Source organism: Pseudophryne corroboree, chromosome 2 (assembly GCF_028390025.1).
Source record: "Pseudophryne corroboree isolate aPseCor3 chromosome 2, aPseCor3.hap2, whole genome shotgun sequence".
NCBI lineage: Eukaryota > Metazoa > Chordata > Amphibia > Anura > Myobatrachidae > Pseudophryne > Pseudophryne corroboree.
This window is the reverse complement of record NC_086445.1, coordinates 919,186,616-919,474,973: the sequence shown is the minus strand read 5'-3', so window position 1 is coordinate 919,474,973 and position 288,358 is coordinate 919,186,616. Positions and strand designations below refer to the sequence as shown.

At 47.0% G+C, this 288,358-nt stretch overlaps 1 protein-coding gene across 2 annotated transcripts; it reads right to left on the bottom strand.

The window, feature by feature from the left end:
- Positions 1–127,253: 127,253 nt before the first annotated feature.
- FKBP6 (FKBP prolyl isomerase family member 6 (inactive)) lies at positions 127,254–255,248 on the bottom strand. 2 transcript variants are annotated; one of them, XM_063956148.1, is made up of 8 exons: positions 255,048–255,245; positions 253,770–253,887; positions 246,978–247,067; positions 246,673–246,875; positions 246,470–246,589; positions 203,283–203,477; positions 184,832–184,941; positions 127,254–129,162 (listed from the first exon to the last, which is right to left on the bottom strand). In XM_063956148.1, the coding sequence occupies exons 1-8, from the start codon at positions 255,075–255,077 to the stop codon at positions 129,078–129,080; spliced, it is 951 nt and encodes a 316-aa protein (XP_063812218.1). In that variant the 5' UTR covers positions 255,078–255,245; the 3' UTR covers positions 127,254–129,077. The 2 variants fall into 2 exon arrangements, with proteins under 2 accessions (XP_063812218.1, XP_063812219.1); XM_063956149.1 differs by lacking the exon at positions 246,978–247,067 and having other exon boundaries at positions 255,048–255,248.
- Between the last annotated feature and the right edge of the window lie 33,110 nt (positions 255,249–288,358).

The window sequence follows — 288,358 nt, the reverse complement described above, 5'->3', positions numbered from 1 at the left end:
GATAATAGGCTTTGGAACCCTAAAACAGTATCTGTGTATTTACTATAGTGTTAAGTGTTCACTTGAGCGTCGGTGACGCTCAAACAGCTTTGTAGGTAGTCAGGCTACACAAAGTTGCATTTACACCCTGTACTCACATTAAAGGTATTCTGTGTGTTTCGTCGGTATAAGGTTTAATATCAAGGTATAGTGTTGTGAGCGTCTGCATCGCTGGTGACCTCCTCGTGGTCTCGAGTGTATGCTACGCCATAGCGAATCTTTCCCCTAGACATAACCAATAACGTGTCCTGTGATCGCTGGGCCGTGAGCGAACGTGACGCTTGAGCGTCTCGCCTACGGCTGAGCGATCGTTACGCAAATAGCGTACCATTACGGTATTTCTTAAGTAAACAGCGTACAGTGTTCTTAGCTTCATAAGGGTTGTTTATACGACATAGGAATTTAGCATTGTCACTTTATACATACATACTAGTTACGAGTATACTATCTCTTTATCAACCAGTCTATATATTAGCAGCAGACACAGTACAGTGCGGTAGTTCACGGCTGTGGCTACCTCTGTGTCGGCACTCGGCAGCCCGTCCATAATTGTATATACCACCTAACCGTGGTTTTTTTTTCTTTCTTTATACATACATACTAGTTACGAGTATACTATCTCTTTATCAACCAGTCTATATATTAGCAGCAGACACAGTACAGTGCGGTAGTTCACGGCTGTGGCTACCTCTGTGTCGGCACTCGGCAGCCCGTCCATAATTGTATACTAGTATCCAATCCATCCATCTCCATTGTTTACCTGAGGTGCCTTTTAGTTGTGCCTATTAAAATATGGAGAACAAAAATGTTGAGGTTCCAAAATTAGGGAAAGATCAAGATCCACTTCCACCTCGTGCTGAAGCTGCTGCCACTAGTCATGGCCGAGACGATGAAATGCCAGCAACGTCGTCTGCCAAGGCCGATGCCCAATGTCATAGTACAGAGCATGTCAAATCCAAAACACCAAATATCAGTAAAAAAAGGACTCCAAAACCTAAAATAAAATTGTCGGAGGAGAAGCGTAAACTTGCCAATATGCCATTTACCACACGGAGTGGCAAGGAACGGCTGAGGCCCTAGCCTATGTTCATGGCTAGTGGTTCAGCTTCACATGAGGATGGAAGCACTCAGCCTCTCGCTAGAAAAATGAAAAGACTAAAGCTGGCAAAAGCAGTAGCACCGCAAAGAACTGTGCGTTCTTCGAAATCCCAAATCCACAAGGAGAGTCCGACTCCAATTGTGTCGGTTGCGATGCCTGACCTTCCCAACACTGGACGTGAAGAGCATGCGCCTTCCACCATTTGCACGCCCCCTGCAAGTAATGGAAGGAGCACCCGCAGTCCAGTTCCTGATAGTCAGATTGAAGATGTCAGTGTTGAAGTACACCAGGATGAGGAGGATATGGGTGTTGCTGGCGCTGGGGAGGAAATTGACAAGGAGGATTCTGATGGTGAGGTGGTTTGTTTAAGTCAGGCACCCGGGGAGACACCTGTTGTCCGTGGTAGGAATATGGCCGTTGACATGCCTGGTGAAAATACCAAAAAAATCAGCTCTTCGGTGTGGAAGTATTTCACCAGAAATGCGGACAACAGGTGTCAAGCCGTGTGTTCCCTTTGTCAAGCTGTAATAAGTAGGGGTAAGGACGTTAACCACCTCGGAACATCCTCCCTTATACGTCACCTGCAGCGCATTCATAATAAGTCAGTGACAAGTTCAAAAACTTTGGGTGACAGCGGAAGCAGTCCACTGACCAGTAAATCCCTTCCTCTTGTAACCAAGCTCACGCAAACCACCCCACCAACTCCCTCAGTGTCAATTTCCTCCTTCCCCTGGAATGCCAATAGTCCTGCAGGCAATGTCACTGGCAATTCTGACGAGTCCTCTCCTGCCTGGGATTCCTCCGATGCATCCTTGCGTGTAACGCCTACTGCTGCTGGCGCTGCTGTTGTTGCTGCTGGGAGTCGATGGTCATCCCAGAGGGGAAGTCGTAAGCCCACTTGTACTACTTCCAGTAAGCAATTGACTGTTCAACAGTCCTTTGCGAGGAAGATGAAATATCACAGCAGTCATCCTGCTGCAAAGCGGATAACTGAGGCCTTGACAACTATGTTGGTGTTAGACGTGCGTCCGGTATCCGCCGTTAGTTCACAGGGAACTAGACAATTTATTGAGGCAGTGTGCCCCCGTTACCAAATACCATCTAGGTTCCACTTCTCTAGGCAGGCGATACCGAGAATGTACACGGACGTCAGAAAAAGACTCACCAGTGTCCTAAAAAATGCAGTTGTACCCAATGTCCACTTAACCACGGACATGTGGACAAGTGGAGCAGGGCAGGGTCAGGACTATATGACTGTGACAGCCCACTGGGTAGATGTATGGACTCCCGCCGCAAGAACAGCAGCGGCGGCACCAGTAGCAGCATCTCGCAAACGCCAACTCTTTCCTAGGCAGGCTACGCTTTGTATCACCGCTTTCCAGAATACGCACACAGCTGAAAACCTCTTACGGCAACTGAGGAAGATCATCGCGGAATGGCTTACCCCAATTGGACTCTCCTGTGGATTTGTGGCATCGGACAACGCCAGCAATATTGTGTGTGCATTAAATATGGGCAAATTCCAGCACGTCCCATGTTTTGCACATACCTTGAATTTGGTGGTGCAGAATTTTTTAAAAAACGACAGGGGCGTGCAAGAGATGCTGTCGGTGACCAGAAGAATTGCGGGACACTTTCGGCGTACAGGCACCACGTACAGAAGACTGGAGCACCACCAAAAACTACTGAACCTGCCCTGCCATCATCTGAAGCAAGAAGTGGTAACGAGGTGGAATTCAACCCTCTATATGCTTCAGAGGTTGGAGGAGCAGCAAAAGGCCATTCAAGCCTATACAATTGAGCACGATATAGTAGGTGGAATGCACCTGTCTCAAGCGCAGTGGAGAATGATTTCAACGTTGTGCAAGGTTCTGATGCCCTTTGAACTTGCCACACGTGAAGTCAGTTCAGACACTGCCAGCCTGAGTCAGGTCATTCCCCTCATCAGGCTTTTGCAGAAGAAGCTGGAGACATTGAAGGAGGAGCTAACACGGAGCGATTCCGCTAGGCATGTGGGACTTGTGGATGGAGCCCTTAATTCGCTTAACAAGGATTCACGGGTGGTCAATCTGTTGAAATCAGAGCACTACATTTTGGCCACCGTGCTCGATCCTAGATTTAAAGCCTACCTTGGATCTCTCTTTCCGGCAGACACAAGTCTGCTGGGGTTGAAAGACCTGCTGGTGACAAAATTGTCAAGTCAAGCGGAACGCGACCTGTCAACATCTCCTCCTTCACATTCTCCCGCAACTGGGGGTGTGAGGAAAAGGCTCAGAATTCCGAGCCCACCCGCTGGCGGTGATGCAGGGCAGTCTGGAGCGACTGCTGATGCTGACATCTGGTCCGGACTGAAGGACCTGACAACGATTACGGAGATGTCGTCTACTGTCACTGCATATGATTCTCTCAACATTGATAGAATGGTGGAGGATTATATGAGTGACCGCATCCAAGTAGGCACGTCACACAGTCCGTACTTATACTGGCAGGAAAAAGAGGCAATTTGGAGGCCCTTGCACAAACTGGCTTTATTCTACCTAAGTTGCCCTCCCACAAGTGTGTACTCCGAAAGAGTGTTTAGTGCCGCCGCTCACCTTGTCAGCAATCGGCGTACGAGGTTACATCCAGAAAATGTGGAGAAGATGATGTTCATTAAAATGAATTATAATCAATTCCTCCGCGGAGACATTGACCAGCAGCAATTGCCTCCACAAAGTACACAGGGAGCTGAGATGGTGGATTCCAGTGGGGACGAATTGATAATCTGTGAGGAGGGGGGTGTACACGGTGATATATCGGAGGGTGATGATGAGGTGGACATCTTGCCTCTGTAGAGCCAGTTTGTGCAAGGAGAGATTAATTGCTTCTTTTTTGGGGGGGGTCCAAACCAACCCGTCATATCAGTCACAGTCGTGTGGCAGACCCTGTCACTGAAATGATGGGTTGGTTAAAGTGTGCATGTCCTGTTTTGTTTATACAACATAAGGGTGGGTGGGAGGGCCCAAGGACAATTCCATCTTGCACCTCTTTTTTCTTTTCTTTTTCTTTGCGTCATGTGCTGTTTGGGGAGGGTTTTTTGGAAGGGACATCCTGCGTGACACTGCAGTGCCACTCCTAGATGGGCCCGGTGTTTGTGTCGGCCACTAGGGTCGCTTATCTTACTCACACAGCTACCTCATTGCGCCTCTTTTTTTCTTTGCGTCATGTGCTGTTTGGGGAGGGTTTTTTGGAAGGGACATCCTGCGTGACACTGCAGTGACACTCCTAGATGGGCCCGGTGTTTGTGTCGGCCACTAGGGTCGCTTATCTTACTCACACAGCTACCTCATTGCGCCTCTTTTTTTCTTTGCGTCATGTGCTGTTTGGGGAGGGTTTTTTGGAAGGGACATCCTGCGTGACACTGCAGTGCCACTCCTAGATGGGCCCGGTGTTTGTGTCGGCCACTAGGGTCGCTAATCTTACTCACACAGCTACCTCATTGCGCCTCTTTTTTTCTTTGCGTCATGTGCTGTTTGGGGAGGGTTTTTTGGAAGGGCCATCCTGCGTGACACTGCAGTGCCACTCCTAGATGGGCCCGGTGTTTGTGTCGGCCACTAGGGTCGCTTATCTTACTCACACAGCGACCTCGGTGCAAATTTTAGGACTAAAAATAATATTGTGAGGTGTGAGGTATTCAGAATAGACTGAAAATGAGTGGAAATTATGGTTTTTGAGGTTAATAATACTTTGGGATCAAAATGACCGCCAAATTCTATGATTTAAGCTGTTTTTTAGGTTTTTTGGAAAAAAACACCCGAATCCAAAACACACCCGAATCCGACAAAAAAAATTCGGTGAGGTTTTGCCAAAACGCGGTCGAACCCAAAACACGGCCGCGGAACCGAACCCAAAACCAAAACACAAAACCCGAAAAATTTCCGGCGCTCATCTCTAATGTGTCCACTCATTTGTCTTGTCTTTCACCATTGGACTGCAAGTGTACAGGTGGTGGCAGAGTGCACTATGACACCGCATCATGCTGTCTGTTAAAAACCTAGCTATGCAACTGATGCACACATGATACTCTGCAGGTTCTAGAGAATGTTAGAAATATCATCCAGTGTGTACCCTGCATTACAGGCTTTTCATTTTAGACGAGTTTAATTATTACATAATGCTAATGTTTCTCTTTTTACCCCTTCAATCCACATCTTTGAGCCTGGATGGACTTGAGTATGGACTGGCCTGCCTGAAGGGAACAGAGTTCGAAACACAGCTGTCTGAGCATCTATGATTTGGGAAGTATTTTTGTTTATACAGGTTGAGTATCCCTTATCCAAAATGCTTGGGACCAGAAGTATTTTGGATATGGGATTTTTCCGTATTTTGGAATAATTGCATACCATAATGAGATATTATGGTGATGGGACCTAAATCTAAGCACAGAATGCATTTATGTTACATATACACCTTATACACACAGCCTGAAGGTAATTTTAGCCAATATTTTTTATAACTTTGTGCATTAAACAAAGTGTGTCTACAATCACACAATTCATTTATGTTCCATATACACCTTATACACACAGCCTGAATATCATTTAATACAATATTTTTAATAACTTTGTGTATTAAACATAGTTTGTGTACATTGAGCTATCAAAAAACAAAGTTTTCACTATCTCACTCTCACTCCCGCTCAAAAAAGTCTGTATTTCGGAATATTCCGTATTTCAGAATATTTGGATATGGGATACTCAACCTGTATTTCCTTTTATCTGTATGTCTTTATGTAGTGATTCATCAACCTTACATACTTATTTAAGAGAGCATGAAGATGGATATCTGCAGCACAGACCCTGAGTAGGCATGATGGTGTCATTCTGGGGTAGATTTATTAATCTTCTTTAACGGGTAATGCACTATCTGCACACGTTACGTGCCGCAGATAGAACTTCCCCTGATGTATGTACGTGGCTATGCGCTCTTCTCAGCTGCAGCGGTCTCCTGTCACAGCCATTTCCACGCCTAGATAGATCCCCGCTGACATACCTGACTTACTAATGTTCGTTCTGTACGAACGTTAGTGTCTCCTGCCTTCTGCCTGTTCGCTGGCCGGACCCGGCGCTGTGGCTGGCTTTTAGCAGCTACTGTCCTTTTTTTTTTTGGTGATAACTTACAAGCTTAGGATAGTAAATTCACCAGAAAGGAGGTCCCCCTTCACCCCGAAAATGCGGTGAAGCGGAACCATGCAAATAAAGAACCTTAAGTACGTTTTAATAAATCTACCCCACAGTGTCGCTCCGGGAGAATACAGTGGTAGGGGCCCATGCTTAGAGGTGTAGCAATCCACTACAGGGGTTTGGCTAACAATTAGAGTGAATGGTCTGGGCACCTTGATAAATCTATATAGTAAACACTGCTAGTGCATGCATGATAATGTATCAGAGTAATAACAGCAATGCACTGTAGGAAATACACCATAGTCCTGTGCAGTATAATGTAACATATGTATAATGTTGAATTTGAATGCACAGTCTGCATCCTGATCCCCACCAGGTGTTTCCCCTGTACCACTGTAGGCCAGTCCTGCCCAGGAAAAATGAGATTCATGGTAAGCGCTTACAGTTGTTAAATCTCTTTCTGCGAGGTACACTGGGTTCCACAAGGAATAACATTGGGGTGTAGAGTAGGATCTTGATCCGAGGCACCAACAGGCTAAAAGCTTTGACTGTTCCCAGAATGCATAGCGCCGCCTCCTCTATAACCCCGGCTCCGTGCACAGGAGCTCAGTTTTGTCAACCAGTCCAATTCAGTAGCAGGTAAAAGAGACGTCAACCTTTAGTAGCCACATACACCACATTATAACGACAGGATAAGGTGTCAGCAGCTAATGCCATACAAACCAAATAATCTAAGTGCGTCAAGGTGGGCGCCCTGTGGAAAGAGATTCAACAACGGTAAGTTCTTACCATAAATCTCGATTTCTGCTGCGGGGTACACTGGGTTCCACAGGAAATAATATCGGGGATGTACTAAAGCAGTTCCTCATGGGAGGGGACGCACTGTAGCGGGCACAAGAACCCGGCTGTCACGCTCGCTGTAAGTTGGGGTTCCGACAACCGAGTTTTGGCTGAAGGGACAGCTACCTGTGAGGAGAGTAAACGAGGTGTCTGAATGTAATTCCTCCTCATGGGGTGGAAGCCAAACTAAGTGTTAACGTTGGCCGGAGGGCGAAAAGAAAAGGAGGACTTCGTAGGAAGATAACTGTAGTTTTAATGAATAATTAGGCTGTACACGAATATTGGAGCAGTTGAAGAAACTGGAAGAATTAGAGTCTATGGTTAAATTACTTGAAGACTGAAGCTGAAGAACTCCGGTAAAGAAGAACTGAAGACTGTGTTTTATGATTAAAAGAAGAGGCTTAAGAACTTGGACTTTGAAGAAATGAAGACTGTGGTTTGTGATTGAAAGACAAGGCTGAAGAACTTGGATTTTGAAAAGATGAAGACTGTGGTTTGTGATTGAAAGACGAGGCTGGAGAACTTGGACTTTGAAGAAATGAAGACTGTGGTGTGTGATTGAGATACGGGGCTGAAGAACTTGGACTTTGAAGAAATGAAGACATGGTTTGTGATGAAAGACAAGGCTGGAGAACTTGGACTTTGAAGAAATGAAGACTTCTGCGGGAACTACCATTAGCATCTGGAGCTCCTCTATGACCTGGGACCCTGTGAGCGCTTCCACGAGTGGCAACGGACTTAGCAGGACTGCAGCAGCGTTTAGGTAACCGATAGATGAAGCAACCAGGACCAGGGAACCAGAAGTAACCTGGGAGCACAGAGCTGGAGAACCTTTCACAAGAAGGTAACTTGAAGCACTGGCAGTCTCCCTCTGAACCAGCCCCCTTTTGTAAGGGGAGAACACGCAGGATTAGCTGGACACAGATTGGGAACTTCATTGGTAATACTCTGGTCTCCAACATGGCTGCCCCCAGCACAGGAGACATACTTAGCTGTTAGCACACAGCTTTAGCCAGCTTCTGTCTCTGACACACTATACTGTGTCACCACTAGGGGACCTTACCACAGCGATCCCTGCCGCAGCGCCCGGCTCTCCAGACCCTCGGCCCCCGGCCCTTGGCAGCCGCACATCTGTTCAGAAGGACCGCCGCCAGCAGCTCCCTGCCGCTGCAGCTGTGCCAACCAGCGGGACGGTAACCAGCGGGAGCACCCGCCGGAGGTAAGCTCCGGAGCCTCACACCGGCATCCAAAGGAAGCATCCTGGGAGGCGGAAGTATCGACGGCATAGAACCTTGTGAACGTGTTCACTGAGGACCACGTAGCCGCCTTGCACAATTGTTCAAGGGTCGCACCACGGTGGGCTGCCCAAGAAGGTCCAACCGACCGAGTAGAATGGACCTTGATGGTAGCAGGAGCTGGAATGCCAGCCTGTACATATGCATGTGCAATCACCATTCTAATCCATCTGGCCAAGGTCTGCTTGTTAGCAGGCCAGCCACGTTTGTGAAAACCAAACAGTACAAAGAGAGAATCAGACTTCCTGATAGAAGCCGCCCTCTTCACATAGATACGGAGAGCCCGTACCACATCCAAAGACCGCTCTTTGGAAGACAATTCAGGAGAGACAAAGGCCGGAACCACAATCTCCTGATTAAGGTGGAAAGAAGACACCGCCTTAGGTAGGTACTCAGGACGTGTTCTAAGAACCGCCCGGTCATGGTGAAAAATCAGATAGGGAGACCTACAAGACAAGGCACCCAAATCCGACACCCGTCTAGCAGAGGCAATAGCCAGCAGAAACAAAAAGAAAGAAAGCCACTTAAGGTCCGCAGATTCAAGAGGTTCAAACGGAGACTCTTGTAATGCCTCCAGAACCACCGACAAATCCCAAGGAGCCTCAGGCGGGACGTAAAGAGGTTGAATCCGTAACACACCCTGAGTGAATGTATGAACATCAGGCAGAGTGGCAATTTTTCTCTGAAACCAAACCGACAAGGCAGAAATATGAACCTTGATGGAGGCCAGACGAAGGCCCAAGTCCAGGCCCTGTTGTAGAAAGGCCAAAAGTTTTGCCGTACTAAACTTGTAAGTGTCATGATTGTTAGATGCGCACCAAGCAAAGTAAGAATTCCAGACCCTATGGTAAATCTGAGCATAAGCCGGTTTACGGGCCTTCAACATAGTCTGAATGACCGCCTCAGAAAAGCCTTTGGCCCTCAGTATGGAAGCTTCAAGACCCACGCCGTCAAAGCCAGGCGGGCTAAATCCTGGTAAACACAAGGGCCCTGAACCGGGAGGTCTGGTCGTTGTGGAAGCAGAAGAGGACGCTCTAACGAGAGACCCTGAAGGTCTGAGAACCAATGCCGTCTGGGCCACGCTGGAGCAATCAGAAGTAGGATTCCTCCTACTTGCAGAAACTGGAGCGTCATATTCAGATGGCGTAGGAGAATTTCTGGGGAATTTGCCAGGATCAACAAATTGTACAGATACAGGAGGATCCTGACCCTTTGACGGCGGAGTACAGCCATCATTACCGCCATGACCTTCGTGAAGACCCGCGGGACCATGGTCAAACTAAAAGGTAAAACCCCGAAATTGATAATGAAGGTTGCCTACAGCAAACCTTAGGTACTGTTGATGCAATAGGAATATGCAGGTAAGCATCCTGAATGTCCAGGGAGACCATATAGTCCCCGGGCTCCATGGCCAGGACATTAGAGCGAAGAGTTTCCATACAAAACTTGGAGACTCTCACAAATTTGTTCAAGGACTTGAGGTTGAGAATGGGCCGAGAGGACCCATTCGGTTTTCGGGACTAGGTATAGCGGTAAATAGTACCCCTTGCCTCTCTGAGCCAAAGGCACCTGTACTACCACTCCTGTGTCCAAGAGGGACTGTACCACCGAATGAAGAGTTTTTGTCTTCACCTGATCCGAAGGGACGTCCGTCAGACAAAATTGATGAGGGGGACGATTCTTGAAGGATATGGTGTAACCGCGAGTGACGACTTCTCGTAACCCAGGCGTCGGAAGTGGTCTTCAACCATTCCTGGGTAAACCCTAGAAGTCGGCCCACCACCCTGGGATCCCCCAGAGGGAGGTCCGCCCCGTCATGCAGCAGGCTTGTCAGTTTTGGAAGTAGGCTGATGGGCAGCCCAGGCCCGTTTCAGGTTTGGGCTTAGTGGTTTTGGAAGTGCGAGCCTGTTTCGGGTACGCTTGACCTTTTGCTTTACCTGAAGGACGAAAGGAGCGAAAGGAGGTCTTCGGCACCGAAGGAGCAGTACTAGGTAGACACGCTGTTTTAGCAGAAGCTAAGCCAGCTACTATCTTGTTGAGGTCCTCTCCAAAAAGAATGTCTCCCTTAAAAGGGAGCACCTCCAGGGTTTTCGCAAACCATAAAATCCGGAGAGTCAAAATGGACGTAGTAGAAGCATTGGCTGCCAAAATACCGGCATCAGAAGCCACCTCCTTAATGTAATGAGAGGCGGTGACAATATACAAAAGGCATTGTCTAGCATTATCAGAAAAGTTGGAAGGCAGCTCTGCTTCCACCTTCTGAGCCCATGCTTCAATAGCTTCAGCAGCTCATGCTGCTGCAATAGTGGGCCGATGCACAGCTCCTGCTAGGGTGTAAATCGCTTTTAAACAACCCTCCACACGATTATCTGTCGGTTCTCTCAGAGAAGTGATGGGTTGGTGAGCGCAGTGGGAAAGGGGGCTGAGCATGGGCCGCAGCCAGGTAGCACCCATGTCAGGCTCCCGGCTGCGACCCGTTATCGTAGGTGGAAAAGGGGTACTACACACAGGGTTACACTGCACTGCTCCAGCACACACACACAGGGTTACACTGCACTGCTCTAGCAAACACATGCTGGGTTACACTGCACTACTTCAGCACACACACGCAGGGTTACACTGCACTGCTCTAGCACACACATGCTGGGTTACACTGCACTACTCCAGCACACACACGCAGGGTTACACTGCACTGCTCTAGCACACACATGCTGGGTTACACTGCACTACTCCAGCACACACACGCAGGGTTACACTGCACTGCTCTAGCACACACATGCTGGGTTACACTGCACTACTCCAGCACACACACGCAGGGTTACACTGCACTACTCTAGCACACACATGCTGGGTTACACTGCACTACTCCAGCACACACACGTAGGGTTACACTGCACTGCTCTAGCACACACCTGCTGGGTTACTCTGCACTACTCCAGAACACACACGCAGGGTTACACTGCACTGCTCTAGCACACACATGCTGGGTTACACTGCACTACTCCCGCACACACACGCAGGGTTACACTGCACTGCTCTAGCACACACATGCTGGGTTACACTGCATTACTCCAGCACACACATGCAGGGTTACACTGCACTGCTCTAGCACACACATGCTGGGTTACACTGCACTACTCCAGCACACACACGCAGGGTTACACTGCACTGCTCTAGCACACACATGCTGGGTTACACTGCACTACTCCAGCACACACAAGCAGGGTTACACTGCACTGCTCTAGCACACACATGCTGGGTTAAACTGCACTACTACATGCTATGTAAGCATGATGCAATACCTTCACATGTACCTCTTGAAGAAATGCTGAGGAGAGATATTTGAGAGTTGATGTGTAGTGCGAAATAAGGGGGTCAGAGTCGGCTATGAAGGGAATAATTGTTTTCCATGCTGTCACTACGTGTCCACAAGGAAGATGCACCAGAGTCCAGTAAGTCCACTGTGATCATCAAAGTTTTAGATTAGAAATTGTAAAACGCAATAGTCTTGCTAGTTTATCCTCCAAATCTGAGGGAGTAATATGGGTAGGCGGATATATAGATATAATGGCGTGGCTGAAGGTACATGTAAAAGTGAGAGTTAGGTATATAAAAATTGTTCCTTCAGCACCTGAAAAGTGAGGATACGACCACCCGCATAAAATATCCCTTCAGTCTTCCGGAAATGAAATTGTGAGTTTTCTAGACCAGTGGAAAGCCGAATTGCCCCAAAAAGTCACATACATAGACTTCTGAGGATCATGTTTGAGAAACTTATGCACAGGTGTCCCTATAAAAAGAACATTGTCCCTGGAAGTCATGTACCGAGGCCCCTTCATTCAGCCCAATGCCCCTTTCTACAGTTTAGTGTTCTCCCTCCCGCCCCATTTCCCACCATCTGTGCAGTAAAGGAGTAATTAGCAGAAATTACTGCTCCAGGTCCTACATGCAGAGTGGAAGATAGAACACCCCCTACCGCCCGCGGAACATCAAAGCTGCTGCTGATAGCACCCCCCACCCCTTCCGGATGGGCAAGGGCCCCAAGTGCATTGCTGTGCCCAGGGGCCCACACTGCTGTTAAGACGGCCCTGCACACGGGTAGGGGCAGAGGCACCCATGGATAGGGGCAGAGGTACACATGGGTACACAAGGGTAGGGGCAGAGGCACCCACAGGTAAGGTTAGAGGCACACACGGCAGAGGCACATACGGATAGGGTCATAGGCATACGGGTAGGAGCAGAGGCACCTACGAGTAAGGGCAGATGCACCTACGAGTAAGGGCAGATGCACACACGGTTAGGGGCACAGGCACACACGGGTGGGGGCAGAGGCATACTTTAGTTTCGGAGCTAAGCAAGGAGACCTAGGGCCCTTTGACATAGTGTCAACCTACAAACCTAACATATTTAACATACAGCGGGCGGACCTTGGCCTGTCGTCCCAGCATTTACAGAACTGAGCAGGGCAGCATCAGAGGCAAGATGGGGCAAAGAAGGAGGCAAATTATTCTCCTCAGCACCAGCATTTTGACAGCATCAATCCGGGGAAGCCCAGAGGTGCGGCCTGACAAAAATTGGCATTATTCTTTAAATTCCATAGCGAAACACGGGTATTCAGCTAGTATATAGATGTATATCTACTGTATATGTAGATATAGATCTAAATATATCTATCTATCTATCTATCTATATATCATATATATAATACATATCTAATATAGCTATCATTATATAATTGTCGCCTCCGTACATATTTGTTGCACCCACATCTTCTCCCCACTCTTGTAGTCCCATTCAGCAGCAACAGAAACATAGAATTGATGGCATATAAGAACCATATGGCCAACCAGTCTGCCCTTTAAATCTAGCTGATATTTGTGTGCCCTAGGGCAGGGCCGTTTCTAGGGCCAGACGAGCCAAGCAATCGCACAGGGCGCCGCGGCCAGTAACTTCATCAGTATTCCATATGATTGCATGGAATACTGCTGAAAATGTCCCACCCAAAATGTCCATCAACTTAGAGCAGACAGATGCTATAAGTCCTACTGGGCCTCTAGCATCTGTCAGGGAAAAGGAGAGAACACCTGGAAGTGCTAGGTAGATGCTGCAGTGACCCAAGTGACTGTGGGCGCCAAACAGTAGATGTCCCGCAGCATGAAGCTCCCTGACGAGTAAGATGTTTTAAAGGTACTCATACTATGGCGCCTAATAAGGTGTCCTGGGCAGTACTGTGTGGGGCATAATAAAGTGTCAGGGGCATTACTGTGTATTGCTTATTATGGTGCAGGGGTCATTACTGTGTGGGGTATAATATGGTGCAAGGGGCATTACGGTGTGGTGCATAATGTGTAAGGAGCTAAAAGGGGCATGAATCAGGATTTTTTTTTCTGTTGTGGACAATGTCTGGGTGCAAAACTGGGGTGTAAGGTAGTCTTCCTGCAAGACAGCACTTCTTGTATCAAGGCCACACACCTTGCAGCAAGGCCAAACCCCCTTTTTTGCGTGCAAATCTTTAGATATAATAATGTCCATGGGGGAAGGGGCTCACATTTTTTTACTGTTCGCACTAGGAGCCAAATTGTCTAGAAACGGCCCTGCCCTTGGGGGACACCACTTACCCCACGTTAATAGAAGCGCTGTGTTCTTGCCATGATGCGATATGTGCTTATATCTAGTGCATACACCTGTAAGCACTGCACACCATTGTCCCTGCATGGACAGTGAGGGGATGAGGAGTATGGACCACAGTTCCTCCACGTCTTCCAGGAGGGAGAATAGCATCCACGTCTGATCACTGGTGATGGAGGTGGACAGGTTGAGGGAGCTACTCATGGTGGTGCCAGTGGGTAGAGCAGCTTGGGCTAGAACATGGGAGCACTCCTGGTTCACAGATTCAGCCATCAAGCTAAGCCGCTCCACATACTGCAGCCGTGCCCCCAGGCAACAGCCCTGCTTGCTCTCCCCTAGAACCGCCACTGGGTACAGTGCCCAGGCCAGCGGCACCCCCTCTGTTGGGCCTGTCATGGTGCCCAGGACATGTACCCTGCTTGCCCCACCTCATAACTCCTCTGCCCATCCCATACATGTTTCTTTTCATGGTAAAGAATGTTTAGTGAGATCCTGCATCAGCTATTTCATGCTGATTGAAATCAATATCCCCTTCCCGCTGATCTCTGACCTCTTTACCAAAATGAACTGCAAGTAGTAAGGGACCTGTTTCCAAGATGAAACATAGCTTCTTCTCTCACTATAAGGACAGTGGGCAACCAGGAAAACATCATCCAATAAATCATTGAGCCTTGCAGATTTGGCAGAGATGTACAGGTTTCAGACTGTGCACTTGAATTATACATATAGGATATAGCAGTTTCTCAAAGGGCCCAGTACATACACTCTCTGTTAGGCAAACCAATGTGGTTGCTCCTCACAACCCCTCTGGAGACTGGTCACACCCCTAAACATGGGCCCCTACCACTGCATCCTCCCGGTGGGCCCTTCATGCCTCAGTCCGACACTGGGCTCAAGCCTGTCAATGCATGCCCCAGGGGTTCACTGGAGGCGGTGGATTTTTCCGGGGAGGTAGTGAGTGGGGGGAGAGGGGGGGGGGGGGGGGGGTGATGCTGCAGCTCTGTAGCTCCTAAGTAAAATCCACCACGATTACATGACTGTTTATCAGGTTTCAGTCAGGATGCCGACATTCGGAATGTCAACAGTCAAAATGACAACACCATGTCGACATTTTCATAATATGTGGATGCTGAAATAATGCCATGTTTAAAGTGCAATTAGGATGAGGGTTAGTTTTAGGCTAAAATAGCAGTTTGATATTGTGATTGTTGCCTTAAAATGTTGACATTTTGAAAACGGTAACATTATATAATTCTGGACGCCAACATACTGAATGTATCGTCATCATGAATGTTGACACTATGGTGTTGACATAATGAATGTCGGCATTTTGCATTCCGACATATCATACGACACACCCCTGTTTGGTGAACACAGTTGCAAAAATAAAAAATATGGACAGGAGGGCAAATAAGCAAACTTCATTAAGTCTTACTCCACTTTTTCTTTTACATTTTTAATGAATAGCAATTTCTAGAATTACCAGAAAATGTAATTCACACATTACAGTTCCCTGATAGAGCAAAGTGGAAAAACTGGGAGTGAATTATAGCACTATCTACTCTGTGAGTGAAAGTGATTATCCAACTTAGAATATTACTATCATCTTCCACGGCAGGTCTCCTGCATATTAAAACAGAATAAATTAAAAACTTTGTGGCATGCATGGCATATTAATTATGGAATGTTCATTAGAATTTATTAAATAAATAAATAAATCAATAAATAAAAAACATCCATGTATTGCAGTCCATATTGATAATAGCTTGTAGTTTTACTCTATATTACATAATGTAAACTGCTTAGGTAACAATTATCAGCAAACATTTTACCAGTTATTTATATAGCGCACACATATTCTGCAGCGCTTTACAGAAAATATTTGGCCGTTCACATCAGTCCCTGCCCCAGTGGAGCTTATAATCTATATTCCCTATCACATGTGATAATGTAAATTATTATCTTAAAACACAAAGCTATATCACTAGACTTGCTATTACCGTAGAGCCGCTATGGCCGCTAGACTAATGACACACTCTACGTACTAAGTACGCTATTTGCGTACTGAGTACCGTATTGATACGCACTTAGCGTATCAGACGCTGTGCCGTGGGCACAACGCACACGCGGCACGTACGCACACGGGTTCACGCCACGTACTAAGTACGCTATTTGCGTACTGAGTACCGTATTGATACGCTCTTAGCGTATCAGACGTCGTGTCGTGGGTACAACGTACACGCGGCGCGGACGCACACAGAGTGATATACTGTACACCTTATTAATAACACAATTCAATAGTATGGTTATACCTTATTAAAGCTTATGTACCTTATACCAATTAATACACTATAAAGCCCTTTGCAGGAAAGTGAAAACACAACACCGGTTTGTGGTAAACCACTGGGCTCTAACACCGCAGTGGATTATTCAGAGAAAAGGGGTAAACAGATACAAGTTATACACTACAGACTAACAAGGAAATCTAAACAGAATAAGTGAGAATAATGGCTACAGAGAATATACATACGTGGGGAATCGTTCGCAAGCGCGTCCTGGACCAGTCCTCCGCTATCAGGTAGAAAGCGTTCAGAGTCTTCTCACCGGCCAGGCAACAGTGGTCTTTGTATACACAACATGCATACACAATACAATGGTCACTGTAATCTCATTGTTCATTGGACACAGGGATGTGTCCTTACATTACAGCAAAGGTCATAGGTGGATTTGAATAGGTAGGCGATGTCCTTCCCCAACTGCTCTTGTGGGAGGTATCCTCTGGATTCCCGCCGCATGTGTAATTTACAGCAAATACAGTTAATGTTCATATTCTACTTTTGTACATAACTATACGCAGGAGCAAGCGATCCTTTCCTAACTAACACCGGAATGTTACCCTTAAAATACCCTACAGCTGGATACTAGACATCACCTTCCAACCTTTATCTGACCCTTCCTATCATGCAAAGACGAATCTCTCTGTCCAGGAACTGTTTAAACTAATATTACTCGCTGACATGGTCTAGGGGAACTATATCTACAAAATGCACTATTTGGGTTAAATATGCTATGTTCTAATTACACGCTCACAAACTCCGCCATAAATACACATATCATGCGCACGATCGCCGGAGCGACTCTTACGCAACTTGCGGATATGTGCACGCATGGGGGACTGGGTGCACGAGCAGCGGGCATGTGCATGGGGTTAGTACAAGGCATATGTATTACAATATTTTTCGACTTTGACAGTCCACCCTTTGGCAGTCAACAATAACTGCCACTATCTAAACAGAAAAATATACACTACAATCTCTACAGATGGTTAGATTAAAAGGAAAACAATACAATACCTAAAAATGATTGGGTAGTAGGAGGAGAGGAGTAGGTGGGAAATATATAACCTAGTGGGATAGTAAAAGTATGTATGTATGAAATCCATGTCTGAGGGGCATGTATCATCGTGCCGTACATGTTCTAGATAAGCTTTGAGGTATTGCGAAGTATACATTAAATCCTTCTTATCCCATATTAAGGGTCTGTAAGTGGGCCAACAAACACTACCGAGCTCTTTTCGGCTTCTTGTTCCAACAAATGGGGTGCACATTTAGTTGATGATACATGGAGGGGGAAAAACATGTGAATGCTAGTATGTGGATATATATATCACCTGTCGACTATGTGTGTCACTACCTGAAGGTTGTAGAGATGAAGATAAGAAACATATCACAAATACATTCACATAATAATGTGTGCAATCATCTTTGGGTGTTGGTTGGAGTCTTGTCCGGATGGATGTATCCTTGCTGTGGGTGGTAATTAAAGTCTTTCAAGTGTCCATAAAAAGTCTTTAAAGTCTTTAAAGTGTCTATCAAAGTCTTTAGAAATGTCCATCAAAGTCTGTAGAACTGTCCATCAAAGTCTGTAGAAATGTCCATCAAAGTCTGTAGAAATGTCCATCAAAGTCTGTAGTCTTCTTCCGAATGGATGTATTTTTGCTTGGGGGAAAAACAAAGGAGAAACGGGTGAAAGAAACGGACCGTGGAATCACGTCTTATCACAACATTGTCTCAATTGATGGGTCATAAATTAAATCAGTTGTTGTAACAATGCCCCCGCTCCTCAAACTCATCACTTTGGTACTGCGCTTGCACTGCATTAAAATCCGAACACAGCTAAATATCAAACCAATCATTATGACAACTCCCAGGATACAAAGGAGAAACTTTCCTACATTCACGATAACATTTTGAGCCCATTCTCCTAAACCTGAGAACCAATTGCGTGGGTTCAACCATGAAACCCAGCCGGTCAGTTTATTACTCACAGCAGTCAGGGTAAGGTTGTGTCTCCTTCGGAACTCCCACTTCATTAGCAAGATATCGTCCATCTTTTGATCTATGTTCTCGGTTGGGTCATCAGTGCTGTTTGTAATATACGTGCAGCACTTCACACCATACTGAGTTGCTAGGGTGACACAGTACCCGCCTGTCACCGCTGTGATGTAATTGAGAACCATCCTGTGCTGGATCAGTTCCGTTTTGTAAGCTTGCAATTCCCTCCCAGTATACCTGAAGGTATCATCATACATCTCGGTGATATTGTCTATCAGGTTCGCTAGCGCATGAATATACCTAAAATTTATAATTCCCCTGGCGGTATGGGTGATATCTAACGTGAGTAGGAATTGAATCCCGGTGGATTTGTGGATCAAATCAGAGGCTGCGTGCTCTGTCCTATCTATAAGGTGTCTCTTAACGATGTGTTCATAATGAGTGTGAGTGTAAGGGGCTTGAGCATTGCGGTGAACGTCTTTCATCTTATTATGGGTAATGGTCATTACTTCTGGCAACACTCTTCCAATGTAATACAATCCCTCTGAGTTTGGGGCAAGCCACTTATACGCCTTCCTCCCGCATATGAAATATGCATCATCGGGGAGAACATATGGTACAGAATATGACATTACCATATTGCAAACCTTCCAGGTGAAAAATCCTATCCCTAACTCTCTCATTTGTTCAGTACACGTATCAGGCTGTATGATATGCGCACAGTACCCTGGAGATACTTCTCCAACCCGCATGGTCCTACTTCCAAGCGTATACCTATACCGAAAATACCTTCCACCGTTGGCTATTTGGCGTATAAGTTCAGGGTCTACGGGCATTCTATCGGCTCTGTGTGAAAATGCCATGGTTTGGTTATTCCATGTCACTTCCCAATTTCCCGGCTTTTGGGGATTGGAAATGTTGAAACGTATTAAGGACCTATCCACATGATATTGGTGGAGCTTCAAACTAGGAGGCCTAGAAATATTAAATTTCTTGTCCACCGGTCTCCCACCCCTTAATTCAAGTACCTCATCTATTGTTAAAGGGTACGGTACTAATACTGACTTGCTCTGACCTTGAGGTACTTGTGAGCACACCCAGCATTCCGTTTGGTTTAAAACCTTACCCACTAATGAGTGATAGTCACTCAATGGATGCCGGTCCATGTTGATATTAAGGCTGGACTGACATCTCTGGATGCACCCGTCCTCAACTATGTTTTCACAATTTCTACAGATACAATTTTCTTCAGCCAATAACCCTTCACAATGTCTCCTAGTGTCATGACTACCAGATCGTTTTCTGATACTCGCCTTTGCTCGGTGAATGTGTTGCTCTTGGAATTCTACAAATCCGTCCTTGCCATCAGAACCCATTCCAGATCCTTTCTCGACCTCTCTGGTACTCTCACCGAAATAGACTGCTCTGGTCAACAACAGGGTCAACAGGAAAACCCGGAACGCAGTCTCTTGGGGTAAGTCCATCTTGCAGGAGGAGAAAAAGAGTGGTAATGGGAGGTAAAGAAAATAATAGAAAGGAAAGAAAACTGGTGCGACAACCGCCTCTGATCTTGTAGTTTTCTGCGCTCAGATGCCGTGACAACAGTCCTGCCTCTCAACCTTCCCGGAACAGGCACTCCAGTGATATGGTTTCCTCTACACTCTGCTCTTTGTCACAGGCTTTCTCTGGGTCAGCGACCTTCTTACAGTGGGACGAGTGGACCCAAGTCTCTCTTTCGGCAACCTTCAATGCTGTCGTGCTGGTTAGTAAGACTTGGTACGGTCCTTCCCACCGGTCAATAAGGCAACCTGAGCGTAGAAAATTTTGAATCATTACATAATCCCCAGGTTCAATGTCATGACAATTACTGTCTGGCAGGTCAGGAATCACCAGCTTTAGATTGCTGTTTGATTCCTCAACTGCTTGCTCATCTTAACCAAATACTTTATGGTCACTTCATTATTGCATTTCAAATCATCCTGGGGGTCAATCATTACATGGGGTTGTCGACCAAAAAGAATCTCAAAGGGTGATAGGTTAAGGGGGGACCTGGGAGTGGTTCTGATGCTGTACAATACAAGTGGCAAAGCTTCTGGCCACAACAATCCAGTTTCAGCCATCACTTTGCTCAGCTTGTTCTTAATAGTGCTGTTTACTCTTTCCACTTTCGCACTCGCCTGTGGGCGGTACGGAGTATGCAGCTTACTATTAATTCCCATTAATTTGCACATTATCTGAAAGACTTCACCTGTAAAATGGGTACCCCTATCACTTTCAATTATCCTAGGGATACCATATCTGCACACAAATTCCTGCACAATTTTCTTTGCAGTGAACGTAGCAGTATTTGTGGCAGCGGGGAACGCTTCTACCCAATTTGAAAACACGTCAATACAAACTAACACATACTTTAAATTTCTGCAGGGTGGCAACTGTATGAAATCAATTTGTATTACCTGAAAAGGGCCGTCTGTTGGTGGGATATGGGATGGTTCTGTTGGTATTGACCTTCCAATATTCTTCCTCAAGCAGATAAGACATGTCATTGCTCTCTTACCCGCATGAGAAGAGAATCCTGGCGCACACCAGTAGGCTCTCACCAGCTTACACATACCCTCTTTGCCCAGGTGAGTCAGACCGTGTGCCGCCTCAGCTAAGCTTGGAAGATATGCTCTGGGGGCTACTGGCTTACCTTGTCCATCTGTCCAGAGTCCTGAGGACTCCTGGCCATATCCTTTTGACCTCCAGACTGCCTTTTCCTGTGGAGAACACAAATTTGGCATTTCACTTAATTTTTGTGTGTTGACGGTATTGAATACCATCAGTTGTGTGATATCTGTCTGTATGGGGGTGCTGGCTGCTGATTTAGCAGCTTCGTCTGCCCGGCTGTTACCAAGTGACACTGGGGCTTGACTGTAAGTGTGGGCTTTGCACTTGATAACAGCCACTCTGTCAGGTTCCTGTATCACTGTTAGAAGCCTTTTTATATGAGATGCATGCGCTACAGGTGTGCCAGCTGCCGTCATGAAATTTCTGAGGCGCCATAGGGCCCCGAAATCATGCACTACTCCAAAGGCATACCAAGAATCTGTATATATATTGGCTGACTTACCCTTAGCCAATTCACACGCTCTGGTTAGGGCGACCAGCTCAGCAACTTGTGCTGAGTGCGGTGGGCCCAGGGGTTCAGCTTCTATGATACCTTTGTCATCTACAACTGCATATCCAGTACACAAGTCTCCCGAGTCCGTCTGTCTGTGGCAACTACCGTCAGTGTAAAAAGTAAAATCTACGCCTTCCAGTGGGTTGTCACTAATGTCGGGTCTGGCAGTGAAAGTTTGGTTCAGATATTCCATACAATCATGTGTGTCAGTGTCTATACTAAATCCTCCTTCACCATCACTCTCATCCTCCACCCTTTGTGCCTCTCCAGGCACACCTGGGAGATAAGTTGCAGGATTTAGTGCGCTGCATCTCTTTATGGTGATGTTTACAGGTGCCCTTAGTGCCAATTCCCACCTTGTAAACCATGCTGATGAGACATGTCTGGTTTGGGCAGAGTTCAGTAAGGCTGATACTGCATGAGGTGTATGGATGGTCAGGTTGTGCCCCAACACTACATCTTCACTTTTACTCACTAGCAATGCTATCGCTGCAACACTTCGCAAGCATGTGGGGAGAGACCGTGCTACGGTGTCCAACTGTGCACTGTAGTAAGCTACCGGCCTGCTGGCATCACCATGTCTCTGGGTTAGGACACCTGCCGCACACCCAGCACTTTCCGTACCGTACAACTCAAAAGGTTTCCCATAATCTGGCATGCCTAATGCAGGTGCCTGTGATAGGCATTGTTTAAGTCTCTCAAATGCCAGTTCGGACTCATCTGTGTGAGAGATCCGATCTGGTTTGTTCGAGGAGACCATTTCCTGCAAAGGTAAAGCCAGTATGGAGAACCCTGGGATCCAGTTTCGGCAGTACCCACACATTCCAAGGAAAGTGCGGATCTGCTGCTGGGTTTGTGGCAGAGTCATGTCGTGAATCGCCTGTATTCTATCAGCTGTGAGGCGTCTCAGTCCTTGTGTCAAGCAATGTCCCAAATATTTCACCTTGGTATGGCACAACTGTAACTTATCCTTTGAAACCTTGTGTCCCGTATTAGAAAGGTGAAACAGAAGCTGTTTCGTGTCTTTCAAGGACGACTCAAGTGAATCTGAACACAGCAGTAAGTCATCTACATACTGTATTAATACTGATCCGCTCTCAGGTTGAAAGGATTGTAAACAGTCATGCAAAGCCTGGGAGAAAATACTTGGGCTGTCAATGAAACCTTGGGGAAGACGAGTCCAGGTGTACTGTACTCCTCTGTATGTAAATGCAAACAAATATTGGCTGTCAGGGTGCAGAGGGACCGAAAAGAAAGCAGAACAGAGGTCAATGACAGTGAAAAATTTCGCAGTAGGGGGAATTTGCATGAGGATGACAGCTGGATTTAGTACTATGGGTAATTGGCTCTCAACTATCTTGTTTATCCCCCTTAGATCCTGCACTAGGCTGTAACCCCTCCTCCCACTCTTTTTCACAGGGAAGATGGGACTATTGGCAGTGCTGGACGTCCTAACTAGGATGCCCTGTTGTAGCAAGCGCTCTATGACTGGGTACACTCCTAATTCCACCTCTGGCTTCTTAGGATACTGTGGGATTTTTGGAGCTATCCTACCATCTTTTACTTGCACTACTACAGGAGCTACATTTGCCATCAATCCAGTGTCTTGTCCATCTTTGGTCCAGAGGGATTCTGGTATCTGGGAGATCAAGTACTCTACCTTGGATGGAAACCTGTCTATAACAGCAGAGTGTGACATCAACCTTTGTGGGGTGTCTAACATATCCTGCACTTCCTGAACGTGATTCTCGGGTATATCTAAGAAGACACCCTCAGGAGTACAATATATGACACACCTCATCTTACACAATAAATCTCTCCCAAGTAGATTAGTCGGAGCCGATGCAGCTAGCAAAAAGGAGTGCTTGGTCTGCAAAGGCCCTATCGTAATCTCCGCTGGTCTACTTAAAAGGTAGTGTTGCACTACTCCTGTTACCCCCATTGCTGAAATTGTTTTACCCGTTGTTTTCATACCTACCGTTGAATTTAACACTGACCTGGCCGCCCCTGTATCTACAAGGAAAGGCAGTGATCTACCAGCTACATCAACTGTAACCTCGGGTTCATTTCCAAGGCTAGCAATCAACTTCACTGGCTGCAAACTACAGGTGTGGCCTAACCCCTATTGTATGTTGTGACCCTCCCGCAGCACGCTGGCAGCTACAATATGTGAGGGGGGTAGCTGAGAATTTTCAGAGGTCTGCCAGTCCCTCCTAGGTGGGTACCTCCTTGTTTCCCCTGCATGTGGCTCATAATTCCTCCTATGCGGTCCCTGATCCCAATTACGTGTTATGCTGTGAGTCATGTTCTGGTCTAGGGGGTCGATATACGTTGCTTTTATAATTACAGTTCCGTGCGTAATGTCCTTCCCTCTTGCAATTATAACATTTCACTACATACGACTTACCATCAGGGGTCTGGGGTTTTGGCTGATGTGGCTTCGTTGTCAGGGCTTTGATACTTACGGTCATCAGCTTATCCCCCTGTGACTCCCTGTGCTTAATGATGTTCCGATCGTGCTCGATAGCGGACTCTCTTAATGCAGCCACCGAAATACCTCTCCAGTTAGGTTGAGTGGTTTGTACCCTTGTTCTCAACGTTTCTTTCAAGCCGTCCATTAATACGGACACAGCTACCTCTCTATGATGTACATTTTCCTTAATGTCCTCGACCCCAGTGTATCTAGCCATTTCCTGCAGTGCTCGATGGAAATATTCAGAAGCAGTTTCACCTTCTTTTTGTCTTACGGAAAAGATTTCATTCCACTTGACAACAGTAGGGAAATATACCCCTAACTGCAGATTGATCTGTTTTACATTCTCCTGAGTGTATTCATCAGTGAGAGGTACTTCTGCATCTAATTTACATTCAGCAATGAATTTCACAGGGTCAATATTGGAGGGCAAACATGCCCGTAGCACTGTCCGCCAATCTTTGTTTGTGGGTTCAGTGGCGTTACCTAGTTCTCTAATAAACCTCTGACATGCGGCTAGATCCTTTCTGGGATCAGGAAATTCAGACATAATTGTCCTCAATTCTGTCCGGGACCAAGGACAATGCATAGCAATGTTCCTGACGGGAGTGATTCCCTGAGCGTCAGTCTTCCCTTTGGGGACTGCGATCACCCTGACAGGATTTAGTTCAATTACATCATTCTGAGTTGCTTCTACAATGTGAGGTGCAATTGTCTCTGCATAATGTACTGTACCGTACTTACCTGTGGACACGACCTTACCTGTCCTCCGCTAGGGGCCTTTGCTACTGTTCTTACTGGTTGGGCCGTGCCCACTTGTGTGTCTTGTATGGTGGCTGCTAGAGAGAGTGCCGATATCGTGCTGGGCTCATCTTCTTTGTCGCAGTCCTGAGGGATACAACTTGCACGGGTTAGCATTAATACATTTATCAAGTTCACTCTTATCATATATTAGTATGCCATTGTCTGTAGCCACTTTCTCCCCTGTAATATGCGGTGGTGGTGGTGCAGTTGCAATCAGTTTCCTGCTAACAGTTCAGAATCTGAACTGTTTAAGTGACTACATCCCTGATCCTGTAAGAATGGATGGAGAACTCTTTTGGAATTGCAAGTGGAACGCAAACAGGAAGTCATGGAGGATACATGAAAAAAACAAATTCATCCGACCATGTGCTGCATGTTTATGAGTGGACTTGTTACATTGTATATGGTTTACTGAGAAATGAATCAATTGGGTATTGTTTGTGTTAATATTGAATAATGTAGCATTTGCAATACAGTTATGGGAAACCTAATTAAGGAGGAACGTGGGCCGGTGGAACGCAAGTGTGTCACTTCCGGTCACGCGCTTCCTGTCCAGAAAGGAGTCGGGAGGAAGCGTAGGACCGGTGGAACGCATAGGCGTCACTTCCGGTCATACGTTTTTTGGTCCCGGAGACTTAACATCTAAATTAAGTGCGGGGAAGACCTCCATTTAAGTATGTGGGATCCTCTGCACTATGATCTTTTAGACATGTTATTAGTAGAGTACAAACAGGTCAAATGGGTAGACCGGTGGAACACAAAAGCATCACTTCCGGTGACGAACTTCCGGGAGGGGAGTAAAATGCCTTCTTAATTACACAGGTGTCTTGAATTAGAATAGAGTGTTTCTTATTAATTTAATCAAGAGGGTATAAAAGGGTGTTTATTCATTCCTTGGCTTTATGCTTCTGAGGAAGGTCTTAGGACCGAAAACGCGTTTAAGCAAATCATCATTTGGTATTCCTTTGCTTTCACTGTCTGGTCATCGATTTCTTCTTGGATGCAGAGGGATTTTGGATCGGTGCTGTGAGAGGATATCATCTGATTTACCATATGATTGGTGATATATGCCCTTTAAGTTTTTAAAAATTGTGAGTGTATCATTTTATTACATTTTTCATTTTATAAAACTTTATTGCACCATATTGGCCTTTTTTAAGTTTTCAGTATTTCGTTGGGGATTTCTGGCTACACCTCCTATAAGGATGATACATATAGACCAATTTCATCTAGAATCCTGCTGATGATTTCCGGACACACCCCTTATGTGGATGACATGCATTGTTAAAAGTTTCTCCATGTGAGTGGAACCAGTAAAAACACATATTGGATATTTTGTTGTTACATATTACACTATTGTGTTTATTTTTTTATTGTTCTAGAATCCAATGCTTATGTAAGTGAATTCCACCCGGATCTTGTGGTAAATTTTAGACCACCTCTTTGATTGTGTTTGTGGTTACGGTAGCGCCACGAGTTCTCATTTTTTTGATTGGTGTATAGTTAAAGTCTTGGTGAAGGCTTTTTTTGGGAACACGGGCTGTCATCTTAACCTGTAAGCGCGGTTCTGGGATAAAACTTGTAATCTGTACCCTTTGCATATCACTCTCTCGTTGCCATAAATGTAAACAGTTTGATTGTCTGATCCTTTCTTTTCGGGATTTTAACAGACATATCCTAATCCTTAAATTCTGCAACACCTCTGGATTAAAACTGCCTACCTTAGGGAATGGTTCCCTATCTTCCGCAGTCATACGTTCCCATTCATTGCATAAAACCTCTGCGTGTGATCCATATTTCTCACACATTATGTACCTCGCCGACCCCTTGGGCCGCGGAATATCAACCTGAACCCTGGTTGATCGTCCCTTACTTGAGCAACTGGCCCCCTTCTTTTGCAGGTATTGCCTTCTTAGCTAATTCCTACAAAAAACCAAAATACTCAATTATAAGGCAACGGTGAAAGTTCAACGAGTGCTCTCACCCACTCACACCCACGTTGGCCAATACACCTAAGCACTGTCGTCAGCGCCGGTATGTACCCAACCTAGGGCCCCTGTGTAACCTCTATTTACTGAGAGTGTGTGGGAGTGACTTACCCTTCCCAGTAACTATTGGTCGTTGGAGATTTCCTGAGTGACCAGCGAAACTCCCTTAAAACAAAAAAAATTGTTACACAAATCACGTTGCGTGTGCTACACCTAGCGCCAATGATCCCGCGATTTTACGCAAAACTCGTAAAAGGGTATCGCGGTGGGCTAAGTATTGCACCCACGAACGCGCTGTCCAATCGCCCAGCGTATAGGTAACTGTTACTTATCCGCCGTGCGACCAATGGAATCGTTTTTCAGGCTGCAAAACCTCAGCCAGAGCGTATCTGAACGGGCCTATATGGGTTCTACGCCAACCCCCTGGGCTGCGCTCTCTACACAAAAACCTTGCTGACCTTTTAGGCCGCGGTATTCAGAGCTTCGTTTGACTTTGTCAGCGGTTTTCTGTCTTCGCTGACCTCTTGGTCTGCTGTTATCTACTACATGCTCCTATGTACCTTAATCAATGTTAACGTGAGCAAGCCACTCTCACGCCACCAAGTGTCCACTCACCTGGTGTGGTCTCCTACGGGATCCCGAATTCCCTGGGTGCACAAAACCTTTATTGTTTGCACACTTACGCTCGTTCACTCATATACACTTTGGTTTTTCTGTACAGAAAATTAACTTTCATTCAGGTAAAACAGTCTTAGTTCCAGAGGTAATACAGTAAAAAAGGTTTTTAAACTAAATATTGGAAAACTGATCAATTTGTGCTATTATCGCGTGGCTACCGTCTCGCGCCTAAACTAAAACAATGCTATTGTGTGATTTGTATTTAGCGGTCGTATTTTTACGCACGTTGCGTGAACACGCCACGTGTGTATGCCTTTACGTTGCGTACGCAGTCCCGTACTCTGTCAGAGACACGTGTACAAAGGCCGTGCGTCCGCAGTACTACAAAACCCACACTTCTATAAATGTAAGCAATATTTAACTATAATTGCTTACTGAACACAACACACAGTTTCTACTGTATAAACCTTTACAACTAGGCCAGGCTGCGTGTGCGTCTTACACTTACTTCCTTAACTATTAACTATATTTTAACTAAATAGCAACAAATTTTCTCAGTACAGGTCAAAATGAATCTAGTAATCAATGCTTATGGCAATAATGCGAGCAGATATGCAAAGTACAAAATACAGGTGTATGCGTGTGTTGCGTGCGTATTTGGCGCCAAACAGAAATTTGCAGATTTTAAAAATAGCTTTTGCGTTCTTACCTTACGGATCCCTCCAGCATCCGTTCAAACCATGCAGGGCAGACGCTTATCTAATCAGCACTAGTGTATCCACCGACCAAGAGAAGGCTTACAGGGGATACCTTTCCGCCCTTTGCTGATAGATAAAGTCTGCGTAACCCTGCTAGGCTGCGGATATGAGGAAGAACCGGATGAGCTCCCAATTGATAATGTCGATATTATCTTAGACCGAAAAGCTATACCTCTAGATACACTATTACCGTGGAGCCGCTATGGCCGCTAGACTGAATACACGTACTACGCACTTTGTATGCTATTTGCGTACAGAGTCCTGCATGTGGTACGTACTTGGCGTACACACGCCGCGCTGAGTGTACTGAGTACACACAGCGTGCGCACACACAATTGATAACCTTTAAACCTTGTTAATGATACAATGTAATGATATGATTACACTTCAACCCTTAACAACAAAGTACTGCAACGATGTTATACCTTAAACCTTAAGTAGCGCTGACGGTATAAAGTACCCGCAGTGCGTACACCTTATCAATACTTATACACCTTATACAGATAAATACACTCTAAAAGCCCTTGCAGGAAAGTGAAGACACAACACTGATTTGTAGTTGAAACCACAGGGTTCTAAGGCCACCGTGGATTAATTCCAAAAGGTAAACAGTACAAATCATACACTACAGGCTAACAAGATAAATCTAAACAGAATAATGGCTACAGAGAATGTACATACGTGAGAATGTTCACAAGCGCAACCCGGCCGGTCCCCCGCTAGTCAGATAGAAAGCGTTCAGAGTCTTCTGACCGGCCAGGCAACAATGGGCTTTTTATACACAACATGCATACACAATACAATGGTCACTGTAATCTCATTGTCCATTGGACACAGGGATGTGTCTTTACATTACAGAAGAGGTCATAGGTGGATTTGAATAGATGGGCGATGTCTTTCCCCAACTGCTCTTGTGGGTGGTATCCTCTGGATTCCCGCCGCATACATAATATACAGTAAATACAGTTAATATACATATTCTACTTCTGCACATAACTATACGCTGGAACATGCGATCTTTCTCTAACCAACACCGGAATGTTACCCTCAAAATACCCTACAGCTGGATACTAGACATCACCTTCCAACCTTTATCTGGCCCTTCCTATCATGCAAAGGCGAATCTCTTAGTCCAGGAACTGTTTAAACTATTAATACTCGCTGATGTGGTGTAGGGGAACTATGGGTACAAAATGCACTATTTGGGTTAAATATGTAATGTTCTAATAACTCTCTATGCGTTCACAAACTCTACCATAAATGCGCATACCACGCACTAAGGCGCATGGCCGTGGGGAGCTACTTTACGCAAATTGCGGATATGTGCACGCAGGGCAGACTGAGTGCACACGCAGCGGGCATGTGCATGGGGTTAGTACATGGTGTATGCATTACAATATTTTTCGACTTTGACACATGTAAGGGGGAAAAAAAATAAAGACCAATGTGTAGTTTTATTCCGTTACATGTTACTATACTCTGGAGAAATTCCATCAGAACATTCGCTTTGAGGACTCCATTACAGGAACCTTCATTAAGGGACATTATGGTGATTTTTATTAGTCTATACTTTTGTGTTAAAGCGCTGTGGTTATAAACACAGATTTCTGATTTTGTGGTAGTATTTGTTGTTTTGGAGATGTGGTGTGTCGAGGTCAAAAATATTACATAAAAAGAACATACAAACTACACACATTATGAGTCGCTATACTTGCAAATACGCACAGCAAAATATGGTAACACACGCATTTACACGGACATGCCACAGAGATGGATTCAACATTTATTTCATACAGTACATAATTATAATAATATCAAGCGCCAGACATCATGATGATTTAAAATTATATAATGAAGTAATGTCATGTATGTGTATTATTTGAACGAAGCCAGATACACCTGTCATATTTGGTATTTAAGCAACCAGATTAATGTGTAGATTCATTTGATACTTGTTATTAAGTTGTAGGGCATTGCAACAAATAGTTATGATTAAATGTATGAAAGCTAAAAATCACTCTTATTAGTACAATGGACAGGAAACGCAGGCCAGCCCCTTTGGATGTCTTCAAGGCTGAACCTGTGGAGCATATACAAATAGACTAGTGACTCATCATGAATGAGAAAGTCCCCTCCCCCAAAAACTAGATAACACATTGCTGATCTCACAGGAGGCAGTTGCTGTTTTTGTCCCAGACGATGATGGAGTGCCTGCATGATTTTACAGAGAGAGAGAGAGAGAGTGATATGGAGAGATTAATTTATATGAGAAAGATAATGGTATTGTATACTGGCCTGTAACTGTATGTATTAACTGCTTACTGTATAAATTGTAATCATGTAATTATGTGTATACTGTACATTGTAATATATTGAATCCATATCCTTTTAATAACAAATATATACATCAATGAGCTTTGGAACTCAGATAATGTGTGGGTGTATTGCTTTCTCTTATGGGATGCAGTGTTTTGCTATGTATAGTGCACATTCATGGCACATGGTAATAAGAGGTGCAGGCGTTTACAATATATATTAGAGCGGGCATTTTAAATATTTTTAAGGAAACAATTTGGCATTCACAGATGGGGGCTCGTAAAGGGATATCATGGTCTTAATGATGCACTGTACATTATAAACGCGACGCTGTGGTCGATCAGCTTGTGGTGGACGCATCGTAAAACTGAGAAAATCATATCCGTGTGTATTGTTGTGATATCAGTAAGCCAATGATATGAAATTTCAAGGGACAATGCGTTTCTCATAATATTTAAAATGCTAAAATGTATTTTTATTGTTGCAAAACAAAGTTCAAATAAGTCATATTGTGTTTGATTCAAATTGGATTGTTTATCTGTTAAGTAGGTTTAAAAGTACATTTAAAAGTTGCTGCATAGCCTTGATATAGTTTTTTTTAAACTCAGGCCTAAAATAACTTTTGGTGCTTGTATAATGTGTGATTTCTTTGTGACAAAGGAAGCCGCATGGTCTGTCCTCCATTTTGGACTAACCAGATGGCCTGTCCACCATTTTGTGTAAACATCATGGATGTGGAAAGTGGAGGAGCAGTGGCCATTTTAGGAAGGTAATTTTCTAAATAGCTGATTTTCAGTCTGCTCAGAAGAATCAGTTTCCTTAGTCACATCAAGCACCATTTATGAGTTACCAATGCATTTATTTAACCCATGCCATAGTCAATTACAAATAGTTTCAATTGGGCCTAGTGAGAGTAAATGGTGAGATAAATGCTTGGCTTGGTGTAAGAAATTGCACACAAAAAAAGAAAAGAAAAAAATACTTTTTTTTCTTCTTCTTTCCCAGGATTTAGTTAACTCTCTCTTTGCTATAGGATAGCCACTGAAATGCAAATTAACCTGTGTAACTGCTTTTTCTTAGCAGTGAAAAGCAAATAGCTTTGATATGCAAATTAGAAGCACTGAATGGGTAAATGAGTCACATAGAAGGCTAGTGAATGATACATATATATAATATTATTATAATTATGTGTATATTTATATCAGTGTGTATTCTAAAAGATAGCTATCCAATCTGAATCATATCATTTAAATTATAGATTATTGCAGTCATTATAGATCTGTGTGAAATCGGATACATTTGTTGCTATATAGGTAAATTTGAAATAACAGTATTTTTAGGAAGTAAGTGTAAAGACACAAACGCAGGTCTGCATAAAAGTTTATACAGAACAAGTTGTGTCTAGTGGGCAATAGTAATTAGTATTGTTCACATTTATAGAGCTGTGTGATTTGTTTTATTGCGGATGCAGGGTTTTGTGCACGTGTCTCGGACAAAGTACATGACTGCGCATGCAGCGTAAGAGGCACGCACGGTCACGTGTTTATGCAAAGTGCGTAAGAGTGCGGGCGCTAAGTACAAATTACACAATAGTGTCGTTTAGTTCAAAGGTGGGACAGTAGCCAGGCTACAGTAGCACAAAACTACCCGGTTTCTAAAGCAGATTAGTGTAAAACTTTTGTTTAAACTGTATTGCCTCTGGGGGTAAAGCTGCCAATCTGAATGAATTAAAATTTTCTGTACAGAAAAACAAAGTGTATTTGAGTGAGCGAACGTAGGAGTGAGTGGATTCGAACCCCGGAATTCGGGATCTCGTCGTTCGGTACACCAAGTGAGTGGAGGCTTGGTGGCGTGAGGCGGCTGACTCACGTTAGTATAGGATTTGAAATACGTAAGTCATGAGGAGACTTGCAAAGGAGCATGGTAGGGAATTGTGAACTGTGTGACCCATGTAGTTTTTTTTAATACGCTCCGGCTGAGGTTTCGCAGCTTGTGATTCGATTCCAGTGGTCATACGGTGGATAGGTAACAAGTACCTATACGCTGTGTGATTGGACCGTGCGTTTGTGGGTGCGATATATAGCGCAACTTGATACCCCTTTTACGAGCGTTTGCGTAAAATCGCGGTATCATTAGCGCTGTGTACAGCATACACAAGCGTGATTTTTGTGTAAAAAGTGCATAGGGAGTTTTCGCTGGTCTCTCTCAGGAAAATCTCCAACGACATATACTTTACTGGAAAGGGTAAGTTATTCCTAAAAACTTCCAGTAAATATAGGTCAATTAGGGGCCCTAGGTTGGGTACATCGCCTTTGCTATCGGCAGTGTATGGTAGTACTGGCCAACGTGGGCGAGAGTGGGTGGAAGCGCTCGGTGAACTTTCACCGTCACCTTATATTGAGTATTTTGGTGTTTGTGGGAAAAGGCCCACAATTATGGGAGCCAGTTGCTCAACTAAGGGACGTTTAGCCAGGGTTCAGCGAGGTTTGTTATGTGTGGGAAATATGGTCCACACGCTGAAGATTATTGTGACGAATGGGTACGTATAACTGACAAAGATAGGGTACCATTCCCTAAGGTGGGCAGCTTTGAACCAGAGGTACTGCAGAATGTAAGCAGTAAAATATGTCTGATAAAATCCAGAAAACAAAGGGTCAGACATACAAAGTGTTTAAACCTGTGGCAGCAAGAGGGGTTGGTGAGTTTGATCCTAAGGTATTGCAGGTGGTATGTCTAACCAAAGTCATATAAGACAAGAATGGAAATATAAGAACTGTTTGAACTTGTAGCAACAATAAACAAGTAGGAAGAAAAAAAAAGAGTGCAAGTACACTGCCATATGTAGATGTGGAAGCAGTTACGGCCAGCATACAAACTATAGAAAATAATAAAAATATGAAAAATATGACTGTAACCTATATATGTACTAATGAATGTTGAAGTTTTATTTAGGAGGAGAAGGTGACCTGGTTGTTTTCAGCCATTTCTCATACACCCAGAGGAGTATCCAACCGGTAAAAGAAGAGCAGTAGCCTGCGGGGGAAGTGGCTGAGAACAGTGGAACATGTAAGTATGGTATCATTTGTGTACATATATAGTAAAACCCAAAAATAAAACAAAAAAAATTAAGAAAGTAACGTCAGAAATGGAGAAAAACCTGTCCGCACATTAGTATTTGCCAGTAGGAAAGCGGACAGAGACAAGGTAACCCCCGGGTATTTCTTTCAGTTACCATATAAGAAGTATTCATTCCTAGTAATGCCCCTAGTCAAGATGAGCTCGGAAATGTTTGTTGGACCATGTACAGACCCTTAATACGGGATGAGAAGGATTGAATGAATACTTCGCATGACTTAGAAGCTAGTTAAACTTTTTTTTTTTGTCTTTTGCAGTAATAGAAAACTTTCCATCTGGATAAGACCACTGGTAAACACTAATTCGGCAAATGGGAGGTTGCTGTCTCTGTGAAAATGGACGGGCTCAATAAGGCATTGAGTGTCAGGGTGCAGACTTCTTTGCAAAATTGGAAAGGGGTCACAGTAGCTAATCTTAGATAGTGTGCTATTGAACATCACAAGAATAGTGCTAGGCGCAGAGAACAACAGGTGGAGAGGTTGAGGACGGTAAGTATACTGGCACATACAGGAAAGACCCATCAGTCCAAACCCCAGATCCCTAATGGTCAATAATATGTTACACTTGTAGGAAGGAAGGGCATTTTGCCAGAGATTGTAGGAGTAGTAGGACACATAGTCAATATAGACCCCTAGACAGAAAACACAAGCCACATTATTAAACACATAGACGGGACCAAGGGACATATAGTAAGGAATCATAAGCCATATAGAAAACACAGATTCGGCTAATGGGAAGAACAAAATAAATGCAACATTACCCTTTGACAAAACTTGCTGGGGTTAAGATGGGGCCTCTAAACTTTTGCTTCTTTTTCCTAGCAGAAATGGCCCCTGATTAACTTAATTTTGTTAGATATGATATACATATACTGTGCTCCCGCTCAGGAAGTACAAAGTATGTTAGACACCCACGAAGACTAATGTCGCATTCTACTGTTCTAGATGCATGTCCATCACAGGTAAAGGAAATTATCTCACAGATACCAGGTTCCCTATGAACTTAGGATGGACAGGACACTGGATTGATGGCTGGGATAGTCCCAATAGCGATACGATAAACACAGAATTTTTTTTAAGGGGAGTACTCCAAGTAGAGAATCATTTCCCCGTAGTGCCCAATCCAGTTGTCAAATTTTTATAAAATCTTCACCTCTACAAACTCATCTGTCACCAACCTCCATTCTGTTTCTCTACAGTTTCCTCTTCATCTTTTGCGTTCACACAGGGTGGTACAATACATGGACCCAAGTACAGTTCAAACTCCACATGCCTAGGTCCTTCAGAGTCCTGCCCAAACCCAGTATATCCCAACAGGATAACACCAGTATTACTGCATGCACAAAGGGTGGAGAATGGGAATACTAGTGAAGGGAAATTTTGTATAGACACTGATATGCCTGTTGGTGAATGGCAAACCTGACATTTTCTTTTTCATTTTCTTCTTCCGTCTCTCCTCTAGACATGTTTCTTTTCTTTTTTTTTTTGAGTTATGCTCATGGTACTCTACATTGCAAACACACGATAGTAAACTAAAATGAAAAATTTGTGTTCCCTACAGGAAAAGGCAGTCTGGAGGACAAAGGGGTATGGCCAGGAGTCCTCAGGACTGTGGGCAGGTGAACACGGTGAGCCAGTAGCCCCCAGAGCATACCTTCCAAGTCTAGCTGAGGTGGCACACGGTCTGACTCATCTAGGCAAAGAGGGTATGTGCAGGCTGATGAGAGCCTACTGGTGTGCGCCAGGATTCTATTCTCATGCAGGTAAGAGAGCAATGACCTGTCTTGCTTGCTTGAGGAAGAATATTGGTAAAGCAATACCAACAGAGCCATCCCATATCCTTCCTGCAGACGGATCTTTTCAGGAAATACAAATCGACTTCGTACAGTTAACACCCTTTAGGAATTATTGTTATGTATTGGTGTGCACTGATGTTTTCTCAAACTGGGTAGAGGCATTTCCTGCCGCCACGGATGCTGCTGTGTTTACCGCAAAGAAAAATTGCGCAGAAATTTGTGTGTGGATAATGGTACCCCTAGAAGTAGGAGCAAAGCTTGAAATTGTACCATTGTGATCATAGATACTGCCACTAGTATTATGTAGCATCGGAACCACTCCCAGATCTTCACTTAACGAATCACCCTCTTCGTTTATGAGGAGTCGAGTGTGGGACTGGAACTGGTTCTGGAGGAAGGAGTGATTTCCTTATAGGATCCCAGGATTAGCCGATCAGTTTGTTAAAGTCAGAGAAAAATCAAAGGCCTAGTAGTTATGGAGTTCAGAGGTAATCAGGAACAATCAGACAATGGCTATTCACACACTGCAGATAAAGAGCTCATTAATATATATATGGAAAAAAGGTTTATGAGTGGCTCTCCCCGAACTCCGAAGGTTTATGTTATTTAGGAAGGACACTACTTATAACCCTTGTTCAATTATTAAACAGACCTAGCATACATTCCAGAAATGGAAACACTGTTCAGAAAATTATAGGAATATGTAGATCATGAAAATTTTATATGTCACTGTCACGCTTTGTTTGTGTCTTCTTCATCTACCCAGCAGAACCTCAATCGAATCCAAACATCAGTGTACAAAGACGTAGGTACATGTATGTGTGAAATGTTCGTCGCAAATCAGACATTATAGGCCAAAGCACTGTCCCAGCATACTCTATAGGTTGAATGTTGTCCCACACCCAACCAGTGGTCCCGTGACCGCCGAGTGTATATAGAGGATGTCTCGTCCTCCTCCCTGTTTTCCCCAAATATAGTCAAGTGTCTGATTTGCGAAATGAATACATACTTGTGTCTAGGTCACCGATTATTGCATGAAATATTTTTTTTCCTATGTTAATAATTGATGTCAGAGAGAGAGAGAGTGATATGGAGAGACACATTTATATGAGAAAGATAATGGTATTGTATGCTGGCCTGTAACTGTAACTGTATGTATTAACTGCTTACTGTATAAATTGTAATCATGTAATTATGTGTATACTGTACATTGTAATATATTGAATCCATATCCTTTTAATAACAAATATATACATCAATGAGCTTTGGAACTCAGATAATGTGTGGGTGTATTGTTTTCTCTTATGGGATGCAGTGTTTTGCTATGTATAGTGCACATTCATGGCACATGGTAATAAGAGGTGCAGGCGTTTACAATATATATTAGAGCAGGCATTTTAAATATTTTTAAGGAAACAATTTGGCATTCACAGGTGACATCTCATGAGGTCTGCTATACCATAGCTGCTGAGCGCCTGTTCTGGAACACACCCTAACCATACTGTTTTGTAAGATTCACATCAGGGCCCATAGAAGACCACTTCAGAATAGTCCAAAGTTTTGTTCTTATCCATTTTTGGGTGCCTTTGTGTGTGTGTTTATCCTATTGGAGGACCCATGACCTGTTACTGACAGAGTTTTCTGAAACTGGGTATGTTTATTCCAGAATGCATTTATAGTCTTGATCTTTCATTGTGCCTTGCATACATTCTAGGCACCCTGTGTCCGAAGCAACATTTTTTTAGACTGGTCCCAGTACCATGACCATGGGCCTACCAGTGGACTGTGTGCCATGGGCATAACACCAAACACTCTTGTGGTAATGATTAAAGGGTGTCCTGCTAAGACCTTGCCCACTCTACTGACCTTGGTGGGCACGCAGGGGTACCCCTCTGTGATGGTCCATCTCCACAGTGGTCATTGCTCCTCAACTTGCCAACCACTGGAGCCTCTTGGTGCTGGTTTGACTCCGGCAGCTATATGACTCTTCCTGGACTTTACCTGAACAGCAATTGGGCCAGTTTAAGCTCTTTGGAAAGAGCTCCCTTAGCGCCAGCGCTTAGGCATCCTGGAGTCTTCTGGCTTGACCTGGCATCTTCTGTCTTCCTTCAGGGGTCTCTTCTGGTTTTACATTAATCTTCAGAAGCTCTTCTATGCTTCCTATACACTGGCATACCGACTTTATGCCACTCGATCTGGCTAATAAAAGCAATAGTGGATGGAGCAATGGTTCCAGCACCGGCCACAGATGTGTCCCCAGTGGGACATATCCGTACTCTCATACTGACACCATTCACATCTGTGCTCTTGTACTGACTCCATTCAGTCTGGCAGATTTCCAGACTATGCCGAGTAATTAGGGCTGGTGCAAGGTTTCTCAACACCCTAGGCAAAACTTCTGCCTACACAAACTCAGGTGAAAGTGTGGTGGTGGCTTCTCAGAAGTTCCACAGCTGCCACTGTCAAATAGATACTGCCCCCTACCAAAAAAATGTAAAAAAAAGACGTGCTTACTGACAGACACCACTTAGTGACATGGGGGGTCGTTCCGAGTTGATCGCTAGCTGCCGTTGTTCGCAGTGCAGTGATCAGGCTAAAAATCGGCATTTCTGCGCATGTGTATGCACCGCAATGCGCAGGCGCGTTGTACAGGTACAATGAGCATCGTGGGTTTGCACAGAGTCTAACGAACATTCCTGTCGCACGGCCAAATGCGGGAAGATTGACATGAAGTGGGCGTTTCTGGGTGGCAACTGACTGTCTTCAGGGAGTGTTTGGAAAAACGCAGGCGTGGCAGAAAAAACGCAGGCGTGGCTGGGCGTTCGCTGGGCGGGTGTGTGACGTCAAAAGCCGTCCCTCCGTCGTTAGAATCAACGCACACAAAGAGTAACTACAGGGCTGGTCTTGTTTCAAAAAGATTTTGCAGGCGCTCTGCTGCACAAGCGTTTGCACTCCCCAGTGGGCGGCGGCAATGCATTTGCATGGCTGCTAAAACTGCTAGCGAGCGATCAACTCGGAATGACCCCCATGGATTCCACTAACACATGCACACTTACTGACACAGATACACTACCACCACTTACTGACAGATATCCCTTACTGACACATACATCACTTATTGGCACATACATACTTACCGATATAGACACCCTTTTTGGACACAGACACCACTTACTCATAGATACATTTTACTGACACACATACCCCTTACTGACAGATACCCCTGACAGACACATCATTTGCACATGCATACCCAGACACACCTTACTGACACACACTTAGTGACACAGATACATATTACTGACAGATACCCATTACTGACACATACATACCCTGACACTCCTTACTCACATATATCCTTTACTGACACCACTTACTGGCAAACTTACACAGAAACCGCTTATTGACAGATAACACTTACTGACACACACACACTACCTACTGACAAATACCCCTTACTGACACCACTTATTGGCACATACATAAACTCCTTAATGGCATAGCTACAACTTACTGAGAGATAAAACTTACTGACACACACTACACAGATACCACTTACTGACACACACACACACACACACACACACACACACACACACACACACACACACTACTTACTGAAATAAGGGGAAAGGGAGACCCCTGGGCCTACTGTGAGTGCACCCACTTTGCCATCCACAGACCCGTCTCTCTTCTCGTCACTGTAGCCTCCTCCTCCATGTCTTTTCCTGCAAGTGATAGTGCTACTATGGTGGCGGCAGCTGGGGGAAGGGCCCCATGGGACCACCCACCTGTATTGCCTTGTGTGACTCTGAAATAGTGGTGGAGCCGAGACAGGAAGTCACATTTCAAGCAGGGCAGTAACTAGGTGTGTGCGGAGTGTGACACTGCATATAGCGCTGCAGGGTAGGGGGCGCTGTTTGCACCTTTTTAATTTCATTTGCAGCTTTCCCCCTTTTTTAAATCCAGCATCTCCTGATTGCCGCTGTCTCCTACCCCCACCCCTTCCGACGCTAATTTCAAGATGCTGACATATCCGTGATTCAAACCCATTGCCTGTGATATTGCAGTCAGACCAGTGGTGTGCGGTGGGGTGAGGCAGGTGAGGCAGAGCATTTCCTGTCATACTAACATTTGTGCCAAAGTTTTAACTGTATAAAGTATATGAAAAATACAGAGAATTTGTTTGAAATATCTTCTTTGCATTATTCTAATAATTTTTATAGCCAAAATTCTGGAGTAAAAAGTCTATGGCAGGGGAGGCAGTGCCTCACCTGTTTATCTTTTCCACACATCTCTGATCAAAACTCACCAAATTTTCATGAGTTTATACTGCTGCACCTGTGTATAATGCCCAGATGTACGCTTTGGCTCATATATTGAGTGTAAATCTGGCTCTGGTGCTAGCCAGTGCCTCCTGAGCCATTTAGCTCACCGCACATCCCTGACTTAAAACCTGAATCACTGGGGTGCCTTGAGGGCCGCATTTGAAAACCTATGATATAAGCAAAATGATCCTAAAATGTATACACTGCATGTCAATCTTATCAACTGTACATGATGTACAAATGCATGTTTTGCTTTTAATACTGTGTCATGGCTGTTATATATTTCGTGTTTACACACACCGAAAGCATGCTACTGCTCAATACATTTGCCCTGCACAGTATGCCTTCGGCCTGTACGCCTTCAATGACTATCAACGATACTACTGTATGTATACTATAGAGTTCTTTATGTATTTCGCATTTGCGAGAGACCTCTTCGCTCTTCACAAGACCTGCGTCTCTCATCCACACTCATTACTCGCTCCCACTCACGATTGCAGGACTTTCATCGGGCTGCACCCACTCTGTGGAATGCTCTACCACGCACAATAAGACTCTCCTCTAGTCTCCAAACCTTCAAGCGTTCCCTGAAAACTCACCTCTTTAGGCAAGCATATCAAATTCCAGAACCACCCACATAACTTTTATAAACCTTCTTATCAAATTGCATCCACTCTGTACAGTCCACACATATCCTCACATGTCTTCTCATTCTTCACTTTCCCTTCCTCTCCACCCCGGTTCATCATTGCTGTATGACCATATCATACAGCCCTCCAAGAACCTTTGTAATCTGGCGAACAATTGTGCAATAGATAGCTCCTATCCTTGTGTACACATGCCTATTTCCCTATAGATTGTAAGCTTGCGAGCAGGGCCTTCCTACCTCTATGACTGTTTGTTATCACCCAGTTTGTTATTGTTATTTGAAATTGTAAAGCGCAACGGAATTTGCTGCGCTATATAAGAAACTGTTAAATAAATAAATAATAAATTTGCTAAGTGATACTTCATACTTCTGTCTGCTCTGTTAGGCCCAGATTTATCAAGCCTTGGAGAGTGATCAATTGCACAGTGATAAAGTACCAACCAATCAGCTTCAAACTGTCATTTTTCAAACAGAGCCTGTAACATGGCCGTTAGGGGCTGATTGGCTGGTACTTTATCACCATGCAATTTATTACTCTCCAGTCCTTGATAAATATGGACCTTATTATTCGAAGGTAACTTGCACTGCTGAATGGTAATCTGTACTTGCAATCTCTCATTGCATGTTTTTTATTTTAAAAAAAATCAATAAATAAATTACTTGATTTAAAATAAATAAAATTCCCAAAAAGCTACCGAACTCCTGTGCCTCCCTCAACAAACTGGAAATAACTATTCTAAGCTAAAACAGCTACATACGCTCACCCAAAGTGAATCTCAGTGGCAATAGGTTGATAGTGGTTCTGAAAGCAGGAGCATGGGGAGAACGCCAACAGGGGCACAGGCCCATTTCTTCTACTTCAATACCAGGCCAGGTGTAGGGTGTGGTATGTTAGGTAGATTACACTTAGGTCGACAGTGTCTAGGTCGACCACTATTGGTCGACAGTAAGTAGGTCGACAGGGACTCTAGGTCAACATGTACTACGTCGACATGAGAAAAGGTCGACATGAGGGGGTTTTTTTTTACTTTTTTTGGTGGCGTTTTCTCCGTACAGTGACCGGGAACCCCAATAAGTGCAGCGTGAAAAACTCACGTCGACCTTTTGGCATGTCAACCTAGAAACCATGTCAACCTACTTACTGTCGACCAATCGTGGTCCACCTAGACAGTGTCGACCTACTTACTGTCGATCTAAAGACCGGATCCCACCAGGCCCACGTACCAAGTGAGATGATTACTTTCAGAGGTCAGCACGTTCAGCATCAAGGACCCTATTCAGGTTGGATCGTTAATCTTGCTAAAAGCAGTTGCTGCGATTAAATAGTTGCCGTCCAGAAATAGAGAAAAAATGGCCACTGCAGAAACTGCAAATGCAAAGCAATGCGCAATGGGATCACATAACCATCTGCATATACCGGGACATTGCAGAGTTTTTCCATCTGCACCAGGCAAGGTTGTCCACAATTCAGCATGCGCAAGAGGCTGGAAGGCGTCATTGCTGACGTCATAGATCCACCCGAATAACGCCTTGGCATGCCTGCATTTTTACAAACACACCCACAAAACACCATATTTCCTCCCCTAAACACTGGCTTTCTGTCAATCAAAATGTGATTGCGTTAAAGCACAATGCGTTTCAAAAAATGCGGGTGCACATGTGCAATGTGAACGTTGCATATGCGCAGTCATTCTATAATCTGGCTGATTGAGTTTTCTCATATTTTGCGACCCACCCTGAACAGGGTCCCAAGTTTGTTTCACTTTGCATTTTATTGTAAACCTTCTTTTGGTCTTTGACCATACCTCCCAACATGACCCTCTCCAAGAGGGACACAATACTCTGCTCCTGGACTTTTCTCTTACTTTATGATTGCCATCACCTGTGCTGAAACACATTTCTTATCCATTTACCTGTTCAAAACAGGTGCCGGCAATCATAAATTAAGGAAAAGTCCAGAAGCAGAGCATTGTGTCCCTCCTGGAGAGGGTCAAGTTTGACTGTTCCAGACATGTTGGAGGGATACATACAGATGTGTCCTCATTAGTGATGAGCAGGTTCGGATCCTCTGGATCCGAACCCGCCCGAACTTCACCTTTTTTTGCACGGGTCCGAGCAACTCGGATCCTCCCGCATTGCTCGGTTAACCCGAGCGCGCCTGAACGTCATCATCCCGCGGTCGGATTCTCGCGAGATTCGTATTCTATATAAGGAGCCGCGCGTCGCCGCCATTTTTCACTCGTGCATTGGAGATGATCGTGAGAGGACGTGGCTGGCGTCCTCTCAGTTTCTATGTTCAGTGGGCTGCAAATATCTGTGCTCAGTGTGCTGCAAATATCTGTGCTCAGTGTGCTGCAAATATCTGTGCTCAGTGTGCTGCAAGTGCAAATATCTACGTTCTCTGCCTAAAAAACGCTCCATATCTGTGCTCAGTGTGCTGCAAATATCTGTGCTCATTGTGCTAATTGCTTTATTGTGGGGACTGGGGACCAGCAGTATTATATAGTAGGAGGACAGTGCAGAGTTTTGCTGACCAGTGACCAGTGACCACCAGTATTATACGTTCTCTGCCTGAAAAACGCTCCATATCTGTGCTGCATTGTAGTATATAGTAGGACAGTGCAGAATTTTGCTGACCACCAGTATAACTATATATATAGCAGTACGGTACAGTAGTCCGCTCCTCTACCTCTGTGTCGTCAAGTATACTATCCCATCCATACCTGTGGTGCATTTCAGTTGTGCGCAGTTTGCTGACCACCAGTATATAATATATAGCAGTACGGTACAGTAGGCCACTGCTCTACCTACCTCTGTGTCGTCAAGTATACTATCCATCCATACCTGTGGTGCATTTCAATTTTGCACAGTTTGCTGACCACCAGTATATAATATATAGCAGTACGGTACAGAAGGCCACTGCTCTACCTACCTCTGTGTCGTCAAGTATACTATCCATCCATACCTGTGGTGCATTTCAGTTTTGCACAGTTTGCTGACCACCAGTATATAATATATAGCAGTACGGTACAGTAGGCCACTGCTCTACCTATCTCTGTGTCGTCAAGTATACTATCCATCCATACCTGTGGTGCATTTCAGTTTTGCACAGTTTGCTGACCACCAGTATATACTATATAGCAGTACGGTACAGAAGGCCACTGCTCTACCGACCTCTGTGTCGTCAAGTATACTATCCATCCATACCTGTGGTGCATTTCAGTTTTGCACAGTTTGCTGACCACCAGTATATAATATATAGCAGTACGGTACAGAAGGCCACTTAGCTTAGTCACACAGCTACCTCATTGCGCCTCTTTTTTTCTTTGCATCATGTGCTGTTTGGGGACTATTTTTTTGAACTGCCATCCTGTCTGACACTGCAGTGCCACTCCTAGATGGGCCAGGTGTTTGTGTCGGCCACTTGGGTCGCTTAGCTTAGTCACACAGCTACCTCATTGCGCCTTTTTTTCTTTGCATCATGTGCTGTTTGGGGACTATTTTTTTGAAGTGCCATCCTGTCTGACACTACAGTGCCACTCCTAGATGGGCCAGGTGTTTTGTGTCGGCCACTTGGGTCGCTTAGCTTAGTCACACAGCTACCTCATTGCACCTCTTTTTTTCTTTGCATCATGTGCTGTTTGGGGATATTTTTTTTAATCTGCCATCCTGTCTGACACTGCAGTGCCACTCCTAGATGGGCCAGGTGTTTGTGTCGACCACTTGGGTCGCTTAGCTTAGTCATCCAGCGACCTCGTTGCAAATTTTAGGACTAAAAATAATTTTGTGAGGTGTGAGGTGTTCAGAATAGACTGCAAATGAGTGTAAATTATGGTTATTGAGGTGAATAATACTATGGGATCAAAATGACGCCCAAATTCTATGATTTAAGCTGTTTTTGAGGGTTTTTTGTAAAAAAACACCCGAATCCAAAACACACCCGAATCCGACAAAAAATTTTCAGGGAGGTTTTGCCAAAACGCGTCCGAATCCAAAACACGGCCGCGGAACCGAATCCAAAATCAAAACACAAAACCCGAAAAATGTCCGGTGCACATCACTACATCTTGCCTCAAAACACCACGTAGTGGGAGATGCCTGGCGTGAGTGAGATAACAGGTCTCGTGCAACTCTGTTAGCATAGGGCATCTTTTTTTGCAGAAAAAGTACCTTATATGCATCACTATACGCATAGGATGCGCAAGCAGACCCTGATTAAAATGATATGCAGCATACCTATATTCTGTGTACGACTGCAGCTATATATTAAGTTAAATTTTGTATGCAGATACAGCGCGATAGCACAGAATATAAGCATTCTGCATATTATTGTAATCAGCATAAGCTGCTTGCACATCCTATTTGCATCATTTTGCAAATAAGACACATTTTAAAAGTAAAATGTTGCACGTAAAGGCACTTGGCGCTGATTAACGCCACCGCATAACGCGACTGGAAGGGCTGATTACTGTGCAGGGAAGCTAGATGCAAGTGGACACATCTGTAGCATGGTATATGTCCTCCATTTATTATTCAAGATTGTGCAAATTAATTGGTTTGTCGGGACCTAAAACTAGAGATGAGCGCCTGAAATTTTTCGGGTTTTGTGTTTTGGTTTTGGGTTCGGTTCCGCGGCCGTGTTTTGGGTTCGAACGCGTTTTGGCAAAACCTCACCGAATTATTTTTGTCGGATTCGGGTGTGTTTTGGATCGGGGGTGTTTTTTTCCAAAAACACTAAAAAACAGCTTAAATCATAGAATTTGGGGGTCATTTTGATCCCAAAGTATTATTAACCTCAAAAACCATAATTTACACTCATTTTCAGTCTATTCTGAATACCTCACACCTCACAATATTATTTTTAGTCCTAAAATTTGCACCGAGGTCGCTGTGTGAGTAAGATAAGCGACCCTAGTGGCCGACACAAACACCGGGCCCATCTAGGAGTGGCACTGCAGTGTCACGCAGGATGTCCCTTCCAAAAAACCCTCCCCAAACAGCACATGACGCAAAGAAAAAAAGAGGCGCAATGAGGTAGCTGTGTGAGTAAGATTAGCGACCCTAGTGGCCGACACAAACACCGGGCCCATCTAGGAGTGGCACTGCAGTGTCACGCAGGATGGCCCTTCCAAAAAACCCTCCCCAAACAGCACATGACGCAAAGAAAAAAAGAGGCGCAATGAGGTAGCTGACTGTGTGAGTAAGATTAGCGACCCTAGTGGCCGACACAAACACCGGGCCCATCTAGGAGTGGCACTGCAGTGTCACGCAGGATGGCCCTTCCAAAAAACCCTCCCCAAACAGCACATGACGCAAAGAAAAAAAGAGGCGCAATGAGGTAGCTGACTGTGTGAGTAAGATTAGCGACCCTAGTGGCCGACACAAACACCGGGCCCATCTAGGAGTGGCACTGCAGTGTCACGCAGGATGTCCCTTCCAAAAAACCCTCCCCAAACAGCACATGACGCAAAGAAAAAAAGAGGCGCAATGAGGTAGCTGTGTGAGTAAGATTAGCGACCCTAGTGGCCGACACAAACACCGGGCCCATCTAGGAGTGGCACTGCAGTGTCACGCAGGATGTCCCTTCCAAAAAACCCTCCCCAAACAGCACATGACGCAAAGAAAAAAAGAGGCGCAATGAGGTAGCTGACTGTGTGAGTAAGATTAGCGACCCTAGTGGCCGACACAAACACCGGGCCCATTTAGGAGTGGCACTGCAGTGTCACGCAGGATGTCCCTTCCAAAAAACCCTCCCCAATCAGCACATGATGCAAAGAAAAAGAAAAGAAAAAAGAGGTGCAAGATGGAATTATCCTTGGGCCCTCCCACCCACCCTTATGTTGTATAAACAAAATAGGACATGCACACTTTAACCAACCCATCATTTCAGTGACAGGGTCTGCCACACGACTGTGACTGATATGACGGGTTGGTTTGGACCCCCCCCAAAAAAGAAGCAATTAATCTCTCCTTGCACAAACTGGCTCTACAGAGGCAAGATGTCCACCTCATCTTCACCCTCCGATATATCACCGTGTACATCCCCCTCCTCACAGATTATCAATTCGTCCCCACTGGAATCCACCATCTCAGCTCCCTGTGTACTTTGTGGAGGCAATTGCTGCTGGTCAATGTCTCCGCGGAGGAATTGATTATAATTCATTTTAATGAACATCATCTTCTCCACATTTTCTGGATGTAACCTCGTACGCCGATTGCTGACAAGGTGAGCGGCGGCACTAAACACTCTTTCGGAGTACACACTTGTGGGAGGGCAACTTAGGTAGAATAAAGCCAGTTTGTGCAAGGGCCTCCAAATTGCCTCTTTTTCCTGCCAGTATAAGTACGGACTGTGTGACGTGCCTACTTGGATGCGGTCACTCATATAATCCTCCACCATTCTATCAATGTTGAGAGAATCATATGCAGTGACAGTAGACGACATGTCCGTAATCGTTGTCAGGTCCTTCAGTCCGGACCAGATGTCAGCATCAGCAGTCGCTCCAGACTGCCCTGCATCACCGCCAGCGGGTGGGCTCGGAATTCTGAGCCTTTTCCTCGCACCCCCAGTTGCGGGAGAATGTGAAGGAGGAGATGTTGACAGGTCGCGTTCCGCTTGACTTGACAATTTTGTCACCAGCAGGTCTTTCAACCCCAGCAGACCTGTGTCTGCCGGAAAGAGAGATCCAAGGTAGGCTTTAAATCTAGGATCGAGCACGGTGACCAAAATGTAGTGCTCTGATTTCAACAGATTGACCACCCGTGAATCCTTGTTAAGCGAATTAAGGGCTGCATCCACAAGTCCCACATGCCTAGCGGAATCGCTCCCTTTTAGCTCCTTCTTCAATGCCTCCAGCTTCTTCTGCAAAAGCCTGATGAGGGGAATGACCTGACTCAGGCTGGCAGTGTCTGAACTGACTTCACGTGTGGCAAGTTCAAAGGGCATCAGAACCTTGCACAACGTTGAAATCATTCTCCACTGCACTTGAGACAGGTGCATTCCATCTCCTATATCGTGCTCAATTGTATAGGCTTGAATGGCCTTTTGCTGCTCCTCCAACCTCTGAAGCATATAGAGGGTTGAATTCCACCTCGTTACCACTTCTTGCTTCAGATGATGGCAGGGCAGGTTCAGTAGTTTTTGGTGGTGCTCCAGTCTTCTGTACATGGTGCCTGTACGCCGAAAGTGTCCCGCAATTTTTCTGGCCACCGACAGCATCTCTTGCACGCCCCTGTCGTTTTTTAAAAAATTCTGCACCACCAAATTCAAGGTATGTGCAAAACATGGGACGTGCTGGAATTTGCCCATATTTAATGCACACACAATATTGCTGGCATTGTCCGATGCCACAAATCCACAGGAGAGTCCAATTGGGGTAAGCCATTCCGCGATGATCTTCCTCAGTTGCCGTAAGAGGTTTTCAGCTGTGTGCGTATTCTGGAAAGCGGTGATACAAAGCGTAGCCTGCCTAGGAAAGAGTTGGCGTTTGCGAGATGCTGCTACTGGTGCCGCCGCTGCTGTTCTTGCGGCGGGAGTCCATACATCTACCCAGTGGGCTGTCACAGTCATATAGTCCTGACCCTGCCCTGCTCCACTTGTCCACATGTCCGTGGTTAAGTGGACATTGGGTACAACTGCATTTTTTAGGAGACTGGTGAGTCTTTTTCTGACGTCCGTGTACATTCTCGGTATCGCCTGCCTAGAGAAGTGGAACCTAGATGGTATTTGGTAATGGGGGCACACTGCCTCAATAAATTGTCTAGTTCCCTGTGAACTAACGGCGGATACCGGACGCACGTCTAACACCAACATAGTTGTCAAGGACTCAGTTATCCGCTTTGCAGTAGGATGACTGCTGTGATATTTCATCTTCCTCGCAAAGGACTGTTGAACAGTCAATTGCTTACTGGAAGTAGTACAAGTGGGCTTACGACTTCCCCTCTGGGATGACCATCGACTCCCAGCGGCAACAACAGCAGCGCCAGCAGCAGTAGGCGTTACACGCAAGGATGCATCGGAGGAATCCCAGGCAGGAGAGGACTCGTCAGACTTGCCAGTGACATGGCCTGCAGGACTATTGGCATTCCTGGGGAAGGAGGAAATTGACACTGAGGGAGTTGGTGGGGTGGTTTGCGTGAGCTTGGTTACAAGAGGAAGGGATTTACTGGTCAGTGGACTGCTTCCGCTGTCACCCAAAGTTTTTGAACTTGTCACTGACTTATTATGAATGCGCTGCAGGTGACGTATAAGGGAGGATGTTCCGAGGTGGTTAACGTCCTTACCCCTACTTATTACAGCTTGACAAAGGGAACACACGGCTTGACACCTGTTGTCCGCATTTCTGGTGAAATACCTCCACACCGAAGAGCTGATTTTTTTGGTATTTTCACCTGGCATGTCAACGGCCATATTCCTCCCACGGACAACAGGTGTCTCCCCGGGTGCCTGACTTAAACAAACCACCTCACCATCAGAATCCTCCTGGTCAATTTCCTCCACAGCGCCAGCAACACCCATATCCTCCTCATCCTGGTGTACTTCAACACTGACATCTTCAATCTGACTATCAGGAACTGGACTGCGGGTGCTCCTTCCAGCACTTGCAGGGGGCGTGCAAATGGTGGAAGGCGCATGCTCTTCACGTCCAGTGTTGGGAAGGTCAGGCATCGCAACCGACACAATTGGACTCTCCTTGTGGATTTGGGATTTCAAAGAACGCACAGTTCTTTGCGGTGCTTTTGCCAGCTTGAGTCTTTTCAGTTTTCTAGCGAGAGGCTGAGTGCTTCCATCCTCATGTGAAGCTGAACCACTAGCCATGAACATAGGCCAGGGCCTCAGCCGTTCCTTGCCACTCCGTGTGGTAAATGGCATATTGGCAAGTTTACGCTTCTCCTCCGACAATTTTATTTTAGGTTTTGGAGTCCTTTTTTTACTGATATTTGGTGTTTTGGTTTTGACATGCTCTGTACTATGCCATTGGGCATCGGCCTTGGCAGACGACGTTGCTGGCATTTCATCGTCTCGGCCATGACTAGTGGCAGCAGCTTCAGCACGAGGTGGAAGTGGATCTTGATCTTTCCCTAATTTTGGAACCTCAACATTTTTGTTCTCCATATTTTAATAGGCACAACTAAAAGGCACCTCAGGTAAACAATGCAGATGGATGGATTGGATACTAGTATACAATTATGGACGGGCTGCCGAGTGCCGACACAGAGGTAGCCACAGCCGTGAACTACCGCACTGTACTGTGTCTGCTGCTAATATATAGACTGGTTGATAAAGAGATAGTATACTCGTAACTAGTATGTATGTATAAAGAAAGAAAAAAAAACCACGGTTAGGTCACTGGTATATACAATTATGGACGGGCTGCCGAGTGCCGACACAGAGGTAGCCACAGCCGTGAACTACCGCACTGTACTGTGTCTGCTGCTAATATATAGACTGGTTGATAAAGAGATAGTATACTCGTAACTAGTATGTATGTATAAAGAAAGAAAAAAAAACCACGGTTAGGTCACTGGTATATACAATTATGGACGGGCTGCCGAGTGCCGACACAGAGGTAGCCACAGCCGTGAACTACCGCACTGTACTGTGTCTGCTGCTAATATATAGACTGGTTGATAAAGAGATAGTATACTCGTAACTAGTATGTATGTATAAAGAAAGAAAGAAAAAACACGGTTAGGTCACTGGTATATACAATTATGGACGGGCTGCGGAGTGCCGACACAGAGGTAGCCACAGCCGTGAACTACCGCACTGTACTGTGTCTGCTGCTAATATATAGACTGGTTGATAAAGAGATAGTATACTCGTAACTAGTATGTATGTATAAAGAAAGAAAAAAAAACCACGGTTAGGTGGTATATACAATTATGGACGGGCTGCTGAGTGCCGACACAGAGGTAGCCACAGCCGTGAACTACCGCACTGTACTGTGTCTGCTGCTAATATATAGACTGGTTGATAAAGAGATAGTATACTCGTAACTAGTATGTATGTATAAAGAAAGAAAAAAAAACCACGGTTAGGTCACTGGTATATACAATTATGGACGGGCTGCCGAGTGCCGACACAGAGGTAGCCACAGCCGTGAACTACCGCACTGTACACTGGTTGATAAAGAGATAGTAGTATACTCGTAACAACTAGTATGACGACGGTATAAAGAATGAAAAAAAAACCACGGTTAGGTGGTATATAATACAATTATGGTTGGACGGACTGCCTGCCGAGTGCCGACACAGAGGTAGCCACAGCCGTGAACTACCGCACTGTACACTGGTTGATAAAGAGATAGTAGTATACTCGTAACAACTAGTATGACGACGGTATAAAGAATGAAAAAAAAACCACGGTTAGGTGGTATATAATACAATTATGGTTGGACGGACTGCCTGCCGAGTGCCGACACAGAGGTAGCCACAGCCGTGAACTACCGCACTGTACACTGGTTGATAAAGAGATAGTAGTATACTCGTAACAACTAGTATGACGACGGTATAAAGAACGAAAAAAAAACCACGGTTAGGTGGTATATATTATAATACAATTATGGATGGACGGACTGCCTGCCGAGTTCCGACACAGAGGTAGCCACAGCCGTGAACTACCGCACTGTACACTGGTTGATAAAGAGATAGTAGTATACTCGTAACAACTAGTATGACGACGGTATAAAGAACGAAAAAAAAACCACGGTTAGGTGGTATATATTATAATACAATTATGGATGGACGGACTGCCTGCCGAGTTCCGACACAGAGGTAGCCACAGCCGTGAACTACCGCACTGTACACTGGTTGATAAAGAGATAGTAGTATACTCGTAACAACTAGTATGACTATGACGACGGTATAAAGAAAGAAAAAAAAAACCACGGTTAGGTGGTATATAATACAATTATGGATGGACGGACTGCCTGCCGAGTGCCGACACAGACGTAGCCACAGCCGTGAACTACCGCACTGTACTGTGTCTGCTGCTAATATAGACTGGTTGATAAAGAGATAGTATACAATACTACTAATATACTGGTGGTCAGGCACTGGTCACCACTAGTCACACTGGCAGTGGCACTCCTGCAGCAAAAGTGTGCACTGTTTAATTTTAATATAATATTATTTATCATGTACTCCTGGCTCCTGCTATAACAACCTGCAGTGCTCCCCAGTCTCCCCCACAATTATAAGCTTTATATACAATACATTGATGTGCAGCACACTGGGCTGAGCAGTGCACACAGACTGAGTCACTGTGTGACTGTGTATCGTTTTTTTCAGGCAGAGAACGGATATATTAAATAAAACAAACAACTGCACTGTCTCTGGTGGTCACTGGTCACTGTGGTCGTCAGTCACTAAACTCTGTCTGCACTCTGCACTCTCTTCTAATCTACAGTATCACAGCAATCTCTCTCTCTCTCTCTCTTCTAAATCTAATCTAAATGGAGAGGACGCCAGCCACGTCCTCTCCCTATCAATCTCAATGCACGTGTGAAAATGGCGGCGACGCGCGGCTCCTTATATAGAATCCGAGTCTCGCGATAGAATCCGAGCCTCGCGAGAATCCGACAGCGTCATGATGACGTTCGGGCGCGCTCGGGTTAACCGAGCAAGGCGGGAAGATCCGAGTCGCTCGGACCCGTGAAAAAAAAAGTGAAGTTCGTGCGGGTTCGGATTCAAAGAAACCGAACCCGCTCATCTCTACCTAAAACCTGAATTTACTATACTGTATAATATATGAGGGGGTATCATAAAATTTCAATTATCTCCATGAGCAAAATGGCATAGAACTTAAAATGTGGTATGTTGAACTTAAGTCTTGTCCACATTGTCGCCCCCTGCAGAGCCACATGTTTGCCGTTTCTTGACTTTCTGCAACCCATCATTATGGAAGTCCTGCGATTGCCTTGAGAACCACTGTTCAAATTCCAGAATTACTTAATTTGTTTTGTCAAATCGCCTACCCCAAAGTGACTTCTTCATCTCAGGAAAGAGAAAGAATGGGGGGGTGTGGGGTAGGAGTTGTTTCAAAATTTCATAGCCACACCTTGCGGCTTCCACAGCGGATGTTTGGGCGGAATGTGTGTGTGCATTGTTGACTAGGAGACTAATGCATTTGCTGATCATACCACAGTGTTTTTCTTTCATGTCATCTCGCAATTTCTGCAGAAGTGTGCAGTAGTAAATGCTGTTGATGGTCTGACCCTTTGTAAAGGTAATCAGTTAGGATTATGCTACGATAGTCCCCAAAAGGACAGCATGACCTTCCCTGCAGATTTCTACACCTTAGCCTTTTTGGGAAGGGGGGGGGGGGAATTGTTTCCACTCTTTGCTCATTTCTTTGGTCTCCGGATCATACAGGTAGACCTAGCATACATCCAGTCAGGAGACGTGCAAGAAATTTCTCTTCATCTTGCACCAACAGAGACAATGATCGCTCGCTACCTGTTTTTTGCAGTCCTGCGTGTGCATAGTCGACGCCCACCGGGGAGTGTATTTTAGCTGTACAAGTGTGCGAACGCATGTGCAGCCAAGTGGTGCAATAAAAACTTTGTGCAGTTTCTGAGTTGCCCCGGACTTACTCAGCCGCTGTGATCACTTCAGCCTGTCCAGGGCCGGAATTAACATCAGACAACGCTCTGCAAACGCTTGGACACGCCTGCGTTTTTCCAATCACCTGACACCCACAAACGCCTTCTTCCTGTCAATCTCATTACGATCAGCTGTGCGCATGGATTCTTCGTAAAATCCATCTCACAGCAACGATCCGCTTTGTACCTGTGCGACGTGCCTGCGTATTGCGGTGCATACGCAGTTCTGACATGATCGCAGCACTGCAAAAAACGCTAGCAAGCGATCAGGTCTAAATTACCCCCAATGTCCGCTGCAGAAGTTCAAATCGAGTTTGCTTGTGAAAGTGGGGAACCCACCATGGTGACACTTTAGACATGTGCAGTTGCTCATAATCTTTCACACTTCCATAAACAACGTCTTTCATGATCACTTCAATGGCTAGTCGTCTGTCTTCGAGAACAAGAGCTTCCACTTTCTTCATTGTGTCAACATCATCTGTGATAGATGATAGATCCCGGATAGAACCTCATCTGTGAGGGACATGATTTGGTGGGCGCTGTTACCCTTCAAATGGAGCAACTTAACACGGCAGGCTTTGATTTTCATGCAGGTTACGGACATCTACCAGTTCCTGAATCGAAACAAGCTGTTATTTACATCATACACATAAGGATCAATGATCAGGTTGATCAAATTGCATCCGGATATCTCAACTTCATGGTGAGAATTAAAACTTTACGATACACCATCATATTTACTTTGTTGGAACAGTAAACTGAAGTGGAGAGCGAGGACAATTCATAGTTAGTACAGTCACACTATGAGTTACATGCATGTCCAATCCAGTTCAATAATATATACAGTAAGCTGATGTAGCAAGACCCTATTGGGACTCTGATAGGATCTGACTGAACTGAACTGGATTACTTCTAAGTCCTTTTAACTCTCTTTAGGATATTTTCTCATAAGTGACAGGCTTACAGTATGCATCTTACTTTTATTAGATGTCTTTGATTGGCTTATGAACCATTGTGGCCCATCCAAAGTAACAGATCATTTATTATAAGATGGTGATTGATACCACAGTTATTTGCAAACTGTACAGACAGACGCTGCAGTAGATTTAGTTTGAAGATTGTTGGTTTGTGAAACATAACTCAGAATGTCTGTCATTGTTTTACATGAGTGAAACCAGAGTATAACTGGTCTCATCACAGAGACTACTACTATTATAAACTGTTATTTATAAAGCACCATTCATATTACACAGCTGTTAATAAGAATTTGTTTTAAACATTTGCACAAGCCTCTGTCCCAGTGGAGGTTTGATAGTGCCCTGGCCAGAATAGTACTTCTGACCCTGCCACGATGAGGCAATGCTAACCACTGCACAACCACTTTGCCCGAAACAAAATCTCGCAGATGTATTAATCCTGGAGAAGAAGTGATAAAGCGGTGATAAGTGAAAGGTGATATCGCACCAGCCAATCAACTTCAGTCATTTTCAAACCCGTACTGATTGGCTGGTGCGTTATCACCTTCACTTACCACTTTATCACTTCTCCAGGCTTAATACATCTGTCCCATTAGGTGGTGTGGGCTCAAGTTCAGAACATGGGACCCCTGGACTATCAGTTTCACTATCCATGTGCACATCTAATGAGAATAGTAGCCTGTAGCAAGCGAAGCAGGGCAAGCCACCGCCCCTGAAGCATGGTGAGTGAAGAGAATTCACAAGGGTACACTTTTCAGTGTTCTGAACAAGTTTAATGATGTTCTGAAGCAGTATAGTTATGCTTAACCAGGTGGTCCCATGTTCTGAACTTGAACCGCTGGTGTGCACAAATCTACGACCCCCCAACCTCCCACCCATTTCCATGTTGTGACTACTGTTTCTTTTTGTATCTACAGTAGAAGCAGCCCTGTTTAAACTAGAGATGTGCGGCATGTGTCGTGTTTTGGATCTGGATGATTTTTAAAAAAACATAAAAACAGCTAAAATCGCAGAATTTGGGGGTAATTTTGATCCTACGGTATTATTAACCTCAATAATATTCATTTCCACTCATTTCCAGTCTATTCTGAACACCTCACAATATTGTTTTTAGGCTAAAAGGTTGCGCCGAGGTGGCTGTATGACTAAGCTAAGCGACACAAGTGTGCGGCACAAACACCTGGCCAATCTAGTAGTGGCACTGCAGTGGCAGACAGGATGGCAGATTTAAAAAATAGGCCCCAAACAGCACATGATGCAAAGAAGAAAAAGAGGTGCAATGAGGTAGCTGTATGACTAAGCTAAGGGACACAAGTGTGCGGCACAAACAACATGAGACGTGCTGGAATTTGCCCAGATGTAATACACGCACAGTATTGGTGGCACAGGAAAGCATACCCTTAAACCACACATACACGGCAAAGCCTGTAAAATTAATTCGGATAATAACCCTTTTATTTGGAGCTATTATAATAATATGCAGCACAGGCGAGCGTACCCCTACACCACACGGCAAAGCCTGTAAAAAGTATTTTGATAATAAGTAATGTATATAACCCTTTTATTTGGAGTAAATAATATACAGCACAGGACACCACCACTGGACTTATGGCAGCACAAGACACCACCACTGGACTGATGCAGCACAAGACAGCACCACTGGACTGCACTTATACGGCAGTACCCCTGGAGTTGTACGGCAGTGTCAGACAGGATGGCACTTTAAAAAACTAGTCCCCAAACAGCACATGATGCAAAGAAGAAAAAGAGGTGTAAGATGGAATTGTCCTTAGGCCCTCCCACCCACCCTTATGTTGTATAAACAGGACATGCACACTTTAACAAACCAATGATTTCAGCGACAGGGTCTGCTACACAACTGTGGCTGAAATGACTTGTTTGGGCCCCCACCAAAAGAGAAGCAATCAATCTCTCCTTGCACAAACTGGCTCTACAGAGGGAAGATGTTGACATCATCCTCCGATTCCTCACCCCTTTCATTGTGTACAACCTCCTCCTCACAGAGTATTAATTCGTCCCGTCTGGAATCCACTATCCCAGGTCCCTGTGTACTTTCTGTAAGCAATTGCTGGTAAAGGTCTTCCTGAAGGAATTTATAATAATTTTGATGAACATCATCTTCTCCACATTTTGTGGAAGTAACCTCCTACGCCGATCGCTGACAAGGTGACCAGCTGCACTAAACACTCTTTCGGAGTACACACTGGAGGGGGGCAACTTAGGTAAAATAAAGCCAGTTTGTGCAAGGGCATCCAAATTGCCTCTTTTTCCTGCCAGTATACGTACGGACTGTTTGACATGCCTACTTGGATGCTGTCACTCATATAATCCTCCACCATTCTTTCAATGGTGACAGAATCATATGCAGTGACAGTAGACATGTCAGTAATCGTTGGCAGGTCCTTCAGTCCGGACCAGATGTCAGCACTCGCTCCTGACTGCCCTGCATCACCACCAGCGGGTAGGCTAGGAAATCTTATCTTTTTCCTTGCAGCCCCAGTGGCGGGAGAAATTGAAGGACGAGCTGTTGACGGGTCACGTTCCGCTTGAGTTGACAATTTACTAACCAGCAGGTCTTTGCAGCTCTGCACACTTGTGTCTGCCGGAAAGAGAGATACAACGTAGGCTTTAAACCTAGGATCGAGCACGGTGGCCAAAATGTAGTGCTCTGATTTCAACAGATTGACAACCCTTGAATCCTGGCAAAGCAAATGAAGAGCTCCATCCACAAGTCCCACATACTTTGCGGAATCGATCCGTTTTAGCTCCTCCTTCAATTTATCCAGCTGCGTCTGCAAAAGCCTGATGAGGGGAATGACCTGACTCAAGCTGGCAGTGTCTGAACTGACTTCACGTGTGGCAAGTTCGAAGGGTTGGAAAACCTTGCACAAGATGGAAATCATTCTCCACTGCGCTTGAGTCAGGTGCATTACCCCTCCTTTGCCTATATCGTAGGTGGATGTATAGGCTTGAATGGCCTTTTGCTGCTCCTCCATCCTCTGAAGCATATAGAGTGTTGAATTCCACCTCTTGCTTCAGTTGATGGCAGGGCAGGTTCAGGAGTGTTTGCTGGTGCTCCAGTCTTTGGCACGCAGCGGCAGAATGGCGAAAGTGGCCCGCAATTTTTCGGGCCACCGTCAGCATCTCCTGCACACCCGTCATTTTTAAAAAAAATTCTGCACCACCAAATTAATTGTATGTGCAAAACATGGGACATATTGGAATTTGCCCAGATGTAATGCACACACAATATATTTCCGATATCACAAATCCCCAGGAGAGTCCAATTGGGGTGAGCGATTCTGCAACGATGTTCCTCAGTTTCCGTAAGAGGTTGTCAGCTGTGTGCCTCTTACGGAAAGCGGTGATACATAGCGTAGCCTGCCTAGGAACGAGTTGGCGTTTGCGAGATGCTGCTACTGGTGCCGCTGCTGTTGTTGCTGCGGGAGGCAATACATCTACCCAGTGGGCTGTCACAGTCATATAGTCCTTAGTCTGCCCTGTTCCACTTGTCCACATGTCCGTGGTTAAGTGGACACTGGATACAACTGCATATTGTTGGACACTGGTGACTCTTTTTCTGACGTCTGTGTACATTCTCGGTATCGCCTGCCTAGAGAAGTGGAACCTAGATGGTATTTGGTACCGGGGACACACTACCTCCATCAATTCTCCAAGTCCCACTGAACTAATGGCGGTATGGACACACGTCTAACACCAACATAGCTGTCAACGTTTCAGTAATCCACTTTACAACAGGATGACTGCTGTCATATTTCATCTTTCTCACAAAGGACTGTTGGACAGTCAATTGCTTACTGGAAGTAGTACAAATCGTCTTCCGACTTCTCCTCCGGGATGATAATCGACTGCCAGCAGCGCCAACAGCAGCGGCAGCAACAGCAGTAGGCGTACCACCCAAGGATCCTCCGAAGGAATCCCGGTTAGGAGAGGACTCCTCAGTCTTGCCAGTGACATGGCCTGCAGGACTACCGACGTTCCTGACTGAGGAGGAAATTGACGTTGAGAGAGTTGGAGGTCTGGCTTGCAGGAGCTTGGGAACAAGAGGAAGAAGGGATTTAGGTGTCAGTGGACTGTTTGCGCTCTTACCCAAAGTTTCACAACTTGACACTGACTTCTGATGAATGTGCAGCAGGTAATGTATAAGGGAGGATGTTCCTAGGTGGTTAACGTCCTTAACCCTACATATTACAGATTGACAGAGGCAACACAAGGCTTGACACCTGTTGTCCGGATTTGTGGAGAAATAATTCCACACCGAAGAGGTGGCTTTTTTGGTATTTTGTCCAGGCATCACAATGGGCTTATTCATCCCACAGACAACAGGTGTCTCCCCCGGTGCCTGATTTAAACAAACCACATCACCATCAAAATCCTCATCGTCAGCTCCCTCTTCAGCGCCAGCAACACCCATATCCTCATCCTGGTGTACTTCAACAGTGACATCTTCAATTTGAATATCAGAAACTGGACTGTGGGTTCTACGTCCAGCACTTGCAGAGTGCACGCAAATGGTGGAAGGAGCCATCTCTTTCCATCCATTGTTGGGAAGGTTAGGCATCGCAACCGCCGACACACTTGGACTCTCCTTGGGGATTTGTGATACCATCTTAGAACGCATAGTTCTTTCCTGTGCTTTTGCCAGCTTAACTCTTTTAATTTTTCTAGCGGGAAGATGAGGGCTTCCATCATCATGTGAAGCTGAACCACTAGTCATGAACATAGGCCAGGGTCTTAGCCGTTCCTTGCCACTCCGTGTCGTAAATGGCATATTGGCAAGTTTACGTTTCTCCTCAGGACATTTAAATTTATTTTTTGGGGTCTTTTTACTGAACTTTGGCTTTTTGGATTTTACATGCCCTCTACTATCACATTGGGTATCAGATTTGGCAGACGACGTTGATGGCATTTCATCGTCTATGTCATGACTAGTGGCAGCAGCTTCAGCACTAGGAGGAAGTGGTTCATGATCTTTCCCTATTTAATCCTCCAAATTTTTTTTCTTATTTTTCTGGAGTTACATAACAATATGCAGTACAGGAGAGCGTACCTCTACACCACAACCACACAGGGCAAGCCCTGTGAAAATTATTTGGATTAAATATTAATAACCCCTTTATTTGGAGCTTTATTTGGAGTAAATAATATACAGCACAGGACAGCACCACTGAATTTATGTGGCACCACTGGACTGGACTTATACGGCAGTAACATTGGAATTATACGGCAGTATCACTGGAATTATACGGCAGTACCACTGGACTGGATTTATATGGCAGTATCACTGGAATTATTCAGCAGTACCACTGGACTGGATTTATAGGGCAGTGTCACTGGACTTATACGCCAGTACCACTTGAATTATACGGCAGTACCACTGGACTTATACGGCAGTACCACTGGACTGGATTTATATGGCAGTATCACTGGACTTATACGGAAGTACCACTGGACTGGATTTATACGGCAGTATCACAGGATTTATACGCCAGTACCACTGGAATTATACGGCAGTATCACTGGACTTATACGCCAGTATCACTGGACTGGATTTATACGCCAGCACCAGGGACGTGCAGTCAGGGGAGGCAGAGCCTCCCCTGTCATATTCTGATCTGATGATTAGAATAATACAAAAGAGATGTATATAACACAGATTCTGTTTTATAGCTTCTTTGTATTATTCTACTGTTTTTTTGTAGTAAAAAACGTATCCAAACCTGGATGGAAGGCAGCAAGAGCACTGCCTCCCACTGACAATTAAAAACTGTACGAAGCGGGGGGCGGAGCCACAGTTGCAGGCAGGAAAAGCCCATTGGAAAAAGCGATGTAATGAGGCACCTCTAACTCTGCCTCAATGACAGGCAGATACAGGGACGGATCCGGAGGGGGCGTGACACTGCTGTCTGACCCTACCTAACTGGTTGCCATAACTGTCAGTCTGTCCGTCAGCCCTCCAGCTCCACCTCCAGCTTTCTACCTGCAGGGCTAGGCTTGAAACGGCTTGGTTCTCTGCACACATGTGACGTGTGCAGTGCTCAGGAGCCCACCCAGCAGCTAACGTGCTGGGCTCAGTGATGGCCCAGCTGTCAGTCCGGGACCTGGAGGAGTCAGCGCCGCCGAGGAAAGATGCACCACCACAGTGACTGAGTCAACTAGCAAAGTCCCAGCCAGGTCAGCCACTGTGGTCACGAGGACGCCGGGTCCAGGCGCCCAGCAAGGAGGATGTTAAATGAAGCGGAAGATGGCTCCATTGCCCTGGCCCCTACTTTCGTCAGTCTGGGATAGGATCAGTGGGTGAGTAGTGGTGCTGCTGGGTGTGGGGAGAAGGGGCAGGGCCAGAAATTGAAGGTTAGAAGGCTGCTGCTGAGGGAAGTCTGGAGTGGGTGAGGTCGGCTGCTGGCTGCTGCTGAGGCCTGGGGGGGGGGAGTGAACGAGGAGCAGAGTAGCGGTGCTGGGTGTTCAGTAGTGCACGCAGGGGGAAGGGGGTTTCTGAGTACTCAGAACCCCCCCCCCCCCATATCTGGCAAATTCTTGTTTTTAGAGACGGAGACAGCTTGGTCTCTGTCTTAATACAAACCGCGATCGCGACCGCTACCACGATCACAGCTTCTGCTGCTGCAGGGAGCTCTAGTCGTCAGAGCTCTCTGCACAGAATATACGCGGGAGCTTTTGTGCATGATCACATTATGGGGGTCATTCAGAGTTGTTCGCTCGCAAGCGGATTTTAGTAGATTTGCTCATGCTAAGCCGCCGCCTACTGGGAGTGAGTCTTAGCATCTTAAAATTGCGAACGATGTATTCGCAATATTGCGATTACACACCTCGTAGCAGTTTCTGAGTAGCTCCAGACTTACTCGGCATCTGCGAACATTTCAGTACTTGTCGTTCCTGGTTTGACGTCACAAACACACCCAGCGTTCGCCCAGACACTCCCCCGTTTCTCCGGCCACTCCTGCGTTTTTTCCGGAAACGGTAGCGTTTTTTCCCACACGCCCATAAAACGGCCTGTTTCCGCCCAGTAACACCCATTTCCTGTCAATCACATTACGATCGCCAGAACGATGAAAAAGCCGTGAGTAAAATTCCTAACTGCATAGCAAATTTACTTGGCGCAGTCGCAGTGCGGACATTGCGCATGCGCATTAAGCGGAAAATTGCTGCGATGCGAAGATTTTTACCGAGCGAACAACTCGGAATGACCCCCTATATCTACAGTGACCAGGTGGCCACCAGTCTCCTCCTCTCAGCCTGGGGTATGTGTGTGTGTTTATTTGTACAGTATGGTATGTGTGTGTGTTATGTATGTGTGTGTCACACTGTATATAGATTTTTTTACACCCACCCACCCACACTCTTTATTGCACTCTTTATTTTAAAGGCGTCATGTGTGTGCTACAGTATATATAAATATATATATATATATATATATATATATATATATATATATATATATATAATGTCAATGAGCCCGGTACTCATCCGCAATATAAGTTGGTAACTTTCCCGTTGCCCTCCGTAAAAGAGACCTCTGCAGCTCCCTCATATATACACGTGTACAGCGGCACTCGGATGAAATAAAGACAGGACAGCAGCCTCTGTAGCCAATGTTTCAAAGCCTCCGCTTTTTTGTCAGGGCATATAGTGGAGTCTTTGAAACGTTGGCTACAGAGGCTGCTGTCCTGTCTTTATTTCATCCGAGTGCCGCCGTACACGTGTGTGTGTGTGTGTGTGTGTGTGTGTGTGTGTGTGTGTGTGTGTGTGTGTGTATATATATATATAATGTATTATATGCAGTTCATGAGGCAGCACTCCCATATGTAAATAACAGCCCTGATGCCTTCCGATGGTGCCTGCCGGCCAGGAGTTTATATGTGGCAAGTGATGTCGGTGGCACTCAGGTAATGAAAAGTCTTTTCACTACCTGAGTGCCACTGACACCGCTTCTTATATATGTATATATATAAAAAATACGGAACCCCCCAAGTAAATCCTGCATTTGCCCCTGGTGTAGGTAGATCTGAGGAGGGGAGTAAGCGAGGTTGGCTGCTTCTCAGGGGTGGGGAGGGGGTGACTTGTCTACACTGAGACCAGAAGAGACTTTCAATTTTGGACCGTGCCTCCCCAGCCATTGAACTCACCGCACGTCACTGGCCAGCACCACTGGATTTATACAGCAGTACCACTAGACATATATGGCAGTATCACTGGACTGGATTTATACGGCAGTACCACTGGATTTATATGGCAGTATCACTGGACTGGATTTATACGGCAGTACCACTGGACATATACGGCAGTATCACTGGACATATATGGCAGTATCGCTGGACATATACGGAAGTATCACTGGACTGGATTTATACGGCAGTATCACTGGGCATATACGGCAGTATCACTGGACTGGATTTATACGCCAGTACCACTGGATTTATACGGCATGACCACTGGAAATATACCGCAGTATCACTGGAATAATATGGCAGTATCACTGGACTGGATTTATACGCCAGTACCGCTGGAATTATATGCCAGTACCACTGGATTTATTCGGCAGTACCACTGGCATTATACGGCAGTATCACTGGACTGAATTTATATATGCCAGTACCACTGGATTTATACGCCAGTACCCCTGTAATTATACAGCAGTTTCACTGGAATTATACGGCATTACCGCTGGACATATACGGCAGTATCACTGGACATATACGGCAGTACCACTGGACATATACAGCAGCACAGGGACACCACCACTGGATTGATGCAGGATAACACAGCACCACTGCAATGGACTGGACTTATACAGCAGCACTGGCCATATGGCAGTAGAGGACACCACCACTGTGACTGGACTGATGCAGCACAAGACACTACCACTGAACTGATGCAGGACACTGAGGATGGAGACACGTCCTCTCTCTACACTCTCCAATACCAGAGTGAAAATGGTGGCGACGCGCAGCTCCTTATATGGTATCCAAACCCCGCGAGAATCTGACAGCAGGATGATGACGTTTTGCCTCATTCTGGTGTCCGAGTCAGGCGGGAAAACCTGAGCCTGACTCGGATTCGGGCAGTGAAGTCCGGTAGGATTTGGTTCTCAGGGAACTGAACCCGCTCATCTCTAGTTTAAACCAGCTTGTTCAAAGCTATGCATAAGGTTTCTGTTTTATTTAACTAATGGGCCCTACACACTTAGCAATTACACTGAAAGATATCAACGATCTCGTTCATTAATGAACGAGATGCCGTCCATATCTTTCAGTGTGTATGCACCAACGATGCGCGGTCCACGCTCGTTTATTGTTGGTGCCGGCTCGTTTATACATGAATGCCAATATGGACTCTCTCATCCATATTAGCATGCAGGACTATGCAGCCGGGTGACGGGGGGAGTGAAGAAACTTCCCCCCCCACCCAGCCGTCCGTCGGCTGTTGGGCACCTTGCCCGGCAATCGGCAGGTGTGTAGGGCCCATAAAGTTCTCAAATAGAAAAGTGGTGTTGCCCACAGCGACCAGATTCTATAATGTCTTTATGTCTACTGCATTCTACCGCCACTTGTCAAGTTTAGCAGCTTAGATAAACTAAATCTACCCCTATTGTCTTAAATGAGAAGTTTAGAGATCAAAGCAAATATTTACGTGTACACTTACTGTAAATATATACTGTATTACAGGAGGCTATGTGTACATCTTAATAAAATAAGTCTTAAGTGTACAGACACGTGGAGTGATATAAATGAATCCACCTTTTAGTTTCAAGCTGCATTTTTCAGTTAAAAGGTTTTTGAAAAGTAGAAGTGGACACAATCAGGAAGCATTTTATCCTGGTGTGGATGTGACTAAAGGGCAGTTCTGCATATAAACTACTAGATTCATGACAAATAGTATTGTTATTTGTGGCGCCTGTGCATTGAAAACTGCAGCCAGTCAGTACAATCACCACTGCATCTCGCTGATCAGCAAGCTTTCATTACTGTCAAACTGGATGCAGGTTGCATTTTTTCCCCCTCCATCAAACGCATTTACACATAAGGTGAACACTGCTCCCTAGTGGCAAAAAGTATAAGAACTGCTTCAGACAACTACTTCAGTCATTAATTCCATATCAAGAACTAGAATAAAGTAAGCTTAATGAAATAAAACATTAACAAGCAAACCTGTATATGAAATCCAATGTATACCAGTGGTAGTCAGTGCTTAAGACTACATTGAATCACCATCAAGTAGAATTACAGTAACTCAGTAAATGAAAGTGATGAAAGTAAGCATTGTGAAGATTTACTCATGTCAGAAAGGGGCATATGTATTTACCTGGAGAAGGCATAAGGAAGTGATAAACCAGTGATAAGTTCAAGGTGACAAATGCCCCAGCCAATCAGCACCTATATGTAAATTAACAGTTAGGGGCTGATTGGATGGTGCGTTTATCACCTTGCACTTTTCACTGGTTTATCACTTTCTTATGCAGCCTCCAAGCTTAATACATCTGCCCCAATGTCCCTTATGTTATTGACAGAGAGGATAGAAACCAATGATTTCATTCCAGATGATTTGGCATCATAGAGCTTCAGAGACGTGCTTGACAAGGGGAGGTCTGGAATAAAACCTCTTGTCCTTCTGGTCTGAAGGATCTGAGAAATCTGTGCCATCTTTTGATTTAAGCGGATAGGCTCTTCTGTAAGGCATCTAATTCTGCTAATGGACTTCTAGCTTGTACAAAGTATAGTATTCATTTCTTTTGTTTTCTAAATCCCCTGGTGTTTTATGGCCATAGATCTGCATACTACGCAATTCTGCCCCCTATGGTGATTACTAGGGGCTGATCAGGACAATGGCCCTCATTCCGAGTTGATCGCTCGCTAGCTATTTTTTGCAGAGCAGCGATCAGATAGTCGCCGCCACTAGGGGAGTGTATTTTTGCTTTGCAAGTGTGCTAACGCTTGTGCAGCCGAGCGGGACGAAAACGGTTTTTCAGTTTCAGAATAGCTCTAGACTTACTCAGCCCTTGCGATCACTTCAGCCTGTCCGGTCCCGGAACTGACATCAGACACCCGCCCTGCAAACACCTAGACATGCCTGCGTTTTCCCTACCACTCCCAGAAAACGGTCAGTTGACACCCATGAACGCCCTCTTCCTGTCAATCTCCTTGCGATCGATTGTGCAAATGGATTCGCTAGAAGCATTGCACAGCAACGATGCTGTTTGTACCCATACGACGCGCGTGCGCATTGCAATGCATACGCAGTAGTAACCTGATCGCTGCGCTGCGAAAAACGGCAGTGAGCGATCAACTCGGAATGAGGGCCAATAGTCATTATTGGGGGCATTGATTTTTTTTTCCCACTTTTAATCATGTAGGCCAGCGGTGGCCAACCTGTGGCTCTTGAGCCGCATGTGGCTCTTTCTTTCTTTAAATGTGGCTCCGACACTTGAAGTCACATTACCACAACAGATCCGGTAACCACTGCACCCCAGAAAGACACGCAGCAGCACTACGGGGGCTGTGGACTGAGGGAGCCAGATACTAGAGGTGAAACACCCACCGGCAAACAGAGGACACTTAAGCCCCTTTCACATCGCCAATGCCGGATCCCACCCGGGAATTGAAAATGGGTCTTTCCCGGGTGGGATCCGGCATTGGACCCTAACAGGCGGCTTCCCGACCCGGCAATTTGCCGGGTCGGTTGCCATAGCGGCAGGGGGCGGAGCTGGCAGCGGGTGCGGAGGTGGCTCTGGGAGATGAGCTCATCTCCGTGCCGCCTCTCCCTGTGTAGTAAATGGGTCCCGGGTCGCATCTACCCAGGAACCTGTTTACACTGCCACTGACACGGTATTCAACCCGGGAATAACACTGCTTATAACTCGGGTTGAATTACTGGGTCAGGCAACCCGGGAATTCGACCATGGCCCATTCACACCGCACACCAACCCGGGTCGATACCAGGATATTTGTGCGGTGGGAAAGGGGTAATAGGGAGCTGCTACAATGGCATGAATTGGGGGTTGGGGGGTCTGAGGTGACACATGAGGGTTCTAGCAGCAGTGACACATGGTAGAGCTGGCTGAAGTGACATAGGAGGGTGCTAGCAGGAGTGACACGTGGGGGAGCTGAGTGGAGTGACACACGGGAGAGCTGAAGTGTACTGTGTGAATCGGCTCATTATATTTTATGTGGTTCTGGCTTTTTCAATTATTTTATGCGAAAGTGACTTCTTCAATGTATTTTATGTTGGATCTGGCTTTAAAAATGTATTTTATGTGGATCTGGCTTTAAAAATTTATTTTTATACCAGGGGCGTGTCCTAGCAGGCACAAGGCCACACCCCATTTTTGCATGCTCGCCTTCAGCTCTTTGACGCACCTAACAAGATTTTTTGGCTCTTTGTCTCTGACCGGTTGGCCACCCCTGATGTAGGCCATAAAACCCCTAAAAATCTGTTCTGAGGTACATTCTGCCTATTGTGTTGCCTCCGTTTCATAACACCTTGCATCTCTGGATTTCCTGATGAGGAGGCTAAAAATACTTGGACCTTTACTGTTATGGTGTACAGATTTCTCTCATGAGCAAGATTTCAGTATCATGGAATTCTGCTCCTCTCCATATACTGTAGAAACGTTATTTCAAAAGGGAAGTTAGCCAAATTATTATTAGACTGGGCCTCAGCTGCCCATGGGCGTAATGTTACAAATAACATCTTTCTTTTAAGCAGAAAAACTTCCAGCACAAGTGGTACAGATGTCTAGTTGAGACTTGCTTTCCTATCCGCGTTCTAGCCAACTGTTTCTAGTACAGTGCTTAAGAAAAGTAGACTTGGCTCTAATTGTATTCAGTGCATATACAGATGGGTCCTCCATTATCTTGGCTGTTTCTGCGCCTAGATGGAGGTTTAGTCATGCCTAGGCTATAGCTTAGGTTGCTGAGTTTAATCACAGACAGGCGCGTTGAGGTACGACTAGATACTCAGCATGCAATACACATCTCCACCACTGGGTGGCTAATGCTCCACTAATCCAGTACTTTAGATCAAATAGCGGCGGATTGATCTACAGTACAAGTTCTGGCAAATGGTCGGGAAGTGAACAAGCCCTGCGGGGTGAAACGCGTTTTCCTGACATAGCGGGTCCACCGGCATCAGCCCCAGCACACGGATTAACACCCTCGTCGTTGGATACATACAGGTCATGCACACGAACTGTGCCTGTGATGTTACCTTTGATATTCTTTACTCAGTATCAATCTCAGGGGTGACCTATATTTATTAATCCACTTTCCTGTTTATTGGTAACATTGTTTACTCAAATAGGACTCTGACAGGCTTATTTAAAGCCAATATATGAGTTTTCTTTTTTCCTTTGTCATCCATACTGTTTGTATTAATACTATAGCCAGGCTGATACCTCAGCCGGCTTTCTAGGCTAACACCAACCTCTTTTTCATACATAGGCATATTGTGCAAATAAAAGGAACTCTTACTATCAGGTCACTCTGAGATACTTGCGTCAGCAGACATTAGGGCTCCATACCAGGGTATAGTCTTCTTCCCGTTTGTAAGGCAACAATTATTTATTTGCTACAGGTGTTTATAACGAATATGGGCCCTCATTCCGAGTTGATCGGTCGCAAGGCGAATTTAGCAGAGTTACACACGCTAAGCTGCCGCCTACTGGGAGTGAATCTTAGCTTCTTAAAATTGCGACCGATGTATTCGCAATATTGCGATTACTAACTACTTAGCAGTTTCTGAGTAGCTCCAGACTTACTCTGCCTGTGCGATCATTTCAGTGCTTGTCGTTCCTGGTTGACGTCACAAACACACCCAGCGTTCGCCCAGGCACTCCCACCGTTTCCCCGGCCACTCCTGCGTTTTTTCCGGAAACGGTAGCGTTTTCAGCCACACGCCCCTGAAACGCCGTGTTTCCGCCCAGTAACACCCATTTCCTGTCAATCACATTACGATCGCCGGAGCGAAGAAAAAGCCGTGAGTAACATTACTTTCTTCATAGTAAAGTTACTTGGCGCAGTCGCAGTGCGAACATTGCGCATGCGTACTAAGCGGATTTTCACTGCGATGCGATGAAAAATACCGAGCGAACAACTCGGAATGAGGGCCATGATTTGCATATATCTTTCTGCTTTGTTGCAGTAACTTTCTTTTCAGTAATACTCCAATATACATTGTATATAATTCTGGTGATTTCTGCCTTCATTTCTTCTTATTTCTGTGGACTCTCATCTGCGATCCAGGGTGCACAATACCACAGATGTGGGATTTGATGCATCCAGCCTAACGCAGAAAGCAGATCCACATCTTTACCTATGTGACCAACTGTCACACTCCTCTACCTAGGTGCACTCTCATTGGCGTCCAACCCACCCACCTTTTCTACTATCAAACCACACTGCCAGTGCCCGTTCTCGTCCAATCTGGGAAGCTAAACAGTGTTGGGCTGGGTCAGTACCGGAGGAGGAGACTCACAGGGAATACCCAGTGTTGTAGAGCAGGAATCATTTTATATGATGTGCGTTATATGACACCAACAGCAGTATCACCACTTGTTTCTATCCTTCAACAACCTTCCTTGTTACTGCATATAATAATTAATTCTCAAGACCATTTGAGTCCTTCATATTTATACTACACCTGTGCATTTTCCTGGTGACCGGCATGAACTTTGTATGGTCTCACTAATTACTCTGACCTTCTCAATACAGACTTAATATCCAATTGACCACACGGTGGTCCCATTAATACAGATTGTCTGTACTGGTCGGGCTGAAATGGGTGTAAGACTTTGAAGTGTCTACAGCCTTTCTTTTCACACTCCATGAGACCGGACCAGAACACTTTTTAATTTTTCTAATATAGATTTTATGATTTGTTACTATACTTATTTTGGATCATATGTTCTTCAATGGGTAATTACATCAATTTTAATTAATATCCATTAAAGTTATGTCTTAACAGTATTTTTCATGATCAATTAAAATTTATTGAAATTTATTTCGATTAACAAAGAGTGCGCCCACACAAGAGCCTTCTTTCTCTCTCGTCATTGACACGTTTTACCTGGCTCTGGGCGCACCAAACTGGACGGAGATTTGTTGATTTAATGCAAATAAATCATAATTGTCCAAATTTTGGTTCCACTATATTGGAGTTTGACTATGCTATGACTGGTGCCGGGTCGCCTCTTTTTCTTCTGCATACTGTACACACAGAAGGTGACCAATGATCAGACGAGAGTTAAAAAAAAAAATGGTTTATACAGACTCAAACGAACGTGTTAAAACACTTGTGTATGCAGATGCAAGTAATGTGTATGTCCGATCGTGACGAATGCCTCAGCTAGCCAAGATAACGGAGGACCCATCTTTAGTATAGGAAAAACTCTAACTCAGAAACTTACTGTATCTTGAGCAGGTGTTTTCCAGCTGTTAGTAATCAGGCTCCATACAGCTTCCAGACACCATTATCTCTAGGAGCCTGCGTAGAGAATGGCCATACTGCAGTGACAGAGACTTCTCAGTTTTCCCGGTTACGTTTAACCTGCCCTGTACATCCACTAGGATGCAGTGCATTCAAAAGTATTTTATTCAGTTAGGTGCGCTATTTTAGAAGTACCACAACCAGGTCTGATCCCGGAGGAAGTAGAATCCTGTAACCAGGTTACCCATCCCGTCCTCGGATTGTAACTTTAGATAACACGTTGCTATAACCTATGAGAAGGTAAGCGCTACAGATAAAAACAAAAGCTTGTACTGGACTAGCTACAAGACACAAGGGAAGAGGAAGATAACTAGCCCCAATGTTTCTTCAATAACTTGATTCATTTAAGTTATAAGTGAAGCTTGTCCAATCAGTATATGTAAAACAAATCCAAATTAATGAATTGTCAGTTCCAAAAAGTAGAATAGAAAAGTACATCTTCAAATAATGGAATTCACTATACAAATGCTTGCCAATTCATAATAACTTCACTTACAGTATTTTGAACTGCTGGAAATGAAAAAGTTGGATTTCACGTGACTTGCTGAAACAATAGGAAGTCTTAAAGTATTCAGCAGATTGGCTTTGAGTCGCATGGTCTTCAGTTCGCCCCATAACCAAATCTATTATTTTGATTGCCATGTCACTCCACTGTAGTTTGTCGATTAATTATAGGTGAAGTAATAACTAATTAAAACTTGGAATAAAAAAATAGAATGATTCTTTGGAGGAGAAATGTGTTACATGTGAAGTCGCCCCCCTTCACCTGACTGTGGAATCACTGGGGTAGAGAGGTGTGGTTAGTAGGAGGTGGACACTATAATTTAGAATTGTGAAGCCCCTTCCCCTCTATTATCCATCAGCCCCCAGTTAGGAAACTGTAGACCGAGAGAAGTTGGAAAATAGGAGGATGAAGGAGAAGATAAGGTCACACAAACAACATGTCAGAGACATACAATGAAACTACTGACAAGCAAGCAGGGGAAACAGCACTGAGGAAGGCATCCAATGTCCCCTGTGGAATCCGAGAAAAGGATTTACCAGTAAGTACCAAAATACTATTTTCTCTTTCATCTACTAGGGGACACTGGAGACTTAGGGCCTAATTCGGACCTGATCGCAGCAGCAAAATTTTTCTCTAATGGGCAAAACCATGTGCAGTGCAGGTTGGGCAGATATAACATGTGCAGAGAAGTTAGATTTGAGTGGGGTGTGTTCAAACTGAAATCTAAATTGCAGTGTAAAAATAAAGCAACCAGTATTTACCCTGCACAGAAACAAAAATAACCCACCTAAAACTTAAGGTGCATACACACTGGGCGTTTTCTCCCAGTGTGTATGCACAGCGATGATGTGAACATCGCTGGCAGAAAAAACACTCAGTGCATACACACTGAGCGATTCTCAACCGGCCCAGTGATGATCACAAGGGTGAACTACTTTCCACAGTAGGAGACTGTGGAAAGTGGTTCACTCAGCCGGTAACAGGCCGACGGACGGCAGCAGTCAGCGATGATGCGGGAGCGCGCCATCAGCGCTTACCGCCCGCCCATACACTCCAGGAGGTTTTGAACTCAAAGTAGCTCAAAATGCCAAAAGTGAGCTACTTTAACTTAAAATCTACTAGTATGTATGCACTTTAACTCTCTCTGCACGTAATATCTGCACCACCTACAGTGCACATCGTTTCTCCATTAGAGAAAGATTTTGCTGCTGGGATCAGGTGTCTGAATTAGACCCACAGTACACTGGGGCGACCCAAAGTTTTCCCCCCGGGCAGGAGAGCTCTGACGAACCTGCAAAACAAGTTGACCAAGCTGTGAGGCCGAATCCACAAAAGTTTCAAACTTGTAAAACTTGACAAAAGTATTAACCGCGGACCAAGTAGCCGCATGGCAAAGTTACATGGTGGAAGCACCACAACGTGCCGCCCAGGACACACCCACTGACTTGGTAAAGTGTGCCAAAATGGATACAGGAGGTTGTCTAGCATGCTGACATACGCCTGACGAATAGGGAGACGAAGCCATCTGGCTAACATCTGTTTTGTAGATGGCCAACCTCTCCACACTGTGTTGTAAAGGACAAACAATGCATTTGATTTTCACAAGGATGCTCTCCGGGCGACATAGATTCATAAAGCCCGAGCGACATCCAGGGTGGAAGGTTGTCCAGATTCATCTATTAACGAAGGTACCATCATAGGTTGATTGATATGGAACACAGACAATACCTTGGGAAAGAAAGCCGCCTGCGTCCTAAGTTCAGCTCTGCCATTATGAAAAATGAGGTATGGGGGTTTGCACTTCGTATCCGTGATCATTCCCAGGAATTGAAGTCTTTGAGATGGAAACAAGGTTTGATTTGTTACAATGGATTATCCAGCCGTGCTGTGTCAGTCTTGTATGTCAGTAAAGCATGCTCTAACACAGGCCTGGCCAGCCTGTGGCTCTCCAGCTATTGTGAAACTACACATCCCAGCATGCTCTGCCACAGCTTTAGCATTTCCTAATAGCAAAAGTGTTGAAGGGCATGCTGAGACTTGTAGTTTCACAACAGCTGGAGAGCCACAGGTTGGCCAGGCCTGCTCTAACAGAAGAGTTTCTGATGGTGCCTTGATCAATAAGTGATCTAGGTATGGAACTATGGGTACACCCTTCATAGAGATCATTGGTGTGCAATCATGACCGACATGACCTTGGTGAAGACACATGGTGCCGATAAGCTGAATGGCAGTGACTGAAACGGTTAATGCTCCTGTAACATTACAGTTCCCAAATTGGGATGTGGCGATACACATCCTTAATGTCCATGGAAATTAAGTACTCTAAGTTCTCAATTACCAAATTAATTGATTTCTTCTTGAATCAATAAAATGTCAGGTAGTGATTTAAGGACTTCAGGTTTTAATTGGCCTGACTGACTGTTTTGGCACTACAAAAAGGTTGGAGTAGAACCGCCGTCCTCTTTGATGTAAAGGTATCAAAACGTCTGATAGAAGGAGGGACTGAATTGCCTCCAGGATTACAGCTGTGTGGTGTTGAGATACCGGCCTACCCATCATAAAGAACTGGTCTGGTGGAGAAACTGCAAAATCTATTTTGCAACCTAGGGAAACGAATCTGTGGAGGTCTGGCTCCAAATGTTTGAAAAGTCTGTAGACGAGCATACACCTGTGCAGCCCCCAGTTTGGCACCTGTTTCTCAACTGGTTTGTCTGCCTGACGGCAAGCCTCTGGCTCTTCCACAAAATAACTGCAGGGCCTGAAATAACTGAAAAGATGGTCCGATGTAAGTCTTTCAGGGAGGCAGAGCAACTGATGGTAGGAATGTAGACTTACTACTAGAGATGTGCGGCGGACACTTTTCATGTTTTTCTTTTCGATTTGGATCTTCGTTCGTGTTTTGGATCTGGATTGGTTTTTCCAAAACCACACTTTCGGGTTTTGGATCTAGATGTGTTCTGAAAAAACAACATAAAAACACAGAATTTGGGGGTAATTTTGATCCTACAGTATTATTAACCTCAATAACATTCATTTCCACTGATTTCCAGTCAATTCTGAACACCTCACAGTACTGTTTTTAGGCCAAAAGGTTGCACCAAGGTTGCTGGATGTCTAAGCTAAGCGACACAAGTGGGCAGCACAAACACCTGGCCCATCTATGAGTGGCACTGCAGTGGCAGACAGGATAGCAGTTTAAAGAAAAAATGGGCCTCAAAGAGCACATAATGCAAAAAAAAAAAGAAAAGGAAGAGGTGCAAGATGGAATTGTCCTTGGGCCCTCCCACCCACCCTTATGTTGTATAAACAGGACATGCACACTTTAACAAACCAAGCATTTCAGCGACATGGTCTGACACACAACTGTGGCTGAAATGATTGGTTTGCTCAGGCCCCCACAAAAAAAGAAGCAATTAATCCCCCCCACCAAAAAAGTAATTACTCTCTCCTTGCTGGCTCTACAGAGGCAAGATGTCGTCCTCATCCTCCGATTCCTCGCCCCTTTCAGTGTGTACATCCTCATCCTCACAGAGTATTAATTCGTCCCCACTGGAATCCACCATCACAGGTCCCTGTGTACTTTCTGGAGGCAATTTCTGGTAAAGGTTTTCCTGGAAGAATTTATAATTCATTTTGATGAACATCAGCCCTCATTCCGAGTTGATCGCTTGCTGCCGTTTTTCGCAGCGCAGCGATCAGGTTACTACTGTGCATGCGTATGCACCGCAATGCGCACGCGTCGTACGGGTTAAAACAGCATCGTTGCTGTGCAATGCTGCAAGCGACGAATCCATTCGCAAGGAGATTTGACAGAAAGAGGGCGTTTATGGGTGTCAACTGACCGTTTTCTGGGAGTGGTAGGGAAAACGCAGGCGTGTCCAGGCGTTTGCAGAGCGGGTGTCTGACGTTGATTCCGGGACCGGACAGGCTGAAGTGATCGCAAGGGCTGAGTAAGTTCAGACCTACTCTGAAACTGCAAAAAACTTTTTCGTACCGCTCGGCTGCACATGCGATCGCACACTTGCAAAGCGAAAATACACTCCCCCGTGGGCGGCGACTATGCATTTGCACGGCTGCAAAAAGTAGATAGCGAGCGATCAACTCGGATTGAGGGCCATCATCTTCTCCACATTTTGTGGAAGCAACCTCCTACGCCGATCGCTGGCAAGGTTACCGGCTGCACTAAACACTCTTTCGGAGTACACACTGGAGGGGGGCAACTTAGGTAAAATAAAGCCAGTTTGTGCAAGGGCCTCCAAATTGCCTCTTTTTCCTGCCAGCATACATACGGACTGTCTGACATGCCTACTTGGATGCTCTCACCGATATAATCCTCCACCATTCTTTTAATGGCGACAGCAACGTATGCAGTGACAGTAGACATGTCAGTAATAATTGGCAGCTCCTTCAGTCCGGACCAGATGTCAACACTTGCTCCTCAATGCCCTGCATCACCGCCAGTGGGTGGGCTAGGAAATTTTATTCTTTTCCTCGAAGCCCCAGTTGTGGGAGAAAATGAAGGAGGAGCTGTTGACGGGTCACGTTCCGCTTGAATTGACAATTTTCTCAAGAGCAGGTCTTTGCACCTCTGCAGACTTCTGTCCGCTGAAAGAGAGATACAACGTAGGCTTTAAACCTAGGATCGAGCACGGTGGCCAAAATGTAGTGCTCCGATTTCAACAGATTGACCACCATTGAATCCTGGCAAAGCAAATGAAGGGCTCCATCCACAAGTCCCACATACTTAGCAGAATTGCTCCATCTTAGCTCCTCCTTCAATTTCTCCAGCTGCTTCTGCAGAAGCATGATGAGGGGAATGACCTGACTCAAGCTGGCAGTGTCTGAACTGACTTCACGTGCAAGTTCAAGGGGTTGGAGAACCTTGCACAACACGGAAATCATTCTCCACTGCGCTTGAGTCAAGTGCATTCCCCCTCCTTTGCCTATATCATTGGTGGATGTATAGACTTGAATGGCCTTTTGTTGCTCCACCATCCTCTGAAGCATGTAGAGTGTTGAATTCCACCTCTTGCTTCAGGTGATGGCAGGGCAGGTTCAGGAGTGTTTGCTGGACTCCAGTCTTAGGCACGCAGTCGCTGAATGTCGAAAGGGGCCCGCAATTTTTCGGGCCACCGACAGCATCTCCTGCACGCCCGTCATTTTTGAAAAAATTCTGTTCCACAAAATTAATTGTATGTGCAAAACATGGGACATGCTGGAATTTGCCCAGATGTAATGCACGCACAATATTGGTGGCTTTGTCAGATATTACAAATCCCCAAGAGAGTCTAAGTGGGGTAAGCCATTGTGCGATGATGTCCCTTAGTTTCCGTAAGAGGTTGTCCGTGGTGTGCCTCTTACGGAAACCGTGTAAACACAGCGTAGCCTGCCTAGGAACGAGTTGGCGTTTGTGAGATGCTGATGTTACTGCAGAAGGCAATACATCTACCCAGTCATGTAGTCCTTAGTTTGCCCTGCTCCACTTGTCCACATGTCCGTGGTTAAGTGGACAGAGGGTACAACCACATTTTTCAGGACACTGAGGACACTTTTCCTAATGCCCTTGTACAATCGCTTGCCTAGTGAAGTGGAATCTAGATAGGATTTGGTACCGGGGACACAGTACGTCCATGAACTGTCTAAATCCCACTGCACTAATGGCGGATACCGGACGCACGTCTAACACCAGCATAGTTGTTATGGCCTCAGTAATCCGCTTTGCAACAGGGTGACTGCTGTCATATTTAATCTTCCTCGCAAAGGACTGTTGGACAGTCAATTGCTTAGATGAAGTAGTACAAGTGGTCTTCTGACTTCCTCTCTAGGTGTTAGGCGCGGCGGTCTTCGGCCGTGCCCTGACTGAGCAGCGGTCACGGCCGCCGCGCCTCTCTCCTTCCCTGTCCCCCGCACGGCGCCTAGCAACGCCAGGACGCCGTGCGCACGATAGCCGCCGGGTCCCTGGCAACGCAGGACGCCGTGCGTGCAGGGCCGCCGGGTGCATAGCAACGGGGACGCCACAGGTGGACCGCGTTCCCCGTTGCTAAGAATAGTTAATTAGGTTGCTCGTGCAGCAGGGCAGCTGCACAGCAACTAGTAATTAGGGTCTGGGGGCTGGTCCTGCTGGCCCTCCTGTTATTGGCCAGCAGGGCCTTTTTATGTGAGCCAGCACACTGCAGCCCCGCCGGTGATAGCTTCTTGTATGCTGTTCCTGCCTTGCAGAACTCTGTTCCTGTCAGCCGTGTTTGGTGGATCTTGCTCCCTGCCCTTTGGTACTTTGGAGGTCCGAAGTCGGTCCTGGGAATCCTTCTAGTCCTTGCGAACCTGTTTGTCATCTGGGGTTCTCGCCCGGTTTCGTGAGTAGCGGCTTCTGCCGCGTGTTGCGGCCTATGCCGCTTAGTATTTACTTTACTGTGAATTGGTGCATTTGCGGAGGTTTCCGCTTTCACTGTCCTCCCCGGAACTCGGCGGTGCCGTGTAGGGGAGTGGACAGTGGTTTCTTTGTAGTTCTTTTTCCTTTGGCGGCGTGCCGCACATACGTTTAGTTTTTAGGTAGTTTATAGCCCCTAGCGTGGTTGTTTCAGTTAGAGGTCCCCTTGTTAATACCCTGTCTCAGTTCACGCCTTGTCTCTCTTTAAGACCTGAGGGGGCATCGGAGTTGGGCAGACCTAATCCGCCCTTCAAACGCGGCTGCCATGGGCCCAAGAAACCATAGTCGTTCAGGCGTGAATTGATAACACGGGTAAGACAACGGAGGTAGGGTGCTAGGGGCTATTTCCTTCCCATTTTCCCAATCCCAGTATTCCGTCTTGGTGCTCAGGACTCACTACATAAGATCTCCCCTGTCCTGAGCATCAGGATCGTAACATTATCACCGGCCCACATAAAAAAAAAAATAAAAAAAAAAAAGGTGTTTAATTTTTTCCGTTGTATTGGTGGGCCTAGAAATTCGGCCTCATGAATCTGGCAGGTTTAGGGCCAAACCCCAGTCAGCTTTTGGTTAACCAAATACAGGAATTAACTCAGATGGTTCAGGACCTTACTCTTCGGGTGAGATCGCAGGAAGATCTTTTGCGAGCCTCCCCGAGTATGGTTCCAGAACCAAAGATGCATTTACCTGACCGTTTTTCGGGTAACCGAAAGGATTTTTTTAATTTTAAGGAAGCTTGTAAGCTTTATTTTCGTTTAAGGCCCCGTTCCTCTGGTACTGAGTCTCAGCGGGTCGGGATTGTGATGTCTCTACTTCAGGGTGATCCACAGACCTGGGCGTTTGGGCTAAGAGCGGATGATGCTGCTTTGTTATCAGTAGACGCCTTTTTTAAATCCTTAGGCCTCTTATATGACGACCCAGATAGAGAAGCTTCAGCTGAGAGTCACCTGTGTGCCCTTAAGCAAGGCAAAAATCCAGCAGAGGTGTATTGTACCGAATTTCGCCGTTGGTCGAACGACTGTGGCTGGAATGACCCGGCCCTGCGCAGTCAGTTTCGCCTCGGACTGTCGGAAGTGATTAAAGACAGTCTCCTTCAGTACCCCGCTCCTGAGTCTCTAGACAAACTCATGGAGCTCGCTATTAAAATTGATCGTCGTCTCAGAGAGCGGAGGACTGAAAGAGGAACAACTTTTAGGCCTAATCCATGTGTATATACTTTTCCTGAGGACGTCGAGGAGCCCATGCAAATGGGTCTCTCCCGGCTGTCCCCAGAGGAAAGAACCAGAAGGTTAAGTTCTGGTCTTTGTTTGTATTGTGGTGGTAAGGGACATATCGCACGTAACTGCCCGAACAAGCCGGGAAACGCTCTGACCAAGTGAATTGTGAGGGGGTTCACTTGGGTCTGCAGTTAATCTCCTCTAATAATTCTCTATTAGATCCGGTAAAGATTTCCTTTGGCAGCCTCAGTTCGTTGGTGTCGGCCTTCGTCGACAGTGGAGCTGCAGGAAATTTTATGGATTTAGCTTGGGCTAAGGCTTTAGGCGTTCCACTTATACCCTTAGATAGACGTATCACCATGCACGGCTTGGATGGAGGTCCGCTTTCCAATGGGGTTATTACTCACCGCACACCTCCAGTATTGCTGACAGTGGGGCCCTACATTCAGAAGAAATATAATTTTACCTTACACATTGTCCGGCAGTTCCAGTAGTTTTGGGTCACCCCTGGCTTGCCTTTCATAATCCCACCATAGATTGGCGGTCTGGGGAGATTTCCCAATGGGGTCCTTTTTGTGTTAAGGAGTGTATTTCCCATCCTGTCCGGGTTGCGGCAGTTACCCCAGAACTTATTCCTCTGGAATATCAGGATTTTGCTGATGTGTTCTCCAAGGGTAATGCGGACGTTCTGCCTCCCCATCGGTCCTATGACTGCGCTATAGATTTAGTTCCCGGGGCCACTTTATCTAAGGGGAGATTATATGCCCTCTCCGGGCCAGAAACCACGGCTATGGATAATTATATCCAGGAAAGCCTGAAAAAAGGCTTCATTAGGCCTTCGAAATCTCCTTTGAGAGCAGGATTCTTTTTTGTTGAGAAAAAAGATGGGTCGCTCAGACCATGTATTGATTTTCGGGCTCTGAATAAAATTTCTGTTAAAAACACCTACCCTTTGCCTTTGATTTCAGTACTTTTTGATCAGTTACGCTCTGCAGTTATCTTCTCAAAAATCGATCTTAGAGGAGCTTACAATCTCATCCGAATAAGATCTGGGGATGAGTGGAAGACGGCTTTCAGCACACAGTCGGGTCATTATGAATACCTGGTGATGCCCTTTGGGCTGTCAAATGCTCCTGCGGTATTTCAAGACCTCATCAATGATGTTCTTCGTGACTTTCTTGGAAAGTTCGTTGTCGTTTATTTAGACGACATTTTGATTTATTCTGAGTCTATGGAACAACATATTACCCATGTGCGTCTGGTTCTTCAAAAACTACGGGAGAATCATTTATACGCAAAACTAGAGAAATGTGATTTTCACATCACGCAAGTGTCCTTCTTGGGGTATATTATTTCTCCCCAGGGATTTTTCATGGAACCGAAAAAACTCCAGGCCATCCTTAATTGGGCGCAACCCACAAATTTAAAAGCAATTCAGCGCTTTTTAGGGTTTGCAAACTATTATAGGCGGTTCATTCATACCTTTTCTGATTTGGTCGCTCCTATAGTAGCATTGACTAAAAAAGGAGCGGACCCTTCCAATTGGTCGCCTGCAGCCGAGTCTGCCTTTCGGGCCTTAAAACAGGCCTTTGTCTCGGCTCCTGTTCTCAGGCACCCTAACCCGGAGCTCCCCTTTATAGTCGAGGTAGATGCCGCAGAGGTTGGAGTGGGGGCTATCCTATCTCAGGAAGATCTGGAGTCTCAGGAATTACACCCTTGTGCCTTCATGTCCAGGAAATTCTCCTCCGCAGAATCCAACTATGACGTTGGTAATCGAGAATTGCTGGCAGTTAAATGGGCTTTCGAGGAGTGGAGGCATTGGCTGGAGGGAGCTAGGCATACTATTACAGTGTTTACTGACCATAAGAACCTGCAGTATATTGAGTCAGCTAAACGGCTTAATGCTCGGCAGGCACGTTGGGCATTGTTTTTTACTCGTTTCAGGTTTATTATCACCTTCAGGCCCGGTTCCAAAAATACTAAAGCTGATGCCCTGTTACGTTGTTTTCTTCCGATTCACAATAACCATCCTGCTACTACCCCCATAGTTCCATCATCTGTCATCCGGGCAGGCCTCACACAGGATTTATTTACTCAGTTAGTCCAGCTTCAACAGCAGGCTCCTAAACCGACTCCTGCTGATCGTCTCTTTGTCCCTGAATTTCTGAGAGGCACTGTTTTAGCTGAGTTTCATGACAACAAAGTCTCTGGTCATCCAGGTATCACTAAGACCTTGGAGTTAGTCTCTCGCTCGGTGTGGTGGCCTAGTCTTTCTAAAGATGTAAGGGAATTTGTCCATTCCTGTCAGGTTTGTGCACGGCATAAGGTTCCTCGTTCATTGCCGATCGGGCAACTCGTACCTTTAGCCGTTCCTCTCAGGCCATGGTCACATATATCCATGGATTTCGTGGTGGACCTTCCTCTTTCAGCCGGATTTCGAGTCATTTGGGTGGTAGTAGATCGTTTTAGTAAGATGGCTCATTTCATTGCTCTTCCCCGATTACCCTCTGCTCAAGGGTTGGCAGTCTTGTTTCTCCGTCATGTGTTCAGGCTCCATGGGTTGCCCAGGGATATTGTCTCTGATCGGGGTCCGCAATTCATTGCTCGTTTCTGGAAACGTTTTTGTGCCTCATTAAATATGAAACTCTCTTTAACATCTGGGTACCATCCACAATCTAACGGACAAACCGAACGAGTTAACCAGTCATTAAAACAGTATTTACGGTTGTATTCGGCCAAACTCCAGAATGATTGGTCTGAATTTCTTCCGTTAGCCGAATTTGCTTATAATAACTCTTGTCATTCTTCCACCAAGGAGTCCCCATTCTTTTCAGTCTTTGGCTTTCATCCTAGAGCCAACTCTTTTTTTCCTCATTCTCCAGTCTCCTCGTTGACCTTAACCTCCCATCTCAGAACAATTTGGAGAAAGGTGCACCTTGCCTTGAGAAAAGCTGCCTTCCGAGAAAATAAATTTTCTGATAGGCTCCGACGTCCTTGCACTTTTAAGGTGGGAGATAAGGTATGGTTGTCAACTCGCAACATCAAGCTCCGACAACCTTCGGCTAGATTGGGACCCAAATTTATTGGACCATTTCTTATCATTAAGAAGGTCAACCCAGTTGCTTTTCGGCTACGCTTGCCGAGATTTCTCAAAATTGGCAATACTTTTCACTGTTCTCTTTTGAAACAGTATTTTTCTTCCAGGAGATTTCCTCGGAGGACTTCCCAGGGTAGATCTCCGGTGGATGTTCAGGGGCAACAAGAGTTCTTGGTGGAGAAGGTTTTAGATTCTAAGCTTTCTCGGGGTCGGCTCTATTTTTTGGTCCACTGGAAAGGTTATGGCCCTGAAGAAAGATCTTGGTTGTTGGATAAAGATTTACATGCTCCCAAGCTGAAGAGGATTTTCTTTCAGGAGTTTCCTCAGAAACCTGGCTCTAGGGGTTCTTTAACACCTCCTCAAGGGGGGGGGTACTGTTAGGCGCGGCGGTCTTCGGCCGTGCCCTGACTGAGCAGCGGTCAAGGCCGCCGCGCCTCTCTCCTTCCCTGTCCCCCGCACGGCGCCTAGCAACACCAGGACGCTGTGCGCACGATAGCCGCCGGGTCCCTGGCAACACTGGACGCCGTGCGTGCAGGGCCGCCGGGTGCATAGCAACGGGGACGCCACAGGTGGACCGCGTTCCCCGTTGCTAAGAATAGTTAATTAGGTTGCTCGTGCAGCAGGGCAGCTGCACGGCAACTAGTAATTAGGGTCTGGGGGCTGGTCCTGCTGGCCCTCCTGTTATTGGCCAGCAGGGCCTTTTTATGTGAGCCAGCACACTGCAGCCCCGCCGGTGATAGCTTCTTGTATGCTGTTCCTGGCTTGCAGAACTCTGTTCCTGTCAGCCGTGTTTGGTGGATCTTGCTCCCTGCCCTTTGGTACTTTGGAGGTCCGAAGTCGGTCCTGGGAATCCTTCTAGTCCTTGCGAACCTGTTTGTCATCTGGGGTTCTCGCCCGGTTTCGTGAGTAGCGGCTTCTGCCGCGTGTTGCGGCCTATGCCGCTTAGTGTTTACTTTATTGTGAATTGGTGCATTTGCGGAGGTTTCCGCTTTCACTGTCCTCCGCGGAACTCGGCGGTGCCGTGTAGGGGAGTGGACAGTGGTTTCTTTGTAGTTCTTTTTCCTTTGGCGGCGTGCCGCACATACGTTTAGTTTTTAGGTAGTTTATAGCCCCTAGCGTGGTTGTTTCAGTTAGAGGTCCCCTTGTTATTATCCTGTCTCAGTTCACGCCTTGTCTCTCTTTAAGACCTGAGGGGGCATCGAAGTTGGGCAGACCTAATCCGCCCTTCAAACGCGGCTGCCATGGGCCCAAGAAACCATAGTCGTTCAGGCGTGAATTGATAACACGGGTAAGACAACGGAGGTAGGGTGCTAGGGGCTATTTCCTTCCCATTTTCCCAATCCCAGCATTCCGTCTTGGTGCTCAGGACTCACTACATAAGATCTCCCCTGTCCTGAGCATCAGGATCGTAACACTAGGATAACGATCGACTCCCAGCAGCAACAGCAGGCGTACCACTCAAAGATCCTCTGGAGGAATCCCGGTTAGAAGACTCATCAGTCTTGCCAGTGACATGGCCTGCAGGACTACTTAGGTTCCTGACTGAGGAGGAAATTGACGTTAAGGGAGTTGGTGGTGTGGCTTGCAGGAGTTTGGGTACAACAGGAAGAAGGGATTTAGGTGTCAGTGGACTGCTTATGCTCTTATCCAAAGTTTCTACACTTGACAATGACTTATGAATGTGCTGCAGGTGACGTATAAAGGAGGATATTCCTCGGTGGTTAATGTCCTTACCCCTACTTATTATGGATTGACAAAGGCAACACACGGCTTGACACCTGTTGTCCGGATTTGTGGAGAAATAATTCCACAACGAAGAGGTGGCTTTTTTGGTATTTTGCCCAGGCATGACAATGCGCTTTTTCATACCATGGACAACAACTGTTTCCACTAGTGCCTTATTCAAACAAACCACATCACCATCACAATCCTCATCGTCAACTTCCTCCTCAGCACCAGCTACCCCAATATCCTCCTTATCCTGGTGTACATCTACAATGACATCCTCAATCTCAAGATCAGCAACTGGACTGGCGGTGCTCCTCACAGCACTTGCAGGGGGAGTACAAATGGTGGTAGGAGTCTCCTCTTTCCATAAAGTCTTGGGAAGGTCAGGCCTAGACATCGCAACCGCAGACACACTTGGACTCTCCATGGGGATTTGTGATATCTCTGAACGCAGTTGTTTTTTTCCTGTGCTTTAACAAGCTTAATTTTTTACATTTTTTGAGAGGGAGGAGGGCTTCCATCTTCATGAGAAGCTGAACCATCAGTCATGAATATAAGCCAAGGCCTTAGCCTTTCCTTGCCACTTCGTGTCATGAATGGCATATTGGCAATTTTACGTTTCACATCAGATCATTCCCCCCCCCCCCCCCCTGATTATTAGCACACGACGTTGATGGAATTGCATAGTCAATGTCATGACTGGTGGCAGCAGCAGCAGCAGCTTCAGCACTAGTACTAGGAATTGGAAGTGGTTCCTGATCTTCCACTATTTTTTCGTCCAAATATCTGTTCTCCATGTCACAGGACAGCACCCCTTTATTATTACAACACTCCGTTAGTGATGTGCACCGGACATTTTTCGGGTTTTGTGTTTTGGTTTTGGATTCGGTTCCGCGGCCGTGTTTTGGATTCGGACGCGTTTTGGCAAAACCTCCCTGAAATTTTTTTGTCGGATTCGGGTGTGTTTTGGATTCGGGTGTTTTTTTACAAAAAACCCTCAAAAATAGCTTAAATCATAGAATTTGGGGGTCATTTTGATCCCATAGTATTATTAACCCCAATAAACATAATTTCCACTCATTTTCAGTCTATTCTGAACACCTCACAATATTATTTTTAGTCCTAAAATTTGCACCGAGGTCACTGGATGGCTAAACTAAGCGACACAAGTGGCCGACACAAACACCTGGCCCATCTAGGAGTGGCACTGCAGTGTCAGGCAGGATGGCACTTCAAAAAAATTGTCCCCAAACAGCACATGATGCAAAGAAAAAAAGAGGCGCACCAAGGTCGCTGTGTGACTAAGCTAAGCGACACAAGTGGCCGACACAAACACCTGGCCCATCTAGGAGTGGCACTGCAGTGTCAGACAGGATGGCACTTCAAAAAAATAGTCCCCAAACAGCACATGATGCAAAGAAAATAAGAGGCGCACCAAGGTCGCTGTGTGACTAAGCTAAGCGACACAAGTGGCCGACACAAACACCTGGCCCATCTAGGAGTAGCACTGCAGTGTCAGGCAGGATGGCACTTCAAAAAAATTGTCCCCAAACAGCACATGATGCAAAGAAAAATGAAAGAAAAAAGAGGTGCAAGATGGAATTGTCCTTGGGCCCTCCCACCCACCCTTATGTTGTATAAACAGGACATGCACACTTTAACGAACCCATCATTTCAGCGACAGGGTCTGCCACACGACTGTGACTGAAATAACTGGTTGGTTTGGGCCCCCACCAAAAAAGAAACAATCAATCTCTCCTTGCACAAACTGGCTCTACAGAGGCAGGATGTCCACCTCATCATCCTCCTCCGATTCCTCACCCCTTTCACTGTGTACATCCCCCTCCTCACAGATTATTAATTCGTCCCCACTGGAATCCACCATCTCAGGTCCCTGTGTACTTTCTGGAGGCAATTGCTGGTGAATGTCTCCACGGAGGAATTGATTATAATTCATTTTGATGAACATCATCTTCTCCACATCTTCTGGAAGTAACCTCGTACGCCGATTGCCGACAAGGTTTAGCGGCTGCACTAAACACTCTTTCGGAGTACACACTGGAGGGAGGGCAACTTAGGTAGAATAAAGCCAGTTTGTGCAAGGGCCTCCAAATTGCCTCTTTTTCCTGCCAGTATACATACGGACTGTCTGACATGCCTACTTGGATGCGGTCACTCATATAATCCTCCACCGTTCTTTCAATGGTGACATAATCATATGCAGTGACCGTAGACGACATGTCAGTAATCGTTGGCAGGTCCTTTAGTCCGGACCAGATGTCAGCACTCGCTCCAGACTGCCCTGCATCACCGCCAGCGGGTGGGCTCGGAATTCTTAGCTTTTTCCTCACACCCCCAGTTGCGGCAGAATGTGAAGAAGGAGCTGTCGACGGGTCACGTTCCGCTTGACTTGACAATTTTCTCACCAGCAGATCTTTGAACCTCTGCAGACTTGTGTCTGCCGGAAAGATACAACGTAGGTTTTAAATCTAGGATCGAGCACGGTGGCCAAAATGTAGTGCTCTGATTTCAACATATTGACCACCCGTGAATCCTGGTTAAGCGAATTAAGGGCTCCATCCACAAGTCCCACATGCCTAGCGGAATCGCTGTTTTAGCTCCTCCTTCAATGTCTCCAGCTTCTTCTGCAAAAGCCTGATGAGGGGAATGACCTGACTCAGGCTGGCAGTGTCTGAACTGACTTCACGTGTGGCAAGTTCAAAGGGTTGCAGAACCTTGCACAACGTTGAAATCATTCTCCACTGCGCTTGAGTCAGGGGCATTCCCCCTCCTTTGCCTATATCGTGGGCAGATGTATAGGCTTGAATGGCCTTTTGCTGCTCCTCCATCCTCTGAAGCATATAGAGGGTTGAATTCCACCTCGTTACCACCTCTTGCTTCAGATGATGACAGAGCAGGTTCAGGAGTGTTTGCTGGTGCTCCAGTCTTCGGCACGCGGTGGCTGAATGCCAAAAGTGGCCCGCAATTCTTCGGGCCACTGACAGCATCTCTTGCACGCCCCTGTCGGTTTTTAAATAATTCTGCACCACCAAATTCAATGTATGTGCAAAACATGGGACGTGCTGGAATTTGCCCAGATGTAATGCACGCACAATATTGGTGGCGTTGTCCGATGTCACAAATCCCCAGGAGAGTCCAATTGGGGTAAGCCATTCTGCGATGATGTTCCTCAGTTTTCGTAAGAGGTTGTCAGCTGTGTGCCTCTGATGGAAAGCGGTGATACAAAGCGTAGCCTGCCTAGGAACGAGTTGGCATTTGCGAGATGCTGCTACTGGTGCCACCGCTGCTGTTCTTGCTGCGGGAGGCAATACATCTACCCAGTGGGCTGTCACAGTCATATAGTCCTGAGTCTGCCCTGCTCCACTTATCCACATGTCCGTGGTTAAGTGGACATTGGGTACAACTGCATTTTTTAGGACACTGGTGACTCTTTTTCTGACGTCTGTGTACATTTTCGGTATCGCCAGCCTAGAGAAATGGAACCTAGATGGTATTTGGTACCGGGGACACAGTACCTCAAACAAGTCTCTAGTTGCCTGTGAATTAACGGTGGATACCGGAACCACGTTTCTCACCACCCAGGCTGACAAGACCTGAGTTATCCGCTTTGCAGCAGGATGACTGCTGTGATATTTCATCTTCCTCGCAAAGGACTGTTGGACAGTCAATTGCTTACTGGAAGTAGTACAAGTGGTCTTCCGACTTCCCCTCTGGGATGCCGATCGACTCCCAGCAGCAACAACAGCAGCGCCAGCAGCAGTAGGCGTTACACTCAAGGATGCATCGGAGGAATCCCAGGCAGGAGAGGACTCGTCAGACTTGCCAGTGACATGGCCTGCAGGACTATTGGCTTTCCTGTGTAAGGTGGAAATTGACACTGAGGGAGTTGGTGGTGTGGTTTGCAGGAGCTTGGTTACAAGAGGAAGGGATTTAGTGGTCAGTGGACTGCTTCCGCTGTCATCCAAAGTTTTTGAACTTGTCACTGACTTCTGATGAATGCGGTCCAGGTGACGTATAAGGGAGGATGTTCCTAGGTGGTTAACGTCCTTACCCCTACTTATTACAGCTTGACAAAGGCAACACATGGCTTGACACCTGTTGTCCGCATTTGTGTTGAAATAATTCCACACCGAAGAGGTGATTTTTTTTGTATTTTGACCAGGCATGTCAATGGCCATATTCGTCCCACGGACAACAGGTGTCTCCCCGAGTGCCTGACTTAAACAAACCACCTCACCATCAGAATCCTCCTGGTCAATTTCCTCCCCAGCGCCAACAACACCCATATCCTCATCCTGGTGTACTTCAACAGTGACATCTTCAATTTGACCATCAGGAACTGGACTGCGGGTGCTCCTTCCAGCACTTGCAGGGGGCGTGCAAATGGTGGAAGGCGCAAGCTCTTCCCGTCCAGTGTTGGGAAGGTCAGGCATCGCAACCGACACAATTGGACTCTCCTTGGGGATTTGTGATTTAGAAGAACGCACAGTTCTTTGCTGTGCTTTTGCCAGCTTAAGTCTTTTCATTTTTCTAGCGAGAGGATGAGTGCTTCCATCCTCATGTGAAGCTGAACCACTAGCCATGAACATAGGCCAGGGCCTCAGCCGTTCCTTGCCACTCCGTGTCGTAAATGGCATATTGGCAAGTTTACGCTTCTCATCAGACGCTTTTAATTTTGATTTTTGGGTCATTTTACTGAACTTTTGTTTTTTGGATTTTACATGCTCTCTACTATGACATTGGGCATCGGCCTTGGCAGACTACGTTGATGGCATTTCATCGTCTCGGCCATGACTAGTGGCAGCAGCTTCAGCATGAGGTGGAAGTGGATCTTGATCTTTCCCTGTTTTAACCTCCACATTTTTGTTCTCCATTTTTTAATGTGTGGAATTATATGCCAGTATCAATAGCAATGGCCTACTATATATACTGCTCACAACTGAAATGCACCACAGGTATGGATGGATAGTATACTTGACGACACAGAGGTAGGTAGAGCAGTGGCCTTCCGTACCGTACTGCTATATATACTGGTGGTCACTGTCAGCAAACTGCAAAACTAAAATGCACCACAGGCATAGAATCTAGATGGATAGTATACTTGACGACACAGAGGTAGGTAGAGCAGTGGCCTTCCATACCGTACTGCTATATATACTGGTGGTCACTGTCAGCAAACTGCAAAACTAAAATGCACCACAGGTATAGAATCTAGATGGATAGTATACATGACGACACAGAGGTAGGTAGAGCAGTGGCCTTCCATACCGTACTGCTATATATACTGGTGGTCACTGTCAGCAAACTGCAAAACTAAAATGCACCACAGGTATAGAATCTAGATGGATAGTATAATTGACGACACAGAGGTAGGTAGAGCAGTGGCCTTCCGTACCGTACTGCTATATATACTGGTGGTCACTGTCAGCAAACTGCAAAACTAAAATGCACCACAGGTATAGAATCTAGATGGACAGTATACTTGACGACACAGAGGTAGGTAGAGCAGTGGCCTTCCGTACCGTACTGCTATATATACTGGTGGTCACTGTCAGCAAACTGTAAAACTAAAATGCACCACAGGTATAGAATCTAGATGGATAGTATACTTGACGACACAGAGGTAGGTAGAGCAGTGGCCTTCCGTACCGTACTGCTATATATACTGGTGGTCACTGTCAGCAAAACTCTGCACTGTACTCCTCCTATATAATACTGCTGGTCCCCAGTCCCCACAATAAAGCAGTGTGAGCACAGATATATGCAGCACACTGAGCACAGATATGGAGTGTTTTTCAGGCAGACAACGTATACTGGTGGTCACTGTCAGCAAAACTCTGCACTGTACTCCTCCTATATAATACAGCTGCTCCCCAGTCCCCACAATTAAGCAATAAGCACAAATATTTTTGCATCAAGAATTCAAGATTAATAAACGGAGAGGACGCCAGCCACGTCCTCTCCCTAACATTTCCAATGCACGAGTGAAAATGGCGGCGACGCGCGGCTGCTTATATAGAATCCAAATCTCGCGAGAATCCAACAGCGGGATGATGACGTTCGGGCGCGCTCGGGTTAACCGAGCCATACGGGAGAATCTGAGTATGCCTCGGACCCGTGTAAAATGGGTGAAGTTCGGGGGGGTTCGGATTCCGAGGAACCGAACCCGCTCATCACTACACTCCGTACAGTGCCCCTTTATTTTCACAGCACCCCTGTATTTTTACTGCATACATGGCCAGTGTACATATATTTTAACAACAGGACCCCATAGTTTTTACAGCATACAGGACCAGTGTACTTTTTTTTTTTAACACATTTTATTGAGAGGATCACAGAAATACAACATTAAACAAGTCATACCAAGCACATTGGTTAGATAGATTACAGAAATAACTGCGATGAATTCTAACATCAACAAGCCGGATCCAATTTTTAAGTTTTTTTTTCTTCCAATATATATTTTATTGAGGTTCAGAAAACACAACATTCAATGTCAGGAATAAACATGGTCGCCTACCTAATACAGAGATATATATTACGACAGATACCTTTTAGACATGCAGGTTTCTGGGCCTAAGGTTAAACCTAATTTTTTTACATTTTCTAGTATACAAAAACAAAACTGTGGACGACACAGTTACCAGGATTATGAAAAAGTAATTCCACAAAAAATACTGTTCGTCAATCAAATACAAAAGTTAAAATATAAACAGTAGAAACAGTGCAACATACTAATACGATTTCCCCAGTGGAGAACGAAAAAACTAATATCTAATAAATCAAAAATATATATATAGAAAAAATAGAAAAAAAAGTACCTGCCGGGGCATAGGGATCGCCGACCCATCCATGGAGACATCATCAGAGCGAGAAAAAGCATGTAGACAGCGGAGATGCAAAGAAGATATGTGGAAGGGGAGAGGCGAAGAAAACAAAGGGGAGCTGCAGCAAGTAGTGTATCAGTCAGGAAAGGGAAGTAGGAAAGGCAGAGAGATGGGGAGAGTTGCGTAGTCACGGGAGAGAGATGGGAGGGTCATCAGCCAAGAGTTGATGGCCGTACCACGTGGTATATTGAAAACTCTGCTTGATAGCCAATTTCGTCAGAGTGGGAAGTCGGTTGATAAATCGACCCCAACATTGAAATAATGCAGGAGTCAGTATTTCCTTATTTAGGGTCGTTTCCAGCCAATCCATTGTGAATAGGAAGAGTAATCTAGAGGTAGCTAGGGACAGCGTAGGGGGGGGGGGGGGTGTGTCAGAAATCCACTGTTGAAGTATGGCCTTTTTGCCTACCGCTGAAAGAATCACTATCAATTTCGTATCCTGAGAGGGGAGTTTGGGCTGATCCAGAGTATGGCCAAAAAGAGCCCAAGAGGCAGTGCATTGAAAGTGTAGACCCAACTCAGAGGCGCCATATGTTTGTAGCTCTGCCCTAAACCCTTGGATAAGGGGACCATGCTAAAAACAATGCATAAGGTCAGCTACTGGCGCAGAGCATTTCAAGCATTTCGCCGAGTCAGATAAACCCATCAAATGGCTCCTCTTTGGAAGATATAGGCTCTGTGTAGAATCTTATAGGACATTTCTTGATATAAAACTAGCCGGGATGAGTTTAAGGGAGGTCGTAAAGCTGTCCATCACGGTGTCTGGGGACATGGAGGGAATTTGAGAGGACCATGTTAGCACTTGGGTCAAGTCATTTGCGGGAGTGTGCTCTGTACGAATGCGGGCATAGAGTTTGGCGCGTAGAGAACTTTGGGCGTCTTCCAAATTATCCTCTAGGGTCGATAGCCTCTGTTCCGCCTCATCAAGGCGAGTAGAGTGTTGACTCAGCAAGGTCGAGGAAGACTCGATGGCTTCTTTAATGCCCGCCAACTTCTCATCTAGGAGTGGTCCAAGTACCGCCAGCAGGTCTTTATGTTTAATCTTCGGCTGTTTAAGAAGCGGTCATGATTTACGGGAACGTTGGGAAAGCGAGCGTGTGGTCAGAGTCGGATGAATCGCCACACGGAGTGCCTGCGGACATCACGGGCAGAGGAATCAGGAATTTTTCCATGCAGGGAGGTTAGAGTATAGGTGAGGTAGACAGGTGCAGAGAGTCCGAATAGTAAAGGGTGTAACGGGTCTCACATATTAAGTAGTGATCTTCAGTAGTATCTCATCTTGAGCATGATGTACAAGAGGTGAGAGGTGAAGTGAAGTGGGGGGGGGGGTGCATGTGAGTCGTGCGGCTGAGAGGACGTCCAGGAGCCGGCAAGAGAGAGTGAGGAAGGGGTCAGGCCCCACCAGAGATGCAGGGAGAGGGCAGCAGCTAAGAAGGTGGAGGTCAGCACAGAGCCCTTCGCCCAGGTTTCAGTGGGCCTGTAGGTGTTCAGCAGCGGTAAGGTCAGGGCGCCAGGGACAATGGTAGGTCTTCATCCGCCACCGTATCGCGGATAGCCGCGGATGCCCGCGCTTGGGGAGGAGCAATGATCCGGTTGGCGGAAGGCAGGGGAGAGTTCCTCACCACACTGTGTAGTAGCTGTCAGGTCAGAGCAGCTCCCGTCTCCCTCTGCCCCGGTTACTAGGTCCCCTGCAGCTGGGGTGGTGCCAATGTGGCCACCAGTCATCGTAGACTATAGGGGGGGGGGGGGGTGCAGAGAGAGGGACAGGGTAGGAAGGAAGCAGTGAGTTAGCCCCTACGGAGCAAGCGGGGAGGAGTGCTGCAGGAGAGATGATGTAGTGGATGTGTCTCGGCTGGTGCAGGGGTGTCCTCCTGGCTCCTCACCAGGGTATTGCTGTTCCAGGAGGGAGGTGCCCACGGTGCCCGCTCTGGAGGGCTTCCTCCAAAAGGGCAGCGGCGAGGAGGGCGAGTGGGCCGTGGCTCCTTAATAGCGGTGTAGCATGCCTTTTAACGGCCAGCAAGCAGCTCCGGTGTGTCGGCGCCGGCAGAGCAGCCGGTTCTCAGCAGAGCCCACCAGCAGCCAGCTCCGTCTCCCCTCGGAGAGCCCAAACCGCGGCAGCGATTACGGGCAGGACCGGGTATAGCTCAGTTGGCAGCAGGGAGAGACAGCAGAGGTGGGAGATGTGCTGTGTAACAGTGGATGCCTTTTTTCCGCGTCGTCGGCGACCTGCTCTCACGTGTGCACGTGTGCCGCAGCCTGAGCGGGGAATAAGATGGCCGCCGGGTCCCGTTGCAGGGAGTGAAGGACTGGCCTCTCCACCGGAGCTCCCCGCGGGTATGAGCAATCGCGGGACTTGTGAGGCCGGACGCAGGGCAGAGGCAAGCCTGTGAGTGCCGGGAGAGGTGAGCAGGGCCTGGGTGCCGTCACCGCCGCACTTCCGGAGGTCTTCAGTCGAGGCCCCGGCGTGAGGACCAGCAACAGGCCGCCGTCCGCGGGAGCCTCCACGGCCACAGGTGTTCAGCAGCAGGGGGGTTAGGAGGGTAAAGGCAGCAGGGATTTGGAGCAGGGAAATGGGGGTGAGCGGGCTAGGAGGGTAAAAGGGTGTTATAAAAGCAGGTGCTATGCAAAGCTGTGACTGCTCTCCTCCAGCGTTAAGCCACGCCCCAATTTTTAAGTTTTTAAATTAACAAGAAGGAGATCTCTTGGCTACGGAGTGGCAGTCCATCAAAGAGAGCAGGAAACAGAGAATGAAACGAAGATAACAGTCAGAGAAAGTAGAGAAAAGCGGAGAGAAGGAAGAGAGAGAACAAGTCAAGACCAAGGAATAGAAAAGGGAGAAAGAAGTGGAGGGGTGGCCTCAAGAGTCAAGAACTTAGAGAGGCATCAATGTTAGGTTATCAGGTTACAAATGGGGAGGAAGCCTGTTGGGAGGTTAGCCAGGGAGACCAAACTTTATCAAATTGTCTAGAGGAATTACGAATAATAGCAGTCATATATTCCATTTTGAACACATACCAAATTCGGAAGTTTATCACCGGCACAGGGGAGAGGATTGGCCCTATCCAGTCTATTGCTATTTGGCACGTCATCGCCGAAACTACATGCCAAAACAGTTTATTTTGATGTCGATTAAGGGTAGGCAGAGTCAAGGGGAGTAAAAAATATTGGGGGTCAGGAAAGTGGTCTCGATTAAGTGCGAGAGCAGGGTGATAAGCTCCCGCCATATTTTAAATGTTTTTGGGCAGGTCCACCAGAAGTGCATAAACGAGCCTACACCCACACACCTCCTCCAGCACTCATCCGAGACATCCGGGAACATAGTATGTAAACGACAGGGGACATAGTACCAGCGGTAGAGTAATTTATTGATATTTTCCTTGATTTTAACACAAATGGAACTAGAAGAAATGTTACCCCAGATGTCAACCCAATCCTCATTGTCTATAGTAAGTCTCAGGTCATTTTCCCATGCCAGTTCGTGAGGAGCCCGAGTCGAGGTAGAATTGTCGTTTAGCAAGGCATAGATATCGGAGATTAAGCCCTTAGTGTTAGAACATTTCCAGCTAATATATTCGAAAGAGGATAGTTTTCTATTGAGAAGAGTGGAGGGGATTGTGGAGTGGAAATGTCTAGTTTGTAAATAGCGAAAGAAATCCGCCAGTGTACTTTTATTTTAACAACAGCACCCCTGGATTTTTACAGCATACAAGACAGGGACAGTGTACATTTATTTTCATTGTACCCCTGAATTTTTACAGCATACAAAACAGGGCCAGCACCCCTGTATTTTCACAGCATACAGGACGACAGTGCTCCTGCACAACACAGTAACATCCAGGACAGCAACACCCATGTACAGATGCAGCACCCCTAACAGCACATGAAACAACAGCACATGAAACAAAAGCCAGGACAGCACCACCAAACAGCACAGGGACACCAGTGACAGGAACAGCACCCCTACAGAGCATACACTGACCCCAGTGGACGCCACCACCCACAGAGAGACAGAGGTCTGTCTCCCTCACTCTCCAAGTCCAGAGTGAAAATGGCGACACGCGGCTGTTTATATGGAATCCAAATCATGCGAGAATCTGACAGTGGGATAATGACGTTTTGCCTCTTTCTGGTTTCCGAGTCTGGTGGGAAGTCCGAGTCGGACTCAGATACGGACTTGGAGCGTGAAGTTCAGGGGGGTTTCGGTTCTCTGAGAACCGAACCCGCTTATCTCTACTTACCACCTGTATCTTGGGAGATCCATTTACCCAATTTCGGAAGAAACAGGATCTCTCCCATGGGAGATCCTCGACAGCCCGCTTAGACTCCGCATTCGCCTGCCAGGATAGAAACCAGAGTGCTCTGGGAGAAATACGAGAGCTAATCTGACTTAGAACCTTGGAAAAATCACCAAAAAAAAGTCGCTGATTTACGGATATGTTCTGCCAGTACTCTGAGATCTGCTCATGGAGTACCCAATCTAGTCCCTTTATCAATGGTTTCACCCATTTTACTACTGTACTGTTTACCCAAGCACTCACAAGTGCTGGTCTGAGTTGAGCACCTGTGGCAGTATACATGGATTTGTTTAGGGGACCCCATAAAAGTCACAAGCCCCTCCATAGACCGCCAAGACTGCCGCCCAGGTTGGTGTTGTCCTACAGGACTCAACTAATTCCGAAGATAAATTAGCCATAGTTACAGCCAGGACCAAAGCCCAAGGAGGAGTATAGGAGGAATCCACCGCATTATCAGTGCCTACTGTAGAAGACAACTACATAATATGGATGTCCCATCAGGATTTGTCTGCATAAACTTGCTGCTGCAATTAGTGCAGACAAACAGCTTCTGAGAAGCTTAGTGTCTGACCTACCAGTCATTGTAAACACACTCACACAGTAATAAAACAGTGAAAGATGAAATCAGTTTGAGAAAGAAGGTAATAACAGAGGGAAAGATCACACAACTCCCTGCCAATATATATGGATTCCCTGCCCCCACAAACCAGAGCACACCCCAGTGTACTCACAGCCCTTTGAATGAGTGCAACATTGAGGCAGGAAAATCCTTCCAGACTGCAACCTTGAATTGGTAGCAATGCTGATCTCTATGTAAAATGGCGCCTGTGCCCTGCCTGCAGTGTGGAAAGACACAGGAATTGTGAGGGAGCACCAATGAGGGGGTGTAGTATGGTATGCCGGCGCTCAAGCTCCCGGCGACGAGAATACCGGCGCCGGGAGCCCGACTGCCGGCATACCGACAGCGTGGCGAGCGCAAAGGAGCCCCTTGCGGGCTCGCTGCGCTCGCCACGCTACGGGCACGGTGGCGCGCCACACTATTTTATTCTCCCTCCAGGGGGTTCGTGGACCCCCACGAGGGAGAATAGTTGTCGGTATGCCGGGTGTCGGGATTCCGGCGCCGGTATACTGTGTGCCGGGATCCCGACATTCGGCATACAGAAGACCAACCCCAATGAGGAACCAGCTGGGACTGTGAAAAGCCCACCCTGGCTGAGGAGTCTGTGAGAAGCCTGCGCTGTGAATGCTCAGCCCCCTTCTCTCCCCTGTACATGCATTCTGAAGATGGCTACCGCATTATAAACAGGGAGCTCCACAGCGTCTCTGCTGCCCTCTGATCCCAGTGATGAGCAGGCTGAAATCACGCAGTAGAACGGTCTGATATGCAATGCTGCGTTAGTGAGCAACACTGACCACGGGAGTGTGAGGCTGCAGGACCATGCAAGGAGAGAGGGAGGGAGGGGTGAGTGAGCGCTTGTTGATGTACTGTACTTACAGATAGCTTTGTCTCCTCGGACAGTTCTTCAGATGCAGGCCTGGCAGCTCCTTTAGTGAGGGGCTGCCGGATCCCAGTGAATGTATTGTGGCATACTGGAATGTTACGAGACAAGAGATATTGGAAAGTTCCAAAAGCCATTTAATTCTTATCAGTGAGTGTGGGAGTTTTATGGCCCCAAAACCAGTTCTGGCAGACCCTGCCACATCTAGGGGGTTAGGACAGGAAGTGCAGGGGGATTTTAGCAAAAGGAACAAAGCACAGGACAATGCAGTGTGAGCTGAGGACTGAGATGGAGGGCACAGGCTAGTGTCCAGGAGAAATGCAGTCTGGGGACTGTGGAACGAGCATCTATAACTCCGCAGTCCCTGGCATTATGGAACAGCATGTAGGTGCTGCTAGGAAGAGCAAGAGATATCCAGATTTGCAGTGTGAGAGAAGTTACAGCATGAACAATCAGTGGAAGAAATAAAGGGGATCTTCACCTTCAGGGGTACCCAGGAAGCAGGACAGGAGGTGTGAGTCTGCGGGAGAGGACGAGCTGGGTGAGTGATAGGAAATCACGTTTGGCGGAAGGCCCCCAGTAACGTGTCCATGAGAGATCCCGTTTAGATAGAGCTCCTAGGCGAATGGGGGAGAGCACACTGAAATGAATCTCAGTTTGCGGAAGCCACACTACTGATTCCCAGAGACTGCGCTGGTATGTACTGTACTGTAATGCTGCCACATCACTGTAAATGCTGTTATTGCCAGTGAAGCAAATGAAAGGAGATGTAACCTGATTTAACCCATATGAATATTGTGCTGGAGAGAAGAAAAAGAAGTTAAATGTTACTGTCGTGATAACACTGTCTGAACTGTGAATAAACTGCTTGCTTATGTAATGAAACGGCCTGGTGTGCAATGCTTTTTAAAATGACTGATGGACCTGCTGCTGCCCGGCTATCACAACTTGGCGTCCGCGAACAGGATCGGTACCGAAGATTTATTTGACAATTTGGGGAAAACTTTATTGGGAGGGGCCCATGAAAGCCACCTACCTCTTTTGACCCAGGGAACTGGGGAAGAAAGGGCCGGCATGGGCAGGTTCTAAGTGTTTGGCACAATTGCCAGAAGATGTTAGAACATTCATGATCATCTGTGACCCAGGACTGTAATTCAGAGGAAAAAAAGGCAGCAGTATATGTGATTTGTGTTTCATGTGATGTTTTGCATGCCATGTTTTTCTGCTCATGTGATTGTTATATTGTGTGTTTGCATGCCATGTTTTTCTGCTCATGTGATTGTTATACTGTGTGATGTATACTGCAATTATGCTTGTTTATTGTGTGTTATGTTTTGACCTTGCTATAGAGTATAAGAGACTGTTCCTTGCTAGACTTTTTGCAAGCTCATAGGTATATTGCGTGGGGACATGCAAGATTTTAGCAGGGGTGTATGTGGCATACTGGAATGTTACGAGACAAGAGATATTAGAAAGATCCAAAAGCCATTTAATTCTTATCAGTGAGTGGGGGAGTTTTATGGCCCCAAAACCAGTTCTGGCAGACCCTGCCACATCTAGGGGGTTAGGACAGGAAGTGCAGGGGGATTTTAGCAAAAGGAACAAAGCACAGGACAATGCAGTGTGAGCTGAGGACTGAGATGGAGGGCACAGGCTAGTGTCCAGGAGAAATGCAGTCTGGGGACTGTGGAACAAGCATCTATAACTCCACAGTCCCTGGCATTATGGAACAGCATGTAGGTGCTGCTAGGAAGAGCAAGAGATATCCAGATTTGCAGTGTGAGAGAAGTTACAGCATGAACAATCAGTGGAAGAAATAAAGGGGATCTTCACCTTCAGGGGTACCCAGGAAGCAGGACAGGAGGTGTGAGTCTGCGGGAGAGGACGAGCTGGGTGAGTGATAGGAAATCACGTTTGGTGGAAGGCCCCCAGTAACGTGTCCATGAGAGATCCCGTTTAGATAGAGCTCCTAGGCGAATGGGGGAGAGCACACTGAAATGAATCTCAGTTTGTGGAAGCCACACTACTGATTCCCAGAGACTGCGCTGGTATGTACTGTACTGTAATGCTGCCACATCACTGTAAATGCTGTTATTGCCAGTGAAGCAAATGAAAGGAGATGTAACCTGATTTAACCCATATGAATATTGTGCTGGAGAGAAGAAAAAGAAGTTAAATGTTACTGTCGTGATAACACTGTCTGAACTGTGAATAAACTGCTTGCTTATGTAATGAAACGGCCTGGTGTGCAATGCTTTTTAAAATGACTGATGGACCTGCTGCTGCCCGGCTATCACAGTATGGCAGTGGCTTTTAGTATAATCCCTGACAAGCTTTCTGACAGCACGTCAGGGCACTCAATACCCAGACCCCAACTTTTATAGAAGTGAGGAAGGGTGCAGAAGTAGGCTGTAAGCCTAATGTGAAATAATGCTAAAAGAATGCTGGAGCACAGTCCAGTATGACCATCTCCCAAGTGCACTTTTTTCTAACTGGTGACTGATGGGTTAGAGGGGGAGAAGCTTCACACTTCCACACTATAGTGCCCAGCTCCCACTAACCACACCTCTATACTCCAGTGTACTAAGTTTCCAGTGCCCCTAGTGATAAAAGAGAACACAAAATTTTACTAAAGCTGTGTATACACTGGCTGATATATTGGCTGTTCTATTGGACGGCCAAAATATTGCTACCCCGGCGCCCAGTGTGTACTAACGATGTCTGTGAACGCCGTTGTTCACATACATATCGCGTTGGCTCTGCAGCACACATGATGACCAATATAGCCACAGATATATCAGTGCATAGTTGTGTGTGTATGGGTGGTCGTACAGATGCTGTAGCAGCCGGCAGTGATTGACGACTGAACTGGACGGGCGCATGTAAATTCATGCACCGTCCGTGACGTCAGTCACAACGGATCAGGTAGTGTGTTGTGCATATATATCCAGCTATAGATATATAGAGCAGTGTATACACACAATAACTTACAAAAAAATTGGAATGTAATACCTACCAGTAATTCCTTTTCTCCTAGTCTGTAGGGGATACTGGGATGGTCTTAGTACCATGGGGTATAGATGGGGTCCATTGGAGCCATGGCACTTTAAAAATTCTTCAGTGTGCTGGCTCCTCCCCTATGTACCCCTCCTGCACTCAGTCTAGGAAAACTGTGCCCAAGGAGACGGACATACTTTGAGAGAAGGAAAATAAGACAAGAAAAAAAGTGGTGAGTGAACGAACCAACACACGACGTAAGAAGAGGACAGCAATGCTAGCCATAACCGGAAAATAGGGACAGCAACAGCAGACCCAACCAAGAACACACAATGAACAATGCTTGCAGGAACAACAAAGCACTGAGGTGGGCGCCTAGTATCCCCTATGGACTAGGAAAGGGAATTACCGGTAGGTATTAAATTCCCATTTTCTCTAACATCCTAGGGGATACTGGGATGGCCTTCGTACCATGGGGATATCCCAAAGCTACCAGACCAGGTGGGAGAGTGCTGAGACTCCAGCAAAACAGAGAGGGTTTTGGTCCTCTGTAGCCATTGTATCGAACTTGTAAAACTTTACAAATGTGTTTGTACCAGACCAAGTAGCTACTCGGCATAACTGCAAAGCTGACACACCACGGGCAGCCGCCGAGGAAAAACCCACCGACCTTGTAGAGTGGGCCTGAACAGAACTCAGCAGCAGCAATGCAGCCGACGAGCAAGCCTGTTGGATTGTCATCTGGATCCAACGAGCAACTGACTGCTTAGAAGCAGGACATCCAGTCTTTGTAGCATCATAGAAAACAAAAAGGGAATCAGATTTCCAGTGACGAGCTGTTCTCTTGACATAAATCTTCAAAGCTCGAACAACGTCCAAGGATTTTGAAGAAACTGACGTGTCAGACAATACAGGAACCACTATTGGCTGGTTGATGTGAAATGCCGACACGACCTTAGGTAGAAACTGTGGGCGAGTCCTCAGCTCCGCTCTATCCTCATGAAACATCAGATAAGGGCTCTTACAGGATAAGGCCACCAATTCCGAGACAAGGCCAACAACATGACAGTCTTCCAGGTCAAATTTCATGTCCACCCGGTGTAAAAAGGTTCAAACCAATCCGATTGGAGAAAGGTCAGAACCAAATTGAGTGCTGTGGGAGGTACAAAGGGTGGCTGAATAGGAAGGACACCTTTCAGGAACATATGGACTTCCAAGACAACAGCCAATTGTCTTTGGAAGAAAATAAGAATTTACTCACCGGTAATTCTATTTCTCGTAGTCCGTAGTGGATGCTGGGACTCCGTAAGGACCATGGGGAATAGCGGCTCCGCAGGAGACTGGGCACAACTAAAAGAAAGCTTTAGACTAACTGGTGTGCACTGGCTCCTCCCACTATGACCCTCCTCCAGACCTCAGTTAGGATACTGTGCCCGGAAGAGCTGACACAATAAGGAAGGATTTTGAATCCCGGGTAAGACTCATACCAGCCACACCGTATAACTCGTGATACAATACCCAGTTAACAGTATGATAACAACTGAGCCTCTCAACCGATGGCTCAGCAATAACCCTTTAGTTAGGCAATAACTATATACAAGTATTGCAGACAATCCGCACTTGGGATGGGCGCCCAGCATCCACTACGGACTACGAGAAATAGAATTACCGGTGAGTAAATTCTTATTTTCTCTAACGTCCTAAGTGGATGCTGGGACTCCGTAAGGACCATGAGGATTATACCAAAGCTCCCAAACGGGCGGGAGAGTGCGGATGACTCTGCAGCACCGAATGGGCAAACTCTAGGTCCTCCTTAGCCAGGGTGTCAAACTTGTAGAATTTAGCAAACGTGTTTGACCCCGACCAAGTAGCTGCTCGGCAAAGTTGTAGAGCCGAGACCCCTCGGGCAGCCGCCCAAGAAGAGCCCACCTTCCTCGTGGAATGGTCTTTTACAGATATAGGGTGCGGCAGTCCAGCCGCAGAATGTGCAAGTTGAATCGTGCTACAGATCCAGCGAGCAATAGTCTGCTTAGGAGCAGGAGCACCCAGCTTGTTGGGTGCATACAGGATAAATAGCGAGTCAGTTTTCCTGACTCCAGCCGTCCTGGAAACATATACTTTTCAGGGCCCTGACTACGTCCAGTAACTTGGAATCCTCCAAGTCCCAAGTAGCCGCAGGCACCACAATAGGTTGGTTCACATGAAAAACTGATACCACCTTAGGAAGGAATTGGGAACGAGTCCTCAATTCCGCCTTATCCATATAAAATACAGATAAGGGCTTTTGCATGACAAAGCCGCCAATTCTGATACACGCCTGGCCGACGCCAAGGCCCACAGCTTGACCACTTTCCACGTGAGGTATTGTAGCTCCACGGATTTAAGTGGCTCAACCCAATGCGACTTCAGGAAATCCAACACCACGTTGAGATCCCACGGTGCCACTGGAGGCACAAACGGGGGCTGACTATGCAGCACTCCCTTAACAAAAGTCTGAACTTCAGGCAGTGAAGCCAGTTCTATTTTGGAAGAAAATCGATAGAGCCGAAATCTGGACCTTAATTTTAGGCCCATAGTCACCTCTGACTGTAGGAAGTGCAGAAATCGACCTAGCTGAAATTCCTCCTTTGGGGCCTTCCTGGCCTCACAGCACGCAACATATTTCCGCCATATGCGGTGATAATGGTTTGCGTTCACTTCTTTCCTAGCTTTAATTAGCGTAGGGATAACTTCCTCCGGAATGCCCTTTTCCTTCAGGATCCGGCGTTCAACCGCCATGCCGTCAAACGCAGCCGCGGTACGTCTTGGAACAGACAGGCCCCCTGCTGCAGCAGGTCCTGTCTGAACGGCAGAGGCCATGGGTCCTCTGAGATCATCTCTTGGAGTTCTGGGTACCAAGCTCTTCTTGGCCAATCCGGAACAATGAGTATAGTTCTTACTCCACTCCTTCTTATTATTCTCATTACCCTGGGTAAGAGAGGCAGAGAAGGGAACACATACACCGACTGGTACACCCACGGTGTTACCAGAGCGTCCACAGCTATCGCCTGAGGGTCCCTTGACCTGGCGCAATAACTTTGTAGCTTTTTGTTGAGGCGGGACGCCATCATGTCCACCTGTGGCCTTTCCCAACAGTGTACAATCATTTGGAAGACTTCTGGATGAAGTCCCCACTCTCCCGGGTGGAGGTCGTGTCTGCTGAGAAAGTCTGCTTCTCAGTTGTCCACTCCGGGAATGAACACTGCTGACAGTGCTAACACATGATTTTCCGCCCATCGGAGAATTCTTGTGGCTTTTGCCATCGCCATCCTGCTTCTTGTGCCGCCCTGTCGGTTTACATGAGCGACCGCCGTGATGTTGTCTGACTGGATCAGCACCGGCCGGTGTTGAAGCAGGGGTCTAGCCTGACTTAGGGCATTGTAAATGGCCCTTAGTTCCAGAACATTTATGTGTAGGGAAGTCTCCTGACTTTTCCATAGGCCTTGGAAGTTTCTTCCCTGTGTGACTGCCCCCCAGCCTCGAAGGCTGGCATCCGTGGTCACCAGGACCGAGTCCTGTATGCCGAATCTGCGGCCCCCTAGAAGATGAGCACTCTGCAGCCACCACCACAGCGACACCCTGGCCCTTGGAGACAGGGTTATCCGCCGATGCATCTGAAGATGCGACCCGGACCACTTGTCCAACAGATCCCACTGGAAGATCCTTGCATGGGACCTGGCGAAAGGAATTTCTTCGTAAGAAGCTACCATCTTTCCCAGGGCTCGCGTGCATTGATGCACCGACACCTGTATTTGTATTAGGAGGTCTCTGTCTAGAGACGCCAACTCCTTGGACTTCTCCTCCGTGAGAAACCCTTTTTATCCTGTTCTGTGTCCAGAACCATACCCAGGAACAGTAGACGCGTCGTAGGAACCAGCTGCGACTTTGGAATATTCAGAATCCAGCCGTGCTGTTGTAGCACTTCCCAAGATAGTGCTACTCCGACGAACAACTGCTCCCTGGACCTCGCCTTTATAAGGAGATCGTCCAAGTACGGGATAAGTACTTCGGCCATTACCTTGGTAAATACCCTCGGTGCCGGGGACAGACCAACGGCAACGTCTGGAATTGGTAATGACAATCCTGTACCACAATTTTGAGGTACTCCTGGTGAAGAGGGTAAATAGGGACATGCAGGTAAGCATCCTTGATGTCCAGTGATACCATGAAATTCTCCAGGCTTGCAATAAATCGCCCTGAGCGATTCCATTTTGAACTTGAACCTTCGTATATAAGTGTTCAAGGATTTCAATTTTAGAATGGGTCTCACCGAACCATCTGGTTTCAGTACCACAACATTTTGGAATAGTAACCCCGGCCTTGTTGAAGGAGGGGTACCTTGATTTCACCTGCTGGAAGTACAGCTTGTGAATTGCCGCCAGTACTACCTTTCTCCGAGGGCAGCAGGCAAGGCTGATGTGAGGTAACGGCGAGGGGGAGTTGCCTCGAACTCCAGCCTGTATCCCTGTGATACTACTTGCAGAACCTAGGGATCCACCTGTGGGCAGCCCACTGGTCCCTGAAGTTCCCGAGACGCGCCCCCACCGCACCTGTCTCCACCTGTGGAGCCCCAGCGTCATGCGGTGGACTCAGAGGAAGCGGGGGAAGATTTTTGATCCTGGGAACTGGCTGTCTGGTGCAGCTTTTTCCTTCTTCCCTGGTCTCTGTGCAGAAAGGAAGCGCCTTTGACCCGCTTGCTTTTCTGAAGCCGAAAGGACTGTACCTGAAAATACGGTGCTTTCTTAGGATGTGAGGAAACCCGAGGTAAATTTTTTTCTTCCCAGCTGTTGCTGTGGATACGAGGTCCCAGAGACCATCCCCAAACAATTCCTCACCCTTATAAGGCAGAATCTCCATGTGCCTTTTAAAGGCAGCATCACCTGTCCACTGCCGGGTCTCTAATACCCTCCTGGCAGAATGGACATTGCATTAATTCTGGATGCCAGCCGGCAAATATCCCTCTGTGCATCCTTCATATATAAGACAACGTCTTTAATATGCTCTATGTTAGCAAAATATTATCCCTGTCTAGGGTATTAATATTATCTGACAGGGTGTCAGACCCCGCTGCAGCAGCACTATTTATGCTGAGGCAATTGCAGGTCTCAGTATAGAACCTGAGTGTGTATATACAGACTTCAGGATAGCCTCCTGCTTTTTATCACCAGGCTCCTTCAAGGTGGCCGTATCCTAAGACGGCAGTGCCACCTTTTTTGACAAACGTGTGAGCGCCTTATCCACCCTAGGGGATATCTCCCAACGTGACCTATCCTCTGGTGGGAAAGGGTACGCCATCAGTAACTTCTTAGAAATTACCAGTTTCTTATCGGGGGAACCCACGCTTCTTTACACACTTCATTCACTCATCTGATGGGGGAACAAAACACTGGCTGCTTTTTCTCCCCAAAAATAAAACCCCTTTTATGTGGTACTTGGGTTCATGTCAGAAATGTGTAACACATTTATCATTGCCGAGATCATGTAACGGATGTTCCTAGTGGATTGTGTATATATCTCAACCTTGTCGACACTGGAGTCAGACTCCGTGTCGACATCTGTGTCTGCCATCTGAGGTAACGGGCGTTTTTTGAGCCCCTGATGGCCTTTGAGACGCCTGGGCAGGCGCGGGCTGAGAAGCCGGCTGTCCCACAGCTGTTACGTCATCCAGCCTTTTATGTAAGGAGTTGACATTGTCGGTTAATACCTTCCACCTATCCATCCACTCTGGTGTCGGCCCCACAGGGGGCGACATCCCATTTATCGGCCTCTGCTCCGCCTCCACGTAACCTTCCTCATCCAACATGTCGACACAGCCGTACCAACACACCGCACACACACAGGGAATGCTCTGACTGAGGACAGGACCCCACAAAGTCCTTTGGGGAGACAGAGAGAGAGTATGCCAGCACACACCAGAGCGCTATATAATGCAGGGATTAACACTATAACTGAGTGATTTTTCCCCAATAGCTGCTTGTATACACATATTGCGCCTAAATTTAGTGCCCCCCCTCTCTTTTTAACCCTTTGAGCCTGAAAACTACAGGGGAGAGCCTGGGGAGCTATCTTCCAGCTGCACTGTGAAGATAAAATGGCGCCAGTGTGCTGAGGGAGATAGCCCCGCCCCTTTTTCGGTGGACTTTTCTCCCGCTTTTTCATGGATTCTGGCAGGGGTAATTTATCACATATATAGCCCTGGGACTATATATTGTGATGATTTGCCAGCCAAGGTGTCTTATATTGCCCTCAGGGCGCCCCCCCCAGCGCCCTGCACCCATCAGTGACCGGAGTGTGAGGTGTGCATGAGGAGCAATGGCGCACAGCTGCAGTGCTGTGCGCTACCTTGTTGAAGACAGAAGTCTTCTGCCGCCGATTTTCCGGAACACTTCTTGCTTCTGGCTCTGTAAGGGGGCCGGCGGCACGGCTCCGGGAACGAACACCAAGGTCGGGTCCTGCGGTCGATCCCTCTGGAGCTAATGGTGTCCAGTAGCCTAAGAAGCCCAAACTACCACCTGTTAGGTAGGTTCGCTTCTTCTCCCCTTAGTCCCTCGCTGCAGTGAGTCTGTTGCCAGCAGATCTCACTGTAAAATGAAAAAGCCTAAATATACTTTCTTCCTAGGAGCTCAGGAGAGCCCCTAGTGTGCATCCAGCTCAGCCGGGCACAAGAATCTAACTGAGGTCTGGAGGAGGGTCATAGTGGGAGGAGCCAGTGCACACCAGTAGTCTAAAGCTTTCTTTTAGTTGTGCCCAGTCTCCTGCGGAGCCGCTATTCCCCATGGTCCTTACGGAGTCCCAGCATCCACTTAGGACGTTAGAGAAAATAGACAGGGCTGAGATCTGAAACTTAATGGAGCCTAAACGATGGCCCATATCCACACCAGCTTGCAGGAAAAGCAAGAACCTACCCAGATGAAAATCCACAGCGGAGTACTGTCGACCTTCACACCAGGAGACATACTTCTTCCAGATGCGGCAGTAATGCTTAGATGTGACCACCGTCCGAGCATGGACCATAGTAGATACAACCTTGGCGGAAAGCCCTTTTCGGGCTAATATCTTCCTTTCAACCGCCATGCCGTCAAACATAGCTGCGGTAAGTCTGGATAGACGAACGGACCTTGCAGAAGAAGATCCTTTTGAAGTGGCAGAGGCCAGGGCTTTTCGAGGGACATGGACAGGAGGCCCGCATACCAGGCTCGGCAAGTCCATTCCAGAGCAATGAGAATTGCCTAAACGCCTTCCCTTTTCCAGTCTTTTAGGTTCCTGGGAATGAGGGGAATTGATGGGAACAGATAGACTAACTGGTAAACCCACAGTGCCGTCAGAGAATCCACCGCTGCAGCCTGTGGATCCCTCGTCCTGGAGCAGTAGCGACACCGCTTCTTGTTGAGTTGAGAAGCCATCATGTCGATCAGCGGGCAGCCCCACCGTTGAACCAACAGTTGAAACACCTGTGGGTGAAGGCTCCACTCCCCCGGGTGCAGATCGTGTCTGCTGAGGAAGTTTGCTACCCAGTTGTCCACTCCTGGAATGAAGATGGCCAACATGGCCCTGGCGTTGCGTTCTGCCCAGAGGAATATCCTGGACACCTCTCGCATTGCGGCCCTGCTTCTTGTTCCCCCATTTATGTACGCCATTGCCGTGGCATTGTCCTACTGGACCTGTATGGCCTGATGTTGGAGGAGAGAAGAGTTTTGCAGAAGGGCATTGTAAATCGCCCTGAGTGCCAGAATGTTAATTGGAAGAGAGGTCTCCTGAGGTGACCACCTTCCTTGAAACTCAGCCCCCTGGGTTACAGCATCCCAAATCGCAGAGGCTCGCATCCCTTGTCAATAGAATCCAAGCCTGAATTTCGAAGTGTCGACCCTCTGGGAGATCAGTAACCACCATAACAGGGAAATTCTTGCTCGTAGTGAAAGGGATATCCTGTGGTGCATGTGTAGGTGTGACCCAGTGGTGGATTTAAAAGGGGGGTGGAAAGGGTGATGCCCCCTCCCCCTACACCTGCCCCGGCACATCGGATAAGCTGGTGCCGGGACGGCCGGGTCCACTCCCGTACAGTACTTCTGCCCGCCGCGATGATCATCTTGACTCAGTGTCAATGGGATACAGTCACCGCCTGCAGGCGCTGCTGTTGAGAGTCTGAGAGTAAGCCGCCAAGATAGTGTATGACTCACTGTCTTCTCCGCGTCCGCCACCCCCTCCTTTGGCCTTGTCCACTCCAACTCAGTGTCATTATGCCTCTGCGCGATGACAGACTCTGTCATGCGCAGTGGGCATTTTAGGATGCTGAGAGACTCAGGGTCAGGGTGGCATTTTCACAGAAGTGGAGCGACAAAGACGGACCAACCAGCGCGGTGGGTGGAGTGCCTGCCTCTTAGTCTGTACAGCATTGATCGATCTGCACTACTTCCTCTAGAATCCAGAGCTAGGAGAAGTATGAAGACATTTGTCACTGCAGGTCAGGGAGGGCATGTTTCTGGCTTCCTGCTGCATTCACTGACCATAGGCTTCCCTGGGTGCCTGGTGCTCCTATTCTGTATTGCACTGCAGGGGGCTCATTATTACTTGCTTTAGCTTGAACGGATATGTAATGTCTGTAACATGGGGACTGCATGGCACTGCTATCTGATCTGGGTTGGTACTTAGCTTAATGACCACAAATGACCCCTGGGAAATTTGTTGTAATTGCTCATTCTGGGCACTTAGAGCTTGAATAGGTAGGCTGTGGTAAATATATATATATATATATATATATATATATATATATATATATATATATATCGTGTAGGACCGGCACTCACCTCTCATAAATACTTTGCTCCGGTGCCCTCTGAAAGTAATCAATATCCAGATATCCCATATGTACAGCGGCACTCAGAGACTCATGTTAAGTGAAAAAAATGTGCAAAATTTATTCCATGTTACAAACTGTTCAGGCCAACGTTTCGGGGCACATCCGCCCCTTTGTCAAGGTGAACCAAAAGTGAATAAAACAAAACATATACAATACCTTATATTGTGAAGAAGACCCGCTGGCGGGAAGCATCGTGACCGGCGACGGGCTGTGCGTCTCGCCCGGCCGTCTCCAGTGTAGTGATGTCATCAGTGCGCCGCAGAGTTTACCTCCCGTGCGCCGTCGGCCTCCTGTGTTGCCTGGGGAACCGGGACGCCATCATGTCCTCCGCCTCCAACACAACGCGTCTCCATGGAAACCCGGCTAACACTGGTGTCTGGCTTCCGGACTGTCCACCACATACGTCGCACTGACAACCTAGAGTGAAAAAGTGTATCTATGTCAGGCACTATGTGTATTAATAAACTTACTGTATAATCCAAACCTTATCTTGCTTAATCATTCTGTATGTATAGATACAAAGTTACCCAATCGCTGCTGTACGCACCATAGAACGATCACATTGGTCTGGCATGCATATAATAAACTCTTAAACTCTTCCCTTTAGGGAACTCCCCTGCAGTGGCAACAGAGGCTACAACAAAAACAAGAGGGCGCCCACCCGCAGGGGCAAACAGAACACCAGGATCCAGAAGCGCACCGTCCAGAAAGAAGACCTAATATATAATTTATCGGACCGGCACTTAAGCGATATAGAAACAAAAGCATTAAGCAATGGCCTCTCATTTATACCGACCAACAAATTTGACCAACTGGAGTGGCAAATGGATTTGCACAAGTTTTCCCGCAAACTCCGCTTGCAAGAATTTTTTCAAATGCAACCACCTCCCGCAACCAAGGACCCTCACCAAGCTTTCATAAGTTCCATGCATAAATCCAAGTTTGATCCCACATCCAGCAATTCCTCCATCAAGACGTTCTCCCGGCTAATGGACGAATCCGTCTCCAAATATACAGCAGCCACTACAAGAACACACTATAATCTGTCCAAAGCGGAGTTCAGGGCCCTGAAACAACTGGGGGCATACAGGGACATTGTGATCCGCCCCGCCGATAAAGGGGGCGGGATCGTAGTCATGAACCTGGTGGACTATAGATCTGAGATATATAGCCAGCTTGCGGACATCTCAGTTTATCAACAATTAGCCACGGATCCCACGGTGAGATTCAAGGAGGAACTAGATGGCATCTTGGACCAGGCATACCAGTCTAATGTGATTACCAGCAAGCTATGTACGGCACTGAAACAGGAATTTCCGGTGGTACCAGTACTATTTACAGTACCAAAAATACATAAGAACGCATCAAAACCACCGGGAAGACCAATCATATCTGCACAAGGAGCACTTTATCAACCAGTATCCATGTTCTTAGACAGCATCCTCCAGCCCTTGATCATTCAACAGCGGGGATTTATTAAGGATACCACCGCATTTCTAAACATGCTAAAATCAGTGGCTGAAGTACCGATGGGGACCATGATATGTACTATTGACATCTGTAGTCTGTACACCTGCATCCCCCAGGCCCAGGGCCTGATAGCAATGAAAGAGTTCCTAACCAAAACAAATATGGACACGTTCAATATGGATCTTTTCCTTAGACTTCTAGAATTAACACTCACAAGGAATTACTTCCTTTTCGATGGCAAGTTCTTTCGACAAACAAGCGGGTGCGCGATGGGGAGTAACGTATCGCCATCGTTTGCAAACGTGTTCATGTTGCAGGAAGAGCAAGAAATGTTCTTCAACAATCAGGAGGCTGCTCAATACATCATTCAGTACTGTAGGTACATAGATGATGTGTTCATCTTATGGACTGGAGGCCCGGACCAGTTTGATAAGCTAATCACTTCCATTAACAACAGGGACTCTCCCATTAGGGTCACGGCACAGAGTAGCCATGAGGCCCTTAACTATCTGGATGTCTGGGTATCCATCAAGGGGAATAAGATTAGCACTGAAGTGTATTACAAGCCAACAGACAAGAACACATTATTAAGAAACAATAGCCACCATCCCAGGGCTTTGAAGAAAGGGCTGCCCAAGTCACAGCTCATCAGAGCAGCCAGGATCACCAGTGAAGCATCCGAGGTTGAGGGAGCTTTAACCAAGGTGGTGACACGCTTCACGGAGAGAGGATATGACAGAAGAGAGTTACTGGAATGTAAACAGGCGGTCTCTGATATACCGAGAGCAAGGCTATTGGAACAACGAGGCAGGGAAAACACCCAAGCCATACCATTTGTCACTAAATACAACACCTCAAGCCCGGTGGTACCCAGAGCACTCAAAGCCCTTTGGCCCATAGTTGCAACGGACAAGAATTTATCTACATTCCGGCAAAAGAAACCGTTGGCATGCTACACTCGAAGCAAGAACATTAAGGACATGGTGGTGCATACGGACATCACGGGGTTTGATAGAATAACGACAACATCTACGTTTCTTTCCAAAACCCCGGGCTGTTACAAATGCTTGGGGTGTGATACATGTAAGTTTATGAGTCCGGGCAGTACATTCACTTCATGTACCTCAGGCAAATCCTTCAAGATCAATCATGTCCTCTCCTGCACAACAACGTATGTAGTATATGTAATATCGTGCCCATGTAAGCTCCAATATGTAGGCAAGACCATACGCACCTTTAGAGAGCGTTTTGCTATGCACAAATCTTCAATCAAAGCTGCGTTAGCTGGAAAGCCCACGGATCAGCCTGTGGCTAAACACTTCAGGGAGAAGGGGCACGATCTGAAGGACTTGAACTTTTCTATCATTGACCATGTCCCCAGAAGGATCAGAGGGGGGGACAGGCATGGACAATTACTGCGCATGGAGGCAAGATGGATGTACAAACTGGACACCATAAGACCGAAGGGCCTTAATGATATGATACAGTGGAATGTACTTTAGCCTCTAAGTACAGTTACATCTGCAGTATGCACAATAGTCGTGCATTATGATTTAAGAGTTTATTATATGCATGCCAGACCAATGTGATCGTTCTATGGTGCGTACAGCAGCGATTGGGTAACTTTGTATCTATACATACAGAATGATTAAGCAAGATAAGGTTTGGATTATACAGTAAGTTTATTAATACACATAGTGCCTGACATAGAAACACTTTTTCACTCTAGGTTGTCAGTGCGACGTATGTGGTGGACAGTCCGGAAGCCAGACACCAGTGTAAGCCGGGTTTCCATGGAGACGCGTTGTGTTGGAGGCGGAGGACATGATGGCGTCCCGGTTCCCCAGGCAACACAGGAGGCCGACGGCGCACGGGAGGTAAACTCTGCGGCGCACTGATGACATCACTACACTGGAGACGGCCGGGCGAGACGCACAGCCTGTCGCCGGTCACGATGCTTCCCGCCAGCGGGTCTTCTTCACAATATAAGGTATTGTATATGTTTGTTTTATTCACTTTTGGTTCACCTTGACAAAGGGGCGGATGTGCCCCGAAACGTTGGCCTGAACAGTTTGTAACATGGAATAAATTTTGCACATTTTTTTCACTTAACATGAGTCTCTGAGTGCCGCTGTACATATGGGATATCTATATATATATATATATATATATATATATATATATATATATATATATATATATAATTTTTTTCTTCTACATTGAAAATGGGAGGGGGATAACAAAGTGGGAGGAGCTGAGTAAAGGGGAGGAGTCAATTATTTAAAAAAAAAAACCCTAAAAGTAAAGTCTAGATCTGCCACTGGTGTGACCATGACCAATTGTTCAGCAGATCCAGCTGGAACGGATGGGCAGGGAATCTTCCGCACTGAATTGCTTCGTATGAGGCCACCATCTTGCCCAACAGGCGGATGCAGAGATGCACCAAGATTTTCTGAGGTTTCAGAACGGAACGCACCATCGTTTGAATTGTCAAGGCTTTGTCCATAGGAAGGAATACCCTCCGAGACACAGTGTCCAGGATCATCCCCAAGAAGTGCAGTCTCTACGATGGTTCCAGGAGTGATTTCTTCAGATTGAGAATCCACCCGTGCTCCGTTAGAAGCTGTGTAGATGCCTTCCATCAACTGAGGTTCGAATACACCCTTTATGAGAAGATCGTCCAAATATGGAATGATGTTCACACCCATTACGCGGGGTTGTAGCATCATCTCCGCCATCACCTTCGTGAACACCCGTGGTGCCAAGGAGAGGCCAAAAGGCAAGGCCCCAAACTGGTAGTGAGTACCCTGCAGTGCAAAACTTCGGTAAGCCTGATGAGGTGGCCATATCGGGATGTGAAGGTACGCCATCCTTGATATCCAGGGATACCAGGAATTCTCCCTCCTGCAGGCCTGAAATCACCGCTCTCAGGGACTCCATCTTGAATTTGAACACCCATAGGTATGGGTTCAGAGATTTGAGGTTAAAGATTGGCCGAATCGAACTGGACAGTTTCGGTACCACGAACAGGCTTCAATAAAAACCCTTGTTTCTGAGTAGAGGAGGGACTGGGACAATAACCTGCATGAACAGCAGTTTTTGTATGGCGGCTTGCCAGGTAAATCTTGCCACAGGTGAAACTGGTATGCCCGACTTGAAGAATCTGTAAGGATGGAGTGTTTGAAACGCTAACCGGTATCCTTTTGAGATTAGGTCTCTCACTCAAAGATCCTGGCAAGACACCGCCCAAACCTGTTGTAAATATTGAAGTCGAGCACCCACCTGAAAGTCCCCTTGCAGCTGCGGCCAACCGTCATGCGGAGGGCTTCGTTGAGGAAAAACCTGAATTCTGCTCCAGTGATCCTGCGGCCGCTGGTCTGCGAGGTTTACCTCGATTTCCTCTAGCTGCATTTGAGGCACTCCTGGCCCTGCCTTTGAACCTGGCCACACAAAAGGACTGCACAGAGGGGCCGGGGTAAGCATGTCTAGTAGCCGGAGGAGCCGTAGATGGCAGATAAGTGGACTTACCAGTCGTTGCTTGTGAAATCCACCTGTTTAGTTCTTCACCAAACAGAGCCTTCCCTGTGATGGGGAGATTCTCAATGCCCCTTTTGGACTCGGCACCCGCTGTCCACTGTCGCAGCCATAGCGCCCTGAAAGCCGACACAGCAATAGCCATGACGTGTGAATTGATTAGGCCAATCTCCTTGATTGCCTCACTCTTGAAGTTAACCCAATCCTGAATATGTTACAGGAGTGTCAGAAGCTCAACCTGAGGCATAGTATCAAAACCCTCTATCACAATACCAGACCATTTAAAAATGGCCCTTGAGATCCAAATATAAGCAATGGTGGGTCTTTGTGCGACTCCCACTGCAGTGTAAATGGATTTGAGTGTAGTCTCAATCTTACGATCAAGCAGGGGTCCTTTAAGGAGATAGCACCAGGTACAGGCAGTACAATCTTACGTGACAGCCTGGACACTGAGGTATCCACAGCTTGAGGATTCCCCCACACCTTCCTATTCCCAGGGGTGGGGGTGGAAATAGGAAGGAGGTTAGCAACCATTTAGGGGTTAGAAATTTCTTGTCAGGATTAACCCATGTTTCTTTAAAGTGTGTTGAATTCCTTAGAGACAGGAAAAATAAGAATTTACTCACCGGTAATTCTATTTCTCGTAGTCCGTAGTGGATGCTGGGGACTCCGTTAGGACCATGGGGAATAGACGGCTCCGCAGGAGACTGGGCACACTAAAAGAAAGATTTGGTACTACCTGGTGTGCACTGGCTCCTCCCTCTATGCCCCTCCTCCCAGGGCCGTCTTAACAGCAGTGTAGGCCCCTGGGCACAACAATACACTGGGCCCCCTACCCATCCTCCAGCGGTAGGGGTGGGGGCTGCTATCAGCGGCAGCTTTGATGTCCCGCGGGCGGTAGGGGGTGTTCTATCTTCCGCTCAGCATGTAGGACATGGAGCAGTAATTTCTGCTAATTACTCCTTTACTGCACATATGGGGCTAAACTGTAGAAGGGAGCATTGGGCTGAATGAAGGGGCCCTGGTACATGGGCCCTCATTCCGAGTCGTTCGCTCGGTATTTTTCATCGCATCGCAGTGAAATTCCGCTTAGTGCGCATGCGCAATATTCGCACTGCGACTGCGCCAAGTATCTTTGCTATGAAGAAAGTATTTTTACTCACGGCTTTCTCATCGCTCCGGCGAACGTAATGTGATTGACAGGAAATGGGTGTTACTGGGCGGAAACACGGCGTTTTATGGGCGTGTGGCTGAAAACGCTACCGTTTCCGGAAAAAACGCAGGAGTGGCCGGAGAAACGGGGGAGTGGTTGGGCGAACGCTGGGTGTGTTTGTGACGTCAAACCAGGAACGACAAGCACTGAACTGATCGCACAGGCAGAGTAAGTCTGGAGCTACTCTAAAACTGCTAAGTAGTTTGTGCTCGCAATATTGCGAATACATCGGTCGCAATTTTAAGATGCTAAGATACACTCCCAGTAGGCGGCGGCTTAGCGTGTGTAACTCTGCTAAATTCGCCTTGCGACCGATCAACTCGGAATGAGGGCCCCTGGTACATGACTTCCAGCATGGTAAGGGGTGTTTAATACGTAGGGGAGGGGTGGATAGTGGAGTGGGCTTAATACTGTATTTTCCTGTGGGAGGACAGCTTGCTTGACTGCAGGTATCTCAAGTTCCTGAAAATATATTTTTTAGCTTTGAATTGGATAAAAAACTAGAGAGTCACAACTTTCAGAAGGTACTGGGGACTTGGGGATCAGAGCTCAGGAGCCAGAGCAATCCACCAACGAATATCTAGAACTGCATACCAGGCGTGTGGAGCTGGAGCAGGGACCAGCTGCTGGAAGGCTGATTTCCCTGGTTCTGGGCATAGTAGAGACAAGCTTCCAGTGTCCACCAAAAGGGGGGAGTCCCAGCTTTTGGAGTATACCCTCAGAAAAACTCTAAATCAGACAGAACCCGAGATATCTGGCTGGGAAGAGCAATTAACAGGCTTGGATGGGGACCACTGCTTTCAAGACGGATATCTCCGGTTCCCCAGGGCCGATTTTCAAAAATCTGGTACCCCTGGAAAGAGGGGAACCTCAGCTATCAGCCTAGGGCCCTTATACTCCTGGGGCCCTTGGGCAAGAGCCCATTGAGCCCATATGAAAAGACGGCCCTGCCTCCTCCAGACCTCAGTTAGGATACTGTGCCCGGAAGAGCTGACACAATAAGGAAGGATTTTGAATCCCGGGTAAGACTCATACCAGCAACACCAATCACACCGTATAACTCATGATATTTAACCCAGTTAACAGTATGAAATACAACTGAGCCTCTCAACAGATGGCTCAACAATAACCCTTTAGTTAGGCAATAACTATATACAAGTATTGCAGACAATCCGCACTTGGGATGGGCGCCCAGCATCCACTACGGACTACGAGAAATAGAATTACCGGTGAGTAAATTCTTATTTTCTCTGACGTCCTAGTGGATGCTGGGGACTCCGTAAGGACCATGGGGATTATACCAAAGCTCACAAACGGGCGGGAGAGTGCGGATGACTCTGCAGCACCGAATGAGAGAACTCAAGGTCCTCCTCAGCCAGGGTATCAAATTTGTAGAATTTAGCAAACGTGTTTGCCCCTGACCAAGTAGCAGCTCGGCAAAGTTGTAAAGCCGAGACCCCTCGGGCAGCCGCCCAAGATGAGCCCACCTTCCTCGTGGAATGGGCTTTTACCAATTTAGGATGCGGCAATCCAGCCGCAGAATGCGCCAGCTGAATTGTGCTACAAATCCAGCGAGCAATAGTCTGCTTAGAAGCAGGAGCACCTATTTTGTTGGGTGCATACAGGATAAAAAGCGAGTCAGTTTTCCTGACTCCAGCCGTCCTGGAAACATAAATTTTCAAGGCCCTGACTACGTCCAGTAACTTGGAATCCTCCAAGTCCTTAGTAGCCGCAGGCACCACAATAGGTTGGTTCAAGTGAAAAGCTGATACCACCTTAGGGAGACATTGGGGACGAGTCCTCAATTCTGCCCTATCCATATGGAAAATCAGATAAGGGCTTTTACATGACAAAGCCGCCAATTCTGACACACGCCTGGCCGAAGCCAAGGCCAATAACATGACCACTTTCCATGTGAGATATTTCAAATCTACGGTTTTAAGTGGCTCAAACCAATGCGACTTTAGGAAATCCAACATCACGTTGAGATCCCAAGGTGCCACTGGAGGCACAAAAGGGGGCTGAATATGAAGCACTCCCTTTACAAAAGTCTGAACTTCAGGCAGTGAAGCCAGTTCTTTCTGGAAGAAAATCGACAGAGCCGAAATCTGGACCTTAATGGAACCCAATTTTAGGCCCATAGTCACTCCTGACTGTAGGAAGTGCAGAAAACGACCCAGCTGAAATTCCTCTGTAGGGGCCTTCCTGGCCTCACACCACGCAACATATTTTCGCCAAATGCGGTGATAATGGTTTGCGGTTACTTCTTTCCTGGCTTTTATCAGCGTAGGAATGACTTCCTCCGGAATGCCCTTTTCTTTTAGGATCCGGAATTCAACCGCCATGCCGTCAAACGCAGCCGCGGTAAGTCTTGGAACAGACAGGGCTCCTGCTGTAGCAGATCCTGTCTGAGCGGTAGAGGCTATGGGTCCTCTGATAACATTTCTTGAAGTTCCGGGTACCAAGCTCTTCTTGGCCAATCCGGAACCACGAGTATCGTCCTTACTCCTCGCCTTCTTATTATTCTCAGTACCCTTGGTATGAGAGGCAGAGGAGGGAACACATAGACCGACTGGTACACCCACGGTGTCACTAGAGCGTCCACAGCTATCGCCTGAGGGTCCCTTGACCTGGCGCAATATCTCTTTAGCTTTTTGTTGAGGCGGGACGCCATCATGTCCACCTGTGGCCTTTCCCAACGGTTTACCAACAGTAGGAAGACTTCTGGATGAAGTCCCCACTCTCCCGGGTGTAGGTCGTGTCTGCTGAGGAAGTCTGCTTCCCAGTTGTCCACTCCCGGAATGAACACTGCTGACAGTGCTAGTACGTGATTTTCCGCCCATCGGAGAATCCTTGTGGCTTCTGCCTTCGCCACCCTGCTTCTTGTGCCGCCCTGTCTGTTTACATGGGCGACTGCCGTGATGTTGTCTGATTGGATCAGAACCGGCTGGTTTTGAAGCAGGGGCCTTGCCTGACTTAGGGCATTGTAAATGGCCCTCAGTTCCAGAATGTTTATGTGTAGGGACGACTCCTGACTTGACCAAAGTCCCTGGAAACTTCTTCCCTGTGTGACTGCGCCCCAGCCCCGAAGGCTGGCATCCGTGGTCACCAGGACCCAGTCCTGTATGCCGAATCTGCGGCCCTCTAGAAGATGAGCACTCTGCAGCCACCACAGTATAGACACCCTGGTCTTTGGAGACAGGGTTATCAGTTGATGCATCTGAAGATGCGATCCCGACCACTCGTCCAAGAGGTCCCACTGGAAGGTCCTTGCATGGAACCTGCCGAATGGAATTGCTTCGTACGAAGCCACCATTTTTCCCAGGACTCGTGTGCAGTGATGCACCGATACCCGTTTTGGTTTTAGGAGGTCTCTGACTAGAGATGACAGCTCCTTGGCTTTTTCCTGCGGGAGAAACACTTTTTTCTGTTCTGTGCCCAGAATCATCCCCAGGAACAGTAAGCGTGTGGAAGGAACCAGTTGTGACTTTGGAATGTTTAGAATCCAGCCATGCTGTTGTAGCACTTCCCCAGATAGTGCTACTCCGACCAGTAACTGCTCCCTGGACCTCGCCTTTATTAGGAGATCGTCCAAGTACGGGATAATTAAAACTCCCTTTTTTCGAAGGAGTATCATCATTTCTGCCATTACCTTGGTAAACACCCTCGGTGCCGTGGACAGTCCAAACGGTAGTGTCTGGAATTGGTAATGGCAATCCTGTACCACAAATCTGAGGTACTCCTGGTGAGGAAGGTAAATTGGGACATGCAGGTAAGCATCCTTGATGTCCAGGGATACCATGTAATCCCCCTTGTCCAGGCTTGCAATAACCGCCCTGAGCGATTCCATCTTGAACTTGAATCTTTTTATGTATGTGTTCAAGGATTTCAAATTTAAAATGGGTCTCACCGAACCGTCCGGTTTCGGTACCACAAACAGTGTGGAATAGTAACCCCGTCCTTGTTGAAGTAGGGGTACTTTGACTATCACCTGCTGGGAATACAGCTTGTGAATTGCCTCCAGCACAGCCTCCCTGCCTGAGGGAGTTGTCGACAAGGCAGATTTGAGGAAACGGTGGGGGGGGAGACACCTCGAATTCCAGTTTGTACCCATGAGATACTACTTGAAGGATCCAGGGATCCACCTGTGAGCGAGCCCACTGATCGCTGAACTTTTTGAGGCAGTCCCCCACCGTACCTGGCTACGCCTGTGGAGCCCCCGCGTCATGCGGTGTACTCAGAGGAAGCGGGGGAAGAATTTTGATTCTGGGAACTGGCTGACTGGTGCAGCTTTTTCCCTCTTCCCTCGTCTCTGTGTAGAAAGGAAGCGCCTTTGACCCGCTTGCTTTTCTGAAGCCGACAGGACTGTACCTGATAATACAGTGCTTCTCTTAGGCTGTGAGGAAACCTGAGGTAAAAAAAATTCTTCCCAGCTGTTGCTGTGGATACGCGGTCCCAAAGACCATCCCCAAACAATTCCTCACCTTTATAAGGTTCTATGTGCCTTTTAAAGTCAGCATCACCTGTCCAGTGTCGGGTCTCTCATACCCTCCTGACAGAATGGACATTGCATTAATTCTGGATGCCAGCCGGCAAAATATCCCTCTGTGCATCCCTCATATATAAGACGACGTCTTATGTTCGCAAAATAGTATCCCTGTTTGACAGGGTTACAGACCATGCTGCAGCAGCACTATCTGCAGGTCTCAGTCTAGTACCTGAGTGTGTAAATACAGACTTCAGGATAGCCTCCTGCTATTTATCAGCAGGTACCTTCAAAGTGGTCGTATCCTAAGACGGCAGTGCCACCTTTTTTGACAAACGTGTGAGCGCCTTATCCACCCTAGGGGATATCTCCCAGCGTAACTTATCCTCTGGCGGGAAAGGGTACGCCATCAGTAACTTTTTAGAAATTACCAGTTTCTTATCGAGGGAACCCACGCTTTTTCACACTTCATTCACTCATTTGATGGGGGAACAAAACACTGCCTGCTTTTTCTCCCCACACATAAAACCCTTTTTTAGTGGTACTTGGGTTAATGTCAGAAATGTGTAACATTTTTTATTGCCGGGATCATGTAACGGATGTTCCTAGTGGATTGTGTATATGTCTCAACCTCGTCGACACTGGAGTCCGACTCCGTGTCGACATCTGTGTCTGCCATCTGAGGGAGCGGGCGTTTTTGAGCCCCTGATGGCCTTTGAGACGCCTGGGCAGGCGCGGGCTGAGAAGCCGGCCGTCCCATAGCTGTTACGTCATCCAGCCTTTTATGTAAGGAGTTGACACTGTCGGTTAATACCTTCCACCTATCCATCCACTCTGGTGTCGGCCCACAGGGGGCGACATCCCATTTATCGGCATCTGCTCCGCCTCCACATAAGCCTCCTCATCAAACGTGTCGACACAGCCGTACCGACACACCCCACACACACAGGGAATGCTCTGACTGAGGACAGGACCCCACACAGCCCTTTGGGGAGACAGAGAGAGAGTATGCCAGCACACACCAGAGCGCTATATAATGTAGGGATAAACACTATCACTGAGTGAATTTTCCCCAATAGCTACTTGTATAAACAATATTGCGCCTAAATTTAGTGCCCCCCCTCTCTTTTTAACCCTTTGAGCCTGAAAACTACAGGGGAGAGCCTGGGGAGCTGTCTTCCATCTACACTGTGAAGAGAAAATGGCGCCAGTGTGCTGAGGGAGATGGCTCCGCCCCTTTTTCGGCGGACTTTTCTCCCGCTTTTTTCTGTATTCTGGCAGGGGTAATTACCACATATATAGCCTCTGGGGCTATATATTGTGGTTATTTTGCCAGCCAAGGTGTTTTTATTGCTGCTCAGGGCGCCCCCCCCAGCGCCCTGCACCCTCAGTGACCGGAGTGTGAAGTGTGTATGAGGAGCAATGGCGCACAGCTGCAGTGCTGTGCGCTACCTTGGTGAAGACTGAAGTCTTCTGCCGCCGATTTTCCGGACCATCTTCATGCTTCTGGCTCTGTAAGGGGGACGGCGGCGCGGCTCCGGGAACGAACACCAAGGACGGGTCCTGCGGTCGATCCCTCTGGAGCTAATGGTGTCCAGTAGCCTAAGAAGCCCAAGCTAGCTGCAAGCAGGTAGGTTCGCTTCTTCTCCCCTTAGTCCCTCGATGCAGTGAGCCTGTTGCCAGCAGGTCTCACTGTAAAATAAAAAACCTAATTTAAACTTTCTTTCTAGAAGCTCAGGAGAGCCCCTAGTGTGCAACCAGCTCGGGCCGGGCACAGAAATCTAACTGAGGTCTGGAGGAGGGGCATAGAGGGAGGAGCCAGTGCACACCAGGTAGTACCAAATCTTTCTTTTAGTGTGCCCAGTCTCCTGCGGAGCCGTCTAGTCCCCATGGTCCTTACGGAGTCCCCAGCATCCACTAGGACGTCAGAGAAAGTAGCAGTAGACTTTTGTTTTACATTAAAAAAGACTCCTCATCAGGTTCTGCCTCTTTATCAGGGATATTCAGGACCTATATATATAAGTGCTTCCACACACTGAGACAGAGTACTGTCTCCTTTATAAACATCTACTTCCCCTTCCTCCACATTTGGCATTTCATTATCAGAGTCAGAGTGGAGCACGAGGGGCAGCGTGCGTTTCTGGGAAACCAGCATAGGGGGTTTAGAGGTTGGTCTGAGATCAGAAGTCTGAACCAGAAAATCATCCATAGAATTTTTAAACACTTGCCTTTCCTGCCTGGCAGTAGCCAGTTCAGCTATTTTAGACATCATCCCTTTAATTGAATCCAGCCAATCTGGTTCCTGTGTGCTGCTTCCCTGTGAAGGGAGACTGCACAGAGTATACAGCAGAGACCCCCCTGGAGTGGGGGAAAACTTTGTGTTACAGGACTGACATATAACTTTCTTGCCAGACATGTTTATACAGCAGAACACACACGAGCAGTGAAATATACACAGTAACCCAGTTTACAGCCAGGATAGAGTGAGACAGAGAGGGAGAGAAACCAGCACACTCCTGCCTCAATCAGCTAAAGCAGTGCTCTAGATAAGGTAACTAGTTCTTTTCAGACAATATATTGCTCCCCTTTCTACAAAACCCCCTGGTACCAGTGAAAATAAGAATTTACTTACCGATAATTCTATTTCTCGGAGTCCGTAGTGGATGCTGGGGTTCCTGAAAGGACCATGGGGAATAGCGGCTCCGCAGGAGACAGGGCACAAAAAGTAAAGCTTTAGGATCAGGTGGTGTGCACTGGCTCCTCCCCCTATGACCCTCCTCCAAGCCTCAGTTAGGATACTGTGCCCGGACGAGCGTACACAATAAGGAAGGATTTTGAATCCCGGGTAAGACTCATACCAGCCACACCAATCACACTGTACAACCTGTGATCTGAACCCAGTTAACAGTATGATAACAGCGGAGCCTCTGAAAAGATGGCTCACAACAATAATAACCCGATTTTTGTAACTATGTACAAGTATTGCAGATAATCCGCACTTGGGATGGGCGCCCAGCATCCACTACGGACTCCGAGAAATAGAATTATCGGTAAGTAAATTCTTATTTTCTCTATCGTCCTAGTGGATGCTGGGGTTCCTGAAAGGACCATGGGGATTATACCAAAGCTCCCAAACGGGCGGGAGAGTGCGGATGACTCTGCAGCACCGAATGAGAGAACTCCAGGTCCTCCTTAGCCAGGGTATCAAATTTGTAGGATTTTACAAACGTGTTTGCCCCTGACTAAGTAGCCGCTCGGCAAAGTTGTAAAGCCGAGACCCCTCGGGCAGCCGCCCAAGATGAGCCCACCTTCCTTGTGGAATGGGCATTTACATATTTTGGCTGTGGCAGGCCTGCCACAGAATGTGCAAGCTGAATTGTATTACACATCCAACTAGCAATAGTCTGCTTAGAAGCAAGAGCACCCAGTTTGTTGGGTGCATACAGGATAACAGCAAGTCAGTTTTCCTGACTCCAGCCGTCCTGGAACCTATATTTTCAGGGCCCTGACAACATCTAGCAACTTGGAGTCCTCCAAGTCCCTAGTAGGCGCAAGGCACCACAATAAGCTGGTTCAGGTGAAACACTGACACCACCTTAGGGAGAGAACTGGGGACGAGTCCGAAGCTCTGCCCTGTCCGAATGGACAAACAGATATGGGCTTTTTTGAGAAAAAAAACACCAATTTGACACTCGCCTGGCCCAGGCCAGGGCCAAGAGCATGGTCACTTTTCATGTGAGATGCTTCAAATCCACAGATTTGACTGGTTTTAAACCAATGTGATTTGAGGAATCCCAGAACTACGTTGAGATCCCACAGTGCCACTGGAGGCACAAAAGGGGGTTGTATATGCAATACTCCCTTGACAAACTTCTGGACTTCAGGAACTGAAGCCAATTCTTTCTGGAAGAAAATCGACAGGGCCGAAATTTGAACCTTAATGGACCCCAATTTGAGGCCCATAGACACTCCTGTTTGCAGGAAATGCAGGAATCGACCGAGTTGAAATTTCTTCGTGGGGCCTTCCTGGCCTCACACCACGCAACATATTTTCGCCCCATGTGGTGATAATGTTGTGCGGTCACCTCCTTCCTGGCTTTGACCAGGGTAGGAATGACCTCTTCCGGAATGCCTTTTTCCCTTAGGATCCGGCGTTCCACCGCCATGCCGTCAAACGCAGCTGCGGTAAGTCTTGGAACAGACATGGTACTTGCTGAAGCAAGTCCCTTCTTAGCGGCAGAGGCCATAAGTCCTCTGTGAGCATCTCTTGAAGTTCCGGGTACCAAGTCCTTCTTGGCCAATCCGGAGCCATGAGTATAGTTCTTACTCCTCTACGTCTTATAATTCTCAGTACCTTAGGTATGAGAAGCAGAGGAGGGAACACATACACCGACTGGTACACCCACGGTGTTACCAGAACGTCCACAGCTATTGCCTGAGGGTCTCTTGACCTGGCGCAATACCTGTCCCGTTTTTTGTTCAGACGGGACGCCATCATGTCCACCTTTGGTATTTCCCAACGGTTCACAATCATGTGGAAAAACTTCCCGATGAAGTTTCCACTCTCCCGGGTGGAGGTCGTGCCTGCTGAGGAAGTCTGCTTCCCAGTTTCCATTCCCGGAATGAAACACTGCTGACAGTGCTATCACATGATTTTCCGCCCAGCGAAAAGTCCTTGCAGTTTTTGCCATTGCCCTCCTGCTTCTTGTGCCGCCCTGTCTGTTTACGTGGGCGACTGCCGTGATGTTTTTCCCACTGGATCAATACCGGCTGACCTTGAAGCAGAGGTCTTGCTAAGCTTAGAGCATTATAAAATTACCCTTAGCTCCAGTATATTTATGTGGAGAAAAGTCTCCAGACTTGATCACACTCCCTGGAAATTTTTTCCTTGTGTGACTGCTCCCCAGCCTCTCGGGCTGGCCTCCGTGGTCACCAGCATCCAATCCTGAATGCCGAATCTGCGGCCCTCTAGAAGATGAGCACTCTGTAACCACCACAGGAGAGACACCCTTGTCCTTGGATATAGGGTTATCCGCTGATGCATCTGAAGATGCGATCCGGACCATTTGTCCAGCAGATACCACTGAAAAGTTCTTGCGTGAAATCTGCCGAATGGAATTGCTTCGTAGGAAGCCTCTTTTCCTGGTTTTAGGAGGTTCCTGACTAGCTCGGATAACTCCCTGGCTTTCTCTTCCGGGAGAAACACCTTTTTCTGGACTGTGTCCAGAATCATCCCTAGGCACAGCAGACGTGTCGTCGGGAACAGCTGCGATTTTGGAATATTTAGAATCCACCCGTGCTGTTGTAGCAGTATCCGAGATAGTGCTACTCCGACCTCCAACTGTTCCCTGGACTTTGCCCTTATCAGGAGATCGTCCAAGTAAGGGATAATTAAGACGCCTTTTCTTTGAAGAAGAATCATCATTTCGGCCATTACCTTGGTAAAGACCCGGGGTGCCGTGGACAATCCAAACGGCAGCGTCTGAAACTGATAGTGACAATTCTGTACCACGAACCTGAAGTACCCTTAGTGAGAAGGGCAAATTTGGGACATGGAGGTAAGCATCCCCGATGTCCCGGGACACTATATAGGCCCCTTCTTCCTGGTTCGTTATCACTGCTCTGAGTGACTCCATCTTGATTTGAACCTTTGTAAGTGTTCAAATTTTTTTAGATTTAGAATAGGTCTCACCTAGCCTTCTGGCTTCAGTACCACAATATAGTGTGGAATAATACCCCTTTCCTTGTTGTAGGAGGGGTAATTTGATTATCACCTGCTGGGAATACAGCTTGTGAATTGTTTCCCATACTGCCTCCTTGTCGGAGGGAGACCTTGGTAAAGCAGACTTCAGGAGCCTGCGAGGGGGAAACGTCTCGACATTCCAATCTGTACCCCTGGGATACTACTTGTAGGATCCAGGGGTCCTGTACGGTCCCAGCGTCATGCGGAGAGCTTGGCAGAAGCGGTGGAAGGCTTCTGTTCCTGGGAATGGGCTGCCTGCTGCAGTCTTCTTCCCTTTCCTCTATCCCTGGGCAGATATGACTCTTATAGGGACGAAAGGACTGAGGCTGAAAAGACGGTGTCTTTTTCTGCAGAGATGTGACTTAGGGTAAAAACGGTGGATTTTCCAGCAGTTGCCGTGGCCACCAGGTCCGATGGACCGACCCCAAATAACTCCTCTTCCTTTATACGGCAATACACCTTTGTGCCGTTTGGAATCTGCATCACCTGACCACTGTCGTGTCCATAAACATCTTGTGGCAGATATGGACATCGCACTTACTCTTGATGCCAGAGTGCAAATATCCCTCTGTGCATCTCGTATATATAGAAATGCATCCTTTAAATTCTCTATAGTCAATAAAATACTGTCCCTGTCAAGGGTATCAATATTTTTAGTCAGGGAATCCGACCAAGCCACCCCAGCTCTGCACATCCAGGCTGAGGCGATCGCTGGTCGCAGTATAACACCAGTATGTGTGTATATACTTTTTATGATATTTTCCAGCCTCCTGTCAGCTGGCTCCTTGAGGACGGCCCTATCTATAGACGGTACCGCCACTTGTTTTGATAAGCGTGTGAGCGCCTTATCCACCCTAAGGGGTGTTTCCCAACGCGCCCTAACTTCTGGCGGGAAAGGGTATACCGCCAATAATTTTCTATCGGGGGGAACCCACGCATCATCACACACTTCCTTTAATTTATCTGATTCAGGAAAAACTACAGGTAGTTTTTTCACATCCCACATAATACCCTCTTTTGTGGTACTTGTAGTATCAGAAATATGTAACACCTCCTTCATTGCCCTTAACATGTAACGTGTGGCCCTAAAGGGAAATACGTTTGTTTCTTCACCGTCGACACTGAAATCAGTGTCTGTGTCTGTCGACCGACTGAGGTAAAAGGACGTTTTAACGCCCCTGACGGTGTTTGAGACGCCTGGACAGGTACTAATTTGTTTGCCAGCCGTCTCATGTCGCCAACCGACCTTGCAGCGTGTTGACATTATCACGTAATTCCATAAATAAGCCATCCATTCCGGTGTCGACTCCCTAGAGAGTGACATCACCATTACAGGCAATTTGCTCCGCCTCCTCACCAACATCGTCCTCATACATGTCGACACACACGTACCGACATATAGCACACACACACAGGGAATGCTCTGATAGAGGACAGGACCCCACTAGCCCCTTGGGGAGACAGAGGGAGAGTTTGCCAGCACACACCAAAGCGCTATATTTTACAGGGATAGCCTTATAATAAGTGCTCCCTTATAGCTGCTTTTATAAAATCACAATTTCGCCAAATTTTGCCCCCCCTCTCTTGATTTAACCCTGTTTCTGTAGTGCAGTGCAGGGGAGAGCCTGGGAGCCTTCCTGACCAGCGGAACTGTGTGAGGAAATGGCGCTGTGTGCTGAGGAGATAGGCCCCGCCCCCTTTTCGGCGGGCTCGTCTCCCGCTTAAAAATGGATTCTGGCAGGGGTTAAATATCTCCATATAGCCCCGGAGGCTATATGTAAGGTATTTTTTGCCAAAAAAAGGATTTTCATTGCTGCCCAGGGCGCCCCCCCCCAGCGCCCTGCACCCTCAGTGACTGCCGTGTGAAGTGTGCTGAGAGCAATGGCGCACAGCTGCAGTGCTGTGCGCTACCTTAAGAAGACTGAGGAGTCTTCTGCCGCCGATTCTGGACCTTCTTCTCTTTTCAGCATCTGCAAGGGGGCCGGCGGCGAGGCTCCGGTGACCATCCAGGCTGTACCTGTGATCGTCCCTCTGGAGCTAATGTCCAGTAGCCAAAGAAGCCAATCCATCCTGCACGCAGGTGAGTTCACTTCTTCTCCCCTAAGTCCCTCGATGCAGTGATCCTGTTGCCAGCAGGACTCACTGTAAAATAAAAAACCTAAGCTAAACTTTTCTAAGCAGCTCTTTAGGAGAGCCACCTAGATTGCACCCTTCTCGGCCGGGCACAAAAACCTAACTGAGGCTTGGAGGAGGGTCATAGGGGGAGGAGCCAGTGCACACCACCTGATCCTAAAGCTTTACTTTTTGTGCCCTGTCTCCTGCGGAGCCGCTATTCCCCATGGTCCTTTCAGGAACCCCAGCATCCACTAGGACGATAGAGAAAGGTGCTTTTAGAGGGTCCTTGGAGGAGCAGCAGGAATGTGATGCAGCAGGAAATGGCGACTCTGAGCCACTGGTCCCGCTCTCAGGGAAGCCCCGCCCCCTTAATGGCACGCAGACCCTGTGCTTTATTATACTGACAAGTCTCTCCAAACTACAGAAAGCGGGGCTAAAACTAGAGATGAGCGGGTTCGGTTTTACTCGGATATTTCGGGTTTTGCTTATTGGCTATCCAAAACGCGTGACATCTGTGATCCAATAAGATGCAGTTTCGAGCCCCGAGTAAATCAGAGTAAAACCGAACCCGCACATCTCTAGTTAAAACCCCTTTGCTGTGTAAGTGTGGGTATATGCAGCGGGCACCGCAGCACCGAGTGCCCACCGTTCCCTTATGCCACCTTGTGAACTGGGGTCCCGCTAACTGGGATCCCGATACCTGTACTCACCACACCAGCGTCTTCAGTTCTGTTAGGGGTGGCGGCATGCTGTTGGAGTGTGCGCACACCCTGGGGGCGAGCGAAACACCACCTCAGGAGCTATGTCCTGTCAGCGGGGATACGGATCATTAACCCTTCAAGAGGTTGGTCTAAGTCCCAAGACGCAGGCAGACTGGTGCCAACCAGTGCTGCCTGAACATAAACTAAAATAAATTTTGAAGAAAACTATCTGGAGCTCCAGAGAATGCACCTGGCTCCTTGGGAACATTTTTCTAAACTGAGTCTGCAGGAGGGGCATAGAGGGGATGAGCCAGCACACTGAAGAATTTTTATAGTGCCATGGCTCCAATGGACAACATCTATACCCCATGGTACTTAGGTCCACAATCATTAGGTCGACATACATTGGGTCGACCACTGAATATAGACATGCATTAGGTCGACATGCAAAAAAGGTCGACATGAGTTTCACAATTTTTTTCATTTTTTGACCTTATTCATACTTAACGATCCACGTGGACTATAATTGGGAACGGTAACCTGTGCCGAGCGCAGCGAGGCACCTTTTGCCCGAAGCATGGGGAGCGAGCCATGCGAGGGGACGCGGTGCACTAATTGGGGTTCCCCGTCACTTTACGAAGAAAACTACACCAAAAATAGTCACAAAACTCATGTCAACCTTTTTCCATGTCGACCTATTGACCATGTTGACTGTCAGTGGACAACCCAATGTATGTCGACCTAATGAACCACACCCCTAAGACCATCCCAGTATCCCCTAGGACGTTAGAGAAATAGACACATTATTTAAAACTATGGCAATATAGTAGCCCAAAAAAAAAAGGCAGAGTACAAAACAAATGGCAAAAACGAAACAAGTTTTGAGCACAGCTTATACTGTTTATTAAACACAATACAGCAGGACTGGTGTAACAAACAAGCCTCAGAGCTGCTATTAATGCAAAGCAGCCAGAGTGGACTAAAGAAAATGCCTCGGTCTGTGAGAACTCAGATCTTCAGTTACTGTGTTACCTGAGAAAAAAAACACTGAACATCTTTCTGAAATATAACCAAATCAAAACTGTTGGGTGATGCTGAATACGAACGGTATTTAAAAGGCATTAGAGTTATTTAAACAAAGCCTAGCAGTGCAATGTTCAGAGACCCATAACGATCGATCAGCAATAAGAAGAATAAATTATAATTTATAATACTGGAACATACCAAAATCAGGTTAAGAATTTCTACCACTTTTCCACTTAACTTCTCCTTACATCTTTAGGATTGATACCTTCTGTCTACAGGGACTATGTGCATGCCAGAATGCAGGCCCACCTCATATCAACACGGTCAGCAGACTACTTAGAGCAATTTTACTATCAGACTTTCTAATCACAGCCCGTTTTTACCAGGTAAATCACCTGTTATGAGGCGATAACACATGGGATCCGTGACAACTTCGTGGACCCATGGGTTACCATCCGAAAACGGGTCTCCTGGGGCTGGTCATCAGGGATTCTGCTTCGCATGCCACAAAATTCACGAAAAAGTGCCGGGCTACAAGGCTAATAGGATAGCCCCAGGGGAATCCATTAGCTGATGTAATTCACTGCCGCTAATAGGATAATGCCCTATAAGTAGATGACTGAGGCTATGGCACATTTTGCTCTTTGTACTTAACCATCTAATAAACAAGCTAGTACTATATAATGTAACAAATACAAGATAAATGGTCTCCTGTTCACATGCATATGGTGTCAACATGCAATATTAACACACCTATAATGAATGATGAAAGCATCTGATGAGGGTTTACCACAAACATTTCTGTATGTGGTCCAGTATAACATAACCTTGGGGCATGATTTACCAACCCTGAACTTCCAAGGTAAGGTCTTTATTATCTTCCTATATAACCTGCATGCCCTATGTGGCAAACACATTGACGTGCATTGAATAGAACCAAACATGCTTGGAATGTTGGAAGTTTCTTAGCATGTCTGCTCTCTGTTGTTGAATGGCTTCTCCCCAAGGGAGAGATGTACTAAGCCTTGGAGAGTGATAAAGTGGAGAGAGATAACGTACTAAACAGCCAATCAGCTCCTAACTGCCATGTTACAGGATGTGTTTGAAATGTAAAATGACAGGAGCCGATTGGTTGGTACTTTCTCTCTCCACTCTTAGTACACCTACCCCCAAAAGCACACAATAATACATAGACATGGTGCACAGTGCATTTAGTCTCAAACTTCTTAACATACACTCTATTACCCTTATAAACATATGCAACAGCATTACATGCAGTTTTCTTAACTGACATTAGCATCATTGTTCGTTAAGAAAACTGCATCAATGTTCGTTTTCTTAACGGACATTGGGGGTAATTCTGAGTTGATCGCAGCAGCAAGTTTGTTAGCAATTGGGCAAAACCATGTGCACTGGAGGGGGGGGGGCAGATATAACATTTGCAGTGAGAGTTAGATTTGGGTGGGTTATTTTGTTTCTGTGCAGGGTAAATACGGCCTGCTTTACTTTTACACTGCAATTTAGATTTCAGTTTGAATACACCCCACCCAAATCTAACTCTCTCTGCACACGTTATATCTGCCCCTACTGCAGTGCACATGGTTTTGCCCAATTGCTAACAAAATTGCTGCTGCGATCAACTCAGAATTAGGCCCATTGTCTTAACGGACATTAGCATCACTGCTGTGTGGATGTGGATGACTGCGGGGCAAACATACGAAAGCACATCTCCTTCTGCTGATCCATGTAATCTTTGTAACAACTGCGGGAAAGCAAAGATAAAAAGAGAAGATCATCACAACCGATTCATAAAGCCAAGTTGCATAATAAAGCAGTAAAAAGAAATATTTTTGATATTCATGGCTAAACACAACTCTCAAGAGTCCATCTATGGGCAGGCATGTCCAAACTGCGGCCCTCCAGCTGTTGTGAAACTACATATCCCAGCATGCCCTGACACAGTTTTGCGGTCAAAGAATGCTAAAGCTGTGTCAGGGCATGCTGGGATGTGTAGTTTCTCAACAGCTGGAGGGCCGCAGTTTGGACATGCCTGATCTATGGGAACATGGCTACCATAAGTTGTGTTGAGAGCGCAGGAACTGGACACTCGAATGGATAACTTGTTCCTTATGATTGCAGCTGCTCCATTTCCCATGCCCTTGTCTTTCCAATTCATGCCATGTAAAGCCCCCCCAAATAATGTAAAAAAACAGTAAACTGAACACTATACAAGGCAACAAAACTGAGCAGAGAACATAAGGGGGAGAGCGCAGTGTTCCCCATATGGCCCAAGAGAGTGGATTTAATGGTGTGTACCATTAATCCTCTTCTCCATCATCCAACCTGGAGCTCACTGCTACCGTGGAGACAGTCCACATTTTCTCTAAGGGAAAGTACCGTACCAGACACAGCTGAACAAACTATGTGCTAGAGATCAAGTCTTGGACATAAGAAAAACAGAAAATGTTAATTGTAGTAAATCTGTGGACAGCGGGAAATGGTGGCTGTCTGACAGTTGTGCGGCAGAGGTACAATGGTGTTTATCACCAATCTGTCAGCGTGCTGTGAGGCACTTGCAGGGGTGCCACAGGTTTGTGGTCCAGAACCAATTTAAATTATTTACAGTCCATGTGATATGCAAAACCAGAGCTGGTGTGGACAAACAGAAGCACAACACCGTCAAGCACCCCATAACAACCCAAGACAGGTAAGCACAATTTACTTAATTCAATAATTTAGAAGAATTTCTCATTAAGAAGCTTTTGGATTAAGGGTGCCAGGAAAAAACATGCTGATACTCTAGGGTGCCATTACTCAAAAAAGTTTGGGAACCACTGGATTAGTCGGAAAAAGCAGCATAGAAACAGAAGATGGACAATGGAGCATGGATGTGAAACACAAACACAACTAGCACTGGTATTTTGGTAAGCTAATCGGTGACAGACTGGTGCTTCATAAAGATCAATTACCAGAACCCCTCAAACACATATACATAAAGAGCAATATCAGAATTACATGGTCTAGGTGTTAAAATGTAGTATATCTAAAATAGACATACAGTACATATTGCAATTTAATTTCAAGTATTATAACACTATGGCCAGCAACCAACTAGGGGGGTCATTCCGAGTTGTTCGCTCGCAAGCGGATTTTAGCAGATTTGCTCATGCTAAGCCGCCGCCTACTGGGAGTGAATCTTAGCATCTTAAAATTGCGAACGATGTATTCGCAATATTGCGATTACACACCTCGTAGCAGTTTCTGAGTAGCTCCAGACTTACTCGGCATCTGCGATCATTTCAGTGCTTGTCGTTCCTGGTTTGACGTCAAACACACCCAGCGTTCGCCCAGACACTCCTCCGTTTCTCCGGCCACTCCTGCGTTTTTTCCGGAAACTGTAGCGTTTTTTCCCACACGCCCATAAAACGGCCTGTTTCCGCCCAGTAACACCCATTTCCTGTCAATCACATTACGATCGCCAGAACGATGAAAAAGCCGTGAGTAAAATTCCTAACTGCATAGCAAATTTACTTGGCGCAGTCGCAGTGCGGACATTGCGCATGCGCATTAAGCGGAAAATCGCTGCGATGCGAAGATTTTTACCGAGCGAACAACTCGGAATGACCCCCTAGGTGCGGTAATTTACCACTGCTAATGGATTCGGCCGGAACTATCCAATTAGCCCCGATATGCAGCATTTACCAGGGATTATGCTTCGGGTGCCCCAGGAACAAAAAGCATGAAGTGGGATAAGCAGCCGTCAGATAACTCATGGGATCGGGAATTTATCCCGGATCCCATGTGTAATATCTTGACCGTGGGTCCTTTTTTTGCCAGATAAAATGGCCTAAAACTGGATAAGGCCATTTTTACCGGCTAAAAATGGATGCACCTAATAGGATACAGGCCTAATAGGATACACACCCAGTGGGATTTATAACAGGTGCACCTTATACATGGGATTGATTTTTGTCTTTTGTTGAAATTGTCTATTAGTCACCTTGTTTATTGTTTATTATCTGGTTAATTTATTTTTATTTTATTTCTGTATTTTGTTTTACTTGTAGAGAAAGATATAGCCCCAACTTGTGAACTCACTGGCCTCTGTTTATGCCCAGCTCTAATCAAAACATATATGCCCCAATTGAAATGTTAATCTACTTCAGTTTTTAGCCCTCTGGTTAACAAACCAACTATAAGGTGGGTATTATATAACTAACAGGCTCGTGTGAGGCATTTTTCCATCATTACAGCAAGTTGTGTGTACAACTGTTATTAAGTGGACGGACGCGGCTCATTTCCGGCAACACCGGGAGTGATGCTGTGCGCTCCACCAGATGCCTGTCCCCGCTTCCGGGTTGCGCTCCTCGGCGCGCCCGCGGTATTCACTCGACATGAGTTGGGCGCAACGCACTTCCGGTGAAAACGGATGCGACGCTTGCGTTCCAACGCACTACCCACTTCCTGATTGTGCAGCACGGGGCGCTCGATGACTCCCTTTGATATTGCGGACCCAGCTCACTTCCGGCAATGGCGGAAGTGACGTCTGCGTTCCACCCCACTTCCTGCGCTAGTGGGGGTGGATCCAGGCGCCAAACACGCCAATTATGCTGGCTATTTAACAGGGGCCGGTGAGACATCATCTCCAGACTCCAGTACCTATTATATTGACTTTGCTGTGATGCTGACTGGTTTGACAAAGCTGTGAATCCTTGACAAAGGTCCTGGTTTGGACCGAAACGTCGGATAAATATGGACATTACCTTTGAACTGTGAAATTACCATTTACATTAAATATTCTTTTTGCTGAATTTTTGATTTGAAATCTGATGAGTGCTATCTGTTCCACTTTGTGGTTCATCCTGTATTGTACTATGGGTCCCACCTCTGTGTGGGTCGGACTCTGATTGGCACCCCAGTAGTTGGCTGAGCTGTGTGAGAGTGCAGGGATTTTTGGTCTTATATATATATATATATATATATATATATATATATATATATATATATATATATATATATATATATATATATATATATATATATATATATATATATATATATATACACACACACATACATACATACATACATACATACATACAGACACATACATATACACACACACACGGCACCATCTTTAATGAGGGCAAGGTTGCCCATAAATACAAATATATAACTCAATAAAACCCAATCCAGAAGAGACCCACAAATATACCATTAACCTATGTCACAATTTGAGAGAGAGAGAATATATTAGAATGTTTTTACACTCCATAAAACACATTATTTGCACAGGACAAAAACACCACAGACCACAGGTTGAAACAGACATTTCAGATGCTTTACTACATCTTTTGTAAAAAGAATAAAGCAATATTTTTTGAAAACAAAATGTAGTATAGCATCTGAAAAGTCGGTTGAACCTGTAGTCTGATATGAATTTAATTCAAGTCCTTGGAGTGCCACTGTGCTGCTGTTCCTTATAGGGGTCATTCCTGGTCCCCGAGGAGCGCACCCAGGCTGCATAAAGAACTTTATGAAGTGGAGTGTCAGAAACAGGACTGGAAACCTTGTTCACATTGAAGGAATGCTAAAGTCAGAAAAATACAGTGCTATTCTAAAGTGTTCCGTTATTACAGCTGTGGAGAAGACTTTCCAAAACGGTGATGGAATTTTCCATCATGACCTTTCCTCCTTGCTAAACTTAAAAAGAAACGTGAATCCTGTTATTGAAAAACTGAAAACGAAACACGATTATGTAGCCTGGGAACTCCCCCGATTTAAATCCTATTGCTAACTTATGGACTGTAGTGAATACTATTAAGTATAGGAAAATGGACTGCTCAACCAATCAACTGTTCATTTCTAAAACAATACAAGTGTAAGATGGTGAAATAACAGATATATGTGAAAATACTAGTTATGCCAATGCTAGCAAGTACAACAAGCAGGGTTGAATGATTTAAATCAAATTATTAAATCAACAATTTAACTCAAAACTTTAAAAAAAAAACTACAACTTTTGCTTAGAAAGAGACAGATGTGTAGGTGCGGGCAGTCTTTTTTTTTTTTTTTTTAGCTCAGTTGGGAGAATAATGGATGGTGTATAGGAGATTCTACCAAGTATATACTACCAAGTGACGTATGCTGGAATACTATGGCAGACTGTGTGGAGACCTTTCTGAAAAACTTGCCCATTCTCGTTAGAATATGTGATGAAAGCAGAGATGATATCCCACAAGACATTATTAACAAAGTTAATAACTTTGGTATTAAGCGGACTGCTGAAGATTATTTGGCTCGACTGAAACCTGTAGCTGTAGCCCTGGATCGAGCACAAAGACGCAACTACACAATCAGTGATGTCGTACAAGTGTGGAAGAAGCTGTTAGATGATCTTGAAGAGACTGGACACCACATCATTGTAATAAAGATGGCAAAGGCAAGAGCTAAAATTGCACTCACAGATGTCCACTTGCTAGCTAATCTACTTGATTCTAGGTACAGGGGAAGAGATGATTTTAATTACCTACCGGTAAATCCTTTTCTCGTAGTCCATAAGGGATACTGGGGCCCTTAGTACAATGGGTATAGAAGGGGTCCAAAGGAGCTGGTGCACTTTAAATTTCTTCCACAGGGTGTGCTGGCTCCTTCCCTCTATGCCCTCTCCTACAGCTCAGTCTAGGAAAACTGTGCCCGAAGGAGATGTAGTTACTTGAGAAGAGTATACATGACAAATGACGAGTGGTGAGATTAACAAACCAGCACACAACACAACAATGAGCTAGCAACAGCTAGCAAAACACAACAGAAACAGCTGTTGAAACAACTTCACACAAGAACAATACCTTGCAGGAAAGTCGAAGCAGAGGCGGGCGCCCAGTATCCCTTATGGACTACGAGAAAAGGATTTAACGGTAGGTAATTAAAATCCTCTTTTCTCTATCATCCATAAGCGATACTGGGGACCTTAGTACAATGTGGAAGTCCCAAAGCTCCCAAACAGGGTGGGAACGTGCTAAGACGCCTGCACCACTGTACGTCCAAACTGGACATCCTCTGCAGCCAGGGTATCAAAACCTGTAAAACTTGACCAACGTGTTTGTCCCTGACCAGGTAGCAGCACGACACAGTTGTAGGGCAGACACTCCCCGGGCAGCCGCCCAGAAGGAACCCACAGACCTTATGGAGTGGGCCGTGATAGACCGAGGAATAGGCAAGGCCGACGAAGCGTAGGCCTGTTGAAGAGTAAGCTTAATCCAACGGGCAATGAACTGCTATGAAGCAAGACAACCCTTTTTGAGAGTGTCATACAGCACAAAGAGGGAATCCGATTTTCTGACAGCAGCAGTCCTCTTGATATAAATTCTCAGGACTGGCACCACATCCAATGACTCAGGAATGGAGGAAGAGGCTGAAGCCTCCGGAACCACAATAGGCTGATTCAAATGGAATGCAGATACCACCTTAGGTAGGAACTGTTGTCAAGTCTGGAGTTCCGCTCTGTCCTCATGAAAGACCAAGCAGGGACTTTTACAGGACAAAGCACCTAGTTCCCAGACACGCCTAGCGGAAGCCAAGGCTAGGAGCAAAACAGTCGTCCACGTGAGGTAGTTGTCCTCCACCGACAGAGGTTCAAACCAAGAGGACTGTAGAAAGGACAAAACCACGTTTAGATCCCAAGGTGCCGTTGGCGGCACCAAAGGAGCTTAGATGTGTAGGATACCCTGCAGGAAAGTCTGGACTTCAAGCGAAGCAGCAAGTTTCTTCTGAGAGAAAATGGACAGGGATGAGATCTGAACCTTTATGGAGCCCAACCATAGGCTCATATCCAAACCAGCCTGTAAAAAGCGCCCCAGGTTGAAAACCTCAGGAGGATATTGTTGGACCTCACACCAGGAGACATATAGTTTCCAGATATGGTGGTAGTGCTTTGACGGAACCGGTTTTCTGGCTTGAATCATGATGGTAATAAGTTTGCTCGGAATGCCATTCTCAGCTAGAAGTTTCCGCTCATGCCGTCAAACGGAGCTGCCGTAAGTCCGGGTAGACGAACGGTCCTTGTTGAAGAAGATCTTCCCTTAGCGGTAGGGGCCAGGGGTCTTCTATGGCCATTTCCAGAAGATCCGGGTACCAAAACATTAAAGGCCAGTCTGGGGCAATGAGAATCGCCTGAGCTCCCTCTCTTGATTCGCTTTAGAACCTTGGGGAGCAACGGAATCGGAGGAAACAGGTACACCAGCTGGTAATCACATGGAGTCGTCAGCGCATCCACTGCCAATGCCAGAGGGTCCTTTGTTCTGGAACAATAGTACTGAAGCTTTTTGTTGAGCCGAGAGGCCATCAGATCGATCTGTGGGCAGCCCCACAGATCTGTTATCAGTTGAAACACCTGAGGGTGAAGACCCCATTCTCCTGGGAGGAGAACGCAACAGCGGACCAACCAAAACTTACTCAGGTAAGCAGGAAACGAAGCACTGAGGCGGGCGCCCAGTATCCACTACGGACTACGAGAAAAGGAATTACTGGTAGATATTAAATTCCTATTTTCTCTAACGTCCTAGTGGATACTGGGGATCTGTACTTTAGAACCAAGGGGAAGTCCCAAAGCTCCCAAATGGGTGGGAGAGTGCTGAGACCCCTATAAAACCGCCTGACCAAACTGAAGGTCATCCCTGACCAAAGTGTCAAAGCGAATGAATTTCACAAAAGTGTTTGAACCAGACCAAGTGGCAGCTCGGCACAACTGTAGGGCCGACACACCCCGGGCAGCTGCCCAGGAAGAGCCCACAGACCTCGTTGAGTGGGCCTGAATAAACGTCAGCAAAGGCAGAGCCGCCGAAGTATAGGCATGTTGAATGGTCAACCAGAGCCAACGAGCAATGGATTGCTTGGAAACCGGGCAACCAATCTTGGTGGCATCATAAAGGAAAAACAGCGAATCAGATTTCCGATGACGAGCCGTTTTCTTGACATAAATCTTCAGAGCCCTCACTATATCCAGGGACTCTGGCCCAACGGAAGCGACAGACAACACCGGAACCACAATGGGTTGATTGATGTGAAAAGCCGAAACCACTTTTGGCAAAAAGGGAGGACGAGTCCTGAGTTCTGCCCTGTCTTCATGAAAAACCAAATAAGGGCTCTTACAGGATAAGTCCCCCAATTCAGAGACACGTCTTGCAGACGCCAATGCTAAAAGCATTACTGTTTTACAGGTGAGAAATTTTAGCTCTACCCTATGTAAGGGTTCAAACCAATCTGATTGAAGAAAGGACAGAACCACACTGAGATCCCATGGAGCCGTGGGAGGCACGAAGGGCGGTTGCAAATGCAGCACTCCTTTAAGAAAAGTTTGTACTTCCGGCAACATGGCAAGTTGTTTCTGGAAGAAAATAGAGCGTCGAAATCTGGACTTTGATGGAGCCTAAACGTAGGCCCATAGCCACTCCCGCTTGCAGGAAAAGTAGAAAACGACAGATTCAAAATTCCACAGGAGACACCTTTCCACTTTCACACCATGAAACATACTTTTTCCAGATACGATGATAATGTTTTGATGTCACCATCTTCCTGGCTTGGACCATGGTGGAAATAACCCGGGAGGGAAGACCTTTTCTTGCCAGAATCTCCCTCTCAACTTCCAAGCCGACAACCGTAGCCGCTGTAAGTCTGGATAGAGGAATGGACCTTGCTGAAGAAAATCCTTTGGAGCGGTAGAGGCCAGGGATCCTCCAGAGCCATGGTTAGGAGGTCCGTGTACCACACCCGTTGAGGCCAATCCAGGGCAATTAGAATTGATTGAACGCTTTCCCTTCTTAGTCTTTGTAGAACCCTTGGGATTAGCGGTAGAGGATGGAACAGGTACACAAACTGGTACGTCCAAGGCGTCGTCAGCGCGTTCACTGCTACGGCCTGTGGATCCCTTGTTCTAGGACAGTAACGGCATGGCTTCTTGTTGATACGAGAAGCCATCAGGTCCATCTGTGGACAGCCCCACCGGTGAATTAACTGTTGAAACACCTGGGGATGTAGGCCCCCCTCCCCCGGATGGAGGTCTTGCCTGCTGAGGTAGTCGCTTCTCAGTTGTCCACTCCTGGAATGAATATGGCTGAGATGGACCTTGCGTTGGCCTCCGCCCAGGAGGATTTTTGACAATTCTCATATTGCAGCTCTGCCGTGGCATCCTCTGATTAAACCTGGATCGTCCAAATACTCAGGAGATGGGAAGCTTGCAGAAGAGCACTGTAAATTGCCCTGAGTTCCAGGACCTTTATCGGCAGAGCAGATTCTTGACTTGACCATATCCCCCTGGAACTGGGCCTCTTGGGTCACAGCCCCCAAACCCCGGAGGCTGGCATCTGTTGTCAGAATCCATGATTGGATATTGAAATTCCTGCCTTCTACCAGGTGAGGAACTTGCAGCCGCCATAATAGGGAAATCCGGGCTTTCGGAGATAAGGTCACTTCCTGATGCATGTGAAAGTGAGACCCCGACCATTTGTCCAGCAGATCCAGCTGAAGTGGCCGGTTACGAAATCTGCCATATTGGTTTGCATCATAAGCAGCAACCATCTTGCCCAGCAAACGTATGCAAAGATGTATGGACACCTTGCGAGGATGGAGCACTGAGCGGACCAAAGCCTGGATAGTCAAGGGCTTGTCGATTGGGAGAAATACCTTTTGAGACACTGTATCCAGTATCATTCCCATGAATTGGAGATGTTGGGTCAGTTCCAGGCGAGATTTCTGGAAATTTAGAATCCATCCATGATCCGTAAGCAGGCGATAGCCTTTATCAGGAGATTGTCCAAGAAGGGCACTATGTTGCCTCCTGCGCAGTTGCAGCATCATCTCCATGACTTTGGTGAAGACCCTCGGAGCTGTGGACAAGCCAAAAGGCAAGGCCTGAAACTGGAAATGGTTGTCCAAGATGGCAAACCTGAGGTAAGCCTGATGAGGGTGTCACATGGAAATGTGTTCGTAAGCCATCCTTGACATCTAGGGATACCAAGAATTCCCCCACCTCTAGACCGGACACCACTGCCCACAGGGATTCCATCTTGAATTTGAATACCCGCAGATACAGGTTTAGACTTCAGGTTTAAGATGGGTCACACCGAACCGTCCGGTTTTGGAACTAAAAGAATGGTGTAAAACCCCCTTTTGTGTAACAGAGGAGGTATTGGAATCACCACCCTGTCCGCAAAAGTTTTTGAATTGCCTCTTGCAAGGTAACTTTTGCAGCGGGCAAAACTGGTAAGCCCGATTTCAAAAATCTGGGAGGAGGAAGTGTTTGAAATTCCAGCCATTATCCCTGGGAAATGAGATCCCTCACCAAGGATCCCAGCAAGACCTGAAAGTCACCTTGCTGCTGTGGCCAACCATCACACGGAAGGCTTAGCGGCAGGGGATCTTACCACGAGATCCTCTCAGAGTGATGGAGACTCCCCAGCCCCTGCCTCTGAACCTTGCCACAGGAAAGGACTACAAGGAGGGTCCTGTGTAAGAACGTCTAGCAGGTGGCGCTGCCGACGGCAGATAGGTAGACTTACCCGCCATTGCCTGGGAAATCTATTTATTTAATTCGTCCCCAAACAAGGCATCACCACTAAAGGGAAGAGCTTCTACACCCTTTTTGGAATCAGCAGCCACTGACCATTGACACAACCACAGAGCTCTGCGTGTCGAAACTGCCATAGCAGTAGTGCGGCCATTTATCTTACACAATTCCTTTATAGCCTTGCTAATAAAATTTGCAGCATCCTGTATGTGCTGCAGCACCATAATGACCTCATCCTGGGGCAGACTGTCTAATCCATTAATATTACTATCGGACCACTTGACCATTGCCCTGGAAATCCACCCACAAACTATTGTGGGGCGCTGTGCTACGCCCACTGCCGTATAAATTGCCTTGTGAGTGGTCTCAATTTTACGGTCAGCCGGCTCTTTGATATAGCCCCTGGCACCGGCAGTATCAACTTCTTAGATAGTCTGGACACAGACGTATCCACTGACGTTGGGTTTTCCCATACCTTCCTGTCGTCCGCTGGATGGGAAAGGTAGCTGAAAACCTCTGAGGAATTTTACATTTATTATCAGGATTTAACCATGCCTCCCTAGCCAGGGAGTTTAACTCTTTAGACACAGGAAAAGTTGCTGAGGTCTTTGGTCTAACATTAAAGTACAACTCCTCATCTGGTTCTGACTCCTGATCCAGTATGTGAAGAACCTCTCTTACCGCAAAAATGAGGGCCTCCACCCCTGGGGACAGAGAGCTGTCCTCATCCATATCATCTTCATCCACATCAGGCTGATCAGAATCAGACTGGAGCACCTGTGGCAGTGAGCGTTTACGTGAAACCAACAGAGGGTGCTGAGAAGACTTTCTGGTATCTGCTGCCTTTGCCATACAATCAACAGACTGTTTTAACACCTGTCTCTCCTCTTTTGCTGCAGCTAATTCTGAATTAACATTCTGAATCATGCTTTTAAAATTATCCAGCCAGTCACGTGCCTGTGAACTGTGTCCCTGATGAGACAAGGAGCACTGTCCACACATAAGAGACCCCGCTGATGAAAGGGTAGAGTTACAAGCAGCACACAGACATCTTGAAACAACTGTAATATAGCACAGCTCACTGTAAAAACAAACAAACCCCACACAGACCCTAGAGAGCCCCTGGAGTGACACTGAGGAGCAGAGACCAGCACACAGAACAAAGCAGCACAGTGTGTGAAATAATGTGTATAACCTGATAAAAGTGTAGCGGTGCTACCGCTGTAGTGCCCCCTCCCTGCTTTGACCCCCTGGTACCAGTACACAGTCTGTAACAGCGTGGGTCCGTAGAGGAGGAGCGTGCAAGCAGCCTTGATGATCCGCAGCAGATACCAGAAAGCCTTCCCGCCGATGGTCCCTTTCCAGGAAGCCCCGCCCCTTGCAATGGTGCGCGGTCCGTCAAGCCCTAAGGGGCAGTGAGCACTGCGGCCATGAGACCTGAGCCAGTTATGTCCGCGGCGGGCACCGCAGCTCGTGGCCCGTGACCGCCATGCGACCTGCTGCCAAACTGCACCGGGGACCCCGCTAACCGGGATCCCGGTGAAACACTCACCGCACCGCGATCTTCAGCATCTGGTAGGAGTGGTGGCTAGCTGCTGGCGTGGGCACACATACTAACGATGTGTGATCAGCACCTCAGGAGCTCAGTGTCCCGTCAGCTGGGATTACGAACCATTAACCCTCAGGGGGTTGGTTCGGTCCCCCCCCTCTAGGTCCCACGAAGCATGTAGCCTGGTTGCCAACCAGGACTACCTGAAAACAATAAACTAAAACAAAAATTAAAGGAAACTCTCAGGAGCTCCAGAGGAATGCACCCAGCTCCTTGGGCACATTTGGGGTTGAGGGCTCTCCAAACGTCGAAAAGACCAGACTCCGTGATATGTTTATTTAGAGAACGGCTGGAAGAGTTGGTTTGTGCTTGGGGCGTGGAGGAGGACCTGTCTAAAGAATTGTCGAGGACTGCATTAAAGTCACCACCGAGAAGTAGGTAGCCCTTTCTAATCTTAGTCAGTTCTGTGAAAAAAAGAGTTAAAAAAAGAGTTAAAAAAAGAAGCTTGGCCAGAGTTCGGTGCATATGTTAGCTATTGTACATTCCAGATAACCCAATTTGCCAATCAGAATAATATAACGCCCATCAGAGTCTCTGAACAGAATCAAGGGTAAACGGAATTTTACTGTGGAGCATGATTGCCACTCCATTATGTTTAGTTTGGCTAGAGGAGTAGAAACAGTAGGAAACCGTTTAGTTTCTAGGGATGGGTGTGAAGTGGCTTTGAAATGTGTTTCTTGAATAAAAACTATACCCGAACAAAGCGTTTTTGGGGAGTATTTAAACCCTTGACGTTCAGGGACGCTAGGGTTAGAGACATGGTGTCCGAGACTCAGAGAGAGAGAAGGAGGAGAAAAAAAAAGGGGGGGGGGGGGGGAAGGGATTAAAACACCCGACCTGTCAGGGATTAGGAAGAGTAGAATATAAACAGAGAGATACAGGGGCGAGTCTGCGTGGAGAGTCCTCGCGTTCAGCGGAGGAATAAACACACAGATGTCGGGACCAAAGTGGTCCAATTTGAGGTGAAACCGATTTCCCCTCGGGTCACCTCAAGGGAGAGTGGGGAGAAGAGTAAAGGTAAAACACTATAGCAATAAAGCGGGGAAAGCAGGTAAGTGAGGGTAAGAAAGTTAAAGTTGTGGGGGCCAAGTCCCACCAGTGGTTTCTTAGGAGGAAGAGAAAAAAAAAAAAAAAAAAATATTACATGTACATATACACGTACACAAATATATTAGGACAGAGCTTCTCAAACTTGGTCCTCGTGGGCCCACACAGTGCATGTTTTGCAGGTCTCCTCACAGAATCGCAAGTGAAATAATTAGCTCCACCTGTGGACCTTTTAAAATGTGTCAGTGAGTAATTAATACACCTGTGCACCTGCTGGGTTACCTGCAAAACATGCACTGTGTGGGCCCACGAGGACCGAGTTTGAGAACCTCTGTATTAGGACATAAGTCCTACATAGCAGATACATAAAGTATTGAATACATCACATAAACAAGAAATAACCGCTTCGGTGTAGTCTAGAAAATTTAAATTAGAATGGAAAAATAGACAAAGACATCGAGTCGCGGTAGTCAACAATTAGAACAACGACCTAGACATAAAGAATTATATAACATGGTAAATATCCTCAGGGTGCTTCGGGGGGAATCAAGGGGAGTCATCGCCAAGTAAGGAGGGCCATAGGCACCTCGCGGTTCAATAGAGGTAGAATATATAATCAGCCCACCCTAGGCACAATTGAGAGGGGAAAAAAAATAAGATTTTAAACCTACCGGTAAATCTTTTTCTCCTAGTCCGTAGAGGATGCTGGGGACTCCGTAAGGACCATGGGGATAGACGGGCTCCGCAGGAGACATGGGCACTAAGAAAGAACTTTAGGTATGGGTGTGCACTGGCTCCTCCCTCTATGCCCCTCCTCCTGACCTTAGTTAGAGAAACTGTGCCCAGAGGAGACTGACAGTACGAGGAAAGGATTTGTTAATCCAAGGGCAAGATTCATACCAGCCCACACCATTCACACCGTATAACTAGGGTATATACGGACCAGTTAACAGTATGAAACAACACAGCATCAGACCGAGACTGATGAAAACTGTAACATAACCCTTATGTAAGCAAAAACTATATACAAGTCTTGCAGAAGTAGTGCACACTTGGGACGGGCGCCCAGCATCCTCTACGGACTAGGAGAAAAAGATTTACCGGTAGGTTTAAAATCTTATTTTCTCTTACGTCCTAGAGGATGCTGGGGACTCCGTAAGGACCATGGGGATTATACCAAAGCTCCCAAACGGGCGGGAGAGTGCGGATGAGTCTGCAGCACCGACTGAGCAAACGCAAGGTCCTCATCAGCCAGGGTATCAAACTTGTAGAACTTTGCAAAGGTGTTTGAACCCGACCAAGTAGCAGCTCGGCACAATTGCAACGCCGAGACCCCTCGGGCAGCCGCCCAAGAAGAGCCCACCTTCCTAGTGGAATGGGCCTTAACCGATCTTGGTAACGGCAATCCAGCCGTTGAATGAGCCTGCTGAATCGGGTTACAGATCCAGCGAGCAATAGTCTGCTTTGAAGCAGGAGCGCCAACCTTGTTGGCAGCATACAGGACAAACAGCGCCTCTGTTTTCCTGACCCTAGCCGTTCTGGCTACGTAAATTTTCAAAGCCCTGACCACATCAAGGGACTCTGAATCCTCCAAGTCTCGCGTAGCCACAGGCACCACAATAGGTTGGTTCATATGAAAAGAGGAAACCAACTTAGGCAAGAATTGAGGACGGGTCCGCAATTCCGCTCTATCCATATGGAAAACCAGATAGGGGCTTTTATGAGACAAAGCCGCCAATTCCGACACTCGCCTAGCCGAAGCCAAGGCGAACAACATAACCACTTTCCAAGTGAGATTGTCACAACTGAGGGCCTGAGCTGACGGGAGGAAGCCTCAGTTGTAGGGGCTGAGGTGAAACTAAACTTGGGAGGTTTAATCAGACCCCTAGACATGTAAGTACAGTGTAGGAAGATTGCCCGAAGGCGTGACCATGACAACCAGGATTTAAAAGTCAATAAAAGTTTATTAACAGAACTCCATGTATTCACAGCAGTGGTAAATGAATAAAGATATGCAGTAGTTAAAATGAAACAGTTCCTGGATCACTATAACTTGGCAAGAGCCACAGGGTACTGGTAGGATAAGGTACAGTTCTTAATGTCCCAGAGATGGAATGTCCTTACCAGACCCGTCCGTAGTAGTGAGAGTAGCCAAGGAACACACCAGCAGATGTTCACTGGAAGCTGGTAACACTGTAGTTGAGGTGACTGCTGTGGATGCTGGATGGAACCAGCCAGGTGTTGAAAACATGGAGTGGATGCTGGATGGAACCAGCCAGGTAGTAGAATGAAGCTAGGGAGCGAAGATATGGGAAATGATGATATACAGGTACCGTTGGTTTGCGGGTACCGATGGTATGTAGGTATCCGCTGGAGAAGCACCGGCACTTTAAGGTAGTTGATCACTGCTGGAAGCTGACCGCTGGAAGCAGATGGATCTGTAGCTGGAAACTGGAGTAGTCATAGAAGACTGCAGAGTCAGGCTGCACCGCAAGGTGGTAAGCTGGTGCGGGTCTCTTAGTGGTAACCAGAGACAGGAGCTGGAAACCTGGAACAAAACAACCACAGGAGAGAGAGACTGGAAACAGGGTTTGACAACCAAAGCACTGACGATTTCCTAGTGCAGGCTCAGTCCCTTTATACCCTTAGGTATACCGGGATTGGATGACCAATTAGGCAGACTCCAGCGGAGCTATGGATTGGAGGTCAGAATCATGTGACTGAAGCTAAGATGGCTGCGCCCATACCGGCCAGTGGAGGGAAACCTTGTTTGTAACACCACATGGAGATTCCTCTGTAATGGCGGCGGTGAACACAGAGAACGCCGACTTGCGTCTCAACCTTCAGCTCGGACGGCCGCGGCCGCAGTAGATGAGGAGTGCCACATACCTTGTAATACGTTGAGAATATGGAGATGATGCCCGAGGCCCCGCAGGCAGGTGACGCCATGCCAGTCGCCCGGGCATTAGAAAGGCATTATCCACGGATCAGCAGAGATGAGACATGACGTATGGATGCTAGCCATATAGCAGGGAACCGGGCCTAGGACGCTGGGACAACCTTAGGAGACACCTGAAAGGTAAATAATGGCGTCCAGATACCCGGATCGTGACAGAGATATTTTAATTCCACTGTTTGAAGTGGTTCAAACCAGTGCGACTTAAGGAAACTCAACACCACGTTAAGGTCCCAAGGTGCCACCGGAGGCACAAAAGGAGGCTGAATATGCAGCACTCCCTTCACAAAAGTCTGTACTTCTGGGAGAGAAGCTAATTCTTTCTGAAAGAAAATGGATAGGGCCGAATCTGAACCTTAATGGAGCCTAATTTTAGGCCCAAATTCACTCCAGTTTGTAGGAAGTGAAGAAAACGGCCCAGATGGAATTCCTCCGTAGACGCATTCCTGGCCTCACACCAAGAAACATATTTTCGCCATATACGGTGATAATGTTTAGCTGTCACTTCCTTCCTAGCCTTTGTCAGAGTAGGAATGACCTCATCCGGAATGCCCTTTTCCGCTAGGATCCGGCGCTCAACCGCCATGCCGTCAAACGCAGCCGCGGTAAGTCTTGGAACAGACAGGGCCCCTGTTGTAGCAGGTCCTGTCTTAGAGGAAGAGCCCACGGATCTTCCGTGAGCATTTCCTGCAGATCCGGATACCAGGCCCTTCGTGGCCAATCTGGAACAATGAGAATGGTCTGTACTCCTTTTTCTTATTATTCTCAACACCTTGGGGATGAGAGGAAGAGGAGGAAACACATAGACCGACTGGAACACCCAAGGTGTCACTAGTGCGTCCACTGCCACCGCCTGTGGGTCTCTTGACCTGGCGCAATACTTCTGTAGTTTTTTGTTTAGGCGGGACGCCATCATATCTATCTGGGGCAGGCCCCACTGACTTGCAATCTGTGCGAAGACTTCCTGATGAAGTCCCCACTCTCCTGGATGTAGATTGTGTCTGCTGAGGAAGTCTGCTTCCCAGTTGTCCACTCCCGGAATGAACACTGCTGACAGTGCGCCTACATGATTTTCCGCCCAGCGAAGAATCCTGGTGGCTTCCGACATAGCCACTCTGCTCCTTGTGCCACCTTGGCGGTTTACATGAGCTACTGCGGTGATGTTGTCTGACTGGATCAGAACCAGTAGGTCGCGAAGCAAAGTCTCCGCTTGACGAAGGGCGTTGTATATGGCCCTTAGATCCAGGACGTTGATGTGGAGACAAGTCTCTTGACTTGACCAAAGCCCCTCTAAGTGTCTTCCCTGTGTGACTGCTCCCCAACCTCGGAGGCTCGCGTCCGTGGTCACCAGAACCCAGTCCTGAATGCCGAATCTGCGCCCCTCCAGAAGGCGACCACTCTGCAGCCACCACAGGAGAGATACCCTGGCCCTGGGGGACAGGGTGATCAACTGATGAATCTGTAGATGAGACACGGACCACTTGTCCAGTAGGTCCCATTGGAAGGTCCTCGCATGGAACCTGCCGAAAGGAATGGCCTCGTAAGATGCCACCATCTTTCCCAGGACTCGAGTGCAGTGATGCACCGACACCTGTTTTGGCTTCAATAGGTCCCTGACCAGAGTCACGAGTTCCTGGGCCTTTTCTATCGGAAGATCAACCCTTTTCTGGTCCGTATCCAGAATCATGCCGAAGAAAGTTAAACGGGTCGTAGGAACTAATTGTGACTTCGGGATATTGAGAATCCAGCCGTGTTGCTGTAACACCTCCAGTGAAAGTGACACGCTGTTCAACAACTGCTCTGGTGATCTCGCTTTTATTAGGAGATCGTCCAAGTATGGGATAATTGTGACCCCCTGCTTGCGCAGGAGCACCATCATTTCAGCCATTACCTTGGTGAAAATCCTCAGGGCCGTGGAAAGCCCAAACGGCAACGTCTGAAATTGGTAATGACAATCCTATACCGCAAATCTCAGGTACGCCTGATGAGGTGGATATATGGGAACATGAAGGTATGCATCCTTTATGTCCAGGGACACCATAAAATCCCCCCCTTCTAGGCTGGCGATGACCGCTCTGAGCGATTCCATCTTGAACTTGAACCTTTTCAAGTATAGGTTCAAGGATTTTAAATTTAAAATGGGTCTGACCGAACCGTCCGGTTTCGGGACTACAAATAGGGTTGAGTAATACCCTCTCCCTTGTTGAAGCAGGGGAACTTTGATCACCACCTGTTGAAGACACAATTTTTGAATTGCATTTAAGACTATCTCCCGTTTTGGGGGGAGAAGCTGGTAAGGCCGATTTGAAAAACCGGCGAGGAGGCACCTCTTCGAATTCCAGCTTGTAACCCTGGGAAACAATCTCTATTGCCCAGGGATCCACCTGTGAGTGAACCCAGATGTGGCTGAAAAGTCGAAGACGTGCCCCCACTGGGGCGGACTCCCTCAGCGGAGCCCCAGCGTCATGCGGTGGATTTTGTAGAGGTTGGGGAGGACTTCTGCTCCTGGGAACTAGCTGTGGATGGCAGCTTTTTCCCTCTGTCCTTACCTCTGGCAAGAAAGGACGATCCTCGTGCTCTCTTGTTTTTATGTGACCGAAAGGACTGTATTTGATAATGTGGCGCTTTCTTAGGCTGTGAGGGAATATAAGGCAAAAAAATTTGATTTACCTGCCGTAGCAGTGGAGACCAGGTCCGAGAGACCTTCCCCAAACAATTCCTCACCCCTGTAAGGTAAAACCTCCATATGCCTCTTTGAGTCGGCAGCACCTGTCCATTGCCGGGTCCATAGGACTCGTCTAGCAGAAATCGACATAGCGTTGACTCTAGAACCCAGTAGGCCAATGTCTCTTTGAGCACCCCTCATATTTAAGGCAGCATCTTTAATATGACCCAGGGTTAATAAAATGGTATCCTTGTCCAGGGTCTCCAATTCCGCAGATAAGGTATCTGTCCACGCTGCTACAAAGCTACAAACCCCAAGCCGCCGCTATCGCCGGTCTGCGTAAGGTAACAGAGTATGTGTAAATGGACTTTAATGTAGCCTCCTACTTGCGATCAGCAGGATCCCTGAGGGTAGCCGTATCTTGGGATGGCAGTGATACCTTTTTGGATAAGCGTGTCAACGCTTTGTCTACCCTCGGGGAGGATTCCCACCGTATCCTGTCCTTAGTCGGGAAAGGATACGCCATAAGAATCCTTTTGGGAATCTGCAGTTTCTTGTCTGGAGATTCCCAAGCCTTTTCAAATAACTCGTTCAGCTCATGAGAAGGGGTAAAGGTTACCTCCGGTTTCTTTTCCCTATACATGTGTACCCTCTTGTCAGGGACAGGGGGTTCCTCTGTGATATGCAAAACATCCTTTATTGCAATAATCATATATTGAATACTTTTTGCCAATTTTGGCTGTAACATTGCATCATCGTAGTAGACACTGGAGTCAGAATCAGTGTCGGTATTAGTGTCTACTATTTGGGATAGTGGGCGCTTTTGAGACCCCGAGGGTCCCTGCGACATAGGGGCAGGCAGGGCCCGACTCTCTGCATAATTCCTGGACTCAGCTTTGTCAAACCTTTTGTGCAATAAATTTACATTAGCACTTAAAACATTCCACATATCTACCCAGTCAGGTGTCGGCGTTGCTGACGGAGACACCACATTCATTTGCTCCACCTCCTCACTAGGAAAGCCTTCTACCTCAGACATGCCGACACACGCGTACCGACACACCACACACTCAGGGAAACCTCTTATCTGAAGACAGTTCCCCCACAAAGGCCCTTTGGAGAGACAGAGAGAGAGTATGCCAGCACACACCCAGCGCTAAAGACCCAGGAAAAAACACACTATATGTTTACCCAGATAGCGCTGTAATATCTATTTTGCGCCAAATTATGTGCCCCCCCCCCTCTCTTCTTTAAAACCCTCTTTCACCGTGGTTAAGCAGGGGAGAGTCCGGGGAGCTTCCTCTCAGCGGTGTGCTGTGGAGAAAATGGCGCTGGTCGGTGCTGAGGAACAAGCTCCGCCCCCTCAGCGGCGGGCTTCGGTCCCGCTTAAAAATTCAAAACATGGCGGGGGATCTCTTATATACAGTGCTCAGCCTGTATATAAGGTTATTGCCACCTTTGGAGGTCCATATTGCTGCCAAGGGTGCCCCCCCTGCGCCCTGCACCCTTACAGTGACTGCCGTTTGTGTGTGCTGTGTGGGAGCAATGGCGCATAGCGCTACCGCTGTGCGTTAGCTCAGTGAAGATCTGAAGTCTTCTGCCGCCTTTGAAGTCTTCTTTCTTCACATACTCACCTGGCTTCTATCTTCCGGCTCTGCAAGGAGGACGGCGGCGCGGCCCTGGGACGAACTGCGGGGTGAGACCTGCGTTCCGTTCCCTCTGGAGCTAAAAGGTGTCCAGAAGCCTAAGAAACAGAGCCTAACATTAAAGTAGGTCTGTTTCTCTCCCCTCAGTCCCTCGCTGCAGGGAGTCTGTTGCCAGCAGGCTCCCTGAAAATAAAAAACCTAACAAATACTTTCTTTTTCAGGAAAACTCAGAAGAGCTCCCAGTAATGCACCCAGTCTCCTCTGGGCACAGTAATAAACTGAGGTCTGGAGGAGGGGCATAGAGGGAGGAGCCAGTGCACAACCCATACCTAAAGTTCTTTCTTAGTGCCCATGTCTCCTGCGGAGCCCGTCTATCCCCATGGTCCTTACGGAGTCCCCAGCAACCTCTAGGACGTAAGAGGAAAAAAACAAACACAACAATATATTTGGTATGGCCGAGAGTGGGTGAACAAGAATAACCAGAGGGCAACAGGTAGAGCAAGTATCCTGTAAGAAACGATCTTATAACCGTAAATAAATAAATAACAAATCGCTTTAGACTGTATGGAATGGTTCAAACCGCGTGACCCATCAGGCACCCCCATAAAGGCACCCGGAAGGAGAGAAAATAAAAAAAAGTTCCCCACCCGCGTACCTAGGGCGCGCCCAAGGGGGCAAGACGGGCCACAAACAACCACAACATAGCTCGAATTTACAAACGCAGTAAGGTATGAAATTTAAACGAATACTTGCGAGATTCCCTTAAGTGAGAGCCCTGATGACTATCGTCTTTCCATTGAGGTCAATGAGCAGTTTGAAGGGAAAGCCCCAGCGATAGCGGATACCGCGAGTGCGGATGGTGCTCGTTAAGTCCCTAAGTTCTCTTCTTTTAATGATCGTGGTTGGAGCCAGATCTTGATAAAACTGCAGTTTAGCATTTTCAAATAGTATATACGGTTTCCCTCTCGTCGGATGAAGAACCAATTCTTTGTCTTTGAAGCTGAGAAAGCGTATAATGACATCTCTTGGGGGATCACCCTCACGTGGCTTAGGTCTTAGAGCTCTATGAGCCCTTTCCAGATTAAGTTGCCGTGGTCCGATATCGGGGACAACATAGGAGAAAAGTTTGTGAAGGTATGCCTCTAGATCCGCCGGGGGGACGGATTCTGGTATGTTGCGTATCCGTAGGTTGCATCCCCTTTCCCGGTTCTCCAGGTCTTCGTTTATTGGGGGTAATTCCAAGTTGATCGCAGCAGGAAAAATTTTGGGCAAAACCATGTGCACTACAGGGGGGTAGATATAACATTTGCAGAGAGAATTAGATTTGGGTGGGTTATTTTGTTTCTGTGCAGGGTAAACACTGGCTGCTTTATTTTTACACCGCAAATTAGATTGCAGATTGAACACACCCCACCCAAATCTAAACTCTCTCTGCACATGTTAAATCTGCCTCCCCTGCAGTGCACATGGTTTCGCCCAACTGCTAAAAAAAATTCCTGCTGCGATCAACTTTGAATTACCCCCTTTGTGCGCAAATCTGATAGATCTTGAATGATATGATCGACATCCCTGATAAGCTCAGTTTGGACTTTTTGGAGGGAGTCCTGTCGGGACTCTAGTTTCTAGGTTCTAGAAGACAGTGATGAGAGGTCGGACCTGATTGAGGTAACCGCTTTATCTAATTTGGATTCCATGGATTCCTTAAAGTCCATTATGAGAGAACATAGGGCGAGAATGTCCTCCTTCGTTGACGGAGTATAAGGGGCAGCCACATCTTTGTCCATTTGGGAGAGACGGGGAGAGGGAGGATCCGAAGAAGAGGAGGATTTATCATTTTTATGAAAGTGATGTGAGATGTCCCCTCCAGCTTTTTTCTTAGCATTAGTATTGGATCTACTCATGAGGGTCGGCAATCAGAGGACCAGGTGTGTGTGCACGTATGTCAGGTTGTAGCGCAATTTACAAAGCAGATGCTGTCAATATGACGTAGTTGGATGTATGAGGTTAAGGGACTGGGAAAAGAGAAAAAAAAAAAAAAACACTGGAGGACACGGCCAAGCGTTAGTTAGTGGGGCATGGCGACTTCAGTGTAAGCTGGGTAAGACCTAGCCGGAATGACTGTATATCTGAGGAGTGGGCTGCAGAACAATCAGGAAGGCCCAGGCGTCCTGCTTCAACCAGTTGGCCCGTGAATTACAGAATCAGGAGGAGCTTGATGAAGCGTGAGCAAAATTAGGCTGCAAATATGTATTGTCACGAAGCGTAGAGACTTCGTTCTGGGTTATGAGGGGGATTTTAGTAAACTTGCAGGCCAGAGCCCATAGGAAGTGCAACCTTCTCAGTTGCCAGCCAGGCCACGTCCCCCCCTCAGGTAGAGACCGATTCCTGGGGTCCCAGAACAGGCAGTGAGGGATTCATGTGGTGCAGCGCCAGCATCCAAGATGGCGCCGTCAGGTCTTAGCAGAGGCTCTTCCCTGCCCAGGCCCTCGGAAGCTGCCACTACATCGGCTGGGAGCGGGTTCATCGGCAGGCGAGTCACGCGGACCAGGGTCCCCCCAGCCAGGCGCCGCCGAGCAGACGGAGCAGCCGCAGCGGGAGAAGAGAACACGCTCGTCACCGGCCCGTCACAGCTCAGCGCGATGACCGACGGGCGCCTCTGTAAGTTTAAGGGGGGCGGCGGGCGACACACACCGTGACCCGGAGACAGCAGGTATTTGGTGGCTGGCGGTGAACAGTATACCCGGGCGATGAGCAGTGTGGGGGGGGGGCGTCCTCTGAGCTGGAAACAGGTCACTGCTCTCCAGGCCGCACAGAAATGGAGGTCCCTGCTTCAAAAGGGACAGCAGGACGCAATCCGCACGGGAGTAGGAGACCCCTGGCGGCTCCGCAGACCGTGCTGCCCAGTACAGGGGTACCCAAGGTGGTACAGGGGGGTCCCTAAAGTGATCAGGGCGCAGTCGGGTGCCTTTAGTAGTGTGTACAGGGCAGGAGCTCCAGGGATACACGTCTGCCCAGTACTGCAGCTAAGCCACGCCCCCGGAGAAAGGAAAATTATTTTATATATTCTGGGAGTGTCCGGTATTTGGTACTTTTTGGATTGATGTATTTGACTTATTGTATAAAGTGTTTCAGAAAATCGTTAACCCGAATCAGACTCTCACCTTGCTAAATTAAGCTCCTTTAATCATTTCTCAAAGGTAGAGATATCTGACTGGGCAGATATTAATTGCAGCTATAGCTACCTCAGCCCGAAGATGGAAATCCCATATTCTGCCTACTATATCAAAAGTGATAAGATACAGCAGAACTGTGAATTGGAGACATATGTATTTCATCAACCCTCCCTTTCTTCTGTGGCAACAAGAAAATGGGCACTTTGGGTGGCATGTATAACTGATGGCTCCAGAATAGAAGGCAGGGTAGATACTGGGAGAGCTATTTCCCCCACTTGACAAGGGTCGGAGTAGGGTACATCAGATTTGACCACTGTGACACATATGCAACCACTCTCTAAAATTGTACTAAACCTTTTAACAGTTTTGAAGGTGCTTATATAACTGTAAATGTAAAGTTACCTGTAATAGTTAATAAGTATAGATATTGCGAACTGACTGCCTGCTAACCCCCTCCCCTCCTCCAACCTTTTCTTTTTGTTTTGTATGGTATGGATAATACTTGTTTTTTTACATGCAAGAAAAAAAACTAATAAAAAAATTATGTTGGGGAAAAAAATAAGAATTTACTTACCGATAATTCTATTTCTCGTAGTCCGTAGTGGATGCTGGGAACTCCGTAAGGACCATGGGGAATAGCGGCTCCGCAGGAGACTGGGCACAAAAAGTAAAAGCTTTAGACTAGCTGGTGTGCACTGGCTCCTCCCCCTATGACCCTCCTCCAAGCCTCAGTTAAGATACTGTGCCCGGACGAGCGTACATAATAAGGAAGGATCTTGAATCCCGGGTAAGACTCATACCAGCCACATCAATCACACCGTACAACTCGTGATCTGAACCCAGTTAACAGTATGATAACCGTAGGAGCCTCTGAAAAGATGGCTTCTAACAATAAACAACCCGATTTTTTTGTAACAATAACTATATACAAGTATTGCAGACAATCCGCACTTGGGATGGGCGCCCAGCATCCACTACGGACTACGAGAAATAGAATTATCGGTAAGTAAATTCTTATTTTCTCTGACGTCCTAGTGGATGCTGGGAACTCCGTAAGGACCATGGGGATTATACCAAAGCTCCCAAACGGGCGGGAGAGTGCGGATGACTCTGCAGCACCGAATGAGAGAACTCCAGGTCCTCCTCAGCCAGGGTATCAAATTTGTAGAATTTAGCAAACGTGTTTGCCCCTGACCAAGTAGCTGCTCGGCAAAGTTGTAAAGCCGAGACCCCTCGGGCAGCCGCCCAAGATGAGCCCACCTTCCTTGTGGAATGGGCTTTTACAGATTTTGGCTGTGGCAGGCCTGCCACAGAATGTGCAAGTTGAATTGTACTACAAATCCAACGAGCAATCGTCTGCTTAGAAGCAGGAGCACCCAGCTTGTTGGGTGCATACAGTATAAACAGCGAGTCAGATTTTCTGACTCCAGCCGTCCTGGAAACATATATTTTCAGGGCCCTGACTACGTCCAGCAACTTGGAGTCCTCCAAGTCCCTAGTAGCCACAGGTACCACAATAGGTTGATTCATGTGAAACGCTGAAACCACCTTAGGGAGAAATTGAGGACGAGTCCTCAATTCCGCCCTATCCGAATGAAATATCAGGTAAGGGCTTTTATAGGATAAAGCCGCCAATTCTGATACGCGCCTGGCTGAAGCCAGGGCCAACAGCATTACCACTTTCCATGTGAGATATTTCAAATCCACTGTGGCAAGTGGTTCAAACCAATGTGATTTTAGGAACCCTAAAACTACATTGAGATCCCAAGGTGCCACTGGAGGCACAAAAGGAGGCTGTATATGCAGTACCCCTTTGACAAACGTCTGAACTTCAGGCACTGAAGCCAATTCTTTCTGGAAGAAGATCGACAGGGCCGAAATTTGAACCTTAATGGATCCTAATTTTAGGCCCATAGACAATCCTGCTTGCAGGAAATGTAGGAAACGACACAGTTGAAATTCCTCCGTAGGGGCCTTCTTGGCCTCACACCACGCAACATATTTTCGCCAAATGCGATGATAATGTTTTGCCGTTACATCCTTCCTGGCCTTGATCAGGGTAGGGATGACTTCATCTGGAATGCCTTTTTCCTTCAGGATCCGGCGTTCAACCGCCATGCCGTCAAACGCAGCCGCGGTAAGTCTTGGAACAGACAAGGTCCCTGCTGGAGCAGGTCCTTCCTTAGAGGTAGAGGCCACGGGTCCTCCGTGAGCATCTCTTGCAGCTCCGGGTACCAAGTTCTTCTTGGCCAATCCGGAGCCACGAGTATCGTTCTTACTCCTCTCCTTCTTATGATTCTCAGTACTTTTGGTATGAGAGGAAGAGGAGGGAACACATATACCGACTGGAACACCCACGGAGTTACCAGAGCGTCCACCGCTATTGCCTGAGGGTCCCTTGACCTGGCGCAATATCTGTCCAGTTTCTTGTTGAGACGGGACGCCATCATGTCCACCTTTGGTTTTTCCCAACGGTTTACAATCACTTGGAAGACTTCTGGATGAAGTCCCCACTCCCCCGGGTGGAGGTCGTGTCTGCTGAGGAAGTCTGCTTCCCAGTTGTCCACTCCCGGAATGAACACTGACGACAGTGCTATCACATGATTTTCCGCCCAGCGGAGAATCCTTGCAGCTTCTGCCATTGCCCTCCTGCTTCTTGTGCCGCCCTGTCTGTTTACGTGGGCGACAGCCGTGATGTTGTCCGACTGGATCAATACCGGTTGACCCTGAAGCAGAGGCCTTGCTTGACTTAGGGCATTGTAAATGGCCCTTAGCTCTAGGATATTTATGTGAAGAGACGTTTCCATGCTTGACCACAAGCCCTGGAAATTTCTTCCCTGTGTGACTGCTCCCTAGCCTCTCAGGCTGGCATCCGTGGTTACCAGCATCCAATCCTGAATGCCGAATCTGCGGCCCTCTAGAAGATGAGCCTTCTGTAACCACCACAGGAGAGATACCCTTGTCCTTGGAGATAGGGTTATCCGCTGATGCATCTGAAGATGTGATCCGGACGATTTGTCCAGCAGATCCCACTGAAAAGTTCTTGCATGGAATCTTCCGAATGGAATCGCTTCGTAAGAAGCCACCATTTTTCCCAGGACTCTCGTGCACTGATGCACTGACACTTGTCCTGGTTTTAGGAGGTTCCTGACTAGCTCGGATAACTCCCTGGCCTTCTCCTCCGGGAGAAACACCTTTTTCTGGACTGTGTCCCTAGGAACAGTAGACGTGTTGTCGGAATCAGCTGTGATTTTGGGATATTTAGAATCCACCCGTGCTGACGTAGCACTACCTGAGATAGTGCTACTCCGACCTCTAAACTGTTCCCTGGACCTTGCCCTTATCAGGAGATCGTCCAAGTAAGGGATAATTAATACGCCTTTTCTTCGAAGAAGAATCATCATTTCGGCCATTACCTTGGTAAAGACCCGTGGTGCCGTGGACAATCCAAACGGCAGCGTCTGAAACTGATAATGACAGTTTTGTATCACAAACCTGAGGTACCCTTGGTGAGAAGGGTAGATTGGGACATGGAGATAAGCATCCTTGATGTCTAGAGATACCATATAGTCCCCTTCTTCCAGGTTCGCTATCACTGCTCTGAGTGACTCCATCTTGAATTTGAACCTTTTTATGTAAGTGTTCAAAGATTTTAGATTTAAAATTGGTCTTACCGAGCCGTCCGGCTTCGGTACCACAAACAGCGTGGAATAATACCCCTTTCCCTGTTGTAGGAGGGGTACCTTGATTATCACCTGCTGGGAATACAGCTTGTGAATAGCTTCCAATACTGCCTCCCTGTCGGAGGGAGACGTTGGTAGAGCAGACTTCAGGAACCGGCGAGGGGGAGACGTCTCGAATTCCAATTTGTACCCCTGTGATACTACCTGCAGGATCCAGGGGTCCACTTGCGAGTGAGCCCACTGCGCGCTGAAATTCTTGAGACGGCCCCCCACCGTGCCCGAGTCTGCTTGCAGAGCCCCAGCGTAATGCTGAGGATTTGGCAGAAGCGGGGGAGGGCTTCTGCTCCTGGGAAGAGGCTGCATGGTGCAGTCTTTTTCCCCTTCCTCTGCCCCGGGGCAGGAACGAGCGGCCTTTTTCCCTCTTGCCCTTATAGGGACGAAAGGACTGGGTTTGAAAAGACGGTGTCTTTTTCTGCTGAGAGGTGACCTGGGGTAAAAAGGTAGATTTTCCAGCCGTTGCTGTGGCCACCAGGTCCGATAGACCGACCCCAAATAACTCCTCCCCTTTATACGGCAATACTTCCATATGTCGTTTGGAATCCGCATCACCTGACCACTGTCGCGTCCATAACGTTCTTCTGGCAGAAATGGACATCGCACTTTTACTTCTAAGCAGCTCAGGAGAGCCACCTAGCTTGTACCCTTCTCGTTCGGGCACAAAAATCTAACTGAGGCTGGAGGAGGGTCATAGGGGGAGGAGCCAGTGCACACCAGCTAGTCTAAAGCTTTTACTTTTTGTGCCCAGTCTCCTGCGGAGCCGCTATTCCCCATGGTCCTTTCGGAGTTCCCAGCATCCACTAGGACGTCAGAGAAAAGAAAATACAATTGTTTTTGCTTTCTCATTCTAAAACACCAAATAAAATGTAACTAAAATGGCCAAAAAAAGGAGATTCTCTATTGAAATTTCAAGAAAGAAAATCAAATGTAAATGTTATTTTATTTTTTAAATACCACAAATTTGCAGTTCTTGCTTCAGCATTAATTTACCGCTCAAAAATTGCAACCAGCAGTATTCTACATGTAGGTATTTTCAAGTGTAGGTTTACTTGAAATAATAATAAATCCTTGTATGTCCAGTATGGGGAACGGGAGCATTATGCTGGGTATAGACTGGTGAGGGAGCAAGCAGGCACCAAAGGGTTAAATTTTTTCACCCAGAATGGCTTGGTCTCCCTAACCATATACCCCACCCCAAGCCTGGCAGTTTTTTCTTTGGTGCTGGCATGAGCGGGCACCACTCACTGGGGCTGAGAATTATATATCCCCCTGGTTACTTTTTTTTCATCTACTGAGCAGCAGTACAGGCGTCTGTACAGCTGCTCTAACACCCTGCACTGAGGTGGCAGCACCGGTGATTGTGTCGGTGACTTCCACTGCGGGACCCCAAGGAGGGAGAGACACACCTTCAGGAGCCCCGCAGCCGCGACCAGAGCCGGGTGGCAAGTAATACTTGGCGGCTATCCTCCCCGCTAACGGGAGACAGCAAGGGGACAAGCACAGTGGTTGTCTGGGTGTCTGCCTTTATCCACTGTACCCCCAGGGCATATGTTACAGGCCCCTGAGGGTTTTGGCGCCTGAGGGGGAGGTAGGCATAGCCTATAGCCACTGCCCCAGCCCTAAGGCTTGCTTGGAGCTATGCTAACTGCATGCCTCAAGGTAATTCTTCCTCCCTCTCTCCTCAAGCTGGCTATACAGCTCAGTGGGTTAAGGCCAAGCACCAATGAACTGAGACCTGTGATTGAGTCAAGCAGTATCCTTCCATTTATATATTGCTGCATCAGCACAGAGAGGGAGGCTTGGGCTCAGTCTCTCCTGTATTTCGCTCCTAGAGCCTGGTCATTTAATGAAAGTTAAATACAGGTTGAGTATCCCATATCCAAATATTCCGAAATACGGAATAATCCGAAATACAGAATTTTTGGAGTAGGACTGAGATGAAGGTGAAACCTTTGTTTTCTAATGGCTCATTGTACACAAACTTTGTTTAATACACAAAGTTATTAAAAATATTGTATTTAATGACCTTCAGGCTGTATAAGGTGTATATGAAACATAACTAAATTGCCTGTATGTACACAAACTTTGTTTAATGCACAAAGTTATTAAAAATATTGGCTAAAATAACCTTCAGGCTGTGTGTATAAGGTGTATATGAAACATAAATGCATTCTGTGCTTAGACTTGGGTCCCATCGCCATGATATCTCATTATGGTATGCAAATGTTCCAAAATACGGAATAATCCGATATCCAAAATACTTCTGGTCCCAAGCATTTTGGATATGGGATACTCAACCTGTATAATTGCCAACTACGTTGTACATTGAGTGTATCTGTGTGCGTGTCTCTTTCAGCTGTGTAGTTGTGTAGCCAATAGTGACTAATATAGGAACATCCTCTGTTGGTACCTGGAAGATTTTGATCTATCTTATGGATATAGTGTATTTGTCACGGCTGAGTTTGTTTGTGAACCCGGACTAGTACTGGACACTGGGTTTGGTCTTGAGCGCTGTGGACAGAATTGGGCTGGCTTGATGAATGATCTGCTCATTCAGACGGGGCAGTCAGGCAGTAAACTATATGAGGAAGGGTCACCAACTATGGGTACTGGAACACTGGTGGTGGGAGCCACCAGTGCAATGAGTAGCTGGGTTGTCACCTAATCGAGAGTCACGTGAGGACTGGTGAGTTGACGGAATGGTGGTAGGACCAGTAATGCAGGAGATTCTCGGATCACTGGTTGGAAACAGTGTAATAGCTGTTGAAGAGACTGTGGACAACAGCAGTGACTGTAGACGAAGCTGAGGACATCAGCAGTTACTGTAGAGGAAGCTGAGAGCATCAGCAGTAACTGTAGAGGAAGCTGAGAGCATCAGCAGTAACTGTAGAGGAAGCTAAGAGCATCAGCAGTAACTGTAGAGGAAGCTGAGGGCATCAGAAATAACTGTAGACAAAGCTGAGGGCATCAGCAATAACTGTAGACAAAGCTGAGGGCATCAGCAATAACTGTAGACGAAGCCGAGGACATCAGCAATAACTGTAGATGAAGCTGAGAGCATAAGCAATGCGAATTTTCAGATGCCACAGTCGGGATTCCAAATGCTGTGTAGTGTGTAGTGTCAGCACTGCTGGTTTCCCAGATGCTGTGATGCAGTGATTCTGCACAATGTATGAGTTATTGCTGCAAGGTGGTAGACAGCAGTAGTAGGTTTAAGGATACTGTGGTGCGCTACCCTGCGCAGCAGTTTAACTAGAAGCTGGTAGGAACCAGCAGGGTCTCTATTACCGCTAGGGATATAGGACTGGAGGACTTCCAGTGAATCTGGAGATGCCAGGATGTAGTGGCAGCGATGGCCCTTTAAATCATCCAGGGAGTGCGGTAGATGGTAACTGCACTGAGTCTATTACCAGCAGGAGATTCTGGAGCTCACTCCAGGCTGAGACACACCAAAGCACTGACCCCTTGCTAGTGCGGAGACCTGGAACTTATACCCAGTGCTTACAGCTGAGTGGATGAGCGACTCGCATTATGCGGAAGTGAATCCAGATTGGCTCCTGGGAGATCAGCTGACTGGAGACAGTCATTACGCTGTCCTTGGGGGAGAGCGGCGGGAACTTATACGTGCTGCAGCTAGAGCCAGCCGCTATGGCCGTCAGACAGGGAGACGCTTGTAGTAACAGGTGCCACAGCAAACGGCGGGACACATCAAGGGAGCGCCCGGATGAAGGATCGCGCCCAGGCTTGCGGCGGAGGGGAGCTAAAGCGTGGCTAGGAAGCACAGATAACCCTTTTTGTGACCGTAGCTACCCCACCAACTGTGGTTTGGGTAAGCTTTACTCTTGCTCTTCTCTTTTAGTTACACTCCGCTGTCACAGCCCAAGTGTGTGGGACTTGTTTTGGATCACAATATGGGCCCTCATTCCGAGTTGTTCGCTCGTTCTTTTTCATCGCATCGCAGTGAAAATCCGCTTAGTACGCATGCGCAAAGTTCGCACTGCGACTGCGCCAAGTAACTTTACTATGAAGAAAGTATTTTTACTCACGGCTTTTTCTTCGCTCCGGCGATCGTAATGTGATTGACAGGAAATGGGTGTTACTGGGCGGGAACACGGCGTTTCAGGGGCGTGTGGCTGAAAACGCTACAGTTTCCGGAAAAAACGCAGGAGTGGCCGGAGAAACGGTGGGAGTGCCTGGGCGAACGCTGGGTGTGTTTGTGACGTCAACCAGGAACGACAAGCACTGAACTGATCGCACAGGCAGAGTAAGTCTGGAGCTACTCTGAAACTGCTAAGTAGTTAGTAATCGCAATATTGCGAATACATCGGTCGCAATTTTAAGAAGCTAAGATTCACTCCCAGTAGGCGGCGGCTTAGCGTGTGTAACTCTGCTAAATTCGCCTTGCGACCGATCAACTCGGAATGAGGGCCATGATGTCTTCCAGAAGCAGCGCTAATACCACCTTGCCCTTACAGAGTGTGTGTCAACACTATCTCTCCCCAAGATCCTGACAATGATGGCCTGTTTGTTGCTTCCTGGCTCAGCCAGGGGAGATGCCGTCAGATGCAGAAACACCAGCTTAGACTTTTACGTTGACACAGGTAATGGCGCAGTTAGGCGATTGCTTGGCTGCTCCACAACCAGCGCCCCCGTGTGCACCTGCACTCAGTGCTGGGCATGTAATCTTTTACGCAGTCACAGGGCTTAGCACAGGTATCCACTTTCATGCAGAATGCACAGGGATAAGGCATTTAAGTGCAGAACTCCAGCAAAGGAAGGTTCTACCCTGATATTGGAGGGTGATTCGGATTTAGAGTCCCCTTTAAACCAAGAAGACAGTGGTTTGGCAACTTCATTGTCCTTGGTGCCAGGGATTCGGAAAGTGCTCCAAATTTAGGACACCGATCCAGCTCCTAGGAACAAAGCTCCGCTTTTTACATAAGTATTTTCAACTTTCTAAATTCATGGCCTTGTTTTACCCACTTCCATCTAAGGAACGTGCTAAGTGGGAAGCTCCACCACCAGTAGACGTCCATGTTGCGCGGCTAGTCCAGTATTCGGTCCTGCCTATCCTGGATGCTTTTAAGGGAATTAAAAGTCAACCACAATGAATGCCTAAATCAGAAGTGTAACCTCTCTGGAATATGCTTACATTTTTTACAAACGTCCTTCTCAACGGATTTGTTGCAGTGGGCTTCCGGAAGAACCCGGACCGGCGGAAGCTCTTTAGGCGTCTGTGAGCTCCCTTCTAACTTCCAGGGATATTATCCCGGTCCTCATCTTGTAGGGGTTTTTACACCATCCCTTTTTATCTAGTTCAGCAGTCAGACGTCTCCCATCGTCCTATTCTCAGTCTCCAAACTTGGAGCAGGTATCTTCAGATCACCACGTTCGTATGGAGTCTCTACGCTTCATCATTATGGCTATGGAACTGGGAGATTACATGGCATCTCTGAACATTCAGGATGCCTATTTGCACATTCCTCTTTGGTACAACCGTCAACATTTCCTCAGTGGACCACTACCAATTTCGAAGCACTGCCATTCCATTTGTCAATAACACCATGGGTCTTTGCAGCACACCTGCGCTGCAGATGTATCAGGATTTGTACAGTGTTTGGACGACCTCTTCATTATGACCCAGTCACAGGACATCTTCAAAGTCCACATTCAAGTGAAGGAGGATTTAATGCAGTCTCACAAATTGAGGATAATTGGTAAAGTTGGTCTCTAACACTTTTGCAGGAGATGCTGCATTTGGAAGTATTGCTGGATTCTCGGGTCCAGAGAGTCTTCGTCCCACAGGACAAAATTCTAGCCCTGCAGTCCAGGGTCCAAAATTTCCTACAGCCTCGCAGGGTGACAATGGACGTCTTCATGAGGATTCGGGGATCCACGATGGCCATGTTCGCCATGGTAGAGTACACTCCGTTTAACTCCCGTCCTCTGTAGTTAAAAGTACTGGATAAGTAGATTGGGTCTCACCTGCACATCAGGTCACATACCCTGGTTCTCTCGTGGGAAGTATGCCACTCCCTCACGTGATGGCGGTTCCACGCCACACTGTACAAGGGTGGCCCCTTTTGGGTTCCGGACTGGGTCCGGATCTCCACAGATGCAAGTCTTCGGGAGTGAGGGGCGGTATTAGACAATATCTTGGAGCCCAGAACAATCTACAGGGCGCTTCGCTCGGCTTAGTATATTATTCAAAGTTGTCCAATCAAAGTAGAGTCCGACAACGTGACTGCAGCCTCTTATATAACCAGTCATGGCAATACTCGCAGTCGAGGGGACATGTGGTAGGTAAGCCAAGTCTTCCGTTGAGCAGAGCGGCAACTACCCACTCTGTCATCAGTATTTATTACCGAAGTACTCATTTAGTAGGCAGACTTCCTCAGTTGTCAGGATGCACGCCCCAGCAAGTGGACCCTGCATCCAGAGGTGTTTCATGTCGATGTCTGGGAGGCACCAACGATGGACCAGCAATTGAAAGTGTCTCGCTACAATCATCAGGTACCGAGATAGGCTGTGGGATCATTTTCTCGTGGTCACATTGGTAGCTCAATGGAAGTTTCCTCTGGTGTACGTCTTTCCTCCACTTTGCATGATTCTGTGGGTTGTCAGCAGGTTCAAACGGGAAGGCAGAATGAAAATACTGGTGGCACTGGATTGGCCACGCAGAGGGTGGTCAGCACATCGTCAGAGTCACTCAATCAACACGTTGGTGCATCTTCATTCGTGGCAGGAACTTCTGTTTCAGAGCCCTTGCCTACATCCGGATCAGGATCGTATTGCTTTGATGGGGTGGCCATAAGAGATCTGTCCTACAGAAAAAAGGAGATTTATGGTAGACTTACCATTGTTAAATCTCTTCCTGCGAGGTACACTGGGTTCCATCGGGGTGTAGAGATAGATCTTAATCCAGGCACCAACAGGTTAAAGCATTAGCTGTCCCAGGATGCACTGGGGCCTCCTCTATAACCCCCGCCTCCAGGCACTGTGAGCTCAGTTTCTTTAACCAAGCAGATGTTAGTCACATAGAAACACATTCTCACAACAGAAGGGACCAGAGGCTAATGCCATTCAAACCCATAGAAGCTAGGTGCATCAGGGCGGGCGCCCTGTGGAACCCAGTGTACCTCGCAGAAAGATTTAACAATGGTAAGTCTACCATAAATCTCCTTTTCTGCAGCAGGGTACACTGTGTTCCACAGGGAATACATCGGGGATGTCCTAAAGCAGTTCCTCAAGGGAGGGGACGCGCTTTAGCGGGTATGAGAACCCGGAATCCAAAAGGAAGCATCCTGGGAAGCGGAAGTATCAAAGGCATTAAACCTAATGAACGTGTTCACTGAGGACCACATAGCCGCCTTGCACAATTGTTCTGCGGACGCGCCATGGCGGGCCGTCCAAGAAGGTTCAACAGACAGAGTAGAATGGCCTTTAATAGCAGCAAGAGCTGGAAGTCTAGCCTGTGCATAAGCTTGTGCAATCACCATTCTAATCCATCTGGCCAAGGTTTGCTTATTCGCAGGCCAGCCACGTTTCTGGAAACCAAACAGTACAAAAAGGGTATCTGACCTCCTAATAGAGGAAGTTCTCTCCACATAAATGCAGAGAGCCCGTGCCACATACAAAAGAATGTTCTTTGGAGGACAAGTCAGAGGAGATGAAGGCCGGAACTACAAACTCTTGATTAAGGTGAAAAGACGACACCACCTTAAATAACCAGGGCGAGTTCTAAGAACTGCTCGGTCACAATGAAATATCAGAAAGGGTGGACGACAGGATAAAACGCTTGGTCCGACACCCTTCTAGCAGAGGCAATAGCCAGTAAGAACAGGACCTTAGCTGTGAGCAAGGTCCACTGACTCAAGAGGTTCAAATGGAGACTCTTGCAGGGCATACAGAACAGAAAAATCCCATGGAGCCACAGGAGGGACATAGGGAGGTTAAATCCGCAATACACCCTGAGTGAAGGTATGAACGTCCGGTATAGACGCAATTTTTCTCTGAAACCACACCGACAAGGCAGATATGTGAACCTTGAGGGAGGCCAGATGAAGGCCTAAGTCCAGGCTTTGTTGCAGGAAAGCCAGGATTCTGGACGTCTTGAATCTGTGCACATCATGGTTCTTATCAGCACACCAGGGGAAATAAGAATTCCAGATTCTGTAATAGATCCAGGTAGATGCCTGTTTGCGGGCCTTCAACATAGTTATGATGACCGCCTCAGAAAATCCTTTTGCCCTTAGGAGTGAAGCTTCAAGAGCCACGCCGTCAAAGCCAGCCTGGCAAGGTCTGGGTAGAGACAAGGGCCCTGTACAAGGTGGTCTGGTTGTCGTGGAAATAGAGGATGACGCTCTATCGATAGACCCTGCAGGTCTGAGAACCAATGCCGTCTCGGCCACACTGTAGCGACTAGTAGTAGTATTCCTCCTTCTTGCTTGAACTTCCACAGGACCTTGGGCAGGAGTGACACTGGAGGGAACACATAAGGCAGCCGAAAGTTCCATGGAATGGCTAATGCGTCCACGAACGCTGCTTGAGGATCCCTGGTCCTTGATCTGAAGACCGGAACTTTGTGATTGTGTCAAGACGCCATCAGATCTACATCTGGTAGGCCCCACTTGTCCACTAGGAGTTAAAAGACTTCCAGATGAAGACTACAGTCTCCGGCGTGCACGTCCTGGTGACTGAGGAAGTCCACTTTCCAGTTGAGGACACCCAGAATGAACACTGCCGATATTGCTGGCAGATGGCGTTCCGCCCATTGAAGGAATTTTGACACTTCCAACATTGCCATGCGGCTTCGAGTGCCGCCTTGATGGTTGCTGTATGCCACCGTGGTGGCGTTGTCTGACCGTACTTGAACAGGTCTGTTCTGTACTAGAGGCAGGGCAAGAGACTACGCATTGAACACTGCCCGCAACTCCAGAATGTTTATCGGGAGGAGTGAATCCTCCTTGGTCCACCGTCCCTGAAAAGAGTGTTGCTCCAACACCGCGCCCCATCCCCTAAGGATAGCGTCCGTTGTCAGCGAGACCCAGTAGGGACGGCCCCTGCTTAATTGCTGGTCCTGAAGCCACCAGGTCAGCGACAGACGAACCTCCAGAGTCAAAGTGATCATATGACACCTGATCCGATGAGGTAGGCAGTTCCATTTGGAAAGGATTAACCTCTGCAGAGGGCGGGAATGAAATTGAGCGTACTCCAACGTGTCAAATGCAGACACCATCAGGCCCAGTACTTGCATTGCCAATTGTATAGATACTCTGGCCCGATAAAGGAAGCATCTTATCCTGTCCTGTAGCTTCAGGATCTTCTCTGGAGACAAACAGCCGTTGACTGTGCGTGTCCAGCAGTGCCCCCAGGAGCACCATGTTCTGAGCTGGGACCAGCGAGGACTTCTTCCAATTGATGAGCCACCCGTGGGCTTGTAGGAAGCTTACGGTCAGTTGCAGATGGCCGAGATGGACAACGTGGGAGTTTGCGAGGATCAGCAAGTCGTCCAGGCATGGCAGGATCCTGATTCCCTGGCAACGGAGATGAGCCGTCATCACAGCCGTAACCTTGGTGTAGATCTGAAGGGGCCGTAGCCAGTCCAAATGGCAGAGCCTGAAACTGATAGTGGATGTTGCTAATAGCAAACTGCAGATATTGCTGATGCGACATGGCAATAGGTATATGCAGGTTATGCATCCTGTATATCCAGGGATACCATATAGTCTCCGGGTTCCATGGCCAGTACAATTGAGCGTAGAGTTTCCATACGGAACTTGGATACGCTCACAAACTTGTTCAATGATTTGAGGTTGAGTATAGGCCGGAAAGACCCATTGGGTTTCGGAACTAGAAACAGGGTCGAATAGTATCCTTTGCCTCTCTGGGACAGAGCTACTGGCACCACCACTCCTGTATCCAGGAGGGAACCCACAACCAATTGTAGAGCGTGCATTTTAACGGATCTGAAGGGATAACTATGGTACACAACTGGCGAGGGGGACGTCTCTTGAAGGAGACTGCGTACCCGTGAGAGACGACTTCCCGCACCCATGCGTCTGAAGTGGTCTTTAACCAGACCTGGGTGAACTGCAAAAGTCAGCCTCCCACCCTGGGATTCCCCAGGGGGAGGCCCGTCCAGTCATGCGGCAGGCTTGTCTTGTTTAGAAGCAGGCTAACGGGCCGCCCAGGACTGTTTTGGGCTTTGTGGTTTTGGTAGCACAAGATTGTCTCGGGTATGCCTGACCTTTTGCTTTCTCATGAGGCCGAAAGGAACAAAAAGTGGTTCCTTTTGCCCTCTGTGCAGAGGGAGTAGGATTTGGGAGAAATGCAGTTTTAGCAGCCGCTAAATCAGACAATTTTATTTAGGTCTTCCCCAAACAAGATGTCTCCATTAAAAGGAAGTACCTCCAAGGTCTTTTTGGAGTCCAGGTCCACCTTCCATGACCTCAACCACAGAATACGGCAGGCCAGGACAGACGTAGTCGACACCTTAGCCGCCAATACACCTGCCTCAGAGAACACTTCCTGAATATAATAGGCAGCGGTGGTAATGTGAGACAGATATTGTCTGGCCTTGTCAGTTAATTCGTTGGGCAACTCTTCCTCCAGTGCCTGAACCCATGCTTCAATACCTTCTGGCACCCAGGAGGCAGCAATAGTGGGTCTATCTACAGCACCTGTTAGGGAGTAAACAGATTTCAGGCAGCCCTCCACATGTTTGTCTGTTGGTTCCTTCAGTGAGGTGACAGTAGTGACAGGCAGAGTAAAGATACCACCAGACGGGTGACATGGGAATCCACCGGCGGTGGATTTTCCCACTTGATACATAACTCTGCAGGGAGAGGATATTGAGCTAAGGCTCGTTTAGATAGGGGAAATTTCTTCCCTGGCTCAGACCAGGGTTCTTGGCGTATATCCACTAAATGGTCAGAATGTGGTAATAGAGTTTTAGTTACCTTTTGATGTTTAAACTTGTCAGGTTTCTTAGACACCACAGTGGAATCCTTATCATCATCAGATATCTGGAGGATCGGTCTAACAGCAACCACCAAGTCAGGGACATCCACCTGTAAAGCAGCATCTAATTCAGTGTCTGACAGGACAGTAAGTTTCCCATCCTCATCAGAAGAAACTTCTGAGAGATGCGTGGACTGTGAGGAAGTAGCAGTCCGCTTAGATGACCCAGGGGCACTAGTGTGACCTATAGCAGACTTATGTCTAACCAAGGATTGGTTAAATTGCTGCAATCGGTTAGACAAATTATCCACCCAAGGCAGATTAACCATAGGGACAATTTGTGACTGTAGTGGCACAGGTAATCCCATAGTAGGCGTAAGGTGGTCCACCAGAGTACCCAACAGAGTTGAGAACATAACCCAGGGTGGCTCCTGATTGGTTGCAGGAGCTGCAGACTGACTGGGAGAGGTATGGCACACATTACACAAACCATCATGTAAAACTTCCCACTCAAGTAAATCCTTGGTGCATGTCCTGCATGATGCGGGAGCATCCCCAGATTTACTGCCCTTTTTTGTTAGACATTTCAGTAAATGCAACAATATAGCGTATGAGTACGATAAAGCCAGACAGAGTACACTACCTGCGAATAAATTCTTTAGTATGTGACTGAGTACCCAGAACACAACACCTGCGAATAAATCCAGTAGTAGGTTACTGAGTATACAGTATAATACGTATAATTGGTAAATACTGTGACGCAGCAAGTCCCTTAGGGTACAGAAAATAGTGATAGATATCTCTGGGAAACACTGAAAGTGAAACCCACACAGCAGATACAGGCACACAGTCTCAGTGACAATGCAGATAATTATTAGTTATGACAATAAAACTGCACTGGACTAGTATAAATTAGTATATCAGTATATCTATATACTCGTACAATATATTCTGTAACAGGTACACTTGTTCTTAACTAACGCGGTCTTTATAAAGACATGTAGAATACTTAAGTGTTTGTAAAGTCACAGCGCTGTAGACAGGCGGCTTTACAAGGTTGACCTTGCCCTGCAGTCCCGGAGACCAGCCGCAGCTATATCTAAGATGGCGCCCAACATCTTACTCAGGGAGTGAGGGAGAGTGGAAGGCAGCTCCAGGGCCGGAAAATCTGCTCAGAGATCGCGCCCTGGGCAGGGGCTACAGGTCAAGCGCCGTCTCCCCTATGCTGGTCCTTACCGCCTGGTCCTACGGAGTCTTACTAAACTGGGTGATAGTATACCTGACCTGTACTCCTATGCCTTGGCAAATATAGTGGGGTCCCTGTGCGTAACAGTGTCCACGCCAGCGTCACAGTCAGTCTTCCTAGACTGCGAATGGAACGCGATTTAGTAACAGGTCCACGCGAACCAGGAGAGCGTCTGCGACAGTGTGCCTACAGCCGGAGCGTCTCCGCCGCAAGTACCCAGGAACTGAGCCGCGTGAGTATGCAACGCCACTTGGGAGGTGATGGAGCCGCAGCGCTGAATGTCACTTTGACATGTACCAGTGCTGCGGCCCTTGAAGTCTTCTTAGAAAGCTTTTTTCAGGGCTGCCCAGCCAGCCTGTTGACTAGCCTGCTCTGCAGGAACCAACTCGAAACTGAGCACACAGTGCCTGGAGGCGGGATTATAGAGGAGGCCCCAATGCATCCTGGGATAGCTAAAGCTTTAACCTGTTGGTGCCTGGATTAAGTTCCATCTCTACACCCTGATGTATTCCCTGTGGAACACAGTGTACCCTGCTGCAGAAAGGTTTTTTTTCTACAAGAATTATTCAAACTATGCTTGGAGTCACGCAAACCTCTTCAGCCTGAATTTATTATTGCGTTTGGAAGGCGAACATTGCCTGGTGCTCTAAAGGAGGTTTCCAGCCATGTGCCTTAAAATGTACATGACTATTAGTTTTTCTTCAGGCGGGTCTGGATCTGGGTCTCTGAATTTCGTCTTTAATGGTCCAGTTCTCTGCCGAAAGTACTGGCTTTACTCCAAGGGATTCTACATGTGCAGCCTCCGTTGGTTCCTCCGGTTGCACCGTGAAACCTATCATTATTTCTTCAGTGCCCTCCAATCGGCTCCTTTTGAACCTCTGGACACAGTGGACCTATGCTGGCTCACCTAGGAAAGGGGGGGGGGGGGGGGATCTTCTTCCTCTTGGCTATTTCTTGGGCCTGAGGAGTGTTGAATCTCAGTGCTTCCTGGCACATCCTAATGTTATCCAATTTTCATGTTTCTCCTCTGCACATCGTTTTTTCTGTATTGACCCCACTCCCCCTTAACTTTACAAGTAGACTTGTATGGGCGCCAGATATTAAGGTTCTGGAAATTGCACCTTTCCTGGCTCTCTCACTTACACACGGGGATGGAGTCAGAACTAGAGTTACTTTGGGAAGGGTATTTTGCAGCTAATACTGGCAGTGCTTCTATGCCTACAGTTTGGGACACCTTTCAGGCTTTCCTTCGAGGCCATCTCATACAGTGAGTGGCAGAGTTTAAAATGTTTCATAGAAAATAAGAATTTACTTACCGATAATTCTATTTCTCGGAGTCCGTAGTGGATGCTGGGGTTCCTGAAAGGACCATGGGGAATAGCGGCTTCGCAGGAGACAGGGCACAAAAAGTAAAGCTTTACGATCAGGTGGTGTGTACTGGCTCCTCCCCCTATGACCCTCCTCCAAGCCTCAGTTAGGTACTGTGCCCGGACGAGCGTACACAATAAGGAAGGATTTATGAATCCCGGGTAAGACTCATACCAGCCACACCAATCACACCGTACAACCTGTGATCTAAACCCAGTTAACAGTATGATAACAGCGGAGCCTCTGAAAAGATGGCTCACAACAATAATAACCCGATTTTTGTAACTATGTACAAGTAATGCAGATAATCCGCACTTGGGATGGGCGCCCAGCATCCACTACGGACTCCGAGAAATAGAATTATCGGTAAGTAAATTCTTATTTTCTCTATCGTCCTAGTGGATGCTGGGGTTCCTGAAAGGACCATGGGGATTATACCAAAGCTCCCAAACGGGCGGGAGAGTGCGGATGACTCTGCAGCACCGAATGAGAGAACTCCAGGTCCTCCTTAGCCAGGGTATCAAATTTGTAGAATTTTACAAACGTGTTCTCCCCCGACCACGTAGCCGCTCGGCAGAGTTGTAATGCCGAGACCCCTCGGGCAGCCGCCCAAGAAGAACCCACCTTCCTTGTGGAGTGGGCTTTTACCGATTTTGGCTGTGGCAGGCCTGCCACAGAATGTGCAAGCTGAATCGTACTACAAATCCAGCGAGCAATAGTCTGCTTAGACGCAGGAGCGCCCAACTTGTTGGGAGCATATAGTATAAACAGCGAGTCAGATTTCCTGACTCCAGCTGTCCTTGAAATGTATATTTTTAAAGCTCTGACAACGTCCAACAACTTGGAGTCCTCCAAGTCGCTTGTAGCCGCAGGCACTACAATAGGTTGGTTCAGATGAAATGCTGACACCACCTTAGGGAGAAAATGCGGACGAGTCCGCAGTTCTGCCCTGTCCGAATGGAAAATCAGATATGGGCTTTTGTAAGATAAAGCTGCCAGTTCTGACACTCTCCTGGCCGAAGCCAGGGCTAGTAGCATGGTCACTTTCCATGTGAGATATTTCAAATCCACAGTTTTTAGTGGTTCAAACCAATGAGATTTGAGAAAGTCCAAAACAACATTGAGATCCCACGGTGCCACTGGAGGCACCACAGGGGGCTGTATATGCAGCACTCCCTTAACAAAAGTCTGGACTTCAGGAACTGAAGCCAATTCTTTTTGGAAGAAAATCGACAGGGCCGAAATTTGAACCTTAATAGATCCCAATTTGAGACCCATAGACAATCCTGATTGCAGGAAATGTAGGAATCGACCCAGTTGAAATTCCTCCGTCGGAGCACTCCGATCCTCGCACCACGCAACATATTTTCGCCAAATGCGGTGATAATGTTGCGCGGTTACTTCCTTCCTTGCTTTAATCAAAGTAGGAATGACTTCTTCCGGCATGCCTTTTTCCTTTAGGATCCGGCGTTCAACCGCCATGCCGTCAAACGTAGCCGCGGTAAGTCTTGAAACAGACAGGGACCCTGCTGAAGCAAGTCCCTTCTCAGAGGTAGAGGCCACGGATCTTCCGTGATCATCTCTTGAAGTTCCAGGTACCAAGTCCTTCTTGGCCAATCCGGAACCACTAGTATCGTTCTTACGCCTCTTTGCCGTATAATTCTCAATACTTTTGGTATGAGAGGCAGAGGAGGAAACACATACACCGACTGGTACACCCAAGGCGTTACCAGCGCGTCCACAGCTATTGCCTGCGGATCTCTTGACCTGGCGCAATACCTGTCCAGTTTTTTGTTGAGGCGAGACGCCATCATGTCCACCATTGGTCTTTCCCAACGGGTTACCAGCATGTGGAAAACTTCTGGATGAAGTCCCCACTCTCCCGGGTGAAGGTCGTGTCTGCTGAGGAAGTCTGCTTCCCAGTTGTCCACTCCCGGGATGAACACTGCTGACAGTGCTATCACATGATTCTCTGCCCAGCGAAGAATCCTTGCAGCTTCTGCCATTGCACTCCTGCTTCTTGTGCCGCCCTGTCTGTTCACATGGGCGACTGCCGTGATGTTGTCCGACTGGATCAACACCGGTTTTCCTTGAAGCAGAGGTTCTGCCTGGCTTAGAGCATTGTAGATTGCTCTTAGTTCCAGAATGTTTATGTGAAGAGACGTTTCCAGGCTCGACCACACGCCCTGGAAGTTTCTTCCTTGTGTGACTGCTCCCCAGCCTCTCAGGCTGGCGTCCGTGGTCACCAGGATCCAATCCTGTATGCCGAATCTGCGGCCCTTGCGTGGAATCTGCCGAATGGAATTGCTTCGTAAGAAGCCACCATTTTTCCCAGGACTCTTGTGCATTGATGTACAGACACCTTTCCTGGTTTTAGGAGGTTCCTGACAAGCTCGGATAACTCCTTGGCTTTTTCCTCCGGGAGAAAAACCTTTTTCTGAACCGTGTCCAGAATCATCCCTAGGAACAGCAGACGTGTTGTCGGAATTAACTGGGATTTTGGAATATTCAGAATCCACCCGTGCTGTTTTAGCACTTCTTGAGACAGTGCTAATCCCATCTCTAGCTGTTCTCTGGACCTTGCCCTTATTAGGAGATCGTCCAAGTATGGGATAATTAATACGCCTTTTCTTCGAAGAAGAATCATCATCTCGGCCATTACCTTGGTAAAGACCCGAGGTGCCGTGGACAATCCGAACGGCAGCGTCTGAAACTGATAGTGACAGTTCTGTACGACGAACCTGAGGTACCCCTGGTGTGAGGGGTAAATTGGAACGTGGAGATACGCATCCTTGATGTCCAAGGATACCATAAAATCCCCTTCTTCCAGGTTCGCTATCACTGCTCTGAGTGACTCCATCTTGAACTTGAACTTCTTTATGTACAGGTTCAAGGATTTCAGATTTAGAATAGGTCTTACCGAGCCATCCGGCTTCGGTACCACAAATAGAGTGGAATAATACCCCTTTCCTTGTTGTAAAAGGGGTACCTTGACTATCACCTGCTGAGAGTACAGCTTGTGAATGGCTTCCAAGACCGTCACCCTGTCGGAGGGGGACGTTGGTAAAGCAGACTTCAGGAAACGGCGAGGTGGATCCGTCTCTATTTCCAACCTGTACCCCTGAGATATTATCTGCAGGATCCAGGGATCTACCTGCGAGTGAGCCCACTGCGCGCTGAAATTCTTGAGACGACCCCCAACCGCCCCCGAGTCCGCTTGAGAAGCCCCAGCGTCATGCTGAGGCTTTTGTAGAAGCGGGGGAGGGCTTCTGTTCCTGGGAAGGAGCTGCCTGTTGCTGTCTCTTCCCCCTTCCTCTGCCTCGTGGCAGATATGAATATCCCTTTGCTCTCTTGTTTTTAAAGGAACGAAAGGGCTGCGGTTGAAAAGTCGGTGTCTTTTTCTGTTGGGGAGTGACTTGAGGTAAAAAGGTGGATTTCCCGGCTGTAGCCGTGGCCACCAAATCCGATAGACCGACACCAAATAACTCCTCCCCTTTATACGGCAAAACTTCCATATGCCGTTTTGAGTCCGCATCGCCTGACCACTGTCGCGTCCATAAACTTCTTCTGGCCGAAATGGACATAGCACTTACCCGTGATGCCAGTGTGCAGATATCCCTCTGTGCATCACGCATATAAAGAAATGCATCCTTTATTTGCTCTAAAGACAGTAAAACATTGTCCCTATCCAGGGTATCAATATTTTCAATCAGGGACTCTGACCAAGCTACCCCAGCACTGCACATCCAGGCTGTCGCTATAGCTGGTCGTAGTATAACACCTGTATGTGTGTATATACTTTTTTGGATATTTTCCATCCTCCTATCTGCTGGATCTTTAAGTGCGGCCGTCTCAGGAGAGGGTAACGCCACTTGTTTTGATAAGCGTGTGAGCGCCTTGTCCACCCTAGGAGGTGTTTCCCAGCGCGCCCTAACCTCTGGCGGGAAAGGGTATAAAGCCAATAACTTCTTTGAAATTAGCATTTTTTTATCGGGGGCAACCCACGCTTCATCACACACCTCATTTAATTCATCTGATTCAGGAAAAACTATAGGTAGTTTTTTCACACCCCACATGATACCCTGTTTTGTGGTACCTGTAGTATCAGCAATATGTAACGCCTCCTTCATTGCCAAAATCATATAACGTGTGGCCCTACTAGAAAATACGGTTGATTCGTCACCGTCGCCACTGGAATCAGTGCCTGTGTCTGGGTCGACCGACTGAGGCAAAGGGCGTTTTACAGCCCCTGACGGTGTTTGAGGCGCCTGGACAGGCACTAATTGATTGTCCGGCCGTCTCATGTCGTCAAACGACTGCTTTAGCGTGTTGACACTATCCCGTAATTCCATAAATAAAGGCATCCATTCTGGTGTCGACCCCCTAGGAGGTGACATCCCCATATTTGGCAATTGCTCCGCCTCCACACCAATATCGTCCTCATACATGTCGACACACACGTACCGACACACAGCAGACACACAGGGAATGCTCTTAACGAAGACAGGACCCCACTAGCCCTTTGGGGAGACAGAGGGAGAGTTTGCCAGCACACACCAAAAGCGCTATATATGACAGGGATAGCCTTATAATAAGTGCTCCCTGTATAGCTGCTTTAATAATATAGTTTTGCCACAATTTTGCCCTCCCTCTCTTGTTTTACCCTGTTTCTGTAGTGCAGTGCAGGGGAGAGCCTGGGAGCCTTCCTGACCAGCGGAGCTGTGTGAGGAAAATGGCGCTGTGTGCTGAGGAGATAGGCCCCGCCCCTTTTTCGGCGGGCTCGTCTCCCGCTCTTTAGTGGATTCTGGCAGGGGTTAAATATCTCCATATAGCCCCCGGAGGCTATATGTGAGGTATTTTTAGCCAAAAAAGGTTTTCATTTGCCTCCCAGGGCGCCCCCCTCCCAGCGCCCTGCACCCTCAGTGACTGCCGTGTGAAGTGTGCTGAGAGGAAAATGGCGCACAGCTGCAGTGCTGTGCGCTACCTTAAGAAGACTGAGGAGTCTTCTGCCGCCGATTCTGGACCTCTTCTCGTTTCAGCATCTGCAAGGGGGCCGGCGGCGAGGCTCCGGTGACCATCCAGGCTGTACCTGTGATCGTCCCTCTGGAGCTAATGTCCAGTAGCCAAGAAGCCAATCCATCCTGCACGCAGGTGAGTTCACTTCTTCTCCCCTAAGTCCCTCGTTGCAGTGATCCTGTTGCCAGCAGGACTCACTGTAAAATAAAAAACCTAAGCTAAACTTTTCTAAGCAGCTCTTTAGGAGAGCCACCTAGATTGCACCCTTCTCGGCCGGGCACAAAAATCTAACTGAGGCTTGGAGGAGGGTCATAGGGGGAGGAGCCAGTACACACCACCTGATCGTAAAGCTTTACTTTTTGTGCCCTGTCTCCTGCGGAGCCGCTATTCCCCATGGTCCTTTCAGGAACCCCAGCATCCACTAGGACGATAGAGAAAGACAGGCTACTCTGGAAACTTACTGAAAGTGTCTCAAATTACAGTATCTTAATGATAGGCTAGATTCTACCCGGGTCCAGTGGCTGGCAGCTCAGTAGGCCTGGTGTGCTTGCCTCTCAGACAAAGCGAGTCGGAGGCCACTGTTTCAGTCCCAGACTGTACATACATGCTGACAAGGAAGGGAGTTTACTGGTGCACTTGGTACAAGCAGAGCGCACCACAGCTTGTGTCTCAGAGTTAAGAGATGATGGATCAGTAACTACTAATACTCCATCTCTCGACTTTGCAGTCCTATATAGCTTTCCCTGACTCTCTCCAGAGGACAATGCTTATCTTGAGTCCCCTTTGTCATTGGAGGAGACAACCATAGCTTAGTTTCCTGGTGGCACAGGGAGGAGTCCTCCTTAGTCAAAACATCCCTAGACGCAGCCAAAGCATTTGATTCAGTGGAGTGGCCCTTCCTGTGGGACGTCATGCGTTAGTTTAGCTTTGGCCCCACATCCCTAAACCGGGTGCTGCTGCTGTATGAAAGGTTGAGCGCCAGACTGTCTGAACACTTTCCTGTCACCCCCCCCCCCCCTCCTTGGCGTGGGTATGCGTCAGGAGTGCCCCTTGTCCAAGTCACTATTTGCTCAAGCTGTGGAGCCCCTCCATTGTATTATATAGTCACATCCAGCCATTATTGGCTTACATGTTTCTGTTAGGGGAGGACAGAGTGGCTTTGTATGCTGATGACCTTCTGTTATTCATAACCAATTATGTCACCATTCTTCTTGTGGCCCTTCAAGTTATAGACTTGTTTGGTGTTTACTGTAGCATTAAAATTATTTGGGATAAGTCACATATCACCCCTCTTAGAGGCAGCTGCCCAGCAGCCCCTATTATTTCCCTTCCGCTATGTTGGGTTGGCCAATTTAAATTTTTAAGAGTTTGGCTATCCAACATACCCACTGACTTTGTAACTCTTAACATAGACCCTCTTTTTGCTTACGGTAAAGACAAAATAAGGCCATGGGGCCCGCTTCCTCTTACAGTTTCCAGGAGGGTTAACTTAATGAAGATGGTCATACAACGTAACTTTGTATATATGATTCAACATTCTCCTATTTCCTTTATGGGGGATTCTCTGTGATGCACGGGAAAAACTACACAAATTCAAATGACACACTTCTACAAAATACCAAGATTTTAGTGAGTCTTAAGTTATAGGGTAAGGCATTGCTACTAAGCAATTAAGTGTTCATACAAGAACAATTTCTTAACAAACCAGTTTAAAAGGAAAACCAAATAAAAAACTAAAAAAACAAGTGTGATGCAGGTGACTTTATGTTCACTTTCTTGAGAATCACCCTTTTCCGTAAACTAAACAGTCTCCTCTCCTCAATAGTTTGGGAAAGTCATTGTCTTTGCATCAGCTTACACACACCAACTAGGTCACGATCCACTGGGGGGGACTTGCACTTCCATACTTCCAATATTATTACTATGCAGCTCAAATGGTGCATTTGAGGTTGTGGCTTCAGGATGGGTTGGGTAAGTGTGACTGGCAGGCGGAACGAAGCCCCTTGCGGGTCTGGTGGGTGTCATGGACACCCACAAGTTTGAATAGTCCCCGTTAGTCGGCGTGACGACTGTTGGGACTGTAAGGAGGCGGGATTCCAGGATCAGTATTGTGTCAGGAGACCGCCGGTCACGTAACTGCCTTCCTTCAGGATACTTCCAGTGATGCCAGCATTCTCTCCTTGTTCCTCAATCCTATCCCTGGGTTCATTCCCTTGCAGGTGTTGCTTGCCAGCAGAATTATTATATCAGAGACTATTAAAATTTGAAAGCAGGTTTCGAAGATGGTTGGAGCCCCTGTTTTGAACCCTGATGTAGCTTTGAGCAGCTCTTCAGTATTGTCTGAGCTAGTCACGTTACAGCCTCACCTAGTCTGGCAACCTGTGAGCATCTCCACTATTGGGCAGTTATATAACAATTCTCCACTCATTTGTATAGCTCAAACACACATACTCAATGCCACCTGCATATTTTTACCAATACCTACAACTTAGGCATGCCTTGTTATCCCAATTCCCGGATGCACAGCCTATATTGACCAATATAGAAACAAAGATGTAGGGGGTGGTTCAAACTGGCGCTGTGCAGCTCAGATGTAACAGATTTCAAATTAAATGTCACCACATTTAAATAAACAGACAAAACACAAGAAATTTGAAATACTGTCGTACACCACAAGCGCTAAGGTAAGTAGAATATCACCATAACATCCCTTTTGAGTTGCATGGAAGGTTCTTAGGTCGAAATTGTGTCTCCAATTCTAATCAATTGTATGTAAGGTCTCCAAACATAGTTGACATGAAAGACAGGATAACAAAAAACCACCAATGTGTGGTAAATGTTGTCAACACTTAAGCAATAGAAAAAGAAATCAGACTCCTCTATAAAACTAAGGTGGATCCAAAGCGTACCCCACTCACACTCTAAAGAGGAGGCATTAATCGCATCACGGTTTCTTTATGTGGTTAACCTTTCAATTTCTTATAACACCCAGTGTGATGAATAGGGAATTCAGCCCAACACCTCAATCGTTTGTTGTGGATTCCCAATGGAGGCAGATGATGCGTACCCCAACACTCACACTCAAACGGTTGATGTAAAACACATAAAGGTATCTTTCTCTCCTAGGGGATAATAGTAGTCTGTAATGGCGTACCACAACTCACAGTTTGGACTGCTGTACACCTCCTATCAAGGTATCTTTAGGTCCTGGACAGGGATTTCAGTTTGTGGTTTTAGCTTTGTTCATGGAAACTCCCAATGTGCATCATATGAAAAAAGAAAACAAGCAAACCAATGTGTAGTAGGTTTTGCTAATCTTAAATGCAATGTGTAAATAAATCTCTGAGGCAGATAGGTTCAATGCGTACCCCACTCACATATAAAATGGGGGTTCTAAATATATAGCGGTGTCTTTGGGGAAGTTCTATTTGATGATGCAGTAAATACTGGACTCAATAAACCACAGATGTGTTTCCACTAGAAGGTAATTGTGTGCGTACCCCAACACTCACACTCGGGGAGCAGATAAAAAGCCCATAAACTTTGAGAAGTTAGATACCTTTATGGGCTTTTTATCTGCTCCCCGAGTGTGAGTGTTGGGGTACGCACACAATTACCTTCTAGTGGAAACACATGACCACGTTGAGATACCACGGTGCCACAGGAGGCACAAAAGGGGGCTGAATATGTAGCACTCCCTTTACAAAAGTCTGAACTTCAGGCAGTGAAGCCAGTTCTTTCTGGAAGAAAATCGACAGAGACGAAATCTGGACCTTAATGGAACCCAATTTTAGGCCCATAGTCACTCCCGACTGTAGGAAGTGCAGAAAACGACCCAGCTGAAATTCCTCTGTTGGGGCCTTCCTGGCCTCACACCACGCAACATATTTTCGCCAAATACGGTGATAATGGTTTGCGGTTACTTCTTTCCTGGCTTTTACCAGCGTAGGAATGACTTCCTCCGGAATGCCCTTTTGCTTTAGGATCCGGAATTCAACCGCCATGCCGTCCAACGCAGCCGCGGTAAGTCTTGGAACAGACAGGGCCCTTGCTGTAGCAGATCCTGTCTGAGCGGTAGAGGCCATGGGTCCTCTGATATTATTTCTGTAAGTTCTGGGTACCAAGCTCTTCTTGGCCCATCCGGAACCACGAGTATCGTTCTTACTCCTCGTTTTCTTATTATTCTCAGTACCTTTGGTATGAGAAGCAGAGGAGGGAATACATAAACCGACTGGTACACCCACGGTGTCACTAGAGCGTCCACAGCTATTGCCTGAGGGTCCCTTGACCTGGTGCAATATCTAGTTTTTTGTTTAGGCGGGACGCCATCATGTCCACCTGTGGCCTTTCCCAACGGTTTACCAACAGTTGGAAGACTTCTGGATGAAGTCCCCACTCTCCCGGGTGTCGGTCGTGTCTGCTGAGGAAGTCTGCTTCCCAGTTGACCACTCCCGGAATGAACACTGCTGACAGTGCTAAGACGTGATTTTCCGCCCATCGGAGAATCCTTGTGGCTTCTGCCATCGCCATCCTGCTTCTTGTGCCGCCCTGTCGGTTTACATGGGCGACTGCCGTGATGTTGTCTGATTGGATCAGTACCGGCTGGTTTTGAAGCAGAGGCCTTGCCAGACTTAGGGCATTGTAAATGGCCCTCAGTTCCAGAATATTTATGTGTAGGGACGACTCCTGACTTGACCAAAGTCCTTGGAAATTTCTTCCCTGTGTGACTGCCCCCCAGCCTCGAAGGCTGGCATCCGTGGTTACCAGGACCCAGTCCTGTATGCCGAATCTGCGGCCCTCTTGAAGATGAGCACTCTGCAGCCACCACAGTAGAGATACCCTGGTCCTTGGAGACAGGGTTATCAGCCGATGCATCTGAAGATGCGATCCCGACCACTTGTCCAAGAGGTCCCACTAAAAGGTTCTTGTATGGAACCTGCCGAATGGAATTTTGCTTCGTAAGAAGCTACCATTTTCCCCAGGACTCGTGTGCAGTGATGCACCGATACATGTTTTGGTTTCAGAAGGTCTCTGACTAGAGATGACAGCTCCTTGGCTTTCTCCTGCTGGAGAAACTTTTTTCTGTTCTGTGTCCAGAACCATCCCCAGGAACAGTAGGCGTGTGGTAGTAACCAGCTGTGACTTTGGAATGTATAGAATCCATCCGTGCTGTTGTAGCACTTCCCGAGATAGTGCTACTCCGACCAACAACTGCTCCTTGGACCTCGCCTTTATAAGGAGATCGTCCAAGTACGGGATAATTAAAACTCCCTTTTTTCGAAGGAGTATCATCATTTCTGCCATTACCTTGGTAAAGACCCTCGGTGCCGTGGACAGTCCAAACGGCAGTGTTTGGAATTGGTAATGGCAATCCTGTACCACAAATCTGAGGTACTCCTGGTGAGGATGGTAAATGGGGATATGTAGGTAAGCATCCTTGATGTCCAGGGATACCATGTAATCCCCCTCCTCCCGGCTTGCAATAACCGCCCTGAGCGATTCCATCTTGAACTTGAATTTTTTTATGTATGTGTTCAAGGATTTCAAATTTAAAATAGGTCTCACCGAACCGTCCGGTTTCGGTACCACAAACAGTGTGGAATAGTAACCCCGTCCTTGTTGAAGTAGGGGCACCTTGACTATCACCTGCTGGGAATACAGCTTGTGAATTGCCTCTAGCACAGCCTCCCTGCCTGAGGGAGTAGTCGGCAAGGCAGATTTGAGGAAACGGCGGGGGGGAGACGCCTCGAATTCCAGCTTGTACCCCTGAGATACTACTTGAAGGATCCAGGGATCCACCTGTGAGCGAGCCCACTGATCGCTGAAATTTTTGAGGCGGCCCCCCACCGTACCTGGCTACGCCTGTGGAGCCCCCGCGTCATGCGGTGGACTCAGAGGAAGCGGGGAAAGAATTTTGATTCTGGGAACTGGCTGACTGGTGCAGCTTTTTCCCACTTCCCTCGTCTCTGTGCAGAAAGGAAGCGCCTTTGACCCGCTTGCTTTTCTGAAGCCGAAAGGACTGTACCTGATAATACAGTGCTTTTCTTAGGCTGTGAGGAAACCTGAGGTAAAAAAATTTCTTCCCAGCTGTTGCTGTGGATACGAGGTCCCAGAGACCATCCCCAAACAATTCCTCACCCTTATAAGGCTCTATGAGCCTTTTAAAGTCAGCATCACCTGTCCAGTGTCGGGTCTCTAATACCCTCCTGACAGAATGGACATTGCATTAATTCTGGATGCCAGCCGGCAAAATATCCCTCTGTGCATCCCTCATATATAAGACGACGTCTTATGTTCACAAAATAGTATCCCTGTTTGACAGGGTTACAGACCACGCTGCAGCAGCACTATCTGCAGGTCTCAGTCTAGTACCTGAGTGTGTAAATACAGACTTCAGGCTAGCCTCCTGCTATTTATCAGCAGGTACCTTCAAAGTGGCCGTATCCTAAGACGGCAGTGCCACCTTTTTTGACAAACGTGTGAGCGCCTTATCCACCCTAGGGGATATCTCCCAGCGTAACTTATCCTCTGGCGGGAAAGGGTACGCCATCAGTAACTTTTTAGAAATTACCAGTTTCTTATCGGGGAAACCCACGCTTTTTCACACTTCATTCACTCATTTGATGGGGGAAGAAAACACTGCCTGCTTTTTCTCCCCACACATAAAACCCTTTTTTAGTGGTACTTGGGTTAATGTCAGAAATGTGTAACACATTTTTTATTGCCGGGATCACATTGTAACGGATGTTCCTAGTGGATTGTGTATATGTCTCAGCCTCGTCGACACTGGAGTCACACTCCGTGTCGACATCTGTGTCTGCCATTTGAGGGAGCGGGCGTTTTTGAGCCCCTGATGGCCTTTGAGACGCCTGGGCAGGCGCGGGCTGAGAAGCCGGCTGTCCCATAGCTGTTACGTCATCCAGCCTTTTATGTAAGGAGTTGACACTGTCGGTTAATACCGTCCACCTATCCATCCACTCTGGTGTCGGCCCACAGGGGGCGACATCCCATTTATCGGCATCTGCTCCGCCTCCACATAAGCCTCCTCATCAAACATGTCGACACAGCCGTACCGACATACCGCACACACACAGGGAATGCTCTGACTGAGAACAGGACCCCACACAGCCCTTTGGGGAGACAGAGAGAGAGTATGCCAGCACACACCAGAGCGCTATATAATGTAGGGATAAACACTATCACTGAGTGAATTTTCCCCAATAGCTGCTTGTATAAACAATATTGCGCCTAAATTTAGTGCCCCCCCTCTCTTTTTAACCCTTTGAGCCTGAAAACTACAGGGGAGAGCCTGGGGAGCCGTCTTCCAGCTACACTGTGAAGAGAAAATGGCGCCAGTGTGCCGAGGGAGATAGCTCCGCCCCTTTTTCGCGGACTTTTCCCCCGCTTTTTTATGGATTCTGGCAGGGGTAATTATCACATATATAGCCTCTGGGGCTATATATTGTGATTATTTTGCCAGCCAAGGTGTTTTTATTGCTGCTCAGGGCGCCCCCCCCCCCAGCGCCCTGCACCCTCAGTGACCGGAGTGTGAAGTGTGTATGAGGAGCAATGGCGCACAGGTGAAGACTGAAGTCTTCTGCCGCCGATTTTCCGGACCATCTTCATGCTTCTGGCTCTGTAAGGGGGACGGCGGCGCGGCTCCGGGAACGAACACCAAGGACGGGTCCTGCGGTCGATCCCTCTGGAGCTAATGGTGTCCAGTAGCCTAAGAAGCCCAAGCTAGCTGCAAGCAGGTAGGTTCGCTTCTTCTCCCCTTAGTCCCTCGTTGCAGTGAGCCTGTTGCCAGCAGGTCTCACTGTAAAATAAAAAACCTAACATATACTTTCTTTCTAGGAGCTCAGGAGAGCCCCTAGTGTGCATCCAGCTCGGCCGGGCACAGAAATCTAACGGAGGTCTGGAGGAGGGGCATAGAGGGAGGAGCCAGTGCACACCAGATAGTACCTAATCTTTTAGAGTGCCCAGTCTCCTGCGGAGCCCGTCTATTCCCCATGGTCCTTACGGAGTTCCCAGCATCCACTAGGACGTCAGAGAAAAAAAAAAAAAAAATCTCTAACATCTCTCTATGTATGTTTCTGTAACCAGCTTAATGGACTCTATACTGTCTGGGCGGCAATGACACAATTCAGCAACTTCTGTACAGATTTATAAAGTTATAGAGGACATTTCCTATTAGATGAAGGTCATTGCACACACTAAATATAGATGAGGAGTGGGAGTCTCAGGGATGGAAGAATCTGTGAAGAATTTTATATCCATTTCATCCACTTAGTACACTTATGGTTACACACTTTATCTAGCAGCAGAGAAACGAAATAGGATATTACATACAGCACATGCACTGTTCATATATACATTACCCAGTAGAGCAGGGGTGGGGAACATCCGGCACGCCGAATAAGGCCCGCACAGCCTCTTCATCCGGCCCAGCGGACACTGCTGCAACCACTGCTATGTGAGGGAAGGAGAGCGCAGCGCCTCTCCTGCCCCGCAATGTGCTCAGTGATCTCCGGTCTCCGGCGGTGGCTGGGTGAATCTCATTGGTTTGTTAGCCAGAGTTCACGGACCGGCAGCCCCTGCTCCTGATTGGCTGCTAGTCCACGAGCTCTGATTGGCTAACGAACTGGCACCTCATTTGAAATACCCACCACCGGAGACCGTACTTCATGGAGCATTGAGGGGCAGGAGAGGCGCTGCGCTCTCCTTCCCTCACATAGCAAAAACAGAGGCAGTGGTGAGCAGCAGGGGGGAGTGGGGGGTTGGCACTGTGGGGCAATGTGTATCAGGCACTGTGGGGCAATGTGTATCTGGCACTGTGGCGGCATATGTGTATCTGGCACTGTGGCGGCATATGTGTATCTGGCAGTGCACTACTGGGGGCATATGTGTATCTGGCAGTATAGGCATATGTGTAGCTGACACTGCACTATTGGGGGCATATGTGTATCACGCCCCATTTTAATTGGCAACGCCCCATGTGGCCACACCCAATTTTGACATGTGTGCCTTCGGCGCACGCACACAGTACCACTAAGGGGCAGGCTCATGTTTAAGTTGATCCTTTTTGTATGGCCCCTGAAGGATTTTATAAATATCCAAATGGCCCTTGGTAGAAAAAAGGTTCCCCACCCCTGAAGTAGAGTAACAGCCATACACTGTACACACATATTCTACTGATAGAAATTAATCAGAATCTAGACATATTCTCTTTATTGTTACATGTAACTGGTCTGACCATGAAGGGGAAAGGATATAACAACAGGTATTGAGTCCATTGGGCCACTCTTTGGGCAGATTGGATTTCTGTTCACCAGGTCTCAGTCGTGTAGCTGGCTGATGGCCATAACATTAATAGAGCAGTAAACAAGATTTACCAGTTCAGTCCAATTTATTTCATGTATTCTTACACTCTTCTATCTAAGGTCACCAGATCTTTTATGGGGGTAACACATTTCTTATAAAGGGATCTCCCATCTTTGCAGGTGCTGTGGTTGGGAAGACTTACAGTCCTGACCTAGCATTACATCAGTGGGCACATGGCCTGCCAGCTGCCAGCACCAGTGGTCAGGGCCTGTGGGGTAATGCAAAAATCTTATATTTGTCTAATGGTCCACACAAACTATACGACGTCGCTCTATGAGTGACATAGTCTAGTGTTTCCCCCTCCCGGGCCGGGTGGTCGGCGGCTGCCGGCACACATTGAGCGATATGACCGCTCAGTGACGTCACGCAGCCGCCGGCCGTGCATGCAGATCCTGGACGACAGTCCAGATTGCACTGCATGCACCGCCCACAGAGACGATTGTTGCCGAACCGCGGGGACGCGCATCGATCGCCGCTGGCGGCCAACACACTGGCCAAGAAAACGAGCGACGTCGCTCAGGAAGGGGGAAAAGGAGCGACGTCGCTCATTTTCTCGGCAAGTGTGAATGGACATTAAGTTCCCTGCTGAAGTGGATGAGTCTGGTTCATCCTCTGAAGTTTTAAAGGTATATCCACAGGACAAGTTAAGCTCGACATTTGCAGCCATGGTGTTAATATAAAAAATAAATTCAAAATAAAACAGCAATATGTGTTCCAACTTATTTGCACACCAGTGTATATCTTATAAATTTTATACATCTGGAGAAGTGCATATTATCCTAAACTTTTGCGTCACATCTTAGCTTTCCCACATCCATGTGACTGCAGATCACTGCTTCATGTACTGTGTCCAGTCATCTATACGGCTTAGCCAGCTCCTGTTTGTTTATACTATAGGCCCATTGATGTTATCATGCCCCTCAATGAAATGCCCCCATAAGTATATGCAAGATACAGTCCTTGAACACAAACCTGTCTATTGTACATCTTATGTGTAGCTCCATTTCACATATTTTATACATGTGCAGTGTAAAGCAAAAGTGAATAGAATGGAAATACCTGGACAACCTCTTCAGTGCGTTGTTAATATCCAGGCTGAATGGCTGTAACATCTGAGCTCTCAACAAGAAGTTACGTGCTCTCTCATACTCTCTCATCTCCAGACAAGCCTGACACAGCAAAAAAGAAAACCGAACACATCAGCTGAGCGAAAAATAATGAATATGAAAAATCCTTATGAAAGTCCTACAGCTCAGCGGGATAGAGACCCAAATGAACATGGGAGAATAACACTATTAAGAGAAAACATGTCCTGCTGGCCATGCTAATCACAGGGCCTCTGGAAGAATGTAAACAACGGTCAGAATTGTAAAAATTTTTGCTTAAAACAAAAAAGTGCGCAATAAACGAGTGCATTTCTGGTGTGTAGGCGGGAAGTGCTGTCTTAACAGAGGGTGTGGTTAAATTGGTCACATTGCCTTCGTGCTGATCCTGAACTTTCTTTTCCTCGTGGCTGCAGTACTCCAGTTTCACCACCAGATGGTAATGCTCGGTCCGATGTTGCCAAATGGCTACAATGGGGTATATTTACTAAGGTCCCGATTTTGACCGAGATGCCGTTTTTTCATCAAAGTGTCATCTCGGTAATTTACTAAACAAAAATCACGGCAGTGATGAGGGCATTCGTAATATTTTGGAAGTCCTAGGAAAAAATCACGAATCAATACACCATCGGTCAAATACGCCTGCAATTTGCTAGAAATCGGGAATTTACTAAAAAGTGCAAAACACAAAACACTGCCGACAATAGCCAAACACTGCCGTGATAAAATACAAATCGTGAAAAAGTGCTAAAAAAAAACAGACCTGCTTTTTTATCCCATGTTTGTATAGGCATGCACGGATCCATGAGATCCGTGCATGTTTTTCAGTGGGAAGGGGGGTGAAATGTTCTAAATTTACAGAAAAAAATTGCGTGGGGTCCCCCCTCCTAAGGCAAACCAGCCTCGGGCTCTTTGAGCCGATCCTGGTTGCAGAAATATGGGGAAAAAAATGGACAGGGGTTCCCCCATATTTAAGCAACCAGCATCGGGCTCTGCGCCTGGTCCTGGTTCCAAAAATACGGGGGACAAAAAGAGTAGGGGTCCCCCGTATTTTTGAAACCAGCACCAGGCTCCACTAGCTGGACAGATAATGCCACAGCCGGGGGTCACTTTTATACAGTGCCTTGCGGCCGTGGCATCAAATATCCAACTAGTCACTCCTGGCCGGGGTACCCTGGGGGAGTGGGGACCCCTTCAATCAAGGGGTCCCCCCCCCCCAGCCACCCAAGGGCCAGGGGTGAAGCCCGAGGCTGTCCCCCCCATCCAATAGGCTGCGGATGGGGGGCTGATAGCCTTTGTGAAAAGTGATTGATATTGTTTTTAGTAGCAGTACTACAAGGCCCAGCAAGCCTCCCCCGCAAGCTGGTACTTGGAGAACCACAAGTACCAGCATGCGGCGGAAAAATTGGCCCGCTGGTACCTGTAGTACTACTACTAAAAAAATACCCCAAAAAAGACATTACACACACACCTTGAAAGTATAACTTTAATACATCCATCCACACCTCCATATACACATACTTACCTTATGTTCACACGCAGGTCGGTCCTCTTCTCCAGTAGAATCCATGGTGTACCTGTAGAAAAAATTATACTCACATAATCCAGTGTTTTCGGCTCCTCGGTAAATCCTTTTGTAATCCACGTACTTGAAAAAATAAAAAAACGGATACCCGACCACGAACTGAAAGGGGACCCATGTTTTCACATGGGACCCCTTTCCCCGAATGCCAGAAACCCACTCTGACTGATGTCTAAGTGGGTTTCTTCAGCCAATCAGGGAGCGCCACGTTGTAGCACCCTCCTGATCGGCTGTGTGCTCCTGTACTGTATGACAGGCGGCACACGGCAGTGTTACAATGTAGCGCCTATGCGCTCCATTGTAACCAATGGTGGGAACTTTCAGGTCAGCGGTGAGGTCACTTTCGGTCAACCGCTGACCTGAAAGTTCCCACCATTGGTTACAATGGAGCGCATAGGCGCTACATTGTAACACTGCCGTGTGCCGCCTGTCATACAGTACAGGAGCACACAGCAGATCAGGAGGGTGCTACAACGTGGCGCTCCCTGATTGGCTGAAGAAACCCACTTAGACATCAGTCAGAGTGGGTTTCTGGCATTCGGGGAAAGGGGTCCCATGTGAAAACATGGGTCCCCTTTCAGTTCGTGGTCGGGTGTCCCGTTTTTTTATTTTTTCAAGCACGTGGATTACAAAAGGATTTACCGAGGAGCCGAAAACACTGGATTATGTGAGTATAATTTTTTCTACAGGTACACCATGGATTCTACTGGAGAAGAGGACCGACCTGCGTGTGAACATAAGGTAAGTATGTGTATATGGAGGTGTGGATGGATGTATTAAAGTTATACTTTCAAGGTGTGTGTGTAATGTCTTTTTTGGGGTGTTTTTTTAGTAGTAGTACTACAGGTACCAGCGGGCCCATTTTTCAGCCGCATGCTGGTACTTGTGGTTCTCCAAGTACCAGCTTGCGGGGGAGGCTTGCTGGGCCTTGTAGTACTGCTACTAAAAACAATATCAATCACTTTTCAACAAAGGCTATCAGCCCCCCATCCACAGCCTATTGGATGGGGGGGGGGGGGCAGCCTCGGGCTTCACCCCTGGCCCTTGGGTGGCTGGGGGGGGGGGACCCCTTGATTGAAGGGGTCCCCACTCCCCCAGGGTACCCCGGCCAGGGGTGACTAGTTGGATATTTGATGCCACGGCCGCAAGGCACTGTATAAAAGTGACCCCCGGCTGTGGCATTATCTGTCCAGCTAGTGGAGCCCGGTGCTGGTTTCAAAAATACGGGGGACCCCTACTCTTTTTGTCCCCCGTATTTTTGGAACCAGGACCAGGCGCAGAGCCCGATGCTGGTTGCTTAAAATAATTATTTACTTACCGATAATTCTATTTCTCATAGTCCGTAGTGGATGCTGGGACTTCCGTAAGGACAATGGGGAATAGCGGCTCCGCAGGAGACTGGGCACAAAAGTAAAAGCTTTAGACTAGCTGGTGTGCACTGGCTCCTCCCCCTATGACCCTCCTCCAAGCCTCAGTTAGGATACTGTGCCCGGACGAGCGTACATAATAAGGAAGGATTTTGAATCCCGGGTAAGACTCATACCAGCCACACCAATCACACTGTACAACCTGTGATCTGAACCCAGTTAACAGTATGATAAAACGTAGGAGCCTCTGAAAAGATGGCTCACAACAATAAACAACACGATTTTTTTGTAACAATAACTATATACAAGTATTGCAGACAATCCGCACTTGGGATGGGCGCCCAGCATCCACTACGGACTATGAGAAATAGAATTATCGGTAAGTAAATTCTTATTTTCTCTGACGTCCTAGTGGATGCTGGGACTTCCGTAAGGACCATGGGGATTATACCAAAGCTCCCAAACGGGCGGGAGAGTGCGGATGACTCTGCAGCACCGAATGAGAGAACTCCAGGTCCTCCTCAGCCAGGGTATCGAATTTGTAAAATTTTGCAAACGTGTTTGCCCCTGACCAAGTAGCTGCTCGGCAAAGTTGTAAAGCAGAGACCCCTCGGGCAGCCGCCCAAGATGAGCCCACTTTCCTTGTGGAATGGGCTTTAACAGATTTTGGCTGTGGCAGTCCTGCCACAGAATGTGCAAGCTGAATTGTACTACAAATCCAACGAGCAATCGTCTGCTTAGAAGCAGGAGCACCCAGCTTGTTGGGTGCATACAGGATAAACAGCGAGTCAGATTTTCTGACTCCAGCCGTCCTGGAAACATATATTTTCAGGGCCCTGACTACGTCCAACAACTTGGAGTCCTCCAAGTCCCTAGTAGCCGCAGGCACCACAATAGGTTGGTTCATGTGAAACGCTGAAACCACCTTAGGGAGAAATTGAGGACGAGTCCTCAATTCTGCCCTGTCTGAATGAAAAATTAGGTAAGGGCTTTTATATGACAAAGCCGCCAATTCTGAGACATGCCTGGCTGACGCCAGAGCTAACAGCATGACCACCTTCCATGTGAGATATTTTAATTCCACAGTGGTGAGTGGTTCAAACCAATGTGATTTTAGGAACCCTAAAACTACATTGAGATCCCAAGGTGCCACTGGTGGCACAAAAGGAGGCTGTATATGCAGTACCCCCTTGACAAAACGTCTGAACTTCAGGCACTGAAGCCAGTTCTTTCTGGAAGAAGATCGACAGGGCCGAAATTTGAACCTTAATGGATCCTAATTTTAGGCCCATAGACAGTCCTGCTTGCAGGAAATGCAGGAAACGACCCAGTTGAAATTCCTCTGTGGCGGCCTTCTTGGCCTCACACCACGCAACATATTTTCGCCAAATGCGGTGATAATGTTTCGCGGTTACATCCTTCCTGGCTTTGATCAGGGTAGGGATGACTTCATCTGGAATGCCTTTTTCCATCAGGATCCGGCGTTCAACCGCCATGCCGTCAAACGCAGCCGCGGTAAGTCTTGGAACAGACAAGGTCCCTGCTGGAGCAGGTCCTTTCTTAGAGGTAGAGGCCACGGGTCCTCCGTGAGCATCTCTTGTAGTTCCGGGTACCAAGTTCTTCTTGGCCAATCCGGAGCCACGAGTATAGTTCTTACTCCTCTCCTTCTTATGATTCTCAGTACTTTGGGTATGAGAGGCAGAGGAGGGAACACATACACCGACTGGTACACCCACGGTGTTACCAGAGCGTCCACCGCTATTGCCTGAGGGTCCCTTGACCTGGCACAATATCTGTCCAGTTTTTTGTTGAGACGGGATGCCATCATGTCCACCTTTGGTTTTTCCCAACGGTTTACAATCACTGCTGACAGTACCACCACATGATTTTCCGCCCAGCGAAGAATCCTTGCAGCTTCTGTCATTGCCCTCCTGCTTCTTGTGCCGCCCTGTCTGTTGACGTGGGCGACTGCCGTGATGTTGTCCGATTGGATCAATACCGACTGACCCTGAAGCAGAGGCCTTGCTTGACTTAGGGCATTGTAAATGGCCCTTAGTTCCAGGATATTTATGTGAAGAGACGTTTCCATGCTTGACCACAAGCCCTGGAAATTTCTTCCCTGTGTGACTGCTCCCCAGCCTCTCAGGCTGGCATCGGTGGTCACCAGCATCCAATCCTGAATGCCGAATCTGCGGCCCTCTAGAAGATGAGCACTCTGTAACCACCACAGGAGAGACACCCTTGTCCTTGAAGATAGGGTTATCCGCTGATGCATCTGAAGATGCGATCCGGACCATTTGTCCAGCAGATCCCACTGAAAAGTTCTTGCATGGAATCTTCCGAATGGAATCGCTTCGTAAGAAGCCACCATTTTTCCCAGGACTCTCGTGCATTGATGCACTGACACTTGGCCTGGTTTTAGGAGTTTCCTGACTAGCTCGGATAACTCCCTGGCCTTCTCCTCCGGGAGAAACACCTTTTTCTGGACTGTGTCCAGAATCATCCCCAGGAACAGTAGACGTGTTGTTGGAATCAGCTGTGATTTTGGGATATTTAGGATCCACCCGTGCTGACGTAGCACTACCTGAGATAGTGCTACTCCGACCTCTAACTGTTCCCTGGACCTTGCCCTTATCAGGAGATCGTCCAAGTAAGGGATAATTAAGACGCCTTTTCTTCGAAGAAGAATCATCCTTTCGGCCATTACCTTGGTAAAGACCCGTGGTGCCGTGGACAATCCAAACGGCAGCGTCTGAAACGGATAATGACAGTTTTGTACCACAAACCTGAGGTACCCTTGGTGAGAAGGGTAGATTGGGACATGGAGATAAGCATCTTTGATGTCTAGAGATACCATATAGTCCCCTTCTTCCAGGTTCGCTATCACTGCTCTGAGTGACTCCATCTTGAATTTGAACCTTTTTATGTAAGTGTTCAAGGATTTTAGATTTAAAATTGGTCTCACCGAGCCGTCCGGCTTCGGTACCACAACCAGCGTGGAATAATACCCCTTTCCCTGTTGTAGGAGGGGTACCTTGATTATCACCTGCTGGGAATACAGCTTGTGAATAGCTTCCACTACCGCCTCCCTGTCGGAGGGAGACGTTGGTAGAGCAGACTTCAGGAACCGGCGAGGGGGAGACGTCTCGAATTCCAATTTGTACCCCTGTGATACTACCTGCAGGATCCAGGGGTCCACTTGCGAGTGAGCCCACTGCGCGCTGAAATTCTTGAGACGGCCCCCCACCGTGCCTGAGTCCGCTTGTAGAGCCCCAGCGTCATGCTGAAGACTTGGCAGAAGCGGGGGAGGGCTTCTGCTCCTGGGAAGAGGCTGCCTGGTGCAGTCTTTTTCCCCTTCCTCTGCCCCGGGGCAGAAATGAGTGGCCTTTTGCCCGCTTGCCCTTATGGGGACGAAAGGACTGAGTTTGAAAAGACGGTGTCTTTTTCTGCTGAGAGGTGACCTGGGGTAAAAAGGTGGATTTTCCAGCCGTTGCCGTGGCCACCAGGTCCGATAGACCGACCCCAAATAACTCCTCCCCTTTATACGGCAATACTTCCATATGTCGTTTGGAATCCGCATCACCTGACCACTGTCGCGTCCATAACGCTCTTCTGGCAGAAATGGACATCGCACTCACTCTAGATGCCAGGGTGCAAATATCCCTCTGTGCATCTCGCATATATAGTAATGCATCCTTTAAATGCTCTATAGTTAATAATATACTGTCCCTATCCAGGGTATCAATATTTTCAGTCAGGGAATCCGACCAAGCCACTCCAGCGCTGCACATCCAGGCTGAGGCGATTGCTGGTCGCAGTATAACACCAGTATGTGTGTATATACCTTTTAGGATATTTTCCAGCCTTCTATCAGCTGGTTCCTTGAGGGCGGCCGTATCGGGAGACGGTAACGCCACTTGTTTTGATAAGCGTGTGAGCGCCTTATCTACCCTAGGAGGTGTTTCCCAACGTGCCCTAACCTCTGGCGGGAAAGGGTATAGTGCCAATAATTTATTAGAAATCAGCAGTTTATCGGGGGAAAACCACGCTTTATCACACACCTCATTTAATTCATCTGATTCAGGAAAAACTACTGGTAGTTTTTTCACACCCCACATAATACCCTTTTTTGTGGTACTTGTAGTGTCAGAAATATTCAATGCCTCCTTCATTGCCGTGATCATGTAACGTGTGGCCCTACTGGACATTACGTTTGTCTCCTCACCGTCGACACTGGATTCAGTATCCGTGTCTGGGTCTGTGTCGACCATCTGAGGTAACGGGCGTTTTAGCGCCCCTGACGGTGTCTGAGACGCCTGAACAGGCACTAATTGATTTGCCGGCTGTCTCATGTCGTCAACAGTTTTTTGCAAAGTGCTGACATTGTCACGTAATTCTTTAAATACGACCATCCAGTCAGGTGTCGACTCCCTAGGGGGTGACATCACTAACACAGGCAATTGCTCTGCTTCCACATCATTTTCCTCCTCATACATGTCGACACAATCGTACCGACACCCAGCACACACACAGGGAATGCTCTGAAAGAGGACAGGACCCCACGAGCCCTTTGGGGAGACAGAGGGAGAGTTTGCCAGCACACACCAGAGCGCTATATATATATATACAGGGATAACCTTATGTAAGTGTTTCTCCCTTTATAGCTGCTGTTTTATATTAGCTGCCAATAGTGCCCCCCCTCTCTGGTTTTACCCTGATTCTTGTAGCAGGACTGCAGGGGAGAGTCAGGGAGCCGTCCTTCCAGCGGAGCTGTGAAAGAAAATGGCGCTTGTGTGCTGAGGAGAAAGGCTCCGCCCCCTTCACGGCGGCCTTTTCTCCCGCTTTTTTCAGGAAAACTGGCAGGGGTTAAATGCATCCATATAGCCCAGGAGCTATATGTGATGCATTTCTTTAGCCATATAAGGTTTTTATAGTGTTTTATTGCGTCTCAGGGTGCTCCCCCCCAGCGCCCTGCACCCTCAGTGACCGGAGTATGAAGTGTGCTGAGAGCAATGGCGCACAGCTGCAGTGCTGTGCGCTACCTTATCTGAAGACAGGAACGTCTTCTGCCGCCGATTTCTCCGGACCACTTCGCTCTTCTGGCTCTGTAAGGGGGCCGGCGGCGCGGCTCCGGGACCCATCCAGGCTGAACCTGTGATCGTCCCTCTGGAGCTAATGTCCAGTAGCCAAGAAGCCCAATCCACTCTGCACGCAGGTGAGTTCGCTTCTTCTCCCCTTAGTCCCACGATGCAGTGAGCCTGTTGCCAGCAGGACTCACTGAAAATAAAAAACCTATTTAAACTTTTACTTCTAAGCAGCTCAGGAGAGCCACCTAGCATGCACCCTTCTCGTTCGGGCACAAAAATCTAACTGAGGCTTGGAGGAGGGTCATAGGGGGAGGAGCCAGTGCACACCAGCTAGTCTAAAGCTTTTACTTTTGTGCCCAGTCTCCTGCGGAGCCGCTATTCCCCATGGTCCTTACGGAAGTCCCAGCATCCACTAGGACGTCAGAGAAATATGGGGGAACCCCTGTCCATTTTTTTCCCATATTTCTGCAACCAGGATCGGCTCAAAGAGCCCGAGGCTGGTTTGCCTTAGGAGGGGGGACCCCACGCAATTTTTTTGTTACTTTTAAACTTTATTTTTTTGTTTAACAAAGTGCACAATAAAGCCCAGCACGGATCTCTCAGATCCGGCCGAGATTCATTGTATTAAAGTCGGCAGTGTTTTACAAGTCACTCACGTAAAACACTGCCTAAAAAAACGAATGACATCGACATCGGAAAACCCGAAAATGCAGAATACGGCAGCTTAGTAAATTAGTCGTAATGAATTCAAAAAGTTGCAGTTTTACACTTTCGATGTCATTCGTGATTATTCTCCCACCAAATCGGGAGAATTACGAATGTTAGTAAATATACCCCAATGTCTGAATTTCGACAGATTTACAGCGAGATGACATGAAAATTCCTGATGTACTTGCAGCCATTTGGTAACAATATCGATAAAGGGTTTTAAGAGGTTGGTTTTTTTTTGAGGGGATGTATTTATAGTCTTTCACTTGTGTTTTCCTTTGACTAATATATGGATCTGAAGAGGATACTTTCAGTAAATCTGAAAATGAATGCTATAAACTCATTGATCGTAAATTACATCATCAGGTTACACATAATAGAAAGTTTCCCAGTTTTGAGAATGAAACGTTTGTGATTTGTTTTTTTGCTGAAAGTCATTTACGGAAACATTGCTGAAGGTACTGAAATCGGTTATAAATATCTATCAAACATTTGTCTACTCTGCACTAGACAGAAAGGCTAAATTGCTGATTGGTAGTTTAAGGAAATCCTCACTTAAAGGCCGTATACACTACCATATCCCTGACGACGCAGATATTGGAGATGAACATAATAAAAAACAGAACATCTTGCAAGTAAGGCATTTATCGAATGGGCCATGATTTTAATAACGTTAACTATATTAAAAAGGTTTAGAATAGATTTTTTTAAATGTACTATCCTGAAAAAGGATAAGCATAGGCTCATAATCTGTGTTAAGACATGCACACATGGCACAAAGCATTCACCAGTAGCTATTTTAAAATAAATTAAAGTGTTCTTCCACTTATAGACCTGTGATGTGTATATGGAGCAGGGTCTCAGCACCCTTAGCTGAATGAATCATTGCTTCCATTTTATAGCCACTATTGATTACGTACAAAAACCTTTCACAATTGGCTAAACGCACTGAAGTACAGAGAAACGCAAGGTATGTGTCACGTGGGAATACATATGTATTACCCCACGGACGGGATGCCAGCTGTCAGTATCCCGAGAGCGGCATCCCGCCCGTCAGAATGCCGGCAACTGGACGAGGTCTACGAGTCCCCTTGCAGGCTCGCTGCTTTCACCACAGGTTCTGTTCCCACTCTATGGGTGTCATGGACACCCACGAGTGAGAATAGCCCCTGTGAGCCGATATTCCGGCTGTCAGCATTGTCGGCTGTTGGAATTCCGGTGTCGGTATCTTCCAGGAACCAGACTGCCGACAAATTGATTGCCTCCCATCACATGAAAAACATTCCTTCTAAGTTTGCCTGTGTTAGAAGCGGTTGTTCTAGTCAAATGAAGAGGCTTACCTTACAAGAGATGAAAACAGAGTTAGTAAAAAAAAAAAAAAACAATCAAAAACAGTGCACTACAGTAATCTGTTATTTCTTCTACAGTACACGTCACTCAACTAACTAAAAAAGGGATGGGGAACCTTCTGCCCTCCAGCTGTTGTTGAACTACACATACCAGCATGCCTTGCTACAGTTTTGCTATTTGGCCATGCTAAAACTGTTGCAGGGCATGCTGGGATCTGTAGTTCAACAACAGCTGGAGGTTCCTCATCCCTGAACTAAACATATGCTGAAATATTACTTGACTATGATGAACTGTAAGGCAATGTTTCACATGTTTGCAGGAAATGTGCTTTCAAACATGAAAGCTTCTCTTCCTAGGAATTTTATGCTGTGTCCGAAGCTCTCCTGTTACAATTTTGAATGGGTTAAGTACGTTTTTCCGGCGGAAGGGATGCTGCCGGTCACAATACCAACGCCATCATCCCAATGTTTGAAATACTGACAGGGGTGATGTAAGTATGCTCACCGCTCTCCCCCCCCCTTACCACAACCTAACCTCCCCACAAGGGGGTGCCTAAACCTAACCCTCCCCCCCCTCCCCCAAGTGGTGCCAATCCCCAAACCTTTTGAACGCAGCCTAACCCTAAACCTCATCCTCCAGGGTGGCACATAAACCTAACCTACACGCCCCGACCCTAACCGGCCTGCCTTATCAATGGTCAGGATGCCGGCTGTCGCCATTCTGGCGTCAGTGTACTGACCCTGTTGGGATTCCGACTATGACAGACGGCTGTCGAGATTCCGGCGTCGGTATTCTGACTGCCGTGACCTTAACCGCATCCAGTTTCATTACAACATGATTAGTTTCACAGCAGCAAAACAATACAGCATCATGGATTAGTTCATCAAGGACATGTAAACAAATAGTTTGGTCTGGCAAATTACACACCAATAACGGATACCCCTTTCACATTGCAAATGCCGGGTTGTACCAGGTGCGACCCGGCATTGGACCCAAACACTGGCTTCCCTAACCCGGCAATATGCCTGGGTCGGGTTGCCATCGGGGGTGGGGACTGCGGGGGCAGCGCTGGGAGACAAGATCATCTCCGTGACGCCTCTCCCAATGCAGTGAACGGGTCCCATCGACCAGACAACCCATTCACACTGCACCTGACATGGTCTTTAACCAGGGAATAACACTGCTTTATTCCCGGCTTGAATTACCGGGTCAGGAGACCCGGGAATTTGTCATGGCCCCTTTCACACCGCACAGCGACTCGTGTCGACCAGCAATATACCGGGTCGATACTGGGTTGTTTGTGCGGTGTGAAAGGGGTATGAATAACCCAAATCCACTTACTTAATCAATGAACACAAAGCTAGAACTTTTCTAAGGGTGGATACATATTAAAAAACAACCAGGCAGTTAGCCAAATGTCGGGGCGATTTACCTTCGCCCTGGAGAATGCAAGATTGCCAGTATACACCAGGATGATTTAATGAAAACTATCACAGTTTTGTCCTTCATTTATATGCACGGTGCTGCACGCAATATCGTAAGGATGGCTGTGCAACACTAGTAAACGAAATTTGTCACGAGACCCGCAGGGGAACTCAAATTTTCTCTCTTTTCTTTGACAGTTTTTCGTTCCGAGGGTGCACTGTACACCCAATGCTCATCCATTAGCAATAACCTAGCAATATCCTAACCCCTATCTGCCTGTCTAAGTATTCTGTGCATGCTTAATCTAGTGTACTGCAATGGAAGTGGTATGATACTGTATGTCAAGTGTCAATGTTGACATTCATCCTTGGTGACCCAGTAGAGACTTCACTGCTCCCGGCAGCTGCAGGGTCTCCAGCGTGGCTTCTGGGTCCTGGTGGTTATGTGACAGTCACTGTGGGTCAGACCTTCGATATGCATTTCTCCCCTAACCACTACACCTCCCTCTGTTGCTTAACCCTAAAAACTCCCCCCACCCCTGGCAGCCTATCCCTAACGTCTGCCCACAGCCTAACCCTAATATTAACTTCTAAGAAAGTTAACATGTTGCATGTTGACACCGAGGTGTCGACATTATGTCACCATTGCCACTGTCGACCTTTTGACTACATCCCTAATGCAACTAACCACCGCCTGCAAAGGGAAATAAAAGCCCAGATGGCCTTATCTGTTCTTCACTATTAGCTTGTAATTTAGGCAAACAATAAACAAAATAGGATTTTAATTACCTACCGGTAAATCCTTTTCTCGTAGTCCGAAGAGGATGCTGGGGTCCACATTAGTACCATGGGGTATAGACTGGTCCCTTGGGAGCCATGGGAGTTTAATAGTGTGGGCTGGCTCCTCCCTCTATGTCCCTCCTACCAGACTCAGTCTAGAAACTGTGCCCGAGGAGACGGACATACTTTGAGAGAAGGAAATACACAGATAATGGTGAGATTCACACCAGCTCACACAACAGAAAACTAAGCTAACCAGCAACGGCTGAACAACAGTACTTAACCAAGTAACAATGCAGTACTTAACTAAGTAATAATTACAGGAAAACGAAGCGCTGGGCGGGCGCCCAGTATCCTCAACAGGACTACGAGAAAAGGATTTACCGGTAGGTAATTAAAATCCTATTTTCTCTTACGCCCTAGAGGATGCTGGGGTCCACATTAGTACCATGGGGATGTACCAAAGCTCCCAGTACGGGAGGGAGAGCGCGAAGGCTCCTGCAGAACTGATTGACCAAACTGTAGGTCCTCAGAGGCCAAAGTATCGAACCTGTAGAACTTAGCAAACGTGTTCGAACCTGACCAAGTAGCCGCTCTGCAAAGTTGTAAAGCCGAGCCACCCCGGGCAGCCGCCCAGGAAGAACCCACTTTATGAGTAGAGTGGGCCTTAACATATCTTGGACACGGCAAGCCTGCCATAGAATAAGCATACTGGATAGTAAACCTGATCCAGCGAGAAATTGTCTGCTTAGAAGCAGGACAACCAACCTTGTTGGGATCATAAAGGACAAACAGAGCGTCCGACTTTCTGTGACGAGAAGTTCTCTTCACATAAATCTTCAAAGCCCTTACAACATCCAAGGATTTTGAAGTAATTGAGGAGTCAGTAGCCACTGGCACCACAATAGGTTGGTTGATATGAAAAGCCGACACAACCGTCGGAAGAAATTGCTGACGCGTCCTGAGCTCAGATCTATCTTCACAGAAAATCAAGTAAGGGCTCTTGCGGGACAATGCCCCCAATTACGACACGTCTAGCAGATGAAAATGCCAATAGTGTGACCGCCTTCCATGTAAGAAATTTGACATCAACCTTCTGTAAAGGATCGAACCAATCCACTGCAGGAACTGCAGCACCAAGGTGCCGTAGGAGGCACAAAGGGTGGTTGGATAAGCAGAACCCCTTTCAAGAATGTCTGAACCTCAGGGAGGGCAGCCAATTGTTCTGGAAGAAAATGGACAAGGCCGAAACCTGGACCTTTAAGGAGCCCAAACGCAGGCCCACATCCGTACCTGTTTGCAGAAAAAGGAGAAACCACCCAAGTTGAAACTCCACCGTAGGAAACTAAATTGGATTCACACCAAGACACGTACTTTTTCCAAATGCGATGGTAATGTTTCGACTTTACTGCTTTCCTAGCCTGTATCAGGGTAGGAATAACCTTGTTCATAATGCCCTTCCAAGCTAAGATCTGGCGTTCAACCTCCATGCCGTCAAACGTACCCGCTGTGAGTCTTGATAAGCGAACGGCCCTTGTTGCAGAAGGTCCTCCCGAAGAGGAAGAGGCCTCAGATCTTCCAGCAGTAACTCCAGAAGATCCGCGTACCAAGCCCTTCATGGCCAGTCCGGAGCAATGAGGATCGCCTGAACTCTTGTTCTTTTTATTAGCCTGAGAATCCTTGGGATGAGTGGAAGTGGAGGGAACACATACACTGACTGGAAAACCCACGAAGTTACCAGGGCATCCACTGCCACTGCCTGTGGGTCTCGCGACCTGGAACAGTACCTCCAAAGCTTCTTGTTGAGGCGGGAGGCCATCATGTCTATTTGAGGTATGCCCCAAAGACTTGTCACCTCCGCAAACACCTCCGGATGGAGGCCCCACTGTCCTGGATGGAGATCGTGTCTGCTGAGGAAGTCCGCTTCCCAGTTGTCCACTCCCGGAATGAAGATTGTTGACCGTGCCACCACGTGCTTTTCCGCCCAGAGGATGATTCTGGTTACCTCTGACATTGCAGATCTGCTCTTCGTTACGCCTTGTCGGTTTGTAGGCCACTGTTATTACATTGTCCGACTGAACCTGAATGGCCTGATCTTTCAGAAGATGTGCCGCTTGTAGAAGACCGTTGTACACAGCCCTTAGTTCCAGAATGTTTAGCGGAAGGATGGAATCCAGACTTGACCACCTTCCTTGGAAGTTTTCCCCTTGGGTGACTGCGCGCCCCAACCTCTGAGACTTGCATCCTTGGTTAGGAGGATCCAATTCTGAATCCCGAACCTGTGGCCCTCTAGTGGGTGAGAAGTTTGCAGCCACCAGAGGAGCGAGATTATGGCTTTTGGTGACAGACGTATCCTCTGGTGCATGTGAAGATGAGATCCCAAACATTTGTCCATGAGATCCAGTTGGAAAGACCGTGCATGAAATCTTCCGTACTGAAGAGCTTCGTAGGAGGCAAACATCTTCCCTAGTAGGCGAATGCACTGATGAACCGATACCCAGGCTGGCTTCAGGACATCCCAGACCATTGTTTGTATCATCAACGCTTTCTCCACCGGCAGAAACACCCTCTGTACTTCCGTGTCGAGGATCATCCCCAGGAAGGACAGTCTCCTTGTCGGCTCCAAACGCGACTTTGCAAGATTCAGGATCTATCCATGATCCCGGAGTAGTTGAGTTGATAGAGCAATGCTCTGTAACAGCTTCTCCCTGGAAGAGAGGCCCAACGGCAGTGCCTGGAACTGATAGTGACAGTCCATCAGCACAAATCTTAGATAAGCCTGGTGAGGCGGCCAGATCGGAATGTGAAGGTACGCATCCTTGATATCTAGGGATACCAGAAATTTCCCCTCCTCCAAACCAGAGATCACCGCTCTCAGAGACTCCATGTTGAATTTGAATTCCCTCAAATAAGGGTTCAATGACTTTAGGTTCAATATTGGCCTGACCGAACCATCCGGTTTCGGTACCACAAACAAGTTGGAGTAATAACCCTTGTTTGTTAGGGGAGGTGGAACTGGAACAATGACATCTGACCTTAGCAATTTTTGAATGGCTTCCTGTAGGACAGCACTTTCTATCAGCAAAGCTGGGAAGCCTGATTTGAAGAATCTGAGGTGGGAGTTCTGGAAACTCCAATCTGTACCCCTGGGTAACAATATCTTGTACCCAGGGGTCTAGGCATGATGACGCCCAAACATGACTGAAATTTCTGAGTCTTGCTCCCACCTGCCCAATCTCCAGGCTGGGAGGTCCACTGTCATGCCGAGGATTTTGAGGAAGCAGAACCAGGTTTCTGTTCCTGGGAACCTGTTGGAGCAGGTTTTCTGGATTTCCCCTGACCTCCTCTAAAGAAAGGAGAAGGGGGTTTGGACTTTTTAACTTTCGCAATCCGAAAGGATTGCATAGTAGATGTAGGATAAGATTTCCTAGTCGGCGGTGTTGCTAAGGGAAGGAAGCCTGACTTACCCGCAGTTGCCGTGGAGATCCACACATCTAATGCTTCCCCAAACAGAGCCTGACCTGTGAATGGTAGGTTCTCCACACTCTTCTTGGATTCCGCATCCGCAGACCATTGGCGCAGCCAGAGTCCCCTGCGTGCCGAGACAGCCATAAAAGAAGCCCTCGCATTAAGATGGCCAAGGTCCTTCATGGCCTCCATCATGAAACCTGCAGAATCCTGTATGCGACGTAAAAACAATTCAATGTCACTTCTATCCATAGAATCCAATTCCTTTAGTAATGTGCCTGACCACTTTACTATGGCTTTAGAAATCCCCGCACAGGCAATAGTGGGTCTTAAAGCTACGCCAGTAGCTGTGTATAGTGATTTGAGCATAGTCTCAATTTTATGGTCAGCCGGCTCTTTTAAAGCGGTGGACCCAGGGACAGGTAAAACCACCTTTTTTGACAACCTAGATACAGAAGAGTCTACTACCGGCGGGATTGCTTACTTTTTCTTGTCCTCAGGGAACGGAAAAGCAATGAGAACCCTTTTTGGGATCTGGAATTTTTTCTCTGGGTTTTCCCAGGATTTTTCAAACAAAGCGTTTAGTTCCTTAGACACAGGGAATGTAAAGGAGAATTTCTTAGCGTCAGTAAAGTAAGCCTCCTCTACTTGCTCAGGTACCTTATCAGTAATGTGTAAAATGTCCCTAATAGCCTCAATCATGAGTTGCACCCCCTTAGCAAGGGATGCATCACCCCCCTGCATATCCCCATCACCGTCCCCTGTATCAGAGTTGGTATCAGTGTCAACTTGCATTATCTGGGCAAGAGCACGCTTTTTAGGGTATCCCAGTGGGGTCTTTGATGATGTATTGGGAGCTGAATACAACAAAACCTCACAAGACTTTTTTTTTTAAAAACCTGTTTCCATCTCATTTTAAAGCTATCTGAGAGGGAATTTGGGATATCATTCCCCTAATAGAATCCACCCATGGGGGTTCAGATTCTGAAGGCTGAGACAATACATTACAGTCCTGAGTACATGGAATAGACTCTTCAGGAGAAGATACACACTCTGCAGTACAAGATACAGAGTTCCTAGACATGTTTATGTGAGCTATACAAACACACAAGAAAATGTAGACAGTTTCCCCCAAAGTACCTTCAGAGAGACACAGAGTATATGGAGCCAGCCACACAGCGCCCCAGGAGGCAGTTAATACACTAAACTGCCGGCGCTGACTGAATAACCTTAATAGATTAAACAGTGATAATTACACTCTCCCCAACCCTGTCTATAACACCCTGTTACCGCAGAGGTATGCTGGAGTTATGTGGAGGGCAGCGCTCCCTGTCAGTGTCTCTTCTGTGTGATCTGCAGGGAGAAAATGGCGCTGGTGAGTGCTGGATCTGCTCTGAGGAGAAGCCCCGCCCCCAGTAATGGCGCGTCTTCCCACTTTCACTGGATTATACTGGCCTGAGGTGATTTGGCAGCTAACAGTGGGATTAGCCCCTGTTAGCATATGTGACCAGTGTCGCGTATTTGCGCTGGCCCAGGGCACCCCTCACAGCGCCGCACAAGTACCGCTGAGCTCTCCGGAGCGCAGCCTGTCAGAGCTGCACTCCCACCCTTGTGCCGCCATTCTCGACGGGAACCCGCTTACCGGGTTGCTAGCGCCATACTCCCCATTCTTCTTTCTTCTGGCTCTGTTAGGCGGTGGCGGCCGTGCTGCGGGAGTGAGCACGCCTCGTGGGCTTGCGATCAGCACCCTCAGGAGCTCAATGTCCTGTCAGAGGAGATAGAGAACCATTAACTTCTAGAGTTGGTTCCTACTCCCCCCCCCCCCCCCTCCCCCCCTCCCTAAGTCCCACGAAGCAGGGAGGCTGTTGCCAACAGCCTGCCTGTACCAAACACTCTTAAAAAAAACAGTAAAACTAGAAAAACTCCTAGGAGCTCCCCTAGCTGTGACCAGCTCCACCAGGCACATTTTCTAAACTGAGTCTGGTAGGAGGGGCATAGAGGGAGGAGCCAGCCCATACTATTAAACTCTTAAAGTGCTCATGGCTCCCAAGGGACCCGTCTATACCCCATGGTACTAATGTGGACCCCAGCATCCTCTAGGACGTAAGAGAAATAAATAAATGAGTGAGTTAACGGATTTTAAGGTCCATACACACTAGACAATGTTGCTCTGTGAGCGATGTCGTATAGTGTTTCCCCTCCCGGGCCGAGCGGTCAGTGGCCACCTGTACAAACTGAGCGATATGACTGCTTATATCGCTCAGCGACATCACGCAGCCGCCAGCCGTGCATGCAGCTCCTGGACGACAGTCCAGATAGAGCATGCATGCACTGCCGACAGCGACGATCGTTGCCGACCTACCACGTTCCGATTGCCACTGGCAGCATACACACTTGCCAAGAAAATAAGCAACGTCGCTCAGGAAGGGGGAAATGAGCAACGTCTCATTTTCTCGGCAAGTGTGTATGGGCCCTTTACTATACGAGACCTATAGGATGGCAAATACTTTGCCTGGAAGTGACAATTTTTTTTAAATCCTTTTGCAGAAAACTCCATAAAAAAACAAAAAAAATCACACACCACACAACACAGCAACTTCTAATCCCCATTATTCTCCAGCAATTTAAAAGTGACTGGTACCTGTCCACAGCGAAAAAGGGCTTTGACATTCTTGCAGTCTATTGCCAAAGCTTTCTCACACCAGATTATAGTCCGGGAAGGATGTTCCAGCTTTAGGTATGTGAGCCCTAGATTCAAGTACACAAGTAGACGAGCGGCATCAAGCTGCCTGTTCTCTTCCTCTGATGCAACATCACGGCACAGACACGAGGAAGCCTATTTAAAAAGAGGCAAATTACACAGCTGCAAATTGTTACATATTTCGCAAAAATTAGCAAAGATAAAAGCCTGTACTATGTACCCAAATATCAAAAGAAAAATAATTAAAAGGAAATGAATGGATTGAAATTACCGAAAACTCACGGGGTGCCCGGGTGTCCCTGATTTAGCAGTATTTTCACAAAGTTTTTTCCCCGCTATATTATAGATTGGTGTCATGAGCATAGTTCATATACAGTACCAATATAGCTTTGGAACAGAAATTGTTTGCCCCATATTCCCCCAAGTGCTTTGTTACATGTTGATCGGTCTCATCTCCTTCCTAACACGTTGGACAATGTTCTTTTTATAGGGACACCTGTGCATAAGTTTCTCAAACATGATCCTCAGAAGTCTATGTATGTGACTTTTTGGGGCAATTCGGCTTTCCACTGGTCTGGAAAACTCGCAATTTCATTTCCGGAAGACTGAAGGGATATTTGTTGCGGGTGGTCATATCCTCACTTTTCAGGTGTTGAAGGAGCAATGTTTATATACTGTACCTAACTCTCACTTTTACATGTACCTTCAGCCACGCCATTATATCTATATATCCGCCTACCCATATTACTCCCTCAGATCTGGAGGATAAACTAGCAAGACTATTGCGTTTTACAATTTCTAATATAAAACTTTGATGTTCACAGTGGACTTACTGGACTCTACGTGTCCACAAGGAAGATATACCAGAGACAGCCTTCATTGCCGACTCTGACCCCCTTATTTTGCACTAAACATCAACTCTCAAATATCTCTCCTCAGCATTTCTTCAAGAGGTACATGTGAAGGTAGTGCATCATGCTTATATAGCGCAGGGCCAGAGATGTCACATGGCAGCAGATGAATCTGGACAATGTCCCCAATGTCATATCTACTGCGATGATCAACCACAATTTTTGGGAATGTGGGAAGGGTTGTATATTTTGGGGGGAAATTTTACAATATTAATTCTGTGTTTTCGATACGCTTGTCGGCAGATCCTTTGGCATTACTTTGCGCTAATTTTGACAATTGTGTTTTAGGTCCGAAGAAACGTACTATTTTGCCGTAACTCACCATGATAGTTACCGCAGCCATACAGGCTATTCTTACACAATGGATCTCTAAAATGCATCCAAGACTATCTATGGTTAAGACACTCCTTATGCAGTTATTGTACTTTGATCGTTAATCTACGGTTTCTAATATGGAGAAGGGTGTGGTGAAATTTCATAACAAATGGAAATTTTCATGGCACATATGAGTTTATTTCATAACAAGGGGGAATTTTTCATTGCACATTTACATATATTTTGAAAATACCGAATGATTTCTTCATAGACAACTGGGGGATGCAATATGATTTGATGGGAGAATAAAAGGTATGGGTGTGTGCCTTATTCTGGGTTTAAGGTTACAACTGTATTTGATATTGTGGTGCTGTGCATGACCTGTGCATTTTCTCCTAATGATCTTCGACTTCTATCTTCTTTTTGTTTTCTTGTCTAGTTGTGATTTCTTTCCTCTTATTATTACCAGTTTTTATAATGTTTCTGTGCATCTGACTGTATACTAGTTTCGCCTCCTGAGGTGGATGGCAGACTTTTCTTATATTGCAAAGCACTACTTCTGTTATTTATGATAAACTAAAATAACAAAAGAAAATATAATTTTTTTTTTTTTAAAAACAGGATTTTTATACGTACCGGTAAATCCTTTTCTCCTAGTCCGCAGAGGATGCTGGGGTCCACTTTATGACCATGGGGTACAGACTGTTCCGCAGGAGCCATGGGCACACTTAAAACTTTTCAATGGGTGTGAACTGGCTCCTCCCTCTATACCCCTCCTCCAGACCTCAGTTATAGGAACTGTGCCCAGGGAGACGGACATTTCGAGGAAAGGATTTACTTTAAACTAGTGGTAAGATACATACCAGCTCACACCTCAACCATGCCGCACAACATGGCATTCAACATAACACACGGCAACCAGGCATGAATCAATTACAGCAACATGCTGAAACTAATATAACACAACTTGTGTATCTAATAACAAAAAACTGCAGGTAAAGTACGCACTGGGACGGGCGCCCAGCATCCTCTACGGACTAGGAGAAAAGGATTTACCGGTAAGTATCAAAATCCTGTTTTCTCATACGTCTTAGAGGATACTGGGGTACACTTCATGACCATGGGGTTTATACCAAAGCTCCAGTACGGGCGGGAGAGTGCGGATGACCCTGCAGCACCGAACTTGAGGTCTTCATCGGCCAAGGTGTCAAACTTGTAGAATTTTGCAAATGTGTTTGACCCCGACCAAGTAGCTGCTCGGCAAAGTTGCAATACCGAGACCCCCCGGGCAGCCGCCCAGGATGGGCCCACCTTCCTAGTGGAATGGGCCTTCACAGACGTCGGTAACGGCAATCCAGCCGTAGTATGAGCGTGCTGAATCATACCTCTGATCCAACGCGCAATAGTCTACTTAGAAGCAGGACACCCAATCTTGTTGGGAGCATATAGGACAAACAAAGACTCTGTTTTCCGTATTCGAGCTGTTCTAGCGACGTAAATCTTCAAAGCCCTAACCACATCTAGAGACTTTGACTCAGTGAACGTGTCAGTAACTACTGGCACCACAATAGGTTGGTTTATGTGGAAAGATGAAACCACCTTTGGAAGAAAATGTTGACGAGTTCTCAACTCTGCCCTATCTTCATGGAAGATCAGGTAAGGGCTCTTGTGAGACAAGGCCCCCAACTCAGACACCCGCCGTACGGATGACAATGCCAAAAGCATCACCACTTTCCAAGTGAGAAACTTCAACTCTATCTCTTGTAGAGGCTCAAACCAATCCGATTGAAGTAACTGCAACACCACATTAAGGTCCCATGGTGCCACTGGAGGCACAAATGGAGGCTGGATGTGCAGAACCCCTTTCACAAAGGTCTGAACCTCTGGAAGAGAGGCCAATTGTTTTTGGAAGAACACTGACAAGGCCAAAATCTGGACCTTGACTGACCCCAATCTGAGGCCCACCTCCACACCAGCCTGCAGAAAATGGAGAAAACGTCCCAACTGAAACTCTTCCGTAGGAGCCTTCTTGGATCCACACCAAGACACATATTTTCTCCAAATATGGAGGTAATGTTTCGACGTTACTCCTTTCCTGGCCTGAATAAGGGTGGGGATGACTTCCTTGGGAATACCCTTACGGGCTAGGATCCAGCGCTCAACAGCCATGCCGTCAAACATAGCCCCGGTAAGTCTTGATACACGCACGGCCCCTGCTGCAGCAGGTCCTCGCGAAGAGGAAGAGGCCGAGGATCTTCTATGAGCAACTCCTGAAGATCTGGATACCAAAGCCCTCCTTGGCCAGTCTGGGGCAATGAAGATTGCTCAAACTCTTGTTCTCCTTATGATCCTGAGCACTTTTGGGATCAGCGGAAGTGGAGGGAAGACATACACCGACCGGAACACCCACTGGGCTGCTAGCGCACCCACTGCTATTGCTTGAGAGTCTCTTGACCTGGAACAAAATTTCTGAAGCTTCTTGTTGAGACGAGATGCCATCATGTCTACTTGAGGAACTCCCCAAAGACTTGTCACCTCTGCGAAGACTTCTTGGTGGAGGCCCCACTCTCCTGGATGGAGATCGTGTCTGCTGAGGAAGTCTGCTTCCCAGTTGTCCACTCCCGGAATGAAAATTGCCGACAGAGCCTTTACATGTTTTTCTGCCCAGAGGAGGATCTTCGTCACCTCTGCCATTGCCGCTCTGCTTTTCGTTCCGCCCTGCCTGTTTATGTACGCGACTGCTGTTACATTGTCCGACTGGATCTGCACGGAATGATCATGAAGATGTACCACTTGTTGAAGGTCGTTGTAAATAGCTCTCAATTCCAGTACGTTTATGTGAAGGCAGGCTTCCTGACTTGATCATTTTCCTTGGATGCTTTACCCCTGAGTGACAGCTCCCCAGCCTCGGAGACTTGCATCCGTGGTTACCAGGACCCAAGTCCTGAATCCTGAACCTGCGTCCCTCTAGTAGGTGTGAACTGTGTAGCCGCCACAGGAACGAAATCCTGGCTTTTGACGACAGGATTATCTTCTGGTGCATGTGTAGGTGGGATCCCGACCACTTGTCCAACAGGTCCCACTGGAATACCCTGGCATGGAACCTGCCAAACTGTATGGCCTCGTAGGCCGCCACCATCTTCCCCAACAACCGAATGCACTGATGGATCGATACACTTGATGGTTTCAATATCTGTTTTACCATTTTCTGGATTTCCAGAGCCTTTTCCACCGGAAGAAATACTCTCTGAACTTCTGTGTCCAGAATCATCCCAAAAAAGACAATCTTGTCGTCGGTTCCAACTGTGACTTTGGATCATTTATGATCCAACCGTGTTGTTGGAGTATTGACAGGGAGAGTGTGATGTTTTGTAACAACTGCTCCCTGGATCACGCCTTTATCAGGAGATCGTCTAGATAAGGAATTATATTGACTCCTTTTTGACGCAGGAGAACCATCATCTCCGCCATCACCTTGGTGAATACCCTCGGCGCCGTGGAGAGACCGAAAGGTAACGTCTGGAATTGGTAATGGCAATCCTGTACCGCGAATCTCAGATAAGCCTGGTGAGGAGGATAAATGGTAACATGCAGGTAAGCATCTTTTATGTCTACAGACACCATGTAGTCCCCCCTCCTCCAGACTGGAAATCACTGCCCTCAGTGATTCCATTTTGAACTTGAATCGTTTCAAGTAGAGATTCAGATTTTTCAGGTTTAGGATCGGTCTGACCGAGCCGTCCGGCTTCGGAACTACAAAAAGGCTTGAATAAAACCCCTCCCCTTGTTGTGACAAAAGGTACCAGGACTATGACCTGATCCTGACATAATTTTTGGATTGCCGCTGTTACTGCTTCCCTTTCTGGAAGAGAAGCTGGCAAGGTAGATTTGAAAAATCGGCATGGGGGAACGTCTTTAATCTCCAGCTTGTATCCCCGGGACACTATTTGCAACACCCAGGGATCCAGGCCAGACAGAATCCAACCTTTGCTGAACAGTTTGAGACATGCCCCCACCTGAGCGGCCTCCCGCAAAGGAGCCCCAGCGTGATGTTGAAGATTTGGCAGAAGTAGGGGTAGACTTCTGCTCCTGGGAACCTGAAGCTGCTGTGGACTTTTCCCTTTCCCTTTCCCCTTCCCCTACCTGCAAAGAAGGGGGAACCTCTCGCTTTTTTGTATTTATTGGGCCGAAAGGACTGCATGTGCGGGTGATATGTCTTTGTTGCCGATGCAGGCGCAGAGGGCAAAAATGTCGACTTACCTGCGGTAGCCGCCGAGACTAACGCATCCAGTCCATCGCCAAATAAGGCCTCACCTTTATATGGGAGAGCCTCCATATTTCTTTTGGAATCTGCATCTGCGTTCCACTGGCGAATCCACAACGGCCGCCGAGCCGATACTGTCATGGTAGCGGCTTGTGAACTCAAGAGTCCAATATCTTTTATCGCTTCTAGCATGTATGCGGCAGCGTCTTTGATATTCCCTAACTTAAAGAGTATCTCATCTTTATCAATCGTGTCAATTTCTTATTACACGCTTTCTGACCATTTTTCAATAGCGCGACTCACCCACGCGCAAGCAATTGTGGGCCTGAGCAGCGTAACATTGGCCACATAAATGGATTTCAATGTAGTTTCCATCTTTCGGTCTGCCGGCCCTTTTAGTGAAGCCGTGCCAGGTGCAGGGAGAATTACCTTCTTTGTCAACCTGGACAGTGCACTGTCTAACACAGGGGGTGACTCCCATTTTTTCATGTCCTCCACCGGGAAAGGATAAGCTATCTGAATTCTCTTGGGAATACGAAATTTATTTTCGGGATTCACCCACATCCCTTCAAAGAGTGTATTAAGCTCGTGGGAAGGAGGGAAAGTGACCTTAGATTTCTTTTCTTTATAGAAATAAGCCTTCTCCTGAGGTACAGTAGTGGCTTCCGTGACTTCCAGAACTTCCCTTATAGCCACAATCATATACTGTATATTTTTTGCCAATTTATGATCTATTTCTCTGGAGTCACTATAGTCGACACAAGAATCAGTGTCCGTGTCGGTAGTCACAATATTCGCAAATGGTCTCTTATGTGACCAAGAGGGGTCGCCTGCGGATGGAAGAACAGAGCCCTGAAAAATCACATCCTCCACAGATTTTCTCCAGCACTCAGCATGAGATTCAGACTTATCTAATCTCCTATTGATAAGATGCATACTATCACATATTTCTTTCACCCATGCAGGCTCTTGGTGTGCCGGCAGCGCCACCACATTACACTTGTGTGTCCCTAAAATGGTTCCCTCTGGGGAGGAACTCCCTGTCTCTGACATGTCTTACACACGTGTACAACACACACAGACACACTGGGACTTATAGGGGACAGACCCACAGTAAAATCTGTCAGAGGGACACAGTTTAGGAGCAGCCAGTTCACAACCCCAGCGCCAGTATCTAATGCCTGTGAACACAGAATACCCACTGACATGCAGCGCTTTTTACACAGTAAAACACACTTGTAAAGCACCAAATTCGCTTGTGCCCCCCCTGTTTTGCACCCTGATACTTGTAGTCAGAAGTGAAGGAGGACCAGCGATGTCTCTGCAGCCTGAGGAGAGAGAAAATAGCGCTGAGCAGTGTGCTGGCTGCCTGAGGAAGAAGCTCCGCCCTTTTTACCTCCGAAACTTTTCATAATATTTATACTGGCGGGGGTAGGGCTGTGCCTGGGCATCTTATGCCCCCTTTTTGCCAGTTTATAGAGGCGTTTTTGCTGCCCAGGGCCGCCTGCACCCTGCAGTGCCTGTGTGTGTGGGCAGCAATGGCGCGCTGTGCTCCCGCCAGCCGCGCTTTACCTCAGCCGTCACTTTTCTTGATAGAAGATCTTTCTTCTTCTACTCACCTGTCTTCTGACTTCTGGCTCTGTGAGGGGGGTGACGGCGTGCTGTGGGAGTGACTTTTGTAAAGACTTGCGGAGCCGTTGTTAAACCAAAAGGTAACACCCGAAAGTGGTAATGGCAGTTGCCAATTGCAAATCTCAGGTATTACTGATGAGACACTGCTATAGGAACATGCAGGTAAGCATCCTGTATATCCAGGGAGACCATGAAGTCCCCAGGTTCCAAAGCCAGAACTATAGAGTGAAGGGTTTCCATACGGTACTTGGAAAACTTCACAAACCTGTTCAATGCCTTGAGGTTGAGAATGGGCCGGGAGTACCCATTCGGTTTCGGGACTAGAAAAAGCGGAGAATAGTACCCCCAGCCCCTCTGCGCAAGAGGCACCTGTACTACGACTACTGTATCCAGGAGGGTCTGTACCACCGAATGTATAGTGTTTGCCTTTGTCTTGTCCAACGGGACATCTGTCTGGCAAAATCGATGAGGGGGTCGGTTTTTGAAGGCTATGGCGTAACCTCGTGTCACGACTTCCCGTACCCAGGGATCTGAAGTGGTCATCAACCATTCCTGGGTATACCCTAGAAGCCGGCCCCCCAGCCTGGGAACCCCCAGAGGGAGGCCCGCCCCGTCATGCGGCAGGCTTATCTGTCTTGAAAGCTGGCTGACGGGCCGCCCAGGCTCTTTTGGGCTTAGGCTTACCAGGCTTGGAAGTGCGGGCCTGCTTGTTGTACGCCTGACCTTTTGCTTTACCTGAAGGACGAAAGGGGTGAAAGGAAGTACATTTAGCCTTCGTCACAGAAGGAGCAGTACATGGCAGACAGGCAGTTTTGGCAGTAGCCAAGTCAGCCACAATCTTATTTAATTTCTCCCCAAACAGAGTATCTCCCTTAAAAGGGAGTACCTCCAGGGTTTTTCTAAAGTCCAGATCCACAGACCAGGATCTCAGCCACAATATCCGGCGAGCCAGGACTGATGTAGTAGAGACCTTGGATGCCAGGATACCGGCATCGGAAGCCGCCTCTTTAATATAACGAGAAGCTGTGACAATATAAGACAAGCACTGTCTAGCATGGTCAGAGGAGATTTCAGCATCTAACTCCAAGGCCCATGCTTCAATGGCCTCTGCAGCCCAAGTAGCTGCAATAGTGGGCCTTTGTGCAGCACCCATGAGGGTGTAAAATCGCTTTCCGACAACCCTCCACATGTTTATCCGTAGGCTCTTTTAGAGACGTGACGGTGGTGACCGGTAGAGCTGAGGAAACCACCATCCTAGCCACATGCGAGTCCACTGGAGGAGGCGTTTCCCAATTCTTAGACAGCTCCGGCGCGAGGGGATAGTGAGCCAGCATCTTCTTTTGAGGCACAAACTTCGTACCCGGGTTTTCCAAGGGTTCCTGACGTATATCAATTAGGTGGCCAGAGTGAGGTAAAACTTGTTTAATCACCTTCTGACGCTTGAACCTATCTGGTTTCTTAGGAGGAACGGATGGCTCGGGATCATCCGTAATCTGTAAAATTAATTTAATAGCCTCCAAGAGATCAGGAACATCCACATGTGAACCACCCTCCCCATCAGCCGTATCCGAGTCAGAACCTGTGGGGTCAGTGAAAGTGCCATCTTCATCCGACGAGGTGTCAGTGCCAGCAATGGATTGTGAGGAGACAAGCGCTCGCTTAGAGGACCCCCTGGACGTAGGCGAGCGACGGTCAGACTTTTTAGTAGTCAGGGACTGGTTCAACTTCTTTATTTGAGCAGATAAATCGTCCACCCACAGCGGGTTAGCTGCAGGGACAACAAACGGTTGTACTGGCATTGAGCGTCCCATAGGGGGTGTTAGTTTATGAACTAGCGTATGCAGAAGCGGCCCATGGCGGGTCATTATTTGCCCCCGTTGCCACCGTCCCACTGGGGGGCAAGGAGCCCCCAGAACCAGAGCCCAAAGCTGCTATATTCTCCTCATAGGTATCTGCGGCTTCAGCAACACCGGCAGTGTGTTCAGCCCCAGAAGCAGACATGATATAAGTTGCAGTATCAGGTAACACAGTACAATTTGTCAGCAACACGATACCTTTAGCCCAAACCCCTGCGCAGTGTAGTCAGCACCAGTAGAGATAAAGGAGAGATATGGTGACTAAATCACAGAGAAAAATACGTAAAACAGTATATCTTTGTGAAAATCCTATATTAGATAAAACCTGACGCACCAAGCCCCCTCAAGTTATAGAATATAGGGATAGCAGGTTGAGTGAAAGACACGAAATTGACACCACTCAGCTATCAAATGCACACACAAATAGTCACAGTTTGTACAATGCAGAGGTTATTACTAACAATAATACTGCACTGGACTAGCTTACACAGCTATATAACAATAGATATACATCCAGTTCTTACTGTGTAGTGTTATATCACAGGGTAATTGTACTAGGAAACCCCTGACTAAATGCACTCTTTCTTAACTAAGACGGACTAAAAAAGGCAGGTAGAATACTTAAGTGTCTTGTAAAGTCACAGCACTGACAACCAGGCGGCTTTACATAGAAGGATTTGCCCAAGCATTCCCAGGAACAGTGAGCTGAGGTATAATGGCGCTGCAGACACTGCCAGGGAGTGAGGGAGAGACAGATATGCAGCTCCAGGGCGGGAACATTTGCAGAAAATGGCGCCCTGGGGCTGGGGGAGGGGCTTCAGGTCCAAGCTCTATCCCCCTGCTGGCAAAACCACCGGGTACTGCGGGCTCTAATAAAACGGTTTATAGAGAAAACCTGACCTGTCCCATGCCCTGGTGATCTAGTGGGATCGCCTGTACTGCTACAGTGTCCACTGCCAGCGCGCGCGGCCCGCCTCCCACTGACCGCGCCGGATCACGATAAAGACCGGGTCCCGCAAGCGGGACCCACTTACCACCTCCCGAAGCGCGGCCAAGCGATCCCGGAGAGCCCCCGTCGTGTGTGCCTGACAAGAAGAAAACCGGAGCCTCCAGCTGTAGTTACCCAGCAACCAGGGGTGGTCTTCAGTATGCCGACTGACGGGATCCCGGCGCACAGTATACCGGCGCCGGAATCCCGACATTTATTCTCCGTCGTGGGGGTCCACGACCCCCCTGGAGGGAGAATAAAATTGCGTGGTAGCGCACCACCGTGCCGGCAGCGAGGCGAGCGAAGCGAGCCCGCAAGGGGCTCATTTGCGCTGGCCACACTGACAGTAAGCCGGCGGTCGGGCTCCCGACGCCAGTATGCTGGCCGCCGGGAGCCCGGCCGCCGGCATACCATACTGAACCTAGCAACCAGGGCTCGGGAGTGTACAGCGCCGCTGGGGAGAATCGGAGCTGCAGCCGTGAATGTCCACTGACATGTAACACTGCTGCTGCCCTTGAAGTCTTCACTTTTTTCCTCAAAAAAAAAGCTCTTCTTAGGGCTGCCTGGAGCAGCCCCTCTGTTAAGTGCCTGCTACTGCAGCACCAACTACAAAAACTGAGATCCTGTGCAGGGAGGCAGGGTGATATAGGAGGCGGCGCTATGAATTCTGGGAACAGTCAAAGCTTTGAGCCTGTTGGTGCCTCGGATCAAGAGCCTACTCTACACCCCATTGTCCATTCCTTGTGGAGCCCAGCGTACCCCGCAGCAGAAAATAGCTTTTCTTAGGACTGCTGGAGCAGCCCTGCCTGTTTACTGCCTGCACTGCAGGCACCAACTTACAAACTGAGCTCCTTTGCATGGAAGCAGGGTTATAGAGGAAGTGGCGCTGAGCATCTTGGGAACAGTCAAAGCGATTAGCCTGTTGTGGCCTCGGATCAAGCTCCTACACTACACCCAGATGTTATTCCCTGTGGAATACCAGCGTACCCCGCTGTTGAAACAATTCTCTGGTCTGATGAGACAAAGATTTAACTCTTTGGCGTGAATGACAGGTGTCATGTTTGGAGGAAACAAAGCACCGCTCATCGCCAGGCCAATACCATTACTACAGTGAAGCATGGTGGTGGCAGCATCATGCTCTGGGGATGTTTTTCAGCAGCAGGAACTGGGAGACTAGTCAGGATAGAGGGAAAGATGAATGCAGCAATGTACAGAGACATCCTGGATGAAAACCTGCTCCAGAGCGCTCTTGACCTCAGACTGGGGCGACGGTTCATCTTTCACCAGGACAATGACACTAAGCACACAGCCAAAATATCAAAGGAGTGGCTTCAGGACAACTCTGTGAATGTCCTTGAGTGGCCCAGCCAGAGCCCAGACTTGAATCCGATTGAACATCTCTGGAGAGATCTGAAAATGACTGTGCACCGACGCTTCCCATCCAACCTGATGGAGCTTGAGAGGTGCTGCAAGGTGGAATGGGTGAAACCAAAAGATAGGTGTGTCAAGCTTGTGGCATCATATTCAAAAAGACTTGAGGCCAAAGGTGCATCAACAAAGTATTGAGCAAAGGCTGTGCATACTTATGTACATGTGATTTATTAGTTTTTTAATAAATTTGCAAGAATCTCAAAAAACAAACAAAAAACAAAAAACTTTCCACGTTGTTATTATGGGGTATTGTGTGTAGAATTTTGAAGGAAAAAAAAAATATTTATTCCAGTTCGGAATAATAGGATTTTAATACCTACCGGTAAATCCTTTTCTCCTAGTCCGTAGAGGATGCTGGGGACTCCAAAAGGACCATGGGGTATAGACGGGATCCGCAGGAGACATGGGCACGCTAGAAAGACTTTGACTGGGTGTGAACTGGCTCCTCCCTCTATGTCCCTCCTCCAGACCTCAGTTATAGGAACTGTGCCCAGGGGAGACAGACATTTCAAGGAAAGGATTTTTGTTAAACTAAGGGCGAGAGACATACCAGCTCACACCATAAACACACCGTACAACTGGATTAGCAGGAAAACCAGATAACAGTATGAACTAACAGCAGCAACAAGCTGAATATAACCGATACACAAACCTCGTGTAACAGAAAATAACTAGTATCAATACAACTGCAAGGAACAGTCCGCACTGGGATGGGCGCCCAGCATCCTCTACGGACTAGGAGAAAAGGATTTACCGGTAGGTATTAAAATCCTATTTTCTCTTACGTCCTAGAGGATGCTGGGGACTCCAAAAAGGACCATGGGGTCTATACCAAAGCTCCAGACCGGGCGGGAGAGTGCGGACGACTCTGCCGCACCGATTGAGCAAATATGAGGTCCTCCTCAGCCAGGGTATCAAAATTATAGAACTTAGCAAAAGTGTTTGAACCCGACCACGTAGCTGCTCGGCAAAGTTGAAGTGCCGAGATCCCTCGGGCAGCCGCCCAAGAAGAGCCCACCTTCCTGGTAGAATGGGCCTTTACTGACTTCGGCAACGGCAGCCCAGCCGAAGAATGAGCGTGCTGAATCGTATTACAAATCCAGCGTGCAATAGTCTGCTTGGAAGCAGGATTTCCAATCTTGTTGGAAGCATACAGGACAAACAGAGCCTCTGTTTTCCTAGTAAGAGACGTTCTGGCGACATAAATTTTCAAAGCTCTTACGACATCAAGAGATTTTGGGACTGCCACAGCATCCGTAGCGACAGGTACCACAATAGGTTGATTTATGTGAAACGAAGAAACCAATTCCGCTCTATCCACATGAAAAATCAAATATGGGCTCTTGTGAGATAAAGCTGCCAATTCGGACACTCATCTGGCAGACGCCAAAGCCAAAAGCATGACCACTTTCCAAGTGAGAAAATTTAACTCAACCTTACGCAAAGGTTTAAACCAGTGACATTAGAAACTGCAACACCACTTCAAGATCCTACGGTGCCACAAATGGAGGATTGATATGCAGCACTCCCTTCACGAAGGACGGGCAATTCTTTTTGAAAGAAAATAGGTAAAGCCGAAATCTGCACTTTGATGCAACCCAATTTCAGGCCTGCATCCACACCTGCCTGCAAAAAGTGTAGGAAACGACCCAAGTGAAACTCCTCCGTAGGAGCTGCTTTGGTTTCACACCACGACACATACTTTCTCCAAATACGGTGATATTGTTTTGCCGTGACCTCCTTCCTAGCCTTAAGGAGAGTGGGAATGACTTCCCCGGGAATACCCTTCCGAGCTAGGATTTGGCGTTCAACTTCCACGCAGTCACACGCAGCCGCGGTAAGTCCAGAAACACGCAGGGCCCCTGCAGTAACAGGTCTTCTCTTAGAGGAAGCGGCCAAGGATCTTCTACTGTAATTCCTGAAGATCCGGATACCAGGCCCTCCGTGGCCAATCTGGAACGACGAGTATTGCCTGAACCCTTATTCCAAAGGTGTTGAGGATCACAAGACGAACGAGAGGAAGCGGAGGGAACACATACACCAACTGAAACACCCACGGAGTTACCAGGGCGTCCACTGCACAGGTTTCGGGGTACCTCGACCTGGAACAATACTTCGGAAGCTTTTTGTTGAGGAGATACGCCAACATGTCTATCTGAGGAATTCCCCAACGCCTTGTCACTTCTGCAAATACCTCTTGATGAAGAGCGCACTCTCCTGGATGGAGATCGTGTCTGCTGAGGAAGCCTGCTTCCCAGTTGTCCACGCCCGGGAGGAAGAGTGCTGACAGAGCGCACGCGTGCTGTTCCGCCCAGCGGAGAATTCTTGAGGCCTCCGCCATTGCCGCCCTGCTCCTTGTTCCGACTTGGCGGTTTACGTACGCCACTGTTATGTTATCCGACTGGATCAGGACAGGGAGACCCTGAAGAAGGTTCTTCGCTTGCAGGAGGCCGTTGTAAATGGCTCTTAACTCGAGAACATTTATGTGGAGACAAGATTCCTGGCTTGACCATTTTCCCTGGAAACTTCTTCCTTGCGTGACTGCGCCCCAGCCTCGGAGACTTGCATCTGTGGTCAGCAGGACCCAGTCCTGGATTCCAAATCAGCGTCCCTCTAGAAGGTGAGAGCCTTGCAGCCACCACAGGAGAGAAATCCTGGCCCTGGTAGACTTATTTTCCGGTGCATGTGCAGGTGAGACCCGGACCATTTGTTCAGCAAATCCCACTGAAACACCCGGGCATGAAACCTGCCAAACGGAATGGCTTCGTAAGCCGCAACCATCTTCCCTAGCACTCGAGTGCATTGATGAAATCGACACTCGCCGGCCTCAGAAGCTCCTTGACCATGGTCTGTATTTCCAGAGCTTTGTCCGCCGGAAGAAACACTCTCTGAACCTCCGACAGGGAGAGTTCCACATTTCTTAACAACTGTTCCTTTGATCTCGCCTTTATCAGGAGATCGTCCAAGTACGGGACAATTGTAACCCCTTGCTTGGGAAGGAGTACCATCATTTCCACCATTACCTTGGTGAAAACCCTCGGGGCCGTGGAAAGCCCAAACGGCAACGTCTGAAATTGGTAATGACAATCCTGCACCGCAAATCTCAGGAAGGTCTGATGAGGAGGATATATCGGGACGTGTAAGTAGGCATCCTTTATGTCGACTGATGCCATAAAATCCCCCCCTTCTAGGCTGGAGATCACAGCTCGAAGAGATTCCATCTTGAACTTGAAAGTTTTCAAGTATGGATTGAGGGATTTTAGGTTCAGAATCGGTCTGACCGAGCCGTCCGGCTTCGGCACGACAAAGAGGCTCGAATAGAACCCTTCCCCCCGTTGGGACGGGGGAACCAGCCCAATGACCCTCTGTTGACACAGCTTTTGTATCGCAGCATTTACTACTACTCTTTCTGGAAGAGAAACAGGTAGGGCCGACTTAAAAAAACGGCGAGGAGGTAACTCCTGAAACTCCAGTTTGTAGCCTTGGGACAATATGTCTAAGACCCAAAGATCCAGGGCCGATTGAAACCAGACCTGACTGAAAAATCGGAGACGGCCCCCCACCGGCACGGACTCCTGCAGGGGAGCCCCAGCGTCATGCGGTGGACTTGGTAGAGGCAGGGAAGGACTTTTGGTCCTGGGTGCCTGACACGGCAGGCGACCTCTTTCCCCTTCCTCTACCCTTTGAAGCGAGGAAGGACGAGCCCTTTCCTTTTTTGTATTTATTAGGCCGAAAGGACTGCATCTGATGATGGGGCGCCTTTTTCTGTTGTGTGGGAACATAAGGAAGAAAAGATGACTTACCCGCAGTCGCGGTAGACACCAGGTCAGCAAGGCCGTCACCAAACAAGACACTACCTTTAAAAGGGAGAGCTCCCATATTTTTCTTGGTGTCGGCATCAGCATTCCATTGATGAATCCACAGCGCCCTCCTGGCCGAGACCGCCATGGCATTGGCTCTTGATCCCAAGAGGCCAACATCCCTCGCCGCATCCTTTAGGTAATTTGCAGCGTCCTTGATATAACCAAGAGTCAAAAGAATGTTATCCTTATCAAGGGTATCCATATCAGAAGCCAAATTATCAGCCCACTTAGCAATAGCACTACTCACCCATACCGACACCACAGCAGGTCTGAGCAATGCACCAGTATTAACGAAAATGGCCTTCAATGTCGTCTCCAGCTCGTGATCCGCCGGATCCTTGAGAGCAGCCGTGTCAGGAGACGGAATCGCCACCTTCTTGGACAATCGGGATAGAGCCTTGTCCACATTGGGAGACGACTCCCATTTCTCCCTGTCATCAGAGGGGAAAGGATATGCCATAAAAATTCTCTTGGGAATCTGCCACCTTTTGTCAGGCGACTCCCAAGCCTTTTCACAAAGAGCGTTCAGTTCATGAGAGGGGGGAAACTTCACCTCAGGCTTTTTCCCTTTAAATAAGCAAACCCTTGTGTCTGGAACAGCAGGTTCCTCAGAGATATGTAAAACATCTTTAATAGTCACAATCATGTACTGAATAATCCTAACTACACTTGGATGTAAAGTAGCCTCATTGAAATAGACATCGGAATCAGAGCCTGTGTCGGTATCTGTATCTGCCATCTGGGTAAATTAACATTTTTGTGACCCTGAGGGGGTCTGTACCTGAGACAAAGCGTCATCCATGGATTTTCTCCATGTTTGTGTCTGAGAATCAGATTTATCCAGCCTCTTAGACAATAAAGCCACATTTGCATTCAGTGTACTCAACATATTAACCCAATCAGCAGTCGGCTCTGCCGACAGTCATTCCCAAATCCTTCTCTGCGCCCCCACTAACTTCCTCCGGGGAGGAACACTCAGCCTCAGACATGTCGACACGTAGTACCGTCACACCCACACTCTCACCAGTTAAATCACGGGGACAGACCCACAGGGAAGCCTGTAGAGAGAAACACAGAGGGAGTATGCCAGCTCACACCCCAGCGCCCTGTCGAAGTCGAAAAATATTGCAATACACACATCACGTACAAACTACACACAGATGGCCTCCGTGCGCATACTTGTTCTTCCATGCGTGCGCATATTCGCAATTTGCGTATGGTCGCTCCCGCGGTCCTGCGCATTAGAGCGTGGTATGAGTAATTACAGTGGAATTTGTACTCGCATGGAAAAGCCACAAAGACATATCATATCTAATCCATATATTGCATAAATCACCCACTGTTTGCTTTCTCTTCTAATAGCATGAAGATGGGTCACACATAAATTATACTCCCAGAGACTCAAATACAATGGCCTTATTTACACAAAGCTTTGAAATTCTATGAAGAAGGCAAACACCTGTGTTTACTCCTATTGTTCTAGGGTAGCCCAGTTTCTGTCGAAGACAATAAAATACTGGAATGTCATGGTCTTATCTGAGGACGGGGCAAACAAGAAAGACAATATCCAGGAACCTAGCTTGGCTGAGGAGAAACTCAATTAGCAATAGCTAACAAAATTACAAACCAGACATTTAGAAATCTAATAACATTCATAGTCTAAACTCTTGGAGATATAGGTTTGTGTGTATAATATATATATATATATATATATATATATATATATATATATATATATATATATATATATATATATACACACATATACATATACATACACATACACACACATATACATACACACACACACACACTTTCCATCAGCCGGCACTCCATGGATAGCTACTGATACCTTGCCAGGGTGCTCTCCTTTGGGTCAAAAGAGACCTGGATACAAATTGCAATACACAGAGGCACTCCCGGACTTCCAACTTGGTGAAACAAATGCGGTGATTTAATTCAATGTTTCGGGGAACTGCCCCTCGTCATTAGGACACACACATATGTATATCTTGAGGATGGAAATAGATAATCATATCATGTGTGGGATCATATTGTTCAGAGTCACGTAAATATTAATCTGGTGGGAATAAGCATATTATGATATATTACAACATTAAGTTATTAATACCAGATTTATGTATGATTAATGTGATGGGTTTAACTGGTCATGGGGCGGGAACTCAGATGCAAACAACAGAAATCACATCTCAAGTCTTAGCCATCGCCCACCTCTTGAGCTGACCAATGATCCCCGGTGCACAGGATATGTCTCACCCCCGAACCAATGGAAGAAGAGCACACAGTGTCTATTGTATTATGTTTTGATCCACTGTATAAAGAGCCAGCTGCATGCCAGGTCACTATCACAGACTCTGAAGGTCATCTACCCTGATGACTGAGGACCAGACTGGGAAGCGCAGGCGAAACTAAACACATATGTACCATTGACTGTAGCCATTATTCTATTGTATCGTTATTGTAACCCCCTTTCAGTAATTATATGTTGGTGTGTCAGAACCCGGCATTTTAAATACAATCTGGTGTCGTGTTTCCTTTCCCTGCTAAGGTTTAAAGTGTATTTACAGCCACTCGGGCTGCTGCATTGTGCTAACAGCGTATAGGCCTGTGTACGCAAACTGTGTAGTCCCTACGCTCTTTAGGCGTACGTACGCAGAGTGCGTACACTGTGCGACCTTGTGTACGTAAGGTTTGTGAATAATATAAGGTTAATTCCTGCGGCCGCAGCGGCTCAATATTAAAGTGTATCAAGTGTGTTTAAGGTATATGCTTTTTAGTCCTGTAAGTAAACTAGCGTTTACAATTGGGGGCCTCGTCCAGTTTTCACATGCTCACAGCCTAACAGGTCATAGCAGACTTAATCTATCAGCAAAGGGCGGTAAGTTATCCTACGTAACCTTTTCCTGGTCGATGGATGTGCTGAAAACCCTATTTGTGTGCTGTCAAATTGCGTCTGCTCTGTCTGGTCTGCAGAGGTGCTGATAGAACCCTTAAAACAGGGAAAAGGCTATTTAAAAATCTGTAATTTTTTTTTTGGCGCCAAAAGCGTACACAAAGGACACCGATACTTTGCATACCCTCTCACATTGTTGCCGCAAGATTTAGATTGCTAGATTTGTTTAGATCCGTGTGAAATCTGATACATTTGTTGCTATATAGTTAAATTTGAAATAAAAGTACTTAAGGAAGTAAAAAAATAAAGCACAACACGCAGGTCTGGCCTAGTCGTTAAAGATTACACAGAACAAGCGGTTGTGCTTGTGAGCGAGTATAGTTAGCAATGCTCACATTTAGAGAGTTGTGTGATTTGTTTTATTGCATACGCACATTGGTACACGTGGTACGGAACGTGAGGCCAGCGTACAAAAACGTGCACGTGGCGCAAGGCCGCACACGTGGTAAAAGGGGTATGCACGGTTGCGTAATTACGCAAGCTTGCGTAGAGTTGTGTGCGCATAATAAAACCACACGATATTTCTTCATTTAAAGGTGGGATAGTAGACATTTAATACAATAGCACATAACTATCCGATGTCAAAAGCAGGTTACCCTAAAACTTAGTTTAAAAAACTGTAAGCACCTCTGGAATAAAGCTACTGACCTAAAGGGAGTAAAAAAATTTCTGTACAGAAAAACAAAGCATATTTGAATGAGTGAAAGCAGGACTGAGCGAGTTGAACCCCGTGGAATTCAGGATCCCGTCGAAGGAGTGGGTGAAAGCGCTCTCAGAACTTTCACCGTCTATCCGTGCCGTGCAATTGGGGATTGCGTAAATGGGAAAAGTCCGCGATGGGATCCACTTGCACAAGCGGTGGACTTATGGTAGCCAGGGTTCAGGTTGAAGAGCCGCGGCCCAAGGGGTCAGCGAGGGATATAATGTGTGGAAAATATGGTCCACACGCTGAAGACTTTTTGTCTGAATGGGTACGTATGACTGCGGAAGATAGGGCACCATTTCCTAGGGTGGGCAGCTTTGAGCCAGAGGTATTACAGAACTTAAGGATAAGGATATGTCTGATAAAATCCAGAAAACAAAGGATCAGACATACAGATTACTTAAATCTATGGCAGCAAGAGGGGGATGTGCAAAGGGAATTAGCTCGTGCAGTAGGTTCCAAATCTAGCGGGAAAACAATGGCAACCGCACCACCACCACCACCACCACATATTGATGGTGAGAAAGTGGCTACAAGCAATGGTGCATTGGTACAGGATAGGAATGTGATTGATATATGTACTAACGCTAACCCTTGCCAGTTGTATCCCGTTTTAAATTTTTCCCCAGGACTGAGAGCAGGAAGATGAGCCCAGCACGATATCGGCACTCTCTCTAGCAGCCACCATACAGGACACCCAGGTGGGCATGGCCCAGCCACCAAGAGTTGTAGCAAGGCCCCCTAGCGGAGGGATAAGTGAGGTCGTGTCCACAGGTAAGTACGGTACCATACACTATGCAGAAACTATAGCTCCTCACATTATAGAGTCAAACCAGAATGATGTAATTGAATTAAATCCTGTTAGGGTGATTGCAGTCCCCAATGGGAAGACTGACGCTCAGGGAGTAACTCCAATCAGGAACATTGCCATTCATTGTCCTTGGTCCCGAGCAGAGTTAAGGTCAATTATGTCAGAATTTCCCGATCCCAGAAAAGATCTAGTCAGATGCCAGAAGTTTGTTAAAGAGTTAGGTAACGCCCATGAGTCCACAAATAAAGATTGGCGAACAGTGCTACGGGTGTGTTTACCCTCAAATATTAACACCACGAAATTCATAACCGATTGTAAGTTAGACGCAGAGGTACCTCTCACTGATGAATACAATCAGGAGAATGTACGGCAAATCAATTTGCAACTAGGAGTGTATTTCCATACTGTTGTCAAATGGAATAAAATCTTCTCCATAAGACAAAAGGAAGGTGAAATGGCATCCGAATATTTCCATCGAGCACTGCAGGAAATAGCTAGATACACTGGGATCGAGGACATTAAAGATAATGCACACCATAGGGAGGTAGCCGTTTCTGTAATAATGGACGGGTTAAAGGAGGCACTGAGAACAAGAGTGCAAACCTCTCTACCTAACTGGAGAGGTATCTCGGTGGCTGCATTGAGAGAGTCCGGTATCGAGCACAACCGGAACATCAGTAAGCACAGGGAGTCTCAGGGGGATAAGCTGATGACGGTGAGTATACATGCTCTTACAACAAAACCACATCAGCCAAAACCCCAGACCCCTGATGGTGTCACGTGTAGTAATATGTTAGAATTGTCAGAAGATAGGACATTACTCAAGGGAATGTAAGAATAAAGGGACACATAATGTATACCGTCCCCCTAGACCAGGATACGAACCACACTACAATTCACATAATTGGGATCAGGGACCACATAGGAGAAATTACGAGCCACATGCAGGGGAAACAAGGAGGTACCCACCAAGGAGAGACTGGCAGATCTCCGAAAATTCTCAGCTACCCCCCTCACATATCGTAGCTGCCAATGCGCTGCGGGAGGGTCCAAATACATAATAGGGGTTGGGCCACACCTGTAGTCTGCAGCCAGTGAAGTTGATTGCTAGCCTTGGTAGTGAACTTGAGGTCACGGTTGATGTAGCTGGTGTACCATTACCATTTCTTGTAGATACAGGGGCGGCCAGGTCAGTGTTGAATTCCACATCAGGTGTAAAGACCATGGGAAAAATGATTTTGGAAATGGGAGTAACAGGAACGGTGCAACAATACCCTTTGAGTAGACCTGCAGAGATTACGATAGGGCCCTTGCAAACCAAACATTCTTTTCTGCTGGCTGCATTGGCTCCGACTAATCTACTCGGCAGAGACTTATTGTGTAAAATGCGGTGTGTCATATATATTGTACGCCTGAGGGTGTCTTCTTGGATATACCTGAGAACCATGCTCAAGAAGTACAAGATATACTAGACACCCCTCAAAGGCTAATGTCGCATTCTACGGTTATAGACGAGTGTCCATCAAAGGTAGAGGAAATGATCTCGCAAATACCGGGTTCCCTTTGGACCAAAGATGGACAGGACACTGGATTGATGGCGAATGTAGCTCCAGTAGCAGTACAAGTAAAAGATGGTAGGATAGCTCCAAAAATCCCTCAGTATTCTCTGAAGCCAGAGGTAGAGTTAGGAGTGTACCCTGTCATAGAGCGTCTGCTACAGGAGGGCATCCTAGTCAGAACGTCCAGCACTCCCAATAGTCCCATCTTCCCTGTGAAAAAGAGTGGGGGGAGGGGTTACAGGTTAGTGCAGGCTCTAAGGGGGATAAACAAGATAGTTGAGAGCCAATTCCCCGTAGTGCCCAATCCAGCTGTCATCCTCATGCAAATTCCCTCTACTGCAAAATTATTCACTGTCATTGACCTCTGTTCTGCTTTCTTTTCGGTCCCTCTTCACCCTGACAGCCAATACCTTTTTGCCTTTACATACAGGAGAGTACAGTACACCTGGACTTATCTCCCCCAAGGTTTCATTGACAGCCCGAGTATTTTCTCCCAGGCTTTGCATGACTGTTAACAATCCTTTCAACCTGAGAGTGGATCAGTACTAATACAGTATGTTGATGACTTATTGTTGTGTTCTGACTCACTCGAATAGTCCTTGAAAAGACACGAAACAGCTTCTGTTTCATCTTTCCCATACAGGACACAAGGTTTCAAAGGATAAGATGCAGTTGTGCCGGACCAGGGTCAAATATTTGGGACACTACTTGACTCAAGGACTTAGACACCTCACTGCTGACAGAATACAGGCGATTCACGATATGACTCTGCCACAAACTCAGCAACAGATCCGCACTTTCTTTGGAATGTGTGGGTACTGTCGAGACTGGATTCCAGGGTTCTCTATACTGGCTTTACCTTTGCAAGAAATGGTCTCTCCGAACAAACCGGAACGGCTCTCTCACACAGATGAGTCCAAACTGGCGTTTGAGAGACTCAAACAGTGCCTATCACAGGCACCTGCATTAGGTATGCCAGATTATGAGAAGCCCTTTGAATTGTACGGTACTGAAAGTGCTGGGTGCGCGGCAGGTGTCTTAACTCAGAGATATGGTGATGCCAGCAGACCGGTAGATTACTACAGTGCACAGCTGGACACTGTAGCATGGTCTCTCCCCACTTGCTTGCGAAGTGTTGCAGTGATAGCTTTGCTGGTAAGTAAAAGCAAGGACGTAGTGTTAGGACACGACCTGACCATTCATACTCCTCATGCAGTATCAGCCTTACTAAACTCCGCCCAAACCAGACATGTCTCATCTGCTCGGTTTACAAAGTGGGAATTATCACTGATGGCCCCGGTAAACATCACCATTAAGAGATGCAGCTCACTAAATCCTGCAACCTACTTGCCAAGTGTGTCTGGACAGGCACAAAAAGAGTGGAGGATGAGAATGATGGTGACGGAGGATTTAGTGCAGATACTGATACGCATGATTGTATGGAATACCGGAATCAGACTTTCACAGCGAGACCTGACATCAGTGACAACCCACTTGAAGGAGTAGACTTTACCTTCTACACTGACGGTAGTTGCCACAGACAGACAGAATCAGGAGACTTGTGCACTGGATATGCAGTTGTAGATGACTAAGGTATCATAGAAGCTGAACCCCTGGGCCCACCACACTCAGCACAAGTTGCTGAGTTGGTCGCCCTAACCAAAGCGTGTGAATTGGCCAAGGGTAAATCAGCTAATATATACACAGATTCTATGTACGCCTTTGGAGTGGTGCATGATTTTGGGGCCCTATGGCGCCTCCGAAATTTCATGACGGCAGCTGGCACACCTGTAGCGCATGCGTCCCACATCAAAAGGCTTTTGACAGCAATACAGGAACCAGACAGAGTAGCTGTTATCAAGTGCAAAGCACACACTTACAACCAAGACCCAATTTCACTTGGTAACAGCCGGGCAGACGAAGCTGCTAAATCAGCAGCAAGCACACCCATACAGACGAACATCACACTACTGATGACATTTAACACGGTCAACACACAACAACTAATTGAAATGCAAAATTTGTGTTCCCTACAGGAAATGGCAGTCTGGAGGTCAAAGGGATATGGCCAGGAGTCCACAGGACTTTGAACAGGTGGACACTGTAAGCCGGTGGCCCCCAGAGCATATCTTCCAAGTCTAGCTGAGGCGGCACACGGTCCGACTCATCTGGGCAAAGAGGGTATGTGCAAGTTGGTAAGAGCCTACTGGTGTGCGCCAGGATTCTATTCTCATGCAGGTAAGAGAGCAATGACATGTTTTACTTGCTTGAGGAAGAATATTGGAAATACAATACCAACAGAGCCATCCCATATCCCTCCGACAGATGGACCTTTTCAGGTAATACAAATCGACTTCATACAGTTACCACCCTGTAGGAATTTGAAATATGTGTTAGTTTGTGTTGATGTATTTTCCAATTGGGTAGAAGCGTGCCCCGCTGCCACAAATACGGCTACGTTCACTGCAAAGAAAATTGTGCAGGAATTTTGAGTGTAGATATGGTATCCCTAGAGTAATTGAAAGCGATAGGGGTACCCACTTTACAGGTGAAGTCTTTCAGGTCATGTGCAAACTGATGGGAATTAATAGCAAGCTGCATACTCCGTACCGGCCACAGGCGAGCACAAAAGGTAGAGAGTGAACAGCACTATTAAGAACAAGCTGAGCAAATTAATGGCTGAAACTGGATTGTTGTGGCCAGAAGCTTTGCCACTAGTGTTGTACAGCATCAGAACCACTCCCAGGTCTCCACTTAACTGATCACCTTTTGAAATTCTTTTTGGTCGACAACCTCATGTAATGATAGACCCCCAGGATGATTTGAAATGTAATAATGAAGTGACTGTGAAATATTTGGTTGGGATGAGCCAGCAGCTGAGAAATCAACAAAGAAAATTTAAAGCTGGTGATTCCTGACCTACCGAACAGTAATTGTCATGACATTGAGCCTGGGGATTATGTGAGGATTCGAAATTTCTTACGCTCAGGTTGCCTCATAGACAGGTGGGAAGGACCATGTCAAGTCTTGTTAACCAGCACGACAGCATTGAAGGTCACCGAAAGAGAGACTTGGGTCCACTCGTCTCACTGCAAGAAGGTCGCTGACCCGGAGAAGACTCGTGACAAAGAGCAGAGTGTAGAGAACCTCGTATCACTGGAGTGTTTGTTCCGGGAAAGTTGAGAGGCAGGACTGTTGAAAGGCACCTGAGCACGGAGAGCAACAAGATCTAGGACGGTTGTCGCACCATTTTCTTTTTTCACCTCCCCCTGCATTTACCTTTCTCCTTGTTTTCCTTCTTTCCCCTAATGAAATGGATCTATCACAAGAGACTGCGTTTCGGGTTCTACTAGTAATTCTGTTTTTGATCAGGACAATTTGTTTTGGTGAGGGTCCCAGAGAGGTCGAGCAGGGATCTGGAATGGGTTCTGAGGGAGAGTACGAATTTGTAGGATCTCAGGAGCAGCACATCACTCGAGTAAAGGCTGGTATCAGTAAGCGCTCTGGTAGTCATGGAGCTCGGAGGCACTGTAAAGGGTTATTGTCTGATGAATATTGTATTTGTAGGAATTGTGAGAATATAGTCGAGGATGGGTGCATCCAGAGATGTCAGTCCAACCTTAATATCGACATGGACCGCCATCCGTTGAGTGATTACCACTCACTAGTGGGTAAGGTCTTAAACCAGACAGAATGCTGGGTGTGCTCACAGGTACCTCAAGGTCAGAGTAAGTAATGATTTGTAACATACCCTTTAGCAATAGATGAGGTACTCGAATTACGGGGTGGGAGACCGGTGGACAAGAAATTCAATATCTCTAGGCCCCCAAGTTTGAAGCTCCACCAGTATCATATAGACAGGTCCTTACTGTGCTTTAATATTTCCAATTACCGAAAACCAGGAAATTGGGAAGTGAAGTGGAATAACCAGACAATGACCTTTTCACACAGAGCTGATAGGATACCCATAGACTCTGAACTTGTACACCAAATAGCCAACAGTGGGAGGTATTTTCGGTATAGGTATACCCATGGAAGCAAGACCATGTGGGTTGGAAGAGTACGTCAGGGTATTGTGCCCATATCATCCAGCCCGATACTTGTACTGAGCAAATGGGAGAACTAGGGATTGGTTTTACTTGGAAAATTTGTAATATGGTGATGTTATGTTTTGTCCCCTATGTTCTCCCAGATGATGCCTATTTCATATGTGGGAGGAAAGCGTACAAGTGGCTTGCCCCGAGCTCAGAGGGAATGTGTTATATTGGGAGAGTACTACCAGAGGTCATGACCATAACCCATGATAAAATGAAAGACGTTCACCGCAGTGCTCATGCTCCTTATACTCACACTCACTATGAACACATCATCAAGAGACACCTCATAGATAGGGCGAAGCACCCAGCCTCTGATTTGATCCACGAATCCACCGGGATTCAGTTCCTTCTCGCATTAGACATCACCCGTTCTGCCAGAGGAACTATAAATTATAGGTATATCCATGCGCTAGCGAACTTGATAGATAATATCACTGAGATGTATGATGACACCTTCAGGTATACGGGAAGGGAGTTACAAGCCTACAAGAAGGAACTGATCCAGCACAGGATGGTCCTTAATTATGTCACAGCCGTGACAGGTGGGTACTGTGTTACTCTGGCAACTCAATATGGTGTGAAGTGCTGTACATATATTACAAACAGCACTGACGACCCCACTGAGATAATCGATCAGAAGATGGACGAGATCTTGCAGTTGAAGTGGGAGTTCAGGAGGAAGCACAACCTTACCTTAGCGACTGTGAGTAATGAACTGACCGGCTGGGTCTCATGGTTGAACCCACGCAAATGGATCTCATGTTTAGGAGAGTGGACTCAAAATGTCATTATGAGTGTGGGGAAGTTTGTCCTTTGTATCCTGGGAGTCATCATAATTATTGGTTTGATATTTAGGTGTGTTCAAATTCTAACGCGGTGCAAGGACGGCACAAATTTGATGAGTCTAAGGAGCGAGGGCGCTGTTACAGCAGCAGATTTAATTTATGGTCCATTCATAGAAACAGCATTATGATAAGGATTGCAAATGAATTTCATGGCCTGTTTCTTTCACCCGTTTTTCTTTGTCTCCCCCTCTGCCCAGATACATCCAACCGGAAAAGACGTCAGCCCTACCCAAAATGTTTATGTGAATGTATTTTTATATATGTGTCTTATCTTCATCTCTTCAACCTCCAGTTAATGGCACACATAGTCGACAGGTGATATCCACATATACTAGCACTCACATATGTTCCCCTCCATGTATCATCAACTAAATGTGCACCCCATTTGTTGGAACAAGAAGCCGAAAAGAGCTCAGTAGTGTTTGTTGGCCCATTTACAGACCCTTAATACGGGATGAGAAGGATTTAATGTATACTTCGCAATACCTCGAAGCTTATTTAGAACATATACGGCACGATGATACATGCCCCTCAGACATGGATTCATACATACATGCTTTTTACTATCCCACTAGGTCATACATTTCCCACCTACAACTCTCCCCCGGTCATCCAAGCCTCTGTATATATTGTATAGATATTTTTCTGTTTATTGATTAGGTAGTGGCAGTTATTGGTGACTGCCAAAGGGTGGACGGTCGAAGTTGAAAAATATTGCAATACACACATCACGTACAAACTACACACAGATGGCCTCCGTGCGCATACTTGTTCTTCCTTGCGTGCGCATATTCGCAATTTGCGTATGGTCGCTCCTGCGCATTAGAGCGTGGTGTGATTAATTACAGTGGAATTTGTACTCGCATGGAAAAGCCACAAAGACATATCATATATCTAATCCATATATTGCATAAATCACCCACTGTCTGCTTTCTCTTCTAATAGCATGAAGATGGGTCACACATAAATTATACTCCCAGAGACTCAAATACAATGGCCTTATTTACACAAAGCTTTGAAATTCTATGAAGAAGGCAAACACCTTTGTTTACTCCTATTGTTCTAGGGAAGACCAGTTTCTATAGAAGACAATAAAACACTGGATTGTCATTGTCTTATCTGAAGACGGGGCAAACAAGAAAGACAATATCCAGGAACCTAGCTTGGCTGAGGAGAAACTCAATTAGCAATAGCTAACAAAATTACAAACCAGACATTTAGAAATCTGAGGTAATAACATTCATAGTCTAAACTCTTGGAGATATTGTTATGCACACCAGTGCCTGCAGGAAAGTACTGGTGTCAGAACTGTTATGCACTCCAGTGTCTGCAGGAATGTACTGGTGTTTGAACTGTTATGCAAAACAAATGGACTCACAGACAAACTGGGGAATATGACATAACTTACACAGAAGGTAATAGGGTAACAAAATACACACAAAGTGAACAGAGAAGCCCAGAGGCTAAGGAACTGGGTATCTCCCTTGTATTAGAACTGCACAGATGGAAAAAGCAAGATGTTGTGTTTTAATACGTAGAGAACCCGAAATGCTGTTGCTAAGGGCAACAGCAAAACCCTAAAGGGTTACCAACGGGTGTGGCAGTAAACTCCTTGGTCAGAGATGGAATGATAGACACAAGGAGAGTCTCTAACAATCCTATTTCTCACTTGCAGTGCACAGGTTTTAGCTTACTGCCACTAAACTGACCCCTGACACCTAGCACAGTGAGACAGGATTAGACAGGCAAGTCTTAGAATACAGCCGCAAACTTGCTAAGTTCACAGAGTAGTAACAGAACCCCAGCAAGCTAAACGACTGACTCCAGTCTTACTGCTAGGTCTGGATTGGCAGAGTGTAATACCAAATCCCCAGGCCTATTTGCAGTAAGCAACAAACAAATACAAAGCTACACAGTACTGGCTAACTTTCATGAACTGACTAACCAACAAAGATTCAGCAGCATCTGCTTACCCTGAAAAGAGGCCTTATAAAGCAGGTGCTGTCCACGCCCCACTCAGACCTCACAGACTGTGAGCACAAAAACCAGCACCGGATCCCCTGCCGTGCACAGAGCCTATAACCACTGCACAGCAAAAGACCCGAACCGGAGTATCAGCTGCGCTCAGGTTACTCCACTAGCACTTGTCTCCCGGTTGCCATGACGACGTGGCAGCACAGGGCAGGAGACCCTAACAGATATATGTTTGTATATATATATATATTCCTAACAAATTGTAATAGCAGGTGTGTGTGTGTGTGTGTATATATATATATATATATATATATATATATATATATCTATCTTTCTTGAGGATGGAAATAATCATATCATGTGTGGGATCATATTGTTCAGAGTCACGTAAATATTAATCTGGTGGGAATAAGAATATTATCATATATTACAACATTAAGTTATTAATAATACCAGATTTAGGTATGATTAATGTGATGGGTTTAACTGGTCATGGGGCGGGAACTCAGATGCAAACAACAGAAATCACATCTCAAGTCTTAGCCATCGCCCACCTCTTGAGCTGACCAATGATCCCCGGTGCACAGGATATGTCCCACCCCCGAACCAATGGAAGAAGAGCACACAGTGTCTATTGTATTATGTTTTGATCCACTGTATAAAGAGCCAGCTGCATGCCAGGTCACTATCACAAACTCTGAAGGTCATCTACCCTGATGACTAAGAACCAGACTGGGAAGCGCAGGCAAAACTAAACACATATGTACCATTGACTGTAGCCATTATTCTATTGTATTGTTATTGTAACCCCCTTTCAGTAATTATATGTTGGTGTGTCGGAACCTGGCATTTTAAATACAATCTGGTGTCGTGTTTCCTTTCCCTGCTAAGGTTTAAAATAAGAATTTACTTACCGATAATTCTATTTCTCGGAGTCCGTAGTGGATGCTGGGGTTCCTGAAAGGACCATGGGGGAATAGCGGCTCCGCAGGAGACAGGGCACAAAAAGTAAAGCTTTAGGATCAGGTGGTGTGCACTGGCTCCTCCCCCTATGACCCTCCTCCAAGCCAGTTAGGTACTGTGCCCGGACGAGCGTACACAATAAGGGAGGAATTTTGAATCCCGGGTAAGACTCATACCAGCCACACCAATCACACCGTACAACTTGTGATCTAAACCCAGTTAACAGTATGATAACAGCGGAGCCTCTGAAAAGATGGCTCACAACAATAATAACCCGATTTTTGTAACTATGTACAAGTATTGCAGATAATCCGCACTTGGGATGGGCGCCCAGCATCCACTACGGACTCCGAGAAATAGAATTATCGGTAAGTAAATTCTTATTTTCTCTATCGTCCTAGTGGATGCTGGGGTTCCTGAAAGGACCATGGGGATTATACCAAAGCTCCCAAACGGGCGGGAGAGTGCGGATGACTCTGCAGCACCGAATGAGAGAACTCCAGGTCCTCTTTTGCCAGGATATCAAATTTGTAGAATTTTACAAACGTGTTCTCCCCTGACCACGTAGCTGCTCGGCAGAGTTGTAATGCCGAGACCTCTCGGGCAGCCGCCCAAGATGAGCCCACCTTCCTTGTGGAATGGGCCTTAACCGATTTAGACTGTGGCAGGCCTGCCTCAGAATGTGCAAGTTGAATTGTGTTACAAATCCAACGAGCAATCGACTGCTTAGAAGCAGGCGCACCCAACTTGTTGGGTGCATACAGTATAAACAGCGAGTCAGATTTTCTGACTCCAGCTGTCCTGGAATATATTTTCAGGGCCCTGACAACTTCTAGCAACTTGGAGTCCTCCAAGTCCCTAGTAGGTGCAAGGCACCACAATAAGCTGGTTCAGGTGAAACACTGACACCACCTTAGGGAGAGAACTGGGGACGAGTCCGCAGCTCTGCCCTGTCCGAATGGACAAACAGATATGGGCTTTTTTGAGAAAAAACCACCAATTTGACACTCGCCTGGTCCAGGCCAGGGCCAAGAGCATGATCACTTTTTATGTGAGATGCTGCAAATCCACATATTTGACTGGTTTTAAACCAATGTGATTTGAGAAATCCCAGAACTACGTTGAGATCCCACAGTGCCACTGGAGGCACAAAAAAGGGGTTTGTATATGCAATACTCCCTTGACAAACTTCTGGACTTCAGGAACTGAAGCCAATTCTTTCTGGAAGAAAATTTACAGGGCCGAATTTGAACCTTAATGGACCCCAATTTGAGGCCCATAGACACTCCTGTTTGCAGGAAATGCAGGAAACGACCGAGTTGAAATTTCTTTGTGGGGCCTTCCTGGCCTCACACCACGCAACAAATTTTCGCCACACGTGGTGATAATGTTGTGCGGTCACCTCCTTTCTGGCTTTGACCAGGGTAGGAATGACCTCTTCCGGAATGCCTTTTTTCCCTTAGGATCCGGCTTTCCATCGCCATGCCGACAAACGCAGCTGCGGTAAGTCTTGGAACAGACATGGTACTTGCTGAAGCAAGTCCCTTCTTAGCGGCAGAGGCCATAAGACCTCTGTAAGCATCTCTTGAAGTTCCGGGTACCAAGTCCTTCTTGGCCAATCCGGAGCCATGAGTATAGTTCTTACTCCTCTACGTCTTATAATTCTCAGCACCTTAGGTATGAGAAGCAGAGGAGGGAACACATACACCGACTGGTACACCCACGGTGTTACCAGAACGTCCACATCTATTGCCTGAGGGTCCCTTGACCTGGCGCAATACCTGTCCCGTTTTTTGTTCAGACGGGACGCCATCATGTCCACCTTTGGTATTTCCCAACGGTTTACAATCATGTGGAAAAAACTTCTCAATGAAGTTTCCACTCTCCCGGGTGGAGGTCGTGCTGAGGAAGTCTGCTTCCCAGTTTCCATTCCCGGGATGAAAAACTGCTGACAGTGTTATCACATGATTTTCCGCCCAGCGAAAAGTCCTTGCAGTTTCTGCCATTGCCCTCCTGCTTCTTGTGTCGCCCTGTCTGTTTACGTGGGCGACTGCCGTGATGTTTTTCCCACTGGATCAATACCGGCTGACCTTGAAGCAGAGGTCTTGCTAAGCTTAGAGCATTATAAATTTACCCTTAGCTCCAGTATATTTATGTGGAGAAAAGTCTCCATACTTGATCACACTCCCTGGAAATTTTTTCCTTTGTGTGACTGCTCCCCAGCCTCTCAGGCTGGGCTCCGTGGTTACCAGCATCCAATCCTGAATGCCGAATCTGCGGCCCTCTAGAAGATGAGCACTCTATAACCACCACAGGAGAGACACCCTTGTCCTTGGATATTGGGTTATCCGCTGATGCATCTGAAGATGCGATCCGGACCATTTGTCCAGCAGATCCCACTGAAAAGTTCTTACGTGAAATCTGCCGAATGGAATTGCTTCGTAGGAAGCCACCATTTTTACCAGGACCCTTGTGCAATGATGCACTGTTTTTAGGAGGTTCCTGACTTGCTCGGATAACTCCCTGGCTTTCTCTTCCGGGAGAAACACCTTTTTCTGGACTGTGTCCAGAATCATCCCTAGGCACAGCAGACGTGTCGTCGGGATCAGCTGCGATTTTGGAATATTTAGAATCCACCCGTGCTGATTGTAGCAGTATCCGAGATAGTGCTACTCCGACCTCCAACTGTTCCCTGGACTATGCCCCTATCAGGAGATCGTCCAAGTAAGGGATAATTAAGACGCCTTTTCTTCGAAGAAGAATCATCAATTCGGCCATTACCTTGGTAAAGACCCCGGGGTGCCGTGGACAATCCAAACGGCAGCGTCTGAAACAGATAGTGACAGTTCTGCACCACGAACCTGAGGTACCCTTAGTGAGAAGGGCAAATTTGGGACATAGAGGTAAGCATCCCCGATGTCCCGGGACACTATATAGTCCCCTTCTTCCTGGTTCGTTATCACTGCTCTGAGTGACTTCATCTTAATTTGAACCTTTGTAAGTGTTCAAAAAAAAATTTTTTTTTTTTTTTTTTTTTTTTTAGAATAAGTCTCACCTAGCCTTCTGGCTTCAGTACCACAATATAGTGTGGAATAATACCCCTTTTCTGTAGTAGGAGGGGTAATTTAATTGTCACCTGCTGGGAACACAGCTTGTGAATTTTTTTCCCATACTACCTCCTTGTCGGAGGGAGACTTGGTAAAGCAGACTTCAGGAGCCTGCGAAGGGGAAACGTCTCGACATTCCCATCTGTACCCCCGGGATACTACTTGTAGGATCCAGGGGTCCTGTACGGTCTCAGCGCCATGCTGAGAACTTGTCAGACGCGGTGGAACGCTTCTGTTCCTGGGAATAGGCTGCCTGTTGCAAGTCTTCTTCCTTTTCCTCTATCCCTGGGCAGATATGATCTTATAGGGACGAGAGGACTGAGGCTGAAAAGACGGTGTCTTTTTCTGCAGAGATGTGACTTAGGGTAAAAAACGGTGGATTTTCCAGCAGTTGCCGTGACCACCAGGTCCGATGGACCGACCCCAAACAAGTCCTCTTCCTTTATACGGCCATACTGTGCCGTTTGGAATCTGCATCACCTGACCACTGTCGTGTCCATAACATCTTCTGGCAGTTATGGACATCGCGTTTATTCATGATGCCAGAGTGCAAATATCCCTCTGTGCATCTCGCATATATAGAAATGCTCTATAGTCAATAAAATACTGTCCCTGTCAAGGGTATCAATATTTTTAGTCAGGGAATCCGACCAAGCCACCCTAGCTCTGCACATCCAGGCTGAGGCGATCGCTGGCCGCAGTATAACACCAGTATGTGTGTATATACTTTTTATTATATTTTCCAGCCTTGTCAGCTGGTCCTTGAGGACGGCCCTATCTATAGACGGTACCGCCACTTGTTTTGATAAGCGTGTGAGCGCCTTATCCACCTTAAGGGGTGTTTCCCAACGCGCCCTAACTTCTGGCGGGAAAGGGTATACCGCCCATAATTTTCTATCGGGGGGAACCCACGCATCATCACACACTTTATTTAATTTATCTGATTCAGGAAAAACTATGGTAGTTTTTTCACATCCCACATAATACCCTCTTTTGTGGTACTTGTAGTATCAGAAATACGTAACACCTCCTTCATTGCCTTTAACGTGTGGCCCTAATAAGGAATACGTTTGTTTATTCACCGTCGACACTGGATTCAGTGTCCCTGTCTGTGTCGACCGACTAAAGTAAACGGGCGTTTTAAAACCCTTGACGGTGTTTTTGAGACGTCTGGACCGTACTAATTGTTTGTCGGCCGTCTCATGTCGTCAACCGACCTTGCAGCGTGTTGACATTATCACGTAATTTCCTAAATAAGCCATCCATTCCGGTGTCGACTCCCTAGAGAGTGACATCACCATTACAGGCAATTGCTCCGCCTCCTCACCAACATCGTCCTCCTACCTGTCGACACACACGTACCGACACACAGCACACACACAGGGAATGCTCTGATAGAGGACAGGACCCACTAGCCCTTTGGAGAGACAGAGGGAGAGTTTGCCAGCACACACCAAAAACGCTATAATTATATAGGGACAACCTTATATAAGTGTTTTCCCTTATAGCATCTTAATATATATATAAGCATATCGCCAAATTAGTGCCCCCCCTCTCTGTTTTAACCCTGTTTCTGTAGTGCAGTGCAGGGGAGAGCCTGGGAGCCTTCCCTCCAGCCTTTCTGTGAGGGAAAATGGCGCTGTGTGCTGAGGAGATAGGCCCCGCCCCTTTTTCGGCGGCCTCGTCTCCCGCTCTTAACGGATTCTGGCAGGGGTTAAATATCTCCATATAGCCTCCGGAGGCTATATGTGAGGTATTTTTAGCCAAAATAGGTATTCATTTGCCTCCCAGGGCGCCCCCCTCCCAGCGCCCTGCACCCTCAGTGACTGCCGTGTGAAGTGTGCTGAGAGGAAAATGGCGCACAGCTGCAGTGCTGTGCGCTACCTTTAGAAGACTGAGGAGTCTTCTGCCGCCGATTCTGGACCTCTTCTTACTTCAGCATCTGCAAGGGGGCCGGCGGCAAGGCTCCGGTGACCATCCAGGCTGTACCTGTGATCGTCCCTCTGGAGCTGATGTCCAGTAGCCAAGAAGCCAATCCATCCTGCACGCAGGTGAGTTCACTTCTTCTCCCCTAAGTCCCTCGTTGCAGTGATCCTGTTGCCAGCAGGACTCACTGTAAAATAAAAAACCTAAGCTAAACTTTCCTAAGCAGCTCTTTAGGAGAGCCACCTAGATTGCACCCTTCTCGGCCGGGCACAAAATCTAACTGGCTTGGAGGAGGGTCATAGGGGGAGGAGCCAGTGCACACCACCTGATCCTAAAGCTTTACTTTTTGTGCCCTGTCTCCTGCGGAGCCGCTATTCCCCCATGGTCCTTTCAGGAACCCCAGCATCCACTAGGACGATAGAGAAAATAAGAATTTACTTACCGATAATTCTATTTCTCGGAGTCCGTAGTGGATGCTGGGGTTCCTGAAAGGACCATGGGGAATAGCGGCTCCGCAGGAGACAGGGCACAAAAAAGTAAAGCTTTACTAGGTCAGGTGGTGTGCACTGGCTCCTCCCCCTATGACCCTCCTCCAGACTCCAGTTAGGTACTGTGCCCGGACGAGCATACACAATAAGGGAGGCATTTTGAATCCCGGGTAAGACTCATACCAGCCACACCAATCACACCGTACAACTTGTGATCTAAACCCAGTTAACAGTATGACAACAGAAAGGGCCTCTTAAAGATGGCTCCTTAACAATAACCCGAATTAGTTAACAATAACTATGTACAAGTATTGCAGATAATCCGCACTTGGGATGGGCGCCCAGCATCCACTACGGACTCCGAGAAATAGAATTATCGGTAAGTAAATTCTTATTTTCTCTATCGTCCTAAGTGGATGCTGGGGTTCCTGAAAGGACCATGGGGATTATACCAAAGCTCCCAAACGGGCGGGAGAGTGCGGATGACTCTGCAGCACCGAATGAGAGAACTCCAGGTCCTCCTTTGCCAGGGTATCAAATTTGTAAAATTTTACAAACGTGTTCTCCCCCGACCACGTAGCTGCTCGGCAGAGTTGTAATGCCGAGACCCCTCGGGCAGCCGCCCAAGATGAGCCCACCTTCCTTGTGGAGTGGGCTTTTACAGTTTTAGGCTGTGGCAGGCCTGCCACAGAATGTGCAAGTTGAATTGTGTTACAAATCCAACGAGCAATCGACTGCTTAGAAGCAGGTGCGCCCAACTTGTTGGGTGCATACAATATAAACAGCGAGTCAGATTTTCTGACTCCAGCCGTCCTTGCAATGTATATTTTTAAGGCTCTGACAACGTCCAACAACTTGGAGTCCTCCAAGTCGCTAGTGGCCGCAGGCACCACAATAGGTTGGTTCAGATGAAATGCTGATACCACTTTAGGGAGAAAATGCGGACGAGTCCGCAGTTCTGCCCTATCCGAATGGAAGATTAGATAAGGACTTTTATAAGATAAAGCCGCCAATTCAGATACTCTCCTGGCAGAGGCCAGGGCTAGTAACATAGTCACTTTCAATGTGAGATATTTCAAATCCACCTTTTTCAATGGTTCAAACCAATGGGATTTGAGGAAATCTAAAACTACATTTAGATCCCACGGTGCCACCGGAGGCACCACAGGAGGCTGTATATGCAGTACTCCCTTGACAAAAGTCTGGACCTCAGGGACAGAGGCCAATTCTTTTTGGAAGAATATTGACAGGGCCGAAATTTGAACCTTAATGGATCCCAATTTGAGACCCATAGATAATCCTGATTGCAGGAAATGTAGGAAACGACCCAGTTGGAATTCCTCCGTCGGAACCCTCCGATCCTCGCACCACGCTACATATTTTCGCCAAATGCGGTGATAATGTTTCACGGTGACTTCCTTCCGTGCCTTAATCAAGGTAGGAATGACTTCTTCTGGAATGCCTTTCCCTTTTAGGATCTGGCGTTCAACCGCCATGCCGTCAAACGCAGCCGCGGTAAGTCTTGAAAAAGACAGGGACCCTGCTGTAGCAGGTCCCTTCTCAGAGGTAGAGGCCACGGTTCGTCCGTGAGCATCTCTTGAAGTTCCGGATACCAAGTCCTTCTCGGCCAATCCGGAACCACTAGTATTGTTCTTACTCTTCTTTGCCGTATGATCTTCAATACCTTTGGTATGAGCGGCAGAGGAGGAAACACATACACTGACTGGTACACCCAAGGAGTTACCAGTGCGTCCACAGCTATTGCCTGTGGATCTCTTGACCTGGCGCAATATTTGTCCAGTTTTTTTGTTGAGGCGAGACGCCATCATGTCTACAATTGGTCTTTCCCAACGGTCTATTAACATGTTGAAGACTTCTGGATGTAGACCCCACTCTCCCGGATGAAGATCGTGTCTGCTGAGGAAGTCTGCTTCCCAGTTGTCCACGCCCGGGATGAACACTGCTGACAGTGCTATCACGTGATTCTCCGCCCAGCGAAGAATCTTGGCAGCTTCTGCCATTGCACTCCTGCTTCTTGTGCCGCCCTGCCTGTTTACATGGGCGACCGCCGTGATGTTGTCCGACTGAATCAACACCGGCTTTCCTTGCAGGAGAAGTTCCGCCTGGCTTAGAGCATTGTAGATTGCTCTTAGTTCCAGAATGTTTATGTGAAGAGACTTTTCCAGACTCGTCCATACTCCCTGGAAGTTTCTTCCTTGTGTGACTGCTCCCCAGCCTCTCAGGCTGGCGTCCGTGGTCACCAGGATCCAATCCTGAATGCCGAATCTGCGGCCTTCTAATAGGTGAGCCTTCTGCAACCACCACAGAAGTGACACCCTTGTCTTTGGTGACAGGGTTATTCGCAGGTGCATCTGCAGATGCGACCCTGACCATTTGTCCAACAGATCCCTTTGGAATATTCTTGCATGGAATCTGCCGAATGGAATTGCTTCGTAAGAAGCCACCATTTTTCCCAGGACTCTTGTGCATTGATGTACTGACACTTTTCCTGGTTTTAGGAGGTTCCTGACCAGATCGGATAACTCCTTGGCTTTTTCCTCTGGAAGGAAAACCTTTTTCTGAACCGTGTCCAGAATCATTCCTAGGAACAGCAGACGAGTTGTCGGGATTAAATGGGATTTTGGAATATTCAGAATCCACCCGTGTTGTCTTAGCACCTCTTGAGATAGTGCTAAAGCTGTCTCCAGCTGTTCTCTGGACCTTGCCCTTATTAGGAGATCGTCCAAGTATGGGATAACTAATACGCCTTTTCTTCGAAGAAGAATCATCATCTCGGCCATTACCTTGGTAAAGACCCGAGGCGCCGTGGACAATCCGAACGGCAGCGTCTGAAACTGATAGTGACAGTTTTGAACAATGAACCTGAGGTACCCCTGGTGTGCGGGGTAAATCGGAACGTGTAGATACGCATCCTTGATGTCCAAGGATACCATAAAGTCCCCTTCTTCCAGGTTCGCTATCACTGCTCTGAGTGACTCCATCTTGAACTTGAACTTTTTTATGTAGAGGTTCAAGGACTTCAGATTTAGAATAGGCCTTACCGAGCCATCCGGCTTCGGTACCACAAATAGAGTGGAATAATACCCCTTTCCTTGTTGTAATAGGGGTACTTTGACTATCACCTGCTGAGCGTACAGCTTGTGAATGGCTTCCAACACCCTCTCCCTTTCGGAAGAGACGGTTGGTAAGGCAGACTTCAGGAAACGATGAGGAGGATCCGTCTCTAATTCCAACCTGTACCCCTGAGATATTATCTGCAGGATCCAGGGGTCTACCTGCGAGTGAGCCCACTGCGCGCTGTAATTTTTGAGACGGCCCCCCACTGTCCCCGAGTCCGCTTGAGAGGCCCCAGCGTCATGCTGAGGTTTTTGCAGGAGCCGGGGAGGGCTTCTGTTCCTGGGAAGGAGCTGCCTGTTGGTGTCTCTTCCCTCTTCCTCTGCCTCGTGGCAGGTACGACAAGCCCTTTGCTCTCTTATTTTTGTAGGAGCGAAAAGGCTGCGGTTGAAAGGTCGGTGCCTTTCTCTGTTGGGGAGTGACTTGAGGTAAAAAAGTGGATTTCCCGGCAGTAGCCGTGGCCACCAAGTCTGATAGACCAACTCCAAATAACTCCTCCCCTTTATACGGCAAAACCTCCATGTGACGTTTTGAATCCGCATCGCCTGTCCACTGTCGTGTCCATAAGGCTCTTCTGGCTGAAATGGACATAGCACTCACCCGAGATGCCAGTGTGCAAATATCCCTCTGTGCATCACGCATATAGATAAATGCATCCTTTATTTGTTCTAACGACAGTAAAACATTGTCCCTATCTAGGGTATCAATATTTTCAATCAGGGATTCTGACCAAACTACTCCAGCACTGCACATCCAGGCAGTTGCTATAGCTGGTCGTAGTATAACACCTGCATGTGTGTATATATTCTTTTGAATAACTTCCATCTTTCTATCTGATGGATCCTTAAGTGCGGCCGTCTCAGGAGAGGGTAACGCCACTTGTTTGGATAAGCGTGTGAGCGCCTTGTCCACCTTAGGGGGTGTTTCCCAGCGCGCCCTAACCTCTGGCGGGAAAGGGTATAATGCCAATAACTTTTTTGAAATTATCAACTTTTTATCAGGAGCAACCCACGCTTCATCACACACGTCATTTAATTCTTCTGATTCAGGAAAAACTGTTTGTAGTTTTTTCACACCATACATAATACCCTGTTTTACGGTATCTGTAGTATCAGCTAAATGTAACGTCTCCTTCATTGCCAAAATCATATAACGTGTGGCCCTACTGGAAAATACGTTTGAATTTCTACCGTCGTCACTGGAATCAGTGCCCGTGTCTGGGTCTGTGTCAACCGACTGAGGCAAAGGGCGTTTTACAGCCCCTGACGGTGTTTGAGGCGCCTGGACAGGCATTAATTGATTGTCCGGCCGCCTCATGTCCTCAACTGACTGTTTAAGGGAAGATAAACCATCACGTAATTCCACAAATAAAGGCATCCATTCTGGTGTCGACCCCCTGGGGGGTGACATCTGCATATTTGGCAATTGCTCCGCCTCCACACCAATATCGTCCTCATACATGTCGACACCACGTACCGACACACACCGCAAACTCACAGGGAATGCTCTAATGAAGACAGGACCCACTAGCCCTTTTGGGGAGACAGAGGGAGAGTCTGCCAGCACACACCACAAAGCGCTATATATACAAGGGATATCCTTATATTAAGTGCTCCCTTATAGCTGCTTTAATATATATATATATAGCCATTAATGTGCCCCCCCTCTCTGTTTTACCCTGTTTCTGTAGTGCAGTGCAGGGGAGAGACCTGGGAGCCGTTCTGACCAGCGGAGCTGTGACAGAAAATGGCGCCGTGTGCTGAGGAGATAGGCCCCGCCCCTTTTTCGGCGGGTTCTTCTCCCGCTATTTTTCCAGTCAGGCAGGGGTTAAATATCTCCATATAGCCCCTATGGGCTATATGTGAGGTATTTTTAGCCTTGTATAAGGTTTATATTTGCCTCTCAGAGCGCCCCCCCCCAGCGCTCTGCACCCTCAGTGACTGCCCAGTGAAGTGTGCTGAGAGGAAAATGGCGCACAGCTGCAGTGCTGTGCGCTACCTTATGAAGACTGAGGAGTCTTCAGCCGCCGGTTTCCGGACCTCTTCACGCTTCAGCATCTGCAAGGGGGTCGGCGGCGCGGCTCCGGGACCGGACTCCACGGCTGGGCCTGTGTTCGATCCCTCTGGAGCTAATGGTGTCCAGTAGCCAAGCAGCAAATCCACTCTGCATGCAGGTGAGTTTACTACTTTCCCCCTAAGTCCCACGTTGCAGTGATCCTGTTGCCAGCAGGACTCACTGTAAAGAAAAAAACCTAAACTAAACTTTCTCTAAGCAGCTCTTTAGGAGAGCCACCTAGATTGCACCCTTCTCGTTCGGGCACAAAATCTAACTGGAGTCTGGAGGAGGGTCATAGGGGGAGGAGCCAGTGCACACCACCTGACCTAGTAAAGCTTTACTTTTTTGTGCCCTGTCTCCTGCGGAGCCGCTATTCCCCATGGTCCTTTCAGGAACCCCAGCATCCACTTAGGACGATAGAGAAAGTGTATTTACAGCCACTCGGGCTGCTGCACTGTGCTAACGACATATAGGCCTGTGTACGCAAACTGTGTAGTCCCTACGCTCTTTAGGCGTACGTACGCAGAGTGCGTACACTGTGCGACCTTGTGTACGCAAGGTTTGTGAATAATATAAAGGTGAAAGGTTAATTACAGCGGCTCAATATTAAAGTGTATCAAGTGTGTTTAAGGTATCTGCTTTTTAGTCCTGTAAGTAAACTAGCGTTTACAGCCCATATACTACAAATAAATATTATATGTGGTTTGCGCTGTAATATAAACATAAAAAGCACCAAATTGCATGTGGCCCCCCCCCCCCCCCCTGTTTTGCTCCCTTGTTACTTGTAAGGAGATTGGAGGTCCGGGCCAGCGTCTCTGCAGCGGCTGTGGAGAGAGAAAATGGCGCTGGTGAGCTGTGCGGCTAAGCCCCGCCCCTTCCCAGCGCACTGTAGTCCCGCTCAAATTTGAATTTTTTTTATACTGGCGGGGGTAATGCACACGGTGCCCGGGCACCGAATCTGCTTTTGCCAGTGCACACAAAGCCTTCAGTAACTGCTGCCCAGGGCGCTCGCCCCCCCCCCCCCCCAGCACCCTGTATTGTTGGTGTGTGTGTGGGAGCATGGAGCGCAGCGCTACCGCTGCGCTGTACCTCTGTCACTGAAGTTTTCTGCCGTCTGAAGCCTTCTGTTCTTCTAATACTCACCCGGCTTCTTTCTTCTGGCTTCTGTGAGGGGGGTGACGGCGCGGCTCCGGGAACAAGCAGCTAGGCGCACCAAGTGATCGAACCCTCTGGAGCTAATGGTGTCCAGTAGCCTAAGAAGCAGAGCCTTTGAACTAAGAAGAAGTAGGTCTGACTTCACTCCCCTCAGTCCCACGATGCAGGGAGCCTGTAGCCAGCAGGTCTCCCTGAAAATAAAAAACCTAACAAAAGTCTTTCCAGAGAAACTCTGTAGAGCTTCCCTAGTGTGTGTCCAGTCACTCCTGGGCACATAATCTAACTGAGGTCTAGAAGAGGGGCATAGAGGGAGGAGCCAGTTCACACCCAGTCAAGGTCCTTTTAGTGTGCCCATGTCTCCTGCGGATCCAGTCTATACCCCATGGTCCTTTTAGAGTCCCCAGCATCCTCTAGGACGTAAGAGAAAAGGATGTAACATAATAAAAGGTGGAAAAAGTTAAGCGCTGTGAATACTTTCCGGATGCACAGTACATTCAATCACAATAATCCCAATTAAAAAGCCATACGCTTATAATTATGAGCACCTCTGCTGTGATCCATCATTTCACAGATTATGGTCTCAATTTGATGACTCCATGTTCCCTTTTTGAGACAGCTATAAACTATGACATGTACATCCATTTTTCAATGCATAAGTACAATACAATGTATTTTCAGCATCCTTTGTACATTTATAAACTTGTTTATAGAAGGGACCTTCCAAAAAAGTTAATTTTTTCACATCTTTATCATCATCTAAAAGAACAATAGTAGGATTATTGCAGGATGTGTGGATGTCTGACATTTCACATACAGTACTGCGGACTTTACACGTTAGAGGTGCTTTATATTTTTCATCTCAAAAGCCGCTGCTTCGTAAGTATGGCCGTTATTCAGGTTTGTTAGCAAACTAAAAATGCACAGTAATGGGCAAAACCAGGTTACACTGCAGATGGAGCAGATGTAACATGTGCAGAGAGAGTTATATTTGGGTGGGGTAGGTTCAAACTGAAATTTAAATTGCAGAAATAAAACAGCCAGTATTTACCCTGCGCAAAAACAATATAACCCACACAAATCTAAAGCTCTCTGCATGTGTTACATCTGCCCCACCTGCAGTGCAACATGGTTTAGCCAATTCGTGTGCTATTTTGGTTTGCCAACAAACCTGAATAACCCCATATGTCTGTTAAATGTGTCAGTATATAAAATTCACACATTACTGTGTGTTTTATTTCATTAACTCCAGCATAAATGACATCAGAACTAAAGAGAAATGGTATAACATCATATTAGTCAGATTTCTACAAGTAAAACAGAAAGAAAAAAAAAAAAAAAAAAGGACGAGAACGTAAGGAAAACAAAATATATGTATGCACTGCAAACATAACATAACGGCATAAAATTGACAATACAAACAAAACAGAACATACCAGGGTACAAACCAAAATAAACACCTTAGGCACTTAACATTTATACATATACAGGTCACCATAACCTCAAAATCAGTCCTGGATCAACCTGTACCCAACTTTCAGGGCACATCAGGCAGGTTCATAGCCACTGTAAGCGAGAGGAGATAACAGCGTAAGTAAGGAAAAGGAAGAGTAAGAAAAAGGTGCTGGAAGCGGGGGTGAGACTGTACAATCTAAAGGGAAAAGGGACAGGCATGGTGACAAAAGCGTGACCGTCGCTTGGGATCCCACCGGTTACCATACAGACGCCAGGATCCCAGGGATTAGAATGCCGGCGGGGAGGGGCTCGGATGTAGGCATTGATATTGTGAACGCCGGTCACATAACTACATCCCACACAAACTGGTAAGTCAGTGCATAAAGGACACTAAGGGGTAAGTTAGGAAGACAGCTGGTAGGCTCAGACAGAGATGGAGAAGCGAGTTCCAGTGATGGGGAAGAGCACAGCAAAATCTTGGGAGCTGAGAGTGGGAAGAGGTTATCAGCCAGGAAAAGAGGTGGTGGTTGTTGGCCGAGCCAAGTGGACAGGTGGGAGAATGGAAGGAGGTGAGGTCAAACAATTTGTGTAACATTGAGAATCACCCCTTAACTGCAACTTACCCGTTTATACCTATCTTTAGCGTCATGAAATCGATTTCGTTTGAAGAGGTAATTACCAAATTGTCTCTCTGTAGCAGCAACATTACAGACCTTTTCTACTGGAAAGGTTGACTGCACGTACTGCAACATAAAGATTTTAACTTTTTACAACTGTTCTTCCAGAATACCTGAAATAAGAAATAATTTCACCCTATGCCACCTACCAGAGGGAGACTGCAGAAGGTATCCGACTCGGCTGTATCTAGAAAGTCCAGCAACTCTACTTCAAAAAGTACAGTAGCAGAGGGAAGGATGAGTGGAGGACAGCCCAACGCACCATAGGCATAGTTTGGCGAAAAAAGGTATCGAGATATTTCTCCACGTTGCATTGTTAGCAAGCTAACCTCCATCCCCAGAAGGGTGATATCTGTAAGGAAAACAAATGCACTCAATAGGTTTCAACTTTCAACCTGGCTTAAGGAAATATTTAAACTACACTGTATACTACCCAAAGAAAACCTGACCTTACCTTCACCGAGCTTCATGAGCCGAGGGTTACGTCGAAAGTAATTTGTGTCAAATGGTTTGTCGGAATGTTCCATATATCCAGAGTATTTTACTGCAGAGACATGGAGATTGAAAAGAAAAACTGCTGCTTCACAAGACATACAGATGTGTCCTCATGTCTTGCCTCAAAACATCATGCAGCGGGAGATGCCTGGCGTGAGTGAGCGGACAGGTCCCGTGCAACTCTGTTAGCGTCTGGCTTTATTTTTGATGAAAATGTGCCTTATTCACTTTGCTATGCGAATACGACATACACGCAGACTTTGCTGATTAAAATGCCTATACTCTCTGTGCGACCGCGCCTGTATCTGCATACAAAATGCTACGTTACAGTGTTTTCTAGGACAACCACTGTAGCGAAGCATTTCCTATGCAGATACAGCCATGGTCGCACACAGAATATAGTCATGCCGCATATCATTTTAATCACCAAAAGCTGGTTGTGTGTCCTATTTGCATTGTTTTGCGAATAATGCATTTTAATGGAAAGTCGCAAGAAAAGATGTTCATCGCTACCATGTCACACCACAACTAGAGAGGCTGTGGCACTTCCATGGAGCCTTGATGTAAGTGAACACATTTGTAAGTGTTTATGGATCATTGCATGTGCATATGATAAACTAGCAATATACTTGCATCCTGGGGCGTATTCTATTCAAATTGTATCCATTGAGAATTACCATAGTAAATGATACACCCCAAATATACTCACTTCAAAAGCCAAATTTCACCCCAACACGTAGGATGATGCAACATCGCCAGCGACAGGACCCGATGGCAAGGCAAACACCCTTACCGATGCCGATCAAGGCTTGGGGGGTTTCCATGCTACATTTGGCAGCATGGCATCACTAGCGACAGCCCCACATCTTCTTGCATGTAACAAAAGATCTGAGGGTGACGCTACTGAACAGCGGGTGCGCGCATAGACATAGGGCGTACACACAGCACTTTTTAAAATAATAAGATTTTACTTACCGATAAATCTATTTCTCGTAGTCCATAGTGGATGCTGGGGACTCCGTCAGGACCATGGGGATTAGCGGCTCCGCAGGAGACAGGGCACAAAAATAAAGCTTTAGGATCAGGTGGTGTGCACTGGCTCCTCCCCCTATGACCCTCCTCCAAGCCTCAGTTAGGATACTGTGCCCGGACGAGCGTACACAATAAGGAAGGATTTTGAATCCCGGGTTAGACTCATACCAGCCACACCAATCACACCGTACAACTTGTGATCTGAACCCAGTTAACAGTATGACAAACGTAGGAGCCTCTGAACAGACGGCTCACAACAATAACAACCCGATTTTTTTGTAACAATAACTATGTACAAGTATTGCAGAAAATCCGCACTAGGGATGGGCGCCCAGCATCCACTACGGACTACGAGAAATAGATTTATCGGTAAGTAAAATCTTATTTTCTCTGACGTCCTAGTGGATGCTGGGGACTCCGTCAGGACCATGGGGATTATACCAAAGCTCCCAAAAGGGCGGGAGAGTGCGGATGACTCTGCAGCACCGAATGAGAGAACTCCAGGTCCTCTTTAGCCAGGGTATCAAATTTGTAGAATTTTACAAACGTGTTCTCCCCCGACCAAGTAGCTGCTCGGCAGAGTTGTAATGCCGAGACCCCTCGGGCAGCCGCCCAGGATGAGCCCACCTTCCTTGTGGAATGGGCCTTGACAGATTTAGGCTGTGGCAGGCCTGCCACAGAATGTGCAAGTTGAAATGTGCTACAAATCCAACGAGCAATTGTCTGCTTAGAAGCAAGAGCACCCAGTTTGTTGGGTGCATACAGGATAACAGCAAGTCAGTTTTCCTGACTCCAGCCGTCCTGGAAACCTATATTTTCAGGGCCCTGACAACATCTAGCAACTTGGAGTCCTCCAAGTCCCTAGTAGCCGCAGGTACCACAATAAGCTGGTTCAGGTGAAACGCTGACACCACCTTAGGAAGAAACTGGGGACGAGTCCGCAGCTCTGCCCTGTCCGAATGGACAATCAGATATGGCTTTTGTGAGACAAAGCCGCCAATTCTGACACTCGCCTGGCCGAGGCCAGGGCCAACAGCATGGTCACTTTTCATGCGAGATATTTCAAATCCACCGATTTGAGCGGTTTAAAATGCGATTTGAGGAATCCCAGAACTACGTTGAGATCCCACAGTGCCACTGGAGGCACAAAAAGGGGGTTGTATATGCAATACTCCCTTGACAAACTTCTGGACTTCAGGAACTGAAGTCAATTCTTTCTGGAAGAAAATTGACAGGGCCGAAATTTGAACCTTAATGGACCCCAATTTGAGGCCCATAGACACTCCTGTTTGCAGGAAATGCAGGAATCGACCGAGTTGAAATTTCTTCGTGGGGCCTTCCTGGCCTCACACCACGCAACATATTTTCGCCACATGTGGTGATAATGTTGTGCGGTCACCTCCTTCCTGGCTTTGACCAGGGTAGGAATGACCTCTTCCGGAATGCCTTTTTCCCTTAGGATCTGGCGTTCCACCGCCATGCCGTCAAACGCAGCCACGGTAAGTCTTGGAACAGACCTGGTACTTGCTGAAGCAAGTCCCTTCTTAGCGGCAGAGGCCATGAGTCCTCTGTGAGCATTTCTTGAAGTTCCGGGTGCCACGTCCTTCTTGGCCAATCCGGAGCCACGAGTATAGTTCTTACTCCTCTACGTCTTACAATTCTCAGTACCTTGGGTATGAGAAGCAGAGGAGGGAACACATACACCGACTGGTACACCCACGGTGTTACCAGAACGTCCACAGCTATTGCTTGAGGGTCTCTTGACCTGGCGCAATACCTGTCCAGTTTTTTGTTCAGGCGGGACGCCATCATGTCCACCTTTGGTCTTTCCCAACGGTTCACAATCATGTGGAAGACTTCCCGATGAAGTCCCCACTCTCCCGGGTGGAGGTCGTGCCTGCTGAGGAAGTCTGCTTCCCAGTTGTCCACTCCCGGAATGAACACTGCTGACAGTGCTATCACATGATTTTTCGCCCAGCGAAGAATCCTTGCAGTTTCTGCCATTGCCCTCCTGCTTCTTGTGCCGCCCTGTCTGTTTACGTGGGCGACTGCCGTGATGTTGTCCCACTGGATCAATACCGGCTGACCTTGAAGCAGAGGTCTTGCTAAGCTTAGAACATTGTAAATTGCCCTTAGCTCCAGTATATTTATGTGGAGAGAAGTCTCCAGACTTGATCACACTCCCTGGAAATTTTTTCCCTGTGTGACTGCTCCCCAGCCTCTCAGGCTGGCATCCGTGGTCACCAGGACCCAGTCCTGAATGCCGAATCTGCGGCCCTTTAGTAGATGAGCACTCTGCAGCCACCGCAGAAGAAACACCCTTGTCCTTGGAGACAGGGTTATCCGCTGATGCATCTGAAGATGCGATCCGGACCATTTTTCCAGCAGATCCCACTGAAAAGTTCTTGCGTGAAATCTGCCGAATGGAATCGCTTCGTAAGAAGCCACCATTTTTCCCAGGACCCTTGTGCAATGATGCACTGACACTTTTCCTGGTTTTAGGAGGTTCCTGACTAGCTCGGATAACTCCCTGGCTTTCTTCTCCGGGAGAAACACCTTTTTCTGGACTGTGTCCAGAATCATCCCTAGGAACAGCAGACGTGTCGTCGGAAACAGCTGCGGTTTTGGAATATTTAGAATCCACCCGTGCTGTCGTAGAACTACTTGAGATAGTGCTACTCCGACCTCCAACTGTTCTCTGGACCTTGCCCCTATCAGGAGATCGTCCATTTTCTTTGAAGAAGAATCATCATTTCGGCCATTACCTTGGTAAGGACCCGGGGTGCCGTGGACAATCCAACCGGCAGCGTCTGAAACTGATAGTGACAGTTCTGTACCACGAACCTGAGGTACCCTTGGTGAGAAGGGCAAATTGGGACATGGAGGTAAGCATCCCTGATGTCCCGGGACACCATATAGTCCCCTTCTTCCTGGTTCGCTATCACTGCTCTGAGTGACTCCATCTTGATTTGAACCTTTGTATGTAAGTGTTCAAATATTTCAGATTTAGAATAGGTCTCACCGAGCCGTCTGGCTTCAGTACCACAATATAGTGTGTAATAATACCCCTTTCCTTGTTGTAGGAGGGGTACTTTGATTATCACCTGCTGGGAATACAGCTTGTGAATTGTTTCCACTACTGCCTCCCTGTCGGAGGGAGACGTTGGTAAAGTAGACTTCAGGAACCTGCGAGGGGGAGACGTCTCGAATTTCCAATCTGTACCCCTGGGATACTACTTGTAGGATCCAGGGGTCCACTTGCGAGTGAGCCCACTGCGTGCTGAAACTCTTGAGACGACCCCCCCACCGCACCTGAGTCCGCTTGTACGGCCCCAGCGTCATGCTGAAAACTTGGCAGAAGCGGTGGAGGGCTTCTGTTCCTGGGAATGGGCTGCCTGCTGCAGTCTTCTTCCCTTTCCTCTATCCCAAGGCAGATATGACTGGCCTTTTTCCCGCTTGCCCTTATGGGGATGAAAGGACCGAGGCTGAAAAGACGTTGTCTTTTTCTCCTTTATACGGCAATACTTCCATGTGCCGTTTGGAATCTGCATCACCTGACCACTGTCGTGTCCATAAACAACTTCTGGCAGATATGGACATCGCACTTACTCTTGATGCCAGAGTGCAAATATCCCTCTGTGCATCTCGCATATATAGAAATGCATCCTTTAAATGCTCTATAGTCAATAAAACACTGTCCCTGTCAAGGGTATCAATATTTTCAGTCAGGGAATCCGACCAAGCCACCCCAGCGCTGCACATCCAGGCTGAGGCGATCGCTGGTCACAGTATAACACCAGTATGTGTGTATATACTTTTTAGGATATTTTCCAGCCTCCTATCAGCTGGCTCCTTGAGGGCGGCCCTATCTGGAGACGGTACCGCCACTTGTTTTGATAAGCGTGTGAGCGCCTTATCCACCCTAAGGGGTGTTTCCCAACGCGCCCTAACTTCTGGCGGGAAAGGGTATACCGCCAATAATTTTCTATCGGGGGAAACCCACGCATCATCACACACTTCATTTAATTTATCTGATTCAGGAAAAACTACAGGTAGTTTTTTCACACTCCACATAATACCCTTTTTTGTGGTACTTGTAGTATCAGAAATATGTAACACCTCCTTCATTGCCCTTAACATGTAACGTGTGGCCCTAAAGGAAAATACGTTTGTTTCTTCACCGTCGACACTGGAGTCAGTGTCCGTGTCTGTGTCGACCGACTGAGGTAAAAGGACGTTTTAACGCCCCTGACGGTGTTTGAGACGCCTGGACAGGTACTAATTGGTTTGCCGGCCGTCTCAGGTCGTCAACCGACCTTGCAGCGTGTTGACATTATCACGTAATTCCTTAAATAAGCCATCCATTCCGGTGTCGACTCCCTAGAGAGTGACATCACCATTACAGGCAATTGCTCCGCCTCCTCACCAACATCGTCCTCATACATGTCGACACACACGTACCGACACACAGCACACACACAGGGAATGCTCTGATAGAGGACAGGACCCCACTAGCCCTTTGGAGAGACAGAGGGAGAGTTTGCCAGCACACACCAAAACGCTATAATTATACAGGGACAACCTTTATATAAGTGTTTTTCCCTTATAGCATCTTAATATATATAATCATATCGCCAAATAAGTGCCCCCCCTCTCTGTTTTAACCCTGTTTCTGTAGTGCAGTGCAGGGGAGAGCCTGGGAGCCTTCCCACCAGCATTTCTGTGAGGGAAAATGGCGCTGTGTGCTGAGGAGAATAGGCCCCGCCCCCTTTTCGGCAGGCTTCTTCTCCCGTTTTTCTGAGACCTGGCAGGGGTTAAATACATCCATATAGCCCCAGGGGCTATATGTGATGTATTTTTAAGCCAGAACAAGGTATTCTCATTGCTGCCCAGGGCGCCCCCTGCAGCGCCCTGCACCCTCCGTGACCGCTGGTGTGAAGTGTGTGACAACAATGGCGCACAGCTGCAGTGCTGTGCGCTACCTCTTGAAGACTGAAAAGTCTTCTGCCGCCGGTTTCTGGACCTCTTCACTTTTCGGCATCTGCAAGGGGGTCGGCGGCGCGGCTCCGGGACCGGACTCCATGGCTGGGCCTGTGTTCGATCCCTCTGGAGCTAATGGTGTCCAGTAGCCTAAGAAGCCAATCCATCCTGCACGCAGGTGAGTTCACTTCTTCTCCCCTAAGTCCCTCGTTGCAGTGAGCCTGTTGCCAGCAGGACTCACTGTAAAATAAAAAACCTAAAAACTTTTTCTAAGCAGCTCTTTAGGAGAGCCACCTAGATTGCACCCTGCTCGGACGGGCACAAAAACCTAACTAAGGCTTGGAGGAGGGTCATAGGGGGAGGAGCCAGTGCACACCACCTGATCCTAAAGCTTTATTTTTGTGCCCTGTCTCCTGCGGAGCCGCTAATCCCCATGGTCCTGACGGAGTCCCCAGCATCCACTAGGACGTCAGAGAAAAAGGGATTATGCTGTGCAGCGGAATAGAAGGGGGAGATGGACCCCATAATTAACATTTTAGAATCTACCTTAGAATAACAAAAAATAAACGGCCACATGTGCCCCCTAAATTGGTGATCATGCAAACTATAATCATGGTTACTTCTAAATATAACGCTTCACTGAATGTAGGTGTTGGGCAGATTTCCCAACTTTGATCATGTACTTAATCATTACACGAGAAACAATCCATGTTTGTATCATCTCTACAGTAACTTTTACCAATTACTGTTGCATCAGGAGGGACCTTTTCTCCACGTCCAGGCCTGATAACTTCCTTCAGAACTCCGTTATCTCCTGACACATCCTGCATGTTTTGTGCCAGTTTCTCGAACACAGGCTGAAAGAATACCATACAAAACAGTAACGCCACACAAACCGTAAGGAACAGTGGGGCAGATGTATTAACCTGGAGATGGCATAAGGAAGTGATAAACCAGTGATAAGTACAGGGTGATAAACACACCAGCCAATCAACTCCAATATGTAAATTAACAGGAGTTGATTGGCTGGTGCGTTTATCAGGTCCTCATGCCGTCTCCAGGTTAATACATCTGCCCCCAAGGCTCGCTACATGTTACTACAGTGCAGTCATGTTTAGAAGTGTTAACTGTATTTTTAAGAAACAGTTTTAAACGCTAGCTTAGCGTTTTCCTCAAGTCACCTTAACAATCCAGGTTTTAAGGATATCCATGCTTGAACACAGGTGGCTTAATTGGTACCTCAGTTGTTTTATTTAAACATCTGCGCTCAAGCATGAATATTCCTAAAACCTGCCCCATTAAGGTGTGTTGAGGACAGAGCTTGGAAAACAACACTCTTGTCTAGATTAATTCCTATTGCGTGCATTTTTTTTGTTCACTTAATATCACATTATATGCAGTTGTTTGGATTGCTCCTGTTTATGTGAATGATGAGGCAATAAGACAGTAAAGGCAGCCTGTATTGGAAACCTAGAATGTTTGCACTCGGTTACCACTGTCCTGCTGGAGAGCGCACTTACATAAGGAACAAGTCCTCAAGAACTTCAGCATTTATTTACAGGCTTTAGGATATGATGCAGCCCTCAGTAACGTGTGTACACCTGTGCCCTATAGGAAATACTGGTTAAAAGAAAACTAAAGGTTACTTCACAGTTCACTAGTCAGGCAATGACCAAAGAGAAGCCTGAAATGCAGCCACACAGAGCAGGTGAGTAGATGGGGGTAACAGGCCAGCTGCATTACCTAGCACAGAGTGAGCTGCTGTATAGGGGATGCAAGTTTGGGAAAGCCATTGCTTCCACGCCCCAGTGGTGAGCCTCCTCATGATAAAGTCTAATCGAGTACGATCATTAAAACATCACTATAGACACCCACAATGGTATGTGGCATCGGGGACAGCACTAGGGGGCGCTGCAGCAACCGAATTACAAATAACGTTACAAAAATAGATGGAAGCCCCGAGAGCGTGTGCGGCTGGCACTGGCAGGGCTCAGGCTATGTGGGCGGCTGCGCTTACCCCGGCGGTGCGGCGGAGGCGGTCCATCATTGGAGGTGACCTGCTTGCTTGATGTCAGCTCTCTTCTTTTTCTCCGTCTCTATCTCACGTCACTTCCCCAGCCTCGGCTCTCTATCACGGGGTCATCTGACCCGCGTCGCGTACTCGCTTTGGGTTGAGCGGGGGTTGACCCTGATTGGAGGAGCTCAGCATCACGTGACTGAGACTAGGCATAGGCATAGGCGGCGCGTGTTTAGGAACGCTCTCCATGGCATGATTAGCATAATACATCCCAACAAGACCCTCTCCGGGAGGGACAACATGTTCTACTCCTGGTCTTTTCTACGAGGCTGAAGTTAACTTCTTATTCGGCCAGCTTCTTGTTCAAGCTCCAGCTTCTTATTCACTTCTTATTCGAGCTCCAGCTTCTTATTCAGATCATTCAGTTTTGCAAGGGTTAATGAGTCTTGGGCAACACATTTGACACCTGAAATTCACAGAGTAGGGTCCCTTTCATATGACCCACCTGTATTTTTTCACTTAATTTATGATTGCAGCACCTGTTTTGAACAGGTTAATGGATAGGAAAGGTGTTTCAGCACAGGTGATGGCAATCACAAATTAAGAGGGAAGTCCAGGAGCAGAGCATTCTGTCCCTCCTGGAGAGGGTCATGTTGGGAGGTATGCATGATTAGAACTCTGCATTGTCACTAGAGATGAGCGGGTTCGGTTTCTTTGAATCCGAACCCGCACGAACTTCACTTTTTTTTTCACGGGTCCGAGCGACTCGGATCTTCCCGCCTTGCTCGGTTAACCCGAGCGCGCCCGAACGTCATCATGACGCTGTCGGATTCTCGCGAGACTCGGATTCTATATAAGGAGCCGCGCGTCGCCGCCATTTTCACACGTGCATTGAGATTGATAGGGAGAGGACGTGGCTGGCGTCCTCTCCATTAGAATAGATTAGAAGAGAGAGAGAGAGAGAGAGATTGTGCAGACAGAGTTTACCACAGTGACCAGTGCAGTTGTTGTTAAGTTAACTTTTATTTAATATATCCGTTCTCTGCTATATCCGTTCTCTGCCTGAAAAAAACGATACACAGCAGTCACACAGTGTGACTCAGTCTGTGTGCACTCAGCTCAGCCCAGTGTGCTGCACATCAATGTATAAAAGCTTATAATAATTGTGGGGGAGACTGGGGAGCACTGCAGGTTGTTATAGCAGGAGCCAGGAGTACATAATATTATATTAATTTAAAATTAAACAGTGCACACTTTTGCTGCAGGAGTGCCACTGCCAGTGTGACTAGTGGTGACCAGTGCCTGACCACCAGTATAGTAGTATATTGTTGTATACTATCTCTTTATCAACCAGTCTATATTAGCAGCAGACACAGTACAGTGCGGTAGTTCACGGCTGTGGCTACCTCTGTGTCGGCAGTCGGCACTCGGCAGGCAGTCCGTCCATCCATAATTGTATAATTATATACCACCTAACCGTGGTATTTTTTTTTCTTTCTTTATACCGTCGTCATAGTCATACTAGTTGTTACGAGTATACTACTATCTCTTTATCAACCAGTGTACAGTGCGGTAGTTCACGGCTGTGGCTACCTCTGTGTCGGCAGTCGGCAGGCAGTCCGTCCATCCATAATTGTATTATTATAATATATACCACCTAACCGTGGTTTTTTTTTCATTCTTTATACCGTCATAGTGTCATACTAGTTGTTACGAGTATACTACTATCTCTTTATCAACCAGTGTACAGTGCGGTAGTTCACGGCTGTGGCTACCTCTGTGTCGGCAGTCGGCAGGCAGTCCGTCCATCCATAATTGTATTATAATATATACCACCTAACCGTGTTTTTTTTTTCATTCTTTATACCGTCATAGTGTCATACTAGTTGTTACGAGTATACTACTATCTCTTTATCAACCAGTGTACAGTGCGGTAGTTCACGGCTGTGGCTACCTCTGTGTCGGCAGTCGGCAGGCAGTCCGTCCATCCATAATTGTATTATAATATATACCACCTAACCGTGGTTTTTTTTTCATTCTTTATACCGTCATAGTCAGTCATACTAGTTGTTACGAGTATACTACTATCTCTTTATCAACCAGTGTACAGTGCGGTAGTTCACGGCTGTGGCTACCTCTGTGTCGGCACTCGGCAGGCAGTCCGTCCATCCATAATTGTATTATAATATATACCACCTAACCGTGGTTTTTTTTTCATTCTTTATACCGTCATAGTCAGTCATACTAGTTGTTACGAGTATACTACTATCTCTTTATCAACCAGTGTACAGTGCGGTAGTTCACGGCTGTGGCTACCTCTGTGTCGGCAGTCGGCAGGCAGTCCGTCCATCCATAATTGTATTATAATATATACCACCTAACCGTGGTTTTTTTTTCATTCTTTATACCGTCATAGTCAGTCATACTAGTTGTTACGAGTATACTACTATCTCTTTATCAACCAGTGTACAGTGCGGTAGTTCACGGCTGTGGCTACCTCTGTGTCGGCAGTCGGCAGGCAGTCCGTCCATCCATAATTGTATTATAATATATACCACCTAACCGTGGTTTTTTTTTCATTCTTTATACCGTCATAGTCAGTCATACTAGTTGTTACGAGTATACTACTATCTCTTTATCAACCAGTGTACAGTGCGGTAGTTCACGGCTGTGGCTACCTCTGTGTCGGAACTCGGCAGGCAGTCCGTCCATCCATAATTGTATTACAATATATACCACCTAACCGTGGTTTTTTTTTCATTCTTTATACCGTCATAGTCAGTCATACTAGTTGTTACGAGTATACTACTATCTCTTTATCAACCAGTGTACAGTGCGGTAGTTCACGGCTGTGGCTACCTCTGTGTCGGAACTCGGCAGGCAGTCCGTCCATCCATAATTGTATTACAATATATACCACCTAACCGTGGTTTTTTTTTTCATTCTTTATACCGTCATAGTCATACTAGTTGTTACGAGTATACTACTATCTCTTTATCAACCAGTGTACAGTGCGGTAGTTCACGGCTGTGGCTACCTCTGTGTCGGAACTCGGCAGGCAGTCCGTCCATCCATAATTGTATTATTATAATATATACCACCTAACCGTGGTTTTTTTTTCATTCTTTATACCGTCATAGTGTCATACTAGTTGTTACGAGTATACTACTATCTCTTTATCAACCAGTGTACAGTGCGGTAGTTCACGGCTGTGGCTACCTCTGTGTCGGCAGTCGGCAGGCAGTCCGTCCATCCATAATTGTATTATAATATATACCACCTAACCGTGGTTTTTTTTTCATTCTTTATACCGTCATAGTCAGTCATACTAGTTGTTACGAGTATACTACTATCTCTTTATCAACCAGTGTACAGTGCGGTAGTTCACGGCTGTGGCTACCTCTGTGTCGGCACTCGGCAGGCAGTCCGTCCATCCATAATTGTATTACAATATATACCACCTAACCGTGGTTTTTTTATACCACCTAACCGTGGCAGTCCGTCCATAATTGTATACTAGTATCCAATCCATCCATCTCCATTGTTTACCTGAGGTGCCTTTTAGTTCTGCCTATAAAATATGGAGAACAAAAAAGTTGAGGTTCCAAAATTAGGGAAAGATCAAGATCCACTTCCACCTCGTGCTGAAGCTGCTGCCACTAGTCATGGCCGAGACGATGAAATGCCAGCAACGTCGTCTGCCAAGGCCGATGCCCAATGTCATAGTACAGAGCATGTCAAATCCAAAACACCAAATATCAGAAAAAAAAGGACTCCAAAACCTAAAATAAAATTGTCGGAGGAGAAGCGTAAACTTGCCAATATGCCATTTACCACACGGAGTGGCAAGGAACGGCTGAGGCCCTGGCCTATGTTCATGGCTAGTGGTTCAGCTTCACATGAGGATGGAAGCACTCAGCCTCTCGCTAGAAAACTGAAAAGACTCAAGCTGGCAAAAGCACCGCAAAGAACTGTGCGTTCTTTGAAATCCCAAATCCACAAGGAGAGTCCAATTGTGTCGTTTGCGATGCCTGACCTTCCCAACACTGGACGTGAAGAGCATGCGCCTTCCACTATTTGCATGCCCCCTGCAAGTGCTGGAAGGAGCACCCGCAGTCCAGTTCCTGATAGTCAGATTGAAGATGTCAGTGTTGAAGTACACCAGGATGAGGAGGATATGGGTGTTGCTGGCGCTGGGGAGGAAATTGACCAGAAGGATTCTGATGGTGAGGTGGTTTGTTTAAGTCAGGCACCCGGGGAGACACCTGTTGTCCGTGGGAGGAATATGGCCGTTGACATGCCAGGTGAAAATACCAAAAAAATCAGCTCTTCGGTGTGGAGGTATTTCACCAGAAATGCGGACAACAGGTGTCAAGCCGTGTGTTCCCTTTGTCAAGCTGTAATAAGTAGGGGTAAGGACGTTAACCACCTCGGAACATCCTCCCTTATACGTCACCTGCAGCGCATTCATAATAAGTCAGTGACAAGTTCAAAAACTTTGGGTGACAGCGGAAGCAGTCCACTGACCAGTAAATCCCTTCCTCTTGTAACCAAGCTCACGCAAACCACCCCACCAACTCCCTCAGTGTCAATTTCCTCCTTCCCCAGGAATGCCAATAGTCCTGCAGGCCATGTCACTGGCAAGTCTGACGAGTCCTCTCCTGCCCGGGATTCCTCCGATGCATCCTTGCGTGTAACGCCTACTGCTGCTGGCGCTGCTGTTGTTGCCGCTGGGAGTCGATGGTCATCCCAGAGGGGAAGTCGTAAGCCCACTTGTACTACTTCCAGTAAGCAATTGACTGTTCAACAGTCCTTTGCGAGGAAGATGAAATATCACAGCAGTCATCCTACTGCAAAGCGGATAACTGAGGCCTTGGCATCCTGGGTGGTGAGAAACGTGGTTCCGGTATCCATCATTACTGCAGAGCCAACTAGAGACTTGTTGGAGGTACTGTGTCCCCGGTACCAAATACCATCTAGGTTCCATTTCTCTAGGCAGGCGATACCGAAAATGTACACAGACCTCAGAAAAAGAGTCACCAGTGTCCTAAAAAATGCAGCTGTACCCAATGTCCACTTAACCACGGACATGTGGACAAGTGGAGCAGGGCAGGGTCAGGACTATATGACTGTGACAGCCCACTGGGTAGATGTATGGACTCCCGCCGCAAGAACAGCAGCGGCGGCACCAGTAGCAGCATCTCGCAATCGCCAACTCTTTCCTAGGCAGGCTACGCTTTGTATCACCGCTTTCCAGAATACGCACACAGCTGAAAACCTCTTACGGCAACTGAGGAAGATCATCGCGGAATGGCTTACCCCAATTGGACTCTCCTGTGGATTTGTGGCATCGGACAACGCCAGCAATATTGTGTGTGCATTAAATATGGGCAAATTCCAGCACGTCCCATGTTTTGCACATACCTTGAATTTGGTGGTGCAGAATTTTTTAAAAAACGACACGGGCGTGCAAGAGATGCTGTCGGTGGCCAGAAGAATTGCGGGACACTTTCGGCGTACAGGCACCACGTACAGAAAACTGGAGCACCACCAAAAACTACTGAACCTGCCCTGCCATCATCTGAAGCAAGAAGTGGTAACGAGGTGGAATTCAACCCTCTATATGCTTCAGAGGTTGGAGGAGCAGCAAAAGGCCATTCAAGCCTATACAATTGAGCACGATATAGTAGGTGGAATGCACCTGTCTCAAGTGCAGTGGAGAATGATTTCAACGTTGTGCAAGGTTCTGATGCCCTTTGAACTTGCCACACGTGAAGTCAGTTCAGACACTGCCAGCCTGAGTCAGGTCATTCCCCTCATCAGGCTTTTGCAGAAGAAGCTGGAGGCATTGAAGGAGGAGCTAACACGGAGCGATTCCGCTAGGCATGTGGGACTTGTGGATGCAGCCCTTAATTCGCTTAACAAGGATTCACGGGTGGTCAATCTGTTGAAATCAGAGCACTACATTTTGGCCACCGTGCTCGATCCTAGATTTAAAGCCTACCTTGGATCTCTCTTTCCGGCAGACACAGGTCTGCTGGGGTTGAAAGACCTGCTGGTGACAAAATTGTCAAGTCAAGCGGAACGCGACCTGTCAACATCTCCTCCTTCACATTCTCCCGCAACTGGGGGTGCGAGGAAAAGGCTCAGAATTCCGAGCCCACCCGCTGGCGGTGATGCAGGGCAGTCTGGAGCGACTGCTGATGCTGACATCTGGTCCGGACTGAAGGACCTGACAACGATTACGGACATGTCGTCTACTGTCACTGCATATGATTCTCTCAACATTGATAGAATGGTGGAGGATTATATGAGTGACCGCATCCAAGTAGGCACGTCACACAGTCCGTACTTATACTGGCAGGAAAAAGAGGCAATTTGGAGGCCCTTGCACAAACTGGCTTTATTCTACCTAAGTTGCCCTCCCACAAGTGTGTACTCCGAAAGAGTGTTTAGTGCCGCCGCTCACCTTGTCAGCAATCGGCGTACGAGGTTACATCCAGAAAATGTGGAGAAGATGATGTTCATTAAAATGAATTATAATCAATTCCTCCGCGGAGACATTGACCAGCAGCAATTGCCTCCACAAAGTACACAGGGAGCTGAGATGGTGGATTCCAGTGGGGACGAATTGATAATCTGTGAGGAGGGGGATGTACACGGTGATATATCGGAGGGTGAAGATGAGGTGGACATCTTGCCTCTGTAGAGCCAGTTTGTGCAAGGAGAGATTAATTGCTTCTTTTTTGGGGGGGGTCCAAACCAACCCGTCATATCAGTCACAGTCGTGTGGCAGACCCTGTCACTGAAATGATGGGTTGGTTAAAGTGTGCATGTCCTGTTTTGTTTATACAACATAAGGGTGGGTGGGAGGGCCCAAGGATAATTCCATCTTGCACCTCTTTTTTCTTTTCTTTTTCTTTGCATCATGTGCTGATTGGGGAGGGTTTTTTGGAAGGGACATCCTGCGTGACACTGCAGTGCCACTCCTAGATGGGCCCGGTGTTTGTGTCGGCCACTAGGGTCGCTAATCTTACTCACACAGCTACCTCATTGCGCCTCTTTTTTTCTTTGCGTCATGTGCTGTTTGGGGAGGGTTTTTTGGAAGGGACATCCTGCGTGACACTGCAGTGCCACTCCTAGATGTGCCCGGTGTTTGTGTCGGCCACTAGGGTCGCTAATCTTACTCACACAGTCAGCTACCTCATTGCGCCTCTTTTTTTCTTTGCGTCATGTGCTGTTTGGGGAGGGTTTTTTGGAAGGGCCATCCTGCGTGACACTGCAGTGCCACTCCTAGATGGGCCCGGTGTTTGTGTCGGCCACTAGGGTCGCTAATCTTACTCACACAGCTACCTCATTGCGCCTCTTTTTTTCTTTGCGTCATGTGCTGTTTGGGGAGGGTTTTTTGGAAGGGACATCCTGCGTGACACTGCAGTGCCACTCCTAGATGGGCCCGGTGTTTGTGTCGGCCACTAGGGTCGCTTATCTTACTCACACAGCGACCTCGGTGCAAATTTTAGGACTAAAAATAATATTGTGAGGTGTGAGGTATTCAGAATAGACTGAAAATGAGTGTAAATTATGGTTTTTGAGGTTAATAATACTTTGGGATCAAAATGACCCCCAAATTCTATGATTTAAGCTGTTTTTTAGTGTTTTTGGAAAAAAACACCCGAATCCAAAACACACCCGAATCCGACAAAAATAATTCGGTGAGGTTTTGCCAAAACGCGTTCGAACCCAAAACACGGCCGCGGAACCGAACCCAAAACCAAAACACAAAACCCGAAAAATTTCAGGCGCTCATCTCTAATTGTCACCATTCCAAAGCCAAGGGGGGAATGTGGGGGTTTTCTTCTTTTTATTCCAAGGTAGTTTCTGCTGCCGGGTACACTGGTCTCCACAAGGATGGACAATTGGGTGTAGAGTAGGATCTTGATCCGAGGCACCAACAGGCTCAAAGCTTTGACTGTTCCCAAAATGCACAGCGCCGCCTCCTCTATTACCCCGCCTCCCTGCACAGGAGCTCAGTTTTGTAGTTGGTGCTGCAGTAAGCAGGCACATAACAGGGGCTGCTCCAGGCAGCCCTAAGAAGAGCTTTTTTTGAAGAAAAAAAGTGAAGACTTCAAGGTCAGCATCGGTGGTAAATGTCAGAAGACATTCACTACTGCAGCTCCAGCTCTCCCCAGCGGCGTGGTACACTCCCGAGCCCTGGTTGCTGGGTAACTACAGCAGGAGGCACACACGACGGGGGCTCTCCGGGATCGCGTGGCCGCGCTTCAGGAGGTGGTGAGTGGGTCCCGTTTGCGGGACCCGGTCTTTATCGCGATCCGGCGCGGTCAGTGGGAGGCGGGCCGCGCGCGCTGGCGGTGGACACTGTGGCAGTACAGGCGATCCCACTAGATCACCAGGGCATGGGTGCAGGTCAGGTTTTCTCTCTAAACCATTTTCAGTAGCCCACAGTACCCGGTGGTTTTGCCAGCAGGGGGATAAGGCTTAGACTTGAAGCCCCAGCCCCAGGGCGCCATTTCCCGCAAATGTTCCCGCCCTGGAGCTGCATTTCTGTATCTCCCTCACTCCCTGTCAGTGTCTGGGCGCCATTATCTCTCAGCTTCACTGTTCCTGGGACTGCTTGGGCAAATCCTCCTGTGTAAAGCTGCCTGGTTGTCAGTGCTGTGACTTTACATGACACTTAAGTATTCTACCTGCCTTTTTAGACAGTGCTAGTTAAGAAAGAGTGCATTTAGTCAGTGTTTTCTAGTACAATTACCCCATGATATACATCCAGTTCTTACTGTGTACTGTTATATCTATTGACGATATAGCTATATATATAAGCTAGTCCAGTGCAGTATTATTGTTAGTAATAACCTCTGCATTGTACAAACTATCTGTGTGTGCATTAGATAGCTTTGTGGTGTCCATTTCGTTTCTTTCACTCAACTTGCTATCCCTATATTCTATAACCTGAGGGGGCTTGGTGTGTCAGGTTTTATACTGATATAGGATTTTCACAAAGATATACTTTAATACGTATTTTTCTCTGTGATTTAGTCACCATATCTGTCCTTTATCTCTGCTAGTGCTGACTACACTGCGCAGGGGTTTGGGTAAGAGGTATTGTGCTGCTGCTAATTGTACTGTGTTACCTGATACTGCAAGTTATATCATGTCTGCTTCTGAGGGAAACGGTTCTGGGGCTGAACACACTGCCGGTGTTGCTGAAGCCACAGATCCCTATGAGGGGAATATAGCAGCTGTGGGCTCTGGTTCTGGGGGCTCCTTGCCCCCTAGTGGGACTGTGGCAACGGAGGTACATAATGGGCCGCTTTTTCCACGCTTCTGCATACGCTAGTTCATAAACTAACATCCTCTATGGGACCCCCAATGCCGGTACAACCGTATGTGGTCCCCGCAGCTAACCCGCCGTGGGCGGACGATTTATCTGCTCAATTGAAGAAGTTGAACCAGTCCCTGACTACAAAAAAGTCTGACCATCGCTCGCCTAAGTCCAAGGGGTCCTCTAAGCGAGCGCTTGTCTCCTCACAATCCACCGCTGTCACTGACACCTCGTCTGATGAAGACGGCACTTACACTGACCCCACAGGTTCTGACTCAGATACTGCTGATGGGGAGGGTAGTTCACATGTGGATGTTCCTGATCTTTTGGAGGCTATTAAATTAATTCTACAGATTACGGATGATCCCGAGCCATCTGTCCCTCCTAAGAAACCAGATAGGTTCAAGCGTCAGAAGGTGATTAAACAAGTTTTACCTCACTCTGATCACCTAGTGGATATACGTCAGAAACCCTGGGAAAACCCGGGTACGAAGTTTGTGCCTCAAAAGAAGATGCTGGCTCGCTATCCCCTCGCGCCAGAGCTGTCTAAGAATTGGGAATCTCCTCCTCCAGTAGACTCACATGTGGCTAGGATGGTGGTTTCCTCAGCTCTGCCTGTCACTACCATCACGTCTCTAAAAGAGCCTACGGATAAACGTGTGGAGGGTTGTCTTAAAGCGATTTATACCCTCACGGGTGCTGCACAAAGGCCCACTATTGCAGCAAGATGGGCTGCAGAGGCTATTGAAGCATGGGCCTTGGAGTTAGAAGCTGAAATCTCTTCTGACCATGCTAGACAATGCTTGTCATATATTGTCACAGCTTCTTACTATATTAAAGAGGCGGCTTCTGATTCCGGTATCCTAGCAGCCAAGGCCTCTACTACGTCAGTCCTGGCTCGCAGGATATTGTGGCTGAGATCCTGGTCTGTGGATCTGGACTCTAGAAAAACCCTGGAGGTACTCCCTTTCAAGGGAGATATTCTGTTTGGGGAGGACTTAAATAAGATAGTGGCTGACTTGGCTACTGCCAAAACTGCCTGTCTGCCAAGTACCGCTCCTTCTGTGTCGAAGGCTAAAGGTACTTCCTTTCGCCCCTTTCATCCTTCGGGTAAAGCAAAAGGTCAGGCGTACAACAAGCAGGCCCGCACTTCCAAACCTGGTAAGCCAAAGCCAAAAAACGAGCCTGGGCGGCCCGTCAGCCAGCTTCCAAGGCCGATAAGCCTGCCGCATGACAGGGCAAGCCTCTAGGGTATACCCAGGAATGGTTTAAGACCACTTCAGATGCCTGGGTACGGGAAGTCGTCACTCGGAGTTACGCCATAGCCTTCAAAAACCGACCCCCTCATCGATTTTGCCAGACAAAGGCAAACACTCTGCATTCGGTGGTACAGACCCTCCTGGATACAGGAGTCGTAGTACAGGTGCCTCTTGCGCAGAGGGGCCGGCGGTACTATTCTCCGCTGTTTCTAGTCCCGAAACCGAATGGGTCCTCCCGGCCCATTCTCAACCTCAAGGCATTGAACAAGTTTGTGAAAGTTTCCGAGTTCCGTATGGAAACCCTTCGCTCTATAGTTCTGGCTTTGGAACCTGGGGACTACATGGTCTCCCTGGACATACAGGATGCTTACCTGCATATTCCTATAGCAGCGTCACATCAGCAATACCTGAGGTTTGCTATTGGCAACCTCCATTACCAGTTTTGGGCATTACCTTTTGGTTTAACAACGGCTCCGCGAGTCTTCACCAAAGTCATGGCGGTGATGACGGTGGTACTCCGCCGTCAAGGGGTCAGGATACTGCCGTATCTGGACGACTTGTTAATCCTGGCAAATTCCCCAGAACTTCTCCTACGTCATCTAGATATGACGGTCCGGTTTCTACAAGCCCACGGGTGGCTCATCAACTGGAAGAAATCCTCCCTGATCCCTGCTCAGAGCATGGTGCATCTGGGAGCGCTATTGGACACTCACAACCAGAGGTTGTTCTTGTGTCAGGAAAAAGTCCTGAAGCTTCAGGACAGGATTTGTTGCTTCCTTTCTCGTCCGCAAGTGTCGATACATTCGGCGATGCAGGTGCTGGGCCTCATGGTATCAGCATTCAATATGGTGGAGTATGCTCAATTCCATTCTCGCCCCCTCCAGAGGCTAATTCTAGCCAAGTGGGACAGCCTGCCTCACCGGATCAGGTCTCAAATGATCTCATTGACTCCGGAGGTCCGTCTGTCGCTGCTCTGGTGGCTCCAGGACCAACAATTGAGCAGGGGCCATCCCTTCTGGATATCCAACTGGGTCCTGTTGACGACAGATGCCAGTCTAAGAGGTTGGGGCGCGGTGCTGGAGCAACACTTCCTTCAGGGTCGGTGGAGCAAGGAGGAGTCCCTCCTCTCGATCAACATTCTGGAATTGCGGGCGGTCTTCAATGCATTGAACCTAGCCCAGCATTTAATTCGCAACCGTCCTGTTCAAGTGCAGTCGGACAACGCCACCACAGTGGCTTACATAAATCATCAAGGCGGCACTCGAAGCCGTCTGGCAATGAAGGAAGTCTCACGGATTCTACATTGGGCGGAACGCCATCTACCGGCCATATCGGCAATCTTCATTCCGGGAGTCCTGAATTGGGAAGCGGACTTTCTCAGTCGTCAGGACGTGCATGCCGGCGAGTGGGTCTCCATCCAGAAGTGTTTCAACTCCTAGTGGAAAAGTGGGGTCTTCCAGACGTAGATCTGATGGCGTCTCGACACAATCACAAGGTTCCGGTCTTCGGCGCAAGGACAAGGGATCCTCAAGCAGCATTCGCGGATGCTCTGGCGGTGCCGTGGAGGTTTCAGCTGCCGTACGTGTTCCCTCCGGTGTCACTCCTGCCCAGGGTAATTCGGAAGTTCAAGCAAGAAAAAGGAATTGTTTCTCATAGCTCCAGCGTGGCCCAGACGGCACTGGTTCTCAGACCTGCAGGGCCTATCGTCAGAGCGTCCGATTCTACTTCCACAACGCCCAGACCTCCTAGTTCAGGGCCCCTTTGTCTACCAGGACCTAGCCCGGCTGTCTTTGACGGCGTGGCTCTTGAAGCTTCCGTCTTGAGGGCTAAAGGTTTTTCTGAGGAGGTCATTAAAACTATGTTGCGGGCCCGGAAACCGGCTTCTGCCCAGATTTACCATAGGGTCTGGCATTCCTACTTTGTTTGGTGCGCATCTAACAATAATGACGCTTCCAAGTTTAGTACAGCCAAACTTTTGGCTTTTCTGCAGCAGGGCCTGGATTTAGGCCTGCGTCTGGCCTCCCTCAAGGTTCATATTTCTGCATTGTCGGTGTGGTTTCAGAGAAAAATTGCGACTTTACCTGATGTTCATACTTTCACTCAGGGTGTGTTGCGTATACAACCTCCCTGTGTCCCGCCTGTGGCTCCTTGGGACTTGTCGGTGGTTTTGGAGGCATTGCAGGAGCCTCCGTTTGAACCCCTTGGTTCAGCTGATCTTAAGTGGCTTTCCCTTAAGCTGGTGTTCTTGCTGGCTATTGCCTCTGCTAGAAGAGTGTCGGATTTGGGTGCCCTTTCCTGTAGTTCCCCATATCCTATTTTTTCACCGTGACCGGGCGGTACTTCGGACTCATCCCGGTTATTTACCGAAGGTGGTTTCCTCGTTCCACCTTAATCAGGAGATTGTGGTTCCGGCCTTTGTCTCTCCTACTTGTCTTCCAAAGAGCGGTCTTTGGATGTGGTACGGGCTCTTCGTATCTATGTGAAGAGAACTGCTTCTATTCGAAAAATCTGATTCTCTCTTTGTTTTGTTTGGATTTCACAAACGTGGCTGGCCTGCTCACAAGCCGACCCTGGCCAGGTGGATTAGAATGGTGATTGCACATGCTTATGTGAGGGCTGGTCTGTCAGCTCCTGTTCACATTACAGCCCATTCTACTCGGTCTGTTGGACCTTCTTGGGCGGCCCAACGTGGTGCCACCCTTGACCAATTGTGCAAGGCGGCTACGTGGTCCTCCGTGAACATGTTCATAAGGTTTTATGCCTTCTAAACTGCCGCTTACCAGGATGCTTCCTTTGGACGCCGGGTTCTTGTGCCCGCTACAGTGCGTCCCCTCCCATAAGGTACTGCTTTAGGACATCCCCATTGTCCATCCTTGTGGAGCCCAGTGTACCCCGCAGCAGAAAACGAGTTTTATGGTAAGAACTTACCGTTGTTAAAACTCTTTCTGCGAGGTACACTGGGCTCCACAAGGTGCCCACCCTGGCGCACTTAGCTTCTATGGTTTGGTATGGCATTAGCTGCTGACACTTCTCCTGCCGTGAGTGTGTGGTGTATGCGGCTACTAACCGTCGTCGTCTCTTTTCCTGCTACTGCATTGGGCTGGTTAACTAAAAACTGAGTTCCTGTGCAGGGAGGCGGGGTAATAGAGGAGGCAGCGCTGTGCATTCTGGGAACAGTCAAAGCTTTGAGCCTGTTGGTGCCTCGGATCAAGATCCTACTCTACACCCCATTGTCCATCCTTGTGGAGCCCAGTGTACCTCGCAGAAAGAGTTTTAACAACGGTAAATTCTTACCATAAAACTCGTTTTTTTAAAATGTTCATTCCGGAGTTCCCCTGTTCCCTCCTCACAGCCTTGTTTATTCCCAGTGAAAACTGATTTATACCACTTTCACATCGCAAACCCTGCTTTTAAAATGGTTCTTAAAATGGTTCTTAAAACGGGTCTGAGCAGTTAAACCTCCTTCACATCGCATGTTGTAACCGGTATATTACCGTTTCATTACCGTTTTGGTACCTTTCACACTGAACCCGTTTCACCCATAGAAAACAGTGGTTGTCACTCTCGTGTTTCTTCCAGTTTATTTCCTGCTTCTGCCTGGTGACATCACGCATGGAGACAGCCTATCACCTTCTGTGGCTTGGAAAAACCGTTTCTGAGCCTTTCACATTGCACAATGAAACATACTTGCCTATCTGCCCCTCTCCATGAGGGAGAAAATGCTCTGTTCCTGGACTTTCCTGGTAATATATGATTGCCATCACCTGTGGTGAGCTAGGTAATTGATAAGAAAGGTGTTTCACCACAGGTGATGGCAATCATACATTACCAGGAAAGTCCAGGAACAGAGCATTTTCTCCCTCATGGAGAGGGGCAGGTAGGCAAGTATGCAGTGAAACAGTTCTGAACCGTGTAGGACCCTGCTTTTTAACCGTTTTAAAATACCGGTATTCTGTAACCGGTAAATTCAATGTGACCCTTTCACACCGCAGCTAGACCCGTTTTGGAATGCTTAAAAAACGTCAATTTACCGGGTTATAGCTGCGGTGTGAAAGGGGTATTAGAGAGAACACTACAATCACATCCAGTAGCTATAGGGGGTTATTTAGGTTGGATTGCACCACCGGCATTCTGTGGCCGGGATCCCTGCGTCGGAATGCTGACTGCCGGAATCCCACCCGCCAGTAACGTGGCCCCAACCCCCTATTATATATACCTCCCAACATGACCCTCTCCAGGAGAAACAAAATGCTCTGCTTCTGGACTTTTAATTTATGATTGCCGGCACCTGTTTTAAATAGGTTCATGGATAAGAAAGGTGTTTCACGACACGTGATGGCAATCATATTTTAAGAGGGATGTATCTGATGTAGCTTATGCCACTAATTCTAGATTGGTACCGAGATCTCACAAAGGGGGACTTTACTAAGCAGTGGTAAGAGCGGAGAAGTGAGCCAGTGGAGAAATGCCAATGGCAACCAATCAGCACTGAAGTAACTTCTATAATTTGCATACTTTAAAATTATACAGAGCTGCTGATTGGTTGAATGGGCAACTTCTCCACTGGCTCACTTCTCCGCTCTTATCACTGCTTAGTAAATGTCCCCCTAAACATGGAATTGTTTGGTGTATACATTACCTAAATGGATATGTAATGTTCTTGGCGTGAACACACTGCATCTTATATTTACAGCATTTGCTGTGCCATAAAAGGCTAATCTTTCAGGCTGTCTGTAGCTGGGAAAACCTTCCAGCTCACACCCCTTTATGACAGAACACAAGTCAGGGGGGATGCAGTTAAAATGCCGGCTGTCAGGATCCTGGCGTTCAGGATACCGATGTTGAAATGCCAGAATCCCGGCGCACCAGGGCTATTCAACAACACCCATAGAGTGGGAATAGATCCTGTGGCAAGCAACCGAGCCCGCAAGGGGAGTCTTAGAGCTCGCCGCGCTGCCGGCATTCAGGTCGGGCGTGATGCCACTGTCAGGATCTCGATAGCTGGCATCCCGCCCACCAGGATAACACATGTAACCTAAGTCAGGGGAGTATCTGTAATGAGTGCATGGTATGGACGGAGTTGAAGAGGGACCTCATGGCAGAAATCACTAGGAGAATGACACCATTTTCCCATAGATAATTACACGTGCAGTAGATGCAGGCACGGTGCCAGAGCTCTATCAGCGCATGTACTGTTGTAAGGGGGCATGGAGGGTGCACATGGAACCTCTTCTCTTAAAATGGCTATGGCAACAGGGGCCCGGTACAGTAATATCTCTAGGACCCCCTCAGATTTTATATATATATATATATATATATATATATATATATCTCATGGTTGTTAGTCTGGCACTCCAGTTACCTCTGTAGTAGTTGCCCTGGTGCCCTCAGTGTAAGCATGATACAAGCAGAAAAAGGAAACTGCGGCACTCAGGGTCTGATAATCAAAGTGTGTGTATTAAAACACAACAAAAGTGGTCGCATAGATTTCCAACGTTTCGGGACCTTGCGTCCCTTTGTCAAGGTGTGAACAAAGGGAAGCAAGGTCCCGAAACGTTGGAAATCTATGTGACCACTTTTGTTGTGTTTTAATACACACACTTTGATTATCAGACCCTGAGTGCCGCAGTTTCCTTTTTCAGTATATATATATATATATATATATATATATATATATATATATATATATTCCAATAAGAGTCCGGCACCTCCATTTAAATGCAAATAACTTTATAAGTGAAAATTTTTATCATTTTATGTATAAAAGAAACTGTTAATAAATATATACAGTACATCCGGAAAGTATTCACAGCTCTTCACTTTTTCCACATTCTATTATTTTACAGCCTTAATCTAAAATGGAATAAAGGAATAAATTTATTTTTTTCCCCTCACAATTCTACACACAATACCACATAATGACAACATTAAAAGTTTTTTGAGATTTTTGCAAATTTATTAAAAATAAAAAACTAAGAAATCACATGTACAAACGTATTCACAGCCTTTGCCATGAAGCTCAAAATTGAGCTCAGGTGCATCCTGTTTCCATACCTCTCAACATGACCCTCTCCAGGAGGGCCACAATGGTCTGCTTCTGGACTTTTCCTTAACTTATAATTGCCCTCACCTGATTTGAACAGGTTAATGGATAAGAAAGGTGTTTCACTACAGGTGATGGCAATCATAAATTAAGAGAAAAATCCAGGAGCAGAGCATTCTGTCCCTCCTGGAGAGGGTCATGTTGGGAGGTATGTGTTTCCACTGATCATCCTTGAGATGTTCCTAAGCTTAATTGCAGTCCACCTGTGGTAAATTCAGTTGATTGGACATGATTTGGAAAGGCACACACCTGTCTATATAAGGTCCCACACTTGACAATGCATGTCTGAGCACAAACCAAGCATGAAGTCAAAGAATTGTCTGTAGACCTCCGAGGCAGAATTGTCTCGAGGCACAAATCTGGGGAAGGGTACAGAAAATGATCTGCTGCTTTAAAGGTTCCAATGAGCACAGTGGCCTCCATCATCCATAAATGGAAGACGTTCTGAACCACCAGGACTCTTCCTAAAGCTGGCCAGCCATCTAACAGCGATCAGGGGAGAAGAGCCCTAGTCAGGGAGGTGACCAAGAACCTGATGGTCACTCTGTCAGAGCTACAGCATTCCTCTGTGGAGAGAGGAGAACATTCCAGAAGGACAACCATCTCTGCAGCAATTCACCAATCAGACCTGTAAGGTAGAGTGGCCAGACAGAAGCCACTTAGTAAAAAGCACATGGCAGCCCATCTGGAGTTTGCCAAAATGCACCTGAAGGACTCTCAGACCATGAGAAACAAAGTTCTCTGGCCTGTTGAGACAAAGATTGAACTCTTTGGCATGAATGCCAGATGCCATGTTTGAAGGAAACCATGCACCACTCATCAGGTCAATACCATCCCTACAGTGAAGCATGGTGGTGGCAGCATCATGCTCTGGGGATGTTTCTCAGCAGCAGAAACTGGGAGACTAGTTAGGATAGAGGGAAAGATGAATGCAGCAATGTACAGAGACATCCTGGATGAAAACCTGCTCCAGAGCGCTCTTGACCTCAGACTGGGGCGACGGTTCATCTTTCAGCAGGACAATGACACTAAGCACACAGCCAAGATATCAAAGGAGTGGCTTCAGGACAACTCTGTGAATGTCCTTGAGTGGCCCAGCCAGAGCCCAGACTTGAATCCGATTGAACATCTCTAGAGAGAGCTTAAAATGGCTGTGCATCAACGCTTCCCATCCAACCTGATGGAGCTGTAAAGAGGAATGGGTGAAACTGCCCAAAGATAGGTGTGCCAAGCTTGTAGCATCATATTCAAAAAGACTTGAGGCTGTTATTGCTGCCAAAGATGCATCAATAAAGTATTAAGCAAAGGCTGTGAATACTTATGTACCTGTGATTTCTTAGTTTTGTTATTTTTAATAAATTTGCAAAAATCTAAAAAAAAACTTTTTTCATGTTGTCACTATGGGGTATTGTGTGTGGAATTTTGAGAGGAAAATTGGAATTTATTCCATTTTGGAATAAGGCTGTAACATAACAAAATGTGGAAAAAGTGAAGCACTGTGAATACTTTCCAGATGCACTGTATATATTTATCATCTCTCCTTCCTCCCCCACACACACCCCACAGTCTTTCTCTCCCTAATGACTCCATACTGCATTCCCAGCTTCTCCACACCATCCCAAAGCCTTGTATCCCCTCACCAATTCACTTTTTCCCCGGAGAGAGAAGAGATTCAGAGGCACTGCACTCCCCAGAATCCAGACCCGAACAACGCACAGCAGGTACCATGTGGCCCTCACACTCCACCAGAAGAGACACGGGAATCCTGGGCAGTGGAGCTGCTGCCATGTCCTGTAACTGCCTGCAACAGAACTGAGCCTGGAAGAGCGGGTGTACATTCACGCCACACAGTCACTGTGTGTGAGAGGCTGCTGTCAGTCTGAGGCTGCGCCTACACCGCCTACAGCTTGCTGTCCTATTTGAAGAAGACAGCTCACAATCCTTGACGGCCACCAAGTGGCTTATCCTTGGGGCCCCTCTAATCCTTGGGGTCCGGTACAGGTGTCCCCTTTGACCCCCCCCCCCCCCTTCCCCTATCGCTGGCCCTGGTGATATGTCAGGAAAAGTACATTAACCCCTGGTTTTCTTGCATACAGAAAGCACATAAAACACAATGCATTCTTTATATTTTAACCCCTCATCGTTTCATAACCACGACACACTGCCAGGGCCATCTTAACAGCAGTGTAGGTCCCTGGGCAAAACAATGCACTGGGGCCCCTACCCCTCCTCCAGTGGTAGGAGCAGCAGGTGATATCAGTGGCAGCTTTGATGTCCTGCGTGCGGTAGAGGGGGTGGTAGAGGGTTCTATCTTCTGCTCAGCATGTAGGACCTGGGCAGTAATTTCTGCTAATTACTCCTTTACTGCACAGATGGGGTGGGAGGGAAAACACTAAACTGTAGAAGGGGCATTGGGCTGAATGAAGAAGCCCTGGTACATGACTTCCAGGGTGGTAGGGGGTGTTTACGTAGGGGAGGGTTGGATAGTGGAGTGGGCTTAATATTCATAATTTCCTGGTGGGAGGGCAGGTTGCTTGACTGCAGATATCTCCAGTTCCTGGAAATAGATTGTCAGGAATCTGCAGTCTCCATCGCATCACTTACTGTGGAACTACAGGTTCCAGCAGTTCAGTTCCAGTTTTCAGTCTACTGCAGCCTGGAGTACACAGTGCTTCAGCTAACTCACAGCTGATCTGAACACCCAATCCAGCGGGGTGTGTTCTCACAGAGATGCAACATCCAATCATCACAGACCAAGGTGTATAAACTCCAGTTCCTGGCTCAGTCTCATCGCCTTGGACAACACGTCACATTCTGTGAACAGGTGGCTCCTGTTTGCAGTCCTCTGTCTGCAGAGATACCCCTGTGTATTGGACCTGTGGAACTACAGGTCCCAGCAGTTCCAGTGTTCCTGTGGAACTATAAGTACCAGCAACCACTCCAGCTCTCCTGCGAGTCACATTCAGTGTGCAAGTTCCTGTGTTCCAGTCTTCATTGTTCCAGGTTGCTACAAACTCCAGTACAGTCTGCACACCAATTTGCAGTAAGAGACTCTCCTCAGGTGTTTTTCAGTTCTCAGCCTGTGCACCTAATTACCAGCATTCCACTCTGTGCATTGCCTTTAGCACTTCACATCTTGCTGTGTTAGGACTGTCTCCTGCTAGGGCCTTGCTTGGCTTAAAGACGTATGCTTCTACAAAGACTGTGTGCTTTGATTGCTATTCGTTATATGCCGGAGTTTTGTTTGCTGCATCTGATTTCATTATTGCCTTATCATTTATATCAAGTTACAAGTTCATCTTCATTGCTCATTTGTTACCAGTGACTTTTGAAATATTCATTTATCGGATTAAGTTATCATTCATTATTCCTGTCATCCGTTATATCAGTTGTTCTGTTGCTGTGTTATCCCTGTGTGATAATAAATATCAAGCGCTCATGCGCAGGACTTTCCTTCAGACTCCCCGTTTCCTCTATTACACCTACACTGACCCACTAGTGCCCCCTCCGGGGACAGACTAAATCAGAATCCTGACATAGATTTCTTAGCATTTAATGGGGTAAAACACTAGAATCCCACGTGTCAGGAGGTACTGGAGACTTGGGGATCAGAGTTCAGAAGCCAGAGCAATCCACCAATGAAAATATAAAACTGCATACCAGGCGTGTAGAGCTGGAGCAGGGACCAGCTGCTTGAAGGCTGATATCTCACAGCAGAGACAAGCTGTCATTATCCACTGAAAGGGGAGAGTCCAAACTTTCAGAAAAACTCTTAAGTCAGACAGAACCCAAGATATCTGGCTGGGAAGATAAACTAACAGGCTTGGATGGGGACCACTTCTTTGAAGTCAGATATCTCTGGTTCCCCAGGGCCGATTTTCATAAACCTGGTACCCCTGGAAAAAGGAGACCCTCAGCTATCAGCCTAGGGCCCTTATACTCCTGGGGACCTTGGGCAAGAGCTTATTGAGCCCATACGAAAAAGACGGCCCTGCACACTGCACAATGTTTATTACCCTCATGATTGATTTGAATTTAGTTTATTGGTCCGTCAGTGTGTAGCACCATAGGCCCCAGTGGAGAGACTTCCTTTAAGACCCACATTAATGTTTTTTACTGTATGTTACAAAAAACAGCCTTGTCTCAGTCGGATGTTGGAATATATTACTTTTATTTAGATGACTCCTTGGTATGAAGAATGTACCATCTTCTAAACACATGAAATGAAAAATAAAAGTTTTAAACAAACTTTGGAGATGTGTCCATGTTATTTTAATATATATTGTATATCAGACATTATTCATTGCTTTTTGTATTTTATACTTTCAGTCATTGTGCAAATGTATACTTTCAGGTATCCAAATGAGCAATCACAATATGCTTAAGGATTTTCCCCAGCAAAGGGCTGTTATTTATTATGAGGATGTGCATAATAAATAGATGTAAATAATACTTATTTTAAAACAAAATTCAGCTAAGGGCCCTACACACTAGAAGACATGACCAATGTGAAAGATGAACCCTGACAAACGAAATTGAGTACACACACTAAGTAATTTTTCAAACAATTTAGGGCCCTACACATATAAAGATCCGCCGCTGAGCTGCTTGACGGCGGATACGGCCGACAGGTGACCCGGCGGCGGGGGGGGGGGGGCGGGGGGGGGGGGGGCAGTGACGGGGAAAGTGAAGTTTCCCCCCCGTCATTCATATCTTTGAAGATTGTCGGCCAGTGTGTAGGGCCTATTAGAAAGACATCTTTGGAATTGGCACCTTATTTACATATTTTAATACTGGGGAGGCATTTCTGGGTGTATGGGCAGGGCTGTAGAAGAGGGAACCAATGAAGTTTTTTTTATCACCCACTGCCCCACCAATTATATTTACACTGTGCCACCAACGTAATTAAAAATTAATTATAATGGGTTCAATATAATATACACTGCTCAAAAAAAATAAAGGGAACACTAAAATAACACATCCTAGATCTGAATGAATGAAATATTCTTATTAAATACTTTGTTCTTTACATAGTTGAATGTGCTGACAACAATCACACAAAAATTATCAATGGAAATCAAATATAATAACCCATGGAGGTCTGGATTTGGAGTTTAAAGTGGAAAAACACACTACAGGCTGATCCAACTTTGATGTAATGTCCTTAAAACAAGTCAAAATGAGGCTCAGTAGTGTGTGTGGCCTCCAAGTGCCTGTATGACCTCCCTACAATGCCTGGGCATGCTCCTGATGAGGTGGCGGATGGTCTCCTGAGGGATCTCCTCCCAGACCTGGACTAAAGCATCCGTCAACTCCTGGACAGTCTGTGGTGCAACGTGGCGTTGGTGGATGGAGCGAGACATGATGTCCCAGATGGGCTCAATTGGATTCAGGTCTGGGGAACGGGCGGGCCAGTCCATAGCATCAATGCCTTTGTCTTGCAGGAACTGCTGACACACTCCAACCACATGAGGTCTAGCATTGTCTTGCATTAGGAGGAACCCAGGGCCAACTGCACCAGCATATGGTCTCACAAGGGGTCTGAGGATCTCATATCGGTACCTAATGGCAGTCAGGCTACCTGTGGCGAGCACATGGAGGGCTGTGCGGCACCCCAAAGAAATGCCACCCCACACCATTACTGACCCACTGCCAAACCGGTCATGCTGAAGGATGTTGCAGGCAGCAGAACGTTCTCCTTGGCATCTCCAGACTCTGTCACATATGCTCAGTGAGAACCTGCTTTCATCTGTGAAGAGCACAGGGCTCCAGTGGCGAATTTGCCAATCTTGGTGTTCTCTGGCAAATGCCAAACGTCCTGCACGGTGTTGGGCTGTAAGCACAACCCCCACCTGTGGATGTCGGACCCTCATACCACCCTCATGGAGTCTGTTTCTGATCATTTGAGTAGATACATGCACATTTGTGGCTTGCTGAGGTCATTTTGCAGGGCTCTGGCAGTGCTCCTCCTGTTCCTCCTTGCACAAAGGCGGAGGTAGCGGTCCTGCTGCTGGGTTGTTGCACTCTTACAGCCTCCTCCACGTCTCCTGATGTACTGGCCTGTCTCCTGGTAGCGCCTCCATGCTCTGGACACTACGCTGACAGACACAGCAAACCTTCTTGCCACAGCTCGCATTGATGTGCCATCCTGGATGAGCTGCACTACCTGAGCCACTTGTGTGGGTTGTAGACTCTGTCTCATGCTACCACTAGAGTGAAAGCACCACCAGCTTCCAAAAGTGACCAAAACATCAGCCAGAAAGTATAGGAGCTGAGAAGTGGTCTGTGGTCACCACCTGCAGAACAATGCCTTTATTGGGGGTGTCCTGCTAATTGCCTATAATTCCCACCTGTTGTCTATTCCATTTGCACAACAGCATGTGAAATTGATTGACAATCAGTGTTGCTTCCTAAGTGGACAGTTTGATTTTTTCACAGAAGCGTGATTGACTTGGAGTTACATTGTGTTTTGTTTGTGTTCCCTTTATTCTTTTGAGCAGTGTGTGTGTGTGTGTGTGTGTGTGTGTGTGTGTGTATATATATATATATATATATATATATTGAAAGAAGAAATGGAGGGCGCAGATATAAATATACAAGTTCACAATTCCATTTATTTCTAACATATGCTCACATACATCTTGGTTAAAAACGGTGCACTTAGTCCTCCGGCCTCTCCAGCATCGGACCCGATTCCACCCGTCGATGAATCTCCTTCAGACGCAGGGTTTCACGGATACCGTTTGCTTCTCCACCGGGACCAGGATCAGTTTTGGACCGTCTGTCCTTTGCTCCACAGGCCACGCCCAACGCGTTTCGTCCAAAACTGATCCTGGTCCCGGTGGAGAAGCAAACGGTATCCGTGAAACCCTGCGTCTGAAGGAGATTCATCGACGGGTGGAATCGGGTCCGATGCTGGAGAGGCCGGAGGACTAAGTGCACCGTTTTTAACCAAGATGTATGTGAGCATATGTTAGAAATAAATGGAATTGTGAACTTGTATATTTATATCTGCGCCCTCCATTTCTTCTTTCACTACATGCATGTTGGGAGTGGTGGTTCTACTCCCTAAAGGAGGCAGCGGCAGCATACATCATATAGAAAACGGGATCCAGGATATCAATTAAGGACTGAAAGCATTTCTAAGGAAAGTGTGGTGAATGCGCAGCTTTTATTTCTATATATATATATATATATATATATATATATATAGTGCACAATAGTGTCCGGCGCTCCAACACTGGAACAGCTGATCCTGGTGTCTGAGAAACGTAAATGGAGACATGCATGTTGAATGGCATTCAAGATGCATGTTTCCATTTAAGTTTCTCAGACCCCAAGAGTGCCACACCTGCCTATCTACATACATCCTTTTATGTGTGGGCATCCGGCGCAGCATATTTATTACAGGGAGAGCTGGACCTGCATTTTATATACATATGTATGTATGTATTTATGTGTATGTGTGTGTATGTATGTATGTATATATATATATATATATATATATATATATATATAGAAACAACAGTAGCCGGCACTCGTGGAGACTCAAATAATAACTTGACACAGCACAGCAGCTATAGTCTGCTGTGCTGTGTCAAGTTATTATTTGAGTCTCCACGAGTGACGGCTACTGTTGTTTCCCTATATCTGCTATCTGCAAGCAGGGCACCGGAGCAAGCTGTTTTTCTTTACAGGACTGGAGTGCCGAATACTTATTTTTGCTGCGGTCAGAGTCTCCCCTCCAGCGGCTCCGGTCAGCGGCTCAGCTACAATGAAGCCGCTGGCGGGGAGGGAGCCGCTGGATGGGAGACGCTGAGCTGTCAGCGGCTCCCATCAATGGCTATGATAGAATGAAGCCGCTGCCGGGGAGGGAGCCGCCTGCGGGGGGTGAGCAAATTATGTCACATTGTGGACATCGCTCATCGCGGCTCCGTACACACACACAAGTGACATCGCTCACATTGAGCATGCTGCAGGGGCAACTGACAACCTGCAATCAATGAGCGCGGGTGCGTGCATCGTTGACTGCAGGACCATACACACTAGACGATGTGAACGATATATCATTCACAATCGTCTGTATTGGCCATATTGATAAAAAAAATTGTCGCTGAGCTGCCTGGCGGCGGATATGGCCGACGGGCAACGCGGCAGGGGGGGGGGGGGGGGAGTCAGTGACGTGGGGAGGGAAGTTTCTTCACTCCCCCGTCACCCGGCTCCGTAGCAGTGCAGGCAAATATGGACGAGATCGTCCATATTGGCCTGCATGCACAAGCGACGATGCACCAGCGATGAACGAGCGCGGGGCCGCGCATCGTTCATCGCTGGTGCCTCCACACTGAAATGAACGAGATCGTTCATATCTTTCAGTATTATCGCCCAGTGTGTAGGGCCCATAACCCTTATGTTTTTTTTTCCTGCTTTTCGGTGCTTTATGATTCTAGAAAGATTCTGGTGACAGTTCTGCTCTGGCATAATTTATTAACTACAGGGTCGAGTCACATTATTATGACCACCAGCTAATAGGCAGAGTAACCGCCATTTGCAGCACGGACAAGGCTAGACGGGCTGAACTGTAATTTTAGACACACGTCTGGTAGCCCCCAGATTTATTTTGGGGTAAGCTGCTCCACCGTAGCGTGTTGGTGGGCCCTCGAGCACCTACGTATCTGAAGTTCACCTCTCACATCAATGGCACGTGTTGCTCTGCAGTTTCCATGTTGGTTATTCGCAATGGTGCCATTTGTCCAGTCGCGATACACCTTCACCACAGCAGCGTGCGAACAGTTCGCAAACTGCCACCCGTGGCATGAAAGCCGGTAATCATCCCTTTTTGCAACTCAGATAAAGAGCAGTTACAGTGGGGAATATAGTAGGTAGCAACTGGGAGCTGGCACTTTAAATATTAGCAATGTGACTAGCTCCTCCCCTACTATGTTCCTCCTCCAAGCCAGTCTTTTTAATGTGCCCAAGGAAGCTGGTCACTCTTGGGTTTCTTCCTGATGGAAGTCTTTTTAATTTAATTTTTATTTTATTCTCTGGTAGGATGACAGGACTCCGCAGCTTGCGGCGTGCATCGGGGTCACCTCCTCAGTCGTACCACCAACCAGCACGGCAGCGGTAAATATAACCCTGACCGGACTCCGCTGCTTGTGGCGCGTGGTAGGGTCACCTCCTCAGCCGCACCACCACCACCAGTCAGCACGGCAGCGGCAAGTATAACCTTGGCTTCTGTTAGCAGAAGCCAGGGCTCTTCAGTGTGGTGTGGATCTCTCCGTTAGCGGTGCATCCGCTAGCGCCATTAGATTTAAAATTGGCGCCATAGCGGGGGGGGGGGGGCCTTAATCCCGGCTTGGGCTCTGAGTTCTCGGCGGCCTCTGCGTTTCACACACGCCGGCCGCCATTTTACAGCATTCTTCAGAGCTGCAGACACCAGCGGAGCTTTCCATAAAAAACATGTGAGGCACCTGTTTTACTATTTTAGCAGTACATTGCATACAGGGGTGGGACTATTCCCTCTTCTATCTTTGCCTCTCACTTTTTCTTGTCAAAAGAAGCTGTGGCTCAGTGGGCTAATGCCAGAGTCATTTAAAAACATACAAGTCCAGTTCTGGACCAGAGGTTGTACTAATACGGGCCCTCATTCCAAGTTGATCGCACCAAGCAACTTTTTGCTGCTGGTGCTGTGAATGCCAAATTGTTTCCTCACAAATATTAAAATGCCCGCTCTAATATATATTGTAGACGCCTGCACATCTTATTACCATTTGCCATGAATGTGCGCTGTACATCGCAAAACACTGCATCCCTTAAGAGAAAACAATACACCCACACATTATCTGAGTTCCAAAGCTCATTGATGTATATATTTGTTATTAAAAGGATATGGATTCAATATATTACAATGTACAGTATACCTATAGTTACATGGTTACAACTCACACAGTAAGCAGTTAAAACATACAGTTACAGTTACAGGCCAGCATACAATACCATTTTCCTTAAGTTATATAAATTCATCTCTCCATATCACTCTCTCTCTCTGTAAAATCATGCAGGCACTCCATCATCGTCTGGGACCGATCAGCAACTGACTCATGTGTGATCAGCAATGTGTTATCTAGTTTTTGGGGGAGGGTACTTTCTCATTCATGATGAGTCACTAGTCTATTCGTGTGCTGAACAGGTTCAGCCTTGGGGACGTCCAAAGGGGCTGGCCTGAGTTTCCTGTCCATTGTCCTAATAAGAGTGATTTTTAGATTTCATACATTTAACCATAACTATTTGTTGCAATGTCCTACAACTTAATAACAAGTATCAAATTAATCTACACATTAATCTGCTTGCTTTAATACCAACTATGACAGGTGTATCTGGTTTTGTTCAAATAATACACATACATGACATTACTTCATTATATAATTTTAAATCATCATGATGTCTGGTGCTTGTATTATTATAATTATGTACTGTATGAAATAAGTGTCGAATCCATCTCTGTGGCATGTCCGTGTAAATGCGTGTGTTACCATATTTTGCTGTGCTCGCTGCTCGTATTTGCAAGTATAGCGACTCATAATGTGTGTAGTTTGTATGTTCTTTTTATGTAATATTTTTGACTTCGACAGTCCACCCTTTGGCAGTAAACAATTACTGCCATCAATTATTAACATAAGAAATACATACAATAATCTGTGACCTAGACACAAGTATGTATTCATTTCGCAAATCAGACACTTGACTATATTTGGGGAAGACAGGGAGGAGGACGAGACATCCTCTATATGCACTCTGCAGTCACGGGACGACTGGTTGGGTGTGGGACAACATTCAACCTATAGAGTATGCTGGGACAGTGCTTTGGCCTATAATGTCTGATTTGCGACGAACATTTCACACATACATGTACCTACATCTTTGTACACTGATGTTTGGATTCGATTAAGGTTCTGCTAGGTAGATGAAGAAGACACAAACAAATCGTGACAGTGACATAAAATTTTCATGATCTACATATTCCTATCATTTTCTGAACATTGTTTCCATTTCTGGAACGTATGCTAGGTCTGTTTAATAATTGAACAAGGGTTATAAGTAGTGTCCTTCCTAAATAACATAAACCTTCGGATTTCGGGGAGAGCCACTCATAAACCTTTCTTCCACATATATTAATGAGCTCTTCATCTGCAATGTGTGAATAGCCATTGTCTGATTGTTCCTGATTACCTCTGAACTCCCTAACTACTAGACCTTTGATTTTTCTCTGATTTTAACAAACTGATCGCCTACTCCTGGGATCCTATAAGGAAATCACTCCTTCCTCCAGAACCAGTTCCAGTCCCACACTCGACTCCTCATAAAAAAAAACCTTCCAAAAATAGAATATCCTGAAAAAAAAATGTTTGTCAGCGGGAAAGAGAGAAAAGAGAAATAGAACAAAACTACTCTTGTTCATAACAAATCAATTACAATGACTGGTCTTTCTGCAATCCTTTAGTATGCTCAGGTAGTGTTCAACAGTGCCGCCTCTCAGTCTTCACGGAACAGAGTCTCTGGTGATACTTTTGCGCTCTCACTACATTTACGAGTTCCTTCCGGACTACCAACTTTCCTGCAATGGGAATCGTGGACCCAAGTCTCTCTCTCGGCTACTTTCACTGGGATAGTGCTGTCAACAAAACTTGGTATGGTCCTTCCCACCTGTCTATTAGGCAACCTGAGTGTAAGAACAATCACAGTCTCTTGGTTCACAATCCAGACAATTAGTATTTGGCATACCAGCAATCAACAGTTTCAAGTTATTTTGTCAAGTTCTCAAATGCTGGCTCATCTCAATAAGGTACTGTACTGTCACCTCATTGGTGTATTTCTGATCATTGTGTGGATCAATCATGACATGAGGTTGTCTTCCAAAAACAACCAAAAAGACACCAAAACAAAAACAAATTTCGAAGAGGGTGATTCGTTGAGTGAAGATCTGGGAGTGGTTCTGATGCTACATAATACTAGTGGCAGTATCTATGATCACAATAGTACAATTTCAAGCTTTGCTCCTACTTCTAGGGGTACCATTATCTACACACAAATTTCTGCGCAATTTTTCTTTGCGGTAAACACAGCAGCATCCATGGCGGCAGGAAATGCCTCTATCCAGTTTGAGAAAACATCAGTGCACACCAATACATAACAATAATTCCTAAAGGGTGTTAACTGTACGAAGTCGATTTGTATTTCCTGAAAAGATCCGTCTGCAGGAGGGATATGGGATGGCTCTGTTGGTATTGCTTTACCAATATTCTTCCTCAAGCAAGCAAGACAGGTCATTGCTCTCTTACCTGCATGAGAATAGAATCCTAGCGCACATCAGTAGGCTCTCATCAGCCTGCACATACCCTCTTTGCCTAGATGAGTCAGACCGTGTGCCACCTCAGCTAGACTTGGAAGGTATGCTCTGGGGGCTACTGGCTTACCGTGTCCACCTGTCCACAGCCCTGAGGACTCCTGGCTATACCCCTTTGTCCTCCAGACTGCCTTTCCTGTAGGGAACACAATTTTTTCATTTTAATTTACTATCGTGTGTTTGCAATGTAGAGTACCATGAGCATAACTCAAAAATAAAAAAAAATCTCTAGAGGAGAGAAAGAAGAAGAACATGAAAAAGAAAAATGTCAGGTTTGCCATTCACCAACAGGCATATCAGTGTCTATACAAAATTTTCCTTCACCAGTATTCCCATTCTCCACCCTTTGTGCATGACAAGGCACACTGCAGTAATACTAGTGTTATCGTGCTGTTGAGATATACTGGGTTTGGGCAGAACTCTGAAGGACCTAGGCATGTGGAGTTTGAACTGTAATTAGGTCCATGTATTGTACCACCCTGGGTGAACGCAAAAGATGAAGAGGAAACTGTAGAGAAACAGAATAGAGGTTGGTGACAGATGAGTTTGTAGAGGTGAAGATTTTATAAAAATTTTACAACTGGATTGGGCACTACGGGGAAGTGATTCTCTACTTGGTCTACTCCCCTTAAAAAAAAAATTCTGTGTTTATCGTATCGCTATTGGGACTATCCCAGCCATCAATCCAGTGTCCTGTCCATCCTAAGTTCATAGGGAACCCGGTATCTGTGAGATACTTTCCTCTACCTGTGATGGACATGCATCTAGAACCATGAAATGTAACATTAGTCTTCGTGGGTGTCTAACATACTTTGTACTTCCTGAGCGGGAGCACAGTATATGTATATCATATCTAACAAAATTAAGTTAATCAGGGGCCATTTCTGCTAGGAAAAAGAAGCAAAAGTTTAGAGGCCCCATCTTAACCCCAGCAAGTTTTGTCAAAGGGTAATGTTGCATTTATTTTGTTCTTCCCATTAGCCGAATCTGTGTTTTCTATATGGCTTATGATTCCTTACTATATGTCCCTTGGTCCCGTCTATGTGTTTAATAATGTGGCTTGTGTTTTCTGTCTAGGGGGTCTATATTGACTATGTGTCCTACTACTCCTACAATCTCTGGCAAAATGCCCTTCCTTCCTACAAGTGTAACATATTATTGACCATTAGGGATCTGGGGTTTGGACTGATGGGTCTTTCCTGTATGTGCTAGTATACTTACCGTCCTCAACCTCTCCACCTGTTGTTCTCTGCGCCTAGCACTATTCTTGTGATGTTCAATAGCACACTATCTAAGATTAGCTACTGTGACCCCTTTCCAATTTTGCAAAGAAGTCTGCACCCTGACACTCAATGCCTTATTGAGCCCGTCTATTTGCACAGAGACAGCCACCTCCCATTTGCCGAATTAGTGTTTACCAGTGGTCTTATCCAGATGGAGAGTTTTCTATTACTGCAAAAGACAAAAAAAAAAAAGTTTAACTAGCTTCTAGGTCATGCAAACTATTCATTCAATCCTTCTCATCCCGTATTAAGGGTCTGTACATGGTCCAACAAACATTTCCGAGCTCATCTTGACTAGGGGCATTACTAGGAATGAATACTTCTTATATGGTAACTGAAAGAAATACCCGGGGGTTACCTTGTCTCTGTCCGTTTTCCTACTGGCAAATACTAATGTGCGGACAGGTTTTTCTCCATTTCTGACGTTACTTTCTTGATTTTTTGTTTGTTTTATTTTTGGGTTTTACTATATATGTACACAAATGATACCATACTTACCTGTTCCACTGGTCTCAGCCACTTCCCCCACAGGCTACTGCTCTTCTTTTACCGGTTGGATACTCCTCTGGGTGCATGAGAAATGGCTGAAAACAATCAGGTCACCTTCTCCTCCTAAATAAAACTTCAACATTCATTAGTACATATATAGGTTACAGTCATATTTTTCATATTTTTATTATTTTCTATAGTTTGTATGCTGGCCGTAACTGCTTCCACATCTACATATGGCGGTGTACTTGCATTCTTTTTTTTTATTTTATTTTTTCCTACTTGTTTATTGTTGCTACAAGTTCAAACAGTTCCTATATTTCCATTCTTGTCTTATATGACTTTGGTTAGACATACCACCTGCAATACCTTAGGATCAAACTCACCAACCCCTCTTGCTGCCACAGGTTTAAACACTTTGTATGTCTGTTTTCTGGATTTTATCAGACATATTCTTATCCTTAAGTTCTGCAGTACCTCTGGTTCAAAGCTGCCCACCTTAGGTAATGGTACCCTATCTTTGTCAGTCATACATACCCATTCGTCACAATAAACTTCAGCGTGTGGACCATATTTCCCACACATAATAAACCTTGCGGACCCCTTGGGCCGCTGCTCATCAGCCTGAACCCTGGCTAAACGTCCCTTAGTTGAGCAACTGGCTCCCATAATTGTGGGCTTTTTCCCACAAACACCAAAATACTCAATATAAGGTGACGGTGAAAGTTCTCCGAGCGCTTTCACCCACTCTCGCCCACGTTGGCCAGTACTACCATACACTGTCGATAGCGAAGGCGATGTACCCAACCTAGGGCCCCTATTGACCTATATTTACTGGAAGTTTTTAGGAATAACTTACCCTTTCCAGTAAAGTATCTGTCGTTGGAGATGTTCCTGAGAGAGACCAGCGAAAACTCCCTATGCACTTTTTTATACACAAATCACGCTTGCGTATGCTGTATACAGTGCTAATGATACCGCGATTTTACGCAAAAAGCTCATAAAAGGAATATCAAGTTGCGCTATATATCGCACCCACAAATGCGCGGTCCAATCGCACAGCGTATAGGTACTTGTTACTTATCTGCCGTACGACCACTGGAATCGAATCACAAGCTGCGAAAATACCAAATATTACAGGGGGGCTGCGGGGGTACAGGACGGAGGCTTGGCGGCAGCACGGAGGAGGAGTGGGCGGCAGTGAGCAAGGGGAGTGGCTGCAACACCTTCCGGAAGATCATTTGGGACCCATACATGTTTCTTGCCCTTTATTGGGATCATTACAACTGCCGAGGCAAAGTGACCCAGGTTCGCAATTTTTAATGTATATATTTTTATTCATTTTTATGGAATAAAATCCGTTTGTTGATTATGAGTACGGCTATTGGTGGAGAATTACTACAGATATATTTTTTAAAGAAACCGCTACGTGAACATACATCGCACCCCTCAAGTAAGCTCACGTGTAAGTTATTTGAACAACTTCATTCGTTTAGAGTTTGAAAGATACCTTTATGTGTGTCCATTCATCCATCTATATGTATGCCTAAAAGTGAGCATCTTGTGCTTGTGACCTATCACTGTTTTCGGGTGGTCCCCTAAAGTGATATAAAGACACAGAGCAAAAAGGGACTTATTTTCATTCCCTCATCTATCATACCCCAAACATAAGGTTGATGAGAATTACTACACATTGGATTTGTTTTTTATGTGCTTTCTTTCTCATGTTCCGTATCTCGGAGAATAATCACATAATTCAGGAATCCTTGAGAGCGAAGCTCCCTTTAGAAGTTTGAAAGATACCTTTATAGGAGTCCGCATACGTTTGTTGAAGTAAGCAAGAAAGTGAGCATTTGGTTATTTCTGACTGATACACTTTCCGGGTGGTCCCAGAATATCATACAAAGACACGGAGGAGGGGAGATTTTATATCCTATATTGCCGCTGTATAACTCCGGTTGTGGCTTAAAGAACTACTACACATTGGAAATCTTTCTGTTTCCTTCCTCTATGTGCCTTCGGATCGGAGAAAAATCCACAAGACATTTGTCAGAGACTTTGAGGTTTTCTGAAAACAAACTGTTTTTTAACTCTATATTCATTTAATTTAGTGTTTAAGCGCATTTTTGTATATCATTTTTGTATTGTGGTATTGCTTGTTTTCCGGTCGATAACTCCGGAACGCATACATATTTGCAGCTGTAACACTTCCAGCGCAGGGAGGTATTATCTTTTTTAAAAAAGTTTTATACTAATCTGCTTTAGAAACCGGGTAGTTTTGTGCTATTGTAGCCTGGCTACTGTCCCACCTTTGAACTAAACGACACTATTGTGTAATTTGTACTTGGCGCCCGCACTCTTATGCACTTTGCATAAACACATGACCGTGCGTGTCTCTTACGCTGTGTGCGCAGTCCTGTACTTTGCTAATGGT

Coding starts and splice junctions, on each gene's coding strand:
- FKBP6 (XM_063956148.1), bottom strand. CDS start 255,077: ATGATGGACCGCCTCCGCCGCACCGCCGGG. Junction 246,876..246,977: donor GCTCATGAAGCTCGGTGAAG/GTAAGGTCAGGT, acceptor TTTTCCTTACAG/ATATCACCCTTCTGGGGATG. Junction 129,163..184,831: donor GCACTGAAGAGGTTGTCCAG/GTATTTCCATTC, acceptor GCTTTCCCGCAG/TTGTTACAAAGATTACATGG.